Raw genomic sequence first — 271996 nt, 5'->3', positions numbered from 1 at the left:
GACAATATTTTGGCTTTGCAAACAGCAGCAATTACATAAACATCAAATCTCAATCGTTTGGTACCAGGAGGTGTGTGTGTTGGGTGGGGTGGGGGGGTGTGGAAGATGGAGGAGCTGTACAGGGTACACCATTAGAAAGTTGAAGCAATTCACCTTACTTTTGCTACCATTGTGCAGGGAAAGCCACAGCCAACTAGCCTGTAAAGTGATACTTGAAGAATTGTCAAACCAAGCTAAAAGTCTGCCATGTACATGCAGTGGTGGAAAAGTAAAGCACAAACCCTGAATATCTCATCTCTTTCAGGTCAAAAGCACAAACCACCAGGTGCGGAAACCATCAAAACAACCCATCATCGACTGATGCATTTACCAGATATCCCAATAATTGCCTAGAAAAGTGACCACCATCTCCTGCTTCTATTCTCCCTTTGGCTGGGTGAGGGGGCAGAAATGCTTTGACGATGGCCTTGTTCAGTGAAGCTGCACTGGCTTGTTGGTCCTCTTCCCTGAATTAGAGGATTGCCCAACCACCAGACAAGCACAATTCCCATGAGACCGACAATTGGAGCAGCAGCAAGAAAAAGCCATCTCCCTCTACCACCCTCCTCTCTGCCAGAGATATTAATAGGAGGGTCCACATCTAACAGCCCTCGTTGCTCTGTTCTCGCTTGATTAAATTCACATTCTTCATCTGCTCCATCAAAGACATCAGAGGAACTGTCCTCACTGAAATTTTCCCGCTGGATTTCATGGATTTCCATGATACCGTTGTGGATCATCTTCTCCTCCTCATAATCTTTGTCATCCGTAGGAAGCTCGTACCGACAAAGGGGGCATGAATTTCGTGTGCTCAACCATGGCATGATGCAGGAAGGGTGATAGAGGTGAAAGCATGGAAGCTCATTTACTTCAGTGCCAATGTGTAACACTTCCTTGCATATTGCACATGCCAAGCCTTCATGCTTCTCATGTTGCTCATTAATGACCACACGAGGCAGACTATTCACAAAAGACATGGCTGCAGGAGGTGCTCCTCGTCTCGAGCTGTCAGTCTCAGCAAGACGTGCAAGCAGTTCTTCAAAGCCTCTTGCATCAAGATAATCCCCAGAATTCCTGACATAAGGCAGTAACTCTACTTCCTCCAAGTTAGAAAAGATAGTACGAAAAAACGTCTGTCTACCTTCCCTGAGTCCCAAACTAATTGTATCATCAGAACTGAAAAGATTTTGAAGTCGACCTCCTGCTTCCACAGATTGAACCACGTCTTCCTCAGCATCGGCTTCTTCCCACTCACCATCTTCTTCTTCTTCTTCTTCTTCTTCTTCCGAGTCCCATTGGCTGAGGCCGGCATGCATTGGATCTATATCAGTATCACTATCAAAAATGCTCCCCTCAATCGGTTGAACAAATATTTCTGGGTCCAGGAAACTATGTCCTTCTACAGAAGCATCAGAGTCCCCTCCATAGGCACTAAAAGAAATGGCATCACTTTCACCATGAAAAACCCCATACTGACCAAAACTAACATTGGATTCACTTTCTCCATAAAAAGAATCCTGATGATCAAAACCATCACTGTCGGTGTCAGAGAGTACTCGCTGCCATCTTCTAGATCCACTTGGAGTAGAACGGGAACTTGAGCGCTGCAATAACATAGTCGCAGCGTCACCATCTAGAGGTTGATCTTCATAACCAGCAGTTGATTGATTTTGCCTTGCCAAATTAATCATATGCGAAAATTCTTGTGAGAAGAGATTTTCAACAGACTCGGAACTGCTGTACCTGGTTCTTCTTCCTCGTGGTGTCCTATACTGATATGAGTCTTGCATAGGAGTCCCATGATCTTCAAGAAATAAAAATTTACAGTCTCCACATAAACCAGTAGTTTCCAGATCACCACTTGGCTCGTTTTCAGGAGAAATGATTCTTCGACAGAAAGTACATGCTGCTGGATGGACAGAACGGTCAACAACTAAACCACTATCCTCATGGCCATGGGCAGTGGATCGAGGCAACTGTTCTGAGATTCTTGGTGAGTCTGCATCCATTTGAAACTGGACAAGGCCAAAAAAATAAAGAAGTGGTGAGAAATAATCAAAGCGCAACATAAGACAAACAGGGCTGAGTAATGGCCAGGAAACATAAACATAACTAGGAGCAGAAGTGAAGGAATGGAGAAAGTAAAAAGGGAAGGCAATACCCAAACATACTGTTTTCATTATCAAAGTAAGATCGAAAAATGATTTTAGAAACCTTTCTCCAACTTTTCTACTCATCACCTCCCTCACTCCCTCCAAACTATATGTATGCAGCAACCTAAGTGATACAGCTTTATTCAAAGGGCACCAGCCCAAACCTAAGCCCCAGACATTGTTCCTCCTTGGACTAACAAAATGCTATGCACTCAATAATGTGATGCTTGAACCCTTTCATGGGCAGATTCCATACTGCCGTGAAATGGACTAGATCTTGCACGCAAAGGCATGCCAAGTGGTAGAAGGAAAGAAGCACACAATGACAACCTTTACTTACAAGTTGTTTTTCACCTAAACTGTTGTCTTATCAATAATTAAGACACCCAATTGGCAGTGCTCACTGCTAATTTGTCTACTCCATTTTATTTGCATTTGCCTTTTGGTGTCCGGGATTGCTTTTTAGTACAGAAGAACCCAAATTTTCTTTCTTTCCTTCCTTTTTATTCTTTTAAACAACTGGAAAATCCAGTCATCCAGGCGAAATTTAAAAGAAAAGGTAAAATGTGTGGTTTTCATATGCGATCTACTATACAAAAATCGCAAGAGAAATGAAAATTGAGCAACAAATAAGAATACCCAGATTAGCAGAAGCAGTAATACTAGTAATCAGAAATCAGAATAGAAGAGCATGGTAAGGGAGTAAGTATGATTACCCAGAAAAGGATGATACGGGAATGGATTGGCCTCGATCTTTGAGAAACTACCACATGTTGTTCCTCAGACGTAGACGCAGAAAAAGGGTCTTATCCATTCGGTCTTCAGACGCGGGATGAAGTTGAGAGAAGAAAAAGTAGAACAAATAGAGAGAAAACCCAGTAATTGAAGTTCAAGAACAAGGCTTTTAGGGTTAGTGAATAATGATTCCAAGGGAGAGAGAAAAAGAAGGAGGCTTTTGTACAACAAGACTTTGAATACTCGAAGCAAGGAAAAAAGACCTCTTCAACGTACTCCGCCACTCAGCTGCTCTCTCTCTCTCTCTCTCTCTCTTTCTTTTTCACAATTTTTTCCAAACCAAAATGGCATTAGGAATAGGAAGCTATTAAGTTTACTTCCCACCTTACCCGACACTGCGTCCCACCCATAGACTCATAGTTTTCGACAACGCGCACCCTTTTCACTTCCTAAAAGCTCAAGGCTTATCACTAAATCAGCTTTTTTTCCTCCACAGTATTGCCAACGGAAAATGACAGCCATACTACCAATTTCACCAGCTCTCTTGGCAACTCTTTTAAAGACAGTTTTTTTACTCTTCAGCAAATTAGTAAAATTATTAACAAACCAATCCGTTATTGTTGAAAAATAAAATCACAATTATGATAGGATACAGTCAATCAACTTTTGATTTTTTTTTTCTTCTTTTTTTTAACAATCATGGATTAATAATATCACATTAACAAAGCCAAATAAAAATATAATTTTTAACTCTTTTTTAATTTTTTTATGTAGTGTTTATAACAATGCTTCTAATGCTAAATAATACACCTCATCTTACCCTATTTTATCAAAGTGGCATGTCCACATTATTCTTCTAGAAAAGATTAATGCTATAAACTATACTTTTATTTTATAATATTAATACGTTAGTGTCAATCGACCATTAATCCATCATTATTTATTATTTATAGCTGTGAAATAATAATATAATTTTTTAGCATTTTTAACTAAGTTAAAATGACAACACTCGTAGTCGTCTGCCTTTAATAAAAAGAAAATTCAATAAGTGCCCCATAAAATAAAAGAAGGTTTAGACGACAGTGTGGGTTTTAGACATCTAGGGTGGAGACAATGAGACATGAAAGTTGGGACGGATTTAGGTAATGTTAAATCGGGTTTGGTCTGACCAGAAAACTACAAGTAACGAATACCCATTGAATTATTTGTTGGATCGGTATTGCAATTGGGCCAGGCCGTCCCAGTCCGGCCCCCTCATGTCCGTCTGCTCATTGCAGCGTTGGTGAATCTCCCATTGCGCGTGATGTTGGATGTTCCTTGTGATGTGACCCCCATGGGATTCTGCAATATGCAGCAGAGCAGATATCAGATGATGCTAGCTGTTGCTCTCAAATGTTTTTGACCACCACACCTCTCCCATCCAAATATACTTGGAAGCCGATTAAAAGTTAAAGCTAAGATTTTTATGGAGGCTTTAATGTTTTTTCCTTGTCTGGGATTTTCATATCTCTCTTAAACAGAAATCAACCCCATTTGCTCAGCTGTATCTCTTCCCTTCCACATTTACCTCATTTGTTATTTCCAGCTCTTCTTCCCCCTAATCCCTACAAAGCTAGAGGAGCACCGGATCACCCCTCTTCACCTCCATTTCATCTTCTCTTCGCTTTTTTCTTTTTGTAATTTCTTAAAGTCAAAGTGTATTGTCCTTCTCTTCAATCATTACGAATGTCAAGGTGAGTTTCTTCCTCTTCTTTTTTTATTTTTTTATTTTTTCTTTTATAATAGTAAAATCTGAGAATGTGGGTTAATTTCTGCTGTATAATAATACAATATTATGTAGAAGAAAATTGCAAAAGTCAATATGGAGGGAGGGCCACAGGAGGAGCCCGCGGATATCGCAAAAAATAACAGCTAGTACTAGTAGTGCTAGAACTAGTGGCAGGGCTCTTGCTACTACTAGGGCACAGGAAACGGGTAACGGTCAGGGAGCAACCTTCCAGACAAGGACTACAAAAAAGAGAAAAATCAGACCAGCTCAAGAAGTTGCGGCTACTTCTCTTTCAACCCGACTTCAAAAGGTCTACTTTTTTTCTTCATCTTTTCCCCAACTATTGCCATTATTCACAAGGTTGTTAGGAAATGGTGTTGCAACGAGAAGATGTCAACTGGTTATGATGCCCTTTTTTCTGGGTTTTGGGAAAAGGGAAAGTATGCATGGGTGTCTAATTGATCCAAAAGGGGTACCTGACTCCTGTACCCGAAGTCCGGCCGTTGTTGGCTCTTCTTTCACGGGTTCTGTCAATATATATATATTTTTTTTAGTTTTTCCACGTATAGTAATTGTACAATGAGAAATGAAGCTCATTCTTATGTATGCTTTCAGCATTGCTTTTGGGGGGTTTAAATTTCAAAGGCATGACTCACAAAGTATTAAGACTAATGCAATGAACTGACTTTACAAATGAAGAAATGTTCCAAGTGTTTGCAAGTCAGTAGTTATTCATAGTTCAGTGTTGAAGCTGTGCTTGTGTTTTTTTAATCAGGTGGTTGTGTCGATAATATTTATCCCCAACTATGTTCTGCAAGTTTTGTTTTCAATTTCCCCATTCAAAATGACATGCAGGGTGGCAGAAAACCTAATTATGAGGATCAGGATACCAAGAACGGTAAGTCTTTTTGCTCCATAGGAGTTATAATTGTAAATTGACTACATCTGGATTTCTATCACTGTTTTGTTTCCTATATCAGTTCAACCGGTTGTTGAGCGGAGTGAAGATAGCCCAAGACATGAATATCATGCTCCCAAAACCAGTTAGTTATTTTTCTGTGTTTATATTGGAAATTGCAGAACCACCAATTTACTATTTGTGACAGTAAAAGCTTCATCCATAATATAAGTACTTCTTGAATCAGGTCTACCATTCGGTGTGCCATCTGCACCATGGATGCCAGAAAAACGTGTTCTTCAGCTTATCCTCGACATATTACAAAGGTACGTATTCTTTTAGTTGCATTTTTTTCCCTATCTTTTAGAGCATTCATTAAGGTGATGAGCAAGGTCTTGCATCAATTGAATATGGTAAGTGTCAATAACATATGGTACACAAGAACATTTATATTATAAATTCCTGATTCCTTGGTTGCTTATATTGAGATACATTCTTGGTACGTTTTAGGAGAGATACCCATGAGATATTTGCTGAACCAGTTGACCCAAATGAGGTATGTATCTGGTCATCACTTTCATCATCTTATATCATGGGCCATTTTATTTTCCATTTCTCATTCACTATTTTGATGGAGATTTGTGTTCTTTTAAGGTTGAAGATTACTATGAAATCATTGAAGAGCCTATGGATTTTGGCACCATGAGGGCTAAACTTCATGAAGGAATGTATCAAAGTCTTGAACAATTTGAGGTTTGCTTCTTTCTTTAAAACTACTTATCTGAATTAGATATGAAGGTAAACTTCTTTTTTCCACCATACATTTACTGACCACTTCTACCTGTGAATGTGTAATAAACAGAACTCACATGCTTGATACTATATTCATGGAAGTATGAGGATTTTCATAAATGTATCAGATGGAGTGCCCCTTCTCTTGTCATACTAAAAATATGACTAGTAATTTTAGAAACATGAAGTGCATTACTCTGTTTCAAGAGCTGTTAATAAAAAAAAATTATGTTCATGGCAGCACTTTCAATATAATGGTTCACCATATACACTATGATAGGAATTTCGAATTTACCTGTTTCTTCATTTATGGTCAACATCCTGGGTTATATTATTTAACAAGTCATAGGTCGGATATTATTAGGATTTCTAACATTCAATTAATGCAATATTGCACTGCAACTTGCATGTTTTCCCATCCACATTGTTTACTGGTTTCTGCTCAAATTTGCAACAGTTATTAATTGTTATATATGTTCACACGGTGATAATTCATTATAATGTGGCTCACTAATTGAACTTTGCAAAATAATTCAGAAGCAAATCAAAATTATTAAATGTGAAGAAGTCGGTCTTTGTCTGTTAGAGATGTGCTTCTTTTGCTTTATTGAAAAAACGTGAAAAATTGATTTGTTATCTGACCATTTATTGTTTGGACTGGTATGCAGCATGATGTACTTTTAATACCCAAAAATGCGATGCATTTTAATTCTTCAGCTACAATTTATTTCAGACAGGTATTATCATTGAATCTCTCGAAATTAATTGGAGCAGTAGACTAAGAATTTCTTAACAAGAAAATATAGATCATCTTCATCTATTGGATAACAACCCTTCGTATGTACAGGCCCGTGCCATACATGAACTAGCTCAGAAGATTTTCCACATTCTGAAAACTGATCCTGAGAATTTTGAATTAGAATTCTCGGAGACAAGAAGAAGAAGGAGAAGAAGAAGAAACGGTAGGAGGCACCAAGTTGAAGCTAGGGGTTCAATTAAGAGCTCTTGTCCTAAGCTTCCTACAAATGAAAAATCCAGTAGCATGACAACTGATATATCCTCAAAAACCATGCCATCATTTGGCAATTCATTGAATCTCAGGAGAAGTTTTCAACTATGCTCTCAGTACTCTGGTATTGCTACTTGTAATGATGCAATAGATCATGAAGTTCTTTCTGGTAAGAGGGAAAATCTGGTCTGAATTTTTAAACCTGAAATTTTGTATACGTTTGTATAGATGCAAGCATTTTCATGGATTTCTAGTGAAAATGTTGAAAATAAGGATGCCCAGCATAAAGGACGTTACCAGATTATTTTATCTAAGTAATTGGAAAAGAAGACCAAATATAACATTTTCTTATTTGTGGTGTGATTGCATATTCTTTTTAATATTTGTAACTGAGGGTTCCAAATTCTCACCATGCAGGTGTGCAAATGGAATATGAACTTATTGTTATTATTATTATTATTTTTTTAACTTTTCATTTTTGAAAACATCTTGATCCTAACTTCAGCAAGCACGACTACGTGAACTAGCTAAGAAGATTCTTAATGTATTGATTTAAGCTTTTCTTAAACCTAAAATAAAACCTTACAAATTGACTGCACTTGCGGAATGCCAAAGTTTGACTAATACTTTCTTTAAGTTGGTTCAACTCTTTTTTCTTTTAATTTTTACTTCTATGAGTTTCCACAGTTCCATAGAAGCTTAAATATATATCATCTACCATTATAATAATAATAGCTAGGGCTCTATGAAGTTGAAGTTTAACCCTACTTGACTTTTCTTCTCTGACAGGTGTAGAAGATGGTAGAAGATTTAGATCTTTTGGTGCGGATCGGCGATGTACATACAAACCTTGGATGTCTTTCCTCAATGAGAATGAATCAAATTTTTCAACAATTTATGGCACTCTAAAACCACTTGAGCATGTAAGTTTAGTTGCCCCCACCAAGTTGTGCTTGCAAGTACATTCTTGTATATTCCATTTGAGACAGATAATGTGCCCTCATGTGCATGGAACTACTTAACTTGTAGGGGCTCTTCCCTTTACAACATACTAGCTACATATTTCCCTTTCTTTTATTCTTGCTTTTCATTTTTCATCTTTTGGTGGACATCACATAACTCATGCATTGATGCCAAAGTGCTGCAAGACCATTTTTGCTGGCAAGAGAAGGGCCTGCCAGGAACTCTGGCTGGACTGATTTAAAAGTCTGACCAAAGAGGCAGCAGGTGCATTGTGATATGAAAAAATGCTTCAAACTTCTAGGGATTTGTTAATGACTATGGTTTTTTTTTTTTTTTGGGTCTGATTTTTCTAGTTCACAAATTCGACATTGAGAGATGACAAATTTCTTTTTTTGTATAGGTGAATCAGCAGGATATTGGTTATAGGGAAAGTTTGATGTTGTTTGTTAAAGATTTGGGATCAACAGCCCAAATGATTGCTGAACAGAAGTTAGTTGGATTGTCAGCTGAGGCGTCCAAGTACCAGACTTCAAACTACTGGTTCCAAGCTCAAAAATGTCATACTGATATGGAATCTAACTCCGCCAAATTGGGGCCCAGTACTCTTAATACGATAATCACTGCCCATAAACCTCAGAATTTCCTGGACCACCCCTATGGGCAACCATCTGTAGTCAGAAAATCATGTGACAGATTGAATTTGGTGGATGCTGACAAGGGAAAAGATGCTAATGTGGGTGACAAATTGGGTATCCCGGGTGATGCAGTGGAAGTGACACCGTACAGTAACCTGAAGAATGCCCTTGGTGCTTTCAATGGGGAAGTTCATGCCAGCGATGAGGAGAAAAATCTCGGTGTTTTTGGCAATGACAAAATTATCGAGGATCGGAGTTACGAGGTTCAATTGGGTTCATATTCCTTCACAGCTGGTACTGGAGATTTGGATTGCTTAGTAGCTAAATTTCAGAACACAGGCAGGAAGCCGACCACACTGGAATCGAACGAGGGCAATTCGGACCAACCAGCACAGTTGGAGTTGCCTTCCAAGTGTTCTAACTCAAATGTGTCAGATTCTCCATTAAAAAACAGTCATAGCTCTCCAACTTCATGGTCTCTACGAAACATGGGGGAGAATGGCATGTCAAGTTTTAGTCAAGCTAAGGGCTCCATGCAGAAATCTAGTTTGGAGTATCCGACGGCTCATGATCAAGTCATAGCTGCAGGAGGCCCTAGTTATGGAGTTTGTAGCTCATCGGAGGCCGGCGGCCAAACCTTGAAATCGGACCAACAGGCCTCCCAGTTTATTTTTGATCTGCCATATTTAAGAACACGGCTTGACCAGATGAGCTGTTGGACCAGGACTCAGCCCCGTAGTGATGATCAACAACGATCTTCATTGGATACTCATCATTTAGCTCTTCAGCTGTAAGAAATATGTAAGACTCAAGTTTTTTTTAAAAGAAAGAGATAGAAAAGTGAAAGTTGATTGCCAAAAAGATGTTTCTTGCACTAAGATGGGTGGTGGTCGGGTTTGGTCACCCCACCAAACCCGACCACCACCTGACCACCCCGATATCCTTGACCACCTCTTGGGAGTGAGTTACTTTAATGTTTTTTTTTTTTTGGGTAAGACTTGTGTTGATGAACGGTCTAGATCTTTAGACTTGTAGGGCCAGAAACTCTAGATCTCAATCTAAATGGTTAATGCTTCCTGTTGAAATGGATGGGGAGGAGGTGATCGGGTTAGACAAGACATAGTGATCCACTTCCAATAATCTCCTTTACTTGTATTGGTAGGCAATCATTTCAGGATATTTGACTTTATTCCATGCTCGTATCATTGTCTGAGTTGTAATATGCTCGACATTGTATTTTTTTTTAAAAAAAATGGAACTAAATTATATAGGATTAGATATTGCTCCACGTCTACCATTACCATATATAATTATTTTGGTAGGAAGATAGGATAATTTTTTTTTTAGTAATTTTATTATTCGGATTACTAACTATCCAAGCAACAAATTACCGAATAAAGGAAAATGACCCTTCTTTGATATTTACCATTTCCCAATATAAAAATAAAAAAATCTGAACTTTGAAAGGTCTTGTTTTCGCTGGGCCAGAAGCAACATTTATGGGTTGTCGCCCAACACGTGAATGAGAGCCCGCCTTAACAATATAGATGGAGCGGGGCTTTCTCTCTTCCTCTCTCTCTCTCTTCTTCATTTGCTTTTGATTTGATTAAAAAACGGAAGAGTTAGTTAAAAGACGTGGGAACAGATTTTGAGTCTAAAGGAAACGGAGTCGAGATCTTCCTGCTTACTTTTCTTTCTCGTCGCGGTGGTGGCGGAGGCGAAGGCGGAGCTGTATGTCTAAGATAGCATAGAGGAGGTGTTTTTGCAAGAGGAATAGAGGAAAAGGAACATGGCATATAGGAGAAGACAGGGGATAACGAGGGCGTCCACCTTCAAAGAGGAGGTTCATTTGCCACCGGACGACAAACACAACAATGATTCATCAAATTCATCATCATCTCTTGCCGCCCAGGCAATCCGGGCGTCCGCTGCTCATCGAGAATCGTCCCTTTCCTCCGCCTACGCAGACTCTGCTTTCGCCACTACTCATCAACCTCGTCCGTTGAAGGTCCTTCTTCTTCTCTTTCTTTTCAACAAACAGATCTGTTTTTTCTTTTGAATGTTGAATTCGATCTAATCTTGTTTTTATCTTTTTCCACATTCCAACCCATGAACCTTGCTTCGATTTTCGTATCTGGGTGTGTTTTTCTTTTTCCTAGCTTGCCCATGTTTTCTAGCTATGATGAGAATGATATTGTGATCGTGATCAGAAATTTAGAAAAAATAAAAACAAAAAGTTGCTTTCTTCATTTTTTTTGCTTTGGTAAAATACTAGACCAAGTGCCGTACAAGACCTCAACGATAAGAACTGATTACATATTAATTCGGGAGAATCAGAGACTTTTGTCTTTTCTTTTCTTCCGTTACCCATAAACTAGAAGGTTCATGGAGTTAACAAGCTTTTTTTTAGCACCTCAACATGCTAATTTCTGTAGAGATATGATATTAGTTTATTGTCAATTAGCTTTCTCAGTGAATGAGAAGTGATGCCTGAAAATACAGAGCTTTCCTGCGTATGGGGATACATCAACAAAAAGCGAGTCCAAATCTGGATTTTGGGGTGTTCTGGCTCGAAAAGCTAAAGCAATTCTTGAGGATGATAACATGTCGCAGCAACAGGATATACCTGACAGAATGAGATCGCAGGCTTTCAACACCCCAACAGGTGGCCAGGTATTACAGAGTTAACATTATTTTTGAAGCTACAAACTATTGTTCATGCTAATGCAGTTTCTGAATACATATTGGCAATATACCGTGTTTACTTGCTGAGTTCCGCTGTCTGATTTTTTTTTTTTTTTTTGTTAATACTACTCTTTACGATATCAATTCCAGCAATCATATCAATCGCCTGAGAGCTTCAGAAAAATGGACAATCCTAAATTAAGGAAGGGTTTAGATGCAATAACATCGTCCCTTAATCACATTGGTGACACCTTTGAAAAGGCTTTTGAGGTAAAAAGATCATTAATTCATTTGCTTCCCTTCTCAAGTCAATTGTAGGTTTGTTCCTCTGTATTTATCTCTAAATCTTATTCCCTTGTTTTGATTCTGCATGATAATCTAATTCACATTTTATCTTCACATACTTCAAATTTCATATCTACTGGCTCATTGAGATATTAATTGCCAAGAGTTGCCCTTACTATCATGTATCATTGTACATCTTTTTCCCTTTCTTCCAATTGATTATTGTCCAACTTGAGTGTATTTATTAGAGACAATTACAAATTACCTCCCTGTGGTTAAGTGGACAAGGATCTCCTACAATTTCTTTATAATTGTAGGGGATCTTGATCCATGGCTAGGGTAATTACAAATTACTTTCTTGTCTTGTGCAAACTGTCATTAAACCTCCTTGTGGTTTGAAGTAAAATGAAATCGACATGTTTTTTGTGATATATAATTATCCCTAACCACATTGAGGCTATTTGTAATATACCTAGTTAAGATTGTTGGTAATAATTATTTATGAGAAACTCGAATTACTTATACAATGTGCTTGGTAATAGATGTTGACTTTGTAATTAGGCCAAGGACCTACAGTTATTTGAGAGATAAGAATGAATTGATTTTCAGTCAAAATGGAGCTAACTTGCTTATCTACTACTGATTCCTTAAAGCTTATCCTTGTGCTGGATTACCTATTTCTCCCATAGCTTCTTATATCTTCTTTGCTTCAAAAAATTTCTTTTTGTCTCTCCCAGGAAGGTCGCACCATTGTGGAAAATAAGACAGCAGACATCATCCAAGAAACCCGTAAACTACAAATTAAGCGAAGAGGAAACAATTCTGAGGCACCAAATCAGTCTCCTAATGTGAATAATTCATGGCAGGATCCAACACAACCAAAGATTCAAACCAACCATGAAACTCAACTCAAGGCATCTCGCGACGTAAGGTGGCCACTATGTAATTGTGCATGACTGGTTCATGTTTTAATCCTTAGATACAATTAACCTGATTGAATTAATAATTCATGTAAAGTTATTCAGCAGGGAAGGAATACCTTGGTTTATCCGTCACCCGAAGATCAAAACAATACCAAGTCCGCAATACAGCATAAATAAAGCTTTCAGCAAATTGCTTTGATAAAAGAGAACCCCCTTAACGAAAAATGACTGTTTTATAGAATACTTATGTGATGCACGCTACATAAGATAACTTCATTTATCTAGGTTTTTAAGCTTTCAGTTATCGAAACTATCAATTGCTTTATTAATTATGCATGTGGGATTAGAGAACCTAAAAGTATATGATGGGGTATGCAGTTCATTCTCTGAGTATTCATTTTTGAGTCTTTGAGGTATATGATATTTGCAACTTATCAGTATTTTTGAACCTATTCCTAGCTTTGAAGTGCATAATTGGCCTTTGTGCTTTCACAGGTTGCAATGGCAACAGCTGCCAAAGCTAAACTACTTCTTCGGGAGCTGAAAACGATAAAAGCAGATTTAGCTTTTGCAAAGGAACGATGCGCTCAACTAGAAGATGAAAATAAACTTCTGCGAGAGAATCGTGAGAAGGGGGACCACCGTGCAGACGACGACTTGGTATGTTTTTTGTTAATTTTGGGCATGGCAAGAATCTTTAATTAATACTCGTGCGTCACTTTGTTTGTTAATCTGATGTTGGTGGTTCAAGTTGATTATGAAGATGCTTATGCTCTTAAGTATTTACATTCTTTTTTGCATTTCAGCCAATAGGAATTAGGAAGATACTTGCAAATACATGTAATGTTATGCTGTCGTCTCTTCATTGGAGAGCAAGATGGATTGTTTCATTCACAAATAACTGTTTCTAATGCAAGTGGTTGTGATCTCAGATCCGCCTTCAACTGGAGACTCTTTTGGCTGAGAAGTCACGTTTGGCAAATGAGAATTCAATATATGCACGTGAGAACCGGTTCCTCAGGGAAATTGTTGAATACCACCAACTCACCATGCAAGACGTTGTTTACATAGACGAAGGCATTGAAGAAGTTACAGAAGTTTACCCCATTTCCATCCCCAGAATGCTCTCTATTTCCCCACCCTCTCCTACATCCCCGCGCTTACCTTCTGAGATTCCCCGATCTGTAAGCCCACCAGAGATGAAGGAAATTTTTCCTGTGCCCACGCCGCCACAAGAGAACAAGGATGTTGTAGAAAGTGAGGTCCCACAGAGTTTGAGTAGCTCAGTTGCAGAGGAAGAAGATACAAAAAGACCCATTTTATCTTCCTAAGTAGGATCTCCTTTCTTCAGTCAAAGATTTAGTATTCGTTCATTTTTTTATTCATTTTCTTCCATTGTTCTTTTGTGGGTGGAAGAGGGGCAAGGAGGGGAGTTATTTTTCCGCCTGCAGTTGTTATTGTAATTTTTTTCTCATTCAAATTGGGTTGGTGTTATGTGTTTTCTGTGAGCAATTGCCATTTGTCATTAACATTGCAATGCTAGCGGCCTGTTCAGTGTGATTCACTTCACATGCCCATTCGTAATAATTTATGGATTGTTCGAACAAGAATGCCAACTATGGAAGTGAGTCAGAACTGCTACAACTCACAGCATGATTCGTGTGGATCCTAGAATTATCACTACACATAATCAGACGCGCTGCCAGCCTTTTTTATGCAAGGGAATCTCATAGGTAACTCCCAAGACAGGCCAGAAATTCAGATAAAGAAAAAGGAAGAACCAAGATCATTCTAGCTAGTATTCTACACCTAGCAACGTTCCATCCAAGATCATTCTAGACTCAGAACCGTTGCAATACTTTGCATTGGTGCAATACCTTTTATACATGTCTTTTATTTTTAATGAATAATTCAAATCATGACAACATATAAAACAAAACTGTGCGGCTGAAGGAGTTAATTGAGATAATCGAACTACCTTTTTGAGTTGTTCAACCACCCCAAAAATGATTTGGGAGAGCCGAACTACTCCCTTGGTCACGAGGGTGGCCATGCCTACCATCAAGGACCAATTTGAGTGATGGTTTTTACATAGGTGGTTCAGCCTACCTTCAATGGCCAGTTTGAAGGGTGTCTTTTGCATGTTTTTTTTTTTTTCATTTTAATTAGGCAGGCTTAGTTAAACTAGTTATCAACTTTGTTATTCTTGACCAAAACATGAATTTTATTGACTTTCTAAAAAATCATAAATGCAATTTTTTTTTTAAGCACAATATATTTTGCCATCATATTTTAGATTGCATCTGCCGAGACCATACAATATATGGTGAATAAAAAGGTAATGGATTCAAGCAATCAAGCAAAAGGCATGGTTGACATTACACACCTAACTAATCAATTCAGACCCATGGTTTAACGCATAAAACTCCACTCTACATTGCTAGTTGGTCCATGATGATTGATGTATCCAAAGAGGGAATACACACTTGGAAAAAGCAAGATTTTTCCCTATGCACTAATTCGAGAAGTAAGTGTATTTAACCACCTGTAAATAAAAAATGATTATTTATTTATTCTGCATATGAAAATCAAAGCATTCACATTTGATAGTAGAATTAATTAGGACCGGTATTTTCTCTTTCCTTCTTTCTTACTGCTTTCGTTCTTGATATGTCTTTCTGTCTTTTTTTAATAGATGCTTATCGCCTTCGTTTCTCAGATTTTCTCAACAATTTTTCGTTTTTCTTTCCGACTTGTGACCTATTGGTCTCTCCTTTACTAGTCCTTGCTCTCTCAAAGTCTTACTACGTCTAGCTCAGTGATATCCTCCAGATTTAGCCGGAATGCAGGCCCTTCGGGGACTCTGTGATTTTGGGTCGGTGTTGTTGCCGAGCTGTTACTGCGATCTTGCCCACCAATTAAATGATGATATTCTTGAAGATTCTAGGGTTTTATGTGTTTTCTGGTGGGTGGTTTATTGTTTGTTGGGGTCTTTAATGGTCCTGCCATTGTGGGTTTTTACTTTTATGTGAGGGGAGATTTGGGTTTTGCATGTTTTGCTCAGCTTCAAGCAAACTGCGAGAGGAGGACATTTCTCCCCTTGTCGTTGGGTAGCTGAAACTTTGGCGAAGATTTAGGGGTTTCTACTGAAACCCCATCATCGTTTGTTGCCTACTGCTGATTTAGTTGCCTCCTGAAACCCCATCATCGGATCCCGTGATGCCACGCCCGACCACGTCCGCGTGGTACGTCTTCTCCCGACACTTCCGTTCGGCCAATCTTCCCACAGCGTGTAGCCTCAAGGCCGAAGCCACCAATCTTCTCGAGAAGGTGCGCGTACAAGACACGCGACGCCAGCTCCAAGAAACTCTCCTACTGTTCTACACCCTCACTCCGCCTCACTCCCTCCAAGTCTATGCCACTCTCTTCCACGCATGTGCTCGCCACAAATGCCTCCGAGAAGGCATTTCTCTGCACCGCCACATGCTTTCCAACAACCCCGTCAACCCGCCTGACCTCTTTGTCACTAACCATCTCATCAACATGTACTGCAAATGTGGTGACTTGAATTCTGCCAACTACCTGTTTGATGAAATGCCCAACAGAAACCTTGTTTCTTGGACTGCTCTCATTTCTGGGTACGCGCAACACAGGCGAACCGACGAGTGTTTTCGTCTATTTTCGGGCATGTTGGTGGACTTCCGTCCGAATGAGTTTGCGGTGGCAAGTGCTCTTAGCTCGTGTGGTGAGAGGGATGGTGAGCGTGGCCTGCAGGTACATGCGCTTTCGTTGAAAATGTCTTTGGATGCTTGTGTTTATGTTGCGAATGCTCTTATTACCATGTATAGCAAGAGTTCTGTTTATGGTGTTTATAATCTTGATAGGGATGAGGCGTGGAGCGTGTTCAAGACCATAGAGTTCCGGAATCTTATTTCTTGGAATTCAATGATTGCAGGATTTCAGTGTCGAGGGCTTGGGGCCCAAGCTATCAGTCTTTTTTCACAAATGCACCGTGACGGAATTGGGTTTGATCGTGCCACGCTTCTCAGCCTCTTTGCTTCCTTGGGTGGAAGCACTAACAATGATGTTGATTTTGGTCTCTATTTTTGTTTCCAGTTGCACTGTCTCGCGATCAAAACAGGGTTTATGTCAGAAATTGAGGTAACAACCACATTAATTAAGTCTTACTCCGATCTTGGCGGAGGTACTGCCAACTGTTATAGGCTCTTCATGGAGACAAACTCTTGTCGAGATATTGTTTCATGGACTGCCATTATAGTGGCATTTGCAGAATGTGACCCAGAAGAAGCTCTCTTCCTGTTTCGCCAATTGCTTCGAGAGGACTTAGCTCCTGATTGGTATACTTTCTCAATTGTCTTGAAAGCTTGTGCAGGCCTTGTGACCGAACGGCATGCCTTGACAGTTCATTCGCAAGTTATTAAAGCTGGGTTTGAAGGTGACACTGTACTTGCAAATGCCTTGATCCATGCGTATGCTAGGTGTGGCTCCATTGCTTTGTCTAAGCAAATATTTAATGAAACGGGATTTCGTGATTTGATTTCTTGGAACTCAATGCTAAAAGCGTATGCCTTGCATGGGAGAGCTAAAAAAGCATTGCTACTCTTTTCGCAAATGGATATCCAACCTGATCCTACCACCTTTGTTGCTCTCCTCACAGCTTGCAGCCATGCTGAACTGGTTGATGAAGGAATCAAAATCTTTGATTCTATGTTTGGTAAATATGGTATTGCTCCTCAACTTGATCACTATGCCTGCATGGTTGACATTTTTGGGCGAGCCGGCCGACTTCTTGAGGCTGAGGAACTTATAAATAGAATGCCGATGGAGCCTGATTCTGTAATTTGGAGCACTCTCCTTGGGTCATGTAGGAAGCACAGTGAGACAAGGTTGGCCAAGCTAGCTGCAGATAAACTGAAGGAGTTGGAGCCAGGCAATTCATTAAGCTATGTACAAATGTCAAACATATATTTCTCCGGCGGTGATCTTGATAATGCTGGCCTAATTAGGAATGAAATGAAAGGGTCTGTTGTGAGAAAGGAGCCCGGATTAAGCTTGGTTGAGATTGGTAATCGGGTGCATGAATTTGCGTCTGGTGGCCGACGCCATCCAGAAAGGGAGGTGATATGCAGGCGGCTTGAAGAACTGATCGGGCAGTTAGAGGAGATGGGGTATGTTCCAGAGACAAGCTTGGCTTTGCATGACATAGAAGAGGAGCACAAAAAGGAGCAACTATACCATCACAGTGAGAAGCTAGCTTTAGCCTTTGCCATAATGAAGGAAGGTGGTCTGTGTTGTGGTGGGAGAGTAATAAGAATCAATAAGAACATCCGAATTTGTGTGGATTGCCATAATTTCATGAAGTTAGCTTCAGATCTACTTCAGAAGGAGATTGTTGTCAGAGACTCGAACCGCTTTCATCATTTTAAAGACGGGTTGTGCTCTTGCAGTGACTACTGGTAGCAACTACCATTATTGGCGAAATCTCTTTGTATACATCCTGTGCATTAGTGTTGCTTTCCGCATTTCGATGATATGCATTGCTTACAAAACAAAAATTCACATGAAAATTGATGGAGAAGAGTCATGCTGTGAGTTCCTCGATGCATAAACTATGGGTCTTTGAGTGAGTGGACCAATGAAAACGCACCTAGGGAGATCAATTTCATTCTTAGTCCCAAGTGGTAGCAGAAATAGTGAACCTTGTCGGGAAAATCATCTCACTTAAAGCACGCCTAGAGTTCTGCTCAAGATCTGTCAATATTTGAAGATACTGAAGACAATAACAACTTTTTTTTCAATTTCACAGGAGGAAATGACAGAGGTAGGGTTCTTAATCGTAGCCCCGGATAAATATATATTTGAAGTGTTGTGTGTCTTATGCAAAATTAGCAAATTGATTTCATAAAAGTGAACCCCAAAACAAAAAATGACTGTTTTATAGCATACTAGCGTAAAAACAAATTGAAGAACTGTTTTATTCCAAATTGAAGAACTGTTTTAATGATTTGGGGGGAGCCGAACCACTCCGTTGGCAACCAGGGTGGCTAGGCCGCCTACCATCAAGGACTGAAGGGTGGCCTTCGCATTTGTTCTTTGTGATTATTTTTCCAATTAGGCAGGCTTAGATGAACTAGTTATCAACTTTGTCATTCTTGACCAAATCATGGATTTTATTGACTTTCTAAAAAATCATAAATACAAAATTTTTTTTTTTTTTAAGCACTATATTTTGCCATCATATTTTAGATTGCATCTGCTGAGACCATACAACATATGGTGAATAAAAAGGTAATGGATACAAGCAATCAAGCAAAAGGCATGGTTGACATTACACACCTAACTAATCAATTCAGACCCATGGTTTAATGCATAAAACTCCACTCTACATTGCTAGTTGGTCCATCATGATTGATGTATCCAAAGAGGGAATACACACTTGGAAAACGCAAGATTTTTCCCTCTGCACTAATTGACTTCATCATCCTCCATGCATTGACCTCATTTGCTACTGCTTTGTAGCATTCAGTGCCACCCCCTTCCCCTCTCTTTCCTGCTTTATGGTCACATGATACTTTTATGGTTCCGTAAACCCAAAACGAATTGATGTCCCTCTCAAAAACACTTCAAATTGTGAAATTGAGAAACAATACATTATGTATGCCTCGAGGAGGATAATGATATAATGGAGCCTACGGTTATAAAAAAAAAATGTCGGAAAATACTTTGACTCATGGCAAATGAACAATGACATATATGATAAGTACTTACAACAACTTCCTCTGCTTTTTTCTCTTTTTTGGATGAATATATCATTCCATAAAACTTCCTCCGTAGCTTTAAGGGCCCATTACATACATTTCAGCATTTCTCAGTACAACATATGAACATATTGCCAGTTCAACACTAGCCAGGCACTTCAATTAGCTTTCCAGTGCAACCCATGAACAAGGCAGAGCAAAATACAGTCAAATTGCTTCTGTAGACGAAGAGATCAGGAGAAGGCTGCTTTGAATAAGATTTAAAGCTTCAAAGCAGAAAAACTCCCCGGTTTTCAGCAAAAGAATTTAGAACAGCTGGAAAAATAGACTTGTCGATCCATCGCCAAATGATTTAAGATCAGCAGGTTTGACCAAAGCCCTGCACAGCGGGCATGTCCGTTCCCTCTCAAACCTGAGAAAACAGGACCATCAGTCATCCAAAGGACCTAACAACAATAAGCAAAATGATTGCATCATAGCACCCCCCCAAGGGAACAATACACAACATTTACGGGAACAACAGAACTTAAAACACAAACCTAAACACAAGTATAGACATAGCAAGCAAGTCCCAATACATTTGGCCAACTACTAACTCTAATGTCCACAACACAGGCAAATTAACCATGCTTAAGGCCCATATCGTCTAAACTTGAGACCAGTCTAGGCCATACAACTGGGTGCCATGCGCATTTCAAGGCTTATAACGCTTAAGTCAAGGTTCCATTCCACAATCTAGCTGAAAATATTACTCAGATGTTGCTAAAACGATGTATGCTAGGCCACAAGGGTTTTGAAATAAAAAGCCATTGTTCGGACTAAACCCATAAAAATAAACTGGCAAGAAAAGTTTAACGGTGTAGAGTACATAAATGGCAAAAATAAACTAACCACTCTGATACACAGTCTTCACAAAAGATGTGTTTACAACGAAGTAGAATAGGGGCATGCATCTTTTCCTGACAAATAGCGCACATGTCTCCTGCTGCGTTAACCTGCATCAGATTTTACGACTTAAAATCACAGACAGCCAGTAAAGTTTCATATCCAATAAATTCAGAAAACCTTAAAATCTTAGAAAATGCAGGGGGCTAGGGAAGTCTATTGATATTAAAGTGTGATGGCAAAACTTCAGCCTTTATCCCTGAGGCATTTAATTCTCTAATTATATTTAAGACAAGAAAATTATTATTATTTTGTTTGATAGGTTAAGACAATAAAATAATCTTAGAAACATATGAGTGATTGAGTTGCGGCAAAATTGTGCAAGGACCCCAGGCCAAACCGAGGATTAAGCCACTGCTCTATCTCACGCTATCAGATAAAATTAGCTCAATGACAACTTGACAAGGTATTATTAAGCACTTAGACCCAAAAAAAAATGTAAAAATATTTAAGCAAGCATTACACCCTGCGGAAGGCTTGTAGCTGTTCAAAAAAGTACTGATTAGGAACAAAGATGATGGCCACCCTAGGAACTAAATTCTAAATCATAAATTAAAACAAAAGAAAGAAAGAAAGGTAATCCTTCGACTAAAAGTTTGCATTGGATCAACCATATCAATGAAAAACTCAGTTTAGTTAGGCAACAAGAAAACCCTTCGAATCAGCATGTGGCATACAAGTGTGCGCACACACACACACATACTTTTTTTTATTAATACAACACATAAATACTGAGACAATGTTAAGGGAGTATTGACTAGCAGCACACTTAAGGTCATTTGGCCATTCACATGGCAAACTGTTATTGAAATGTAAAAGAACAGCTAATGGAATAACCAAACCAGTTCCCCGTGTATGCAGCAGAAATGTTATCAATTTTTTATTTTCCATTGCATCCAATTTTCTTATAAGACGAATTGTATTTTTCTATGATTCCTTTTTTACCCAAAATAAATAAAAAGAAGCAGAAGACCATGCAAATGTTTATTTGCATGAGTCTATATGTGTTTGTCTGAGTACGTGGGAAAAGGATATTCACATTACCTGCTCTGATGTTGCATGAGCCCCATAATGCACCTCTTTACGTGATAATGCTCTCAATGCCGCAAAGAATGATTGCACCTGACCATCACCAAGCAAAAAAGGGCAAAATGAAAAAGTGGGTTGGAGGAGAAGATAATAGCCATGTGAAGAAAGAGAACTCTTGCCAGAAAGCCGATACTTATGAAGAGATAAGAAAGACCAGAGAATAATCTAAAAAAATGTATCAACAGAAAATAATACCTTCTCAACAACGGATGTGAGCTTGAATGTTAGATACAACCCTGTCATTAGTGATGAAAAGAGACTTCCATATTCTTTGTTCAAGAAGAAACGATACCAGACCGGTGTTGGCAGCAAGGCACGGTACAGTAGCAGCAAATATTCAACCAAAGTAAGCATTTGACCCTGGAAAATATGTGCTTCTACAGTCAGAAATTAATGGCAAATAAAAGGCATACATATGTGAATCATGTTAATCTAACACTGTTTAGTTCATGGAAAGAATAAGAAAAGAAAAAATGATTCAAAATGCTCAAGAAAAGGAAGCACTTTCAGCAGCTTCCTCTTGTTTCAATCAATTTTTTGCCAAGGAAAACAGAGCCAAACTGAATTTGCTAAATGCCAGATTTTCTATTACCTCACCTGCTTACGATAATTCCGGCCTCGGCTGTTCTTGTAATACATCAAGAGAATACACTTGAATATCATTGCTGCCTGCCGAACCAAGGTATCTGAAAGAAACCAACCTAAGAAACTATTGCAATGCTGCGGAACAAACTAGCAGGCACGCATGCATGCATGCACACACATACAAAGAACAAGCTGACTATTGCAATGCTGCAGAAGAAACTAGCACACACACACAGGAATTCATAAGAAGCATCTGCGCTCAATAATATCATGCACTATGTGACAAAACGGAGATCTGAAATGAGGCTTACAGCAACATCACTCATTCCCATACTTGCAAAAGACAAATATATAATATGGGGCAGAGGGAGGGAGAGGGACAGGGGTGGGTCAGCCTATCAATACAAGAGGACAGAGTTTTCCTTGCAATTAAAAAAAAGGTGCTTCTCACATGCAGATGACACATGGTTTATAGACTAGGTTAGAGAAAGTTCTCCATCCCAGCTTGGAGGAAAACTTTGTCCAATACAAGAGAAGTGCAATCTCATAGAATTTTAGCTAGAACTAAAATTTTCTTCCTATATATGCAAAATTACACGTCCTCAGATATGCAACACAAAGAGAACTCAATGAGTTTAGAAGACCATTCAAGTGAACATTTGGTTTAGGCAGATATAAATTCAGAAGAAAGTTAAAACTATTATACTAACTTCCATGTTCTTAGCACTTCACACTGATATCCACTAAAGGATCCACTGAAACATGTTAAATGAGATGATAGTATGATATAATATCAATGATATTGATTTCATTAACTCGTAGAAATAGCCAGAGAAAAACATACCATTCACCATAATGATGAAAATAGCATGCCAGAAAGGTGGTATAGCTTTTGGAGGAAGCATCACCAATGGATACAAAAGATCATCCTTCTGATACCACCAGTAAACGCTAAGCACATGAATTGTGAATGCAAGAGAAATGCCAATCAGTACGGAGATTTTCCTCTCTCCCTGCAGCCAAAAACAATACACATGCTTAATAAAGGGAACTTTCTCATCCCAAAAAGGAAGTCCTACCAAAAAATTAGAAGTACAGTTCTAAAAAATGCAGTACCTTCAGAGCTGTCTGTTTACGTAGAATATCATTTGACTTGAACATGACCGCAGCAATCCAAATAGTAACAAAGAAACCTGTAAGTCACAGCAGAAAGGCGAAGGTCACTAAACTAAAAGAAAAATGGCCAAAAAATGCGGGCTAAAACATGCTCATATTAGGAAAACCCTAATGCGTGCAAATTCAAGAACGCCTCTTTAATTCCTGAGGACGGTATTTGATGTGGAAAGTAACGCAAGCAAATGCATCCTCAATTCTTCCCACAGGCAGAGATTGCCTAATCAGTGCAAACTCTCTAATTTGAAATATTTATAGTACGGACAACAAAGAAAGACTCATAACTCTATCAAAACCCTCTTATAGTTAAAAGAAATGACCACCTGAGAGTAAGGCCTTTTTTATCCCAGAAAAAGAAAAAGAAAAAATAGCAAATCAAAAGCATTTTTAAAACTGCATCAAGAAAACATATGAATGAAGCAGAAAGGGCAATTAGCTAGCTAATAAGCAACAGCAATAGCCTCCTACGGACTATTCACACCTTAATTATCATTTAGTCCGCAATAACTTCCTTAAAGTCAACTAATGGTCATCTAAAACTACATAAAATGAATATCTCATCTAACAGAGTTCTCCATGTTTGCCCAACTCGGGGATGTAGAAAAAAAAAAATACAATTTTGATAACAAATTCCTACAATGGTCAAGCTAATAATCATCAAAATCTTTTTCTGGCTAGATAAAATGAAGAGACCCTAACAAGTAACAACAACCGGAATTATGGCAATATCAAAGTATAAGCTATATTCCTAAACACAAGTTGAAAAAAAAACAATTACCTTGCAAATGCTGCCGAATGAAGACCACCAACAGAAGCAAGGAGAAGGGAAGGACCTGCTCAATCCACCTGGCAGCCTGCTGAATATCGTATCTCTGGTATGAAGAGTCCCTCCCATTAGCCGTGCTTCCATCCACAGCTTCTCCATCAGCACCTGTGCTCACGGATTGGGAAATTCCCTCTCCCACTCCGCCACGATCAATCGTGGAATCTCCTTCCCGGCCCTCCGATGCCATCCCAGCCGTTTCATTAGGAGCGGCGACCTCTCCACCCTGCTGCTGCCCAACTACCAATCCAGTGGCTGTGGCTTCCCTATCATCATGTTGGTCGTGTTCCCCTGCACCGATTATCCTAATGGAGACCTCCCCATGGTTGGGGGTACTCGTTGTAGGCTGGTCGAGCTGAGAATGGAGGGAAGAGACGCGTCCGTGAATCAAACCCTCGGCTTCTTGGTGGTTAGACCTGCCACGAACAAGACCCGAGTACTCCAACAACGCCGATAGTGGTGCCTGAATGATATTCGAAGCAGATAGCAATCCGTATCGTCTCCTGTACCCCACTTCGGGATTGTTTCCGGACGCTTCCATTTCTTGAACCCTAACCCTAACCATTATATCATAATCATAAACATAATCAGAGCAATATTCGTCACAGTCAATTCAAGAATCTCCACCATCGCACATGTGTGTGCCCATATATATGACATGATGGGAAGCATATCATATCCGTGCAAAGCAAGTAAAGTTTGAAACGAGCAAAAAAGACGACGATATAGAGAATATAGAAGAGCTTGATAAAGTCAAGCGTACCTTGGAAAGCGAAACCCCGCGGAAGACCTCCAATTTTCAAATCATCATCACGCAAACCCTAACCCTCAGGTGTCAGACAGACGAAAGAAAGAAACAGCGTTTCTGCTCCTTTTCCGTTGCTTGGAAATCGGCAAATACGATGGGTAAAAGAATTAGTCTTCCAGGCCGACAGGCGTATAGAAATGGAAAACCCAGAAGGAAGAATTTAGGGTTCCGATCGGTCAACGACTGCGAAATGTGGACCAGAGAGGCTCTTTAGAGAAAATGGGGAGGGGGGCCTCTCTGACCTTTCCTAGCTTTGATGGCGTTGGGGGTTTTTTCTTTTCTTTTTTCGTTTTCCTCCCTTTTCTCGCTCAATAAGGAAGAGCGCGAGAAGAGGGGGCTAAAGGACAAGAGAGAAGCTCCTCTGATTCTTTTGTTTCTTTAATCCTATAGGACTAGAAAAATAAATAATAAAAAATATGGTTAAATATCTTACTCATTTATGTGCGGATTAATTTTTTTATTTTTTAACTCATTTTTATTATAAGAAGTTCATTTTGTTTGCCTAAAGTCGGAGATGGTCTTCATCAAAATTTCATCCAACATTTGACGGAATGCTACGTCAGCACCAATCACGGTTTAACACTTGTCCATATAATTAATTAATTAAAAATAATAATAATTTTCAAAAAAATTAAAAACATTAAAAAATTATATTTAATTAAATTTTTTTAAAATTTTTTTTTGAAGGTGGCTACGGCCATTTGGGGGTGGCTAGCCAATCCCTTTGGCCATGGGGTACCACCAAATTTATTGAAATATAATTGAATATAATTTTTTAATGTTTTTAATATATATATATACAATTAATTATGTGTACATGTGTCAAGCTGTGATTGGTGTTGACGTGGCGTTTTGTTAAATTTTGAACGAAATTTCGAGGGTGTGGCCATCTCCGTCTTTAGGCAAATCAGATGAACTTCTTGTGATAAAGAATAAAAAATAAAGAAGTTAAACCACAAAGATAAATAAGGTATTTAACTTTAAAAAAATAAAAATAAAAAACTACGTATTAAAGTATGTAACCATCCATACATAGCCTATAGAAAAACCACTCGTCAACTCATTAATAAAAAAATAAAAATAAAAAGAGAAGAAGACAATACTCCGTTAATAACTAGACCACGCACGTTGCAATTTGCAAGCCATTAGGAATACACAGCTGTTATATAAGCAATGGACAATTTGTACAAACATTCATGCCTACCAGTTACTTTGTTATTACGAATTGAGATACACGTATTCTACCCAATGCAATATTTTTTACCTTAGTACTCATCTTTTATCACAGTAGAAAAAAAAAAAATCAATAATAAATTGGCAATACGATATCAATATAATAAAATAGTAGTTGAATTGTGGTGTGGTATATAGCATTACTCTTCATTTAAGATGAATGGTCAAAATAAAATAAAAGTGTTATGTATTTTCATATATTTGGTGATGATAACTTGCAAAGAAAAGCCTACTTGAGACCTCGAACCAGTCAAAAATCCTATACAAATCACTAAACTGAATAAAAACATCATCAGAGATCCACTAAACTAGTCAAGAACAGCTAAGATGTCTCTAGGAACCACCGAACCGACCAAGATGTCTGACTCTAACCTTGGAGTGGCTCAACCGACCACCTTCCTTCCATCCTCCCACTTTTCAAGTTTTTTACAAAATTTAACAACATGAAATAATTTGTTATTTGTTCATACCCTATGTAAACTTTCGAAACATTTGGTACAAAAATAACTAATTACAAATCAAGTAAACCACAAAAATATTGTAAATTTTCTCTTTTAACTTTATCCCATATCAACCTCTCACTCGTCAATCTTTGTATCCACAACTTGAATTATATTATAAATAATATTACACACTCCTACTTTCTTACCCTCATTTCTACAAGCAACATTACTCTTATATCATTGAAGTTCTTGGGTTGAATTGTTAGAGTAGTTCACATGTATTAAAGCTAGCTGCTAGTACGGATGGACTGTTCTATGCCAAAAAATAATAATAATAATTGGAAATTTTGTATCTTCACAACAGGCTTGGGACATATATATGCAGAATCAGTAGTCAGTACAGTGTCTGTATAGCTTTATTGCAGCTCCAGCATATAAATTAAAGACAACTCATAAACTCCGTACAAGAAAATAGAAAACTTGAAGCAAAAAGGACAACACTTGAATCTCACAAATCACGCATCTCTTTTTTCCTTTTGTTTTTCTTCTTGTCTATTAATTTGTTTATGAATAAAGTAGTTACTGAAATGAATAATCTCTTTCAATTTAATTAAAACTGACGTGTATTTAAAATTATAGTTTGAATTTCGTGGACGACTTTAATTGAAAAAAGTTTGTTGTAGGTAGATTTGGTTATGAGTTTCGTCAAAAGGAGATGATTAGAGAGAAAGGGAGAGTGAGAGAGAGTTGTATCCTACTTAACATCATTAAAACGCGTTATAAACCAAAGATTTATGGGTGGGTGGTAAATTTGTAACACAAGTACCCCCCCCCATTAACATTCTTTTCTATAATTTTTTTAGTGATCAAGGTTGCTCCAATCACACAGAGAAACATCATGAAATTATTACTGGAAATAAATAAGAATTGAGAAAGGATGAGAGTAGGTATGTGTGTGTGCGGAGTTGGGCTGGAAGCAACTGAAAGAACACAATGAGCAAGGGAGATGGGCCCGAGAGGAGAAGAAGCAACAAAATGGCCTTTCTAGTTGTTACGCAAACACAACACGACGGCCGTATATCACGAGACGAAAACTGAAAACTACTGCTTCTTGTCATTTTTCTAATTTGCTCTTCCTGCACCCAAATATATGTCATTGGATACGCTTTTGGAGTTGGGGAGGGGGGAGAGCAAATGGTCTTTGTACCTTCCACCTGGCCCTTGCTTTACAGGATTGGATCCCACGATTCCTTTGCCATTCACACACCATTGCATGCTTTTGCTTTAGGCATTGTTGAAAGCAAAGTTCCCAAAATAGCCGTTCTGGCTGGGCATGTGCGCACGGCGTAAGTTAGCTTAGCGTGAGTGGACCTGGAAGGAGTCAGATTGCATGAGCTGGCATGAGTTATTAAAGCAAATGTATGTGGTTTATACACAAAATTCTTTGTGCTCTTTGGAATGTCATTAATTGGTTCAATTTGTTGACTCCCATTAATAATTACTGGCCTTTGGTTTTCCAAAGGGTTTTCATTTGAATTTGTCAAAGCATGGACCAATTTCTTTTCATTTCGTCTATTAGCTAAATTTTTCACACACACGCGCGCGCATATATATATATATATATATATATATATATGCAATTGGTCCCAAGATATATATATCTCGGGACCAATTGCATACATTTGTTTGTGTGTAGATAGATAGGTTTTGATAAGGTAGGTTCCGCATTCTATTCTCAGCCCAAAAATTTGTTGGATCCGACTTCTAACTCAAAACAAAATAAATGCGACTTGTTGCTTATATGGGCAAAATGACAAACTCAAGTGCAATCAGAGCTGTCCATTTTTTTTTTTTTTCATTATTATTATTATACGTTACACTTTTATTCTATTTTGCTAGCGTTACGCTACTAATAATTGAATTAGTTTATTTATTTCTTTTAAAAAAATAAAAAATAAAATTAATAGTTGATTGACAATATTACATCATAAAAGTATAATTCTTTATATGGAAAGCTAACCAACGGTTCACGCAAAAAGACATTGAGTCCCGCATAATTCAAATAACAGAAAGCTCATTGGTAATGCCACATTAGCAAAGTGTGATATATGACATTTTTATACGTGCAAAACCAACAAGCAACTCGTGTAAAATGACTGTTGGATGAAAAGACACCAGAGTCTTACCTATGCAAATAAATTGCCACTTGAATGCCCGTATGAATGAGAAAAACAAAATTCAAGAACTAATAAGCGTCTTTAATCTAATACCATGTTAAATCATACTCTCGAGCAAGAGGTGGGGGTTAAAAGGGGAGAAAGATAGAAATATTATATAATGTGGGGTTTGAATTTGATGAAGAATTGTATTATATTTAACCACCTGTAAATAAAAATGATTATTTATTTGTTCTGCATATGAAAATCAAAGCATTCACATTTGATAGTAGAATTAATTAGGACAAGAATTTTCTCTTTCCTTCATTCTTACTACTTTCGTTCTTTATATGTCTTTCTGTCTTTTTTTAATCACTTCCACCGGTCCATCTCTGCTGGCCTCCTGCATCCCCTAGATGCTTATCGCCTTCGTTTCTCAGAGTTTCTCAACAATTTTTCGTTTTTCTTTCCGACTTGTGACCCATTGGTCTCTCCTTTACTAGTCCTTGCTCTCTCAAAGTCTTACCCATTTCCTTTCCGTCACCAGCTTTTCGTTACAAAGGGGGGAAAAGACACCAATTACTCCTACTGTTCCTCTCGCCACTTTATTCGGAAAGCTATCGATCCATTAAGCACTCAGTGATAATCAGCACAAACTACGTCTAGCTCAGTGATATCCTCCAGATTTAGCCGGAATGCAGGCCCTTCGGGGACTCTGATATGGGTCGGTGTTGTTGCCGAGCTGTTACTGTGATCTTGCCCACCAATTAAATGATGATATTCTTGAAGATTCTAGGGTTTTATGCGTTTTCTGGTGGGTGGTTTATTGTTTGTTGGGGTCTTTAATGGTCCTGCCATTGTGGGTTTTTACTTTTATGTGAGGGGAGATTTGGGTTTTGCATGTTTTGCTCAGCTTCAAGCAAACTTCGAGAGGAGGACATTTCTCCCATTGTCGTTGGGTAGCTGAAACTTTGGCGAAGATTTAGGGGTTTCTACTGAAACCCCATCACCGTAATCCGTACGGAGACCAGGTATTTAGTTGCCTCCTGCTGATATATCTTTGATATGTTAACTTTTGATTATTGGTCCAAATATAGGAATTATAAAATAGTAATTAGTGGGTTTCTTTTGACCGTTTAAATCTTGAAGAAGAAGATTTTTCTCAAGCGTGTATTTTGCTTTCCTTTAATTTCAATTATTGCTGGGGTTTAATGTTTATCAATGGGGATATGACGAGGAATCAGGGTTTCAATTCCTTTGAGGAATGAAATAATGGTTAAAAGATTCCCCAAGTCTGTGAGAGCTTCTTTTACAAGGATTCCAAAAGGGAAATAAAGGTATTCTGAGCTGAGGCCATAAGGGGTTGCAACGGTTGAAACCTTCAAAGCTGCTTTTACTCCCCCCCCACCCTCCCTGAGAATATAATGTTTCTTTGTACACTCCCCCCTACCCGTTGTTTCCATTAATTAGAGAAAGGCGTGCCCCGAAGTAAGAGATTACAAGGCTGAGAGATGAATGCTTTTTAAGCTTCTTTGCACAGATTGGCATATTTCCGTTATTATTCTTTGGATCTGAGGGATTAAAGATATTTTGGTGTTGACTCTCTGGGTACTCTCTGGGATTATACAAAGTCAAAATTTTCAGTGGTATTGAGCTGAATTTGTCAAGTATTCCAAAGCATCGATGGGGCTTCTTCTTCGAAGTCTCTCGATGCTTATTCTACTGATGTGGTTCTTCTGGCTGCCGGCCCCCAGGGCTCAATCTACTCCTGGGTCTTCAAGAAGCCCTGCACGTGCTCTGGATGCGCGGCTCCAAGACTATGCTTACAAGGCTTTTGTTCATCCAAAGACCGGCATTTCCTATGATGGGGTTGTTCCCGCAGATTTAGCTGGGATCGAGATTGCAGCAATGAGGCTCAGGAGTGGTAGCTTATATAGAAAAGGTGTTCCCATGTACAAAGAGTTCAAGATTCCCATAGGAGTTACCACGAGCCCATATGTCCGGAGGCTTGTTTTGGTCTACCAAAACTTGGGCAATCGGTCTGTGGAGTACTACGCATTACGTGATTACTCTTACTTGACTCCAGTGCTGGGTCTTCTTGCTTATAATGCTTCAAACTTGTCTGCTACAGATTTACCAGAATTGAATATTACAGCGACCGGTGATTCCATATCGATTAGTTTTGTGGATGTGCAACCAGTCCCCGATGGGGCTGTTGCAAAGTGTGTTTGGTTTGATTTACATGGTAACCCCAATTTCAGCAATGTGGCATCAGGTAATACGTGCCTCACAATTCAACAGGGGCATTTCTCTATCGTGGTCAATTCTACTGCTTTTCCTCCAACATCGATCTCTCCTACACCAAGTGCTGGTCCAAAATCGAGTGGTGGAGGAAAGAAGAATAATTCCAAAGCCGGGATAATTGTGGGATCTGTGCTGGGCGGATTAGGGTTGTTGGTGGTATTGACATTCCTGGTTCTGTGGGCGCAGAAGTACAAGCATGAGAAGAAAATGCAACAGATGGAGAGGGCTGCAGACGGAGGAGAAGCCCTGCATATGACCACGGTTGGGAATACAAAAGCTCCTGCTGCAACAGTGACTCGAACACAACCAGTCCTCGAGAGTGAATATGCACCCTGACTCCCAAAGTTTGTACAAGCTTCCACTGTCATCCAACTGCTATTCATATTCAAGTTCAATTCCTGTATTCAGAAATTCTTCCAAATCACACCTTTTTTTGGTGGTGTCTCCCTTCGCTGCATTGTTTCTCGTAGGCTGTTGCTTTTAGTGTGGTTAATATAGGATTTTTGTGTAATCGGTCTCACAAAGTCGTCCATAGTTTTATGATTCATTGTGGTGTGTAGCCCAAAGTGATTTTATATGTGATGAATTTAGTTGTCCCATTGACAAGGAATAAAAATTCTTATGCCACCTTTCTTTTTTGTGTTGTTGCGATTGATGTCTATGGAATGTAAATATGAAATATCAGTTGATCACAATGATCATTCTCATGTTGAGCTTGGCCTCCTCCAGCCACTGGTTTGAAGCTTCCCTCACCCCCTTTTTACAAGGAAATTTATATCCACTCATGCGTAGCTAGCCTCAATACAAATTTGATTTTTGCCTGATCTCTACTACCTTCTCTAGCTCTCTTAACCTGTAGGCAATGTGCTGTACTTAGATTCTGGTTTCTATAATCTTTCTGATTGAAGGGGTTTCTTCCTAATTCTTACTTTTGCCTCCTGGTAAGTAACTGTGGCATATTTCTTTTGAAAGCATGAGTATTGTGTTAACTGTATATATATCAGACACTAGAAGAAGAGAATGCTTAGAATATATATATATATATTAGAAGAAGAAGATTAAGAAACTCAAAAGTCATACCAGATTACATCCATTCCTTGACAATAATTGTGATTGGTAAGAAGATGTCATTTCCTATGAAAAGATTACAGGTCATTAGTGCTTGAACTTTCCTTGAAGCCCGACAGGTGGGAAATGGGCATAGGATCCACACAGCCTACTCTTGCCGCTTCTGGTGATCGTCACCTACCCATGAAAGGGACTTGAGAATAGACCCAGGAAAGGGTGTTATTTGTCTATGAGTTGACTGCAACTACATATACATATTATCACCTTTGTTAATCCACAGCCGGTCAAACCACAACTTTGACAAGCACCCACATCGATGCCCATCCCCAGAGAACATGGTCCTTTTCTTCTCGCCTGCAATTGATTCTTAATTATGGTTGATTGAATTTTAAAATAATTTATTTAATTAAACAGGTCAAATTCTTTAATTTTAATTTGTTAATTTCATGTTTAGCTCACATTAAATCAATAGGTCGTATCAAAAATGATCGACCCCAAGCTTTTGCAAACAACTAATAAAATAAAAATCCCACTTTTCTTCTAGCCTCTTCTGCGACGAACAGTCCTGGAGGGCTGTACAGCCTACTCTTCTCTTCCTGGCCATCTAAATAATACGAAGAAAACAAAAAACAATATAAAGGTTCCACATGCTGAGCAAAGAGGCCAAAAACAAATGACCAAACGAATCTATGAAGCTCTTTTTCTACCTTTTTTTTTTTTGGTCTACTCTATTATTTTATTATTAAATAAAGAGTAATGGTCCCAAAGGCAAAGGCGCACACATGAGGGAATCACATTTGATTTCAGCACCACCAAAAGATTATTTGATGGAGCCATTGAATTATTTTCGCTCCTTCGATGTACATGATACCACCACGTCATTATCTCATATTTGCATACTATTGTTTAGTGTACTCGTTTCAAGTGAGATATTTCATGATTTTGATTTTGTTTTGTTACATCTATGTGTACATGATACCACATCATTTAAAAATTTAAATTATGTGACAATATACTCACAATGTGACAACATATATATATATACTATTAAATAAAATTTAATTTGGACCATGAAATGATTCATATCCATTTCAACTTCCAAGTGAAATGACATAATTATCATTAAATCTGAAAAAAAATCTAGTCTAGATCATAAAATAACTTGAAGGAGAAGATCTGAGCAGCCTGGTTGTGAAGGATAACGTGAATTCCATTCTTAAGAGCAAAATGCTCCCCCCGCGTTAATTTGCTCTATTAATTCATTTGCGCGCTTCCTCACTGGCCGAACAAATGCAACCATACACCGACTCATTTCTCTTTTAAAATATACCAAATTAAGTGCTAGGGCTATTATTTGATTATTTGATATATGATGCATCGCAAGAATATCCTGTTGGCTGTTAATATATATCTTTCTAGTCACTAATAAGATAATGAATTATATGCTGAAAAGGGCAGTGGACCTTGGTCGGCATCAGCGACAGGGCAATTGCTCTCTTGTGACAGCATAGCCAGATGGTTGACAAATAATACCACATGCTTATCAATTAAGGGGATTTTGGGTGATCATAAAAAAAAGTAACACACCAAATGTATTATGATAATCATGCATCATTATATTGATGATTTTTTATATAACCCGTAAATCTGACTCAAAATTAACAAGTTAAGGTTGAAAGATTTGACCCGTATAATTAAATTAGTCAAAATTAACTTAATTTTATGCCTATTATTCGACACAACTTGAACCCAACACGCAATATTTAGAGCAAGTAATTTTTAATAAGACCCGCAAATCCAACACGAAATTAACGAATTATGGTTGAAAAGTCTAACCAATTTAATTAAATTGGTCAAATTCTTCCATCCATGCATGAATGGCCAACCCCAACTCTTTTCTTAAACTCATAAGATGCCACCGCAATATTCATCTTCCGTAAACAACTTAGGTTTTGTTTAGTTTGCGGAATGTCTAGTTCATTGAAAAATGAATAGCTACTACTAAAAATAGAAAAATATGGAATGGAATAATTATTCTTATTCCTTAGTTTAGTAACAACATATGCAAAAATTGAAATTGAATCAAAATTACGATAAATCCCATATTATTATTATTATTATTATTTCCAAACTCATTAAAATATAAAAATAAAAATAAAATAAAATGGCCACCCACGGAAGCGGTAGAGGGTGGCCCCTACCACCCTTGAAGCAAATCTAGGGTGGCCGTAGCCACCTCAAAATGCGAAGAGGGTGGTGCAACCACCCACGACCTCTTATTTGGTTAAACCACCCACTTTATTTTTCATATTTTTTATTTTGTTTTAAATTTTAAAATTTTTTTTTAAAAAAATTATATGGATATTTTTTAATAATGTATTCAATTCCTTAAAGATTAGCTAAGCTCCTGTGTATATGAGTTTAGTAATCCCATGTGAATAAACTATTTACAGGAATAGTGTGTTACCAAACAAAAGAATAGCCATACATACGATTAACTAGTCTATTCCGCAAATTAAACGGGGCCTTAGCATCATAGTATGGGAAAAACGGTTCAATAGGAAGCTTAGTGAATAAGCTCACCGTTCAGGCTCTATTCTTAAGAGATATTAATTGCCAAATGAGAAGTCGCCGTTTCAAAACTCTTCTATCGCTCCAATTCTAATTCCCAGGATCATCTACCAATTACCTCGTTTTGAAGAACTTATTGAAGCCCTTAATATTTCCAGGCACAACAGAAACAGGTTAGATTACATGTTCAACAAAGCTCTCACAAACGAAATTCAAAGAGTCAACATAACAAGGAAATTCACTGGAGAACAGAGTATTTTTCCTACACGTTTCAAAGCTTATGCAACTTCGCAAACAGCCAAAACTAACACAAGATGGAGTTGTTCGTGAGGCTCTTCAGCAGTGCTGGCAGTTTATTCCTTCCTCAAGAGTTCATTAGCAAACCTTCCTGCATTTTGTGGTAAATATGATAAGTTTCATGGTCAAGATATTTGATGAACACAAACAAACACTTGCATCTACATGGGCAGAGTGAAGAGAGGAGCGGGAAGAAGTGGGGAGCCCAGATTAAATGATCCCTTAAAAATAAAACTTCAATGTTTGAGCACAAAAGTTGAACAAAACTCAGCATGGAATCTGAAAGCATACAAGTGCAAGTGTATGCAAGTGTTTAAAATTGAGTAACCAATAATTTATGTTTATTAAGCACTCCTCGAGATGATCGGTGGTGTCAATTTTAATTGTAGAAATTCAAAAGCAATTGAAAAAGCTATACGAATCAATTATTGTAAAAGTTAAAGATCTTGCTGGTAAACAAATGCATGCAGAAGATGAAGCCAAAAAATATTATAATAACTTCCTTCTTTTTTTTTTTTTTTTAATAGAAACACAAGGTGAAACGTATTGTTAAATGTCTCAGCAAAACGAACTCCCAACCACCCCCCCCCTCTTTGTCCCTTTGTTCTTGTTTGTTCCTTCTTCTTTTTTGAGTGTGGGGGAGGGGGGCTCAGGAGACGTAAGTGTAATGCTTGAATATGACGTAAAACTAGAAATATGCACACATCATATTTTCAAATCCACCATCCACATTTCATAGTATCTGCAAAGGGGCAGAAGCAACATTTGTGGGAAGAGAAGACCCTCTCCCACAGAACTAACGCACTAGAAAGCAAGAGCTACATACCTACAACTACTTCAACCTAGAATATGGGTTCATTTAACTTCCTATCACGCATCAGATAATTAGTTAATTATGTGAAAACAAGCATAAATTAATCATTCAGCTATCCCATATCACAAACATTTGAAGTTTACACAATATCAAATGCCTTCTGACTACTCCAGCAATCTAGCAGTGTCGAGCTCATGCATAATATCATAAATCCCAAGCAAAAACTTATGTTTATGCCATTTAAAAAGCTCTATGCCTTACGTACAGTCCCAACTATTCTGGGTTCCATTATCATTAAAGTCTGGTATCAATGGTGGTCTGTAGACTGATCTAAATCCATTTACCTTTTGAGTTGGGCAAAAAAGCGTGCATATTTAAATCTATTATCGTAGTTCCAAGCAGTCGATAGTCATGCCATTTACACACAACAACCTCATCTCAAAAATGACTTATGTCTATGTAAGGGGGACATAATAATCACAGCATGACATCTCCAAGTGAAATAAATACACACACGCGATAGGCTAGAAACGTGAATAATAGCGGTAATCTAAAATGAAACTGGGTTGATTTTTGTAGTTATTGCACGATCGACTAGAAACGTGAATAATAGCGGTAATTTCACCATTGGAAGAATTATATGTACTTGATAAGAACAAATTACCCTAACACTAAAGTCTCAACCTCAAACGAAACGAAACCCTAAAAGCGAAATCACGCGGTAAAGAAGAAAAACCTTTTTTTCATTTTCTTTTAATTATGAGCAGCAGAGAGCTTCTCGATGAGCTTCTTGTCCCTCCTTTCCATGGCCACGTCCCACTCGTCGTTGCCGATGTGCTTCGGCTGAGAGATTTAGGGATTGAGTTAGTCCGAGAAAGAGGGATTGATCGGAATTAATGTAAAAATGAAATAATAAAAATAAATTAAAAAAAGCAAGAGAAAGAAATGGAAAATACCCGGCCGTGAGCAGCTTTGTGGATGTAATACTGAGCATTACCCATCACACACAGCATCCCTGCTATGATTCCCAGAGGTAGCGTCGCTTCCAACCACACCCACGACATTATCAGATCTCGCTCTCTCCCTCTCTCGACAATCTCCCCCCCTCTCGGTCTCTCCTCGTGCTTGGAATGTTGTTACTTGCGCATGGATTATTTGGACCCAACCCCGCCACACTTTCTCGGCCCAACAAGAAGGCCTTGTCCATATTTCTTTGCTCCTCTTTTATTTATTTTTTTATTTTTATTTCTTATAAAACAATTCAAAATATAAAAAATACTCCTGAAATATTAACAACAAAATAATAGCTCATTTTCATTTCCTATTAGGATCCTCAACAATAGATCTACTTAGAGATCTTAATCCCACCATTTCACTTGTAATTTGTTGACGGGTGTTAAAATCTTTTTGGTGGTTGAGGTAGCTCTAATAAAACGCTAACATTTGTTATTAAGTTATAACTTATAAAAGAGTTGTGTAGCATTTTTCGTACATATGTAGGTAGTAAGAGCACTTATATTAGGTTCCCTAACTTTTTTTTTGTTAGTTAAAAAATTATATTATTATATTTTAGCTATCTACTTTTTTTTAAAAAAAAAACACTTATAATATATTCTATATTTAAGTATTTTAGTTTCATTCTTCTATTTAAATATTATTTGATTTTCAAAATACCTATATATATTATAAAGTCACATGCATGCATGTGAGTAAACAACTTTTTCATTTTTTTTTTTTTTAATATTTGGTGAACAATAAATATAGCAATTAAAAAAGTTTTGGGCGAAAGTTTTCACTCAAAATAATAATGGCTAATTGGGGGTGTGAACGCTCTGGTGCCTTTTTTTCTCAATAAAACAAAATAGAAAGAAAAATGATTAAATCTGTGATGTTATGGCGCCGTTAAGGAATATAGAAATTAAAAAATAGCGAATCCAATTATGAAGAGTCAATACCCCGTCAGTATTGGATTTGACATGTCGAATCTTGTGTTAGAGTCCCACCCCAAAAAAAATACAGTATTTATCAAATATAAAAATATTATTTACTTACATATTGATTAAATAATTAATTATTATTTTTTATAGTTAAAAAAATAAACAAATCTTTAAAAAAAATATTTAAATAGAATAATGATGTTAAATACTTACGTTTAGCCGGTCCAAGGATTCTCTCTATTTCGAAATATTTAGAGGGGGAATTACTCTTTGGGTTGGCTAGTTGGTGCCCTTAATCCTCTATTTTTATTTATTTATTTTTTTCTTAGTTTTATCGAGTAATTCTAAGAGGTCTATTTGTGTCATATTAATAATGATGTGGTATTAAAATCATCATTGAAATGCGATTGATCATTATTAAATTTTGATTAAATTGTGATTTTAATAGTCACATTAATTTTTAATATGACACAAGTAAATCACTTAAAATTACTCAGTTTTACCCTTCTAATTCCCCCTCTAATTATATCAAATGGTATAAATGATATTACCTAATAAATATGTATTCAATTTTAAGTATTTAATGAAAAAATAAGAGAAAGTAAAATTAGTTTTGAATCCTTAGAAAACTACAATGTAAATGTTATCATTTTTATTATTATTATTATTAATTGCGCTCAAATCCAAATCAACACTCTATTTCTCTTTCTCCCTGTCTCACAAGTCACAACCTATTGTTCATTGAGAACCCACTTACTGTTCTTGACTTCGACCCACCAATTTAATTTTCGGATTTGAGAGAATTTTATTTTTATTTTTTTGGCTCTCCAGGTTAAGAATATTTTTCTATTTGTGGGTCGACGAAGTATTTTTATGAATTCTTTACACATGTTTACGTTTGTTTTGTTTTGTTTTTTTTTTTTTTTCTCGTCATTATGGTTCATAGTCAAGAGAGCGTAATTGTTTATGTGTTTTTACATTCTGCATTTTTTTTAAAGCACAATCATAGCTCCTCTCCATCTTTGTTGATTGACACAGTCTGTTATGTATCAGATTGAAGATTAATGTTGACCCTTGAAGATTTGGTGGATAATCAACGGACCTTAATGAATTTAGAAGTGATCAACCACATATGGAGAGTGACCGAGAGTAGCTACTTAGCCATTCCTAAATTATTATTTTTTTAAAAAAAAATTAAATTTTTGTTGGCTCACGTTATAGAGCTACATCACCAACTATATCAACCAACATGTTTCAATTTGAGCACCACTCAATCTCTCAAAAGTCTACTCTCTTATCTTGTCGGGTTTAAACACACCACTCAATTCATTAACGTGACAAACCAATGAAAAAACCAAATCATTTTAAGACAGGGTAAATACAAGCTTAGCAACAAAGCTTTATTTCATTATCAAGATTTAATATTATTATATAAAAAATAACATAATTTAAATAATTTGACATTATTATTTACATGTAAATACAAAAACATTGAAGTGAAACTATATAGTGGGTGGGCAGGTATTTGTTTGAAGTTAAAAGACCACAACCCATCAATCTCGCTCTCCCCACTGATTATGGAAAAGGTTATCCTACTTCAATAGGGTTTGCCTTTTTAAGCTACTCGGACGGAGGAAAAAGGATTACTTTGACTTTCACTGGACCCTCCACCAAAAGTCGTAGGCTATCGCACACAAAAACTTCGTCCCACTTTACAACCTTCGAAATTTGCATTTGCAGAAAATAAAATAAAATAATAATAATAATAAAGATTAAGCTTTAAGCACGTAAATATGACTTTTTTTTTTTTGGGGAATAATCGTCGCCCTCGACTTTTCTTTGCTATTTGTGGTTGAACAAAAATATTGGTTAAAGGACAATTCCACCTACGAAAATAAACAAGAAGAGTCCATTCAATCAAAAAAATTGTAAAGGTCTAAGGAGCTCTTGTCTACTAGACAATTACAGCACAATTATGGGTCCACTACGTAGCTAAAATTCAAGAAACACCATTCAATCACCTCAAAATTGTTTACATAAAAATGGTCACAAAATCCCAAAAGAAAGATTGACATAGAATATCCCATAAATTCTATTGAGCCTCTTTTCTCATAAAATGATTTGACTCAAGTATCCCAAGCTTTTCACCATCACCTTTCATGCCAACATCGTCACTTCAATAGTTTTCTCCGCAGCTTGGAGGTGCCAATCACTTAATTTAACTGTACAAAAATTTACATTATTAATTCTCAGGAGTAGATAAATTTTGTGAAAGAATAAAGCTTTTACGAGTAGATAAATTTTGAACAATTTGTCATCCATTCAAATAAATAAATAAATAAATTTACACCGAGAATATAGATTCATTAAAAAAAATGAAAAGAAAGAAAATAAAAAAGAAGAGGATAGGACGGAAAAGATTCATGGTCTATTCACAAAGCGGTCAAAAAGTCAAAACTCAAGGGCGTATTGAAGAATGAATAACGCTAAAATGTCCGAATCAAATAAAGAAGGCGAAAAGGTGGCCAAAGACATCAAATGAACCACTCAAATGAAGAAGCCATAAAACGACGTAGTTGTAGGAAATGTTGAGCAATTCGCACCCTCACCGTCCAGCTAAGACCGCGTTGGCAAAACATCATTAATCATTTGCCATTGGGGCTCCATGTTTAACTGGGGCCCCCACTCTCTAATCCACCTTTGATTCGCTGCATGCCCGACACGTGTTTATAGCTGCAACATAACTTGTCACTCCATTCACAGAGCTTATATAAATTTCCACCTGGCATTTTGCCTGCGGTAAAAAAAAAAAAAAAAACAATAGCCGAAAATTTATGTCTCTCACTCTTTCTCTCTCTGTCTTCTACTTCCTCGGCCACTGTGAAAATTTTGCTGCAGAATCTTTACCCCCCACCTTGATTTTTCGTTTCCAAAAGGATCTGCTTGTTTCCACTCTCCGTCTCCCACTTCCCCAACTTCCATTTTTTTCTTTTATTATATTTCCTTTTTATTTATTTTTAACACACAACTCTATAGACAGAGGTGGGATACAAAAGGGAAATTAGTGAAAAAAGAGGAAGAAAATAATTAAAGATTTTGCCTTTCCTTTCTGCAAATTTGACAGAGCGCTGTCGACCCTTTTCTTTTTTCTCTCTCTCTCTCTCTCTCTCTCTCTTTTTTTTTTTTTTTTCTTCCCTTATTACAAACCCACTTTATTGATGGTGCTCTGTTTCTCCTTTTTCTTCTGCAACAAGAAGAACAGCTAAAACCCTTTTTTCAATCCCATTCTTTTGTTTTGTTCAAATTCTCTGAAAAGGAAAAGCCATGTCAGGTCTGTATAATCCCAACTTCTCACCAGCAAGAGCTGCTTCACCCCAGATTAGAAGCACCCCAGATGTTGACAGGTACTCCTCCAAAAACTCTCACTATGATTCATAAAATCAAAGCAGACAGAACCAGAGACAAAGATGTAGTCTTGGTCAAGTCTTTGAATTTCTTTTGTGGAATTGTTTTTTGTGTCTGAAAATCTTGAATGTTTCTGTTCTTTTGATCTACGTGGTGTTGCTGTTTTGTAGTCCGTACTTGTCAGAGCTGTTGGCAGAGCATCAAAAGCTTGGACCTTTCATGCAAGTCCTTCCGATATGTAGCCGACTGTTAAATCAAGGTGTCTTCCTAAATCTCTGAATTTTGGATCTAGGTTTTTCTGGGTTTTTAGTGAGTTTACCCTTTCCTTATTCTTTTATGTCTCTATAACAGTATTACTGGGATAAGAAATGTGCCTCCTTGTAAGGGTTTAGATCAGTCTGATCGTTCTTAACTTTTAACTGAACTTGGCCACTGGTGTCCTCAGTCCCAGACAACGATTACCGTATTTTATCATACATCCATCTTTTTTCTTTTCCCTAACATATCTGAATATGGAATTGTCTGCACTCCTGGCTTGATAATATGGTAATCCTTGTTTTTGAGATAACGTGATATTAACTTTTTCCAAAGGGGAAGTTGGAAGTCTCGTGAAATATAACCCGATTCATTGAGTTTTAGATAGTTGCTGAATGCTTCAGTTAGTTCACGTAGAATGGAGTCAACTCAAAAAATCAATTTAGTTTTATTAGATTGCCAAATGTATCTTCATATTCATTTTTTTTTTGGGAAATTATGAAAATTTTCATTGTGATGTCTGGAGTAGTGTGAATCAATGCAATCATTGTGTCCAGTAAAATCAGTGTATCGGTGTAAAAGAAGCAATTGGGAACAATTTCTACACCATTTTAAGGCCTTATGAAGGGTGTGGTGATGATACATGGGACATATATGAATTTGATTGCATTGTAGAGTCTGGCGAATAATTTCATACTGGGGTTGGTTTGAACTAGTCATAGGTGGTCTCTGTTAATAACTTGTGCGATGATATTATGAACATAAATATAACAATGCTAGAGCTAATAACATCAAACATGTTGACAGAGTATGATTTTGGGGGTCCAGGGACTTTTTTTGCAGAGGAGTTTTAACGAGAGTGCTGAGTTAGAATCTGCCCTAGCTTCATGAGTAGGCTTTAGTTTATGTAGATTATAAAGCATTTGCTACTTTGGCTTATTCTGGAGTTTGCTAGTGTTTTAGTCATCACAAGTTTAAGCACATGAATTTAAGACCAAAATGAATCGCTGGAGCCTGGGTCATCTTAATAGTTGTCCTCAATAGGCCTCCTTGCTGAGCAGAACTAAGACATTTAACTTCATCTGATACCCAACATATGTATAATACCAACATTTAAGGCATCATGTCTCCTTCAACAGAAGTTAGACTGTAAGTAAATACTGTTGTAGTCATATACTCTTTATGGCTCTTGACTGAATGGTCTTATTACTGAGTTCTTTTTTAGTTAATCTTAGCAGCTTATTCTCCCCTCCTTTTTCACTTCACATGGTTCTTCGAATTTCCAACTATTTGGTGATGCCTTCGTTAGTGGTTTATTTGTCAAGAGCGCCGATCAATTTCTCATATGAAATGCTCTTAAATGTGCAGAGATTTTACGGGTTTCTGGTATGATGTCCAACCAAGGTTTTGGTGACTTTGACAGGCTTCGGCATAGAAGCCCCAGTCCCATGGCTTCTTCGAACCTCATTTCAAATGTCACCGGGACAGGATTTGGTAGCTGGAATGGCCTTCCTCAGGAGGTGATTGTTTATCTGATTTTTAGTATTTCAATTTGGTGTCCTTGAGATCTATTTTGTTTATGTGTTCTTAAGTTATGCAACTACTTATGAATTGTCTTGCAATGTGTGTATCATATATACATGATTTAGTGTTAAGTCGGTGGTTTTTCTATTGGCTTCATGTGTGAGTTTGGCTAGATTGTTCATACCTCAATGTATATAATTGGAATGCAATATGATAAGGGTTGAGACAGCAGCAATGATTATTTATTTTTTCTTTTACACAAGTAATTCAATCTTATTAGAAGGCCTAAAGGGGCCCAACCCAAGTACACATAGAGTATACAAACGTGAATGAACCAAGAAGCTTATTGACTTTTTGATCTAATTTCTACTTCGTTGAACTGCCACTTAGGAAGGAAACGTGGTCAATAGAGAAACGGAAAAGTAGTTTGTAATCATCCAGTCTAGAACACACAACTTCAGCGACTCTAGCTGGTTTACAACTTTTCCTCTTATTCCCTCTGTCATTAAGTAATATGATACTACTATTATGTGATGCCTTAAAAAGTTAGCCCCTCATTGGGAAAATATGAATTTTTCACATTGAGTAAGGGGATTATAATGGTGCGCATGGGTTCTAAGTCTTATGTTGGTTCCTTATTAAGTGAGACTAAGTTTTATAAGTAATTTTAGGGAGTTCTAATTTGAACTTGACTAGTCCTTTTGAATGACAATGTATATGCAGTTAGCGTTTTTCCTAGGTCGTTATAAATGGTATTAGAGCAACTTAGTAACACTATATGGTGTTGAGGCATTCCATGACATGGACCTTGACGAAGATGTCAGGTTTTTTGAGATCGTGACACCTCAGGAAGTCAGTCTCACATAGGAAAGATGAATTATCCACATTGATTGGGTGGATTATTAAGGTGCTCATGAGTTTTAAGTCCTATATTGATATTTACTAGGTGAGACTAAACTTTATAAGTAATTCTAGAAAGCTTAAATTGCAACTTGACTAGTTCTTTTGGAGCGACATTGCAAATGTGGCTAACCCTTTTCTTGGGTCATTACAAATAAATAGCTTAATGAGGACTTGAATAAACTGATATTATTTCAAGCTTCACCTTTTATTATTTAATACTTGATGATTGCATTTGAATCTCACAAATGGGAGGAAGGTGGTAAAGCGACCTGATTTTTACCTGTAATTTAAGTGCATCAGAGGACTGACTCTTTTGTTTTTGATGATATATATTATTTGTATGTGAATTGCAATGTGTAAAGAACAAGTTCTAATTAATTCTAGTTAGGGGTTTCCTTTTGTATGCTTCATGTGTACTTAGGGGCGCCTTATGCTTTTAATGATATTTGTCAACTGCTTATATATACAAAAAAATGGAACAAGTTCTGATTGGCGATACAAATGTTTTTGTAAATAGGAGTTTTTATTTTTTATTTTTGTGTAAGTATTGTAAATAGGAGTTAATGACCACAAATAAGGTTATTGCAGCTTGGTACTTGTTTGCATGTACATCTCGTCTCCACTCTGCCTTTGGATGCATTAATGTTTTCAAGTCAAAGTTTAAACCAAAAGATTATTTGGTAGTCTGAATTGTGAAAGTGATCCTTTGCGCTTCTGTTTTTTTTATACAAATGAATTTCTTATTGAATGTTCATTGTGTATCTGAAAACCACATGCTATTTTTTCTCTTTGATTTTTTCTTTAATCCTTTCTTTCTTGGTATTTTTATAATATTTTAAGCACCTTCATTACGTAACAGAGATTAAGTGGACCCCCTGGAATGTCGATGGACTGGCAAGGTGGTGCGCCCGCAAGCCCTAGCTCATTCACTGTCAAGAGGATTTTGCGTTTGGAAATTCCAGTTGATACTTACCCAAATGTAAGCTTTGTGCAAAAAGCTAGTTTATGAAGTGAAATCTGTTGCATATATCCATATGTTTCACCAGTTTTTTAAAAGAACTTTTTAACAACTAGTAACACATAAACTGCTTGTTTCTTTGCGGATATTAGTTCAATTTTGTTGGGCGGCTTCTGGGCCCTAGAGGCAATTCACTGAAACGGGTGGAAGCTACAACAGGCTGCCGTGTATATATTAGAGGGAAAGGGTCAATAAAGGATCCAGACAAGGTGGTACACATCTAAACCACACTTTCCTGTTCTGCTGCTATTAGAACTGCTGTTTTTCAATGACGATTCGGCCAAAACCTGCATTGAAATATAATGCATTTCTGAATGGAACTTTTAATGTGATCTTTTTCACATTTAGTATTGGTTTTAATGTGCATACTAAATTATCTTCTGTTCTTTTCAATCTCAAGGAAGAAAAGCTTAGGGGAAGGCCAGGCTATGAGCACCTGAATGAACCACTCCACATCTTGATTGAGGCTGATTTACCTGCCAGTGTTGTTGATATGAGGTTGAGACAGGCGCAGGAAATTATTGAAGAATTGCTCAAACCTGTGGTATATATATCTTACCTAATTCTTCTTATCATTTTCTATTTTAAAATTGCATGTAATTTTATCACAGATGGGTAGTTATTATATTTGCAACAACTCCTGAAATTTGTTTATTCTTTTACTGCCTGTTTACTTGTTCTTTGAGTTAGAATATATTTAGAAAATTTGATAAAAATTGCGGTGTTCATGTAACTAAGCTGCAGACGAGTCTGCTCTTCCATTTGATGACTCTTTAGGGAGTGAAGTGATGGGAGCATACAGGCACACTAACTCTATAGTAAATCTCTATGTTTCAACTTGGTATAAGCCTTCGGCTCATGTTGAGTTCATAACTTGTAGTAATTTTCCTGCTTTGATTGGAGTGAAGTTTCATTATCCGCTTCTTATGAGAAGTGAGGAAGGGCCATTTTGCAGGTCGAAAGACAAGCATTCGGCTGAGGACGCTTTATGTTTTGGAATAGGATCGTCTTCATTTCCATTTTACGATTAAATTGTGTTTTGTTACATTTAACAGTGTATATGATGCCATTTTTAATTGATGCGACTTGTATATGTGGCAATGTAGATACTATTACATATGTGAAATATAATCTAAACCTTCATTACATGATATGCCTTAGTTTTGACATAAGTTCGTTTTTTTTTTTGTTGGTTTTTTGGGGTTGTATCCTTCAATATGCAGGACGAGTCCCAGGATTATATTAAGAGGCAGCAGTTGCGTGAATTAGCCATGCTAAATTCAAATTTCAGAGAAGAGAGTCCTGGGCCAAGTGGCAGTATCTCTCCTTTCAATTCGAGTGGCATGAAGCGTGCAAAAACTGGACGCTGAGAGCCCGTATCATTCATGCCTGGTCTCAAATGTTTTCTACTCTGCTCCAGAAATTCTGGCTGAAAATACCTTGCTCTATGTGTCACTCCAGCACAGCTACAAGAGAATAGGCTAACAATCCCCGGTGGTGAGCTTTATGATGGGATTTTTTTTGTTTTTGTTTTTTTGTACTTCTTTTTGAACAGAAAGACAAAAAGAAAAAAAAAAAATTAAACCAAAAAGAACAAAAAAAGAAGAAGAAGAAGATGATTTATATAGTTGAGTTTAGGTTTGTTGAGGTCAGTTTTCCTTGTAAACTTGATATATTCATTGGATTTATTCTTGTGCTAGTGACTTTTGAGAAGTGTGGAATATATATTTAAATGGTAAAAGTATTAGGTCTTAAGACAATGGATCGAATTTAATAGATTTGATTAAATTGGATTGTAATAATTTCTTTCAATCCAATTTGAAGGAAAATTGTCTTTATATTATTATGTACAAGTGTTCTGCAGCAATGAAGTAATGTAATGCCTAGGCTTCTTAACTCATTTAATACATTTATTTAATCCTGTTTAAAGTGTTTTTTTTTTTCTTTGAAGTGATTGATGTGAAAAGTCACTTAAAATATCTTAAAGATTCACACTTTACCATCATCAGATTTTGAATCTAACATCACAAGATTCTTTTTCACTTGAAAACAAAAGATTCGGCCAGAACATGATAGGAGGATTCTTGCAGATTTTTTTCTTTGAAGTGATTGAAGACTTTGTGAATTTTCTAAGTTCAAATAATAATAATTCAACCGGTCTCTTTTGACTCCTTTATTAAAACCATATACTATATAACCTTATTAAAGAAGGCCTTGATTTGTGTTTTAGGAGTGATTGGTGTTTGGATTGTTTGTTAATATTTTTGGGCCGTTAATGTTCCTCATGAAAAAGAAAAAGAAAAAAAAAACTTATTAAAGAGCAAACTTTTTCACATATTGGCTTATACCTTTGTTTATTAAACTGACATATAATTTTAACATGCGATTTTATGGGCATTTGTCATAGAGCATGTAATTTTCATATATGTTTTTTTTTTTTAACACGTGCCAATTTATTATGTTGGATAGGCGGGAAATTCAGTTTTAAGGAAAAAAAGAGTAATTCTATTTATTATCTTTCAATCTCCTAAAGTCTATGTGGCGTGGTCTTCTCAACCAAACAGACCAATCTCTATGCACTAAATGTATAAATAATTACTGTATAAATTTTTTTTTTCTCCAAAATGATTAATAGGAAATTCTTCAAACGCAATACGTGGTAGGGTGTACGTGGTATAGAAACAACGCTAAAAAATTTCATAATGTTAATACGATGTTTCCAACTTCCAACCAACCTATAGATCAATTATTATTGTTATTATTATTTTTTAAGTTTTTGGGCAGTCACTTTATGCGGAAGAAAAAAAAAAAAAAAAAAAATCAAACAACAAAGAATCGGCAAGTCCGCAAGTGGTCCGCAAGTGGCCTTTTTGTTTTTGTTTTTTAATGTAAAAAAAAAAAAAAAAAAAGGGGAGCGGCTGAATCGTACGACCAATAATTGAATTCCATGTCAACAGCGAGTCGTTTTTGCTCGCCCTCGACTCTCGAGAGTAAGCGGGAAGTCATTCTCAACGGTAGGTCGTTGACCGTCGATTCGATCCTTCATTTTGCCGTGAGCGGTTGGGCGTGTCCGCGATATCTACTATATATCTACTCCTCACTTCTCACTGTAAGAAGCACAAGCTCCGCCACCAGAAAATGCTAACACGCAACATCCTCGCTCCTTCCTCTCCGTAAGAACCAACGCTAGCCCCGCCTCTAACGTGTTTTTTCTTCTTGTTATACGCCTAAATTTCGTCTTTTTGGGTTTCTTGTACAGCAACATTCAAGTTTATGGTTTAGGGTTTCGGAGAAATTAAGGTAACCAATTTTCATTTCATGTTTACGTCTCAGATGGCCGGTCGTTTCATTTGACTTCCGCTGTCAAGTATCTGATAAGCTATTGACTCGTCGCTACCTCAACTACGGGCATGACCGAGGTAATGTGCGCTTGCCCATGTCTTTGCAATTGTCTCTAGTGGAAGATAGATGGGTTTTGGGTAATTGTGTAACTTAACGATATATATTTTCAGGACTCAAGAAGCATAATAGTTTACGACTCAGGGCTGGCTTTTGGGACTCCATCAAATCTGGGTATTGAAGGATTTTTGGCTGTTGTTAATGGCGATAATATACTATTTGGATTGGAATACTGGGTTCACTCTGTTGCTGGAATGGGTGCTTTGTCATGCCGTATAATATGCTATTAGTATTTTAGGGAGCTCACTTTGTGTTTCAGTGGTTCATTAAAAGGTCAAATTGCTTGGTCCTGGTATGCACAAGTGTGTTTTGTATGTTCTAAGGAGGAAAGATGTGTTGAACAGGGAGTTGAAGTGTATTCTTTTAGATTGTCTCAAGTCCTACACTAGCACAGAAATTGTTAGAAGATGGATAAGCCACACTTTCCCATACATCGATGCTAAATGGCCATGTTGACTTCTTAGCTCGGAATTTATTAAGTTTATGTTATTATGAGCGACAACTTTTTCCATTACATATAGATTCAATTGATGTTAATTGGAATGTAAAAGAGTAAGCGAATATTATTTATGCACCAGTATACGTTTTATGATAATAAAATTATTTTACTTTTGGTTTAATTTGTGTAGGATATGAGAGTTTCTCCTTTAATTGATTTATACTCTGCGGTAAACAATAAACCAGTAGTTGCATTCTACCAACAAGTTTGATCTGCCCTGTTGCGTTAATTCTATTTAAAAGGCCCTTAACTTGCTTCTTGTATCAGGTTTTTAAAGAACAATACCTTACAAGTCATTGAAACACCCTCTGAACCCCAGGAAGATGAGGAAGTTTTGCCTCAAGAATTTGTCCTCATTGAAAAGACTGAACCAGATGGAGCAGTTGAACAAATATTATTCTCTTCAGGTGGAGATGTCGATGTGTATGATCTTGAAGCCCTATGTGATAAGGTAATTTGATTGTTCTTGGTAGCTCTTTTGCACACGCATTATATTGTTGTTGGTACCTGTTTTGCGCGCTTATATGGAACAGCTGAAAGTTATATGCCTTTTGGATTTCATGTTTATGTGTACTTCTGCATATGTATGCGTGCATGTACCAATTGGGGGTATGAGTGATTTTGCGCCACTTTTCATAGACTGAGTATGCATATATCCAGAAGCCCTCTGTAAAATATTTTTCAAAACTTGGGGTGTTATTGTTTTAATGTAACATGGCCGATTGATCTTTTACTGAAGGCTAATATGTTAATAGTGTATAGGGATGGGCATGGAGCCCATTGGTTTGAAAATGCCCACCCTGACTTCTGATCTGACCCACACCCCAGGGGGCGCTGAGCCAAGCTGACACCAACAATGCTGGCTTGGAAGTCAGTGGCTGCTAGACACAGATCAAGCAGTCACCATAGTTCTTGAGTTGGGATTTGAAGTAAAACAATGAAGTTGGGTCGGGTTTGCCAAAATTTTGATGACCAACTTCCAATTCTTGACCCGACTTCAGTCGCGATTGCCAAGCTGACCTATGTTAGAAACTGACTGCTTGGGTTGGCTCAAATTGGGTCAGCGTCGGCCACTCAGATTTTTTAACAGGCCTAATAGTGTATGTAATTTTTCGGGTTAGACACCAAGTATTATTGCTTTGAAGTACAAAAAATTTTAGATGTTGATTATGCCAATCAAGATTCCTTTCATGCTATAATTGATTTATATCCAACCATAGAATAAAAAAATATGTGATATGTGATTTATATTCATTCATCAACAAAGTGTGATTTAAATTCAACAATAGAATAAAAAAGTACGCATGAAATGTGTAATCTCTTTCTCAACTTTGAAGGTTTGGTAACCATTATTTTGTTAAAATCTTCCATGATATTCAAATCACTAAAATCCATAATATCATGTCTATAATAGGTGGGCTGGCCTCGGAGGCCCTTGTCAAAACTAGCTGCAGCCTTGAAAAATAGCTACATGGTAGCCACACTGCACTCTATTAGGAAATCACCTGGTTCAGGTAAATAATAAAGTTGATAATGTTGCATCATCCCCATATTTCATATGACTGGTCATGGGAAGCTCTATTACTCCATCCAAAACCACTTGATGAACATCTTAGTGTACTTGGAGAAGTTATTTGACAGAAGGGAATGACCAGAAGAAGCTAATTGGCATGGCTCGTGCTACATCAGATCATGCCTTCAATGCCACAATCTGGGATGTCCTTGTTGATCCTTCCTATCAGGTATCTGTTTTGTTACATGATTAATTGGATGGGCAAACACATCAGTGCAGACCATTCCAATAATTATTGCTTGTCATAATGAAATTTCTCTTGGGCAAAACTGTGTCTTCCATTGATATAAAACTAGGAGTTTGGGTTCAGTGGGAAAAGTGCAATTCAAATAAAAAAGAATCTTGATGTTTGACTCTCAACAGAGCATTATTCTGGTGTTTCAGTTTTGGGCATGGTCTTAGAAAAAATTGATGGCATTGTTGGAGTTGGGAACCTTGTATTCATGGACCTAAGCACTGTCTGAGTGTAACAGTAAAACATAATATTGGTTTTCATTAAATGTAAATTGCAGTATCTTGCTAATGGTGTTTTTATCATTCAGGGGCAAGGCCTTGGTAAGGCCCTTGTTGAAAAGCTTATAAGGGCTCTTCTGCAAAGGGACATTGGCAATATAACACTATTCGCAGATAGTCAAGGTACTAATAGCTCTACATATAATTGATTTTACCTTCATCATGATAGCCCATTGTAGATGTCAAGATTGATTAGCCTGTCTACCATTGCTACCCTCTCTGTCATTGCACATCGGCCCTTTTTAATCTCTGCTTTTTGTCAATAAATCAAAGGTTTGAGCCTCATCTCATTTGGGGTCTTAAAACATGAATTTTCTGCTGCCAATTCCCACCCTTTTTATATTGGTCTTCTTCTAACATTTGCAACTCTGTTTTAGCTTGGACTGTCTCAGTTAGAATGTTCTTTTTGTCATATGTGGGATTTGAAGCCTGTAGCCTCACTTCTCTTCAATTGTCATTCCAGTTGTGGAGTTTTATCGAAATTTAGGTTTTGAACCTGACCCAGAGGGTATTAAAGGTATGTTTTGGTATCCAAAGTATTAATTCTCTCTTCAACAAAATCAAGTTTGTTTTTGCTCTTATAAAATCGATATTTTTTTGGTGAGTTTGGTTGGGAACTGGGACATTGGTGGTGGTGAAGAGTATGTAAGACAGATAATTAACCATTTGAGTTTGTACATATGACATTAATGCCTAATAACTGTTGTGGTGATCTCGTCTGGAATCAGTAAAGAACACTGAATTCTCCCATATACATATTTTAAAAGCTTGAAGGCTTGCTGCAATTCTCTATGTTATCCAAGGATTTAGGACCCAATCTTTTCTTCTTTAATTATGTCGGAGAACATGGATATGTAATTGCTCAGGAAAACCATTTTGATTGCCTATCCTAAAGCAATGAAAGTGCATGTATGTGAACAAACAAAAAATTGTGTGCTTTTCACCCACTAAGGGACACATTACAGTTGTATATACCAAGTTTAAAAAACTTCCAAACAACTCGGAGGAAATCTAATCTATGTGAACTGTCATGTGGTTTCTCTTTATTTGTTTAGAGTTTGTATGGTCATGTAATTTCACACGTTAAAAGTATGAAATTGAAGAAAGCGTTCCTTTTGGGAATGTGTTTAAAAAAATTGGGGGTTCGAAAAAAAATTGCACAATTTAAAAGGTCAAAACGAAATTTTAAAGGCTGAATCATAATTTTACTAAATGTTTATGCTATTAATAATTATATTTTTATTAAATGCATTTTAAATTCCTATTAGAACTGTTAAACCAATCAGGCTCTTAAAATACAAAGCAAACGCTTTTCTAAAGGAGAGATGTATACGTACCGCTTTCTTACGATTGCTTTTTTGTCTTTTTGACATGAATAGTCTGCAACTGAACAAAATCAATGGTCCTTGTATAAGCAAGATGTACGTCTCTTCCACGCTGATGATGCTCTGTAGTCGTTATACTTGGGACTCACTTTCTCTAGCGCTTAGAAAATTCAACTTTTTAAAGATGTTATCATTTTAATATATTTCTTTCTAAAAGATTAAAAAAAAAAAATTATTCATAATTATTTATCGTAATTTAAATGATCATTTAAGAAAGTTATAAGTTGATATAGGTGTACGGCAAGCTATTAAGGCTTACTTACTCGCTACAATTTCTATGGACCGACTTAAGTCGGTTCAAGGAATTGAGGGATATTGATATGGTAAACAACCAATGGGCACGTAAGGCATGTCTTCTTTAGGACCCTTTGTGCTCAAAGACAACTAAACCACCCTCTGGGGATGACTCTTAACCAAGTACGCATTTTTTATGTACCCTTATTTGGACTGTGTCAATTGACTTACTTTTCTATCCTCACCGACTTAAGTGTTGGATATGGTTCATCAAACCTCTCTTACAATACAAAATATAGTTGAACTGTGTGTTCATTGATTTTTAAAATGAACAAAGTTAAAAAAAAAAAAAAAAAAAAAGCGCCGGGGGGGTGGGGGTGGGGGTGGCTAATTTTGTTTAGACAAGTAACTTTTTGTAGAGTTAGATTACCCTACACATATAATGTAATTTGGTCAACTTTATAACTAGTGGATCTCATTAGGCTCGCACATTCTCTCTACCCTAGTCATCTGATTCCTCATATTTCACAATATAAACTCAATTTTTTTATTTTTTATGTTTTACATGTCCACACAAGGGAGGGAGAAGAGGGATTCGAACTAGTGACATCCGCTTCATGAGGCATGGTTTACAACAGATTGAACTACCCCTTAGGATAACTTAAACTCAACTTTAGCCAAACTTCTAGATCAAATTTCTATCTCTCTAGTTTAAGGCTCTTTCTCTCCTCCACAATCAGATTTTTTTTTTTTTTTTTTAAAAAAAACTTAGAGAAAAATTGGGCTAAAGTTGGACCCTTCTCATTTTCCTATTAATATTTATAGATTTATATCTTACTTTCATTATTTAAATTTTGAAATAATTTTTCAAAATCCTATAATCTACAAATAGATTTACTTAATTAACCACTTAGTGGGTTTTAAGAGTCCCAGACCAGGCAGTCCGCCCGACCTGGTTTTAGAATTTCCAAAGAAGTCGTTGGTTTTAGACTTGTATTTGGGAAAAATGGGAAATATATCGTGCGGCGCCTGGTTTTGGACGAAAACAACGTGCTGCCTCTGAAGTCTTTTCGTTAAAATAAGTATTATTTAATGGAATTGATAATAAAATATCAAATCATCAGATAAAATCATTTGCAGGGTTTATTCCTTTGGAAGCTTGCTTTGCCTCATCCTATCAGAATCGGTGGGTGGGCTTCCCTGGCTGACTCAGTAACTCGTTGTTCGTTGCATTGGGAGCGCGCTTTTCCAATTATTTGTCTCTGTTGGTAAGTCGGATTGTTTTCTCTGATTGATCGTAAATCCCTGGGTTTGAAAATAATCGGATTCTCTAATGCTCTCATAAACTCAATTGTGATTTTTAGGTTATTTATTTATGTGGTTTTCCAAATTTCCTATTTTCTTCATTGGGGTTGAACTTCAATTTCTTTGATAGGGCATTGACCCAAGATGACCCCGAATTAAGCTCCTCTTGTCTCTAGTAGTTGTCGATTCCTTTTAGTTTAAAATGAAATTGAGATCGGATTTTGGAAATGCCGTCAAATTGGGTACTCTTGAGGAACTTTTATTCGACTCAAATACTTGCAGTCGTAGATAAGATTATGATCAATTCCATTGAATTCCGCTTAGAAAGATGAAAGATAAAATATTTGTTACCATGATTTGTGCTTTTCTTTTTTGTTGCTTGTGCCTAACTGATTTGTTCTGTTGTCGAATTTGGCTTTTATTTTTTATTTTTTTATTTTTAATTTTTATTTTTTTTTTAAATGAAGTTTTAGGTGGTATGGCGCTGAGGATCATGGAAGTCTTATAATGTTGCTGTTTTGGTAGTAATTCTGTAAATAATTCTTCCCATTTCGAAAATCTGATTGATATCGTACTGTAGCTAATGCTGGTATCAAGGTTGACATCCAAAAAGGACTGGGTGGCTTCTAATTTCTGCACCTAAATGGGATTTGAGTGCATTCTTACTGAAAATTAAAGGGTGTTTGCTCTTCCTGAGTTATAGTGCTCAAAGCCGCATAAGCGAGGAATCTTGTTTTCTGCTGCGGTGGGATTAGTTTGTTTGATTTGGGGTTGGGCAGACTCGAGAGACTACTATTTCTGATTACATCTGAGGAAATATATATTGTGTGTCGCTCAAGATTCCAGACGATTCTTTTGTGATAGATTTATGAATGAAAATGCAGTTGAGATTTAAGCAATTCCTCTTATTCTCGCTGTTCTTCTCCTTCTTGTTCTTTGGTTATGCTACATCAGAGGTCGAACATGAAATTTCAGGAAAGTTGAGAGCTGCTCCACATAAGAATATTGGAAATAAAGTTGTAGATGGCACTGGTACAGAGACTTCCTTCAATTTTGAGGATACTAATAATGGACTGGGAGAGAGAAAGGTTGGAAGTGGCAAAGTTTCAGTGTCGACGGTTGCGCTGTTTACCTTGGCAATGGCTGCTGCCACTGGTTTAGGTGCAGTCCCATTCTTCTTTGTTGAGCTCGATCCGCAGTGGGCTGGGTTATGCAATGGAATGGCTGCTGGTGTTATGTTGGCTGCAAGTTTTGATCTCATACAGGAAGGGCAGCAGGGGCATGATGCTGGAAGTTGGGTTGTGATTGGGATTTTAGCTGGTGGAATATTCATTTGGGTCTGTAAACAGGTGATGTCCTTAGTCTTCCATTTTTCCCCTAATTTATCCGGTCCCCCCTTTCATTAGGAATTTAGTTTCTGCTTCTCGACATTTTCATTATGGTGCATTGTGCATATAGAAGTTTTGTTACTTTCTCCAGTGTTATTATGAATCTATGGAAGCATGCTTGATTATTTTTCTGAATGTGGGTAAGATAATGTAAGTGACAAGAAGCTAAGCTCTGTCAGTGTCGAATATGGATGTGAAAAAACCCGAGTAGAGCTATACCTAGGTTGTGCTAATTTGTGCCTAGTAAAGATGCCTCTTTTATTTATTTTATTTACTAACTCAACTCAACTAATGAATTAATTATTTTCAATTAAAGTAGAATACTGTTTTTTCTTAATACATATGATTGCGTCCGACTTAATAGTGATTTCTTCCTTAATACATAAGGTGAGGCATATCAAGATCTCATAATGTCTTACATCAGTTTTTGGGTTTCAGTTTCTTGAGCAATATGGGGAAGTAAGTATGCTGGACATAAAAGGTGCAGATGCTTCCAAAGTCATTCTTGTTATTGGAATAATGACACTTCATTCATTTGGGGAGGGCTCTGGTGTTGGGGTTTCATTTGCTGGCTCAAAGGGGTTCTCTCAAGGTCTTTTGGTAACCTTGGCTATTGCTGTGCACAATATACCTGAGGGATTAGCTGTGAGTATGTTGCTTGCATCAAAGGGGGTTTCTCCACCGAATGCCATGTTATGGAGTGTAATTACATCATTACCTCAGGTAATATATTATGCTTTCTAATTCATTGTGCGTTTGACCATATCTCACATTGTGAAGGTAAAATGTATTCTAGATCAACTTGGTGATCTGCTACTCTTCACATGAAGAAAAACTAATTAAAGATAAATGGTCGGTGCCTGAAGAAAAAAACATTTGTAAATTTTTTTCTTCCATTCTGGCTATATATAATTTTTAGAAGGCTCCTTACAGTTGATTGCATAACCTTAGTGTGGTTATATGTGTAAAGAGTGCACAGCCTCATTTGCTTTTAACCTTCTTGTTTATGGAAGATATTGAGCATTTTCATGTGAAGTTTATTTCGGTCCAGGTGGAGGGGTGAGAATTGCAATGTAGCGAGTCCAACCCAAACCCCCTGGGTATTTGGTTGGTTTCTTTGTGTCCTAAGAGCTTGTTGTCTGTTTTGTAGTAAAAGTAGAGGTCTGTGACTGCTTGGCTACAGGATTGATTGATAGGAAACAAACTGAACCTGAGGACCAATCCTTTTTCACTTTAAAGCTTGTGAGTGGATATCTCACCATACTTAAAAGGTTTGGGGAAGTAGAACAGATTTGAAGTTCTGCTAAAATGATTCACTTTTGTAAACTGAAATTACATCCTGCATAGGCTACTTGTGTTGGCCCTTTACTCTCACTCAGCCATGAAACTTTGGGAGCTGTATGCTTAGAGCCATAAACCTGATCTTTTGTACCTTTAAATTATACAACATATAATGATACTCTATTCTTATATCATATAAAAGATATATAAAATCTCAAACTCCAACAACTCAATATTACATGAGTTGTTGCTTTCAATTGATGCCAAACTAAACCAACTCGATCCAAGTTTGCACTTTCAAGTGCATACATACACCAAGAGGTAAAACCAAAAGGGATTTAATTTTGTTTTGAGTGGTTAAAAAGATTAGAATTATAATATTTTAAGCTCAAGTGGAACTTTATCCTTCTGAAGTGATGGATGGAGGGTGAGATCGTGAGCTTATTAAAGCCCACTGGGTGGATGAGTAACTTAACAATCAAAACAAATTAATATTATTAACAATTTTGCATTAATATGGATATCTTCAACTCATGGGTTTTGGCTTATTTTGTTTTGCAGCCTATTGTGGCGGTGCCTTCATTCATATGTGCGGATGCATTTAGCAAGTTCTTGCCTTTTTGTACGGGTTTTGCTGCTGGATGTATGATCTGGATGGTTGTTGCAGAGGTACTCCCCGATGCATTTAAGGTAATGTGCATTTAACAAGTTCTTTCCTTTTTACCTCTCGAGCGTAGTGAAAAAAAGAAAAAAAATGAAACCTTCAGAAGAAAGAGAGAAAAAGAGGAGCTAAATCTCTTTGGAATTGTATATATTCATTGTTTTTGCATTTATGTTGGCCTGTAATTTTCCCATTTCCAGAAAGATAATGGTTTTTTCTCCTGGGTTTTTTGGTTATAGGAAGCCTCTTCATCCCAGGTTGCATCAGCAGCTACCCTTTCTGTGGCATTTATGGAAGCTCTTAGCACTTTCTTTCAGAGTTTCAGCCATGACTACAAGTGAGTTTATTCTAGATTTATATGTTGTTGAAGAGAAGAAATGACCACAATGGACATCATTTTTTTTTCCTTTTGTAGAATAATGATCTTATAAACCACCAAAAATAAAAGCATAACTCAATCGCTAGGCAGTTGCAAGCTAGCAACCAACACCACTACTAGACCCCAACCAGATTGTGGTTTGTCTGCCTGTGAAAAAACTTGTGTGACAATTTTTTTTTAATAAATAATTCATTTCATTGAAAAGCGCAGAGAGGCGTAGTCCTAGTTCACAAGATGTATACAAAGCGAGTCCCCTTAAATGGAAGAACAAAAATCCACAAATTCGTATCTTATGGACAATTTATTATACATTACACCATATTAATCGTGACACTACTACAAGCTGGTACAGTGGCATAGGTAAAATACCCAATATACAAAAGGTTCAGCTCTCCTGCATGTTAGTTCTGATTCACACACATAGATCGCTTTGGTATGACATTGTTTAACCTTTGTGGTGTATATCTTTAATTTTCATTTTATCCCTGTGAAAGTGAAGGCTTGTGGCTCAGGTGAGGTCATATAACGTTGTTAGTACGACTGAAGCTGGTTCTTGTTTAACAAAATAGAAATATTATATTAACCTCCGCCATGAAAGAAGGAAAAACATCCCTTAAACAAATATTGTTGCATTTCCTATTTTCTTTTTGGCTAATCTAAATTTCTCTGCATTACAGCTCAGAGGATGCTTCTGGCTTCTTTGTTTCTTTACTTTTTGGTCTTGGGCCGTTGCTCGGGGGAATTGTTCTTGTTGCATTTGCCCTTGCTTTCCAACTTCAGCATGCTCTTCTAATGGGTGCAGCTTCAGGCATCGCCTTTGTCCTTGGTGCCTGGCGACCACTGCAGCTACTTTTGTCTTCAAAAATGGGATTTATTCCTCTCATATTACTGCTTGCAATGGGAGCTGCATTCTTCCATGTTGCAAGCTCTAGTGTTATGAAGCTTGTAGGTCGCAGAAAAGCATCTGCCAGTGACTTGCCTACAGGAACCAGTTTTCCCATGAGTGTTCACACCCTTCAATCATTCATGTCATGTGGAGCGGTTGCCTTTCATGCTTTGGCTGAGGGCCTTGCACTAGGAGTGGCTGCACCAAAAGCTCCTGGACTTGGTCAGCACATCGTCCTTCCCGTCTCTCTACACGGCTTCCCTCGAGGTGCAGCTGTGGCTAGCTGCATATTTGGGGCTACTGACAGCTGGCATGGGTCCCTTGCAGCTGCTGCCCTAATTGGATTTACAGCTCCAGTATCGGCCATTGGAGCAATACTTGCAGGAATTGACTACACTGGTCTAGACCATGTGATGGTATTTGCTTGTGGTGCATTACTCCCAAGCTTTGGAACAATAATTAAGAGAGCAGTAAAGTTGGATACACGGAAAAGCAGTTGTGGGCTTGCCATGGGATTGGTGTTTGCTACTATGTGTTTAACGTTCACTAAGTTGGTTTGCCTGCACACGCCTTACTGCAATTCTGCACCAGAGGCTGTCAGATGAGCTGATGATGCTGCAGCTCATGCTTGATGTGTAATTATTAGGTGCAATTGCATATATCGATGTGGTTAGAACACTCATCTTCCAACAGGTATGTGCGCAGTCATACCCATCAAAAATTGTAGAATAGATTCAGTGCAAAAGGGTTGCTATAAAGGAAATGTTTCACCGAAGTACGCCAGTAGATGGGAGGTTTTCTGTAATACATACAGAGATATTATCGACTTATTTTTTTTTTCTTCTGTTATAGAAAGAACAAAGAAAGAAATGGGGTTTTCCCCTTTCATTATCATGTCATGGGCAGTTCTGATTCTTACACTTTTCACATTCGGAAAAAGAAAAAAAAAAAAAGAGGACTTTAAGAATAACTTCTTTGTTACCATCCCAAGTATATCGGGAAAAGATTTAGGGTGAGATATGTTTAGTAGTTAAATTAGAATAGAATTCTAATGTCTCCAAGGGGTAGCTCAATCGGCTGTGAACCACGCTTCATAAAGTGGAGATCACTAATTCGAATCTCTCATTTCCCTTCCTTTGGATGGACAGGTTAAAAAAAAAAAAAAAGAATAGAATTCTAATTAATTAGGATTAGTTTATTTAAGATTACGATTGAAGTTAATTTTAAGATTTCATGCAGCAAGGGAGGGGTCAAACTGTACGGCTTTGGCTTTTCAAATGCAAATAGGTGCCCCTTTGGCTGCTACCCTTATTCCAAAATTTTAATATTTTAAATCTTATCAATTTGGGGGTTATACTATTGTAGTCTGTTTAAAGACCATTTGGTGTAACTTGTAAGACTCTTTTATCTCTCATGATTTGGATTGAGATTATAGTTGTATTAGAATTGCAGTAGTTTTGCTCATATATGGACTATCTTTCAATAAAGAAAGCCTCAGAGAGGAATTTTATCAAACAATTGTGGCCTTTTCAATCGAAAGGAGCATTTTTGTTTGCTTTTGTCGTGTCAATATCCTTGAGCAGGGTATGTCTACTGGAAAATTAAGAATTCCATTGTTGTCTCTTGTTACCAAATGACGAATGCAATTCTTGGAAATGTCAATTTATTAGACTATTCTCCTATGGTAGCGTAATGGTCAAAACAACTTTCTGAGGTGGTGGCGCCAGCAGCGTCCTTGAATTGCAGATCCAAGAACTAACGGACATTTGCTACATAAATAATTTGAGTATTAAAAATTACTTCTTGTGCTGTCTCACTGCATACTACGGAAGCCGTCTTTATGCTTTTTCTTCCTTCTTTAAGAAATCATGAAAAATGACGAATGCAATGCTCTTGAGTCTGAGAATGATGAATTATGAGACTATTTTCTTATAATGCTGTTGGTTTTTTATAATCTTCAAGCAACTTGAGAAATGTAGTGGCATCGTAGAGAATGCCCATACTTCATCTTCTCGACCATAACAATTTCGAATTCAAATTTATTAGTATTCAACCAGAGATTACAATCGCTTATATTTTCTTTTCTTGCGAAGGTTCAAGGCACAGAGAGACACAGAGAGAGAGAGAGAGAGAGAGGGAGGCCAACGTAGTATTAAGATTTTTATTGCAGCTAAACTATTATTATCATCAGCATAAGCCGCCACAACCAAGCCAAAGTTATGAACATATGGAGAAGGATAGGAAAATTGTTAAAAGAGCCAAAAAGACTTAAGTGGGAGATGAACCCAACTGAAACATATCACTTGCTCTGGAAATCCTCGGCCCCATCAATGAGCTTCTCCTTCTCTGCAACCGAGCCAACCTCTCCTTCTGCAACTGCCTTGGGCTCCCCGACGCTCTGTGCCCCAGTGAACCTGGCCAATATCACGAACGACATCCCCCCAAGAACATTGTTCAAGCACCTGAGAACCACCACTGAGGACTTGAACGCCAATGGAGAAAGCCCCTTGTCCAGCAAGAACTCGATCCCGTTCAAAGTTTGGTACCTGAAGTTGCTGCTAAGACCCATGTGAGCGGCCCATGTGAGCGCATTCAAAAGCGTCGGAGGAGCCTTGTTGGGGGTCTCGAAAGTGGGATCCATCTTCTTCCTCAAATTGATCAACCCATTTGAGATGGCAGTCCCCACCAGCCCTGCGGCGAACCCAACTGCAGCAAACACAGCTCCTTTATACACAAAAGTCCCGAACCGATTGAGAATGGTATAGGCACCCGGTTCAAACATGTGGCTCGTGGGACAATTGGCAAAGAGGGCGGGGAGACTAGAAGAAGAAGCGGACAGGGTTGGTGCCAAAAGATACATAAGCGTGAAGTTCAGTATGGATCCAACCACGAGCGTCGAGAAAACGAAGTCGAGCTCGTTGAGGCCGAAGTTGGGACGCGAAGCCATGTCTCCGATAACACAGGCAGAGACACCCACCAATTCCTCCATCACAACCTTGAAGGGGAATTGGGGATCGGCCGCAACCCTCGATCTCCATCCACTCAGAAAAAGACCCAGAATCCCAAAAGCCCCAGCAGACGACGATGAAGACGACGAATCACCAGAGTCGCTCCCCCCATCTCCTCCACTCCAGCCTCCGCCGCCGCCGCCTCCGCGTCCGATCCCATCGTTTCCCCCACCATCTCCCCCGGCAAATGGTATCTCGGATTGGCCACGCAAGTTGGTTGGTCCGGAGAGGTGCTTCGCGTGGATTAGATTAAAAGGGCAGCGCTGATTGGGGAGAGACGAGGACGCAGAAGAATGCGGAAATGAAATGGCAGCAGCAAAGGGAGTAACGGAAAAGTTGCCGTGGTATTGGTATTGCCTGGGAATCGGAGAGGAACCAAGCAGAAGCCGAGCCATGCTCGCCATCGTCTCCAAATCTTTTCCTAAATACAACCAAAAGAGAGACAAAATATTAGCAATAAGGACAGGATTACACAGCCTCCCATGCGGTAAAGACGAAGTATTTTAGATACCTTAAACCGTAATTTATTGAAATGCGGATGCTGAGGAGAACAGATCAAAAGGATTTGGCTGCGGGATCGGCTCCTCCTGCTCCACCAACTGATCTCTCTCTCTCTCTCTCTCTCTCTCTCTCTCTCTGTGCAGCCTTTGAGCTAATATGGCGAAGAGGAAAGCGGTAGGTGGAATGGAACTCTATTCTTTATATATAATGAAAGCCGTAGTTCTCTCTCTTTCTCTCTCTCTATATATAGATTAATAAATAATATAAAACGCCTTGAACCCTAGCTGATGGCCGTCCGAGGAGATGCTTTATACGACGGCGTAGCATGAACTTGGACGGGAATACGGGTCATAGGCGGGTTTTTCTCTTTAGTTCGCTTTTACTAAGAGGCGGGTTGAATCGCCTGTTTGAGTTATGGGCTCAGCGGCCTTTCTACGCAGCCCAATGAGCCCGAAATTATTAATAGAGCCTGTGCGAGGGGTGTGAGTGTCAGATTTCTTGTCCATTTAACAAAATGGGCTCTGACAATAACGCCAGTCTAGTTACAGCCGAAAAGAGAAGAAGATAGGAAGGTCAATGTTCTGGGCCATTTTCTGGAATTGGATCTTCGTGATGGAATACGTTGGTTTTGGGGGATCGATCGGCCCTCCTTGAGGATCCATTGCATTATTTATTGGTAGCACTCTTCGACTTGGTGGCAAAGCATGTGTGATCTCAGAGAGTAAAAAATAGGGGACCAATTGCACAATCTTGTTCCCACATACTACGCCAACTAATGATGCTGAAATTGGCACAGCCAATTTCATGCCAAGGAGGACATTAAATCACTTAAACAAATGGCTTAGAGCCTTGCCATAGTCAACTGAAGAGGGATGATATCTCTGATGCCTAAATTAGTTGAGAGCTTGTTAAAAGTCGAGAGAGATTGAATCAATGTGTTTGGGACTCTGGATGAATTAGTAATTGAATGAATAGTGTACCTCCCATTATGATCAAATTTCCCTAGTCACCATTTCTTCCTTTGTATAACTTTGCCATGTGTTGTCTTCTGACTAGCTTAATTGCAGTCTTTTTTTTTTTTTTTTCTGAGCTAACAAGGTCATTAGTTCTAACAAGGGATATCTCCATTAATCCCTCTATTACGGGTTAAGTAGCATTAAATGCAATTGCCCTGTAAATAATGTGAGGAGAATGGTGTTTTTACACCGTCTCCGGCATGTGTTCTCTGGAAAAAGCTGCTACCACGTGAAAATTTGAACAAATTTAAATAGCAAGGGTGAATGCTTCGCGTGTAATTCTTTTGCAGCAGCAGCATTGATATTATGGGCACGAGCATTGAAAATGAGCTGTCTGACCCGAGCCAAAGAGATTAAATCTAGAAGTATCAATAAAAAATAAAAAATAAAATCGATATAAATAATAGGGGATGAATCCGTGGCTCCTAACCATCCACTACCTCTAACACCTTTAACTCTAGTTAATTAATATATTTTCTTGGAGAGAAAATGAACTCGTGCATGGATGCTCAGCAGTCGCCGACCAGTTAACTGTACAGTGCTGGCCTGGGGACACAGCCGGAATTTAAACAATAGAGGAGGGAAAAAAACGACACGATTTTTGTGGTCAACAAAGATGTACTAAGAAAGACAGGAATATTTCGGGATTCCTACTTGTCGATGCTGTATTTCCATCTGCATCTAATTTACAAATCGCAATCCACTTCTTTCTAATTATTGCATCTTTATTGAGTTCCGTGCCAAAGTGTCGCGTCAGTTCACGCCCCCACACCCCACACCATCCCCCCTCCTTCCACTGGCTTTCTTTTCCTTATCTCCTCTGTTTTTTTTCTTGCCAAAGCTACCCATGGATTTCCTATCATTAACGACTCTGCCACAGCTCCTTCTGATGACTAATTGTAATAAAACCGCCATGTTTATGAATATTTTGGAAAGACCCAGTTGGTAGATTCGAGACGAATAACGTTTGCATGCGTCTTTTCCTTTGCAGCTCTTTTTTCAGGATGGCGTGGGCTCTGATTCTGAACCACTCTGTAAATCCTTATCAGCATATATTCCTTCAGTAATTACAATCTAGTAGATAGATCAAGTGATTAGGCCCTTAACAATTTAGCATAGATCAAGTAATTAGGATTAAGAGTTTAACAAATTCAATATTCATCAATCCTCGAGCTTTTAGCTTAAATTTAGAGTTTTTTAACAATTTTTGATACAACACAAACCCAATATAAAATTGGTGAATTTGAGTTGAAGGATCTTATTAAGATTGATTTAGATAATTTTATATTTACGACTCGACATGATTTAAACTCTTTTACACGATCTATGAGAATCTAACACAAAATTAAATGGTTAAAGTTAAAAAAATAGACTCATTTAACTAAATGAGTGAAATTTGTGGGTTGAGATATAAATCAATAAGGGGAACACGAATTCCTTTAACCTTGGACAATGATCGGATCACATTGTACGTAAAAAGCATAAAATATAGAGATATATAATGATATAAGGCAATGCAAGACAAAGCAGGTAAAAGCAAAAGGTAGCTCTGGCTGGTGTGGCTGGCTGTCAGGCTGAAAAAGAGAAGAATGGGTTTTGTAAACCAATGATGATGAGGAGGCTATTTACGGAAACTCGTGCGAATCATTCATATTCCCTCCATCCATCATCCACGAAACAGACTGTTTCAGATTGTGTTGCTGTGTGGACCGCTGAGAGCTGAGAAGAGATGGTCTCCGAGAGCTCCTTCTCCACTTCCCATCGCTCTCCTACTCCCAAGTTCTGCAACTCCTTCACTACTCGGTACTCATCTCTTTCTGGGTGTCTCTCTATTTGATCCATATTTTCTTCTAAGCTTGATATAGGATTTATATTGACTTGTAGCTGGAGATCACTTACTATATATGAAGCATTTCTTTTCTTCAACTCATTTTAATGGCTGCTCTGTTTGCTCATGTTTGGATTTTTCTTTCGAGCTAGTTATTAGATTTTCATAGTATTTTACTGGTTGGTCTATTTTTTAGATTTTGTTGTTTTCATCGTTAGAATATCTTCCATGCTAAGCCTATCAATTTATAGATGCTCTTCTGAACTTGGCATAACTGATTCAACTAATTGTCTTCAGTGTTATCTTGTTCGTTTAAAGTTAAGTTTGCTGGAAGTTCTACACTGTGATTTTTTGGAGGTGTGAATAAAGGACAGGATCTCGAATTAATCAACTTAAATTTTACAATGAAGTTAAAAAATCCCGCAAATCCCAAATTTGTAGTCCGTTAATTCTTTTCTTGTGATATGCTTTTATTTTCTTCTAATGGAGTTGCAATGATCTTGATTACTTTATGTATGATCCTTATTCATGTGGAGATTGCTCACATTAGCTGTTCCATTTGCATTCAGTATCTTCTCAGATGTTGCTGGGGACATTACAATCGTGGTAGATGGAGAGTCATTTCTGCTGCACAAGGTATAAACTTCTTAATTTTGGATATTTAAATGAGGCTAGCTCTAATGCAATCGATGTCTGCTTTAAAATGTCTATTCTTTTATATAAATAAATATTTAAATGAGGTAAATCTTTTGTGTTGTTCTTGAGCTTTCAAGGGCTATTGAGATATATAGTGTTAAACCATCCTATTGGCTATTGAGAGTAGATTTAGCTCCAAGGGGTCTGCAATGAAATCTCCATATGCAACCAAATAACTTGAACTCACATGATGCTTTCTAACTAGTCAAATTGTTCTTTTTTGTCTGGTTTACTGAAGTTTCCCCTGGTGTCACGAAGCGGAAAGATTCGGAAAATGGTTGCAGAAGCTAAGGATTCAAATACTTCTAAATTGGAGCTCTTCAACTTACCAGGTGGCCCCCAGACATTTGAACTTGCCATGAAATTCTGTTATGGCATGAACTTTGAGATCACAAGTGCAAATGTTGCACGTCTGCGATGTGTTGCAGAATACCTGGAAATGTCTGAAGACTATCGGGATGAAAATCTCATTGAACGAACGGAGATTTACCTAAATGAGGTTGTGGTTCAAAGTCTTGAAAAATCAGTGGAAGTCTTATCCACCTGCGAGATGCTACCTCCGGCCATAGCAGAGGAGGTTGGAATTCCAAGCAGATGTGTGGAAGCAATTGCTATGAATGCTTGCAAGGAACAACTAGTGTCGGGTTTGTCTAGGTTGGAGTGTGATAGTGAATCTACGGAGCTAAAGAGTGTTTGTCTTGAGTGGTGGATTGAAGATCTCTCAGTATTGGGGATTGATTTCTATCATAGAGTTATTTGTGCCATGGGAAGAATGGGTGTTCGATCTGATAGCATTGTTGCATCTTTACTTCATTATGCTCAAGCATCATTGAAAGATACTGGAAAATGGAATCCGGCCAGGACCAAACCAACTTCTGGCATGGTAGACAATGACCAGAAGACAATTGTGGAAACTCTTGTAAGTCTAATACCAACACAGAAAAGTTATTCCATTCCACAGAGTTTTCTTTTTGGGATGTTGAGGATGTCTATTATGGTGGATGCTACCATTGCATGCAAGCTTGAGCTCGAAAGAAGGATAGCCCTTCGGTTGGAAATGGTTTCACTTGATGAATTGCTTATACCATCTGTTCGGACTGGGGATTCGTTATTTGATGTTGATACCGTCCATCGGATATTGGTGAATTTCCTGCAGCGGATTGAAGATGAAGACAATGAAGAATGTGGGTATGAATCAGAAGGCCTTGGTTCTCCAAACCATGGTTCTCTGTTGAAAGTAGGACGGCTTATTGATGCATATCTAGCAGAAATTGCTCCTGATCCTTATTTGAGTTTACAAAAATTCACTGCTATTATTGAGATACTGCCTGATTATGCTCGTGTCATAGATGATGGGCTTTACAGGGCAATTGATATTTATTTGAAGGTAAATATTGCATTATCAAACCATTGAAATTATATATTAATAGCCTCCAATAGAACATTTCCATTATTCTTGCAATTCTTTCCCCCTCACCCCAGAAGTGCTCTTCAGAACTTCCCATTGTGTCTTATATTATGCATGATTTCATTCGACATTCAATTGAAATGACTATTGTTTAGTTTGTCAAAGGATGACCTTCTTGAATATCAGTGGTTATGGACCTTTGGTGGTGTCCTCATTTTGAGAAGTGAGGATTTCATATTGACTTCTTTTTCTTTCCATTTTAGTGTCCTGCTCATAGTGTAAATACTGAACTTCTATTGCTGCTACAAGCTTCTGAAATGCCATGAAAAATGGGTTGACGACTTTTTCTCTTCACTTTTCTCCTGTTAACCTTAACTTACCCTTTGTAATTTGTAGACTCATGCAATGCTAACCGAAAATGAATGCAAGAAGCTCTGCAAGTTCATAGACTGCCAAAAGCTCTCTCAAGAAGCATGCAATCATGCTGCACAGAATGACCGACTCCCCGTACAAATGTCAGTGCGAGTCCTCTATTCTGAGCAGCTCCGTTTGAAGAATGCTTTGTCCGGAAGTTCTGGAGATGGATTTCCGTCACAGAGAATTAGCAGTGGTATCCCCAGTGCTGCCATGTCCCCTCGAGATAATTATGCTTCTCTAAGGAGAGAGAACCGAGAACTAAAGCTTGAGATTTCAAGAATGAGAATGAGACTGAGCGAGTTGGAGAAGGAACAGATGTTTATGAAACAAGGGATGATTGATAAAACAGGGAATGGAAAAACTTTCTTGACCTCACTCTCTAAGGGGATCGGAAGGATTGGAATCTTTAGCGGTACAGCAGGAGGAAAGCGGCAGAAATCCGGTCGGAAGTCTCGCGACGGCAAAACTGGTAGGAGTAGGAGGCATTCAGTTTCCTAGCTTTCATGTTAAATTGATTTACAGTTCTTGAAAGGGAACCAAAGGCTTTTTGACTGTATATGAGTTCATGTTTCTATGATTTTGAAGAACACATCTCCTTTAGCTAAATATGATTATGTAGCACTGATAGAGGAGCAATGGGGCTGTCCAAATTGACACCAAAGGTACTTGTATCCAACATCTCATATACACATCAAATGCCCATATGTCATGATAAATATTATCAGCATTTCTATAACTCCATCCAATTGTTTGTTTTACTGGAGTACAAGAACTGTTGGGAAAAGCATTATCACACTTTATTTAGTAAGACATTCTGTTACAGTTTAAGTAAATCATTAAGAGTTTCCTTAATGTTTCCAATTCCTACAGCAACATTCTTATTTTTTCCAAATCAATACAGAAAAAATCACACTCAAATACTACTTATTCCCAGAGATACAAAACTGATATGAGACTCTTGCATTATTTCCTTCCAAACATGCCCCTGCACCAGCAAACACTTGCGAAGATTGATCATGTACTCACTTACCCTAAAAGGCTCTTCCGGATCTGCGCAGTATAAAAAGGATAGTTTTTAACATTACTTAAGAATGCTGCTAGAGGTACTACGTACAGTTTCTCTCGTACAAACCTCGGGCAGTTTCTGTCGGAAAACGACGTCCAACCTTGCATTGAGGGTGTTCTCACAAACAATCTTCCCATCTTGTGAAGCCAAGACTACTCCACCCGAGCTTTTTCAGCAATTAACCAAAAAAGGGTCAGCAGTTGTATGGCTAAAACCATAATCTAAAAGCTTATAGTCTCAAGCAAACAACCCGTAATACAAAAAACATAAAACTACTTTTATCACATTTTGAAACAAAAGCATTAACAAACCAAAACCAGTAATCACAGATTGGACATCTTTTGCAAATGAAGACTAAAATGTTACCAAAAGAGTTCATGGGAATCCACTCCAGTTGGAGGAGGGAGGTACACACGAGTGTCAAGAGTAACTCTTGGGGCTTGCACTTTGAGCTTCTCAGAATACTCTCGTTTTGCATCCTTCAATGTAGCCTCAATAAACTTCCGGTCAGTCTCTCTGCACCGCAGCAATACTGCTGGCTCCTTCAGCCGTAGCATACTCTAGAAATTACAAGCAAAATTTTCCAATCAATGGACTCTATAAGCGAAAAAAAATGTATTCATTGAGAAGTAAAAATTAAGCAGAATTGTCAAAAAGAACAGAAGGGCAACCAAATCCTATTACATAATACCAACACAAGTTAATGATCATCACCTATATTGCAAAGCTTAAAGTTTAAGACGAACAAAGAGATCTATGAATACATATATGAATATCACTTATGATTGTGATAGAATATTCTATTTAAAAAATAAATAAAAATGATAGGAAGAAAAACTATATATAAACCATTAGTTTTCTTTAATTTTCCAATATATATAAAATGTCTATGTCTTAATTTCCTCAATTTAAGTGGAACCAAATAACCCAAATTAAAGTGGGTAATTACCTGAACAATCAAGGCAATTAGAAGCTTTTTGTATGCAATGGCGTCGTCAGAAACACGCAAAAGTTCCTTGGTTGCAGATTCCTTCATGGAATTCACCATATCATCTTGTGCTTGAAGAACTTTTATACGTGATGCATTCAGCTGCATTGAGTATTCACTGCCCACCAATTTTTTTTTTTTAATTTACAAAAAGAAAAGAAAAGAAAGAATAATTAAGCAGAAAATAGATGACACATACATGAAACTCACATTTTCATAAACAATATTAGAAGTGATATATATATATATATTGCTGCGTTAGTGTTTGCAAATAGACGTATATATAAATGAAACTCACATTTTCTTACGAATCTCCACCTGCTTCGACTTCCGCTCATACTCTTGCCTAATCTTTTTCCTTTCAGCTTCCACTAATTGTAATTTCTCAATGTTAAACTCCTGGAAATAAAAACAAAGAACGTATAGTTATATATATAAAGTTTTGTATTAAATTATTAATTGTTTAGGTGATATAAAAGTCTAAATTTAGCTATTTAAATTAATATTTTAACATTCCGTCCATGTATATGGACTCTTTTAACTGAAATGGGAAATAAATTATGTACGAAGGCAATTAATGTTCAAACTTCGATAGTTTACTTTAATTTCATGTTAAATTATCATTTATTTGGAATAAGTAATTATTTAACATGGTATCAGAGTCAAAAGTTCTAAGTTTTAACATTGTTTCCATCAATTTCTCTTTTATTTAATTAATTAAATATTTCACATGTTGGACCTCACTAATTAAAGAGTAATTTGAGCTTACGCGTGAGAGAGAGTATTAAAATATAAATTAAGATAATTATATTTAAAAAACCAACTATTATACGATTGTTATACAATTGAAATGACGTGTTAATAAAAATTAGTCATTGATTTTTTATTTTTTACAAGCTCTTGTTAATCCAAATGCTAATTTTCACTGCCATGTCATCCCAATTGTATGACAATTATAACAATCTATTAAATAACATTACTATCAATTCTTATCCACTTAAGTTCTTGGGATAAATGACAATTTAATAATTACAATACATGATTATGTTTGTTAACACTTTTTTATTTTTTTAGAACAGAAAACAAAACAAAAACAATATCAAACAACAAAAAACACAAACAATCAAAAACAACTTTCACCTTTATATCACATCATAACATTTTTTTCAAACAAAAAATTAAAAACATCCTCAAAATCGCATTAATTAAGAAACTGAGCTAGCTAGCCCATTGATATGATTAATGATTTGTGTGAAAATAAAATAAAAATCCATATATTATGTTTTGGTTTTGTATAAATTAATTAAGGAGGGGAATTAATAAAGAGATGTGGCCCATGTGGGTCTTTCGATCTGACCTCCTCGGCAGACACAGAGATCTCGTTAGCTTTCTCCTCCGCCTCTTGACGGATGAACCTCACCATCTGCTGAATCTGCCTCGACACATCTCCGTCTTCCATCCTAGCTAATTCCCTTTCTCCTGCTATTTATCTCTCTTTTATTTTCTACCTTAATTACTTTTTCTCCTTTGAGGGCTTCAAAAATATGGCAGTGATTGGAAGAAGATAGCTTTATAGCATCACCACCACCTGCGCGCTGATCAAACCAATAATCTTATGTCTTTTGTTTCATGTCGGGCATTCATTGGGGTTGAGAACGATAAAAGAGTACGGCACTCCCTGTCAGTTGCGAAGTTTCCTCCGAATTTTTTATCACCATTGAATTCGGACGTTGAACTTGTCTTATTTTCTACATTTTTATTCCGCAATATTATTTCAATTCCAACCTTAATATTGTAGAATAGTTATAAAATATATAACATTTATCATATATAATTCATTATTTCGTTTTTTTTTTTTATAATTAAATAATTTTTTACTGAATAACAAAAACCAAGTATTACGGTTGATCTTTTTTTTAGCTAGCTGAAAACATTTTAGGTCGATATATATATATATATATATAGTGTGCTCGCTCTAAATGATTGATCAAAGGATCAATTATATATATATATGTTATTGATGGTATTTGGATATTGAAGATTCCAGATACAAAAGGTAGGCTTAATTTCATGAGTTCGTATTTTGTGATCAATTAAGGAACAAAATACATGGGATTAGGAAGCTTGAAAGTTCGATTGCCCAAACATTCACCCTGAAGGTCACTCCACTGGTCTCCAACATTTCCCCAGATTCTGTAACCTTGTTCTACTAGCTGCTTTCGGATTTCTGACTTGTACTGCACCGCGCTTTGCCCTTTATAAGCTGCACTCCTGTGTGGAAAACAATCATATATATATCTCAGTAGTGTGATCGATTAAAACCTCTGTTTTCTTCAATATCCCATTCCCACCCAACTTTTATTAGCAAAAGTTCTGCTTCTATAGGGCCCCATATGCAGTAGTAGACCCACTATAAAGGCATGGAGGGTGGCGACAATTCCATATATCCTTCGTAAGTAGGGAATATTAGGACCAGGATACTCTCCATTGAAATATAATAAGACCAAAGTTAATTAGTTGCCAAAGGGCCCAATAGTACTTTAAACCAAAGTTTAAAAGTACATAATTTTGACACAATTTATGAGTTCAATACAAAATTAATTAGTTGGTTAAGGTGGATGGATCTAACCCGTTTAATTAAACGAGTCAAGTTAAAATTGACCTATATATATATATATATATATATATAGCTTTATACACATGTCTCGATATAAGGGCTAACAGTTTGTTACTTAATTCACAAACTTGACACAAACCCAATACAAAATTACTATATTACTATTAATAAATTTGATTCGTTTAATTAAATAAATTAAATTATAATTAAATCTATATAGTATTATATTAATACCTTGATACGATTTGAAGGTGAAGACAAATTGTTGCCCTAAATAGTTGGGTTGGGCGAAGAAAGAGCAACCTTTTTTTAATTACTTTTCTTTTGCATGGATATTGACTCGGACGACATCCAAAATGGACATTGACTTGGATAGTAGTTTGGCATTATTATCTTACTTGTGTTGGTGAATGGTGAGCGTCGTCATCATATCGATATCTTACCTCAAAATCAGACGCTCATAACCAATAAATCCTTCTTTATGCAAGTTATCAATGGTGGCTTCGCTCAGCGTCTCGTCGTCTCTTCCCGTCAGCAGGATCACCTTGAATCCATCGTCAACCAATCTTTTAAACAATCTAAGGGCCGCCGGAATCGCTGGACACCCTCCTCTCGTTGCCCATGCCTTAAACCCAGCTGGGTCAAACGGGTCGCACCTGATAATATATATATATATATTACAAAAATTAAACGGAATTAATTAATTAATTCATTAAGTAAGTAAGTAAAAGTGACACTCCTACGAACGAACGTACCCATATCTCTTGCCTCCGTAAAAAATGACATTGGAGATGCAGGTGTCATCAACGTCAAGAATCCAGGCATCCATGCCGTCAGCAGATGGAATAATTTCATTGGCGTAACTCAAAATTTGGTCCATTATGAAGTCCAGGTCTCGGAAATATTGGCCCCCAATCATGTAAGTTTCAATGTAGCCCAAGCACTGTATTGGGACGGTGCGCCACGCACGCACATTGTTGGCCTCCACGGCAAGCCGCCAGCTCAGGCAATAGCTGGCATTGTCGTGAGGCAGGCTGGCCCACCAGGAAGGCATTGCGGAATTCGCCTTGCAGAGTAGAGCTAAAACTATAAAACTCAATACCTCCCCTATTCGCTGTGCCATGCTCCTCATCCTCATAATCATGTGTGTACGATGCAAGCTAGCTAGCTGCACAAAAGACGACGACCGACTATAGTCTAGTCTATATATATATATATATATATGGGGGCTGGCAATGGCATGCATGTTGGAGCATGCATCCATGGCACACATATATATACAGGCAACAATAACAGCACTAAGTTTTGCTCCCTGTTGATGGCAAATAATGACGTGCACGCGCGGGTGGAAAACTTGAAGTCTTTGCCACACTAGCCGTTTTCTCATGGAAATTTCTTGTTGGAGACAATCTCATTTTACATATATAAATATACAGTATGTTTATCAAAAGTGGAGGAAATTCATACCACGCGTTCAAAAGTTTTGAAGATAACTAGATAAGAATAGATCCCAAAGTGGCCGGCTTGGAAAAGGCAGGCCGGGTAGGTGTTGAAGAAGAAAAGTTCATATATATATATATAAATAAAGGATAGGTCAAAGATGAAGCAGGAGGAGGAATTAATGTAACTTCATTAATTAAAAGAAATAATTAAGAGGTGTTTCCAATTAATCTATGAGATTTTCCAACTGAAAGGATTAAGAAGAAGAAGAGAGCATGAGTCGATCGAAAAGTGTAACAGTACGTGTAGGGATCATCAGATGCATGAGAACAGTAGTTGCTAAATTAATCTAAATAGAACATGAGACAATTAGTTACGTACAGTAGCTTACCTTAAATTATCACAACATTTATGACGCGCGACAAATGTTGCACAAATCGCGATTGACTGAAATTGATTAAGTGCTGATCATGATCAAATTGTAATATTACAGTATCGACTGAGACCGTTTGCACCTCTTTCTTGGTACCCAGGAAGCTAACAACCAAGTGGGTATTTAAAGAGGCAAAAAGTAAATTGCTTAGAATTAGATTTACACATAATATAATTAACCACACTGCTGGTCTCTCTCGATCGATCGAGTGTCAACGTTTTTGGTGGGAGTGGCGTCAGAGAGCAAAATGGGAAAAATGGTGGATAGCCATGTGTCAGAAGAGGGGCCTGGTTGAGAAAGTCTTGGTCTGGTGGGCGGTTAGCCCACTAGTGCGAATACAATCACAAGCCACATCTCGATCAAAGTGGTGGAATTAAGAGAACTCGGAAGATACGTAATAATTGCACCAACCAACCATTTGCGTTTGCGATGTGTTGGGAACCCTTCCAACCAATTGAGACATTGAGTTTGGTAAACGATGAGGAAGACAATTTCAATTTGTGTTTGCATGTTAGGTTAAAATATGGCCGATATAAAATTATATAGATTAAATTAATTAAATCAGTTTAGTTTTTCAACTCTAACTCAATAATTTTGTATTGAATTTCATATCAAATTTACAAGTAATACAAGTTAAAAATTGTTAGCAATATATATGGTCAAGTACTATATATGTGCAGACCAATTAGGTCGGTGCTTGTGTAATTAAGAAAACAAAAAAAAAACAAGAGGTCAATCGTGGTCGTGGTCGTGGGCGTGGGTGTGGGCATGAATCCTCGTTTCAGTTGTTTCTTTCCACGAAACCTTTCAAAATCTGTGGACAATTAGGAACCCTCAAATTTAAGTATGTATTGGGTGGGATTGAACCAATCAGATCAAGTCTTCTCCACGATACTTTGTATTGCACTAGATGGAAAAGACATGCCCATACATGTTGATGTGGAGCACAGATTATTATGGACAAAGAATATATAACAAATGTCCAAGAAAGTATATATGTTTTTCATATATTTAAAAACGACGACTGAATTAAATATATTTTTTATAAAAAATTTATGTCCATAATGATAATAAGGGTATATTGTTCGGATCTTGCATATATATATATAAAGGTAGTCAGAAGGTGAAGATATTCCATAGTGAGTGGGAGATGAGAGATTGCCTATGTAATCAAAGCAACTTAATTTATTATTAGAGGAACCACCGCCATTGCAGCAGCCCAACCGGCCAGTTAGATGATGTACATATATATTGTCTATTTTCCGAACAATATTCCTTCCTGTGTACCTACCTCCGATCAGTGGGCCGGGGGAGAGTACTGCATGTGGTGTCATGTCAAGGACTTGGACACACTCGAGAGAGGTGAATTCTATTAAATTAATTGTCTGACTGCAATTCCGACAGAATCGTAGGTATAAGCTTGCCGCAGCTGTGGAAGAAAATGCGGTCGGTTATTAATTATTTGTTAATTGTATAAATCGTTTTTAAAAGCGATTAGAAAAAATTGTTAACGGTTGTTTAGGCGGTTACAGTATAGTTACACTACAAAAAATCATTGGTTTAGTGGCGTGGCAACTGTTCATTTGTTTTTTGCCACGTCACTGAATTATAACGTGTTAAACTATAACACGTTACTATTATTTTTTGTAACGTGTCTTTTTTTAAACGTCACCATATGGTGACGTGGTAAAAATGTCACGTTACCATACGGTAACGTGTCATTATAACACGTTTCAAACATATACCACGTTACAAAATTATAACGTGGTAGAAATTATAATGTGTCATTAGAATATACACGTTACAAAATTTATTGTAACGTGTTAGTTTATAACACATTACCAAATTGTAACGTGTCAGAATTTGACACGTTACTAAATTTAATATAGTCACGACCACTTTCACAACACGTCAAACACGTTATTATTAACACGTTACTACGCTTTAATAACGTGTTAACATTGTTAACACGTTACTAATGGATCGTAACTAAAAAATTAAATTGTTGTAGTGTTAGCGATTTTAAGTTTTTTCAAAATCACTAACCGCCTATATATATAATGTCATTTTTGTATTTAAAATTTTAAATATATATAAAAATGTATGAAAATCTAGAAAATGATGTTGTATGTACATAATATATATGATATTATTATATTATCATAGATGCGACATCATTTAAATTTTGTTTTTTTTCTTTCAAAAAGTGGTTAGCGGTTATTAGAATTATTAACTGCTAACTGCTTAGATGGTTACAATTAGTGATTTTAACTAATAATTACTAACCATACTGCCTCATTCACCCCTAGCCGTAGCACAAGCACCGGGTAGACTAATCAGTAATAATTTGAAATAAGTAGCCCATTATCTGTATGTTCTGGGAATTGGGCTGTGTCTCAGATTGCCTGATTTGATAACCCATGCACTAAATGCTTTCAAATGTGGAGTCCATCTAAGAGTTGTGGCGCACGAAACTAAGCCGGAGAAGCAAATATGCTCAGGCCTCTTGGCCCAATATGTCAAGACTTCGGCTCGTTGTCGTTGGTGTGCCAAAATGGTTGCTAGCTAGTTATCAATCAAGTAGAATAGTACATCATCATCATCATGGTTAATAATTTTTTACATTATATGTGAATTTATATGAAATTGGTAGGTTATAGTCGAAAGGTCTAGCCTCTTTAATTAAAGGTTCAGGTTAGGATTAAGATTGACCTATATATTCTTATAGATTTCTATAACTCGCAAACCAAACCTGACACAAAATTAATAGGTAAGAGTTAATAAGTCTAACTCATTTAATTAAATTAATGGAATTAAAATTAGCATATATATTCTTATATTCATGATATATATAATCTTTTATCAATGCCTTAATCCAACTCAAACAAGAATATTTAACACCCCTAAATAGTAGCATATATTGCAATTGGCTCTCCCTGTCGGGTGTTGGCCAACTTGAATATTCGAACTTGATTGTTGCTTAGAGTTAGCTTAAGATGTAGATCTAATCTCAATGTACGACAATGATTTTTTGTTCAATTAAACTAATCAATTATCTAATAATGCCAACAGAAACAATTACTCACAGTCATAGATGCATTGCATCTGCATCTGTCTCTCTCAGTCAGAAAATACATGTGAAAAGGGAGGCACCTTTTGAGGATAGATGTAGAGCATATTTTGGGCACCCACCGAGTATCATCTTAAGCTTCCCACTCAACACGTAGAAAGATATAGCTTTGCTTCAAAGTATTATTTGTGGTGGTTCAATGGCCCCATTCACTTATAAGAACCCCCACGCAGAGCATGGGCTCCATAAGAGCACCTATTCGGGCATGTCTGTCGAGAGTCTTTCTCAATTGCAGTCGGACAAGTTGCAATCTGAGCAGAGAATTGCAGCCAATTTTGAGCTCTCAAGGCTAAGGCTAGAGTTAAAGATTAGTTTAATTATATTTATGTTGAGGAGAGAAACACCAAGGGGAGTCAACCAGAGTAAATTAATATACATATTTTAAGACACCACTTCTAGCCCAAAAATTTAATTAAGCTAATGAGTTTGGGTTTACATAGGTATATTAACCACTCACAAGTGTATGCACAATAAATATCCCATCACTTGTGAATCTCTACCACATTGACTAAACTCCCCCTCGCACAAGAGTGCCACGCGTAATCCAAGAGAAACCACTATTTTTACTAGAGTCAAACCAAATGCGTCAAATCAAGACACTCATATCAACTAACCATGAGCTCTGATACCAATTGTTGATGAGAGAGACACTAAGGAGAGTCAACAAGAATAAATTAATATACATATTAGGACACCACTTCTAGCCCAAAAGCTTAAGCTAATGGGTTTGGGTTCACATAGGTATATTAACTATTCTTATTCTTTATACTTTCTCAATGTGAGATACAAATCTCACAAATGAATGCAAAACAATTCATTTTAATGAAAACTTCTTATAAAATTATACATGGCAATGAATCATATGCGTATGTCCAAAAAGAAATGACGCATGTAGAGGAATAAAACTTTCCTGTCTTTCAAAAGACAATCTATTGTGGTTTATAAGAAAAGAAAAACCAATAAGGTAGTAGTATAAAGTAAATGCAATTATTGGTGAGTAAGCACATGCACTCGATCAGTCTCCTTTGATGCATATTTTGCTGCTGTGCTTTATTATTGTGGTTAATTAAGAGAGACTTCTCGGGTGCATTTATGGTTCTTAGATTCTTTAATGGTAAAATTATCTATGCTGCAACCATATGGCTTTCGTCTTCTATTGTCATTAGTGAAGCTCATGCTATGCTGCTAATATTTGAAGACTGAAAGTGTACTTTTTAAGTCAAATGGACCACTTCCAACCTAATGTTTGGAAGCATTTCAAACCCTCTTGTAATCTTTTTCTTATTGGCTTAGAAAAAAAAAAAAAAAAAAAAAAAACACATATACACTCCCGTTCTCTAATTTCTGTCTTTTTTTTAATATATAACTCAATCATATGACAACATTTTTCAAAAACATAAACCTCAAAACACATTAACAAAGTGAACCATAAATTTATCCCTTATTAGGATTCTTTAATTTCCACCGGCACATGGACCACCAGTGAGTTTCAGAGCTTCTAAACATGACTTGTGATCCCTTTAAAGGGCTCACCTCACCCTTTTCATGGGATAAGATGGTGACTCTTCCCTATGAATGTACGTCCGGGCTCTCTCAATCGCATGATTTGTTCATTCCAAACATCTTTCTATGGGACTCTTGTCCATCTTTCAATTAAGATAGTAAGGAGTGAGGATCGAGATTGCCACCATTTTTGCCCAATAAATATAAAATAGGTTTTATGAAATTTACGTGACTGAACAAGTTTCAAACATATACCGCTCAATGAACTCCATGAAATTTTTTCATAATTTTTGTTTAAATTGCTAACATTTCCGACAAAAAAATAAATAAATAAAAAATTGTTTGGGGGTATATTTGCAAATGAGAGAATTTGGGATTTTGATTGAAGTAGATAAATTTATTATGTGATGAGACAAGGCTTCAATTATTTTCTGAAAAGTCGTAGTCAAGTATACCGGCGATACGTCCTTTTTTCTTTTATTTTATTTATTTATTTATTTATTTTTATGCTGCTCGTGCTGGGGCAGTTGTATTGTATGCTTTCTTTTCAAATGTTTTTATGCGAGGAAGCATCACATGGCTATCCTGTTGGGCTAGTTATGTCGGCCCATGCATGTTCCACGCATCGCTTTCCCCTTCTGGTCCAGCCATGTGATCATTTCATCATCTTCAATTCAACGGCTATTTAATTGGAGGGGTGTTGATCCCATGGCCCATTCAGATTCAGGTAATCTGGACGGCTTAAAATACAATATTTACAAATAGTAATTCGTTTTTTAGCGTAAACGTAAAATACCAACTTCATGAGACTTTCTTTCTTTGTTATCACCCTAGAAAAAGCTTTTTATGGTAATGGATGGGGATTACTGTGCTGCCAAGGTAGTTGAAGTGTCATTGGGCATGTGACTTTCGAGTTGCGCTACTTTTACGTAATCGTGGAACAAGTCCTTTTTTTATTTTTTTTATTTAATGAATCATAATTGTTGCCGATTTTCTAGTGCAGTTTCCCTTTAAATACTGAGTAACAACTATATAAGGTGTCCGAGGTGGGTCCAAGGAGATGAAATGAAGCTAAATCTCCACCTTAATGATAGCTTCCATGCTACCAAAATTCTAGGGACCTCTATCTTGCAGCAATCAGCTGCCGACAATACCACCGTTAACATCTCTATAAACCCCATGATGATCATATACGTACGTACTCAACCAAATCATGTGCCTTCATTTTCCTATCATTATTGAGTTGAGTAATTCTCTTCTTTCCACTATATTAAGTAGTTTATTATGTTTTTGTAAGTTAAAACAAAATTATTAATCATTAAAAACACGTGAAAATTTAGAGTGAGGAGCAGAGGAGTAGAATTAATCATCATTATTATGGGTTTTTGTTTTTGTTTTTGGTTTTGGTTTTTGGTTTAGACACGTGGAGCCTCAAAACAATGACAAATTGACACCCCATTGTAAGTAATGGCAGGAAAGGCTACACCAGATCTTATAGCTGACTCTTTTAGCTTCACAGATCTAAAACCGACTCTCTCTCTCTCTCTCTCTGTGCGCCTGTGAGTCTGTGACGTAAAAGCTTAAAAGAAAGCTTGGTGACTTGTAGTCTCCCTTTGCATCTACTACACACACTCTCTCTCGCTCGTTTCTCTTCTCTCTCTCTCTCTCTGTCTCTCTTCTTCTGAGAGATGCACATTGAGATGGGACTAGAAGCAGCGCGGGAGCAATGATGAATCGGAACGTGAGGGAATCTCTTCTCGGCGGGAGGAATATTCCGGCGCTTTCGCGGCACCGGCGAGGTCAAAGTTTGACCGCGATCTCAAAGGAAACCGCCGACGAGAACCTGGATCTCTTCTCCAGGAACCGCCGCACTCTCTCTGTCACCTCCTCCGACGAATCGTCCGATGGTACCTGATTGATCAATCTCATTGTCTTTGTTTGTTCAATGCGGAGGACAATATGGTCATTCGAAATGACCATTCGGATTTCCCTTCGTTTTATTCTTTCATTGAGCGTCTGATTTGACGCTTTCAGTCAGCTACATTTAATGGCTTCACGATGAAAACCATACAAAACCATGTCGTTCTATCAGTAACAAAATCCATATGAACTACATGGTTGCCTCGCAAGTTGCAAGTTTTCTTTTTCTTCGAATCACCTCTGTATTTGTTTATTTCGTGTTATTTGCTATGGTTCTGATATGGGATTTAATTGGGACTCATCCCAGTTTCAGTGAAGTTGGGGAGGCTTTCAATTGCGTCGGCGAAAGTGGGTAAGAGTGGGATTGATGATCTACTGTCATCTGCAGATGGAGGAAAGCATGATTACGACTGGTAAGTAAAGCTTCAAAGATTACAGCCTTTTTTTTTTCTTTCAATCTGGTTCTTTTTGTTAAATCACAGATCTACATTTCATTGATAGCTTCATTTCCGTCAGGACCGTGATAATTTTGCCTAGATATTAATACTTATTGAATTCCCATTACTGATTGTTGAATTCCTAACATATAAAGTTCAATTACACATCCTCTTGACAGATACTCGGTATTAAATCACTGATTATCTTAAAAGCCAATTATCTTAAAAGCTTAAGTGGATAAGAAATGGTAAATTTAATAATTTAATTAATATTTTGACACTCTTTTTTAAGTGAAATTTATTTCACTTAATAAGTGAGATCCAACGCATGAATTGAAAATGCGAGGTAAATTGATTGAGACAATGTTGGAATTCTGGACTTTTAACTCTGATATCACGTTAAATTATTATTAAATTATTATTTAGCTCTGACACTTAGTTTACTGATTTGGAAGTACACCCTTCATTGATTTAGTCATTCTTAATGCGTATGAGTTTTGAAACGAAATATTCATGCTCGGGTCATTACAATTTAGAAATAAATCTAGCATATGTTGCCTACTACAACGTGCTGTATTGTAGTGGTTAATTTTGTAAGAGTTAGATTTGCATTTAGATGTCATCACCTTGTTTGATTTGTAAATATTATGCTTTGTGTTATTAGGCTTCTCACTCCTCCTGGGACGCCTAATGTTCCTTCATCGGATGGAAATGAGTCTCAACCAACTATAGCAGCTTCAAGAAGCGGTCTTAGATCAGCTTCTGCCGTAAAGGCTTCAAGGGTATGCATTTCCCTTTTTCTTTCTTTCCCTTGTTCCCTACGAGTTTTAGTTCAGAATTTAGGCCCTTGCCAGCGTGCTGGTTAACAATTTAGGTCATTGCCTCTTTCCTGCTTCCAGAAGTTTTCAAAACAAAGTTTATGTATTTTAGACGAGTTTTCGCTGATAATGTTATTCATGGAATATACTTATCAAAAAGATAATGGTATTTCATGGAATACGCTTTTTTGATGTTCAGAAGTATGAATGACAAATATTTCAATCACGGCTCTGTTTCAGCTTTCTGCTTCACACTCAGAGAGTAACCATTCAACAAGACCAACTAGAAGCAGTTCCGTATCGCGCCCTTCCATCTCCACTTCACAATATAGTACCTACTCCTCAAACAGATCCTCCTCAATCCTTAACACAAGCTCAGCTTCAGTCACGTCTTATACTAGACCATCCTCCCCCATCACCCGCTCTCCGTCTACAGCAAGACCTTCCACTCCATCCTCACGCCAGGCGCCATTGCGGTCCCCAACTCCTTCAAGAGCCCGTCCAGCTCTCACCAGCTCTTCCATCGACAAATCTCGACCATTGCAAAGCTCAAGACCGTCCACTCCTAGTTCCAGGCCTCAAATTCCTGCAAACTTGAACTCCCCTGTTACTCGATCACTTTCTCGCCCATCTACTCCCACTCGTCGAAATTCATTACCATCTGTATCTCAAGCTGCCAGTCCTTCAACTTCAGCTGGGCGCATTCTGTCAAATGGGCGTAATTCAGCACCAGTATCCCGACCAAGCTCTCCAGGCCCACGAATTCGGCCCCCACCACAGCCGGTCATACCCCCCGATTTTCCACTTGATACACCACCAAACCTCAGAACAACTTTGCCAGACAGGCCAGTTTCTGCTGGTAGGTCTCGCCCAGGTATTGCTGTCACCATGAAAGGGAATTCAGAAGCCCCAGCACCCGTTAATATGCCAAGAAGACAATCATCACCCATTGCCACGCGGGGAAGACTTACAGAGCCAACTACAAGGGGCCGTTTACATGCCAATGGACACCTTGCTGATATTCCCGAGCCTCGGAAGCCCGCACATGTCCCAGAGTTGGCCATGCGGAAGCCTGTGAAGAGTTCAACAACTGCCACAGAGAACACTGGATTTGGAAGGACTATCTCAAAAAAATCCCTGGATATGGCTATCAGGCATATGGTATGCAGTAATTACTTCCAATACAGTAATAATACATTTCATCACGTCAGCTTTACTGAAACGAAGCTTTTTGTTTGGGAGAGTTACTTCAAGTATGTTAAAGTGTTAAACAAATCCAATCGATTTATTTATTCTCTGATGTAGGATATAAGAAACGGCACAGGGAATGCTCGTCCACTTTCAGGCACCACCTTGTTCCCTCAAAGCATTCGATCTGCCGCTCAAAAAATCCAATCCCGTCGTGCTATGAGTGCTCCATCATCCATTGATACGAATGGAAACCTGCAAAACAGCAATAATAGAATGATCTTAGAGAACGGAAACAAGAGTCATAGGCCTGCAGAATATGGAACTGAAGCAAATGATGGAAAGTATTCTTCAAAATTTGAAGTAGATATCTATGAGAGCTCCCGCTATGATGCAATATTGCTCAAGGAGGACTTGAAGAATACAAACTGGCTGCACAGTGTCGATGATAGATTGGATCAAGGCCCCATCTTTGATAATGGATTTGAGCCCCTACCAGAACCTTTTGGGCTCTTATAACATCTAACGAGTGGGTATTTCGAAAATTGTTATTATTAATTTTTTTAATTATTGTTTTCTTGATTATTTGTTATCTCTAAAAGAATGGAATCTGTCAACACTTCCACTTAAAACAGGAAAAATGAAGAGGTAATTTGTGTTCTGTTGAGAAATCAATGGGATTATTGTTGGTTTTCTGCTACTTGCAAACTGTGCTGCAACTATGATATTTGCTACGGAATAATGCACTCTTAACCCCATTTATTACACTCATTTTATATTCACTGACTTAGTGTGTTTTAAGTGGCTACATCAGCCGATATGAAAATGAGTGTAAAAAATAACATTACTTTTTGCTACTCTGACTGGTCTTGCGGGCTAATAGAGCCTTATCTCAAGGGAGGTTTTACCCATAATGAGTTTAATTTATTCAATTATTAATGTATATTCTTATTGAGTTAGGAAAATCATGGAGATCTTTCTGTGAAAAAATAAGCAGTAAAAGTTAGCTCAATGAAAAGATAGTCAGGCTTCCAATCATCCCATTTTCCAGCGTTTATTGTATGTGTTGAAAGAATCACCGACACTTTTGAGTCTGGATAATGCCAATCGCCAAAGAAGAAAAAACCTGCTGAAATAATATTAGGTATCGTGCAACAGAATCTGAACTTCAACTGAAGAAAAGTGAAGCAAACAAAAGTGCTGAAAATGGTTTGATGAATCAAGGCCATGTTAGAATAAATCAATAATAAATCTGTTCTTTCTTCATAACATGTATAAATAAATTTAACAATGTCATACCTTTAATATTTTCATGACACACTTTCAATATCTACTTTCACGAATCTCATGTAGATGTTCAAACATATAAAAGAAAACAGGGCAAATTTCACTTATATATAGGGTGAGAGTAAACAACTTCCTTATGTGTCCACAAAATTGGCCCATCCTATTATGGGCTCAAAACAAAACAAATGACTATACTAATCCACCCAAAATGAATAAATACAACATGCCACTCCTACTTAAGCAATCCCACAGTTTTGTAGTCAGGCAATGAGGTTGTTCCAGGGCCCTAGCCATTCTCAGGCCATTTCCGGAGTCCGTACGTCACCTGTAAAATAAAGAGAGAATAGAAACAAGGTCAGGTCGCCATGGTGAGCTCAGCAACTGATGATGGGCCAAGGTATGTTGAGCCTAACTTTTGGTAATGCACGGTGGGATCAATGTGAGCGGATGAAGCAAGAAAGTATATATGGAGGCTTATGTGCTTTGAAAGAGTAATGATAGGGACTACACAAACATGTTATAAAGATTTTATAACGTTGATGTAGTAAAATTTAATAGTCCTTTAAAAAAAAAATAAGAAAAAAAAATCACCACAATTGGGCTCTCTTTCTTCAGGCAAAAAGGCCCAATTATAGGACGTCCCGATATTACATGGATATCTTCCTCAATATCTCCAATAGCAAAGCATGGGCCCTATGGGCATAGGATCCACCCAAACTCTAAAAGGACCCTAATAAGTAATAAGATAAGTCCTTTCTTTTTTCTTTTTTCTTTTTTTTCTTTTTTTCTGTGAGAAACCTGGTGGTGGTGAAGGTCATGTAACGGTCACGGGCAACTTGATTATGGGCCATGGGCTATCAGCAATGGGTCAAACCCCGGCTAAAATTGGATCCTTTAAACCTGAATTCGATTGAAAAGAAAGAATGGATAAGATTATTAATTTTACTTCATGATTTGACTAAGATATGATGATCATGTGAGTTTATAACAATTTAATTGCAATAAAAAAATATGTAATTGTCATTGTGGTCCTCACCTCATGTGCATTAGTAAGATTCCGCCTCCTAGGAAGACTTCCGCCGCTGTCAATGGCGTTGAAAAACATTTAAAATGCCCTAAATATTATTGTATGACAGTAAGTATAGGAATAGGATGATGGTGGGCACCACGTCTCAGCTATTGACATTCACAATGCCATTTTTATGGGATTTATAAAACTTTGAGTAATTTGTTGTTTCAAAACAATAATATGACATTAAAAATCGTTTCAAAATTCAATGATGAAATTCTATATGAGCCCACTTTTTTTTTGTAGTACATACTGTACATCAGAAAGCAACAAACAAAGAGAATGAAAACAACAAATTAGGAAAGCAATAAAAAGTTTAGAGGATCCTTCCCATTGGTAATAGGTACCGAGAGAAAAGGAGAAGGGTGACAGGGAATGTAGCCTAAAAAGTTTTTGGCCGCGGTCCAACGTGCCGCATAATGGGCATAGAAGTTTGCATTTCTGATGACCTTCCTAACTTCCCAAAAGGAAGATGCTGGAATAGAGTCAATAATATTTGAGATAATAGAAGAAATCTGCCAATCGAGAGAAATATTGCACTGCTGAAGAGCTAGAATAACAACTTGTGAATCACCTTCCAAAGTAAATTTACCAAGATGGAGCGAAGCTTCTAAAGATATTGCCAATTGAGCTGCAAAGGCTTTCGCATAATTAGGCAAACATGCCGAACTAACTTGAAAAATCATCCGAATAATAGAGGCATTAGAATCTCGGCAAACCACAGCTTAAACAGAAAAAGTATCTCTAATAGCTGTATCAAAGTTTATTTTGAACCAATCACCAGAGGAGGAGACCAAGATTCTTTTATGAAAGAAGACCAAATATTCCATGCATGAAAATGCTCTAAAGTAATTTTGTTGATATTTGGTGCATGTTATCCTTTATTAGGGTGGCCACTCATGCATGGGGATAACTTTTTTTTTTTCTTTTTTCTTTTTTCTTTTTTTTTTTAACCCGGAAAAAAGAAGCTTTTATGAACAAGATTTTTAGAGCCATAGTGTTTAAGAAAATTTGGTTATTCTATTTCAGGTAAAAAATTTGGTCAGGTAATTTTTTTATAATACTCATTTCTATTTCTAAGTAATGATCATTTTAATGTACCAAACCTACCCTAACAATAATCATAATTATTTTTATTGCCAAGAAATTCATAATATGCTAAAAGGGAATCACGAGAAAAGGAATTGAAATGTGACCCACAACATATATATATATAGTATGAGTTTTAATTAATTATCTCATTATCTTTTCAGTCTTATAATTGTGTATTGTGGGGTCATCTGTCGTTTCCTAGTTAATAAAAAATACAAAATATCCAACCACCTTAACGAACTCTAACCAACCCTGCATGCCTTGTTCAGTCAATGTAATCGAATTAACTTGGCAACGATCGACTCCTAATTCTTTTCAGGAAAATCAAGTAAGGATTAATAATGGTCTTATTTATTATTATTATTATTATATATATATATTAAGCAATTGATGGATTGTAATATTCCAATGAGAACTCATCTTACCATTTGTAATCGCTGGTGTAGGGAATACCTATCCCCACCCCACAAGCAGATAAACCAGCAAGAGACAAGAAGCAAAATCCAAAAATGACCACTCCAACTAATCGTTACCAAACTCTCTAATTAAGCAATTAAACACTACTATGTTTGTCGTAGACGCCATTTTAGATATATGAAAATACCATCTACTTCTTTCACGTTATTTATTATAAACATGAATACCATATGAACTGTCGTTATCTAAATTTCAATGATTAGTTTATACATCAATTTATAAACACGACAAGTATCACATCAGCAGACATTTTATGTTTTAACGACTAACGTGATATATACCATATAAATTATCATTTTAGTTTGTAAGACAGAACTCTTTAATTTGGATATAATATATATTATGTTTTTATCTTTTTTGTGTTGGTAAATTTATGTGTGAGGTTGGAAATTCAAATGGAGGCAAATCTAGTGGGGTTGGAAAGTTAAGTGAAAAGGGTATGATGCTATATTATTTCATGGAACATTTTTCAATTCCAATATTAATTAAGTCAAGATTTTCATTATTTCCAAAAAAGTTGCAGAGAGAGAGAGAGAGACAGAGAGAGAATAGAGCAAAAATAAAATGCAGGTGGAGCGGTTGGGTTCGTAATTGAAGCAGATAGAGAAAAGTCGCAAGCCTTGTTTCTCACAAACGTTGGGAGTTGGTTGGGTATCCTATGCACATCGAGATCCGAGTGCACTGCACTGCGTTTGCTTCACGAAGAAGCTGAAACAAACCCACAACTCGTTTACTTTTACTCCAACGTATTCCTCAAGAAATGTCGTTAAAGCTCCTCCATTTCATCTTTCACCTCTACTTTCTTTTGCCGTCTTTCAGCCTCCGCTTCAGATCAACGTCATAGCTAGCTCTAGCTCATGGACTCTTCGCTCTCCCATTCCTCACCATTCAAGGTTTTCAGCTCTTCCTCTCTCTCTCTCTCACTCACACGTTATATAGTTTGTAATTTGTTTTTTTCTTCTGGGAAACTAAAGGTTTGAACTTTGGCTTTAGATGATCGACATTTGAAAGAATGTGGATTCTTCTTCATAGTAGTAGTTCGATCTAATTGATGCTTTCTGTGAAAATTATGTCATCATTTCCTCGTCAAATAACATTAGAATGAAAGCGTTTCAGCTAAAACTCTTCACTTTCCATGACAACTAGCTGTTTCAGTTCAATTATATATATATATATATATATATATATTTGCAGCCTCTAGTTATGCAAATTAAGTACTTTCTTTTCTAATATGCCAATTAGTAGCGGCCTAACTCAAGCAACCTACATTATTTGCTCTCTAAAGAAGAATTCGGTGACAAATTTCTCCAATTTTGTTATCTTTCTCCACACCTCCACCAGATAAATAATTAAAGGAGCAAATTCAAGAACCTCCTTGTCAACTCTAACAACTGGATCAAACTTGCTGTTTGGACCATATAATATTGTCTTGACTTCTACTGTTTTTCCCCGGCTGACAATTGCAAGCTGTCTTACATCACAATTTTGTCTGTACTTTCTTGTCCAGGGGGCAGGGATATATTTGAGCTCATTATCTTTGTTTATTACTTCTTTATTTCTAATTAACAAACTCCTTTACGCCCCTGAAGGAATAAACTAGTAAAGTAGAAAAAGGGATTCCTTCACATTTTGTATTGCATGCTTTAATGCTTTTGCTTTCTCTTTTATTGTAAAAGGATTATGCTTTGCTTTTTCTTTTTGATGACTTTTGCTATTATGTTGCCTTGGTTTGGCTTAATAATTTTTCTTCTGCACCTTTAAGTATTTGACTTATAATCCCAGAAAGCAGTGAGGCATGGCACCCGAGGCAACAGTGCACTTGGATAGTCATGTTTCAACTACTCTGTCTTTGGTTTTGTGGATATTTCTTGCTTAATATTCATGCTTTACCATAAATGGATTCTTAAAATTATTCAGAGTCTTTCTCATTGTTGCTAATTCTCTTAGCATTGCATTTCCCGGAAGATAAATGTTCTGAAAACTTTGTTACTATGCCAGGGGAAGCAGAAGAATTTCTGAGATTACACTCATAGTCATTGTCACCTCCTCATTAGACCTCCCAGCAAGCACCACTTATGGAGCTACGAACCATTTGTGCAACATTACCTTTCCTCTTACTCCTGTCTTTTGTTTCCCTTAGTTTAGCTGACCTGAATTCAGACAAACAAGCGCTACTTGACTTTGCTTCAATTGTTCCTCATGGTCGGAAAATCAACTGGAATCCTGCTACATCAGTCTGCACTTCTTGGGTTGGCATAACTTGCACCCCGGACGGCTCCCGTGTGCGTTTTGTTCGGCTCCCCGGTGTTGGCCTGTATGGTCCAATTCCAGCCAACACTCTTGGGAAGTTGGATGCCCTTGCAATCCTCAGTCTTCGATCAAACCGCCTCAATGGGAGCATTCCAGCCGCCATACTTTCCCTTCCTTCCCTCCACTCCTTATACCTTCAAGACAATAACTTTTCAGGTAATTTTCCTTCTTCTTTGCCGTCCCAGCTTATTTTTCTTGACTTCTCCTTCAACTCATTCACTGGAAATATTCCAGCTACAATTAACAACTTAACACATCTCACTAGCCTCAACCTCCAGCACAACTCCCTCACTGGATCAATCCCTTATTTCAACCTCCCAGGGCTTAAGCATTTGAATTTGAGCTATAATCATCTAAATGGTTCAATTCCCTCGGCCCTACGGAAGTTCAATGCATCCTCTTTTCAAGGGAATTTGATGTTATGTGGATCACCACTTGACCAATGTTCTTCAATTACCCCTGCACCTTCCCCTTCCCCTTCCCCTAGTCAATTACTACCCCCACCAAAAGTCCCACCAAAACCAAGTGGCGGTTCCAGAAAAAAGCCAACTACAGGAGCTATCATTGCCATTTCAATTGGGGCAGCTGCTGTGCTGTTTCTTTTAGCTCTAATTGTAGTGCTGTGCTGTTTAAAGAAAAAAGACACCGAGAACAGTAGTCGACCGAAAGGGAAGGGTGGAAGGAGTGAGAAGCCTAAGGAGGACTTTGGGAGTGGGGTGCAAGAGGCTGAGAAGAACAAGTTGGTTTTCTTTGAAGGCTGTTCTTATAATTTTGATCTAGAGGATTTATTGAGAGCTTCAGCTGAAGTCCTAGGAAAGGGGAGTTATGGGACAACATATAAGGCCATTTTGGAGGAGGGGACAACAGTGGTTGTGAAGAGGCTGAAAGAAGTAGTAGTGGGGAAAAGAGATTTTGAACAGCAAATGGAAATTGTGGAGAGGGTCGGTCATCACCCAAATATTGTTCCTCTTCGTGCTTATTACTATTCCAAGGATGAAAAACTCCTAGTTTATGACTACATGACAGCTGGCAGCTTTTCTGCATTATTGCATGGTATACTTTTCAACTTCTTCAACTTCTTTCAATTTTCCTCAATTATACATCTAGGCAAGGAAATGCAACAATAAACACTTTTCACATGCATATACAAATAAAAAACTCAAAACTTAACATAACATTAGGGCTAATTACACTCTGCACATGTATGGTTCAGGTTGAGTTCGAGTTATGAACATTTAGTTTAAAACTTGTACTTTGTCCACAGGAGATACCATAAAAAAATACAATATTAGCCTCATTACAATCTGAATACATGGAACTCAAGTTCAACCAAAGTGAATACAATTAAACCTCTATGGGTAAATTGTAAAGTTTTAAACAACAGGTTGAAAATTCAAACTTTACAGAAACCACATTTGAGAAAGCGTAATTTTCCCTAAACAAAATTTTAGGCTAGGTATATTATGACCTATAATCCCGTGATTTCCTAACTGCTTTTCGATGTGATCTAAATGAAGAGTTAATTAAAACTCATTGGATGTTAGGAGAAGCCTAAAAGTAAATTAATTCCTTATCCAATGTTATTTGGCCCCATTAGTTCTAATTTGAAACACAAATCTTAGTCTTGATATCTTTTAACGAGAATATTAGAAGTTTCAGGTACTGTGTCTTGTTTTCCTACACAAATAGTGATACTTCGATGTAATGGCCTGGTGTGATCACATGGTTAAAGTTGCAAAATTTTACTGCAATACACACTGTTTTGTTCACATTGTTTTCTGCTAGAATAAGAAGTAGATATAAGCCTGAGATTCATTAAATAAAAATAATTTGAATTCTTATGGCGCCTGTAAAGCACTAAGATGTAGAAAACAAATCTTGTCTACCCATACAAATGGTTATCACTCCTCTCCCTCCCTTACCAGTTTTCATAAGCATTTCTACTATGATTACAGGACACAAGGAAAGTGGACGAACTCCACTAGACTGGGAATCCAGAGTTAAGATTTGCCTTGGTACTGCAAGGGGAATAGCCCATATCCATTCTGCAGGTGGTGGGAAATTTATCCATGGCAACATCAAGTCCTTCAATGTCTTGCTCACACAAGACCTCCATGGCTGCATCTCAGATTTTGGTTTTACCCCGCTGATGATTTTGCCTACTGTCCCGCCTAGGACAGCAGGCTATCGAGCTCCTGAGGTGATTGAAACTCGAAAATGTACACAAAAATCTGATGTTTACAGCTTTGGTGTTCTCCTCCTTGAGATGCTGACAGGAAAAGCACCAGTGCCATCAACAGGGGGGCAGGATGACGTGGTTGATCTTCCAAGGTGGGTCCAGTCTGTCGTCAGAGAGGAATGGACTGCTGAGGTGTTTGATGTAGAGCTAATGAGATACCAAGATATTGAAGAAGAGTTGGTGCAGATGCTTCAAGTAGCAATGGCCTGTGTTGCCAAGGTGCCAGACATGAGACCTCCAATGGGAGAAGTTGTTAGGATGATTGGGGAAATCAGGCCGTCTAATTCTGACAACAGGGCATCACCATCAGCAGCAGGCATGTCCAAGGGCTCAAACACTGAGTCCCCATGACCTTGCCCACACAATATTCTCAAGTTTCTGCACTAGAATATGAAAACTTTTCTAATTGTGAAATATGTCCAATTGTGTTATTCTTTTTAGGGCATTAGTGTAACAAATTTGTGTAGCATTTTTCCCCCAGCCATAGCAAAAAGACGTGGTGTTGGTGCATTTGACCTATAAGTGCAAATCAAAATCTCTCGTGATTAATGTGACAAAATTGATTAATTAGTAATATTATGTCTGATTTTAAACAGGGTTCATCATATAAGTTGGGGGATATTACAATTTATCTGGTGGTTTGGATCAAGTTTGAGTTTTCAACATGTGGTTTGAAATATTAAAGTTTACCATTGTGAGATTTAATTTGTTTACTTTAGATTCTTGAGTTTAATGCATATAGACAATAACAAAGTTTCTATTGCATTTTCTGCATTTTTTTAAGGCACGTGACAACACATGCAAATTTTAATGATTTAAAATTACAAAAATATTAGGGGCCGTGTCCTCGAGTGAATAAAATTCAATTTTTTTTAAACTATAGGTTGACAACTGAACTTAAGTCTAGCAATTTTTGACCCGACCCGTAAATCTAACACAAAATTAGCATATTAAGGTTTAGAAACCTGACCTGTTTAATTAAATAGCTTTGGTTAATGTTGATTTATATAATTTTATAGGCATGTCTACTCATGTAAAGACAAATTGTCACTCCTCAACTGGTCTAAAGCACGAGTGGACAAGTTCACATAATAACTGCATATAAAATTTGCTAGATAATTTCAGTGTAGGTAACATTCTCATTCTCCAAGAATAAAACAATGAGAAAACTGAAAATAGCTCAAATGAAGGTACTAAAAAATTGCCATATTTCGGCTCATCTTTTATCAGTAAATGAAAGTGTGTTTCTTCCTTCTATAAAACAACAAAATCACATCTTACGCTCATGTTAAAATAGAAAACTAATTACTAGAGCTTTTGCTGACCAAGTCAGCACCACTGACATATTTAGCAACAAACGATATTAACCGAAAAGGAGCACCAATCAGGGGAGCATCTGAAATTGGCACAGCATCTTTCTCTTCATTATTAGCAATCAGGGGAGCATCTGAAATCGACACAGCAGCTATTTCATCATTATTAGCAGCCTGCAACTCAAGATCGCGAACTTCATTCTCATCCAAAGAAATTTGCACAATTTCTCCAGGCTCATCAGATACTAAAGAGTTAGGAATTGCAGCAGCATGCTCAACATCCACATCATCGCTACCAATATTCTCAACCTTGACTGGAACAATTTCGACCGACTCCAACTTCTTGCCTGTTACAGACAAATTCTCATTGGATTCGGACACGGTATCAGCAACACTAGCAGTATCAGCAGCTTCAACCATCTGATCAGACAGAGTGGCTGAAGGTAGTCCAGCTGTTGCCCGTCGATCAAGCTCAACATACAACTCATTCACCTGAGAAGAAGAAAAAAAAAATTTCTACTCTCAATGACTATCAATCTAATGACTTGTTGTAAAATATGCCAAGGATAAACAATGGTTTCACCATAATAAAGCTCTAACCCAATGTCTACCAGTCTAATTGATGCATGAATGTGACGGATACAGAGCATTCACTTTGTTTTGCCTACACTTGTTTTAGTTCTCTTTAAATTTCAACAGTCATTTACGTGAGAAGTTCCAGCTATTCTAGAAGTTCCAACTACACAGGATTTAGTATCAGAAGGAAGTTCAACTCCAACACATTTTTATACTTTTCAAATTTCAGATGGTGTACGACTGTTGTAGATGGCATAGTTGTTCTAGTTATCAATTATATCTCTTGTATTTCGTTTATTTTCAATCACTTAGAATAAGTAGGCAATATCTGTATATATCGTTGTACTGTGAGGACACAATAATCAATGAAGTATTTTTATTAAAGCTCTAAACTACTGTGTTGAGATAATCTTTTTCTGGTGTTGGGACGTCACCAAACTCCATTGTTGGACAATGAGACTCTTGATTCAACTTGGATTCCTACAGCTATTCAATGAGACTCTGAATTAACGTAGAATTTTATCTATCTTTTATTCTGTTCTTCCTTTGCCCTGCATCACTAATGGTTACAACAAAAGTAATTGGGTGGCTGTGCAACACTATCTAAACAACATCACTACTCAATCAACGTTAAGCGTGTAGGCCATATCCAATATTTTCTGAAGAGTAGCACACAACGAAAACTAGAGATACGCCTTTTATTACCTTCTCAATGAGCATTGCATTTTCTGTGATCAATTTATCAACCAGTTGAAGGGCTGCTTCGATCTGAGAGTTCAAGTCCTCATGCTCAGATACAAGCTAAGAGAACAGAGAAAGCAGTCATATTCTTCATCTTCCATTTTTTTAAGAGTAGTTAATTGGAAATATCAAGGGATAACAAATCTCCGAAAGGCTAAAATTAAAAATAAAGAGCCATCTTAGGAGAAAATACAGAACTACAGAGCTAGTAGTCTTATACAATAGACTAACAACGTAAAATATGACAATCTGATTAGTGTGAGAAGCAAACCTTTTTGGGTTCATCTGATGAGCTGGTAGAAGAGATACTCCTCTCAAAATTCTGGATTTGTGACTGCAGACCGGGTATGATTTCGGTTAGTCGTTGGTTTTCTTGTAAGAGATTGTTCCTGAACTCTTCCAACTCCACCACCTGCCAAGCTTTGTTTTTAATCTCTATATCAGAACAAATACAGAGTTCTGCTATGAAGTGGTCATGACCTTAGGATAGACTGCAAATGCAGCAATGAAATTCTTTTTTCTTTTTCTTTTTTTTTTTTTAAAAAAAAAAAAATCGCAACAAGAGGAATAGGTTACAAAAATTATAAATGTAAGACATGCCATAATTACAAGACATGCTTTGGATAAAGCAAGGCAAATGCACTAAAAAACAAATGAGAGGCCTTCCCCTTTGATGGTACCATCTTAATGCCCATTGGAACCAGAAACAACAGAGGCAAACTGACTCAGTTCTATACCTTCTCTTGGTCTGCCTGACTCAGTCAAAAATGATTTCACAAGGCTCTAAGATGTAAAAGCAAACCAGCAGACAATCATCTTATGTACGTTCTCCTATGTACTCAAAGCAAGTAACCATGCTCAGGCATACAATCAGATTCAATACGCCACTTAAATTGAGACCTTCATGTAGATTAAGGTCAATGAAGCTGTGTTACCTGTGCATGTAGTTTAGCAACATCGCCATTCAGACTCGCAATTGTTTCTTTGGTTGAATTCTGTAAAGGAAACACATGACACTGCTTTAAGGAAGCTGTAAACACAGTAAGTTGCACAAAGGCGGGCAATGGATATAATTAATTTATATGGGCTTCAAACCAATCTAATAAGCACGAGTAATTTGCACAAAGGTGTACTAAAAGTATAAGAATGAGAAATAGAAAGAAACAAATTAATAAATAAAACCATAACAACAAACATTCTCTGTTTTTCCCTCATTCTTTTTGGCGATGACAACCTAATCTACCCTACAACATTTAAGCTAGTTAATTAGCCAAACTATCTCTTTCAAACAAGAATAATTATGAGATATTGGAAAAATCCATATCCGTACACACTCTAACAGGTTAAAACGTGATTACCTCCTTCGAAATCCAAATATCTTTTTCTCCCTCTAAGCGTTTGACTTTTTCCTCTAAGCTTGCCTGTGGAACATTTTGAAAGTGAATTCATTTTGAATCCCAACGTTCTTAGAATGAGGTGAAAATAAATTATTAGCACCAGAAAGAAGAAGTGATAAGTACAAAAGAAGTACCCCTTTCAAAACCAAATTTCCCTTTTCATCTAGTAATTGACTGATTTTCTCCTCCAAGCCAGCCTGCATGTAGCAAAGCATTAGATTACTTTCCTCCGTACTGGAATGTTGATCAGAAACAAATTGTTGCAAATATTGATAAAACCAACTATAATTATTGTAATGCTGTGTGGGAGTGAATTTAGGATTGATATATAGTTAGAAACCTACCAACTTCAAACTAACTCTATCATTCAACTCACCTCATTTTCAATCAAAGAGTCTTTTTCACTCTTTAGTTGTGCAATCATCATCTCTAGACCAGCCAGCTTATCACATTAGATAAACCAGCCTTTAAACAAGCACAGAATTACAATACAGGTGAAATATGGAAGGTAATAATAAAGAACACTCATTTAAAGATTCACAAAATCTTTATCAGTATGGCCTCTCAATTAAACTTAAATAACAGTACCTCTTTCTGTATGCATGAATTATTTTCATTTTGTAATTGTTTGATTGTCTCTTCTAAGGTAGCCTGTACAAGAAGAACATACAGTTCAAAATAGAAGGAGTTTAGAAGTAATCTATATAAATTTCCAAAAATAGTTGACAGTGTAATCTCTTGATCAAATTTATACTATATTACCTCTTTTTTTATATGCAAAGCGTTTTCATTTTGTATTACTTCGACTGTCTCTTCCAAGGAAACCTGTGAAAAGAAATGTACAATTGCAGTAACAAATGGCCAAAATTAAGCAACCTTCAAGAGTCTTTTCTCGATTAAATTTAAATAATACCTGTTTCTTTACATGCAAAGCATTTTCATTTCGTAATTGTCTAATTGTCTCTTCTAAAGTAGCCTGTAGAAAAGACAAATAACTAAATTTACTAGTCTTCACAATATCTATCAAATCAAAGGCAGTAAATTGGGTAACATAATTAAAAAACAAGAAACAAGCATGCAGATTTAAAAAATCTACCCTTACCTCTCTGTGGAGCCACTGTTGTCTCTCATCTTCCACTAAAATGGACTGCATACCAACATTTAAAAAAGAGTAACTACTCAGTAGAAAAGAATCTAGAAGCAAAATAAGAAAACTCAAAGGATTTTGAAACCCTTGAATTGCAAATTGAGTAACACACATTGTCTCCACTTTCTTTCATTATTCAGTCAATATATATAGCATATGACATAAATAATAAGAGGCTTATTAATATGGAATTCACCAGGAAACTACAACTTCAATGATATCTTAAGTTACCATGGGTACTACACATGCACCATCTCAAGAGAGTGGCGCAAATGCTCTTGCGTATCATACGTATATTTACCCTACGAAGTGTATAAAAGTGCAAAAGCATGAACCTGGACCTTTTAGGTTTATGTCTTCCATAAAACACATAAAAACCGAAAATTGTGGCTTTCAAGCGCTGCAAGAATAAGCAGTCATTGACAGACATGTGTATACCAGCATCACCATGCATGATACCCTACTAAATTAATCCGTCGATAGAACAAGTCACATTGATCAAAACCCAAAACTTACGCCTTCTGAGCAATTGGGCTGATGTCCATTGAGACCCACATTCATATTTTGCACATCATTACGAGCATCTGCAGTCTCAGAACAAACTTGACCATGATCATCCTGCCCATTGCTTACATGATTCTGATCCAAAGAAGCCGTTTCTCCAGCATCAACCGCGACATCTTCTCCAGCTTTGCTCTGCTTGTTCTTCTTTTTCTTGTTTCTCTTCTTCTTCTTCTCCTCCTCCATTTTCCCAATCAATTCTCTCTTTTCCAACTCAAAGATTAATTCTCCAAGTCACTAGTCTTTTCACTATCAAAACCACAACATATCCCAGATTCTTCACCTGCCACCACGTAAAACAGCCTTATCAAACAAATCTGCACCCAACTCATATATCAAATAAATTATTACCATTCACAAAAATATGAGCCTACAAATGTAGATAGCGCAGCAAAATAGTGCTCGGACAATCTGATATTTTAACAAGTTTCGAGAATTTGGGATCGAAGCCAATTCAATCTGACCTACGCATTTACGCAATTGCGAATCTCAAATGGTCCAATGTACAGAGCTCCATGAAACCCTAACCCTAGAACTACAGCTATCAAAATCTGAAACACAGATCAAACACACGTAGGGGCATAGTTCAGAGACGTACGCACAGATCCAATCCAAATCGTTTCAAGACAGCCTTCGAAGATTTGTAAAATTCACTGTGCTGGCGCGTTTTTCGCGTTTATTGCTCTGAGAGCAGCTGCGATGGGTCTATCAATGGCTGTGATCGCAGATTGTCATTTGCTTGGTAGACCCTCAAGCAGCGGATTCGTGTAAAGTCTATTAACTCATATATGAGTCATGACGGCCTTGCATTTTGGGTTTATGGGCCGGGTTATTGTTTGGCTGAACCATAAATATACGATTAATTGGGTCAATTATAATTCGACTCATTTAATTGAATGAGTTAAACTCATCGACCACTCATTTAAATAAACAAGTAATACTACATGACTTGCATAACCTGTTTAATAATTAAATCGTATTGGGTCTACAAGAAAATAATCAAATTAAACCTGGTTGTACTTGTTTAATATAAATGGGTTAAATTTACCCAAATTATTGGCATGACTTTATGAATACAATTTTATATCATATAAGTATAAATTATATCAATTATCCATATTCACAACTAGGTTTGTGACTGAATTTAATAATGGATATCAAATTATCTATCTATAATCATAATTAATAAAATAACTCAACTTCTTAGCACAATATCCGATCAAAATAATATTCAAGTCCAATAAAGTTCATTCACATAAACAAACACATGGCAATAAAAAATAAAAAATAACAAATAAAAATTAATGTTACATTATAACATAATAAAGCCTATTTTCTAAGCATCAGCATTAATTATTAATATATTGCAAAGTAGATAGATTTGAAATGTAATTTAAATTCATATGCGTTACGCAAGGCAATTGCAGGTTAATGCAAGATTAACCCAATTATAAATCATGTTTAATTGGGTTGACCCGGTTTAACTTGAATCTTATTACACTAATCCTATATATCCGTCCTATATGTCTTTAGAACACATAATTTTTTATATGTATTTTTTAAAAGATTAACCAAACATGTGACATTTATTTTTAAAACATGTAAAATATATGTGAGAATCACATTATAGGAGCATATATCAATTTTCACGTGTTCTAAGAATAAATATTAATTTAATATAATGAATTAAAAAATATCATTCAAATGAAAAAAAAAAAAAAATTGTCAAAAAATACCATATTGTTTATTTAGTTAGGACACGCCTATTCAATTTTACCTTCACTACAAGGATAATTGCTACTCGATGCATGACATAAAAAAAAAAAAACATACCTCAAATAATGTGGATGTAAGAGCGTGTAACATTTCTCATAAAGATTTATAGAAAACTAATAAACACATTTACTACAAGATTTTATGTCCAAATTCGAGTACCACATGTCGCCTTATTAAAGTTTTTTTTGGTTGTTTAGCAAAGTCGTCTTATTAAAGTTAATAGGCCATAGTGGGAAGGTAGAATAGATTATCTACTTCCCGTTACGGAAGAACTACGCTACAACCTACAAGAACGTGAATTTGTCCCGTTGACTTTGGAGCACCGGGAAACTGGAAGCCATGTGATCACTGACCGGCCTTCATCAAAGGAGGCATCAATCCCTATCGAGACAACACGTGCATCCTTACCATAAGAAATACTCCCCAAATCAGATGTTTCACGAAAAATTATATTAAATCAGGTTAATGTCAAACATTTTAACGTGACTTTGAATTATCAAGCTAAAACAAAAAGATACAAATTCACTTCTATAGCAAAATTAGGGCCCACTTCAATAATGCCATGGTTTTTTTATTATTATTATTATTAATATATGAGAAAAATCAGTTTTACTTTTTTAATTTTTATGCAACTTTAATATAATTTTAGATTTTAAAGTTTAAAAATACACATGTTTTTCAAATTGATCATTATATTGGAACATTAGAACCGGAGAGTATCCAATTTTTTATATTTGAGGTGTATTTTTGTTTTTTGTTTTTTTTATTATTATTAGTGTACAAAACTAGCAATAACCCCAAGCCGCCTTTTAGGAGGGAGTTTTGTATGCAAAAGAGGTAGAAGATGTTAGAAGCTTACCGACCCAGAGGGCTAGAAGGGTTCTAACGCTCAAGTTAGTAAAAGAAGAGAGAGAGAGAGGTTTCTAATCAAATGAGGGTATTAGTAATAAAGTGTAGAATAATAAAATTGTGTACCTTAGACCTTATATCTACGCATGCAGAGTACTCGAGAGTCTTCTTAAATCTGCTGTAGAGGTCATGGATCTAGTTCTATTGGGTCTTGGGCTCCTTTAGGAGGGAGGAGGTAAAGTTTATTTGGGTCCTTCTATACGATCGCAGGCTTTTAGAATATTCTTAGGTCCTACAATTATAATTTTAAAGTTTCTATGGGTATATATGGTTATTTTTACACAAGGTATGGTATGGGTCACGTGATATGCCCGACAAAAATTGTTAACTGCGGGGTAACATTGCAATACCAATAAATTATTAGAGTAGACTAACAAATTTAATAAATTAGAAGTCATTGTAATTTCTATTTTTTTTTGTCTTAAAGGAGTAGTTCAATCGACTTTGAACCACGCCTCATGAAACAAATGTCAGTTTGAATCTCTTTCCCTTTTCCCTTACGTTGACGTTAAAAAAAAAAATATTCTCCTTCTTATTTAATTTTCTGGTATGGAATTTGTGACTTTGAAAAGTATATGTGAATTAGTAAATGCCGCGAGAGAAAAAAACAAGTTAATACAAAACAAAATTAGAGCATCGCAAAAACAATAAACCAACCGGATAAGAACGAGGGAACATTGAACAGAGACGTTTGGGGGCATTGATATAAAAGGGGTATAGAAGTTCAGGGTTTGGTTTCTCCGACGTTGTCAAGTGCAAGGTTGTGGTGGCGGGCCTGGTGGTCGGCCCTGGATCTGCTTCAAACTTGGAAGAGGCCCTTAGTTTCGGTTTCATCTGAGGTTGAGGTTGTCTCTTATTATTATTATTTTTTATTTTTACATATATATATATTTTTACTCATATACAGTTTCTTCAGTTTCTAGGCTCTGGATTGTGCAAAAGTCAACTTCGTCTGGTTATATACAGAGATTAACGTTGTTTGAGTTTGGATCTCTTGTACGAAATTCCATTTGTGATATGGGTGATTGCATTTTGCAGGTACTGTTGAAGCACCATGGCGTCCAAGCGTATCTTGAAGGAACTCAAGGATTTGCAGAAGGATCCCCCGACTTCTTGCAGCGCAGGTATGTTGATCAACCTCCTTAGTCATCTATGGGTGGAAATTATTCTTTTTCTTTGATTTATGGAATTGATTGGCTATTTGGGCCTTTTGGGTTATTTGGCGTCCTTTTGTCATTTGTTAATTTTTTGATTTGGTTGCGTGCTGTTGTTTGTTTATTTCCTTTTTCCGAACCGAATGGAAGAAATGTTTTTTTTAGGGGTTGAATTCGTGTCATTGGTGAATCTGATAATGATGAAAACAATTCAAGGCAATTAAACCTCAATCCCAAGTTTTTGGGGCCTCTGCATAGAAAATTCTTTTGCATCTTCGTTTTATCTTTGCTCATTTTCTGTATTAAATCGTTGGCATCCGTTACTTCCTTGCTATTTATGTCCAATAATTATGTTGAATTCAGTTGCTGTAAACTTATAATAGTAAATACGATCTGACTTGTAAGAAAAGGGCAAAAACAAAGTATAACCTGACTTATAATAGTAAATACAACCTGCTTATAAGTTTGCAGTCTCTATTATAAGTATGTTCTTATTGTTTCAAAGTATAGTTAACCTCCTATTTGGTTTTATTGACACTAGCTCAATGAAGCCATTGTCTGGAAATGAACTAATTGTGACTGGAAACTTATTTGTGCTTCTTCCAATGGGTTTTTTAGCTAATGACTGCGCCATGCGAAGAGACTCTTATCCTATACTTCTTTTCACGTCAATAGAAACCATATTGAGGCCTTTGCTCTTCTCTTGTACTTCTACACTAATCACTCAAGCAATAAGATAGCTTCTGGGGTTGATTCTGGTAGCTTAAAATGAAATTTTAATTCTCCATCTTATTGTTTTATTTTTATATTTTTGTGACATAAGTTCATCATTTTCCGCAAGGCATGCATTCATGGTTATTAGCTGCTTTATTTATCCATATTCTCGTCTTGGTAAACTTTGAATCTCTTGTCAATTTGTAACAGGTCCTGTAGCTGAGGACATGTTCCATTGGCAAGCAACGATTATGGGACCCTCTGAGAGCCCATATGCGGGAGGTGTTTTTCTAGTTACTATTCATTTTCCTCCTGATTATCCTTTCAAGCCCCCTAAGGTGAACTTTTTGTATGTGCAAATATTATCGTGTGTGTTTGTATGCGTATGTGTATGCACGTGTGCAAATTTGTGTGTAAAAGGCCTTGTTTGTAGTGGTGCATATGCAAGAAGGTAATTGGCTTCTGTTTTTCAGGTTGCATTTAGGACTAAGGTCTTCCACCCAAACATCAATAGCAATGGAAGCATTTGTCTTGATATCCTCAAAGAACAGTGGAGCCCAGCTCTTACCATTTCTAAGGTCTGGCTTTGTGCTACAATATGTTAGTTACATTGTGTATATTTATAACCATCACTTCTTCTTATTTTTTTCCTGGAAATAGCATGCTCACATGCATGTACATGCACATCATTTCAACAGGAAAATAACAAAGAGAAAATGGTTCTAATAGTTTTTTAGAACACCTTGTTGCGCCCCTTTGTGCCTTCTAATAAAATTGATTTTGCTCATAGAAAAAATGTTTTCTAGAACACTTTGTGCTAGATAGACCCTCTTTCATTTCCCTCATGCTATTTGTTGTTGTAAATATGGTTTTTTTTTTAAAGAGCTGAGAATGTTACTTAAAAAATGGCTGCACGAGTCTGGATCTTCTATGCATCTAATGAGTAATGAGTGGTGTTTATTGTGCAATTTTAACTTGTGGTTTCTTATTAACTTCCAGAACCTCTAGTATTCTTTTAAGTAATCTGTCAACAATGAAATTTGTGGCTGATATTAAAGCAAAGTTGGTAGGTTTCTAACATCTTTAAAGTTTCAGGATTTGTTTTGGCATTGCTAATACTGACATCGCACATGTGATGGTATTAGTTTGGATGGATTGGGGATTGAGACCCCCAAAAAGAAAAGTATAATTGGTCTCTTTATTCATGCCACAATAGGAACTATAAAAAGAAAAACCATCAACTCTGGAGTACCTAATAACACTTGGATTCATATCAGGTATTGCTGTCCATCTGCTCATTGCTGACTGACCCAAACCCTGATGATCCTCTTGTACCGGAGATTGCCCACATGTATAAGACTGACCGGGCCAAGTATGAATCCACTGCACGCAGCTGGACCCAGAAGTATGCTATGGGATGATCGTTGTTAAGACGGTAGATTTGGATTCTGCGTTACAAAGGAATTTGTGTAATCATGCCTTTGTTTTCTCTTCCTGTTGCTTGTTGTTTATTTTGGGGGTGTTGGGAGAAGGCGGAGGGAGGGGGGGTAGCATTCTGGTCAAGAATAATTCTCTGCTGTCAATTTGTATAACCAAAGGTGGGAACAGTTTATCCACACACTTGTTTGAAGCTGTTATATCTGGTCCTATGGCAATGTAGAAATATTCAGTAACGTATTGCAAACTGATTTGAAGTTGCAACATAATTAAGCAAATGAGTGTTGTTTTCAATCTCCCACCACCGGGCTTCTTTACTAAATTTGTGGAAGCCTATATGAGTGTTATTGGCTCAACTGGTAAAGCTTTTGATCGAATCCAGTCATGCCGGGAAAGGGTCTGATGGTGAGAAGGGTTGGAAAAAAGAAGAAAAGAAGAGTTACTAAAGGATATAATATCCCTTCAACCTTATGGTATGGGGGTGTACGTGCGTGTCTTTTGGGATAGTTTTTAACGAATTGGTTTTTACTAAGAAAGTAAAAAAAGTAATAATTTTTTGTAACTTTTTTATAATTCAGTTATAATTTTTACTAAAGAAGTTTACAAATTAATTTGGCAATTTATGAGTTAATTATTCATTTTTATGAAAGATAAATACATCCTGTATTTTTTTTTGTCCGTTGCTGAGGCCGTTGTCGGTTACTAACCGGTTTTCATAAAATGCTTATCAATGTCCACGTACAAATTAACTCCATAACCATAAGTAAGTGCAATAGGTAATCCTAGCGCCCTAATGAACGAGGACCAGGGGGTCAAAGATGGTATTAACTCAAAATGTCGAGGGTCTAAGGGTAATTCCATCAAGAGTCGTTAAGTACCACTACCAGGTTCCTGGGCTTTTCGTTGCACCTTGCAGATCTCTATTTATATATAAAAAATAAAAAAATAAAAAAAAAACAGGTGAAAGCGGTTTTCGTCTTCTCCAATTTAGCTTGAGATATTCCATACGTCGACGTTTAGCTCCCTTGATCAATTTCTGATTCTAGGTCGTCGATTTGAATTTCAAATCCACTTAAATCGCCCAAATTGTGATGGTGTTTAGCTGGCGCTTCAAATCGATCTCAATCTAGAGGTAATATGGCTTTTCTTGCGTATGCTTCTCTCATTCCTTTCCTTTTCTAGATTTGCGTACGTACTTAGGTTGTTCTGTTGGATATGTGTTTATTGATGTTATTGCCTTTTCGTTCATCATGCTTGGTTTCGAAATTATTGATGTAAGGGCTACGGGGAATTAGCTTTTACTTTGCCAAGCAGAGGTTGAATACGATGTTGTTTGTAAAATATTGAAAGTAGGTAGTGCATATCATCGTTTGGGTTACCGGAACTTCTGGAAGCATAATTTACGTTGATTGTCTTTCTTTTTGGGGTCAGATTTTGATTTTTAAATTTAATTTTTCTATTTTTTCTTGTTATATTAATCTTTTATATAAATTATTTGTAACTCAACGGAATTTCTATGGTTGTGATGAACTTTGGGCATGTTGTATGTGTATTATCTTCGTTAAATTAATGGATTGTTCAACTTTCAGGGTACTGCTGGATTACTGGCTTTTGAGTTTAGCTAGCAGTTTGGATTTTAGACATCAACATGGGAGTTTGCTTGGGAAAGGTAGGTGTTATTGAGAGACTTCTCCAATATGTTGTATGCTCTTGTGGAAATCACTAGGTGTTTGCTTATTTTGATGTTATATTTCCTTTTTTCTTAATTCCGCTTTTATTTTGATTTTATTATTTACTTCTTTCTCCTGATAAAATGTGAAGGCCATAAAATAGTTAAATAGTTCATGAAAAGATGTTGTCCTGACATCCTAGATAAAGCAAAATGTTGAGGAGGGGATCATCTAGGAGAAATGGTTTTGTCTCTCTGTTCTCGTATTTGGAAACTTGGAAGAATCCTGAGTTTTGTCTGCCTTGGGTTTTGCATAAGCTCCGAAATTAGATTGTCTTATGTTAGGTAAAATTTTCAATTGGCAAGTTTTTGCAGATTGGGTAATAGATCCTCTGCACTGGTAAGTTGCACTCTTAATTTTATCTTCTGTTGGTTGCATTCGGACGTAACCCTTGATTTTTTAAAACAAGTTGAACCTTAGGAATTAAATATAACAGCTGCGGATTAATTGGTGCTGAGGTTGAATAATTAAACCATATCAGCTGAAGTAATGCCAGCTGTGGCATGAAAGCTGGTAAGCATAGCAAATGCGCTATTGGTTTGTCACGATTGCTTCTAATAAAACATCTCAGTAGTAAGATTAGTGAATATCTGAATTACCTGTCCGGGCTACTGAAATTTCTAAGATAAACCACATGGAATCCCTGCAGTTTCACATCAACAATTTTTTTTTTTTTTGATAAGTAATAACCAGTCTTATTAAAGAGTTTTACATCAACAATACAATCAACTTAATGTTCAAAATCATGAAAATTATGTGTTTGCTTTAATATGCAAATTCAGCATCTGTGTAGGAGTAATCTACCCAAAAACTTGTAATATCTATTGTAGTATGAAAATCTCAGCTTGAAACTGATGCAGTCAGCTGGCCAAACTTCTTCAAAATACCAGAATATGAAATCTGTAATAGGGGTAGTTATGCCAGGTTTAGTGATCAGTCCATGTTTTGGGAAATTATAATATAATTAGTGCGTTCAACTCTTATCAGAATCTTAGTTTCACATCTAATAACTTATGAATGTAACTAATGTTTGCCTAGAATGTCTAACAACATTTAATTTTTTAAGTAATCGCAAATTCATTAAAAAGCGCGAAGGTGTAATCCAAGTACACATGGAATATATAAGAGAGAAACCTAGCTAAAACCAGAAAAGAGATCTAAGAAAGCATGATAGTTCGAAATACTAAAATCGAAGGCAGCAACCCAAAGAAAAACAGTTTTAAAGAATAAAGACTCTGATTCCACTAAGGTCCTCCAACAGTCGTCAAAGCTCTGATCATTTATTTCCCTTCAAAGACATCACATAAGGCAAGGCGAAATCATCTTCCAGACTACATCAACCTGAAACCTATCCCCTGACGCTCTCCAACAGGCAAAGAGATCTACCACACTCCTAGGCATAAGACAAACCAGCCCCACATTGCTGGAGATAATATTCCGAAGGGCACTTGCAATCTCATAATAGAGTAGAAGATGGTCTACTGACTCTCCATTCATCTTACACATGCAACACGACTCAACAACAATGATATGTTGTTTCCTTACATTGTCCATGGTGAGGATGTTCCCTAAGGCAGCTAATCAAGCAAAGAAAGCCGTTCTCAAGTGAACCTTATTCCGCCAAATACTCTTCCAAGGGAAAGGAGTATTATCATGGGGAACAAGAACATTGTAGTGAGATCTAACATTAAACAACCCTCTCTTGAAAGGAATCCAACAAAGTGTGTCTTCACCACCCCATCTCACTCTAATGGAATACAACAAAGTGAAGAGTGAGGTAAAGAGATCAATCTCCCAATCGTGAGCCACTCTAAGAAAAATAATATTTCACTAATGGGAGGCACTAAAAAGTTCTCAATGGTGTGCCACTGCAACATCCTTAAAACGGGCAATGCTAAACAAGTCTAGAAAAGTTGTCTTGAGGGCTTGATCCCTACATCAAAGATCATGCCATAATCAAATTTTGGTGCCATCTCTTATCTCAAATCTAGCATGGCTAGAAATCTAAGCGTTTAATATAAGTTATACTTGTATTCTCTGCAAATTTGAATGAAAATATAAGAAGAGAGACTAAAAATTATTACATTGTTGGGGTTCTTCCCTGTCAGCCTCCTCTTTCCATTTCACAACAATATCTAATTATTGCAGCATTTTCTGGCTGCATCAGAAACTTTGTACATACTTTGGTGAAGCATATATGAAACTGACCACAAAATTTTTAAGATGGTCACAATGAGGAAGAATTTTAAAGAAAAATTCAACTCAAGGAACAATTGGTATGGTAACAATCAACGGGTTATCACTCCCAAAAAACTTAGAATTCTAGATGCAGTACGAGGTGGTTGATGACCATTAATTCTCTGTGAGATAGCAGGCCAATTTGTCTGTCTACTGCCTGGCAGAAAACTCTTTTCACATACATAGTTCTGTCAATCATTGAGATCTGTCAAAGCCTCAATGTCAAGATTGTGAATTGCATGTTATTCTCTATGTATGACATTTTGACCTTAAGTCATTTACTTATCAAAAAATTTTGACCTTAAGTCATTCTACAAGGAAGTGATGAAGTTCATAATGCTTGTAGCCTCAAACTGATGATGATGATTCTGAAAAGCATTTCGAGTTTGCTAATGGGAATGTGCACCTCATCGCCACCAAGGAATCTTGGGATCAAAAGATGGCAGAAGCTAGTAGGGATGGCAAGATTGTAAGTTTTCCATCACTTTCATTTTTTGCAGGAATGGTGAATCATGTGCAATGATGTATGGACCTTCATTGTCTTTTATGTCATGCCTGTTTGCAGAAGTGATTCTAAATTTTCCCCATGGATTATGCATTACTATATTCATGAATTTGGTGAGACTGTATTCTGCAGTTCTACCTTAAGACCTTGACCATTTCCATTTCAAGAATCAAGCAATCAGATGCAAGCATCATCTCTACATTGCTTGGTCTATTGCTTTTGATCTTGATGACACAGAAATTATGGATATGGGCTCCCAAGTGTGCCACAATCCAAGATTTCAGTGGAGGGGTCTACCAGTTTGATACATTAGACAAAAAAGTCCCAGATAATGTTTGTCCAGACAACAAAATGAAGCTTTTATGAGACTTGATTATCAAGAAGTCTTATATTTTTAGTTCAGGATACCCTGCCAATATTTGCAACATATGATCTTATAAGAAGTTGGCAGGGATTTTTCTTCCCCTTTTATCTGGATATAGGATTACAATCCAATACCATCAAAACAGCCTGGAGGTCCATTCACATTGTCATACAAGAACTATGGAACCCTGCCTTTTTGTTTAAAACTCTGTTTTCCTAATGTTATCTAAAATAACATTATGGCCTTATTTCTATTAGTCATTTTGTGGATGCATGAAAAACAAACATGCCCGTGTTCCCTTTTCGTCTTCCTGCAATTCAAACACTTGTTGCAGTTCCAATCCCAAATCTTGCATCTTCAAGTGTCTCTCTTTCTCTCTCATGCCGTAATCATTCCTGCATCTGCTGTTACTTATTATATAGGTTCACTTGATTTGCTGCTTTGCCTGTGAAATTTGTATTGGTTATTTTGTGGGTGTTCTTTTACAGGTTTTCTTTTTTTTCTTTTTAGATTTAATTTTAATTGAAGCTTTATGTTCAACAGGTAATTGCAAACTTCAGTGCAACATGGTGTGGTCCTTGTAGGATGGTTGCACCGTTTTATTGTGAATTATCTGAGAAATACCCATCTCTCATGTTCTTATTGATTGATGTTGAAGAATTAACAGTAAGTAAGGAAGTTTTGTCATACTTTTAGAAAATATATGTAGTGCTGCTTAAGGTAGAGTTTCCTCTTCAAACAAGTGCCTCAGCACTGGGCATAAAAGTTCACCATCCAGCTTATGACCTAGAAGGATGGGGATCTCCTGTTATTAGGCTGCCCAAACTGGCCAAGAAAACGGCGCAGCCTAATAACAGGATATCCCAATCCGTCCAAGAAACTCCACCAGCATGACAAACATGCCCAAAAAAGTGTTATTAGAAAGACAGCAAACAAGCATCCCAATAAGAAATAGTGTAAGATGATTATTTCATCTATCTAGTAGACAGCTGGTATTGGGTATCTTTTTATACCAGATTGTGCCTAGTTTATTGATAGTAAAAGTAACGTGCTAATGTGTGTTGCAGGAGTTCAGTGCTTCATGGGATATCAAAGCCACTCCAACTTTCTTCTTTCTTAAAGATGGGCAGCAAGTTGACAAGCTTGTAGGAGCCAACAAGCCAGAGCTACAGAAGAAGGTAACTGCAATTGTAGATTCAACTACCGAATGTCAGAAATAGCCGTTGTGCTTCAGTGTTTGTTTCTATCTAGTCAGAGGGCGCGTCATGTTTTCTACAGAGTTTGTTGTGAGTACTCTGGGTGCTTCGCTGTGTTTTTTTTTTTTGAATTTTTTTGGTGCCCTTTTCCCTGTTTAGTTGGTATGTAAATAGGACAATTACGTGAGTACTTTTCATTTTCTAGATTACTTTTCGGGTTGAAATTCCTGGGGTCTAAACCTGGGAATCAGTTTTCCTCAGCTTTTCCAAAGACTCTGATCGAGAAATATATAATAATTTTCCTACCCACAACTTATATAAATTCCTGTACTACTCAGTTTTCTTTGTTACGACGTCAAATTTAGGGACCAATTTAATAATTTTCCTTAAAATAAATGTCTCAGTGCTAGGCCAAGTCATATCTAAATAATATATATAAAATTACGGCCATTTCGATGTCGAGTTTTTAATATTGCTATCTTGCTGAGGGTTGAATTGATTGAGATTGTAGAACAAGTCTGAAAAGAACAGCATGCAGAACCGAGTAAATCTAGAAGTTCTTCTTGAGTCCCTCTAAGAATGATGTAGTTATTAAAATCACAATTTGATCAAAATTTAATAATGATTAATTATAAGCCTAATGGTGATTTTAATAGTTACATTATTCTTGAAATGACTCAAGATGAACTTGTAGCATTACTTTGCACATCCGGCAACTAGTCTTTTTGCAGCTCTTTTTTATTTGCTTGGGCTGTCCTAATTAACAACCACACTCTCTGATGTTATACTCTTTTTTAGCCAACTTTTGAGTGAGTGAACAAACCACAAAGAAATCAAGTTTGATGGTGCAAGACTCCAATAGTTGGACACCCCTGGGCGAATCCGTGTAGCTTTCTTCAATCAAGGGTGTCACTTTTCATGTTCGGATGGTTCGACTACTTGTTCGAATAAATATGAACGGCCTCTTTTTTCATACTAACTATGCAATAAAATAACTAATTGCACCCGATCTAAATTCGTCGATGTTGTAGTGAAGAGATGATATACTCCTTTCCCGATTGTTTCAAAAAATGAACTACTTGAATTAAGCCATGTAAACACTTAAAAGAGAGTAAACAAAATAAAGAATGATTGAACCACCTCCAAATTCCAATGATTCCATCTCCTCACCCTTTTGAAGGAATGGCTGGCCACCTCAAAGAGATTGTCAAAGTAGTAAAACCATCCAACCTTCCATCTTTAATATTCTTCTCACACCCACCCACTCACCCACTCACCCAAATTGTATTCGTTAAAAACCATAAAAAGTAAGGAAACCACATCAATGCCGCTGTCATGCACTAAAAATCGTTTTCCAACAAACAACAATCAAAAGATGGACCCACCCACATGCCATAGACCACAATTCATGGCAACTCATACGCGTCTTCAAATGTTTTATATCATTTTCGAAAGTGAGATCGTCATTCGGAAGAAGTGGACGGCTGTTCTATCCAATTCCATGGGGCTGACGTGTGAGTGGAGATTACAAAATTAGCCGTAATTAAATTGACAAATGAAGATATTTTTGTCAATCATTTCATCAATTATAGACTAGTAATGTTCAACCTACAATGTTGGCGTAACAATCTCACCAGACCTTTGATTTTTTTTTTTTTTTTAAAAAAAAAAACGACGACTGATCCAAGAGTTGGTTAAATTGCCCAACGAATATTATGGAATAGTTGTGAAATACAACACTTTTTGCATCAACTAGCATATGAGTAAATAATATTACCAAATCAAGTGAAAGTACATGACATTATTTTTACACTCTTTAGTGGTAGATACAAATTGGAACTAACTTGATCAAAACATATTCATGCCAAAAAAAATAAATCAACAAGTAAACAAATATGAGAAATTAAACAAAAAATTAAAACCAAATATGACTACGTGCTTGATTAAGAGCAGAAAGAAAATTGCCTTACTCAGTGATTGATCAACGTCCTTTCGGGTTCATGATCTGTGAGAACACAGCACTTGGTGTCAACCCATCGGAGTCTTCACTGGCTAGACTCCGACCACCTATGCTCATGCTCATTCCGGTGCTCCTCGAATCCGAAACGTTACCATCATAACCTGGGGATGCATCAGGATCTTTTTTCCCTTTACTGGGCACGAACGGCTCCTCCTCGATGCCGGTTCCGCCGATATCATTGCCGCTCTCCTCTGCACTCTCCTGTAGCTGTAATGCAAACTCAAGGTTCCACAGCACATCGCCCATTGATGGCCTTTCAATGCCCTGATCAGCCACACACTTCATTGCAGTCTCGGCAACCTTCTTGAAGCATTCAGGTGCAATCTTCCCCTTCAGATAAGGATCAATGATCTGATCGAGAATGCCTTTCTTGTGGCAATGTGCAGCCCACTCTGCCAAGCTCACTTGCTCCTTTGCAAGTGTTGGGTTCAGTGCTGGGCGAGCACACAACATCTCAAAAAGAACAACCCCAAATGAGTAAACATCAGATTTATCAGTGAGTTGCTGTCGCCGGAAGTACTCTGGATCCAGATACCCAAAACTTCCCTTAACAACAGTGCTGACATGGGTGTTATCCAATGTAGGACCTGTTTTTGATAACCCGAAATCGGAAACCTTTGCAACCCACTTCTCATCCAAGAGAATGTTAGTTGTCTTAACATCTCGGTGGATGATGGTGTGCTTGGCACCAGTATGGAGATAGTGTAAACCTCGAGCAGCTCCAATGCCTATCTCAAGCCTTTGCTTCCAGGGCAGCGGAGGCTTTTGGGTCTTGTAAAGATGCTCGCGCAGCGTTCCATGAGCCATGTAGTCATAAACAAGAATCATTTCGCAGTTTTCTTCACAATAGCCAATCAATGAAACAAGGTGGCGATGACGAAGTTTCGAAAGCATTTCAATCTCAGTTTGGAACTCGTGTACTCCTTGTTCAGAGAGTGGATTCCCACGCTTGATTGCTACTTTAGTCGTTGCACCATCAATTTCTCCCTTGTAAACTTTACCAAAACCTCCAACCCCAAGAAGTAGAGCCTCGTCAAAGTTCTTGGTGGCAGCCTTGATCTCAGCAAATGAGAAGTGGCGGCAAAGGTTCGAAGGGTGCGACGATGCATAACTTCCTGTACCTGTAGTGTTTGTCTTGGCAGAACCTGCAGAATGAGAATTGCCATAAAGAGAAAGCGGAAGCCACCCTGAAGGACCTTGACCTTCACTTGAACTTGAGTCTTTCCCTTGCCTTCGGCGGCAGGTAGCAGCAATAAGAAAGAAACCAACAACAATGGCCAAGACAATTCCACCACTAACACCCCCAATGATAATTGCTTTATGATTCTTTGTTTTACCATTACCAGATGATTGTCTAGCCCTTGATGGATCAATTATATCCTGTGTAGGAGCAGGAATGGGATTAGGCCCCGCCAGATTACCATTTTGATCACTAATTTTGAATATCTCTGCTCCATTCAAGATTGCATCGTAATAATTGGGCTTGTCAGTTTTGTCTGGATGCAGTTGAACCCACAACTCCTGCTGTGGACTTCCACTCGGAACAATAACCACATAATCCTTATATACCGGAACATAATTTTGCCCCCCTGCCCATGCAACAACATCCGCTCCGGGCTCAGCAGTTTGATTATAAAGGAAGATGTCAAACACTCTTTGATTCATCAAGGTTATATTTGCCTGAACTTCACAGAAATGAAGACGAACAAGGTAAGAGAACCCTGAATCGACCGAGAAAATCCAAGTCAAATTGTAATTGAGATTGATCTGATTATTTGGCCCCATGGATCTGGCAGTGCTATAAACATTCTGTGGTGCAACATAAGTAGGCATATCTGTCGGGTACTTGATCGTCACATTCTGTTCAGTAGCAACTGGAACCCCGATCGCTGCCCCATAGAGGTATGGGGAGTCATCATACCACGACCTATAAAAACCTGTATCTTTGGAGGGCGAGATATCATTTCCACCCACATTCAACCGATACACATTCTCAAGTGCAGAACTGTTGTCGATGGTGAAAGCAGTGGACTGACCCACAACCGGGAAACCATCAATCGGACTACTATAAAGATCACGCATTGACACAATCTCAATCCCATTCACAAAAGCATATGCCTTTGGAGCTTTGGCTGATGGGGTGAAACTTATATCCAATTTGTCACCATTAACATTGATCAAATACTCCTTAACAATGAATGCAAAGTTCAAAGCTTGCGTAGTTTGCGCAGCACTGAAGTTGTTGAGAAGAGTATACGACCCGGCTGTGACAGAGAACAGGCCATCAGAGGCATTTAGGCCCGCATAGGAAGCAGGGTAGAAGTAAAGACGCACAAATTTACGGCCAGCGACAACGGGAACGCTATATGTGAAATTGGCGTAGAAAACCCGAGCAGACATGTAAGGGACTTGAGGGACCGAAGGGTCCTGAGTAGCGGCAGCGGAGGTGTTCGTTTTCCCACCGGCCATCAGATACTTGGAGTTAGCATCCGTGCTCCACTTCCGATCATCGCTATCCATAGTATCCGAGGTTGCCCCACAATCCAGGAGGATTTTCTCGGTCGGTACATAGTTGTCAGCCAGAATTACGTGAATCAATGAAAAGGCCAAGTAAAGACTAATGGGTATGGACAAAAAACCAAGTTTATCCCTGTTCCTCATCTCAAAATTCAAAATTCTAGCCGCTCAGCCACAGATTCAGGAGTCAAAACTGGTAAATTTTTCTTTGGGTCTGATTTGGGAAGAGATTGAATAACTGACGAAATCAGTTAGAGCCAAGAAAACGCATAAGTTGAAGCTCGGAGTTGAAAACAACGATTAATGCAAAGATCTGAGTTTTCGAACACTCAAATCAAGATCAGAGCTCCGAAATATTAGTTCATGAAATCTCCAGTTTTCAGATAAAATGATATCAATCTAAGACCCACGCATAACGAAAGAACAAGATTCAATTGTGAACCAAACCCCACTAAAATATCAGATCCAAATAACCAACTAGCTAAAAAAGGAAGAAACTTTAAGAAGCTGACGACCAAGCAGAGATTGGATGAAGTTCTAAAATAGCAGAAAGTGAAGGCCAAAGAGCACAAAGAATGAACAGAACAGATTTCAAGCCATTCCAAGCCTGAGAACAGACACTGTGCGGGGATGAGAATTTTACCTTTTTGAGGACCAAAAGCTCAAGACTCTGACTCTCACCGTGCTGAACCGGACGAGTTACGGCTTGAGAGCTCTGGAATTCAGCGATGGCGGAAATGGATTTCAATGAAGGCCGGTCAGGTAGCTGGCGTTTTATATTTTCTTACTTTTAACTCTTGCTGTTTGTTTAGTTCTGAATAAATGGACTATTTTAAATAACGTTTAAGACTTCCTTCCTTAAAGTGCTGCTGCCTGCTGTGCTGGGATTACAGTGAGATCTGCAAAATGACGGATGTGACCCTCAATTTGGCACTGTATTTGCGGCCCAAAAATCCCTCTATTATGTCTATTTAGCTTATAATAATATTATGCAAAAACTACTTCCAACGACTTATTTAAAATACACTACAATGAGTAGTAGGGGCGGATTTTGCGTAGAATTCAAACTTTACATAAATAAATACATAAATAGTAGAGTAAAAAATTCATCATTGACAACGCCATGCTATGGTAAATAATCTATTTTTTTTCTTATATAAAAATGTTAAAAATAAAGTAAGTCCCCTATTTGCCTTTGAATAATCACTAAGTAAAACCTTTTCTTTTTTTTTTTTTAATTCAATCTCGACAACACTGTTTGGTTATTTTTATTGTTTCTCTTATTGACAAACACTTTAGCAAAATCATATGCTCCTCCAAATATTACACATTTGAAAAATATGACCGTTAGAAAAAAAAAAAAAATTATAGCCCTCGGAAAAGATGAATGTTTAAAAATATGAGTGTCGATAAAAAATAATATTTAAAGAAAATAGATAATTTATTAAGGTGTGTATTAAAAAAAGAAAAGAAAAAGACAGTCTCAATTATTTTTGTAACAAACGAACCTTTATTGCTTGCCATGCGTGAGAATTTGGTAGGCTGGTGACAGATCAGGGAAGAAGGGATCCCAGGGGAGAAACGCGTTGAAAGGAAAATGGCTCTACGCGTTTTCCTCCCCCTGCCCTGCCTAAAAACTCCTTACCATACTGCCTTTTTTCTTTATTTATTTATTTTATTTATTGTTTACAGCCTCCTCCTCCCTGTGATTTTCATTTTTTTCTCTCTCTCTTTGCATCTGGACCGTTGATATCAGAACTTAAGGTGGGTCCGAAAGCCCAGATGGATACATATAGCTGTGAACAGCTGACACCGTCATGGTAGGGACCACCTACCTAAATGACATGTATGCATGACAGGTAGGCACGATGGTCATTGCCATCGAACATCCATAGATGTATGTTACATTGTTACCTGCACGTCCTAGGGGCTATATGGTAGAAGTCTAGAAGACAAGAGAAGCATGATCATTTCATGGGTAAAGGTGAAGGTAACCGACACGTACAGTTAGGCCTTGTTTGGCTGGTAAGTACTAAATGGTGGCAAGAATCTGTACGAGACATCCTTTGTTTGAAATTTCTGGTTGAAAACTTTGGTGAAAGGGTATTGATGATCCTTTTAAGATGATGGGCAAAGAGCCAAGAATAGCTTATACTATTGGAAACGGTTGTTGGAAGCTTGATTGCTGCAAATGTTGCATATTGGATGGAAAAATATACAATTGCTCAGAGAATTTATCTTTGCCACTAGTGCTAGAGAAATTGACACCCCAAAAGTTAGGCTTTGCTCACATTGACTTGGTGAATTATAATTATTGTGATAATGAGTCTCACATTAATTTTTCACTATCTGAGATCGAACTCTATAAATGTTGATATAGCATTTCGAATAACTAGACTGGTGATGGGCCACTTGCAAAATAGAGAAAAAATCATCAAAGAGCTATCGGTCTTCGAAAAACTAGAAATACTCTGGTGCTTAAGTCAGCAAATAGTTCTTTTAGAAACAACGTGAAGAAAAGAGTTAGAGGATGAAAGAGAATGCCTAGTTTTTGGAATTGCGTCCCTTTTAAAGTGAGGCTCTCGAAAGGTGGTCACTAGATGCTTGTCATGTGACAAACTGCAGTTGCTGTTTAGTTTTCATGTAGTGGGCTATCTGAGTGAGTCTATTGATAATTATTTATATTTACACCAACAAATAATTATTGTGAGCTACAATTATAATTTGATTAGCCATTTCAAACACAAATGTTTGAATCCTAACGTGGTTAGAGTTTGGATCAACAACATACTTTCTGAAATCATGGTAGCTAAGTGTAGTTAAACGACATTATTTTGAACAGCCAATCTTGGAGACCTTTGTTTCTAGAATGATTGAGATATGATTACTTTATCACAAATGCTATGTCAACAAGTGTTTACTCTCTAATATAGCAGTTGCAAAATATATATGCTCAGCCTTAAATTGAGCGTAATATATTTGCTTCATGTTTGTCTAGCTGATGATTCTCTGGAATAAGTTGGCAGATAAAACAGAAAACTTAGGAGGTACACATGAACCCAACACAACAACTTCTATTTACCTTAAACCTTTGAGCTGTGAAAATACTTTGTTCTTGCGTTGTCTGTCATTCAGAGACTTTTTGGTCTTGTTCGTTTGCATACAGTGTCCGATGGAGAAGAAAGTGGTTTTGTTAATTAGCTTGACAAAAAAGAAGAAGAACCCTGTTGGCTGTTAGTCTAGCATTCCCTGCCTAAACAACAAACAAGGCAGGAGCATATATGCATTTTGTCCAATAATATTCTTGCAATAGTTACTAGATTTGTGAATTCAAATAAGCATAGAAAAGGAAACTGAAGTATTATTGAGCTGTTTTTGAACTGGTTTCTGTCATGTCTATCATTTGAAAATATTATAACATTTCGAGCAGGAAACTTTCGTGATGCACAAACAACTTTCTGAGATTTCACTAGGAATTTGGTCTTATGTGGATGAAGGTCTCATAGCATAAGATGCAAAGCATGGCCTCTCTTTTTGGGATCTTTTGGGCATTTGGTTTTTCGAGTGCTTGAAAGTTCAGCATGTATGAACCACTAGTAAGACTTCTCTACATATGAATTCTCTTAGGAATGTACATATGCTCCATTTTGTTGACAACATGTTATCTATATATATAACATGGGAAATGTTTTTTGTTTTTTCAAATTTTTCTAATTTTGCGGAACTGCAGAAACTACTATATATATATATATATATATATATATATATATTTTCTTTGTTGGAAGTTTTCAATTTACTTAGATCATGTGCGTTTGATAAGCTTAAAAGTGCTTTTAACACTCAAAAAGTCTGTTTAAAAGAAAAAAAATAATTATTCGGTAAAAAAATTAAAAGCGTTTTTAATGGTCCAAAAAACCTAAAAATTGTAAAAAAACACTTTTAGCAAAAACTTAAAAATGAAGTTTTTGCCCAAAAGCCTTTTTTGACTTAAAAGCTCAATTTTTCAAACGGAATTCCAAACAAGCTCTTAAGCTGTTATCTCCTGCAATAAATTGTTATGTTTTATGTCATTTTGATTGTAGTTCTATCATTTTCAGGATGCATAGGCAGCCAGAGCATGTCATGACATTCTAACTAGCTGAAATGGAGACAAGTGAGGTCTGTAAGAAGATTACTGAACGGTCTATTGATGAAAAGATTTACTCTTGTTAGGGTGGAAATCCGATGGAGGACCAAAGAGAAAGAAGAATCATAAATGTAAGAAATGCAATAATGTTATTAAACTATTCTGATCCCTACTCTATTTATAGAGTGAAGAGTTGCATTGCACTCTTTTGACTATAACCACCATAGAAGTTATCACCTTCCATGGGAATGATTAGTTGTGAGGATGACCAATCACTCCTATAACTTCAAGGTCCAGATACATTACTTACCAAGGAGAATCCTCTGTTCTTTCTCCTTGGAGTGAAACAACTGCATTTTCGTCTTTTGTTTTAAAGTTTCAGAATCAATTGGTTGATGATTGTCAATCAACCCAAATCCAGGGTCAAAACCATGCATCACATTGTGCTTACAAAATCATCTGCATCCCCGACCCCCAACTTGAGTACTCCTAGTGTTGGTGATGCACAGGCATTGCAGAATTTATAAACATGAAGAATTATGTGGGTTTAATTAACAAACATAAAATTGGGAATATTTGATGTTTGTGAAGAATTATGTGGGTTTAACTAACAAACATAAAATTGCAAATAAAATGGAAAATGAATAAGAAAGGCTGTATGTGATGGGACTCATGGGACCATTCAAAAGGGGGGGCACTGATGATTACTGCGACCACGAGGGGTGTTTAACTAAGACAAAATATTCTTCTTTTTCAACTAAAATTTACATTCAAGTTAATCTCAGCCAGTATGGAAGGAATATTGTTTCTGAAAATAAGAGTAATCACTGCTTACCTGAACAGAGTGATCACCGACCTTTCTCGGGAGCGGCTCACAGCTCTGAAACAATGCTCCTCCTCCTCCATCTCTCTCTCTCTCTCACAGTAGGTTCTAGCAGAAAAAGTTGCATAATCTCTTTCTTCTTTCCTTATATAGTAAGAGGCACGACAAAGAAATGTCTACAATTTTCAAAATAACACAATTTATTTTTCAAAAGCCAATGGGTGCAATTGCCCCCCAGTGCACACTATGTAGCTTCGCCCCTGACTAGAACGTACCTTAGAAATGATGTATCTGCAACTTTACTCCTACCCTTCAATTGTATTCTCGTAGGCCATAGCTGAAAGTGAAAGGAAGGCAGTGGATGGAGCAAAGGAAGGATATTGTTGTCTTGGCTTCAAAGTTAGAAACTTGATCCCTTCTTGAGTACTTTCCTTCTGTACTTCGTCACTGTCGGAGAAGAAACCTTCGAGATCGATAAATATAAATGTGTGGTCCATGAGATATGCAAAATGTGGCTTTGTGATCCAGCACCATGGATTCCCAAATAAGGAATTTTGGGTTTCACATTATCTCTCTGGTGGCCATTTTTATGATTGTTATTCAACATTCAAGTTCCACTGCAGTTGATGCCAGTGAAGAGGAGCAATTGGAAGCCGTGGTGGAGGGTGCTGAAAATCATTTAGCATATCCTGGCAGGAGTTATGGGTACCCATTTAAGAATTTTCTTATTTTCCCTTAAGTTAACTTTTTTGTATGTGTATCTGATTGACTATGGAATATATGTGCTTAGGATTGGTGATCTGGGGACGATGGAAGATGATCCATGGCTAATGGTGGGGAAGAAAGGGAACCAATTTGTGGTTAACGACCAACCTTTCTATGTAAATGGCTTCAACACTTATTGGTTGATGGTATTTGCTGCGGACGAATCCACCAGAGGAAAGGTCACGGATGTGTTTAAACAAGCATCTTTGGTGGGTCTAACAGTTTGCAGAACTTGGGCATTCAATGATGGACAGTGGCGAGCTCTTCAGAAAACTCCATCGGTTTACGACGAAGTTGTTTTCAAGGTACTCTGAAATTCTTTCTGGGGTGTCTTGATTCTAAATTTTGCTCAATAACATCAACTTCAAAGAGTCTCCAATAGCATTGAGTTGATTTATATTTAGATGTTTTGGTCATATTCAGCAGCCACCTCAGTGAAGATACAATTTGTTGGCTAGCTTGAAAGTTCCGCACAATTTAATATACATTTTTTTTACCTTCAAGCAGCTGTACTATAAGACTATATAGGTTAAACCTTAATCTACTAAATTCGTGTGGGATTTGCAGATTATGTTAAAAATTGTTAGTTCTTGAGAAAATGTGTCTGTAAATTCATAGCAATTGAGAAATGTTTATAATTGATCTGGGTTCCGTTTGAAATACAGGCCTTGGATTTTGTGGTGAGTGAAGCAAAAAAATACAATATCAGGCTCATATTGTCATTAGCTAACAACTGGGATGCATATGGTGGCAAAGCACAATACGTGAAATGGGGAAAAGCTGCCGGCCTGAATTTAACATCCGATGATGACTTCTTCTCCGATCCAACTCTCCGAAGCTACTACAAGGCTCATGTTAAGGCTAGTTTCTCACTGTCACTACTATTATAATCATCTTTTGTTTGTTGAACTTGGAAAACGAGCATGAGATGCGTTACTATTCAAATATGTAACATTAGGTCTTGGTCCTAATTACAGATTAATCTCTTTCACATTTCAATCTAATTTTTGTTAAAAAGTAGTATAATCATGCATGTCTGTTAATGAAACATCAATTAAAACTCCTAAATTGACACTTTATAGACTAATATATACTAGTTTTAAATACATTGAAATTTTCTCTTCTTCGATCTCTCTCAAAATCCTTCGGTAGAAATACCATTCATATTTCTTTTCATGCTAAAATAAAAACTTTAAGAGTGTTCTAGTTTGGTTTCGATTTATATAAAACACAATCAAACTTCTAAAGTTTTTTGAGCTCTATTGTGTCCTAAAGAAGTGCATACTTACTAGAATTGGTGACTCTATAACACTCTGTAACACACCTTAAGGATCATTTACTTTTCTGTGTTAGATTTCTGTACTAACAATTTTGTTATAATTTACTTCGATGATTTGACAAATCAGACGGTGCTTAATAGAGTCAATACAGTTACAAATATAACCTACAAGGATGACCCCACAATTTTTGCTTGGGAACTGATGAACGAGCCTCGATGCACCTCAGATCCCTCTGGAAATAAACTGCAGGTTTGTATCTTATTCTTGGTAGCCTTTTAAGGAGTGAATTCTGTTCATTCCCTCCTCATTTCTTAAAGCCTAAAGCCTAAAGGGATTTAGTTTCATTGATTTCTAGTCATGGATACAAGAAATGGCAGTCTATGTGAAGAGCATGGATCCAAAACACTTGGTGGAGATTGGATTGGAAGGATTTTATGGTCCCTCAACACCTGACAAAGTTCAGTTTAACCCAAATACATATGCCCAACAGGTGGGAACTGACTTCATCAGGAACCATCAGGTTCTTGGTGTTGATTTTGCTTCTGTTCACATTTATGCAGACTCTTGGTGAGTACTCAGTAACTCAAATATGATGAGATCAGCTAGCCCTTTTCCCCCTTATGATAGACATGCTTATAATTGATTTGAAGGATTTCACAATCAATCTCGGATGCCCATCTGCAATTCACAAAGTCATGGATGGAAGCTCATATAGAAGACGCTGAGAAATATCTTGGGATGCCAGTTGTGTTTGCTGAATTTGGTGTATCTACAAAGGACCCTGGCTACAATTCCTCATACCGGGACACCCTTCTCACAACAGTATACACAACCCTCTTGAACTCTACAAAGAAGGGAGGGAGTGGGGGTGGGAGTCTTTTATGGCAGATTTTTCCTGAAGGGACAGACTACATGGATGATGGGTATGCAATTTTTCTATCCAAATCTACTTCAGCAACAAAAATCATAACCCTTCAGTCCGCAAGACTTTCAACCTTCAACTCCAAGTGTTCTTGGAAGTGTCGTTGGGGCTGCAAGAAGCATGCTTGGGAGACATTACTTTACTCTGATGAACTGTAAAATTAAACATGAAAAGAAAGAAAAGGTCCGAATATGGCGGAAAAGAGAAGATACTGATGATAATGTAGCCATTCGGTTTCTATACGCAAAGACATAAATGTTAATTTCACTATTAAGAAAAAATAAAAAAAGCTATTGACAAACAGGAAAGAAATGGCTGATAGTTATTGTGACTTGTGTTCTTGTGATTCATTCATCAGATCTTTTATTGGTTTATATTCCGGACTACGTTCATTTCTATGGTAATCGATGAACCGTGTTGCACCTGTTCTGCTTCAAAATGACGAAACAACTGGGCAGAATGAGTCCATTTCAGGAATAGAATAGAAAACAATAGTAACAGTTCATGTTTTATAAAGAAAGAGAGGAAATATCATTAAACAATAGTAACAGTTCCTGTTCCACTACTACATATATACTACAGAATGTCCCAAGAAATATGAAAAGATGGTATCGGTATAAATCTTATTGTCGATTCTGATCAAATGATTTGGTCATGGCATGGGGACGCCTTCTGAATTCTCCTTCAGTCAGATGTATCCTTGGCACTGATGGTGCTAATGAAATCCGTAAAGAAAGTTTGATTTGCCAAATGAGAATTAACTTTGTAATCTTTGGGGGGGAAAAACTCTGAATTACTGTGACTAGTTGTAATTACACCAAAGGATTAAGTAAAATGTAAAAAGTACTTTTTGCAGGCAATGCATTGTTAAGTACCTCAGTCACCTTATGCAAAAATGGCAAGTTCATCAATTGGCCTGCAAGCTATTCATAAAGCATCTCCAATCCTTCTGCCACTGTTTTATCTCAAGCTGCAAAATATTTACGCAAAAATCTTCTAACAGCTCCCTGTCGTGAACTGAAACAAGAAAATTATGTTTGAATCAGCTTAAAGGTAAAGCAGGGGAAGTAAACATATAAATCATTTGAGTCATAAGATACTTTATGAAAACAAGATTGGCCTAGGAGGGGGGACACAACAAGATTCGCCTTGGTGGATTAATCAAACAACAATTTGGAACTCATTTTGCTGGTCATCATTTCTGTTTCTTACCACAGCTTGTGGACATAAAAACTCCCAAAAATCTACACATAGTGGCACAACTATATAAGTATTTTTTGCACAAAACTAATACATTACTATAAGAACATTGGATAGTAGAAATAACACCAGAAGACAAGTTGCTTAACAAATATAAATGACACTCTTAGGGTTGGCATGACTGTTGAGCACACAAGTGTCCTACATGGTTAATATTCAACAGGATAAAGTCCTAGAAATCATAGATTTTTTGAGGCCCCCAATTTTTTTTTTGCAATCAAATAGGGGTTGATTCATTGTCATGTAAAATTTAAAGGTATTAAACCGGAAAGTTGCAGAAAATGAAATAGTATGAGAAGGCAAACCATTTACTCGCATCCCAAGTAGCTCACTTCCTTGTAAAGCTTAATTTTGAAAGAACAGCAGCTGCCTGGTCACCACCCAACAGGAAATAGGGATGCGTCAGAGCAGCAGCAGCAGAGATACGCCCTCTTCTAAGAAAACCTCTCTCTGATATAAGCTTTGTGGCCAGGTCCCACCCTCTACCCGAGTCGAGATCAAGAATTGTTAAGTCAGGCCTAAACCGCGTATACTCCCTCCATTTATTCAAGTCATATCCAACTGTTTTTATTTCTAAATTGAAATTCTTTAAGCCTGCTGTAGATCTTAAGTTTGGTATTGCCATTTGCAAGAGTACAATCCCAGCAGAATACATATCAAACAGATCAGGACTGTTCAGCTGCAACAATATTTGCAAAAACCACTTAGCACTTCAAGGAACAAAATACCGTAACATGGTGGGCAAAAGAAAAACCATGCATTCACATGAGACGTATGCTCTCTAGTGTTAAAGCAAGCCAATAATGCCTTTTGACAAATCAGATTATGCTCTGAATCCCAATAAGTACAGATAAATCCAATGAATCAGATGATTATCATATGAAGTCAATAGCAGGTCCAGTAGTCATTATAAATCCAATTTGACATGTTCCTTCACAGATACACATCAAAAAGAAAAGGCAGAAATTATGTAACCTGCCAGAGAACTGGAGAAAGAAGGGCAGCAATTGGCTCTGGAGGTGGACTTGGTGTTTCCTCTGGAAGTACGTATAGTTCGGGGGGACAATAATCAGGATCAAGCAGGCCACGGTTGGGCACATAGTTCTTGCCAATCCGAAGGTCTGTGGCTGCCCCAAAGTCTATGAGCTTGATCTTTCCCCTTTTTGTCACCACTAAGTTTGCAGGCTTTACATCACGATGAACAATGCCTGTGTCATGGATTTTCTTTAGTGAGGTAATTATTTGGCGCATTATTTGCTTGATGATCAAAGCATCCCGTTCAACAGAGTCCACTCCCTGCAAGACACGCCCAAACATGACAGACTCCAAATTTAAAGGGAAGTTCCGATTCTTCATGTAATCAGCAAGATCTTGATCTCCCTGTCACATGGATATCCCTATAATTAGTCTGCAGGACAGTACGCAAAGTATTGCATTAAGTAATCCTATAAAGGTCAAAATAAATAAACCAATAAGCCCCATTAAGGGCATAACTCAGGCATACTTATCCCCCATGCATACAATATCACAAACTCATACCATTCAGTGAGTCCTAATTGTCATGTAATGCATTTGTGTTTGATCTATAAAACTGCACCTCAAATTTCCATACAAGCCACTTTCCCCCCTTTGTGAATTGTGAATTTGTTTGGTCAGCAACAAAACTTCCAAGGAACTCAGCACATGTTTCAGGAGCTGCTCTAGACAGCCTGTAGTTAAACCACTCTTCAAAATCACCACATTCTTCAGCCCCTTGGATTCCAACCTTCACCTGCACAGTCCCATCAATAAAAAACTAAATTTATAAATGTACACATCAGGCAAGGATTAGAAAAATGGATATTGCAAGGGAAAGAATAATTTGAAGTTTAAAATTCCAGGACTTCTCTTTTTTAACAAATAAAGTCCCAAAGCAACCCAAGTTTACACTTTGAGATAATTGGCTCATTAATCAGAACTCAACTTTACAGAACCACATATGGTAAAATAAAATATTAATCTAAATAATTAACTTTACCTTTCTTATAATATGAATGGTGATTTAACATGATATAAGAGTTGAAGTCTTGTATAATTCACCTAAAAATTAAATTCATCATTTTCTATTAACTTAAGCTTTTTGAGATAACTCATGGTTTAAACAAATTTAACCAAAATGCAAAAAGCTCTATGCTTCTAATTGGTTACATCAGAAAATTGCAAATGACCTTTATTTTATTAAGCAAAACCTAAACAACAAGCCCACCTGAGGGAAACTGGAAATAACTCAAAGACATGAAACATATATACTTGAAAAGATACGAATCCAAATATATATCCAGAAAAAGGAAAAATATAAAACCATGAGCCATCACAGAGATTACCTTTTTCAGAATGACCTTCTCCTTGACCCTCTTATTTAACTCCAAATCATTTTTTCTTCCTCTCTTCTGTACCTTCGTTTCTGCAGCCACATTATTGGGAACAATGGCACCAGAATAAACAATACCAAAAGATCCTTCTCCCAGTTTTCTTCCTACCACAAAATCAGAAGTCTTCAAACTCCTCTTTCCAGTCAAACTATCGAAACCCAGTTGCAGAGGAGCCAGAAGGTATGTATCAATGGCACCTAGAAGAATACCAGGCCTTGCAGTCAAATAAATCCAAGTGAGCCCAGCAAATACCAGAAACCCCCACTTCTGCATCTCTGGTAGTTCCCCAGTAAATCTTTGAAACTGTAAAAACCCATATCGGAAAACAGGAAATTGATCCAGATGAAGGGTGCTTTCCAGCAGATCTTCTTGGACGTTCTCAAGGAATGCATTACACCTTGTTGGGTTACTTTTGCAACGTTTTGTGAAGATACAGAGATTAGTTCGAGAAGCCAGCTTCAAAGAAGAGAAGCAGGCACTTCTAGGATTATGTCGAAGAGTACTTGGAGTAGGACAAAGCAGAGAAGCCATGGTTGTGCTCCGACAAGGAGCTTCCGTTGAGTTTCTTTAGGGATACAATAGTAGCGTCAGCAGAGGGTGGTGTTTGGCCACGTTGGTCGTAATGTTATCAGGAATGTACGTGAAGTGTGACTAAAATATATTTATTTATCTCTTAGAATTTTTTATTTTTTATTTAATCTCAAAGCAATAATAATTTAATCGAATTCCATATTTCTATAGAATAGAATTTTTTTTTTTTTTTTTTTTAATGTGACTAAAAATATCTAATTAAAAGATTGTATCTAACTATTAAGTAATAAAATTGCTAACATAAAAAAATTTACTTGTCTATAATACATTATTAATTGTAATAAAACTGAATAAAAATCATGAGAAGAGAACCTTAAAGGAATATATAGATAAACAAGTCCAATAATGGCATAAATATATAATTCTTTGTCCAACAAGCAAACAATCAAATCATATGTTTATGTCTGCCTTAAAGTACAATTTTAAGGTTAACCAAAGGAAAATTAAAATATTTTTTTTAGCACAAACTACCGTAATTGCATGGTCACAAGATCCCGAAACCAAATTGGTAATAAAACACCATAACTTTGCATCTAGCGGTACATGGAGCTGTCCTTCTGAAGAAAAGAGGCTGCAGGTCTCACATAACTAAAGCCCGTGAAGGGGTTTCCATTGGCATTTGGACTTGCAGCCGGCGAAACCACCACCGGCATGTCGGTCCAGCGCTTCTCAAAGTTGGCTACACAGTGCTTCCCGGCAACTTCAGGACGAAAACTTGGCTGGATTTGTCGGGCCTCCAGTTTTTTCCAGTTGATTGGCTTGAACCACTTGTGGCGCTTAATTTCCTCGCCCCCTGTAGGTCCACTACCCAGGCGCTTGCTTGCTTCTTTTGTTAGCAGCTACAAGAGAAAGAGGAGAAATATACATTTAGTTGCATTATTTTTAAGGGTTGAAACAATAGACTAGTTTCTCAACTCTCTATTCTATAGCAAGATACAAATTGGGTTTTATACAGGCAAATACTCCGAGAAAAGAAGAAAAAAGATGATGCTAATTAGGTAGACCAGGCTTGGAAGACTCAGAAAACCGGGAGAGTAATATCTCAATTAATAGAGAATGTGACAATTAGATAGAAAACACAGATGGAGTATGAAGATTTACCGCTTTCAACAGAGAATGTGCTTCACTTGACAAAAATGCTGGCAGCTTGATCTTTTCCTTCATTATCTTTTGCTGGATTTTTTCTCGGTTCCCAGTATACGGAGGCTGTACAAGCAGAAAACAGAGAGAAAAAATTTAACCGTTTGGTTCCACAAACTGCTGTCCTATCATGTTACAAAAAGACCAAAATCAACAAATAAACACAAGTACAAAACTAACCTTGCCAGTTAGCATCTCAAATAATAGAACTCCCACGCTCCACCAGTCTGCAGCCTTATCGTGGCCCTTTCCAAGAACAATTTCAGGCGACATGTATTCTAAAGTTCCGCACATAGAATTAGATCTCGTGCTTCCATCAAATTTCTTTGCGAGTCCAAAATCAGTCAACATTGCCTAATTGAGTAATGGGTAACTGTCAGCTAGACATTTCTTCATTGAGGGGTTGCAATCAGCAATGTTCACACACACAATGACACAAAAGCACAGATGCAAACACACGCACATAAACAATGAGAGAGAGAGAAAGAGGAGTAGTAGTAGTACATGGCCATCTTCATCGAGCAGGATATTTTCAGGTTTAAGATCCCTATGCATTATGCCATTTGCATGAAGGTGCGCAACTGCAGAAACAATCTCAGCTGCATAAATACGAGCAAGATCCTCCCTGTAAAATTAAAACAAAAAGATAGACTAATTAGCCCCAATACTTGCACACTCTTGAATAGACTAAAAACATTGAAATCAGGGGTACCTGAAAAGGCCATGGTGGTAGAGCTGAAAGAAAAGGTGACCTCCATTTACAAAATCCAGCACAAGATATAGTCTATATTTGGTCTGCATGGCAGAATAACTAGGGTCAGTAGTCTTATTATGAAGAATTTGACAAACTAAGCTGATTTAGATTCAGATACGTCACCCTAGCACATCTTTGAGTAAACATCAGTCATGCTAGAGAGAAACTTTTAAGATAATAATATATACTATTGGGATTCTCAGATAAAAAGCAACAGCAGCAAAAACTGAGGCGTATCAAACACTAAACTTCAAAAAATTTAAGACAGGTAGAAATTACTTGGAATGAGTATCTGAGTTGGACAATGAAGGAGTGATCCACGTTTGTCAAAATATCCCTCTCAGCTTTCATGTATTCAGCATGATTGTTCTCCATAATCTTGTCCTTACGCATAACCTTCATTGCATATATTTCTGAGCTACCCTTTTTCCTCACCTGATATACCTTTGCAAATGCACCCTGCCCAACAACCTTCAAAATTTCAAAATCTTCAATGCCCACGCTCTCAACCTTCACAGAATTTTCGTCAATGTCGTTTAAGGGTTTCTCAATTTTGCCATCATTGGCAGGTTCCTGAAGTTCTTTAACGGTTTCTCCATGAACACACTCTACTAGTTCCTCCGAATCTTCTGACTCATGTATGGTGAGCTTGCTGAGCTTCAATGATTGACTTACACAAGAAGAGGGGCCAACCAGAGAATGTGATCGGGTGTAAATGACAACGGGGTCCTCATAAATTAGCTCATTGGCATCTTCAAGACCAACAGAGTCACAAGAATCACCATAATTCACTTCTATTGACGTCTGAACTGGAAGAGGACCAAACACGTCAGAGAAATCCAGCTCAACATGATCAGTAACTGCAGCATCTGTGGGGTTCACAGGAAAAAGTAACTGCGTTTGTAATGGTTTGCAAATGCCAGTCTTGGTCAAACCAGGTAATTGAGATGAAACCATGTTGCCAAGTTCGAAGGAGAGATCAGGACCGGCAGATGCTCAAATTAATAGCGATTACAGGTTGATCTCCCCAAGAGTCTTGAAGACCCGCACTGCAGAAGGACGCCTATCAATAGCCTTTATTAACAGGAAGTCTCCGAATGCAAAAGGAGTTCCCAAGAATTTAGGCAGCAAGCAAAACAGAATCCAGAAGAAGATGATGTTCTTGTTTCCCGATTTACAGGAAACCACGGATGTCTCAGTAATTCTTGAACTCATGAAGATCAAGTTGTCAAATCTGCACATCAAGGTCAAATACAAGCATAAACACGTAAGTAATGCAAATTTGAAAGGAAAACTCATAAATTATAATTTTTTTTTTTTTTTTATAAGTTCATAAATTATAATAATGAAAGTGCAAGAATTTAAAAGATTTTGTGACGGAACGAAGCTTCTTTAATAGAAGTCCACCCTCAGAAAACCCAATAAATAAAGAAGAGCAACAGATACTAACCAAACAGAAAGAGATATCGGTGGGGGACGCAAAGCTAAGGAATATGTGATGTATCGATTTTATGAGCAAATCGACATATTATACGTTATAATTAAAATTTTCAGGCTTTTTTCAATGTATTATTATACACTGCCACATGATTCGCAAAAATAAATTCGAACCCAAAAACAGAAACACTGGATCATATGTGGGAAGAATTGTTTTACCAATACAGGAGCCAAAAAAAAATGGACTTTGATAAAATCACAAATAAAAACTAAAGAATCAAAACCAAAACTTAATAGTCTCCGCACATTTTCATTAATTGGGTTAAGGTAATCCCCAAAACCAAACCCTAATAAAGATTCTGGATATTGGCTCAATCAGCTATTAAGATTAGCGAGCGAATCTTACATAAGAAGCAATCAGGCTTTTGCATGCAAAAAAGTTTGGAACTTCGCAATACGGAAAATCAAACCCTAACAAATTTGGAAGCCGAGACTGGATAATGAATGAGACGCGAATCATACAACAAAGATCCAATTAAACCCAGAGCCCGACGCGCTCCAGCGTATAAATCAGATCTCTTCAAAGAAATCCATAACCATCGCGTTCATTACCCCCAGTTTACAATTGCGTCATATATAAATTAAAATTAACGTTGAGGTAGGAAGAACAAAATTGAAATTCAAAGTACCTGGAAAGTTGCGGAGGGAGAGGCCGAAGATGAACTGTAGAGCGTGTTTTTTGTGAGGCTTTTTTTAACAAATGCCTCGCGTCGCCGCCTATAACGAAGGACAATCCTTGAAAAGTTGGGAATTGATGCTCGCGTTTGACTCCTAACACGTGGCTTCGTTTGGGATGGTTGATCCGCCAGGCGATGCTGATGCGGGGTTTTGTCTTTAGAATATGCCTTTGGGATTTGGTAATGCGTGTTATTATTGGAATACAGCCGTGCACGCTATCTTCTCTCTCTCAACCCATTGGTAGCCCGCTTATTTAACTGATTTAATTACAATCTTGCGATTGAGTTTATCACATTAGATAAAGTTTCTTAATAAAAATTTGGGTGGAAGATTTTAAAATAATAATAATAATAATAATAATAATTTAGTCTACTAAATTTACATCTTCCACATATTTATTATTAAAAAAAAATTTAAAAAAAAATCTGAAAATAACTTTTTTTTTTACACAACCAAATTAGACGACGAACCACCTGCGAGATAAGAAAATGATCACCGAAGTAGCTTCAGCTAGGGCCGCTAGGCTGCTGATGACCAGCAACAAACCTCTAATAATTAAGTTAGTAACCAACTTAGAGCATTCCCAATGGAAGAGCTATATTTTTATGTAAAATGACTCTTCAAAATTCACTTTTATTTAGTTTAGCTAAGCTATTTTTAAGTATCTCTACATCCGATTAGCTATATTTTTTAAAAAAAGGTGAGAAAAGATTTGAGAAAAAGATAAAGTATGAGAGAGACACTAAAAAATAAAATGACTCTCTTAAAAAGTGCTGTTACATTTAATTTTTTTTTAGCTCTTCTAATCAAATATCTATTTTACATATATTTTTGGCTCATCTAATGCGGGAGGTTTTTTAAACATTTGAAGAGCTATTCTAGATAAAAGTAACATTTAACTCTTCTATTGAGAATGCTCTTATAAAAATAAAGTATAATAGAAAGAGATTTATGAAAAAAATAACTTTTATCTTAGATTTTATGTAACTGTCATTTTGTGGGCTTGTGATTATGAAGACCCTTAGGCTTTTTAGCTTTTTTGAGCCCAAAGGATTGGGCCTTGATTTATGGTTAGGGTCATTGTTAATAATTGCCATGATTTATTAATAATTTTAATATTTTTTTATAAAGAAAAATTATATGCGTAGACTCATATTTGATGCACATTTTGTGCAAAATAATATACAGTGAACTTACATGATTCAAATGAGCATTCATAGTAGTGAAAAAAATATGTATAAAAAGAGTCTTCCCTCTATGAGAAAGTTTATAGGGATAAAGAGCTCAAGAATGTAAAATATAAAACTACAATTTTTTTTTTCTAGAGTTATACTATTATTCATGTTTATTTTACATTGGTTGACATTAAAAAAATCTACACATCAGCCGGTGTTAAATTGGTATAAAAAATATGAGTACTTTCAAAAACTATACTACTATATCTTTTTTTTTTTTTGAAAAATATACTACTATATCTTAAATATATAGTTAAGGATACTTATCCAATTGTAAGTAAACTAAAGTCTTTCTTCATAATAGTTTCTAAAATTTTTAAGTAAGTTGATAATTTTCACTCAAAATTTTTTTTTGATATTTGAACAAATATATTTAATAAGTGTCTTAATTTTTTTTAAAATCATAATTCAATTGGACGCCGCAAAACGAACCGATTTCGTACATCCACATTCGAAACTTCCCAAGGCTAACGAAATCCCACTGAAAAAATCCCAACGAGGTGTTCGAGCCAGAGGAGCACGGGTCTTACGGCGAATTGGGTTTCAAGGAGAAAGGAGAAAACAGCTCCGGCAGGGGTGAAACGGCGTCGTTGGGTTTGAATATCCTTGAATTGAAAGGTTCTTTGGCGGATGGGAAGAATAGTACAAAGGGCGAGGAAAGTGTGGAACAGAGTGAATTGGTTGAAGTTGGAAAGATGGGGCCGAGAAAAGGGAGACAAATGAGGCGGAGGTCGAATATAGTGGCAAAGCAAGTGATCAGCATTCGAAGCGCTTTAAGCTTGGGCTTCGTCTCGTAGCTTTGGGTGGACACACCACATCTGTAAGTGATAATATAATGTATATAAATAGTTAAAGCAACTACTTAATTTACCAATAATTGCTGTAACATCTTGAGGGTGGTTTTGTTTGTGCAAGTGAGGCCAAGTTTGCTTTCCAGGGAATCAGAAAGTTTTCTTCTTGAGGACGTCAGCCAGGTATATAGTTGCTTCTTTTTTCCTTTTTCTTTCTTGGAATTATTGTCTTTATTGGGATCATTTACTTGGTTTCCATCTTTCTCTTTATAGCTTGACATAGATGAGTCTTGGCCCACAAGTATAGTATATCATTTTTCAGTATGTTGTGTATCTGTTTGTTACAAATAATCTTCATTTCAATGGCATGGACTTCCTTCTCTTATAATTTAGGGTTTAAAAACGGTGACTTGGTAAATGGTAAGAATGATTATGAAACATATTAAATATTTAGAATATTTCCTAGAAACATCTAATTTTGTGATTTTAAGTTTATTAGGTAGGATACAAAGTTGTAATGCCAAGTAGCCGGAATATTGGGAAGGTGAGTCTATTTCTCAAACAATCTTCATTGCTTAGTTAATTCTCTACTATTGAACTATTATATTTCAACTTAGGGAACACAGATACTTAAAAAAGGATGAAGCTTAGATTACACTATTCTCTACTATTCTCTACTATTGTACTATTATTCTTAGGTATTGATGTTCGACTCATAGCATCATGCTTTATGAAGAAATTTCAGTTATGTTTTCTTTATAACTGTTTTATTGTTTTTGAATGAAGAACGGTATTAGAGTTTTGTGTTGTTAGTGCTTTTTTGTTTTGAGAACACACAAAAAATAAAAAATAAACAAAAATAACCTTAAGATAAGAACCCCACTTGGAAGTAACCCTTATGAAACCATCGAGACAAAACGTTTGTTCCGATTTTTTTCCATTTTAATTTTTAATATGATATTATATTCAGATCTGAGTTTATACCCAATTTAAATTTGAGATGTATGTTAACATTTTGGGATTAATTGATAACAAATGCCTATGAAAAGACAATTATGCCTCTCTTATTTAATTTTAGAAGGAATGGAATTATGAAAACCAATGGAGCAAATAGCAAAACGATTTTATTGAAAGCTGTGGCCCATGCAGGTCTCGAACCTGCGACCTTCGCGTTATTAGCACGACGCTCTAACCAACTGAGCTAATAGGCCAGTTGACGAACAACACTCTAATTAAGTGTTTCACATACGTTTACACAAGCAATGTTCTGAAATATAATATAATAAATTAAATAATATTTGATCTGCAGGCCAGCCAGGGGCATTTCAGAACTCTAAAATGGTGGTCGGATAGTCGCTTTCCTCTCATCCGAAAATTGTAGCCGTTAGCGCGTCACACTTTCAAATTTAAAGCTCAATCGCTATCTTGATAGTGATCCTCTCTTTTATCTCACAACCTCAGAAAACACACACAACCCTCACCAATGCAGACGGCTCGGTCTTCCCTCGCCGGAGATCAGAATCTCCGGCTAAAATCCGGCCGGAGGCCTCTCCAGCCGAAGAACTGTCCGGCGAACCCCGTTCCCCACTCCACGCCCATCACCAAGCCGAAGCAGGAACCGATCGAGATCTCAGTGGCCGTCGACGACCGCAACAAGGAGAACCGTTCAATCTACTCGACTCCTCCGGCGAAAATCGACTCGCTGGATGCGTCGCTCGCGGAGGAGCTGAGCGCCATCAGGAAGAAGCTCGATAGGCTGAGATCGGACCGAGAGAGAACAGAGAAGATGCTCAGAGAGAGAGACATGGTTTTAGAGCTGAATATGAAGGAACTGGAAGAGCGAGGAGAGATCCAGAAGAAGCTCGAGATCGAGGTCGATAGGTTGTACAGATTGAATGAACTCAAATCTCACAGTATGGTAAAGCACTGATTAAGCATCATACTCCATATTTGATTTATTTTATTTTATTTTTTATTTTTTTGTAATCCATATTTGATTTAATTTTTCTTCTTCTTTTTCTTTTTTTGTAACATATTAACCTTTGAGTTATTTGGATCAGCGAGTTTCTCCGATCCGATCTCTCAGAGAGAAAGAACAAGTAAAGAAGATCAACGAAGGACAATCACCGGTAATTATTTTCCGCATCCAATAATTTAAATTTTTTACTTGTCTAAATGAAATTGATGACAATAATTGAATATATTCTTCATGATCAGGAACTGAAATTTGTTGGTGAAAGCGTAACGCAGAGTCCAGGTTCAGCTTCTTCAGGAATTGTAGTAGAGAAATGATAAAATTCCCTCTTCCACATTTGTATTTGAATTTTTTTCGGTTCTGTTTGAGTCTTGCTTTTTCTTTCACTTGGTTCATGATTTCCTCCATTGTAGATTTGGGAAATTTTTGAGAAAGAAAATAATATAATACCTCGTTATGTATCTGTTTGGAGTTGAAATTTGAGAGCATCAGGCACTCTTCTTGCCTGAATTTTCAACCCTGCTTTTCTGAAAAGAGTGGTGGTTCACTGCTTCACCAAGACTTTTGCATATAACAATGATGATTATACATTTTTTTTCAAACAAAAAAGTGAAAAACACGTCAAACGGCTACGTTGGAGATTTTGAATTCGAGATTGTTTGACTAAACTTTTAAAATAGTGCTTTTTGAATTTTCATTGTAATATGACATAAAAGGTAACTATAGGGTTGAGCGTTTTATGGTATGAAATGTTTGATAATGCTTTTGCTAGCAAAAAAGCAAAACATTACCCAAGAGTCCAAAATAGCTTTGCCAAACATGCCCAAAGTCTTATTTAAAGGATCTGATTGGAATCATGTCATCTACTAAAAAAAAAAAAGAAGACTGATGCTAGACCTACAATTCCTTTACAAGTATGAAAAGCCACTTAAAAACACACCATAATATCTAACATGAAATAGGTATGATAAATAAGTTTCAAGAATAACATTACTCTATTTTAAAAGGCATTTTCTATTCACAAAAGTGACGTCATTTTCAGATTCCTTGTTCCTTGCTTCCAATAGATAAAAGCCTCTTCTCAGATGGCAGATAACTAGAAAAGGAGACTTTTAAAGCATACATGTATCTACAAAACAATGGCTAAGAAATATTCAATTTCTCCAACAAAATTAACGAGATTCCCAATCCTTCAATTTCTTGCTTCCTTTAGGTTTCGATATATCTGCATTCATTCCAGCCATTTTTGCATTGTACTTGGCTCGAAGAGGATCATTGTATGTCCACCTGTACAACAAAAAAAATAATTGAGATTTGGATCGACATGGGTGTGTACTGATAAGTACTGCATGAAAGAACATTCTGACAGAGAGTGACAAGCAAATCTTCAAAATCTGCTAATTGGTGATCCATTTCAAGTACCAAGAAGCAGCACACACACTCACATATATATATATATATATATATATATATATATATATATAGAGAGAGAGAGAGAGAGAGAGAGAGAGAGAGAGAGAGAGTAATTGTATCATATATACTTCGTGTTTCCCACAACAGGAAGTGCAAGTATGAAAAGCAATAGCCTAGGACTGACTCCAAATTTTCCATATTAGGTCATTTAAGTTAATGTGCAACACCCTTCCGATTCATATAAAATAAGATGGACAATTTCTAATAGAGAGAGACAACCAGAAGGATGACAAGAGGTTAACTGCATGGCCATAGACAATTTGTAATAGAGATAGACAACCAGAAGGATGACAAAGGGTTAACTGTATGAACATATTATATAAATAGGATATGTTGGATTTAATTACTCATTGGCAAAGACAACAGTATGCAGTTTAATGTCTTAAATTTGCAGCACGTAGAAGAGAAGTGAAAATGTGAGAGAGAGAGTTAACTGTATGAACATATTATATAAATAGGATATGTTGGATTTAATTACTAATTGGCAAAGACAACAGTATGCAGTTTAATGTCTTAAATTTACAGCACGTAGAAGAGAAGTGAAAATGTGAGAGAGAGAGAGAGAGAGAGAAGGATATGATGGATTTAATTACCCATTGGCAAAGTCAAAACAGTATGCAGTTTAATAAGTAAAAACCTCTGACCGTGTAATGTTTTTTAATGCAAGTAAAGCATATTTATAAAATGAGCAAGAGGTGTAACCCAAGGACACAGGAAGTATACAAGAAAAACATCCAGCAATATCATTTTTTTTTTTTTTTGGAAAATGAGCACAAAAATCTACAAAGTTTGAGACATCAAGAGGGCTTTAAGAGAGATCCACTCGAAGAGGGATTTAAGGAAACAAAGTCGTAGATCCGAGCTCGTCTTCTCATAATCCCCAATATTTCGAGCATTAATTTTTTTCCAAATGCACCATATTAAATAAGACGGGATTACATTCCAAACAATATCAATATCATTTCAACTAAACCTTCTTTCCCAACACGCCCGGAGCTCCACCACCCGTCTCAGCATAACCCACTCTACTCCAAACATCCTAATGACCAAATTTCATAAGTCTCTCGCAATATCACAGTGAAGGATGTGATCAAGAGTTTTCCCACTTTTTTTGCACATACAACACCAATCTATCGTTATGATTCTTACCATGTAATATTAATGATGTTCTTTTTTATTTTTTTATTTTTTCATAAGGAAAAGGTTTCACTGCAAAGTAGCAGAAAGGAAAACACAAATACATGTTATTATTAGTGATACCTTTGACAATGTTCTTTATTTTTTACTGAGAGACTTATTTTTTTTTTTTATAAGTATTTTTTACTGAGAGAATTATTATCCATAATAACTTTTTTTTGAACATTTCCCAGAGAGAGAGGAAGAAAAAAACCATTAGATTCCTCACAAGTAATTCTTCAACTAAGTTTAATTTGTTAGCATATCATTACTTTTTCTTTTATTCATAACTTATATATACACCCGATGAGTCTTGTATACACAGACTTCATCCTCCACTATGTTCTTAGAGGAGGAGAAATTGCCTTTTGAATAAACCTACAGGGTAAGATGTCATTATATTTCTACAGAGTGAACTTGTTTTTCCTCTTCTTCTTCTCTCTCTTTTTTTTTGGAGGGGTGGTTAAAAACACAACTGTATCAATTAATGGATAACATGTTCCAGCACAGCTTCAAGAATGATGATGGGTCAGCCTTCTGTTTTACAACCACTGAAAAATTCTCCCCAAATTTTTTAGCGATACAGCCAGCCCTCATCGGTTTCATATGCATATTCTTCGTGATAAATCAAAGGCTGACCTTCCTTTCTTTACAACCGAGCTTGATTTATTACTTTTTACACATATATGTTATTTCTCTTTCATTTTATTCTTAAAGGTCTTATGCAGTTTGTAAGGGGTAAATTTTTGGCTTGATGAAAAGGTTGTGATGGATGGTGTCAGTCAGTTTAGTCCCAATTTTTCAAAAAATTTCCTAGATTTTTTTTAACAAATTGTTTCCTTTTTCTTTTGCCTGCAACAATGGTGTGAGAATAGGGTGGTCACCAAGTGAAGAGGGGGTTTGGATTTTAGGAGATGATGAAGGAGGTTAGTAATTTTAATCTTTTCGTATTGTTTCACTTTTGATTTTTTCTCCACAAGTTTATTGAAACTTGAACCAGTGTCTTTTGAGGTGGCTGGTGGCAGAGGCGAAGTGGCTAGAGGTAGTGCAGCAGAAGGCTCTAGTACATTTCGAGCCATGATGGCAGATTTTCGTAGAATTATTCAAGTCAAAATAAGATATTGAAATGTGGGCATAGTTGTAAGTTCTAGCCTCATTGCTTAACCTCAAGGGTTATGGGTGTCACAAAAGACACAGAATTTCTGTTTTATAGACAACTCATAGTGGAATTTTTTTTGGGGGGGAGGAATTTTTTCCCTCATTCCCAACTCAAAAAGGGTACGTCAATTCAGGAAATCTAATTGATATTAAAAAGAAATAGCCAGACGACTATGCTTTCCAGTGGTCCTAATGTTTCAGCAGATAGAAATTATATAATTTCATTTTGTTTCAATATCCGTATTGGTAATATCACAAACAATACAAACAAAATGGGATTATGCTGTCATGGAAAAGGGAATACGATCACAGACAACAGATAACATCTAAAAAATGGGGGGAGAGGATACTAAATCAATTGAAAAGAGAAAGGAAAAAAAATCAGATTTTCATTTAGTCTCTGGCTTTCTAATTTCAACAATTAGGTCCTTAGGTTTTACCCCAATTTCAAATAGGTCCTACCGCTAACTTCCCGCCTAATTAATTAGCAATGTGCCTAATAAGACGAATAAATTGATGCTACGTGACTCGCATTAAGACACGTCATGTGCCATCTGTATATTTCAGGTGGCACATTTACTTTAAATTAGAAGGTGGTTGAACCGTCCCTCACCAAATGAGAGATGGTTGGCCATCTTTAACTGGTGAGGGGCAGCCGAGAAGGGTGGATGACCACCCTTTTTTAGTTTTAAAATTTTTTTTATTTAAGATATAAATGAAAGCCACATGGCATCAATTTATTGGTGAGATGTGGCATACCATTAATTAATTGGACGGCAGGTTGATGAAAGAACCAATTTGAAGCCAGAGTAAAACCTAAGAATCTAATTGTCGAAATTGAAACCCAATGACTAAATTGAAATTGCATGAAAACCAAGAGACTAAATTTGATCCTCAACCCCCCCCCCCCAACAAAAAAAAGAGCCTAAAAAGAAGAAGAAAAATCTAATATCCTATGTCAAAAGTAACTCTTTTTGGACACCATATTTTTATACAAATTATTTCAGATGTAACAGATTATTGCTTCCATGTACCACTTTAAAGATTCAACAAATAAGCTTCACCATGCAAACTAAATAAATAAATAAGACTAACATAATTCCAAGTCAATAGAGCAGCAGATCGACATCAGAGTGAATGTGTATATGATATAGCAATACTATAGAAGGGGGAACGAAAGGAGGATAATCTAAAGAGAAGAGAACTTACGGATTGTTCCAGTCAGTAGTGTCCTCATTGACAAGATGTGTCCATTTTGTCCTTCCACTACGACCAAAGTGCTTGACCTGCATGACCTTGGGCAATATTGTCTTGTCCATCTTATCTTCTCCAGTCGGGGCAGAGAAATCCCGAGTGAAAATACCATCTGTTCCAGCAGTTGCAGCATGATCATCAGCATCTACCTGGAAGAATGCACCCTTGTGGTAATATTTCTGCATGAACCTCCATTTCTGCTTTGGCGGTGGAGCAGCTTTTGGATTCTTCCTCTCCCACTCCCTCCTCTCTTCCTCTGTCATGTTTCTGACCTTCTCAATCTCTTCCTTCTCCTTCACCATCGCCTCGCGATCCTCCCTATCCCTCTTGATCCTAGCAATCTCCCTCACCTTCCAAGCTTCATACTCCTCTGCCTCATTAATTTCATCATCAGTATCCACATCAGCAATATTTGCCTCCATTTCCAAATTCTTTTGAATCTCTTCATCCTTTCGGATCTCTTCAACCACAATCTGCTTTGTCTCCACCTTCCTCTCCTCCAGTCTCTTCTTCTTAGATTCCTCAACAGCCCTTTCTTCAGCCTCAAGACGCTCACGCTCAGCAATGGTATCCCTCTCTGACTTGGGAACGAAGACCGGCTTAACCATTGCAATACCCGTATGTTCTTCCTCTGAGTCAGTCTCATACTCAGATTCCTCTTCCTCTTCCTCTTCTACCTCCTCCTCTTCTTCTTCTGGAAATACAGCCTCTTCCTGCTCCCTTTGAAGTAACTTCTCCTTAATTCTTCTTCTCCTCTCCTCCAAAGCATCTGCATCATCTTCCTCCATATCTAACCTTTCCTGCCTTCTAGTTTCCTCCTCAATTGTTGAAACAATCTCTGCTTGTCGGATGCGCCGATGATCAGCTCTCACTTCCTCACGATTATCTATCTTACTCTCTGCCAAACGGCGCAGCCTAGCATCATCCTTCTTAACAATATGCGAGTCTTCCTGCCTCGGGAATGCTTGTTCCAGGGCAGCCACCCTATCCAACTGGATATCCCCATCTTCATGGGCATCATCTGCCCATTCAGGAGCTCTACCAGGCCAATACCTTTTAACTTTTGTTTGCCCAATTTTCCCTCTAAGCTTATCCCTAATGGCAATTATAGTATCACTAACACCTGCTGTCACCGACATTGTAACTTGTGATAGAAGCGCAGAAAGTGTGCAAAAACTGACAGCAAACTCTACACTCTTCCCTCTTTTAAATCCTAATTTATCAAAGTTCAACCCACAAACTAGCAGGTCTTTAATCCCCTGAAACCAAAAATATAACTGAAGAGTTTAGCACAAGTTTTGGCCAATACTATACACAAAACAACCAATCAACAGTCTCGCACGCGAAGGAGCCACATATAGTCTCTCTCTATATGTGCGCGTTCATGTAACATAAAAGCAAACAAGTCTAAAATTTAATTCCATGTTGAGGTACCTTTGAGCGTAGACGCTTCCTCCTAACAAGTTCCCCCGAAGCCCCAACAACAATGTTGGGAGTCAAGCCAAAATAATGCTGCAATCAAAAACCCATTTCAGAAAATAGAAATTTCATAATCTCAAGATTATGACTAAAATAGTAAAGAAATAAACCCATTGTCATATTTAAAATTAATCATTCCAAATAAATTTATTTTACCGATGGTATGCGTGATAAAAGGTCAAAATTGTTTTTTGTTGTTTTGCAATCACTAAACCCTAAACCATCATAAAACGTCAACTATCTAGATAAAACTACAATTATAAGCAGTTTGACACTAGGAAAATTTTTAGAAAGGAGAAGAAACATAACGTTGAATCTCTTCAATTTTCCATTCTAGGAGACCAAATAGAAAGTCCCATCAACTAAGACCTCTGTCTCTCTTGTTCTTTCCAATTTCTCTCAGCCACCAAACTAAGTTTAAGCAAAATAAGAGAAACCCATTCTTTTTGTTGTTTTTTGTTTTTCGGGGGTGGAGTAGTCAGCGCAATTGCACAAAGTTAAAACCAAGAGAAGATAACAAGAACAAAAGTGCAGCGTGAATCAAATCTTAGAGAAGTGCAAGGGAATTAATGGAACAAGTGTGACAGTGTTCTTTGGCGATTGAGTTCTCAATCGACCTTCTCCCCAGTACCTCTAAAGCACGGTATCGTATGGTGCCTGTCGGGGCTACGAGAGTTAAAAGAACAATTGCAGGAGCTGTTGGATAAGGGTTTTATCAGCCCTAGCTGTTTCTCCCCCAACCCCCCTTTCCGATTGTCATCCAAGCAACAACCCATCACCGCAAACCGAAACAGAGGATAAAATCATACCATCACAGCATCTCACCCTTTCAATCACACCAAAAATAAAATTATCAAAATCGGCCCATGCTTGGTTACCCAAAGCTCAAAAACTCCACCTCCTCTTCAAATTTCAGCTAATATCAAACCCCCGAAAAATCAATCCAACGACACCCTCCCCCATTTTTCGCAACCATCTAAATTCTAAAGGACCGTTATCACAAACCCATCACACACACAACACCATACAGCACAAAGTAAAATCCCCCAACAACAATAGAGATCCAAAACCCAGCACCGAAACAACCAAAATTCAAAGGTTTGGGAGCAAACTTACATTTGGAGAATTTATCTTCCTTTATCTCAACAGCCGGTCCCTCTTCCTCTCCTTCTTCTTCTCTGCGCTCGGTGCAAAAAGGGCGGTGGGATGGGGGTTCGGCTTCTCTGTTTCTTGAGAAGTTGTGTCCCCAAGTTTTGCCTCTTTTTCTCAGCATTTTACTGTAAAGCCCCCGGCCATTTTTCTAAATTGCCCCATCTTTTTTTTTTCTTTTTTTTTTTAATCTTTCCCATTTTTTCACTCCACCGTTGTTATTAAAGTAACACCAGATATTCTAGGGGTGGGCGGGAGCCGGGTATTGGCTATTTCGGGTATTGTTATTAAAGTAACACCCGGCCTGCATCATGTGGGTTTTGAAATTCTAACCCGTCACCTGGCTAGAGTGAATTTTATCCGCCGGATATTGGGTTTATAGGGCGGGTAATGCGAGTTGGGTGGAGCGGGTTTGAGAGAGAGCGTGAGAGAGAAACGAAACATAGAGAGCGAAAGAGAGGGAGGAAAACAGAGAGAGGGAAACAAAGCGAAACAGAGAGATGGATAGATAAATAGAGAGAGTGCGAAAGAGAGAATTAAGGAGATTTAGAAAAAAGATTAACCTAAGTGTTGGCTGATCGGAACTCTAGTGGACGCTAAGCACGGTTGCGTGAGTTTGAGAGGAGAGGAGACAACGAGATTGGGAGGAGGTGACTGCGTGAGAGATTCTGACATACGATTCGGATTATTAGGTTTAGGGCAAATTCAAGCGGGGCAGGTGGGGTGGGTATATGCCCACCCCGTGAGTCTGTTATGGATACTATATTTTTAACTTTTTAAGACATAAGTTTTTCACAATACTAATAAAATTACACGCTCACATGCTATCGAAGAAAATTCCTTCAATAATTATTATTTGTCCATAAAATATTATAATCTGATCTCAAATCTCAAAATTTAAACCTCTTAATTCGAGTTACTACACCCCCACCCAAGTTAAAGATCCTCGGTGGGTAGCGGGGTGGATCCCCCATTTTTTTACAAAAAAATATATATATTATTTATTTATTTTATTTTTAACTATTTCATTTCTCAGTAATGTTAATTTTGTCTATGTGACACGTGACAGTTGATAAGTTTGACTCAATGAATCATTGAGTTTTTTGACGGAAAATTAATGTGTGAAAGTTTTTGAAACTAATGTAGTTATTTGACGAGAGTCCAAAGTACTAAAAATGATCCTATCAATTTCAAATGAAATTTGAAAATATCAAATTAGCGTGTTTTAGATGGATTAAATTATTCAAAAAAATTAAAATTACAATTTTACTCTTCTGAAAAAAACACTAACGAAATACTCTAAATGAAATGGAAAGGATGTTATTCTCCAAAGTACAAGTACCTTAACGCATTTAATCCGGAAAAAAAAAAAACACTATACATATTAGGCTTTTACAATTTCTAACACGTGTTGGCACGCGATTAAATGGTGTTAAAATTCTTTTATATAATTACATGATGGCATGTGTCAAAAATTATAAAAAATAAAATAGTTGTAAGTGTTTAAAACTAATTTATGGCATGTGTCATATATAATTTAGTATTGATTCCACATTTCAATTTAAAAATAATAAGAAAAATACAAATATACAAATTAGAAAGTGCAATTTGTATATATATATATAGGTATACGGAATAGCATCCGCATATGTGGATAACGATTAACAATTGGTTGCGGTTAATAACTACCTTACAACCCTAATATAAAGTGATGCATATTATTATCATTACTCTTTAAAAGCACTCAAATATTACTCAAAACACTTTTGAGGTTTTAATTTCATTAATAAACTACTGAAATTGGCAGCGGATTTGTTTTTGTTTTTAGCACAAATTCATATGCAAATTTAGGCTTCGGTTATGACAGCCTATACTAGAGGAATTAAGAGCGAGATCTCCTCCTGGCAACCTTAAGAGAATTAGTAATTCTAGAAGTCTCTCTTATGTTCCTCTTGAGTCCCTCTAAGAATGATATGACTATTAAAATTATCATTTGATCAAAATCTAATAATGAACAATCACAAATCCAATGTTGATTTTAATAGCCACATCATTCTTTAAGGAACTTAAGAGAGATACAAGAAAAATTTGTAGCATTACTCTTAAAAGAAGAGCTGCTCGCCTAGAAGAAACTCATGAAGCCTTTTTGGTGATTTAACTTAAGTAAAGGATTAAAAACAAAAAAATGAGGTAAATTTATTGAACAAATAGAACTTCTTCAATGAATTTATAAAAAGAATGTGAAAAGGAATTTTTTTTTTTTTTTTTTCATCAAATTCACACCCAAAACATTTATTTGTGCATGAATTTTGGAAAATTTAAAATTCAAATTTAAGTTGATTCCACTTGGCCTAAAATGTTTGAAATTCAATTTTAAAAGGTTTAAAACAATTTAATATTTACTGCACTGCCTTTAATTTTCACAATCATTAGTGAACGACAATTAATGTTGATAAAAATAACTTTTCTTCGGGTACTGTACCACACCACACCTGCATCGGCCGTAGAATAGGATCATTTTTACTTTATTTTGGACTAAAAAATGGTTATAATTTATTTTTAGAAATTCTGAAATCATAAATAGGACACATTTTCATTAACTAAAAATAATAATAAAATATTGTTTTAAATTTAAATAAAAATAAATAATAAAATAATAAAATATTAAGGGTTGGTCCAGTTACCTCTAAAGGCTAAACAAATTATTATTATTAATTTTTTTAGATTTGGCTCTTGCTGGCCACCCCCAAGGGCCATGGGGTGGCCGAAGCCAACCCAACCTCAAATTGGGGTGATCCGACCACCCGTTAATATTTTATTTTATATTTTTATTTAAATTTAAAATAATATTTTATTAATATTTTTAGTTAGTAAACATGTGTCCTATTTGTGGTTTTAGAATTTATAATAAAAAATTATAGCCATAAACTGAATATTCTCCAATCTATTTTTTATTTATTTTTTTTGACATGTCCGCACAAGAAGGGGGGAGGGGGATTCGAACTAGTGACCTCCGCTTCATTAAGCGTGGTCCCAGCCGATTGAGCTACCTCTTGGGGACTCCAATCTATTTTAGATTAGAGAGGATCCTACTCCTAATTGTACTAGTCATCGCACCATACTTTAAATGAAAATCAATGTATACATAAAAAAAAATAAAAAAACACATAATACAGATTCGCTTTGGCTTAGGCTTTGGCTTTGGGGTTATAATTATTATATATAGAGTTGGAGCTCAATTTATTTATTAAAATTAAAACATGCATTTCTTATGTCTTACTATAAAACAGTTAGTACATATACAACTCATGGCATGAGTCTCACATATCTCATTTTATTTGATTATGCAGCATGACATGCTTACATGAACGATACAAATACATTTTAAATAATGTTTTTGCAATTAACAATTGCTCTTCACCTACTTTTATTATACTTTATTTATTTACGTGTTACTGTTAATTAGCCTTAATATATATACATATATTTTTTTCATTGCGTGTACTCTAAAATCTAAAAAAAAAAATCATATTAGACATACAAACAATGGGAATTGAGTGAAATCATTTTAGGGTAAATATTTTATTTTGTTGTATTTAATTACATATAACTATTTTAAAATTTTAATTAATGTGTCATAATATGCCAACAAAATAAAGTATTAACAAGAAATAGGACCCTAAACCCTCGGTATAAATTAGAAAACAATAAATGCTAATCTTACCACGTCTGCCTATTTATTATTCTCTTGGGTTATTATTAAATGGAAAAAAGAAAAAACAAACACAATAACACAGACCTGCCAAAAGGGACGAGACGAGACGAGAGAGAGAGAGAGAGGGGGAGAGAGGAGAGAGGAGAGAAGAGGGAGGTCAGTAAAGTGAGAAGGCAAAGCCAAAGATTCGTGTGGTGTACCGCTCGTCTCTCTGTTGTGTCCCTGCGATTTTCTCGGATTTGGCGCCCCCCCCCCTCGATCTCTCTTCAACTTGAACAAAATTACAAACCTTATAATTCGATATTATCCCCCAAAATTCAATTTTCAAATTTTTGTTTTTCTCTTTTATCGAGCCCTAGGTTTTCCGATCTGTGGTCTGCTTTCTGATCCCACCCTGCCATTTCACCGTGATTTCGTATTCAGTGCATTGAAAGGGATCTGATCCCGTCGATCCGGTTCGTCTCATCGATCAGCTCTGTTTCACCAATTCCGAGACGATAAGGTGCTGCGCTTACCTTGTTTACGCCCGACAATTAGGTCTGGTCTAACACATTTTCGTCGTAGATTCGCGTTACGGATGTGCAGTGATTTTCTGATATATTTTCTGATGCTTCTCAGATCGTTTTAATAACTGTCTTATTTGTGTGTTCAGTTTTTGGCCTTTGTTTGGAGGATCCGTAGACGTTTGTTGCCATTTGCGTCAGAGAGGAATTGTCGACATTGATCTGAATCGAGCTGTTAGTACGTCTTCAGCCAGCTTATGATTTCTGATCCTTTTTGCGTGTGCTTGTAAGCGTATTATCTTCGTCATCATCATTTTATTAATTATTGTTAATTTCTTGTTTATATATATATATAAATGGGAGCTTAGGGAACACAAATCAAATTACTATGAATTGGAATTGGAGCCGGTTGAGTTTCGGTGTGGTTGGAGAAAAATTACTATCATTTTATGAATTCTGATTCTCATTTGCCTCGGAAAATCGGCTCCTTGAACTGTCTCTGCCACAATGATTCCCCCTCTTCTTCTCTTTTCGGCGGCGAGTCGCAATGCAACCTCTTAAACTACGACAGTCCGGTCGCTTCGATCGGAGACGATAAACTGCCACCACTGGAGCATCATCACACTTGTTCTCTGGTGCAATTGGAATCGGCTGCTGAGCCTAGGGTTTTGGAGCAGTTTCCATTGGAATGCCCCAGACAGGAGAGGAGGAGACGGCTGGTGTCTTGGGGTGCAATGGAGCTGCAGCATAATCACATCAGTAACAATAACATCAATTCTAGTTCCGCTTCATTCGAAATCTCTAGTAGTAAGCCTCGGAGGAGCCACCGCCGCCACAAGAGCTTGCAGTTTGAGGATAATTTATTGTCAAACGAAGCGAATCCGAGGTTCATCTATATTGGTGATCCAAGGAGGACCAACGACAAGTATGAGTTCTCGGGGAATGAGATTCGAACGAGCAAGTACACGATCATAACCTTCTTGCCCAAGAATTTGTTCATTCAGTTCCATCGCGTTGCCTATTTGTACTTCCTAGCTATTGCTGCTCTCAATCAGCTTCCGCCTTTGGCAGTGTTTGGGAGAACTGTGTCGCTTTTTCCCCTCCTGTTTGTGCTTTGTGTCACGGCTATCAAAGATGGGTATGAGGATTGGAGAAGACACCGATCGGATAGGAATGAGAACAACCGGGAGGCTCGCGTGCATCAGAATGGTGAATTCCGATGGAAGGAATGGAAGAAGATACAGGCAGGTGAGGTGGTGAAGATCTGTGCTGATGAGAGCATCCCTTGTGACATGGTTTTGTTAGGGTCCAGTGATCCTAGTGGACTTGCATATATCCAGACTATGAATTTGGATGGTGAGTCGAACTTGAAGACAAGGTATGCCCGGCAGGAAACTGCTTTAGCAGTATCTGAAGAGTGTATGATATCAGGGCTCATCAGATGTGAGCAGCCAAATAGGAATATATATGAGTTCACCGCCAACATGGAGTTCAGAGGGCAAAGGTTTCCCCTTAGCCAGTCGAATATAGTTTTGCGGGGTTGTCAGCTGAAGAACACGCAATGGATAATTGGTGTTGTGGTGTATGCCGGACAGGAAACAAAAGCAATGATGAACAGTGCAGCCTCCCCTTCCAAGAGAAGCAAATTGGAGAGTTACATGAATAGAGAAACCCTTTGGTTGTCTATTTTTCTGTTTGTCATGTGCCTAGTGGTGGCCGTTGGGATGGGCCTATGGCTCCTACGGCACAAGGAAGAGCTTGATACCCTGCCTTACTACAGAAAGATATACTTCACAAATGGGAGGGATAAATTGAAAAGATACAAATATTATGGGATACCCATGGAGACCTTTTTCTCCTTTTTGAGTTCTATTATTGTGTTTCAGATTATGATTCCAATATCTCTTTATATTACAATGGAGTTGGTTCGTTTGGGTCAGTCATATTTCATGATTGAAGACAGGGATATGTGTGACAGTAGTTCTGGTCCGAGGTTCCAGTGCAGATCATTGAATATAAATGAGGATTTGGGTCAAATACGCTATGTTTTTTCGGACAAAACCGGGACACTCACTGAAAACAGAATGGAATTCCAAAGAGCAAGCGTCTATGGGCAAAATTATGGGAGATCCTTGCTTACAGTGGATCCACTGCTAGAAAAGAACATTGCTGGTATGAAAAAATGCTTAGCCTTTTATAATCTTCTTAATTTTGTGAAAGAGATCATGCTTGTAGTTCTGATATTTTTTTCCTAGAAAGGGTAACTTCTTACAATTGTTGTAATGAAGTTTGGAGATTTTGACTAGTGTAAACATTGTTTGTATGTTTCTGTGAGCGTAAACATTGTTTATATGACTTATTGGTATTTGGCACTATCATATTTTCTCAGCTGATAAGCTAAGGTCAAACAAGTGTAATAGATGATGATTCAATGATCTTTTTCAAAGTGTTTTAAATGGTCTGGAAATTGAATATTTATGATTCATGCATGGTGCCCGTCCAATTTTCTCTTGTATGATTTTGTTTTTGCAGCAACTGATAGGAGGAGGTGGAAACTTAAATCTGAAGTTGCTGTTGATTCTGAACTTATGGAATTGTTGCACAAAGATGTAATTGGAGATGAAAGGATTGCAGCACACGAGTTTTTCCTTACATTGGCTGCATGTAATACTGTGATTCCTATTCTTGACGATGGTACATCTTCTAGTTGCATAAAGGGTGAATTGCATGAAGAGGTAAAAGCTATTGATTATCAGGGAGAATCTCCTGATGAGCAAGCACTAGTTGCTGCAGCCTCTGCATATGGATATACTCTGTTTGAGCGCACATCTGGGCATATTGTGATTGATGTCAATGGTGAGAAACTAAGGTAGAAAATCTCTCACTGATGACATACTTGTATGTGATAACACCAAGGCATTTGTTTTACACATGTTTTCTATACTTAACCAGTAACTTCACTAAATTTTTTTTGTGCATCTAGGTTGGATGTGCTGGGGTTGCATGAATTTGATAGTGTACGAAAAAGAATGTCTGTTGTTATCAGATTTCCTGATGGTGCAGTAAAGGTGTTGGTGAAAGGAGCTGATACTTCGATGTTCAGCATTTTAGCAGATGACACTGAGATGGGTGATCATATAAGGAATGCCACTCAAAGCCATCTTACTGAATATTCATCACAAGGTTTACGTACACTTGTAGTAGCTGCCAGGGATCTTACAGATGCAGAGCTTGAGATGTGGCAATGCAGGTATGAGGATGCTAGCACCTCATTGACTGACAGAGTGATGAAACTACGTCAAACGGCAGCTTTTATAGAATGCAACTTAAAGCTTCTTGGGGCTACTGCAATTGAGGACAAGCTACAAGATGGTGTTCCAGAAGCCATTGAGGCTCTCCGGCAAGCCGGAATCAAGGTCTGGGTTCTGACAGGTGATAAGCAAGAAACAGCGATTTCGATTGGTCTCTCTTGCAAGCTGCTGACCTCGGATATGCAGCAAATTATTATAAATGGCAATTCTGAAGATGAATGCAGAAATCTTTTGGCTGATGCTAAATCCAAATATGGTGTTAAATCATCGACTGGAAGAAATCAAATTCTGAACTCTAAAAGTAATGCTGAAACAGACTATCTTGACATACCCGTCGATATGAAATTGTCCAATGTGCCTGGGTGGAATGCAGGGATGAAAGATGGAATCTCGAGGGTGCCACTAGCACTCATAATCGATGGGAACAGTTTGGTGTATATTTTAGAAAAAAAGGATCTGGAGTCGGAGGTAAGAGTAGCCCCACCCCACCCCCTCCCCTCCCCTCCCCTAAGAGGATTTTGTTGCAATATGATATGTGTGTGAGAGCTGTTCTACTTCTCTTTATTCTTGGGATAACACTTTGCTTTCATTTCATAATTTCTCTAAGTGCATTCTTTTACATTGCATTCTTTATGTTTATGACTTTTGCTAATGAATTACTTCTTTCATCTTTCTACAGCTTTTCGACCTTGCAACTTCTTGTAGGGTTGTGCTATGCTGTCGTGTTGCACCCTTGCAAAAAGCTGGAATAGTTGATCTGATCAAGAGTCGCATTGATGATTTGACGCTGGCAATAGGTGATGGTGAGTTGCCACACTATTAGTATTTTTACTATTGAGGCAGAGAGGGGGTTGAATTTTTGTTTGGTGTGTTTTGGCTAGCTTGTGTTAACTTATGTACATGGAAGTTATACCATTGATTTTAATCTTCTCTCTTCAACATGTGTTTTGTGGTTGCCTCATGGTGCATGTAAAATCAAGACTTTTATTCAGTCTATCTGGGTTCTTCTTCTTTCATTTCTCTGATTAATGACATGTGGTAGGGGCCAATGATGTTTCAATGATCCAAATGGCGGATGTTGGTGTTGGAATATGCGGTCAGGAAGGGCGTCAAGCAGTGATGGCATCCGATTTTGCCATGGGACAGTTTCGGTTTTTGAAAAGATTACTTTTGGTGCATGGACACTGGAATTATCAGCGTGTCGGTTACTTGGTTCTGTACAACTTTTACCGTAATGCTGTCTTTGTATTGATGCTATTCTGGTATGCATGGTTTTCTTTCCGTGTTACTGGATTGCTTTCTATATTAGATACTAGAAGAATCCCTGTTCACTGCTCCCTGATTTAATTGTTTGTCTTTCCCATCCCTTCTCTCTCTCTCTCTCTCTCTCTCTGTGTAAGTAAAATTAAAAAGGAAAAAAATGTGCAAAAATAATTTCCAAGATCCAAGTGATCTTAGGCACAAGTAGGTAAAAACATAATTCCCTTCCCCTCTATATTCCCTCTTTCTGGTTGATGTTTTGAAAAAAAAGCGTGTCAAATTGATAAAGGAGAAAGAAAAAAAAAAAAGTCCTGAGCACTGTCATGTGGACTTTGGTACTGTGCTACCAAAGCCATTGGCTTATAATAATAAATGATAGATTTAGATGTTTGTCTGCATCTCCATCCAGCATCTGAGATTCTTATGGTATTCTTCACTTATATATATATATAAAAAAGATCTAGATGTTTGTGTTTTTGAACAGGAATAATGTTGTTCATGCAGTTATTTTCATTTATGTTTTTGCATACTAGTTAAGTTGGATTTAGAAAGTATAGAATATAGGAAATCTTGAATCTAGAATGTTGAAATCTTTGCAAATTCTTTATCAATTATTGTCCTGTAACAACAAACTAAAACAGTTGTGGAAGAGTCTCTAAACTAGGTTCTTAATTTTTTTATTTTCTTTTATTTTTTGAAGATTTGGTTTACATATGTGATATGGGGTGTACCTCAAAATGTTATGGGCCAAAGGCCAGAAATCCATTATTCTGATTGAATTCTTTGATGCACAATGCTCTCATCGCTTTGAATTCCATTATATGCAACTTCTCTTGAAGTTGTTAACATGATTTTTTTTTCTTATTCGTTATCTCTTTGAATTCCATTCTATGCAACTTCTCTTTGTTAATATGAATTTCTTTTTTATTGGTAGGTACATATTATGTACAGCTTTTTCAACAACTTCTGCTTTAACAGATTGGAGCAGTGTATTTTATTCTGTTATTTATACTTCTATTCCTACTATTGTTGTTGGTATTCTGGACAAAGACTTGAGCCATAAGACACTGTTACGATATCCCAAGCTCTATGGTGCTGGGCATAGACAGGAAGCTTACAATTTGCGTCTCTTTTGGATCACGATGATTGACACACTATGGCAGAGTCTTGTTCTGTTCTATATACCCTTGTTCACCTATAGAGAAAGCTCAATTGATATTTGGAGCATGGGCAGTTTGTGGACAATTGCAGTTGTTGTTCTTGTGAATATGCACTTGGCTATGGATATTCAGCGCTGGGAAATATTTACTCATGTTGCAGTGTGGGGATCGATTTTTATTACATATGCCTGTATGGTGGTACTGGATTCTATACCAGTCTTTCCCAATTACTGGTTAGTCATGACATCTACCACTACACGTTCTGCATTCTAATTTGTGATGGTTTTGTAGAACAGAGCTAACATTAATTCTAATCTTGGGCAGGACAATTTACCATCTGGCGAATTCACCTACCTACTGGCTCACCATTTTGCTTATTATAGTTGTGGCGTTGCTTCCTCGCTTCCTTTTCAAAGTACTACATCAGATTTTTTGGCCTTCAGATATCCAGATAGCTAGAGAAGCTGAGATACTAAGAAAACATAATTATTTGGGGTCAAAGCAAGATCAAGGTGCCAGCTAAGGTGCATGCTCCCTTGTATAGACGAGCCTCATTTTGTATGGCTTTCCTTGGGTTTGTCCATCATATGGCTTTCTTGGAGAGCTTGTTTGTGAAGTTTAATGGTAAGCAGCATGTGTTTAATTTTTCTGGTGTTTTTTCCATCCTATATTCTTCATTTTTATCCTATTATGTTGATGTGACAGGGTATGGTAGCCCTTAGATCAGTCATTGTTTTAAAGATACTGCACCCTGCCACATCAGCATAATGGGATGAAAGTATAATAGAGTTCTTTATAATTCTTTGGCCTTGTTGTCTTCTGCTTCTCATTCTTCAGATGGGTGGCAAAGTAAAAGAAGTGATTGTCGTTGGACAATAGAGCTGATTAACCAGTTAGAGGATAGAAAGCAGATGGATGTTTTATGCCAAGAAGAGTGTCTTTTGGTGGCTGCAGGATGAGATGATGCAGATAGGGGAGGGAAAAAAGGTGCAAAAGGAGGTCGAGGAGACCCATCAAGATGGATCTTCAGCAATTTAATTGAATTTTACATGATTTGGTGTTGGCGGAAGTGAAAATAACAGTGTGGTGGCCAAGCACAGAGAGTTGATGTTTTAAAAAAGAGGAAAAAAAAAGAAGGTACATAATAGTTATACAGGCTTGACTTCTTTTGCAGCTTTAGAATGAATGAGAAAGTGTCAAAAATGTATAGTTTAGAATTTCTCAATTACCATCAACCATATTTGCACATTAAAGAGTTGATAAACTTTTTAAATGGTAAGCCACCGGTTAGAGCATTCCCAGCAGACTCCCTATAAGGGAGTCTGTTTCCTATGTTTAGGAAATATGTTCAAAAAATCGCAAAAAACGTCCCACAGCAGATTCCCTATATGATTCCTTAAACCATTAGATGCTACAGTGGAACCCAATGTATTGGGTTCCACTGTAGCGATCCTTTGCCTTATTATAATCATAAAAAAAAAAAAACTCTCTCTCCTCTCACATCTTTTCACGCCCACTATTTTTCTCCGTTCTTCTTCTCTGCCCTCTTCTGCATTTCATCTCGACACAAAGCAAATCTCCATCTTCAATACTCCATCTTCACTCTCACGGCCACTCAAAGGATTTACACCCAAAATTAAACAACAAATAAAATCCACAAAATCAATCCTCCCCAAAGAGCTTAAATCGTTCCAGAACTCAGCAACTCAACCAAAACTCAAGAAACTCGAAATCCATTCGGCCAAACCATCTCAAAACAGATTCTAAGAACACCTCAATTAGAACCGAAACTCAACACCCAACCAGCCACTCAAGACAATCAAAAATCCTCAAGAACACAATTGATTACCCAAATCGAATACCCAGAGAATCAACCCCATCACAATCAAATACCCATAACTAAAGGAAGGAGAATTTTACCTAAGGAATGATTCTGAGCCCAAAAGCCGCTGTCCAGCCACTCACGGCTTCGCCGTGGCCGTCTGCTGAGCTTTCTCTCTCTCACCATCTCTCTCCGTCCCTCTCCCAGCTCTCTCTGCATCACTCTCTCTCTCTCTCTCTCTTCTCTCTTGTTCTCTCCTTGTCTGTCTTCGTGAGCAAGAAATTGCTGGGGGAAAAGTGAGGCAGAGAGTGAGATAGAGAAAGGGAGAGGTGCGGATGGGGGGAAAGAAAAGAAGGAAACAGAGAGTGAAGAAGACAGGGAGAGAAAGAAGACGGAGATGAGAGAGATGAAAAGAAAAAGAAAATTTTTTATAGAATAAAAGAAAATATTATTTTAATGAAAATAAAAATAATATTTTAATGATGTAGGGAATGGTAAAGGGAAGCTATTGTGAAGTTTTTGTAGATAGGAAAGCAAAAAGTAGTTTGGATCCTTAAATATAGGGAAAATGGTTGGGTAGCTGCTGGGAATGCTCGTATGCCCTTACTGAGACCAAGGCAATTTTAAGTCGCTCTACCCTAATTCAGGGATGGGGTTCTCAGTTTAGTCGACTCTTGGATGATGAAACATAAATAAGGGGCTGAGAATCCTCCTTTTGTCTTGTATTGTTAGCCAGCTTCTTTTTGGATTTCTCTCATTCTTCCAAGGCCACACAACCTTCAGATCCCCTTATCACGCCAATTTTGGCTCTTCTTGTCCACCACTTAAAGAAAATAAAAGAAAAGACACTTAAAAATTAGGGAAAACTTCACTAAGGACTCTCAAACTTTTACCCGTTTTGAAATACCCTTCTGAACTTCAAAATCTCTCAATTTAGTCCCCTGAACTTTCAATTCCTTTCAATTTGGACCCCTCCGTCAGATTTTAAACATCACATGACGTTTATACCCTTGACTTTTGTATAAAATTTCAACTTATAAAACGTTTTTTTATTTAAAAAAAAAAACAAAAATCAGGGATATTTTGGTCCTTTTTTTAAAAAAATTTTAACGACTAAAATTAACGGAATGGTCCAAATTGAGAGCAATTGAAAGTTCAAGGAACTAAATTTAGAGATTTTGAAGTTTAAAGGGGTATTTCAAAACGGGTGAAAGTTTGGAGGTCATTAGTGAAGTTTCTCCTAAAAATTAAAATAGGTCAATGTCAGCCGTACTCATTTATATTGTGAATTATAGGGATCCCAATCCTATGCCATTCGTATCGCGTTATATTTATTTATGGAACCAACAAGTTCTGCCATTTTGAATCACGAATTCGAGCATGGCTGAGAGCCTCTCATAATTGTAATTACACAGGCTACAATCTAGGCAAGCATTTACAATCAATCCCAATGTCCTCTTCATGCAGGAATCAGGATTAACCACTACTTGAAGTGGGACAAATGCAGAGAGAAGAGGGCAGTTTTTATTTGAATTGAAAATTTTCCAAAACCAAATCAGTTTAAATGTTTTGTCTGCTGGCATATTTATTGTCTCCTCCTTTTGTCTGGCTTAACTTAGAATCCAATTCATAGATTATGAAACATAAGAAGCTCTATTGTTCGGGACAAACACTTTTGGTTCTTTTCTATTGTTACTATTTTCAGAGTTTGGTTCCCAAGAAAAAAAAAAAAACGAATTAACTGTCTTTTCGTTCAAGTTTCCTATGCATGGTTTTGAATCCCAACAATTTTTCTGTTTGAATTGTTTGAATCCGTTGACTAGAATCTGATGTTGAGAGGTTGGGGAGTGTGAACGCGTTCTTCTCTTCAAACCAGTGTGAACACGTTCTCCTCGTCAGACATGGTCCCTCCATCTTCTTCTTAAGATAGGATTTTTTTCTTTTTTCTTCATTACACAGCAACCCTCCAAAGAAAAGGGAAGGAAAGAACCCATTTATATAAACAATCGAAGCATTAGTTTCTATTATACTTTTCATTCAGTTTCTAATTTTCATTTACTAGTGAGTAGTGAGCTTTTCAATTGTTAGTTTATCAATTAATTGGATGATTAGGTGAGAGATGTCGTTGCATTTCTTAATTTCTCTTATGAGATAAATATGGTCCCATAAACTTCTTAACAAGTTATAGAATGCCACACACAAATGGTAGACCATTTCAAACCTATTTTTAATTTTTATTACCCTTAAATCACTATTCATCTTACAAATTTAAAGTTATTAAAAAAATTTTATTTAATATTCTTCTTAATAACTGAAATATTTAGTAAGTTATTTTTATAAAATGCATTAAGTATCCCAAAAAATATACTGCAAAGCTCTTTTTTTTTTTTTCCTTGTATATTTTTAGGATAAATTATTTTCAACAATAGAAAACTACCCACCACAGCACATGCTGTCAATATTAAAGTTAATAATACTGTATTGTCTGACAGTATTAATCAAGGTAGCACAGCAACGTTTGTTGCTCTCAGTGTTCATTGCCACTGAATTGAATTGAAGATGCACTCAGGGCTCGAATATCCATAAACATGTGATGATCATTTATAAACAAGTAAATCTCACATTTTACTATTATTTTATTGAATTGATACGATAATGTTAATAATTATTAGATCACTCTTTATTAAAAAAAAAAAAAGTTAAAGATTAATGAACATTTTCATGTTAACCATATGAATGAAGATGAGTTTTGGATAAAGATTTTTGTAATAATTTTGTCGCCTGAACTCTAACAATCTGAATAACAACTGTGAAAAAGTTAATATAAAAATTATTTGTCTAAATAAATTTTAAACGTTCAAGTAGCAAAATTGTTGAAAATCCCGATGAGTGGATTATGTGATTTCTCTTTATAATTATTCAACAACCAGCCAATGCAGAAAGGACATAATTTTTGTTATAAGTGTTAAAAGGTTGGTTAGATAATTAATTATTTGAAGAAATCCAAGAAACTATATAGTAGAAAAACAGAATATTCTAGTGGTAGGAAGGGATGCATCTGGGAAGGCGCATTAAGATGAGGCACATGGAGGATGACGGTCCTTTACCACACACTATCAATCCCACTTGGTGCTTATCCAATCCAATATTAAAAAGAAGCAGTACTTGAAACTTCAAAACATGCAACTACCTGCCTACTGTCGTATTGTTACAACTACGAAAACCCGTCAAAACCCTTTCTTGGTATTTCTCAACTCAAGGTTTTAATCGTCTTTTTGTGCTATCTTTTGTTTGTCTTTTGCTATTTGGGATTCAACCAAGTTTCTTAGGGCGATAGACTAATTCTGTCCATTGCCTCTCATTTTTCTTTTATTCTCTCAATTTTTATATGGCGTGATTTTCACGGCATTTGGTGGATAAGAATTTGTTTTTTAGTTTTTGAAAACCATATCACATAAGATTTAGGAGATGGGTAGTGATGTATAAAATTACCCTTATTAAGATGCCGTTGATACTTTGTGCATGACATGTCAAATGTGACACACTTATCATATAGAAAATTATAAAATTTGATGGTAAAATGATTGAAGGATCTCTAGCTATTTGATAGTGGAATAAAATCTAAGAAATCGATTGTCGAAGTTAGAAATTAAATAAAAATTAGCTATATGAGAAAATAATTTATTATGATATGTGACATAAAGTTTAAAAGAATTTTTATGTTTTGTCGGTGGTGGCAACAATGTCGTCAACAATGGTTGAAAGGGCGGCGTTGATTTCAAATTTGTGAGTCTCTCTTAAAAGAAACGATTTCTCTTTAGTCGCAAAGATAACCTAGCTTTAAGTAGATTATGACGAAAGGACATAATCATTGTTGTGGTGGTTGTGGTTGGAATTAGGCTTTTTGGCCATTGGACGAAAAAAATTAAAAAAAGAAAAAGAAAAAAGAGCTGATTCCCAAAATTTGGATTGAATGGAAATTAGGAAATACATGTGATTTGATTAGAAACCGAGAATATCCTTTGCTTTGCCTTTCTCAACTAAAGGTTATAATAGTCTTTGTGTTATATTCAGTTTATTCAATTAGAGAAAATGGGGGTACCACTTGAAAATATTTATGAAGGTGACGATTACAGCATGACATAAGGACCGTGACGTCGCATACGAGTCGTAGGAGGCAAGCCCACCTTACCCACGCGCTTACAACCTCAGATTGAAACAAGTATCGGTCAGGATGAAGAGAGTGACGATGAAACTTCTGAACCGCGAGTGGGGTTTGCATACCCCCTAAACGTGAGGAATTTTCCCATCTGGGTTCCTCAGAACCTCCTCTTTCATTTCCCACATAAAAAGGCACCCTTGGTTGGCTTCACTTGGCAACTAGATCCTCACCACAGCTCTCTCTCTCTCACACACACAAAAAAAAAAATGGGGTGTTCTTGGCCGGAAAACTCGCCGTCGAAACCCAGAAAAGCGATTGAAGAGCTCATTCAAGGCCGTGAATTCGCAAATCAGCTCCGGGGACTGCTCAGTAAGTCGATCGGATATGATGGGTCAGCCCCGGAAAAAGATCTCGTTCTCAAAATCTTGAACTCCTTCGCAAACACTCTTTCGTTATTGAATTCTGCCGAGTCCGACGTCGACGTCGACGTTACTCAGGTTCAGCCCAATACCCAAGCCAGTTCGCCTTGCTGGGATGCGCCCAAGTCGGAATCTTCCGGCGAAAGTTGTCGGAGTATTTCAACGGTGAAGGATCGGAGGGGATGTTATAAGAGAAGGTAAGGAGGATATTCCACTCGAAGCAAGTGTTTTCGATTTTCGTACTGAAATTTTGAAGGGATTAAATTATTATTATTATTTATTTTTTTTCTCAGAAATAAATACAAATTCTTACTTGCAGGAGGACTTCACAGACGATAACTAAAGACACCCCAACTCTGATCGATGACGGCCATGCATGGAGAAAGTACGGACAAAAGGCGATCCTTAATGCTAAATACCCAAGGTATATTTTATTGACACATTATCTTTCCCTTTATTAATCAGAAAAACATGCGAAGAAATTCTTTTTCTTTATTCTTAAAAATGATTTTGAAAAACAAAAATAAATAAATGAAGAATGCTACTAATATTTACACTCATCTCACAAGCGTGTTAAATATATATATAGTAACACATCATGTCAACTGTTGGGGTGAAACTAAAATTTTTGATTAAAAGGCAAAAAAAAAAAAAAAAAAGAAAGGATTTTTAAGGAAAAAAGGACTAAATTTTAGAAGAATTATATATATATAAAACAATAATTTAAGGAATTTTTTTTAAAAAAAATTGGGAGGCTATGACCCTACCATTTGCTTTAGTGAAAAGTAACATTACTCTTAGAGAAATATAAGGGGTTTTTTAAAAAAAAATTGGGAGGCTATGACCCCACCCTTAGCTTTAGCGAAAAGTAACATTACTCTTAAAGAAATAAAGTAGATTTTTTTTTTTTTTTTTTTCTGCAAACATATTCATTTTTCATAGTGGAATTAGCAACACAAAATTGCTTAATAATCGTCCAACTTATGACTCCACTACCAAGGGTAAAGAAAGAATCCTTGAAAATCATGAATCAAATCTTTACTATGGTAGATAAGTAATATAATTCCTCGATGTCCTAAGATACTTGAGTACGTGCTTAACAGCTGTCAACAGTTGTGGTTCGGGATTCAATTAAATACCTAGCGACCGTGCCAACTGTAAAATAAATATCGGGTCTGGTACACTGTAACATCGCGCCCTAATCTAAGATTAAGATTGTTTTGATTTGGCCTAAATTAATATGTTTAATTATAGTTTGTAGTAGTCCTAAGTCTCTCAACCATCAAGTGTAACACAATTTGATTCCAATCCATTATTTTGTGCAGGCATTATTACAGGTGCACTCATAAACATGATCAGGGATGCCAAGCGGCCAAACAGGTGCAAAGAATCCAAGAGGATCCGGTAATGCACAGGACAATATATATTGGGCATCACACGTGCAGAACGTTCTCAAAAGTGCCGGAATTAATCTTGGATGCTTCTCCTGATGATTCTCCATTTGTTCTAAGCTTCGACAACACCTTCACAAACAAACACAACCACCCATTTCTCTCATCATCTTTCCAATCAGTGGTCAAGCAGGAATACAAGGAGGAGATGCCCGCCGCCGATGACATCACCCACAACAACCAATCATCATCGTCTGATTATCTCGTGTCACCGGATGAGACGGCACTCGAATCATTCTACAACAGCATCACTGACTTATCATCATCACCCATTGAGTCCGATAATGGGGATGGTATTTCTAGGACCTTGGTAGGCTCGGCTGACTTTGCCGATGCTGATCTGCTATTTGAATTTTGATGGGCGCATGCCTTTTTTTTTTTTAAGGTTTATGTAGAAAATTAGAAAATTAATGTATGACTAGTAAAAAAAAAAAAAAAAAAATATTTTCTACTAGTTGGCACTTGGCAGCTCCATTAATTAGTGTATAAGATGTAACCCTTTTTTTTTTTTTAAAAAACATTTTTGTAAACTATTTTTAGAGTTATTTTTCACTAATTTCATGAATCTTGATGCCAATTGTAAACTTTCTATTCACGTCTCCTTCGTCTCCCTCTTACACCGTCGCAGTCCAGGGGGACGGTCCGGCGACGCACTCGCTCGCGTTCAGGGTCATGCGGCTGTGCAGGCCGTCGTTCCACGTGGACCCTCCGCTCCGCCTGGACCCGGCCGGTCGATCTCATTGCTGGGAAGGCCGGTGCTCCATCTCTCTCCCTCCTTCTCATACTCTTTGTACAGGAGTGAACTCCGTATTTATAGGGGGGGAGAGAGAGAGTGTTCTCTGTACAGGAGTAGTGCTGGAGTGGGATAAGCTGAGGCAGATGGTGGAGTTGGAGAAGCAGAGGATGCAGTTCGCCAAGGATTTGGAGGTGCAAAGGATGATTAATTTTTTGGATGATTTTGGGTGATAATGGGTATGGGATTGGCTGATTTGTTGGGGTTTTGGTTGATTTATTGGGAGGAAGAAGTTCTGTAGGCATCAGATTTTCAGAAACAAAGAATAAAAAATAAATAAAAATAAAGAAGGAATAGAGAAATGATAGGAAAATAATATTTAAATGAACGTGAAGTTAAAATGCTGAGTGAAAGATGAGTTATTTAAAAAAATAGATAATTAAAATAGATAAATATGATTTTTTTTAATTAAATTAACTAAATATTTGTTGAGCCAGACGTAAATATGCTTAACAATTTGTTGAGCATAGTGATAAAAAAACGTTTATAGCTAAAATTAATAACTAACATGACGAAACTATTTTTTTTTTTTGCCATTTTTGCTGAAAATGACAATGCTGTAAAAGTGATAAACAAGCTCGTTTTTGGTCTATATTTTTGTTGTAATTTATTTGCCCTTTTTTTTTTGGTGGGGGTGGGGGTTAGAAATTAAGCATATTCAAGGATTTTGAGATGAATATAAGGTTAGGTTCACTGAATATGATGGACATATATCCATAGGACCATCCCGGTAGGCCCTTTTTACTAAAGATGATTGCGATGTCCATTGGAAAAATTGCAGTATAATCATGCTGTCTGTCCTTTAAAATTTAATGCTAAATTAATATTTGTTGAGGGGTCAGAAAAAAATCAAAAATAAAATAAAATATGTGAATCTTGGAGAGCAAGCAGTTGAATAATCCAAGCCTATGTATGAAACATCACCCTTCTTCCCACAAAATAAAAGGCAAAATAAGTGAAATTGAGATAAGCCCATTTATTACAAAGATTTTATATCAATTGATGTGATGTGTCATGTCATGTCATACCAATCATTTAAAAAAATTTAAAAAATATTAATAATTTAAAACATATTAGGTCAATTAATATAAAATAAGTGTGAAAATTAGTATTATTCGTTATGTTATAAGACACATGTTTTGATTATGATAAGACATTTAATTTTTAATTTATACTCAACGAAAGCCAAAACCATACCTAAACTCTTGTTCATATGGCAATGCCTTTTGTCCAATTTTTTTGCTTTTTATATAAACAAAAGGGAAAATTACAGTTTACCCCTCAAAGTTGACAGCGTTTTTCAATTCGAACACCAAAATTTTAATTTTTGCAATCTACCCCCCCAAAGTTTTAAATTTTTGCAATTTGACTAATTGTATTCAAAACTTTCCATATTACCCCTAATTTTTATTTTTTTATTTTTTATAAAAAAAATTTAAAAAAAAATCCAGGGTGGTCGTTGCCAGCTCTTTGCCCATCTGGCCATTTTTACACCCCTATTTTTTTCATAAAAAATAAGAAAATAAAAATAAAAATCATGGGCAATATGGAAATTTTGGGATAATATTGGTCGAATTGAAAAAAAAAATTGAAACTTTGCGGGGATAGATTGCAAAAATTGAACCTTTGATGTTCGAATTGAAAAACGCTGTCAATTTTGAGGGGGTAAACTGTAATTTTCCCTAAACAAAAAAAGCATTAAACAAATAATTCAAAACATAAAGTATTCACAAAACACTCAATTCAGATTGGTGTCTTCAAAATATAATACCCACAAGACAATTAAGACAATTACTAACAAATTTCTAAAAATGATAGACCAAACACTCATTTTTCTGATCATATTGGAGAATATGTTACAACCCTCAAGATTTGACGTGTCCATCAGTATCGAAGAAGAAGCTATCTTTCAAAATCAATCCCAACCTCATCCTAAAAGTCACAATGAAGCTTTAACTTTGTCTAATTGTTCACATGGCTAAGTCGAAATCACAAGTATGTGGTGGGAGAGAAAGCAAAGAGAAATATAACTTGGGGAGTTTTTAGAGTGAGGGTGAAAAATCTTGAGGTTTAACAGGGCACTTACTATTAAGAGTGTCGAGATTATGCCATTTAGTGAAAAATTTAGAGAAAAAAGAAAAATAAAATAAAGAAAAGTGCTATGGGTACTAAATTTTACTACAAAATGTTTATCAAACTGATGTGTAACTTATTCATTAGAAATTATCATAAAAATTACTCAAAATAAATATAACGGGTACCAATAAACGAGTTCCACATTATTTTGATACACTTCTATTTGTAAAAGATTTGGTACATACAAAAAAATTACGTGGTTCAATGGTATGCTTGTGTCTACAACTCTAATGGAGAAATGATAATAGTTGTAGGGCATCAAAGCAAAAGGGAAGACATGAAATTGAACTTATTGTGCACGTAATTAAATAACAAGATTATAAAGAAGCAGAAAAGAGCATAATAGAAAATTGATCAATCACACAAGACACCAAAATTTAAGTGGTTCAGCTAAATAAGCCTACATCCATTGGAGAAGACGATCCAGAAAAAATTCACTAACGAAAGATGGAGTACAAAGATAACGGGGAGAAAATCACTCAAAACTCCAATACATCTAAATCTCAGTCTCACACAAAAGAAAAAAATACAAAAGAGAAAAAAAATAGACCAAAAAAATATTCTTCTTCTCTAAGTGCCATAAGACACAACAAAGTAAAAAAATTCTAATGAGATGCGGTTTTTTCTCACACATCACTATGTTGCAAAGCCTCCCTTTTATAGAGGTTAAAAGTTGGCTTGCAACTCCTTGAACAACTTGGAGTAAAGATACGTGAACTTCAAATTGGAGTAACCAACAAAAGCCAATATGAAAAAAGGGAAAGTGTGGCTCATAAAATACTAAAATCCCAAAAGAATAGCCCAAAACTCCAAGTCAAGCTTGGCATTCCAAAGTCAAGCGGGCAAGACTTAAGTAATTCAAGGCACCACACAACAAAACTCTTAGAAGCACTATAGTAGTACTGAGGCTCACCTGTCCCTATAGTAGTACTAAGGCTCATCTGTCCCGGGTAGGTCGGTGCAAACAATTCAAAATTTATTTGAATAAACAAATTGCTAGAATCCGGATATTATTAGAAAAAGCAATAGTGTACTATATGCAGCAGCACACATGATAGATGATAAAAAAAAGGAAGTTTCATTGCCTAGCACCTAAAGACTGGAGAGAGAAAAAGAAGGAAAAAGGTAGTTGAAACGAGAAAGAAAGAAGGAAAAAGTAATTAGAGATTGGCTTAGAAAGTGAGAGGGAAACGAATGAAGAATTATCCCTTGAAGGTGCTTGACAAAAGTCCCAAGTGTGAGCAGGATGAGGCTTTCACATGCTCTTTCTCTATCCACGTTGGCTTTTCAATCCTCGTGCCACTCAAAGTGGGACTCCTCCGCGATACAAGACAAAAGTGATGGCCTTGGCACCCTGTGTCTTTATAGATAAACTAATAATAAAAGAAGACGACAAATAAGTGAGAAAAGGAACAGGAATGATTTTTCTTCCTCGTGCTGTACCATTTTCGTCCACATGGACAAGTGGCTATTCATTCATTTAACAATGGAAAATGTTCGGTTGTTACAATTTTTTAATTGTAACTTCTTCTTTTTTTTTTTTAGAAATTTAGGTGACTGTTAACATTATTATACAATACAATATGAGTAGACAAACTAAACAACAAAATTGGTAAAGAATGTGCAATAAGGGCTATAATATTTGGGACTAATAATTTTTTATACAATCAATAAACTTAATACGAAATTAACAGATTAAAGTTAAGGAGTCTGACCAGTTTAATTAAATGGGTCGGGTGAGAGTTGACCTATATGCCTTATTATCATGCTTTGACACGATCCAAAACTGACATGCAAACATGAATTGCCACTCCAGGATCTTCTCAATTTTCAAATGAAATTGATAAGATTTATTTTATGCTCTAAATTTTGTTTTGTTACATTTAACAGTGTATATAGTGTCACATTATTTACAAATTTTAAATGACGTGATAACATATTTTTCATATGCAGAAACAAAATTAAGGATTCTCGGTTTCCGGTCTGACCAATCATGTGAATTGGTCATTATATTATAAAATTTAATTTAAACCACAAAATAGATGTTTTGCACCTGAGTTGAAAGAAAAGAGCTCCTCATGTAAATTGAAAAGCTTTGGATTCCTAATATCATTGACTGACTTTGTTGCCCACTTTCTTACTATAATTACGCAGCTTGTGAATTAGTACTAATAATTGCATGTGGACGCTGAGCAAGTAGCGCGAAATAAAGACCAATTCATGTGAAAACGAGGAAAAGTTAAAAATTATTGGGGTGTTTGGTTAACTTTTTTAAAGCAATTTTTTTTTTTTTTTTAAATAGTAATAAGAAGTTATTGGTGCAATATAAATGTTATGTTAAGTAAAATATTGACTTTTGTGAAATAATTAATATTTAATTAAGAACATCACGACTCATATCAATAAAATTGAAAACAGATCATTTCGCGAATCCTCTTGAAGTTAAAGGTAAAATTATCTTTCGCTCCAGTCCCGTTCAAATCAACTGATCCAAGTACAATACAATTGGATAAAAGTGTGAGATGAAAATTCCTGTGCACTTTTCCTTTCCTACCACCTCATGATTTTTTTTTTCTTTTATTATTATTATTATTATTTTATAAAAAGAAAAGAACTCAATTGCATTGCCAGAAACTCTGCTTGAAGTCTAAGCAAATTAAACTTGCTTTTACAAATTATGCCACTTAATTTTCGGTGCAATTTTATTTAGAACATACCAATTTGACTGAATCCACACGAACATTTGGGGACCTTTACAATCTTTTATACCCCTTACAATTAAACGGAAACTCTAAGAGGCTCTCAATAAAGCGTTTTTTCCTGACCAAGAAGCTCACTTGCTCGAATAGGTGCTTAAGCAGCTTACGTACCTGTTCAGATAAATAAATTCCATTGGGAGATAGTGACAATTTTTTTTAATCTCTTGCCCATTGGGAGAAGATTGTAGAGAATTTCAATCCAATAATAAGACTATGCCCTATCAATAAGAGGTCATAAACTTAAGACACCATGAATGGCCAATTGGGCCTGTGGGAAAGGACCATTGGGGTATGGCTCAATTATAATGGGCAAACCTAACACGAATAAAAAAGATCTCTATCTCCCACCAGCTTAGAGTTCGATAATTTTTTACACCATTACAGCAATAGCCAACCATCCAAAGCACATTCATCATCGAAAGTTTCTATACAGGATGCAATTCTCACATATCTAATGGAAATAGTAAAACCCTAATTAAACTCAAGATTTGACAATAAACTGACTATCAAATTCTTAAACCGATGATTCGGACTGGTGGACCGTCTTCTATCGAATAAATTGAAACATACTTTTGATTCAGTAGTACACGGAATTCAATGTAGAAGTAAACAAATATGGGAGTGCTGGATATATTCACGAATATCCCACGGTTTGTTTCTCTCCGGCTTTTGCAGTGACTAACTTTATGAGAGCGCTGGAGATAGGAGACTATTTCTCACGAGGCCCACTATGTTTGGTATTTCCTACGGAGAGCTCTTCCTCTTGATCGGTGCCACCGCTGCTCTCGTCGGTAGTCTTTCTATCTTTCTGTTTGTGGGTGTGCTGCATTTTGGTTTTAGTGAGTTTTAGTTCAAAATTTTGTTCGAGTGTTCCATTTTTCCCGTTTCGATTTCCTCAATGCTTTTTTTGGGTTTATCCAAGTTGTGGGGGTTCGGTGATGGGGTCTTGGCTTTACGAGAGAGCTATTGGAAACAAAAAAATTGAAATGGGCTTTGGTTTTTGGGGGCTATAGGCCCAAAGGATCTTCCAATTATTGCTAGAACTGCGGGAAGGTTAGCGGGTCGAGCAATCGGGTACGTTCAATTAGCTCGTGGGCAATTCGAGAATGTTATGCAGCAGTCTCAAGCTCGACAGGTGATTTCTTTTAATTCCTCATCTTGTTTCTAAGAATAAAGATAACTAACTATATTGATGAGAAAGCTTTGTTCTTTGAGCTAAGATATGGTGAAAAGGGAATAAGCAAAATTGTCACTTTCGTCTTTTGAGAATGAGGATGAGTAGTTGTGGCAGGAAGTAAAATGCTGCAATGAGGTTAAATGTATTTTAGTCTGAACTCGCCTTTCAGTTTGATGGGTTTTAGCTAGTTTTGTTTTTTTTGTTTTTACCTGTTTGGATGCCCCATGTAGATGACAATGTTGAATTGTGTATTCTTCATTGCGTGAAGCGTGTGTTTTTTTTTTTTTTTTCAACGGAATACAAAATGAGGTTTTATGTTATGAGGAGGATTGTCTTTAAGATATCATAACATTGAAGGTTCTTTATTACTTTCTATCTTGTGGTACGTTTGATCTGATTTAGGGATTGCATATATGCTCTGTAATGCTATTGAAGAGAAAGATGGAATTACCATTTTCTTCTGGTATCCAGTTGTACTATATGCTTGGTTTAAAGTATCATATTCACTATCCCCTTCTTGTATGCCTAATGGTGTCCAAGGATGATGAGATAGGAAGCAAGAGAGAGAGAGAGAGAGAAGACAACTCCTTTGTTAGTGTGAGGAGGAGTCCTAAGGAGAAGATCGTTTGCTAATATAGTGAACGGTAATTATAGGCGAGGCCGTACGACACATGTACATAAGGTAGCAGATATGATACGGACATGTATCCACATCATTGTCCTCTTGTTGAGATACATGCCCCAAATCTTGTTTCATCTTTGTCCCTAGGGCTCAGGGCCTTTTTTAGCTTTGTCTAGGCATCGTCCTTGCTATTGGTAGCCTCATTAGGCATGTTTGCCATTGTTGTAACTGTAACATCCCATAAAGTTAGTCCCACATTAGGAAGATGAATAGTCAATGACTCAACGTTGAGTTAGGGGGATTATAAAGGTGCTCATTAGTACTAAGTCTCACATGGATTCCTTAATAGGTGAGATTGAACTTTATAAGTAATTTTAGGGAGCTCTAATTGCAACTTGACTAATCCTTTTGGAGTGATAGCATAGATGTGGCTAGCATGTTCCTTGGGCTGCTACAGTAATGGCATTCTTCTCATGGAATTAGCCCCTGAGCTGACTTTCCTTTTTGGTTACTAAACCAGTGTTCTGTGCCCCCAAGTAAGACATTTAATGTGTATGATGTGGCACATATGTTCATGCAGCGCCCTATGGAATGTGCCCAAGTTGAGGGTATCAATGCACTGTAAACTTATTTTTGAATAGGTGGATATTATTTTTCTTTAGCATAGTAAAGTAAAGAGCACACATTAATACCCAAATGAAGACAAGAGAAGACAAGAAAGAGCCTCTTTTGTAGATTTATCCAAAAGATATAATTAGTATCTTTTATTTGATGGTGGTAGCAAAAACATATGCCTGGTTAAGACAATAGATAGTTTGGTAATCTTATAGCAACAAGAACTACAGAGGGTTTTTCAATTTAAATTGTGTTTTTTGTACTAACTTTTAGGTTCACAAAGAACTTCAAGACACAATGGCACAACTAGAGGCTATTCGTCATGAAATTCGAAGTATCTCTCTCATTAATCCTGGTCCTTTGACTCGAAGGCTGATGGACAATCCTGAAAATCCTGCTCCTAACACAAATTCTGGTATTCTCAGCCTCCAAAGCTTTTAAGTTATTCCACTACCTTTGTGAGTTTTACTCCCCTCTATTAACTTGTTTTATATATATGTGTGTGTATTTTGGCTAGGGCAGGCAACAGCCCGACTGAGAAGTGTGAAGAAGAGCAGAAGCCAACAAATGCTGTGATGAAGGTTTTTGAACTCTGTCAATTTTATTTCTTATTTATTTTGGATGATCTTAATTCCTTTTTATTATGTTTCTCAGGATTTTAGTTCCAAAACCTTAGGTTCAGTTGATTTGCATAGCCAAGCAACTGCTTATGCCAGATTGGTTGAATCTGAAGCCATAAAGACTGTTTCATTGGAGAGCTGTACAGAAAAAGAGAACCTTAATGATGAAGCTAGTCTCTTCACCATCCTCCCAGTTTCAGCTGAAAGCACGGGGATGCTACCAGAAAGAAAGAGTAATAGTTTTCCTTATTTATTAGTAGTTATTCTTGTTCATCTGTATCTTTCACTTTTACTTATTTATTTTTAAAAAAATTTATGTCAGTTCTGCCATTAGTTCTTTGTCCCAATCCAAGCACTGTACAAAGCAGTCTGGAGTGAAGAATTCCCTTCCCAAACAAGCCCTAAAACACTTGTCTTTTTCTAGCTAATGTTTTTTAGCAGCGGCTTTCCTTTTATTCAGTGAACATCTTCAACCTGCTGTCCTGTGCCTCCTGAGATCCTCAATCTGTTGTCCTGTGCCAGTTATTTTTGCTAATGGCGGCGCTTTAAAATTTGAGTTTCATGAATGAAGAAATAGGCCAAGATCTTAAATAGGCCAAGATCTTTGTGTTGACTTTTCTAGGAATCAGTGCACTGGTTTAGTTATTAAGGATAATTAAAGAGCTTCATGTCTTCAATTTTTTAAATCTAAATCAGCATTATTTGCAGCTCCTCATCCATCCTGTGTTCTTTTCCTAAAAAACATAATAATTAAATATAGAAAATTAAAACATTTGGAAGAGTCCAAAAATTTGTTGGTGAAGGCTTAAGCTTGATGGCTGTAACAAAGAGGAATAAGGATTGTAATTGGAAAACCTTCAATCTGGCACATATTCTTAAAGGTTATCTGGTTTGAATTGGCGGGCAAGAAATTCGTATAAATGATTTTTCTTTTTTCTTTTTCCCCATTATGTAGCAAGTATACTTAGTTCTTTGACTCCCATTTTCATAATTCAATATATGGACAATTTGCAAATTACTTAGGAAAATGCATCTCATTATGTGTATATCTTGTATCTTTTTGTTATCAATTTAACCAATAGTCTGTGTACTTGGGGGTGCCTTACGCTTTTAATGATATTTTGATTACTTATCAACAAAAATTTAACCAATAGTCTTGGTTAACTGATTAGTAGTTGAAATATTTGATTAGTGGCCTAAAGAGAGGTTCCTTCATGTGTTAAGCTTATGACTTTCAGTTTTCATTTTGTTAAAATGTTAAGTAAAATAAAATATGAGAGAAAGTGGAAACATAATTTGAGAAGAGAAGAAAGAGAAGGATTTGAGGTGATTCAACCTTAAAGGTCTACATCCACCATTATAATGCTCAATAGGCTAAGTTCTTATTATATTGACTCAAATGAAATAGTGTTACATTGAGGCGTATTTATAGAGTACAGTGAGTAGGTGATGTGTGCTAAGAAATGTAATGCGATCCTGGCGATAAATATGGAAGACAATTCTCTGGCTTTTAACACTTCTCATCCATATAGTTTATACAAAACCGTTTGTCAGTGTGCACATATACTATGGTTTTAAATATAGTTCCATATGTGACAAAAGTTTTCACCATTTTGTTTCCTTTTTATTTATCAAAAAGAAAATTTCTTTCTTTCTCTGTGTCAATTGATGCAGTGGTTAGGTTTTTCTATTACATTTTCTTCAGACACATTATCATTTCTACATACAATTGTAATCTAACTGAGTAAGTTGGCATGTGTATTTTGTAAAATATTGGACATTTGTGCTTTTGCATTTTTGGGGTAGACTATCATCAGTTAAAGAAATCCTGGTAACATATGCTCCAAAGATGACCTGCATAAAGGATTGTCTTTAGCATCTATCTTATGTAAGATCATAGCGTGCATTGATTTTATTGGCAGACATATGTCTATATTAATACATGCACGACAGCATGAGTCCATTATCTGTGCATTATAGGCTTTTTACCTTCAACGATATCTTTATTTTCTTTTCCACTTTGGATTATTATTATTGTTGTTGTTGTTAGTTTTAGTCAAAATAACACGTCTAGAAAATTCATGAATCTTTTCCTTGAAACGCTTTAACATTTAGCATGTTAGTCTCTGCATGTTTAAGAATTTCTATATATAAACAGTTCTGGCATTTTCTCAAGAGAGTTTGCAAGAAGTTTCTGTTTATGCATGTCAAATACTCAATACTCCAATGACTAACCCTGTGGATGTGGTGGCAGGAAGTGCAACAGGAGCAGATATTGTTTTGGAAGCAGTAGTTGAAGCAGAGGTAGCACGTAGTGCAAAAGATTTCTTTTCACAGCCCCAAAATCAAATACAGTGAATAGATAGGTAGTTGTGCCTTTAGAACTCCTGATAAAAACTCTAGTGACTGCATTATTCATGTTCCAGAATTTCCAGTGAATTATCTATATGAGAATGTATATTTTGTTGTTAATACTTACAAAGATGTATTATTGGAGACCCTTACTATGTAAGTTTTGCTAGCTGTCACTGTCCCTAATGAGAAAGGTGCTTTTACATTGTATCCATATACCTTACGCAAGTCATTAATGTTGTTAATGCATCTTAGTATCAGCACCTGCATGCGTAGGACAGGAGCCAGGTATATAAGAAATAAGAATTAGGTTTACATAAGAGACAATATGAAGGTTGATAGGAGTAGAAGGATTGGGAAGCCCAATCCAAATTCCAGAGCTAAGAGATAAAGGATAAAGCTTAAGCTTACGTTTTAAATGAGTAGTTTTTATTGGAAATGGAAGAATGTTGAATGAAATATATAGCCTTGAAATAGTCATTTTCCCTTGCACAATAGGAATGGCTATTTCAAGTATTTAGATCCTTATCATATACTCCACACCAAGGCTATTCTATTTCACCTTCTCTCATTCATAGTAAAAGCTATTCATTTTTTAAAGTCATTAGAGAAAATAGGAGAAGGATGTGTTATGTTTGCCTTTATGTGATCTCTTGGTCGTTAGTATTGAGTTTTGCCAAGTGAATAAGATAAGACAGGCCAAGGTTTCTAAGTTATCGTAGTTATTTTGTGTTGGATTGTGTGTTTATCTTAGGAATATTCAAATAAGAAATATGCTACACATCATTCTCTCAACCATCTTTCAATACCGATTCAGACCGGTGGTCCAATACACCTCAAAAATGCCAAACATCAGTTAACCGTCAAGTGACAAAGCAAGGAATGGTGGCACTCATTGCACGATAGCCTGCTTTCCACCAGACTTGACAAAGCACATTTGCAGATTCCTATAGTTTCCATAATCTTATAATTGCTTATCACAATGCAAAAAGGTATATTCCAGGAGTGAGTATAGAGTAAGTGTCTGGCTGAATAATTTAAAATTAGGCAATCACTTCAATGGTTGTTCCCGCTCAAACTTCACTCATCTGCAGATCCAGAGGAATGATGGGGAAAAGTAGACCACACATCCTCCCACGTCCTCCTTCCGTCGGTTACATCCTTAACAACTGTTGCTGCCTCTTCCACATTAACACGAATTTGATCTTTGCTGTCCCTCTCCCGGATTGTCGCTGAGGATGTTGAATCAACAGTGATTGCAAAGGGTACACCAAGTTCATCGGTTCTTGCATATCGTTTACCAATTGAGGTCCCTGTAAAATATCATTTGAACATACAGACAATCAGTACAAAGTCCATATATACACATGCATTGGGCAGCATTTTCTATCTCATAATTTAGAGGCAAACAATCAACCTTTCAATTCTATTGTAATTGGAAGTGGAGTCATCACCCAAATGATAAAGATGGAAGTGGAGCCTAACTATTAAATCCAAAGCAGAGTTTGAATAGGCTGATTTAGTAGTACACGGAATTCAATGTAAAAGTAAACAAATAAATGATTTCCAATGCTACGCATATCACATGGACTTTTTAACCTCAAGGGGAATTGCGATGCCTCCCAAAGTGCTTCTCATGTTGCCTTACACACAGAATGCCTAGATGAAAATAATCATTAAGGGACTTCTAACGACAGGGTAATTGTAACTAACGACCCCCTTTTTTTTTTATTCTGGGCAATTGTACCTAACAACTAACTTTGGTGAAAGTACATAACTCACTAGTTTAATACTTCGTAAAATTGGAAGGGACCAGAGATCACAGAAATAGATGAAGAATTGAGAAATTACAACTTACATATAACCCTATGCAATCAAGCAAGCAGGTGAGACGACATGCCTATACCAATGTCCATCTTCACACTTTTACCCAATGACCCAATCAAGCCAAAGCAAACCAATGGAAGATGAAATACCTGTAATGTCTATCTTATGTGAGATTCCAGCTGAAGTCAATGATTGAGAAATCACTTTTGACACCTCCTCATACTTTTGATTCTGAACAAGTGGGAAAACCGTGCATTTTATAGGTGCTACAAGAGGGGGGAAACGGAACACATTTAGCTGTTCATCCCCGGCTTTACTTGGCCTCAAGTAGAAAGAATGTTCAAAGAGGCAAAAGATTATCCTTCCAATGCCAAAAGAAGGCTCGATTACAGATGGTGTGAAAACTCTCTGGTGTTCTTTCTTTATCTCTCTTGAAATTGTGACCATGTTCTTCTTAATGGTTACTTCTTTTTCAAGAGTACACACATAGAACTCCATCTCTCCCTTGGATTCCAAATTGTACTTCATTTCCAAAGCTTCTTTTTCTTTCATTGCCTAATGCAAAAAAACAAGTAATATATCAAAAGAATGCAGGCAGAGGATCTTCAAGCAATCGTGGCATTGAGGACCAAAGAAGGGCCATTAAATTGTTTACCTCCAAAGCTTCAACCACCATCCTCTGGTTCCCTTTGAATGCAAGGCCCAGATCTTTTTTCACTGGATTGATAACTAGTTTCTGAAATTATACACCATCACTCAATTAATGTTAGCTAATCTCAAGCAGGTGGATTAAAGAGCTTGTTGTTGTCTTGTCAGATAAGTCATGCACTCATTTCTATAGTACTAATTATGTCAATGATGTGTATGGTTAATAAACAGAAGCACTACCTCCACTTCTCTGGGTTCTGGGAATTTTTCCTGAGCCACAAGAGGGACACCACTTTTCTCCTGTCACGGATCAATTAAACAATACTCCATAAGCATGTAATAGTATTATTTCCAGATAGTAATGCAGATATATGCTTAACATTTTCTTTTTGTAGCACTTGTTCTAAGTCTTGATACTATAGCAGATAATATGTAAGCAACAAGACAACAAAAGCATCATCTTACTGATTATGATAAGTATGGAGGGGGTTCAGACCACAATTGCGAGCTTTCGGAACAACAATGCGGCTAAATGAAATTAAATGATCCATTTCATTTTTAAGAATCATGCCATCTCATCATTATGGAATAAGATCAATCAAATTCTTACCGAGTGAGCACGCAAGTCATACGCAGACCTATCTGCGATACCAACGCATTCAATCCACCCATACGAACACTCAATCTCAGCATCCCAACAGTCAGCAGCATAGTGGGCCATTTCATTGGCAAGATGCTGTCGGAACCGTAAACGGTTTTTGTCTATACCGAGGCGAGTTAAGAACAAATATACTCTCCCAATGAAGTACCCAAGAGTTTCATTGTTGACAATCCCCTATAAGACACTTAACCATAGCATTGTCACAAAAAGAAAGCAATCGAGCAAGCAGATAAATGAGAAGCAAAAAACTGAACACAAAAGGTAAAAGCAGATATTTTTCAAACCAACCCTTGAAACTGCTTCACCCAGTGGAATTCTCTTTGCAGAATGGCCAGACATTTGTTCTTCTCTTGGGAACATCAGAAACTCCAAGTTGGCAACTTCGGAGAATTTCGGGTGGGCCTTGTTTTCAGGATCAACAAAGTGCTCAATCTCTGCTAGTGTGAACTCACGGACTCTCAAAAGGCCTTGGCGCGGAGATATCTGCCCATGCGATAAAGCACTTTCAGATTAGTTCTCTCAGCACAAGGCAACAGGAGTTGGAAAAAATTCTAGTCCCAAACAATATAGCCATTTCCATAAAGAAATATCATCACAACCCCACACAAAGGCGCCCACGCACACACGCAACTTTGCACTTCTAAAGAGAGAATTTACCTCATTTCTGAAAGCCTGACCAATTTGAGCTGCAGCAAAGGGTAGCTTGTTCCCATTGTAATAGTACAAGTCCTTAAAATTAACAAATATGCCTTGTGCAGTTTCAGGACGCATATACCTGCAAACAATAAGATAATTAACAATTCTAGTAACCAAGGGTAAGCACACATAGTGCTGCACACAAATTCAAGCCTATCCAATACTCACCCAGGGCTCACGCCAGATGGGCCTATTGAGGTTTGAAACATTAAGTTGAACGGGTAAGGATCAGAGAGCGGATTCTTTGTGTCAGGAGCCGTAATGTCATACTCCTTGATCTTTGAACCCAGCTCTTCTGCCGAGAGATCATCCAATACCGCTAGTACCCGTTTTAGCTCTGCTGCCTTCTCTGGAGTTATGCTGAGGTCTTTCTGCAGCTTTTCGTTGCAAAAGTCCTTTAGCAAGTGGTCTGCACGGTAACATGTCCCAGTTTTCTCGTCCTTAACCATAAGGTCTGTGAATTTTTCAACATGACCGGATGCCTTTAAAACTACCTCCGGCGTGACGCAAGGACAGTCCACTTCCAGCATGTTCTCCTCAAGCACAAAATGCTGAAAAACACACAAAATGCATGAGATAATTTTGTCTTTTAAGTTATGCTTGGATCTAATTCCTAATAAATAAACGCAATGTTTTGGTCCAATTATGGAGTGTAATTGATATGTATTAGAGAGAGAACCTTGAGCTTACCTGGCGCCAGAAAGCAAGGACATTAGACTTTACAGCACAGCCCGGCGGGCCATAATCATAAAGCCCAGCAACTCCACGATAGATTTTGAACGACGGAATATAGAACAAACGCCGTTCCAGAGTGTTCACCACCGCTTGACGGAAAGCTTCCCTATTGAGCGAGCCCTCGCTGCCACTGATGGCAGCTTGGAGCTGCCTCTCAATTGAAGCCTTCTCGAGCTTCAACCCATTCAGAGCTTCGACCGCGGCGTCGATCTCCTGCTTGGTAGCACCAGTGGTTTTCATCATCCGGACGGCGTTGCCTTGGGCTTCCAAGGCTGATTGCTTCTCGGCCATGGCTTTCCGGAGAATGTCCTCAGAGGCGTCCATTGTGCACGTTATTCCGTGATTCACACTGCAGATCTATCTATCACATTATTACCCAATGTACAAAAAAGAAAAAAAGAAAAAAAGGCAGAGATGTGTGAGTAGGCGTGAGTGTGTGCAGAAGATTTAGGGATTGCAGACCGGAGGTGTGAGTGTGTGTAGTAAGGTGTGCGGTACAGTGTTCAGCAAAAGTAAGAAGATGTAGACGTTGCAGAAAGGTAAATAGAAGGAGAGACGATGATATGAAAGAGTTTGAATTATAATTGAAGTAAAATAGCTACAAGGCTATCATTGATTGCAAATTTCTAGTATCTAATAATTCAAACAGACCAACTCATTAGACACAAAGCACTTCTTTCTTTTCACAGTTAACATTTTTAGTAAGACACAGTATTTAAAGTACAATAAAAATCTCTGCTTGTTTGCCCGTTGCATGTAGGAAATGATAAGAAAAAAATCGAGGATCTTAGGAGTTAGATCCATCGCCAACAACCAAAATCAACTGAACCTTACAATTGTCTGGCGTAATATATAAAATTCATTATCGAGCATAATACAACATAAGACATAACAAAAATAAAAGATAAACAAATCACTTTCTGCTCCGTTTGGCTACCGAAAAATCATGAGAGAAGACATGAATAACCAAAACCCTTCAATACCCAGTAAAGCATTTTTCCTTGTTTCCTCCCCAACCAATCAGGGGTCACACGACACCAAAACCAAAAGGCACAACAGCTACTCCCGTTTGGTTTTTGAAAAAATGCAAGAGAGCAAAACCCCACATCATGGGATCTAAAATTCAACGTTTTGCGATCTGGGTATGTCTAAAACAACCATAATATCTCCTTCCAGCTGAGTACAACTTTCCAATTTTCGTTTTTTTCTTTTTGGGTAAACAAAAGACCGTAACCAAAAGCAAAGCATCAAGAACTCAACTTTCTCGCAAACCAAACGCAACGACAGAAGTGTAAACGTGAAGGAGAACTTACCAGATACGAAGAAACTGGGGAGACTCGAAGAGAGTACTGCGCGGCTGCGAAAGAGAGGTGGAAGGCTGGGAGCTAGAGGAAGCGAAGGCTAAGATATAAGCGAGAAGGGACTGAAAAATTCGCATTTACTGAGTTTATATTAAGTGTGGACGTGACCACATAGTCTCGCACAATCAACGTCCAATCAGGTTCGATGTTTTGTTATATGGGCTGGGCTGAGCTTGACCCGAAAGATTACTTTGTCGAACCTGAGTGTTAGGGCCGGGCTTGGGTTTGATTTCTAGTGAAATAGAGCAAAGTCATTTTATGGTTAATATTTAATATTGTACATGATGCCACGTCATCTAATTTTTTAAATATCATGCCTACATATTTATTATTTGAGATTATATATACTGCTACATGCAAGTGCAACAATATTAAACCTTAATTATGAAATATTGTAGGATTTCATTTTGTTTTAAGTGTCTTTTTTTTTTATTTAAAAGTCACTTAAAACACGTCACATCAACCAATGTAAAATGAGTGAAGAGTAGCATTATATATATATATATATATATATATATATATAAATTTACTTGCTGAATAATCCTACTTTTTCAATTTATTTTCAGGATTTTTAAATTGAACTTTTAACTAACTCTTTGAGTTTTATAAATGTTTTTTATATACTTGTCTAGTCAAAAATCGTCTAAAATTGCTAATGATTTTGGATGGAATGAGTGAAATGAAAATCTCAAAAACTTTAAGGAGTTAAAAAGTTTGATTTATAAGTAAATTGACAAAAAAAACAAGAGAGTGAGAAGCAATGGAGTAATTAATCCATTCTATCATCTCTTTCCCTTTCAATCTGCAAGTTCATCGATAAGTTCTTCATCTCTGCATCATATTTAGAATTTAGATGGATATATAATAAATCATGCATACAAACTATGTCCACTGCGACTAATTTGCTTATCGCCACTGATCAATTTCCCAGAAAAATCAAGCTCATAAAGCGCCCAAACTAATCCCACAGAGGACAAAGCCACAAGCACAGGACCAAGCATCCATAGCAGCAAAGGGAAGGTAATGCAGAGCACTCTGTTACCAATTAGAGCCAACGTGAAGCCTCGCTCGAATACGGCATGTGTGTGATCAGGAGGTGATGAGAAATCACCACAAGCGTTTATCAAGAAATTGGCGTCGATCAGGAATCCAACGGACATAGAGCTGCATAGGAAGCTAAGCAGCAGAAGCAGCGACGCCGAGCCAAATTTGAGAGCCAAGATCCTGCCTGACTGCAACCCGAAAATGGGGTTGTTTAAGAGGTGTTCTGCACTGTATGCGTTGTTTGATAGAGCTGCAAGTGCCACGTTTACAAGAATGGCTATTGAAGCTGTGAGTATGGTCGCCATTAGAGTGTTTCTCAAGCTCTGGACTGCCAGCATACCCTTCTTGTCACCACCCTACATAATATATAATTAGCAAATCATATCATTAAAACAAACAAAAAACGTGATTCTCGATCTCTAGTCATCTACCTGTTTGATGTCTTGAAACCATGCTGTCCTCCTCAATGCGTTGATTCCAATGGTGGTATTACAGGGCTTGTTCTTGAAGATATGCCATAGATAGGCATGGTAGCCCAAGGTGAGGAAGAGGCTGAGGGGGACCAAGATGGTGTCCAAATAAGCCACCGCTACCATCTTAATTTCAAGAGAGACATGGTTTGGTAGCCAAAGGAGCCTATTTATCAAGGCATAGCTAGGCAGGAATTTCGGAATTAGGATCCTCTCCACTTCAAATAAATTCAATAATATCCAGTTAGTTATAATGTATGAGTATTTTTGTCTCATCAAAAAGTGAAAAGATAAAAATACCCTTCCAAACGAGCAAGAAGTGATGATGATTTCTTCTTCTGTAAAAGTTTAGCTGACGAGGTCTTGCATTTTCCATCTTTTGTAATGGGTGGTTTCTTTTGTGGAAATCACAGAGTGGACATTACACTACGCAACATGCATGCCTAAAACTGTCCACTCAAAGCTATTGGAACATTATTATTCAATATATCGTGCCTTGCCTTCCCATTACGCAACAATAACAATTTTATTTTGCACCACACCACAGAATATAGTGATCCCCAAAGAATCTACTTGGCTTCATTTAAGCCAAGTACTTAATAAGATAATTAATACTTATATATAATTTATAATTAGGCGATCACAATTCGTATTCGTATGTCAGATTCAGATTATATCAAACTATGAATATAAGATTATATATGGTCAATCTTAACTTAACCCATTTAATTAAATGGATCATACACTATAAACATAATTTACTAATTTTATGTTAAATTTATATTGAATTTGCGAGTCATATCAAAAAAATTTGTAATGCTTAAATATAATGTAGATTAGGCCAAAGTTGGGAGTGGTGCCTAAGTGTTTAATTGGCCAACTATAAATTACCAATTCACGGGAACCATTGTGTAAAAAAAAAAAAAAATTATCGGGAATCACGTTTCTTAATGGGTTGCAAAGCCGTTTTTTCAGAAGTTGATTTCATGCATGATTTCTTATATTGAGATGCCACGTAGCGGTAGCATCTCGGCGTGACGTGGGAAATTCTGTAGAGATAAGAGAGAGGAAGTGGCCGATAGAGTGGGGTTGTTAATGAAGAATTAGTTGGCAATACAATTATTTTTATGCAGTTGATCCCATGATCAACAATTCCAAATCACCAATGCCTGATGAGTGTAACCCAAGAATGATGATGGGATATATATATATATATATATATATATATATGGTATCTGTGTGGATTGCATGCCTTTCTTTATATGAATGACAAATGATTCAGAGACACTCAACATCGGGTGATAGGGCAATGCCCTGTCGGAGTGTAGCGTCTAATCTATATCCTCTAGCAAGGGCATACTCTTGATCGGATGTCGTATAATGAAGGGATACGACCTAATTAATTGTGATCTTGAATTCCTTATTTGCTATTAAGCTTTGGCCATTATCTAATGTCGCGTAAGATTGCATGCACACTGACAAATTGAAGGTATTGCCTAATTTTTGGTTGAAAATAACTAGATAATTAAGATAAATAAGCAAAGAGTTATCTTCTGCGGGCCTATCTCCCTGGATTCATGCCCGTACTTCCCACTTGGAGTTGGGAAGATACTTGATATATCGGTGGTATTATTATTATTATTATTATTGTTATTATATATATATATATATGTAGGTTGGGTTCTGTAGCTATTGAGCATTGACGTCGATCGGACTAAAGAAATGTGTGTAGAAAAAGGAAGATGCCCGGCCACTAACATATTAGTTTCATGTAAAGTGAGTCATGACATTATCTCATCATTATTTATAAGAAATAAATAACCTTATCAAATTGCTTATCTAACGGGTTTAAATTGGTTATCAAAATTGCTGTTGCCTAATATACTATTTTAATTGGCATCCTTTTAGAGCAAAATTTCAACTTGACTGCTTTTGGGGCTGGCTGCCGGAGTGCTAGAAGATTATGTACGGCTTTGTTTGGCAAAACCTTTCATTTTCCTTCGTTATTGCTAATCACCATTTTTTTAAAAAATCATCAAAACATTATAACTTTTTTGGAGAAACTACATTTTGCTCCCATGAACTACAACACTCCTTAGCACTTTCTCCCTATGAACTGCCAATTGTAATACTTTGCCCCCATAAACTACCATTTTGTGTCAAAAACTCCCTTATGTCAGTCAAAGCCGTTAACTTATGCGGTTAAAGTGACAATGCGTTGTGTAAAAAATTTTGTTTTGTAGTGATTTTTTTATTTGAATAGTAATAAAAAAATAAATTATGTGATATAAAAGTAATAATGTTTTTTTTAGAAAAAATGAAGTGAATAGTGAGGTGGGATAATGAACAGTGTGGTGGGGTTTAACAAACAACCCCAAAGTGACAAGTTGACTGTCTGAGTTAACGGCTTTGACTGACGGAAAGAGGTTTTGAGCACAAAATGATAGTTTATGGGGGCAAAATAGTACAGTCGGCAGTTTATGGGGGGAAAAGTGCCAAAGCGTTGTAGTTCATAGGGGCCAAAGGTAATTTTCCCTAACTTTTTTCACTTTTTATATCACATAATTCACTTTTCATTATTATTAAAAAAAAAAATCACTACAAAAAAACCTCTTCACTTTTCTATATCATTTTTTCATTTTTTAATATTAAACATTCTTTTTTTTATTATTATTATTATTATTTTTTCACATCAATCTACGTCAACTACAAAGTTTAAGGAAAAAGCTTTGCTAAACAAAGCCACAACTTTGAATAAAGATTGAAGTAATGGTTTGTTTGGCCAAGTTTTGAAAAACTAATTTTCAAATGTAACCTACCATTAATAGGCTTTTCAAAACAAGCTGTAAAACACTTTTCAAAAAAGCTTCTCATTTCTTCTGTTGCTTTGTACAAATAATAGGAGCAATTTGAAAGCATATACTTTTTCTTTTTCTTATTATATATATTTTTTTAAGTGTAGAGACATGCCTTGTTATTTGTCAAAGAATTTAAAAATAAAACACAAAAGGAGACTAGCCTCCACCAGATGGGAGGCTGCCCTTCCTCCATCTCTCATATGTCCACCTCTGCAAAGGAGATTGGAGACCATCCCTTTTGTGCCTTTTGTGTGGAGACACGGGGCTTATCATTCACCCTACGTAGGAGGAAGGGTTAGATCCTCTCCTTACGCGCCACCGCTCGTGAAAGGTTTAGGAGTCGATCTCCATACCCTCCTCTCTGGTCTTTGCTCAGTGCCTCACAAAGAGAAGAGGGGGGAGGGCGGGGGGTGGGGGGTAACTCACCTCCCCCTTTTGTGAGGACAATGATTTACAACATGAGATACTCTTTATTTTTGTTAAAGTCTTATAAGCTACATCTTTCATTGATATATAATTTAAGTACACACCTCTATTTATAAAGTTTTACATGTAATTTGAAAATATTTTAAATACAAATATATTTCTTAAATTAAGGTTAATAAATATCATTTAAATCTCTTAATTTAGAAAATACAAATCAACATTTATCACACATAATTTATATCCTTAATAATTTCAAATGAACTAAATAGTACTTAGTTAATGGTTATGATTTAAAATTGATGCATCTAACAGGGTACATGAAGTCAATATTAACACTTTTTCTTTTTTTAAAAAAAATGATGTGAAATCATATATAACATAAGATGCATCAACTTTAAAATTCCCCCCTCTCGGCCTCTCCTGTGTATTCTACTTGGCAGTGGTAAAGATCCCCATTCTTATGTTTGTTTCTTGTAATTTTTATTTTTTCAATGTACTTATAAAAAACAAAAAGTAATTTTTTTTTTTTTTTTTTTCAAGCAAAACTGATTACTTTTGTATAACATTTATACTAGAATCCCTGGTTTCTTTGGAGCTCCTCTACTTTGATGGCCCAAGTGGACCCAGCCACCCTAGCCCACCCAGGCTGCACACCCACAGCATGATGGTCTGCGACTCTGCTTGACGTGTAAGACTAGCCAGCCCGTCAAGGAAACGCCACCGTTTTAAAGCAGTGAAAACAAGGGTGGGCAAAACTGGTTCACGTGTCACTATGTCAGGTTCGTGTCAATCCAATTAACCCGCCAACCTCTTTGTATGCCAACCCAAATACAACATATTTATTAAATGGGTCATTAACATGATACAAACCTGTTTAACTTAAATCCTAACCTAAAACTACATATCGTGTTCATAAATCGTAAGTTAAATTGTCAATCTTAAATTAAGTTAAACTTAAAATTTATTTTAAAAAATTAAAATTAAAATTAAAAAATAAATAATTTGTATAAACGTGTCGACCCGTAAATCCGTTTATATCAAATTCGAAATGACACATTTATTAATTAGTCATGATCCAAACTTATTTAACCTAAATCTTAACCTTAAAATTTGGTGCCGGGTTTGCGGATTAAATTGCAAGCCCAGGTGAAAACTAATAGTACCAACCTGCCACGTAACTTTCATCATCCTAACTGGGCTTCTTCGTCAAAGTTGATCTCTCGTCCCTTCCTTCACCATCCGCTGAGAGACGCAGAGAAAGGGCATGGCGCTAGGGCTTTTGATAGGGCTAATATGCATGTGCAACTCGCTCCTCGTATTCCGAGTGAGTGCTTCAATCCACGAGTACAGATACGAACCGTTTACTCCTCAGTCAAACGCCTTCTTCTTCCATGGCGGCAGTGAGGGCCTTTACGCGTCTAAGGTTCACAATTCCTCCTCATCCTCTTCCCAAGACAACAAGCCCCTCAAGGGCAAGTCCTTCATCAGGTCTAATTTTTTCTCTCTTTCTTCTCGTAATTTACCCAAAATTCCATCAATTTCTGCTTTTCTATGTTTCCGCTTACTTCTCTGCTTTGTTTTTTAGGGTTTTTCTTCTTCTTCTTTTTGCCAATTTTGATAGTTAACTTCTGTGGCGCGAACTATTAGTTGATAATCTTAATAGATTATGCGATCAAGCGACTTTATTTTTCTCTATGGAAAATGAATTTCTCGCTCTTTTTTTGTTTTTGTTTTTTTTTTTTTTTTTGGTTGATTTTTTTATATAGCTTTAATCAGCATTATGGCTGCTATGTTACTCATTGCAGCATTACAGCATATCATCTTCGATATTGTTAAATTTTTCTCACCCAGAAGAATTTTTTATGTATCTGATTGTGGTTTAGAACCTATAATGATCATAGATTTCATAGAATCTGATCTCTGCGGAATTTGATTACTTTTAACTAGTCAAATAATGGGTTCCTGATTTTGACATCCTCGTATATGTGCTCAAACTTATAATGCACTTGGTGGTCATTTATCGAGGACTGCTTGGGTATCTATTTATTGAGGATTCTCACTCTGGCTACGGAATCTCAGGTCTGAAACTATCATTTTTGTGAGGCCAAAAGAGTCTGCTAGCGCCCAAAATGCGATGCAGCAGAACACTGGGTTGGTGGAAGCCATCATACTTGAGGTAAAAGATAGGGAAAAAATCGGAGGATCTTTCCTAAAGTCCAGTGCAATATGCTGCGACCCTATTCTTGCGAAAACTGAAGCCTGCAAGCTGGGAGAGGTTATTATACAAAAGAACCCGGATAATCCTGAGTGGCCTAAACGTATTCAAACCTTCTTTAAGGGAAATGATACAGAAGCTAAAATGGATTTTCATGTTGAAATAAACAGTACCGGAATGTACTACCTTTATTTTATGTTTTGTAATCCACTACTCAAGGGTACATTAATCAATGGAAGGACTGTGTGGAGGAACCCAAATGGTTATTTACCTGGCAAGATGACTCCTTTGATGACATTCTGTGGTTTCATGTCTTTAGCTTATATTGCACTTGGCCTAATCTGGTTTCTAAGGTTTGTTCAGTTCTGGAAGGATATTATACAGTTGCATTACCATATTACAGCTGTAATTGCTCTAGGCATGTGTGAAATGGCTGTCTGGTATTTTGAATATGTTAATTTCAATTTAACTGGAAGCCGACCAATGGGCATTACTTTGTGGGCTGTAACTTTTAGTTCTGTCAAGAAGACTCTGTCTCGCCTTCTTCTTTTGGTGGTATCAATGGGCTATGGTGTCGTGAAGCCAACACTTGGCGGTATAACCTCTAAAGTACTTAGTCTTGGTGCAATATATTTTGTTGCAACTGAGGCACTTGAGCTAGTTGAACATTTGGGAAACATTAACGATTTTTCTGGAAAAAAAAAGTTATTTTTGGTCCTACCTGTTGCCTTCCTGGATTCGTGCTTTATTCTGTGGATTTTCTCATCATTATCAAGAACTTTAGAGAAACTTCAGGTAATTATTCTCTTTTGTCTGTTCATCTATCCATGCTTTCGCTGCTTCAGTATGAATGATGATATTCCTTCACAGTCTATTTTATGTTGCATATGATATTGATAGATTATGTTATTCAACTGCACGTGATGTAAATATGTGTGTCTGTGTAATGAAGTGTATTGTTGTTAACGGATGAATGTGTACGTGCTTGTGCTTCTCCCTAATAAAATACGCAGTTGTCGCCAGTATAATTTAAGAATATGCAAGTACAATGGTTTTTAATGCTACTACTTAGCAACAAGATACTTTTTCCGCATAAAATCATTGAAAATTATGCCTTTATCTTGGTGCAATATATGATGTGAAATATTTTTCTGCACTTCTATCTGTTTATTGTGGATGCAGATGCGGAGAAATATGGCCAAACTGGAGCTGTACCGGAAATTTACCAATTCTCTTGCAGTGTCTGTGCTGCTTTCTATTGCTTGGATTGGCTTTGAGGTAACACTCCCGTTGACCAAATAGTTTGCAATTCCACAGGGTGCAGCAGTAGATGAAGTTTGGTGAATTATTTAGTATTTTCATTTGCATATTGAATCTTAATGAATATTGACGACTAGATCTCATTTGACTTGTGCTGACTCAGCTATACTTCAATGCAACTGACCCATTGAGTGAGCTGTGGCAAATTGCTTGGATCATTCCAGTGTTCTGGACTCTACTTGCATACTTTCTATTGGTGGTAATATGTGTCCTTTGGGCTCCTTCACGTAACCCAACTAGGTATTTGCTTTGATATGGCCACTTGACTATTCTTTGGTGTCTTCTACTTGCCCTTGCTTCTTGGGTGGTGATGGGCTTTTTTTTTTTTGAGTAACCAGAAAATTAAGTAACATTCTCCTGACAGTCCTTGATGGTTTCAATTCTTGTTCAAGTTTCATGACTTCAATGGATAAGTTATAATTTATAATAGTAATGTAATGAACTTCCTGCTAGGCATTTTAACCTCATTTTGGAGCATTAAGACAATCTAGTTTCAAGAAACTGTCAATTTTGTGACAAAAAACTTGAAAAATGGGAGTCCTCTAGTATCATTTTTTTGGATCTTACTTTCCGGAGTGTTCTTGTTTATTCATTTCCCCTTTCTTTTCTTATAGTTTTAATTTTAAATAGGAAATGATCACATAATTATACTGGCACTGCTCTTAATTTGGTATTGGACTTGTAGATATGCATACTTAGAGGAGACCGGAGACGACTTTGATGAAGAGGGTATATCTTTGACAAGCAGTGGGATGAAGGCTAGTGGGGATATTGCGGTTAAGCTGGAAAAGAAGGAAAGGAAGGGGTCCAGTACGACAGACCTTGTCTATGGGCTTGGGGAAGATCTTGAAGAAGATAAACGAGAGTAAATTTTCTACTGCCCCTGTGTAATGGTCTTGTGTTGCTTATCTTTTTTTTTTTTTTGCTTATCTAGGAGTCCTGTAAATCTGGATATACAGTCTGCCCTGTACCTAGAAAGGGCTTGTAAAAGGGAAAGAGGGCAATACTAGTGAGTTCTTAGAGTCGTGTAACAATAATGATCTGACCATATCATCAATTTAAGGAACCAAACAAAAGAGAATTCTAGTCATGCCAGTGCTTACATTACCTGCTTTGGACATATTGCAAGCCTGTTTATATTTATTCTGGATTTGGCTTGCCTCCCGTTATTAAATAATTGAAGATTTCATGTGCTTTAAATAAACGGTGAGAATTGCAAGATTAACCGTAGTCTTTATCGGTGTCGGTGAATTCTTTTCCAATCTTGCAATCCTCACTGATTGATAGTAGTCCTTATGGATTTGGAAGCAAGCCAAATCCATTAATCTTCTATGTGAAAATTTATCTACCGCGAGCACCTCATTGGAGTGGATTACTTAACTAATTAATAGATTAACAAAAGTAATTGTAACAATTTCAGAAGATTATATTTATTCATCTTTCTTTGACTTTCCTCATAAAAAATTGATCTTCCTTGTATTCGCTTCTTCATATTGGTTTCTTTATTTCAATGCTCGCTTTAACATCCTGATGATAACTTTGTTAACTTTTTGCTTCAATTTTACAATATTAATAAGCCATTTCCCTAGCATTGCACAGATTATAAGGTATTCTAAAAAAAATTGTCTACCCAAAAGCTTTATTACCAAAAAAAAAAAAAAAATCCCAAATTTTCAAGTTAATTAATTTGGAAAGAACTGTCGGTAACTTAAAGTTGGGGGATGGCCACTCTAAAGGATAGTGGCGCTGTGCACCCGATGGCTTAGGATGGCCTCCACCCCCTCAAGATCGAGTGTCCAAACTATCTTAAGCTTCTTTTGATTGTTTTTTTTTTTTAATTGTGGCCTGAATCCAGACCGTCCATTTTGGAATTAAATGAACGGTATGGATCAATAGAATGGTAGGCCAGAATTCCAAATGTTCTCTCTTTTAGCTTTTTTTACGTGATAGAGCTAGCTTTTTTACAACGCCGTTCATTAACTCTGGAGGAATTTGATTCCCTAGAGAAAGATCGTACGAGGATTATGGCTTAAAAGCCATTATTGAATTCTCTTCTCTTCTCTAATCCGGCAGCCAAATTTGTAAAGTTCTAGCTCTTCGTACTTGCAACACCTTGGCTACGTACGAGAATTACGAGGTCTGATTATCGATTGTGGTCTATCATTTTACTCTTCTTGCTTACTTTCAAGAGACAAACATTCATTCTAGTTATATATATATATATAAGAAGAAGAAGAAGAAGAATATGTCAAAAAGTTGTCTTGGTGATAAACCCAAATTTTCATCGTTAATGGGTCTCCTTAAATGTGGATTCTGATTGATGGGCTGTTGTTGATTTTGTTTCATAGTTGAAGGAAGAACATGGTTCGTGATCAGCATCCACTTCATTATCAATACTATCAACGTCATGATATCGATGGAGGCAGCACATATCACGATGATGATGACCCATTTTTAATGTTTTGCTGCTGCCCATGCTTCCTAGCCTCTTCGTTTCTCAGGGGCATTAGAAGATGCATTTTTGTGGCTTTTTACCCTGTCTTCAAGTGCTTTGGATGGGATGACTATGGACGCCATCAACACAACCACAGGCATTTCATGTAATCCCATTTGCTTAATTAATATATAATTATCTGGATCGATCAGGGTGTGTTTCTCTTGGAATACATATTTATCCTTGGATGTGGAGAAATTGGGGTTTTGATTCGAAATATGTAAATTTTGATAATATATTTGGTATATATTTTGGAATGCATGATCGGTTGACTATTATTGTATGCTATGGAGGAAGAGGTTGGCGACAAGAAAATTAGGATCCACAATTAACTTGAATCTTGTATATATGCTTCGTCATACAAAGGAGTCTCTTGCTTTTACGACTATAATATTCATTAAAATATAGAATAATTAATTGATGTCGTTGGGATTAAGAATGGAAAAGACCCTCTCTTGTAATCCCTTCTTTATTTATTAATTTATTTATTTTTTAAATTGCACCGCCAATTGCAAAACCATACGATGATATTAGTCATAGAAATGACCCTTCAAGAGTGTTGGAGAATACAGAGACATTAATATATATTAACTTTGTTTTCATGTCCTTTCGAGCATGATAATTAATGTCTATGTGTTATATTAGACTTTAGCTATTATCATTATATTTTCTTGGCTAAATAACAACCATTAATGTTTCATCTTCCAACCAATGTCTCGGTTTAATGTCACACCAATCACTAAATAAATAAATTTGATTGGCTGATATGGCATTATCATGTGGGTCACCACATCAATTTGTAAGACCATGCGACACCTATCACATGAACAATTAATTTTAATTGTAGTTGACGTAGTAGTACCATGTAGATTATCATGTCAATTTGTGAAAAATTGTAGTAAAAACTATAATATCTAAAATATTTGTAAAGAATTGTAATAAAAACTACGGGTCTTGATTCTAATTGTTGATCTTAGGCCACAAAGCGACTAAATTAGAGGAGGCTTGGTCCCCAAGAGATAGCTAAATCAGCTGAAAACCACGACTCATGAAGCGGAGATCACTAATTGAATTCGAATCCCCCTTCTCCATTTTTCTCCCCTTGTGCGGACATATATATATAAAGCTTGAATTTGTGTAGGAGTAATACTATTCTTCATACTCATTCATAACGCATATTTCATACTGATTGACGTGACATATTTTAAGTGACTGACATAAAAAACCACTTAAAAAAAATGAACGTTATTTAAAACATGTCAAGCCAACCGGTTTCAAATTAATGTGATGTAAAAAGTAACATTACTCTATGTGTAAACCCTTTTTCATAGAGTAATTAAAAACATATTTTTTAATTTTACCTACCACTTTTTAAATACAATATAAATATTATTTCAAGTATTTATTTTTTATTTTCTTAAACCACCAAGAGCAAAAGAGAAAGAGAGAGAGAGAGAGAGAGAGAAATTACTCATTTTTATATATTTGGTCCTATGATTAAAATTAGCTTTAAAAAATTGTACGAGAGTTTTCAACGCGTCCCTTCTGCGTTTTTCTTTTTTCCTGATCGTGTCCATTAACCAAAAGCAAGGGGTAATAAAAGTTTACGTCAGTGTGCTTCAAGATTGGATTTTTTTTTTTTTTTTTTTTTTTTTAATAATAATGCTATTCTTTAAAATATCTATTTCTAGCACTAATTTTAGATAGATCGACGTGAACAGAGCTTTAGCTTAACTATCGCTTCTTCTGTGTCCTTCTCTTTTGGTAGATTGGTTCGAGAGAGATTGGTTCAGGATCTGAGGGAAAAGCTAAGTTTTTTGGTGTGGGTTTGGTTTATGTTATGGGGGTTTTGTGAGGGAAGGTTTGCGGTGAAGACAGACAGCTTGAGAGTCACTTCACCGAGTTCGTTGGAGGGTGTCTATCCATGTGCAATTGGAAATTTTAGGGTTCCTCAGTTTGGAGGATCCATGGTTGGCATTGTGGCTTACCCCATATCCAATCGAAAGGCATGCAAGAGCTTCGATGGCGTAGACATCTCCTTCAAGTCCAACCTCGGAGGCCTCCCCACCTTTCTCCTTGCTGATCGAGGAGGTCAAATTAATTAGTGTCTTTTATTGATTATTATGTCATTTGAAGTTTCATTTATTTATTTTTTCCAATATATATGATTTTTTTGGTCACCCTTTCAATTCCATGATTACCTCCAAATTTGATTTAATAAATACTTTGATGTGCTGGCAGATTGCTACATGGCCTTGAAGGCATGGAACGCACAGAATGGTGGAGTAGCAGCTATTCTTATTGCAGATGACTGGATTGAATCATTGATTATGATAGCCACCATTGCTGAAGATCATTTTGATTATGGACAGAACCTCACCCTCCCTACAGCTTTTATCAGCAAATCTTTTGGGGATAGCATTAAGAAAACTCTCTCGAGTGGAGAAATGGTTACCATAAATCTTGACTGGACATTTTGGGCTAAACGTCTTCCACATCCTCATCCACGTAATATGAGTATGATACCCATATCGACTTTGTAAAGAACGTTCTTTAAAGGAACTAGCCCCTTTGAAGTTGGGTTAAGAAAGAAGTAATGATGATGATGGCTTGGAAATTTGATTTAATAAATTAGGATGTGTTTTTTAATGATATTATGGATATTACGTGGGCATTGGAATTTGTGTTGGTGAAATTCTTAATTGCTGTTATTTTGTTTTATTTTAGAAATTGTTGTAGTTATCCTGTAGTGTGCCCGTTTGGGTTTGAGGAATGATAAAAATTATCGTCATCTCTTTCAATCAAATGATCAAAAGAATCGCCAAAAAAAACAACTTACACGGTAAAGAATTGAGGTAGTATAGTAAATTTACAAGTCTATTTTAATTATCGAGGTAGTATAGACCATTAAATTTAACAACGGTCACGATTTTATAACATGAGAATCTCAAATTTTGAATAATTAGAGAGGTACGTAGCTACGGGAAAAAGCTAGTTTTTTTGGTGTGTGTTTGGTTTATGCTATGGGGGCTTTCAATTACGTTTTTGGTGGAGAAAACAGCTTCAAAGTGACTTCACCCAACTCCTTGAAGGGTGTCTAAGAATGTGCAATTGGAAATTTTGGGCTTCCTCAGCATGGAGGATCCATGGTGATGGTTGGCACTGTGGCTTACCCCGAATCCAATCAAAAGGCATGCAAGATCTTCCATGACGACGGAGATATCTCCTTCAAGTCCAAGCCCGGAGGCGTCCCCCTCTTTCTCCTTGCTGATTGAGGAGGTCAACTTGTTCTAACATTATTTAGTAGACTGTTATACGTTTTTATACACCTAAAAGTTTTCATATATATATATATATATATATATATACATAGAACTTTGATGTGCTGGCAGAATTCACAGTATGGTGGCGCAGCAGCTATTCTTGTTGCAGATGACAGGATTGAACCATTGATTTCTATGGGCGTTCCTGTACAAGAGAATGGTTATGATGATTATCCACAGAATATCACCATTCCTTCGGCCATTATCAGCAAATCTTTGGGGGATAGAATTAAGAAAGCTCTATCTAGTGGGGAGATGGTTAACATAAATCTTGATTGGACTCAGGCTCTCACACATCCTGATTATGCAGCTTCGTTTACAGTTAGCCGAAATGGAAAAAAAGGATCATCTATGTTTATGATTTCGACATCATATGCCAAATTTACTCGCCTTAGACAGCTTATTCAAAGGGCTAAATCTGTATTTCGAGAAAATTTTGTAAGTCCAACGTTTATTTGGTGAAAATTGTCACCGAAAGAATACAAAAATGTTTCTGATGTTCTGTTTGTTGTATGGGCTTTTTTTATTTTATTTTTTTATTTTTTATAAATTTTCGCTCCCCAAAGTGTGACAGCAATACTAACTTTCTAAAGAACCTGAGCCTCTTTAAAGTGGAATGAGATCCTCTCCCCTTCAAATGAAGCGGAGAATATCTAATTAGTTATATTTGAATGGTAATTTTGTCTTTTTTTTACTTTTTTGATGAGAAAAAAAATCCCAGTTGAATTAAGAAATAAGTGATAATGACGATGGCCAGGCTTTATGTACTTATAATTCTTCAAATAAGTCTAATAATTAAAAATTATTCTTTTAAGGGAATGGTTGGCCGCCCCCAAAGGTATGATTGGGATGAGCCAACAACCCCTTCAATTTTTAAGATTGGCGGATGGCCACTCCAAGTGGCAGTGGCACTACCTCTGATAGTTTAGGATGGCCTTGAACCCTCGAAAGTGTTACGATCATCTCTTGAGGGTTTGAGTGTGGTTGGCCTACCCCCAACCAAACTCTTGGGCGGCTAACCACTCACTTGAGGGTCGTGAGTGATGGTCTGACTGCCCTATCCTAAGTACTTCCGTTTAATTTTCTTTTCATTATTTTATTGCTAATGATCCAGACCATCCATTTTGGAATTAAATGAACGGTATGAATCAAAAGAATGGTAGGCCAGAATTCCAAATGCTCTCTCTTTTAGCTTTTTTACGTGATAGCTTTTTTACAACGCCGTTCAGGAACCCTCTAGGAATTTGATTCCCTTGAGAAATATCCAACGAGGATTATAGCTTAAAGCCATTATTGAGTTCTCTTCTCTTCTCTAATCCGGCAGCCAAATTTGTACAGTTTCCAGATCTTCGTATTTGCAAGACACCTTGGCTACGTACGAGAATTACGAGGTCTGATTATCGATTGTGGTCTATCATTTTACTCTAGCTTCTTGCTTACTTTCAAGAGTCGACAAACATTCATTCTAGTTACAAGGAATATATATATATATATAAGAAGAAACATACTCTTCTTCTCAAACACAAATGATGACAAATTGGGTTTATCACCGAGACAACTTTTTGACATACTCTTCTTATTTTCTTCTTTTATATATATATATAAGAAAAGGGTCTCCTTAAGTGTGGATTCTGATTGATGGGCTGTTTTTTATTTTGTTTCATAGTTGAAGGAAGAACATGGTTCATCATCATCATCCTATAATTCATTCTCGCGGATACTATCAACGTCATGATGGAGGCAGCACATATAATGATGATGACCCATTTTTAATGTGTTGCTGCTACCCATGCTTCGTAGCCTCTTCGTTTCTCAGGGGCCTTAGAAGATGCATTTTTGTGGCTTTTTACCCTGTCTTCAAGTGCTTTGGATGGGATGACTATGGACGCCATCACCACAACCACAGGCATTTCGTGTAATCCCATTTGCTTAGTAATTATTTGGATCAGGATGTGTTCTTCTGGAATGGCTTGGAACTTTGATTAAATAAATCAGGATGTGTTCCTCTGAAATGGGGTGCCAAGTGCCAACATATTTATTATGTCGGGTGAAGCTGATTTTCCTCGTTTTGATTCTTTTAATTGCATATTGTATGCATTATCGATGACATATGTTTGAATCATTATCTGGACAAAATGGACGCCATTTAATTAAGAGCAGGATAGACGCCTGGATTGCATGCAGGGCCACATCAATCTTCTCTCCCACGTGGGTCCCTGTTCTCTTCCAGTCAAGTATCTTCACAAAATTATAGAAAACATCGCAATAAAAGCCAACACTGTAAACAACAAAGTTTCCTTTTTTATATTTTCTGAGAGAGACCTTTACTAATGGCGGTTTATATCTCACAATATCTATATCAGAAGACGGTTCATTAACTACTTCTTCCTATAAATCAATTACCTGGAATTGATCGGCAAGTTATAGAGAGAAAGGATCGGAATTACCGTTGAGCGTAACTGACACGTCTTTCAATTCCAACCTTCTTGGATTTTTCCACCGTTGAATGCTTTTTTCTGCTTTTGTATGGTTTTCTCCAGCTTCAGCTCAAGACCCAGATAACTTACCGTGTAAAAAGTGGTTAATTCTGATCTGGGTTCTCAAAGTCCAATTCTATTTGATAAAAGAAAAAAAAACAGAGCTTTAGCTTATCAAATATGGTTTAGCTTATTTATGGTATTCATTGCAATCCGAGTTATCGTTTTGTTGGGTTTTTGGAGGAAAACACACTAGATTGGGTTTCTTGTTCTGGGTCTTTCTCTTTTGGTGGATTGGTTTGAGGGAGAGTCCTTCAGAATAAGGGGGAAAAGCTAGGTTTTTTGCTCTGTGTTTGGTTTATGCTATGGGGGTTTTGTGTGGGAAGCTTTGTGGTGGAGAAAAACAGCTTGAGAGTCACTTCACCAAACTCGTTGAAGGGTGTGTATGATTGTGCAATTGGAAATTTTGGGGTTCCTCAGCATAGAGGAACCACGTTTGGCTTTGTGATTTACCCCAAAGCCAATCAAAAGGCATGCAAGAGCTTCGATCACGTAGATATCGCATTCAAGGCGAAGCCCGGAAGCCTACCCACCTTCCTCCTTGCTGATCGAGGAGGTCGGCTGTTCGAAAAAAGTTTCATTCGAAGTTTTTTCTTTTTTTCAATATATTTTTTCGTCTTCTTTTGAATGAAAGTTTGATGTGCTGGCAGATTGTTGCTTCGCCTTGAAGGTATGGAGAGCACAGAATAGTGGAGCAGCAGCTATTCTTATTGCAGATGACATGATTGAACCATTGATTTCCCTCGCCACTCCTGAAGAAGAGAATGCTGATTTTGGTTATCTTCAGAATATCACCATTCCTTCGGCCCTTATCAGCAAACCTTTTGGGGATAGCATTAAGAAAGGTCTCTCTAGTGGAGAAATGGTAATGGCAATGATGAATACGGGCTCAGCGTGACAGCCATGTTGACTTTGTAAAGAACTTCAAATGAGCCCCCTTCAAGTTCTTGGGTTAACAAAGGGGTGATGTTGATGGACAATGCTCTTTATGTGCTTACAATCTTCAAATAAGCAATACTCTTTATTTGCTATTTTTATCATTTTCTCTGTATTTTTATTTTGCTAGAGTTTTGCAACTTTTCTTTTTGTTTGCTGCTTTTGTGTTGTTTGGGTTATTGTTTTCCAGCTTTTCAGTGTTAGATCGTTCTGCGAAGACTTTTGCAATCGAATCTGTGTTGGGGCTCTCATGTATTAGACTTTGACAATGCTTTTACCACTTTAGCTTCCTTTAGGTGGTTGTTACAATTTTTAAGTGGAGGTTTAGATAAGTTTGCTTTAATATATCCACTTTTTGTTGCTGTTATCACTTTATGGGACTAATTTGAGAGGACCGAGATACTTGTTTGTCCAATTTTTTATGGTTTATTCTTATTTTTGTACTGTATTATTCGTTTTGGGTTTGTTGTTGGAAAGTTCATCCTTTTTTCGGTTTATGTTAGTGGCAATGATCCTCTTTTGTAACCCTTTTTTTCAATTAATTAGAATATATATATATATATTAACAATTGAAAATTGCTCCTTTTACAATCTAATAATCCTGCTCTATGGTTGTAATTGCTTACTGATTTGTTGGTTTATCTATTTAATCAGCCGGCAAGAAAACTAATTAAATGCCGGCCGGGCATCATATAAAAGATGTTTATGAGACGGTTGTTCTTCAAACTAGATTGAAAAAATTATTCAAATTCGATCTAATTATTAAACTGATATGTCTTTACAGATGAGTACGTACGTGAATCTCACGGGCACGTTTTTTAATCTTATTACAAATACATGTTTATAGGCTAGTTTAACTTAAATCTTTCATGCTTCGTTGAAAATATAGAATCAAAGTCATATTCCACCGCCAAGAATGCAAAATCATTTGATGATCATATTTGTCATAGAAATGACCCTTCAGGAGTGTTGGACAATATATATATATATATATATATATATATGCTTTATATGGAACTCGTCGGCCTGTTTCATAAGGATTTTTTATAATTTTTTTTTTAATAGCAAAAGGCAAGGGGTAAATAAGTTTCCGGTGTTGACGATTGGAAATTATTATTATTATTATTATTATTAAACGTAATATGTGAATCAAAAGTTGGCCTACAAGGATTTAGCACAAGATTTTGAGTTAAAGTATTCCAAGTGGTATCACTTTGAATATACTTCTAGTTCAACCTTTAGAAGTTAGAACAATAAAATAGGATCACTTGGAAAGCTTCAAGATATGCTAATTTAATAGCACATTTGGTTGCTAAACGAGTCACTTCTCACAATATGTTTGAAAGTATTTTCGTTTGTTCCCTTTTTCTTTCTTCCTTCCGGATTAGGAGCGGGAGAGACTCACCTTTGTAGTCGTTTCCCCCTTCCCTTCCTTGCTTAAAAAAAAATAAAAAAATAAAAAAAAAAACAGGATCACTATACTGATAGGTCACCATAATGATAATTTTTATTGGAAATTAGTAATTTTTTTAGGTTCAGTTTTTTATGAGGAAAAAAAAAAAGAGAGTAAAATTAAATGTGAATAATTGAAAAGATTATAGTTTGTTTGTTTGTTTTTTTTTTTCATTAAAAAACCGACTAAGATGTGGCTAAATTGAGGATCCGTAGTGCAGTCGTGGAAGCGATCAAAGTGTAGTCTGAGAAGGAAACCCATTCAAGGGAAGAGCAAGTATGGACACCTGGATTGCATGCAGGCACATCGATCTTCTCTCCCACGTGGGTCCCGGTTCTTTTCCAATCAAATATCTCCACAAAATGATAAAAAGTCGCAAATATAAACCAACATTGTAAATCCATTTCCTTAACAACAAGTTTTCCTTTTTATTTTTTTATTTTATGCGAGACCTGATTAGATCTCACAACATCTATATATTAGAAGACGGATCGTTAATTACTTCTCCTGTAAATCAATACCTGGGATCGATTGGCAAGTTATAGAGAGAAAGGATTGGAATTACCGTTGAGCGTAACTGACACGTTTTTCAATTCCTACCTTCGTTGATTTTTCCACCTTTGGATGCTTTTTCTTTTTAACACGCACAAACGAACCCCTTTGTACGCTTTTCTCCAGTTTCAGCTCAAGACCCAGATAACTTACAGTGTAAAACGTGTTCAATTCTGATCTGGGTTCTTTAAGAAGTCCTAAGTTGATTGGGAAAAGAACAGAGCTTTAGCTTATCAAATTTGGTTTTATTTATGGTGTTCATTCCAATCCGAGTTATCGTTTTGTTGGGTTTTTGGAGGAAAACGCAATAGATTGGGTTTCTTGTTCTGGGTCTTTCTCTTTTGGTGGATTGGTTTGAGGGAGAGTCGCTCAGAGTATGGGGGAAAAGCTAGGTATTTTGCTGTGTGTTTGGTTTATGCTATGGGGGTTTTGTGTGGGAAGGTTTGTGGTGGAGAAAAACAGCTTGAGAGTGACTTCACCGAGCTTGAAGGGTGCCTATGAATGTGCAATTGGAAATTTTGGGGTTCCTCAGTATGGAGGAACCATGGGTGGCATTGTGGTTTACCCCAAAACCAATCAAAAGGCATGCAAGAGCTTCGATGACATCTCCTTCAAGTCGAAGCCCGGAGGCCTACCCACCTTTCTCCTTGTTGATCGAGGAGGTCAGCTGTTCCAAAAAAGTGTCTTTTATTGATTATGTCATTTGAATTGTTTTTGCCAATATGATTTTTTTTTTTTTGGTCACCCTTTAAATTCTAGGATACACAGAGGGATTGATTAAATATTTCAGTCTTTGGTGATATTTCATTCTATGAATCCGATTTATCTTGTTCAAGTACTCATATGGGTCAACTTAGTAAGGTTGTGATTATGCTATATATGGCTTGACAGAGCAGATGGTATCTATGTATTGTATAATTCTTGTAACTATCTAAACCCGTTGACACGGTTATAATTTGAATATGTTCAGAAGTTTTTAATAGATTTAAGAAGTTTCTTTTATTTGAACTGAAGTCCGGGGCACAAAGTTCTGAAATTTGATATTGGATTTTGTTTCTGTTTTTTGATGGTCTGTGCAACTAAGTTGTCATCATATATTCGTGCAAATAAATACCTTGCTTATACAAGGGTCGTGGGCCTGTGGCTAAATTGAACGGGAGCTTACATAATTGTTGTGCTTTGTTCTTGTTTTCTTTTGAATGAAAGTTTTCATCTATAACTTTGATGTGCTGGCAGATTGTTACTTCACCTTGAAGGCATGGAACGCACAGAATGGCGGAGCAGCAGCTATTCTTGTTGCAGATGACAGGAATGAACCATTGATTACCATGGACACTCCCGAAGAAGAGAAGGCTGATGCTGATTATCTACAGAACATCACCATTCCTTCAGCCCTTATCAGCAAATCTGTTGGGGATAGCATTAAGAAAGCTCTAGCTAGTGGAGAGATGGTTAACATCAATCTTGATTGGACTGAGGCTCTCCCACATCCTGATGAGCGGGTTGAGTACGAGTTCTGGACTAATAGCAATGATGAATGCGGGCCTAAGTGTGACAGCCAGATTGACTTTGTAAAGAACTTTAAAGGAGCTGCTCAAATACTTGAGAAGAAAGGATATACTCAGTTCACCCCGCACTATATAACCTGGTATTGCCCCGAAGCTTTTATATTGAGCAAACAGTGCAAGTCTCAGTGCATCAATCATGGGAGGTACTGTGCTCCAGATCCTGAGCAGGATTTTAGTAGAGGGTATGATGGGAAGGATGTTGTGGTTCAAAATCTACGCCAAGCTTGCTTTTATAAGGTGGCGAATGAAAGTGGGAAGCCATGGCTTTGGTGGGACTATGTGACAGATTTTGCCATCCGTTGCCCAATGAACGAGAAGAAGTACACCGAAGAGTGCTCAAATCATGTTATTCAATCACTTGGTAGGTTGAACACTTCATTTGGGTGTTTTCATTTTGATATACTGATGCATGTTTTTGTTGGCATTCTTTGCATAAGGCTGTGATAGGAATTTTCAAATTATTTTAAAGATCCTTGTATGTGCCAATTTTTCCTTGTGCATTGTAAGAATATTTAGTGGTTTGAAAGGCTAACAAGAAACTACGAGAATATTTTGATCTATTTAAGCTCAAGAACAAGAATAAACCTCTCCAAAACAACTGAGGAGTTGCCTCTCTTCCCCTTTGGAAGTCGTGGTATGACATGCTTGTATAGAGAGGTGGATTTTCAAGGTTTTAGGTCAAATTTATTTAAGATTAAAACACTGAGTGGCTGGTCTAGGTCAATCGAGCCTTAAGTTTGGTTGATTGAGAAACTAGGGTTTCAAGGAAAAATCTGTGATATCACTACCTTGGTCTATTGAGGCATCAATCGACCCTCTTGAGTTTTACTACTAGATTGCTGTGAATTATCTTTGCATCACCTCGATCGACTGACCATAAGACCGAGCCTTCAACCGAGCAATTGTGTCCAAATTTTCAGACTTCTAGTGACAGCCCACTTTGACCTTGTAAATATCGGAATTGAAAAATCTTCATGAAATACAAAGTTCTAGCCCTTTGAATCAACTTTCCAACGCCGCTGAGCCTGTCTTCATTTAATGTCAGAATCAGAAGATCCGACTGTTTTACTCTGTCTATTCTGGACAACATACACACACTCGAGTTCTTATATCTTGGATATACTTTTACACCGATGTAACCCTAGACCTAAAACTGTTATGACACTGAATTTGCCAACACTAAAAACCTGAATTTATCAACACTAATAGAATCATTGGTTTTATATATTCTCTTAATTTACTATGTACTAGCAAATAAGAGCAAGCTTATCTTGCAGATCTAAAGACCGTGAACTGATGTTATCGACGTGTTTCCTGTTATGTGCTTTGACAGGTGTTGATCTCAAGGAGATAGAAAAATGTGTTGGAGATCCCACTGCAGACGTGGACAACCCTGTTCTTAAAGCTGAGCAGGAATCACAGGTAAACTTCTAGAAGATTAGCTGTTCGGTATAGCCTTGTCTCTTCATTTTTTTCATTTTTTTTGCACTATGTTTTGGTTCATCTTGCTCCTTCACATTTCTGGTTTTAGATTGGCAAGGGTTCCCGAGGAGATGTTACTATATTGCCAACTCTCGTTATAAATAACAGACAGTATAGAGGTTTGATCAAGCTCTTTATGGATCTTATTAGCTATTTAACAGCATGAATGCTTTTCTAATTATGATTTTTTCATATATTTTTATTTATTTATTTTGATTATAATAATGATTTCAGGTAAGCTGGACAAAGTAGCAGTTCTCAAGGCCATCTGTGCAGGTTTTGAAGAGACCACAGAGCCTGCCATTTGTTTAAGTGAAGGTCTTCATCTACCCTTGCTCTGTGTGTGTGCGTTGCCTTTTAACTAAAGAACAATTGCTGTGCATCCATTTACACTAAAAAAGGCAAAAAAAGTGAATTGGCATCACTTTTCTGAATCCCTCTCATTTCCGCTTCTGATGAGCTTGATAAGAGTTCCTGCCAGAATATTTTATTTTCCCAACATTTTCTGTTTACAGCTATTGTCCAAAATATAGAGCCACTTGAAGTGGCATTTTTATAGATTGATTTAGTAGGAGTCTTGGAGGATGTTCAACTTAATTCTTCTCAGCTGATTCATTGGAAATGGAATCTGGTCAATATGCTATTTATTGTCCTTCTACGAATTGTTTTTTTGCAGATATAGAAACAAATGAGTGTTTGAACAACAATGGTGGCTGCTGGCAAGACAAGGCTGCTAACGTAACTGCATGCAAGGTATTTTTATTGTCTCAACATTTGTGGGTGTGTTTTTGTGGGAGAATGTTGAACTTCTCGTTTTGTTTGAGTTCACTCTTTCCTTTGTTATTATTTGATTCTCTCTATTCTTGTAGGATACTTTTCGGGGAAGAGTATGTGAATGCCCTCTTGTGCAAGGTGTAAAGTTTGTTGGTGATGGTTATACTTACTGTGAAGGTAAAATTTTCCCTCATATAGTGCTAGTTTAGTTTCGAGATAAACCTAATATTCCAAATTCATGTAATCTGCAAGGAAAGCTATTTGTTAGTCAGTGATGGATGTGGGTTGCAGTTATTTTAGTTCAAGTCACTATGGGAATTGGGCTCATAAGCTGGGAGCTTCTTATTAGTTGGCCTTCTAAGTTGCTTGTTACCTATGTCTTCTCGAACTGATACTTTTATATGCAAATTAAAACAAAGACATTAACAAACAACTTAAAGCATAAAGCAATTTTCATAAACTTTATTCTTACCTTGTTGTAGGAATATTTTGACAAATCATGTGTTTAACTTTTGTAGGGCTAGGAGCTAATTTATTATTTGAAAAAAATTTGAAAAGCTAAAAACAAAAAAGGATTAGAGTGGCCATGTGGCCACCCTAAGTGAAGGGGTGATCACTCGGCCACCTCGACCAGATAGGGGTGGCCATACCAAATGGGTGGCCGTGTGGCCGCCCCTCACCTCCATTGAGGGTGGCCACACGAACTCTCTCTCTCTCTCTCTCTCTCTCGCCTTTTAAAAAAAAATTTTAATTTATTATTATTTTTATAAGTAATGATCTACATTTGTTTGGGTTTCTCAGAAAAAGCAAGTATACTCTATAGAAAACATTCTCTCAAATGTGGACCTCACCAGAATACACTTCTAAATACACTTCTTACATTTATGTCACATCAAAACATTTTTTCAAACCAAAGCACAAAACACTCCCCAAAATACATTAACAAATATGGCCTAAATTTTTCTGTGCTTATTTCTAACATTCTACTTCGAGAAAACGGTTCTTTTGTTGCCTTGACCTCACATTGTTTAATGCTAAGAGAAACTTAAAGATGTTCTGCAAAAAGCTGGATGGCCCATGTAAATGTTATGGACTGCGCTGGTAATAAGAGAGCTCTTAAACAAGAACCCAGTTAGCTCCCTGGTAAATGTGGCATTGTGGGTTTCCCTCTTTTTGCAGCAAGAGTGGTGTCGGTAGGGTTGTAAATCATATTTACATGGCTCTTATTTATAGGATGTGAAAGTATCTAGAGATTAATATGGTGGTGTTGGCTCTAATTAGGTGGTTTCAATTTATGAGAAAGCTGCTATTTTTTGTTTTACTTATCTGTTTAATTCCTATCTATGCCATGATTCTGCTTGATTCAACAGCTTCCGGAGCTTTACATTGTGGAATCAATAATGGAGGTTGTTGGAAGAAAACCCAGGATGGCAGGACTTACTCTGCTTGTGTTGTAAGTTGTTCAACTTTAAGGGTCCTTTTGGTTTAACAATTTCAAAACGTGCAGTTTGAAAATAGCAATTTCAAAATGTAGTTAAGTGTTTAGAAAGCACACTTTTCTCCATTTTGTTTAAAAAAATAGACTCTAAATCAATTAGTGGTTCATAATTTCATATCACCCGTCTTCTCACTGAATCTCCAATGGTCAAACAGGATGATTCAAAAAGTTGCAAGTGTCCACCAGGCTTCAAGGGTGATGGAGTTCACACCTGCGAAGGTATTGTTACTCTAGATGTCTCCAATATGTAAAATCAAACATCATATATATAGTAAAATGGATGAAGTTGTGGGATTATTGAACCTCAAATTAGTTTGAGACTTGCCTGGCCCATTGCCATTAAATTTCCATCTCAAACTGAAGGCCCGGACACCATCATACATGGTTAAAACACTAAAGAATTATAGCAGAATGTACTTTTTGAAGCATATTTATGATAGGACTTACATAAAAAGCAAATTTAAGACAATTTTGATTTTTAGGCTTCAATCTCGACTTTAGTATTCTTTTATGATATTTGTGTGTTTTTATCTATGGGTTCTAAGCCCACAGATGAAGGTATTTTGGGGGACAGGGGGGATGGGGTAGTTGCCTTCAACAAATTGTGCATGTGCTTTTGTCTTTTATAATAACCAACTAGGATTTTTTTATGCTGATTCACTGCACATGTTTTTCGGCTGATTCCTTGCTCCAGATGTTGATGAATGCAAAGAGAGGCGAGCCTGCCAGTGCCCTGAATGCAGCTGCAAGAATACGTGGGGTAGTTATGAGTGCAGCTGTAGTTATGGTTTATTGTACATGCAAGAACATGACATATGTATAAGTAAGTACCCTCTTAAGTGCTTTGTTTTGGTTGTTGGATGAGATACACACAGTTGGGCAATTTCATCTTATGTTCACTACCCACTGATTTGACTCCTGCGAATTTGCATATACAACCCGTGGAAGAAAATTCTTGCTAATTTTTATTTTAAAGTGGTTGTTCATGTTAATTTGTTTGCATTGGTTGGCACTACATGGTTGTTGGATTTGACATTCATCTGATATACCAGCAAAGGTTTCTGTTGTTTCTTTGCCAGTCTGATGGTTTGATTGCCCTATATGTTCATTGAACACTTAAAAGAGTACTATAGTCTCTTTAATAAAATTTGCCATTTTTTTCCTCTGCTAACTTATCTGTTGGAAAGATTCAGGTAAAGCTAATACAGCAGTCAGCTGGAGCTTTGTTTGGATCATCATTCTTGGCTTGGCTGCTGCCGGGGTCGGGGGCTATGCAGTTTACAAGTACAGAATCCGGGTATGTCTGCTGTTGCATAAATCCTAGATGCATTCTGATGTTTCTCTAAATAGGCCTTGATTCAGAATGGAGTAAGATATACCCATATATGAATAGTTTAAACTCAAGTCTATCCGGTCCAACAAGTTTTAAATTGACAACTACTCTATTTTGTAATCACTAATCAGCTTGTCTTCTGGGTGTAAAGAAGAATCTATATATTTTTAATCAAATAGGAAACTAGTAAAGAAAGATAACCATAAGATGCTGGGAGTGATTTGGGACATTACCGTAGGCTGCCAACTTTAGAGTTGAGTTTAACAAAAATCCAAAGAATAGCTTAGCAAAGAGTAAATGTGTGTTGTGATTGAAGTGTGGGAATGGAATGTCTCTTCATCAGCAGTGAGTCCTAACAGGTCTAATTTGGACCATATGTTTCAAATTATCGATGAGCCTACCTTGTTTAGTGGTTCTAATTTTTGTTTATGCAGAGATACATGGATTCTGAGATACGGGCAATCATGGCGCAGTACATGCCATTGGATAATCAGGGAGAGGTACCTAATCACCTTCCCCATGGGAATGTCTGAGAGTGGAGAGATGTTGAAGGGTTCATACCCCTTATCCCCAACATTGGAATCAGATTGGATTCATTACAAGGGGATTGTAATGTTTTCAACCTCATCATCACTGGCAGCAGCTTTGGTAGTCTGCATTTTTTCTCTTTTTTTCTATTTTCTTTTTTATTGGGAGTGGAAAATTTGTCCTCTTTGTTATCAATGTAAATCTGTAGCCTAATTGATGCATATATTCTTGAGAGATTTTCGTCCGGATAATCATAATGGTTTTCAGATTTGGTTTTAGTTTTATCCTCACAATAGACTCCATGCAAGAATGATTGTGCCCAAAAAATAATGGATGAATTGATTCCTTCTCTACATTTGAAAATGATTAGGATCCCTTTGGCTTACCTCCAGTTTCGGTTAAAAAATCACTGAAAATCTTCCTGTTCAAAAATAAATAATGAAAATTGCTCCAGGAAAACAATCAAATATACCAATCTTTACCATTTATTTTTGCGCAATGCATCTCTATTGAGGCAGGCCAAACTCTATTTCTTAAACAACCTTGACTCAAACCGAAACAAATGTATCAAGGATAAAGAAAAAGAATTATTCATGTCCTTATCTAAAAAAATTATAAATTGAATATAAAATGTAATCGGAAAATGGGAATATCAACATCATGTATCAGTTTTTATAATGTGTAATCTAATTACATTTATCTCACAATGTAATTTAGCAATTTTAAGTTAAATTGGCCCTTGAGTCCGGTTTTTTTTTTTTTTTTTTTTTTAATAATTGGTTCATACTGTCACATAATTGTCCGATAAAAAATGTGACATAACATTTCTTGTATACTAATTGATAGCATGATTATGGTGTAAGAAATAAAAGCATTGTTTAATTAAAAGAAAATATATACTTAATGGTGACAATACATTATTGAAAGAAAATGTGATCAACAATCTGACAGCAATATCCATCGCAAAGCCGCAGAGAACACGCATGACCATAACAAACATTGGTCATCAAAAAAGCTATAGAAAAAGATAAAACAAATCACTATTTCTAGCACCTCCCAAATAGGGAGCACGTAGACAACATATGGTAGGTAACATCAGTATTATTTCCTAATTAATTAACAGGATAGCTCAGAAAAAAAAAAATTAAAAAAATTAACAGGATAAAAAAGTACAAACTAATCTGAGAAAAGCCCAGATTCTCTCTTGCCCCTGGCAAGGATTCTGCAACCTCGTCAAACCATAATGCCTCTGAAAATTTTGTGGTCCTCCCAAAAGCTCTATTGTAGTCCAGTAAAACCTCCACCTGGAGCGTATGGAAAAGTTTAAATTGCTTTTGCTTCAAGTAGGAAACACATCTTCAGATTAAAATGCTTAGTGTCAGAAGGATTAAATTGATCCAGCTCTTACTTTCTCTAGTTTTTATGTTGAACTAGACCAAACAAACAGGTTGTGCTTGTCTCATAGAGATTATAATCCATCACCCACGAGGCATGGATCAACAGAAAGAATTCACCAATGTACAAATCAAACTAACCTTGCCCAATTGAACTAATTTTCTGTCTGGTTTTCCAAGTTTGAGCCTCTCCGCTTTTTACCATCTCGATTGATGGTGTAGACATAGAATGCTACCACAGCACCGCTGCATAGGAAAAAGCAAAGTTATCACACAACAAAGTCTACTCAGCCAAAGTGAAGTAAATAGCATAATCAGCTAAGCTTTATAAAACTTTAATTGCATAAGTGAATCAGAAGTGAGAATATGCAGAACCATCCAAAATTCATGTCACAGTATAGACCATTAACTTAAGCTGTCTCACATAAGGTGCATCAGCTGGTACATGTTTCCCTGTGTGCGAGAGAGAGAGAGAGAGAGAGACTCAAGGAAGCAGGAGGCAGTAGGGGTGCTCAATGGGCCGGTTATAACCTGCCCGCCAAGCTCCACCCACCCTTAAGGGCAATGGGAGGATTTTTTTCCCCCATTAGTTGAGCGGGTGGGATCTTTTTATAAAAAACGGCCCAAAACGGGTAGATAGTGGATTAAGGGCATGCAATCGTAGATGCCACCCACCTGTCTACCCATTTAATATTATATTATTATATATATTACATCTAATATATTTACAAAAATAATATCAATTAAAAAGTTTTTTTTAAAATAATAATCTCTCTCTCTCCCTCCCTCTCCTTCACCTTCGGTCCACCTGAGGAGGTGGCGCTTTAGTGCAGCCCCCTACCCTACCGCTACCCCTCCTTCACTTTCTCCCTTGTCCTCTCCTTCCCCTTTCTCCTTTCCCGCCGTCCATCGCCGCCACATTCCACCCCCATCCCCCCTCCTCCCTCTTCTCTCCCCCATAGCCCCATAGGTTAAACAGACAGGACCTAAAAAAAACCCATTCGCTGGGGGTACATACGGCCATTCTCAGCCACCTGCTGGGAGGCGGATACAGGACCGAGGTAGGGCTGAAATCCACCCATACGGGGCGGTGCTCAGCCCTAGGCAGAAGACAGTAGACACTATAGAGCATATCTGAAGGCCATGATGTAATGTTGCCGGCAAAGACTGTGTTTTCCCTCCAAATAGAAGAACGGAAATGGAAAACATAAAAGTAATAAGAATAATAAGAACCTGACAAGGGTTGTAACGAAACTCAGAAATGAAGGACCCTGCAAACAGGATAACCAGGAACAGCAATCATCAGAAGTTAAATAAGTCATTTAATGTGGCAATCATAGATAGATGAAGAATTTATTACCTGAAACAGCCTGCGTAACTCCAGTGCAAATAATATACTTGCTATTGCTGCAGGTCCAACATCCAAGAGAAATTGAGGAAAAAGCATAATATACAAAATTCAGACTAAAACAAGTAAACAATAAATAAGTTGGAATTTCGGCAATGTCAAGTTCAAACTTCAAAACATATGGATAACTTGAACATTTGAAGATGAATAACAACAATTTTAACATCCAGATGCAAATTGAGTAACGACCCCAGTAAAGTAGATAATCTTATACATATCTTCATATTTAACAATAAAACACATATCCAACAGAATGAACCAGAACATAACAGACCAAACCAGATTGTCAGTTGTACACCCAAAACCTAAAAATGCAACATTGTAGTTCATGCGTTAAATGTTAATTTTGTCTATGTCAGCCAAAGACTTGGAGTCAAACTCTGCCTTCGCCAATGTTGGGGGTTATGGATTGTAGGGCCCATCCCCAATGGGTAGTCCTACCTTGGGACCAAAAAAAAAATGAAGAGCCAGAGGGGGGCTTCAACAGGCAAATAAGTTGAAACGGGCATATTTGTCCTTTAGCTCTCCCCTCTCCTTGCAGCACGCTTTGAACCATATCACTTCACTCTTTATAATTTGGATGCAAATCAAACATATTCTTCATATTTTCATCTTGTAAAATGACAATGAGATTACTTGGGTTACAGCTAATCCAACTCTAAGAATCCAATCTCCCAAGCACACAAGAGTAGAGAATCCCGCCACCAGGGCAGGTTACCATGCAAAAATCCTGCCCTCAATCATTTATTGGCCATGCTTTTCACGTTAATAGAAAGATGCCTAAAAGAAATGCATTATTTTTTACATAACATATAAAAGGCATATACCAGACACTGAGCCCATCATGACAAATATAATGCGATGCAAAGCTAGTCAAATGAACAATGTATTCCATTATTTTGATTACGTATAGCAAAATAAATCTACTAACCTGTCTGTCCTTTCAAGGCTAGAGGAGATGGTTCTCCTCTTTTATATGATTTCAAACTCGAAATGCTTAAAGCCAAAAGAGTGCCACCAAGGATAACACCAAACCTAATGGCACCAACGCTTCCCGTTAGCATGAAGGAAAGAAAGCCACCAAGAGAAAGGATCAGACCTGCAAAGCATTAGCAGAACCCTGAAAAAGATTGAACTGGAGAAATGAAAGATATCGATAGCATTTGATGTGATTGTCTGCTTAATTTTCATACAAGCCTATAGATAGAATTAACACAAAGCACAGCTCAGGTGAAACCATATAGCGACATAAAAATTTGACATTAGAGCCATTACTCTTCATAGTACTGCATCTACTCCGAAACTGACTCAATTGAGCAATCTGTATAAATGCAGTGTAACAAAGCTTTACATTGCAAGTTTGTGTCATAGATTTACACATACCATACGGTATCCCAACATGGAAGTCATGGGCTCTAGAAATTTCACTCAGATCATCCGTTGACGTAGTATATATCTTCACAATCTCCTTGACTGGTTCAGGCGAATTTTCTGCAGCTGTGGTTATATATACTTTACCTTCTTCACTAACTTCCTTCGCTATCACACTCAAATCATGCGTCGCCTTATCTGCTTGTATCTTCAACTGCTCTGAAGTTTCTTTTAGGATGATAGCTGCTTTCTTGGAGTATATCTCATATGCTTCTTGGGAAATACTTTGCATCTTCAAGGCTTGTTCTCTGAAAGAATCTAGAACCTCTTGCCAAGCTTCTTGTGAATCTTCAGCCCTCAACTTGGGATCATCCTTATCCTTCTCCACTTCAATATTTGTATTCTTTTATAGATCCAAAAAAAAACAAAAAACACAGCTTTGCCAATTTCAATACCACCAAACACGTAAAAATACAACAAATAAAAAGGCTAAAATTCAATTATCCAATTCAATATCCAAGACCAGAATCAACAACCACACAACTGACGGAAATGAAAATTTTCATTTTCAAACTAACAAAAATTCATAAAAGAAAATATCAAATTTTGTTCTCACCGATTCCTCATGAGAAGCTGCGGAAGCTGCAATCGATAGGTTCCACGAGCTCCGTCGATCCATAGAAAGAAACCTCACCCCAAGCCCTTTGGGAGAAACGCCTTTAGCCACAACCGAGACTCTGTAACCGCGAGGCCGGAGCAGTGGAGCGAACCGTAGAGACGCCACCATCGGAGCATTCTTCGATGGCAGTGAACCGTGGCTAGCGTTCGGGCTAGGGTTTATGACCGCAAGCGACTCCAACGTCACAGTCATCGTTGTTGGAGAGCGCAGCTAGTGACAAAAAAGAAGAGAGGCGAAGCTGTCGAGGGCGAGACGTGGGGTTTTAAGTTCAAGTCACCTGTGCTAAAATGCGCGAGGGGGTGTGATGCGCATACCATCCCCTGCCCTGTGTGCCCAAAATGGGGGAACCCCGCGATGCTTTGATGACACGTATTCATCTAAATTTTGTTCTGTGCGAGGGGCCTCTACTGAATCTTGGAAAGTGGTGGGCCAGCGGTGCGTTATTCTCTGTGGGCCAGTCTAGTTTTAGCCTTGTGTATATCAATACGAATCATATGTGACCGTTAGATCTTGTCTCGTTTGCTGTGCGGAGGGAGAGACGAGTAATGCTATATAAGTTTTTTTTTGTGTTTTTTTTGAGTCCCTTAAAAAATAATATGGCTATTAATATCACCATTAAGCTTGTGATTGATCATTAATAAATTTTAATTAAATTATAATTTTAATAATTACATCATTTTTGGATGGACACAAAAAGAACTTCTAGAATATGCCGAAGAAAACACCTCTCCAAGCTCTATGAAGATAGGTTAGAGAAAGTAGGATGAGCAATTATTAAAGCGTTAGGTAATTGATTTGATACCACATAGCATAATTAACATTGGTTATAATTTCGTAATTCACATTAATTTATATTAATTGATGTTACATATTTTAAGTTTTCTTTTTTTTTTTTTTTAAATAAAACTGATAAAATCCATTACAACAATCAATATGATAAAAAGAAATAAAAAATAGCATTACTCAACTTTCTAACCTTGTTAAAATTGTTTAATAAAGGAAGAAATCTTATTTTGGTTAGTTAAAATCAAACCTATATCTTTCCCCAGAACAGTATAATTGCTATTTGCACACTTACAAATGATTAAATAATTAGTAATATTTAAAGTTCCACTCCCAACTACAAGTCTTCCATCTTTCCAACTTTCAACATCTTGGCTCTTTTAGTTCTATTTCTTTAATACCCATCAGCAATTGTTAGAATCCAATTAGTCTATGGATCAGTCTTAATCACCCAAAAATGTTCCCTTAATCGCCTAAGGATTCGTTTAAATTTACAGTTTCAAAATGTACTATTTAAAAATATGATTATTGAAACGCAGTTAGGTGTTTGATAAAATAACGATTTGACATTTAAAATCGTGCAAAATCACACCTTCGTGCACGTAAAAAACAAAATTCAGATGCTTCAATTTAAACTTTGGGAAAATTGGATTCCACTCCATGGGATAAGGAATAGGTGCATGAAGAAGCAAAGAAAGGGATAAATGCAACCATTAACGAACAAGTAACACTCCTTTCAATACCTGAATCAAGATCCAAGCAAGGTTGATAAAATAATAATAATAATAATTTAAAATAAATAAATAAAAAGATCCAAGCAAGACACCTAAGCAGCTTAAAGGTTTCATTGTCAGTGGGCCGGTTTGGAATTGTATTAAGAATGGGCCGGTTTAGGCTGTTTGAATAGTTGTGAGGCCCAACTCTAAAATGTTTATTATGTGATACACAACAAATGAAAGCACTAGAAATTGGTTAGGGCAAATGGGCCAAGTACTAAAGTTCTTCAACACGCAAAAGGTTGGTGTCATCAGCCCATTAGGTAGATAAGCAAACTTCATTTACATGAATGTAAGTTAATCTTATCAAAAAGAAAAATAAAGTTCAAACTTAAATGATTATTATTCTTAAAGCATCCACATCCCGTCTTTCAAACACCTTTTTTCTTCATTTTTTTTTTTTTTTTAAAAAAACACACCTTAAAATTATCCTACATCCGATTCTTTCTCATATTTAATTTTAAAGAAAATGTTACGGTGATATTTCATATTTTAATAAATAAAAAACGAAGTACATAAGAAATAAAGAATCAGATGTAGAGTGTCTTTTTTAAAATGATTTTTTATATGTCTTTTTAATAAAATTAACATCACGTAAAAATCACATACTTTTAAAATAAACATCAATTTAATAAATCCAATTAAAACAATGTCATTAAGCTAGGTTTGAAAGAAAGGTTTGTCTTTTAAGAAAACCTTATATCGGACCATCTTGATAACACCTATTTTACAGCCCTCAATCAATAATTGACATATAAACAAAAACATTAAAAGTGCACAAAATAAGTTGAAACAAAATACACTAGATTTTAGGGTGATAAAGTCCCTAAAGGGTTAAACTTTTACCTCTAAGTTTTAATTTTGAATAAAAAACGAATTTTGAGGCATTAGAAATGAGTTTTTGGGCATTAGAAACGGGTTTTGAGGCGGGTCACGGCCGACGTGATTTGAGGCGTTCACCGTCGGGTCTGGCCGGCTACGGGTTTTTTTTTTCTCTAATTTGGTGTGATTGTTCTCACTTTATATTTTTTTTATTTTTCTTAAATTGATAATGTATTACATAATAATTGAAGGCTACAAAATAAATATAAGATGGACATAATAGTAAGAGCTCTCTTGCCCTTTTCCACCCTTTTAAACGAGAGAAAGCCCAAACAGATTTACTCCACGTAAAAAAAGCCCACGACGGCCTCATAAACTAAAATATAATTTTGCATTTTGACCTTTTTGTTGATCATCTAGAATTTGGAAGGAGAAAGATGCACAATTCTTATTCTAGTCAAAAAAAAAAATTGAATGAAGCGCCATTTACGCCACTCATAGGCTGTCTAAACGACAAACCCCGAGAAACGTAATTAAGAGGAGACATAATTGTGTAAGTAACATTGATTAGAGAGCTGAGTGAGAAAGTAATACCACTAATACGTAAAGAAAGGATTTTCTTATTCACTGCAATTGGTCAATTTTATGAGTAACGTATAAGCCAAAATCAGTACGTTGACTAGTACGATGATACTTAATATTATATTTATATTATAACAAATAAACAACAGTTTTTTTTTTTATTATTAATATTTTTTATCAAAATATATTTAAAGTTTATAAATAATACATATTTTAATAAAATAATTATTTCATAATGCTCTTAAATAAATAAATGCATGTATAATATATGGAATTGGACGGTTTTGAAATACTAAACAAATAATAGTAAAACTTGTTGGTGTAACTAGAGTTGGGAATAAAGTCTTTATATTTCAAATAAAATGAAAAATAATTATTGTATAGTCTAAATTAAATTTTATGGTATCTAATAATGTATACATTACTTACATTCTTAATTTTTTATTTTTTTAATAATGTGACACAGGTTTATAATTAAGTAAAATAGAATCTAAATTTTTATCTAAATTATAATTCTTAATTTCACTTAAAATAGATAAAATATTATTCTATGTTGTTTATTGCTAATTTTAGCTATTGAATGCAAAATTTATAGGTGAAGGCTATTGTGTTGGTCAGAAGTGCCAGCGTGGATGACACATAGGACTGTGGTTTGACCGAATGAGGCCCCCACGGCACCCAAGAAAGGCAAAGTGAAAAGGCTGGCGCAACCTGCGCTCTGCACTTAAATGCTTTTTACTCTCTCTGCTCTTTTGTTCTTCGTTTCTTTTTATCTCCAGACCAAACTCTGCCACACCCTCTTTAATTGGGATGGCCCTTTAGGATTTGTATTTTCTCTCTCTCTCGCTCTCCCGTCCCTTTCGGCGCTTGCCCGGCGAACTTTTCGGGTCGAGTCCCAGACCGAACTTCTCGGTTACGGCGACGCGTGTCAGGTCTGGTTCCTTTTCCGGCGCTACCTCTGTAGCAACTCAAAAACACAACCTTACTTTACTACTCAAATCTTCGATTGTTCGCCAAGTTCTTTTTTTTTTTGAAGATTGGTGGGTGTGTTTTTAACTATTCAGGTCTTGCACATTAATGGGCTACAGTGTTTATACAGTGAATTTTGTTAAAGACTAACTTGTCTAGTTGTCTTTTGGTGTTTGTGAGTACTTTTTTCGTTGCTGTGTGAAAATTTGAAGTACGGAGAGAAAGAGGAAAGTGGGTTTTGCTGTTGCTTGGGATTCCTTTACTTTTGTTTTTGTTCCTTTTGTTTTTGTCCGACGTAGCTAATGCAAGTGCATTCTCTGTTTTGTTCTTTCTAACCTTCTAAGTTTTTTTTAATAATCTGTAACCTCTCACTCTGTTCGTTGTCCTTTTTGGCTTCTCTTCACCACACAGAGCTTCACTGTGGTCTCTGTTCGCACAGAAACTTTGTGTGTGTGAGAGTGAGGTAGAATGCTATACACGCTAGTCCTTTTTCTTCTATGCGCTACTGCCCTTGTGTATGCTCTAGACCCAGTTTTCAACGATGACGTTTTAGGCTTGATTGTGTTCAAGGCGGGTCTGCAAGACCCAAAAGCCAAGCTCGCATCTTGGAACGAAGACGATGACAGTCCCTGCAACTGGGTCGGAGTCAAATGCGACCCGAGAACCAACCGGGTCTCTGAGCTCGTCCTCCACGGGTTCTCTCTCTCCGGGCACATCGACCGGGGCCTCCTGAGGCTGCAATTCCTTCAAACTCTGTCACTGTCCAAGAACAACTTCACGTGGACTATAAACCCTGATCTTGCTCGCCTTCGGAGCTTACAAGTTATTGACTTGAGTGAGAACAACCTCTATGGATCGATCCCAGATGGCCTTTTTCAACAATGTGGATCGTTGAGAGCGGTTTCATTTGCCGGAAACAATCTCACTGGAAATATTCCCGACTCTTTGAGCTATTGCTCGACATTGGTGTCTGTAAACTTCTCGTCTAATCAGCTTTCTGGGAAATTGCCGGCTGGATTATGGTTTTTAAGGGGGCTTCAGGTGCTTGATTTGTCAGATAATTTGCTGGAGGGAGAGGTTCCTGAAGGAATTGAAGCTTTGTATGATTTGAGAGCGATAAATTTAAGCAAGAACCGGTTCTCCGGGAAGCTTCCGAGGGATATTGGAGATTGTTCTGTTCTAAAATTGGTTGATTTTAGTGAGAACAACTTTTCAGGGAGCCTGCCAGAGTCGCTGCAGAGACTTAGTTCATGTACTTCTCTGAGTTTGCAGGGAAATTCCTTCACAGGAGAAATTCCAGATTGGATTGGAGAGTTGAGAGGCCTTGAGACGTTGGATCTTTCTTCGAATAGGTTTTCCGGGTGGATTCCGATTTCGATAGGAAATCTTCAATTACTGAAGAATTTAGACTTGTCCATGAACCAGTTGACCGGGAGCTTGCCAGAGTCAATGTCAAATTGCATTAACCTTTTGGCTATGGATGTTAGCCATAATCACTTGGCAGGCAATCTTCCTTCCTGGATTTTTAAGCCAACTGTACAAAGTGTTTCACTTCCTGGAAACGGAGTCAATGGAAATGTGCAATATTCATCGCTCACATCGATAGCAGCGTTTTATCAAGGTCTTCAGGTCTTGGATTTATCTTCCAATGCATTGTCTGGTGAAATTCCAGTTAACATTGGGACACTTAGTTCCTTGCAGTTCTTGAATATTTCCAGGAACCAACTTTTTGGTACTATTCCGGCTGGCATAGGTGAATTGAAATCTATATACGTTCTTGATTTAAGCAACAATCGACTAGATGGAAGCATTCCTTCTGAAATCGGAGGAGCAGTTTCACTTAAGGAGCTGAGGATCCAGAAGAACTTTTTAACTGGGAAAATTCCTATCCAAGTTGAGAACTGCTCATCTCTAACATCTTTGTAAGCTCTCTCATGCTGTCTTAATTTATGTTTTACTATTTCTGTCAATTAAGCTGGTTGAGAATCTTTGAAGCTATGTGAATAATGCGAAATTTTAATCTTGCAGAGGTAGTACTTTGTACTCCCTCAATGTTCTTTATAAAAAGCTAATACACTACGTTTATGGTCTAAAACAATTAAGCCTGCCTACAATTTTCTCTTAAGCATTGCTCATGTGGCACATATGGTAGGAGAAAAGATTAAAAATAGTTAGATGAAGCATTTTTCTTTGTCTTCTACCTGAAGCTTCCTAAGGTTCTCTATTGGATTTTCTGACTTGATGCAGAAAGACTGAAATGAGTTTTGAACGCCTTTTTTTTCTTTTCTTTTTTTTTGCTTTCTTTCTCTTTTGAAATATTCCTTTGGCTAAAAGATGATTTATTTGGCATTCTGCTGATGTACTGCTGGACAGATTCAATTATTTTATTAGTCCTAATTAGATCTGTCTGGTAGCACTAAGCATGAAGCCTACGCAGTAGTAAATGATTGAGAAGGGCATGTTAGTTTGATCATTATTTTTTTAGTTAATAAATGAAAGACCTGGTCTTTGTAATCTTGATCTTAATTTTCTTAGTTTGATCATTATTTTTTTAGTTAATATATGAAAGACCTGGTCTTTGTACTCTTGATCTTAATTTTCTTTGATCTATGATTATATTACCCTTCTTTTTGTGGAGACATTAAGATCATTTTATAATTTCAAATTTTAAGCTAAGGAACCTATTTGTTCTAATAGATCCCATTTTTTTCCTGTTTGGTTGAGTTGCACAGAATCCTATCTCAGAACAACCTCACTGGCCCAATTCCTGCAGCCATTTCAAACCTCAGCAATCTTCAATATGTCGACTTATCTTTGAATGAACTCTCTGGAAGGTTACCGAAAGAGCTGACAAATCTTTCCCACCTAGTTTCTTTTAATGTCTCCCACAACCACCTTCAAGGTGAGCTACCTGTGGGGGGCTTCTTCAACACTATCTCTCCCTCATCTGTCTCTGGTAATCCATCGCTATGTGGTTCTGTTGTTGGTCGCTCCTGCCCTGCTGTGCATCCTAAGCCTCTTGTTCTTAATCCTAATTCTTCCAACTCCTCTCCTGCCAGTTCTTCCTCTCTGAATCATCACAGAATTGTACTCAGCATCTCCGCCCTCATTGCCATTGGTGCAGCTGTATTCATTGCCCTCGGTGTAATAGCTATTACAGTCCTGAATATCCATGCGCGGTCTTCAATGTCACGCCCTGCTGAACCTCTTTCATTTCCAGGAGGGGAAGATTTCAGTTGTTCCCCCACGAGTGATCCAAACTATGGCAAGCTTGTCATGTTTTCTGGTGATGCTGACTTTGTCATGGGAGCTCATGCACTTCTCAACAAGGACTGTGAACTTGGTCGAGGTGGATTTGGAGTTGTTTACCAAACAGTCCTTCGAGATGGGCGTTCAGTTGCAATCAAAAAGCTAACAATCTCAGGTTTGATCAAGTCCCAAGAAGATTTTGAGAAGGAAGTGAAGAAACTCGGAAAGATCAGGCACCATAATCTTGTGGCCCTTGAAGGGTTTTACTGGACTCCATCTCTGCAACTCCTTATTTATGAATACATCTCCTGTGGGAGTTTGTATAAGCATCTCCATGATGGATCCAGTGGAAACTGCCTCACTTGGCGGCAGAGGTTCAACATTGTTCTAGGGATGGCAAAAGGTTTGGCCCATTTGCACCGATTGAACATTATTCACTACAACCTGAAATCAACAAATGTTCTAATAAACAGCTCCGGTGAGCCAAAAGTCGGAGATATCGGCCTTGCGAGGCTGTTGCCAATGTTAGACCATTGTGTTTTGAGCAGCAAAATCCAAAGTGCTCTTGGGTACATGGCTCCGGAGTTTGCATGTCGAACTGTGAAAATCACCGAGAAATGCGATGTCTATGGGTTTGGGGTCTTGGTTTTGGAGGTGGTAACAGGAAAAAGACCTGTAGAATATATGGAGGATGATGTGGTGGTGCTCTGTGACATGGTGAGAGAGGCATTGGAGGAAGGGAAGGTGGAGGATTGTGTTGATGGGAGGCTCAGCCGTAATTTTCCAGCAGAGGAGGCAATTCCAGTTATAAAGCTTGGTTTAATATGTGCCTCTCAGGTTCCATCAAACAGACCAGATATGAGTGAGGTGATCAATATTCTAGAGCTCATCCAGTGCCCTTCAGAAGGCCAGGAGGAATTAGGGTAAATGTCAAGTTGTAGAGGTTGAGAAAAGGCAACATATAATTCAAACTCCGGTGAAGATATATCCGACTTGTTTGTTTTACCCAATACATGAAAAAGAATAGATTGTTGAAGGTCCAGTTCTTCACAATCATTTGTTTCTTGTTTAATTTTGTTTCTTCTTTTTATTGATTTTCTTCAGTTGTATTACCGGATTGCTTTTCACCGGTTTCATATGGAAATGGAACTGATCAAATATTGTTAAGATATCAATTTCTTGAGTATGGATTACATTGATTGAATGCCTTGTTTTTGCTAGAATATTCTCACATGCATGTGTTATGATTGGTTAAGTTGATACTATTCCATATCATGAATAATATTATTAGGTCAAAATCCAATGGAGTTAAGTTTTTGGATTATATTAGTATCCTCATATCTTAATTTGTTTTTGTGTTTGAGTGACTTGTCAACTTTTTTGTTTTGAGAAAAGAAAACAAAAGGAGTTGAGCAGGATGATGACCAAACCACAAAAATTGAATGTTTTTTTTGGAATACTTTTCATTTTTGCATCCAATTCAAAAAGAAATCGAGTCCTAAAATAATTAAAAGAGAAGAAAATAAAATAAATACTAAATATAAAAGATAAGCAAACCACAAGAATTGAATCTAGTATGATATATCCACTAGAAGGTTGGCTTAGTGGCAATGGGGTTACTCCAAGAGAGAGGATATGAATTCGAGTATCCATAAACTCGACATTAAGGGGGAAAAATGATCTTTTAGATTTTAAATCTCTTCTATTTTTTCTATTTAGTGCATTTTGAAGGGTAGTATTGTCTAAAAGTTTTAATAATGGTAGTGCATTAAATACACTATCCTTCAAAATGCGACTCCAGTTCAAATGAACTAGAAAATATCCAGTTAGTTATAATAGATGAGTATTTTTGTCCCCTTAAAAAGTGAAAAGACAAAAATACTCCTCAAGTATAACTAATTGGATATTATCATGTTCCTCAAAATGCACTAAATAGAAGAAATTGAAGGAATTTAAAATAGAGATAATCCTTTCCCGTTAAGGGGACAAAACTCATGTTCATTAATTCTTAAGCATCAGCTTCATGTGTATTGTCTTTTTTAGGGGTCTTGAAATGAGCTTTTGCTGGTCTCTCATGAAGAGTGTCTTGCAAGTAAAGTCCTACTATAGTAAAGTTTATGTAGAGAATTTCAACCTCTGATTCTGATCATTTTCGATATATCATGCTGTTGAAACAAAAGTAGTCTTAATTTGTCAATAGTTTAATCTTGAAGTCTCATTCTGCTTGCTTTCTACGTATCCCCTACTCACTGGTGATAATTATGTAGCCAATGCACTCTTTGAAAGTAAGCTCATATGGTGCCTCTTTATTCTCTCATACTCAGTTTTTGCAGGTATGCATAATAATTAAGGCTTAAATGTGAAGTTTTATTTATTTATATAAACCGCGTTGGGAACCCAAAAGGGAACCTAATGAAGTGGGCTTCGACATCATAAAAGCACATCACATGGGGGTCCTCTGAAGCACTTATGAGCTTTTTGAATGGTAATTATCTAGTGCTCGACAATCCTGCCATCTCCAACACCGCCAACTTTTCATCTTCTTGATTGCTTATGTCTCGTTGAAACAAAAGAGGACACTATACCAGATATAATGACTCGGTTTCTTACTGCTTTTTAAAGATCTTTTTTTAAAGAGAAAGTGCTTGCATTGAGATAAATATAAAACAAGTTTTTAGTATTTTATAAGTGTTTTGGGTTTTTGGGTAATTTGTTAAAGTTATAGGTTGGACCGTCTCTAATGTTGAGGTTCATACACTCTGTAATCGGTTGTTAAGATCTCAAGTGTTTGACACTGCTTAAGTGCAATTTTAATTTAGTGTTGTTAAGATCTCAAGTGTTTGACACTGCTTAAGTGCAATTTTAATTTAGTGTAAATAAAGATCTTGGTCACTTTCTCTTTATAAGCCAATTTTTAAGAATGAATTCTATTCCAGATTTGTATCACTTGGTATTAGAACTAGCTACCACATTGAGTATGCATGAAATTAAATGAGTTCTGACTTTATGGTCAAGTCATGGAGGGGCGACCTATAAGTTAAATTGCTGCTATGCATGAGTATAATGTAGCACAAAGCTGTCAAAAGAGAAATGCCTATCAGCGGGACTGTGTTAATAAAGTAGATCGCTGTGAACGTCGGCGACATAGTGTAATGAGATTATAAGTGTCCCATATAGCTTTAATACAATTTTAACCACACTCCTCCCTTATAAACCTGTTTACGAATGATTTTATCAAAAATTTGTATCATCGATGACCTGTATATGAAGTTCACACCATAATCTAGAATAGAAGAAAAAAAAATGCGGTTGTTATGATGAAGTACAATTATACCGTTTTTGTTTGGATGAAGAAAAAGGTTTGCAGGTGGTGGTCTTCTAAGACAGCATTAAATTGTCGTTCTTCCTTGAAACAATGTCGTTTGCAACAGAAAGACAGCAGCTTAGAGAAGGGAAACGACATAAAAAAGATCGCTATTTTAGCCCACTAATTGAATGGACGATGCCAAAAAGGTCTTTACAGATTGTGACACCAAAAAACTAAAAGGTAAGATGCACACTTAGTGTTTGTAGAAAAGTATCACCCACCTTGACGTGAGTTATTTGCTGTGTATTTCATTTATAGTCAATGTAAGAATTACAAGGGTTACGAATCCTTAATAAAAGTATCAACTCCCAATCCTTAATAATTAATTTTAATAGCAAGACTTACAATCTTGGGCCATACAATTTGCATAATGATGTTTCTTATAGACTGGTGATGACGATGACGCTGATTATGACAATAATGATTATGGTGACTTATTGCCTGATGATGCTAGTGGAGACAACGGTGGTGGTGGTGGCGGCGGAGGCGATTCATCACCTCACGGTGTGGGTGATTGCCGCACAGGATTGAAAACCGACGCATCTATGTCATTTGATTCTTTTGGAAAAATCTTGATAGCTTTCCACAGCAACTATATATAAAAAGAATTAATGTTAATTACAAATAAGCCCATAAATGACATAATAGGATTCTCTCCATTTCAAATGAAATAGAGAGTATCCATTAAGTATAAAATGAAAGGTAATATTGTAAATATTATCCTTTAATTTTAATATTAAGACAATATTATCCCTCATTTTATATTAAATGAATACGTTCCATTTTAAATGAAAGAGGATCTTATTCCCATAATGACGATTATCTTATTTATTATTAATTAACTCAAATAATTTATACCTCAACTTGATGCAATTCCCAAGAGGTAGCTCAATCGGCTTGGATCACGCTTAATGAAGCGAAGGTCACTAGTTCGAATCCCCATCCCCCTCTTGTGCGGACATATAAAAAAAAAAAAAATAAAAAATAAAAAAATAAAAAAAACTTGATGCAATTCCAATTCAACTAGGCCACATTTTAGCACTCTCGATGGATTTACATGGTATATAACCGTACACCAACCAATGGCCCTTTCTCCACGTATGTACGTGTACATACTAGCTTCCCCATACGAATATCCCAATTCAATGATATCCCACTTTTTCCATTTTTTCCAAAACATTTTACTTCCTCCGATCTCTACGGCATTCTTTCTACCAACTGGAGGCCCTTCTAGCATCACAAAGTAATACTTATCACAAAGACGATGGTCTAAAATTTGAAATATCCTTCTCATCTCATCTATATCAAGTGGCAGTTCGCTCTGATCATGTAATTGGTGAACAAACGAATGAGAAAATAAATTTAGTTCGTGACGAACCAAAGGGTATACAAAATCTCTAAGAAGACAAATATCTCTAGGCACAAAAGCCATACCTAAACAAAATTAACAATAATTAACTGAAAATAAGACATGTTCATAGAAATCACTCAACAAAAATTAAATGAAAAGCGACCAAGATAAAGCTAAACAAAACTAACCCTCGTAAAATTCAGCCCTAGAAAAAATGCGAAATTACAAATTTAGATTATCATTCTAACCAAAAAGCCTAAATGGACATGTCTATTCGAAATTAGAAGCATCTCCAGGCAGATGATATTGATGGCGTAGATGCGGGTGGTGGGGGAAGCAGTATAGGCACCGGATTCGAAACCAACGCATTTTTTTTTTTTTGCAGCTTTTGGAAAAATCTTGATAGCTTTCCATTGCAACTATATATAAAAAGAAATAAATTTAAATACAAAAATATACCCATAATTACAATTATCTTATTCATTAATAATTAACTAAATAATTTATACCTCAACAATCTCAGTACAACTGGGCCACTTTTCCGCACTGTCAATGAATTTACATGATATATAACCATATTCCAATCTGTGGCCTTTTCTTCACGCGTGTACCTATACATACTAGCCTTCCCATATACATCTCCCAATTTAACGATATTTCTTTAACAAAATATTTTACTTCCTCCAATCTTTATGGCATTCTCTCTGGAGGCTCTTTTGGCATCACAAAGTAATACTTATTACAAAGAAGATGGTCTAAAATTCGGAAACGCCTTCTCATCTCATCTATATCAAGCAGCAGTTCGCTCTCATAATATAATCGGCGAACAAACAGATGGGGTATACGAAATCTCGGAGAAGACAAAACTCCAAAGGCATAAAAGTGTACATATATACCTAAAAACAAAATTAAAAATAATTAATCGAAAATAAGACAAGCTCATGGAAATCACTAAACAAAAATTAAATGAAAAGCGACCAAGATAAAACTAAACAGAAATTTCTCCATAAGATTCAATCCTGACCATATGTATAGCTACCCTAGCATATATTGCAGATTTAGATTATGATTAACCAAAAAGCCTAAATGGACAAAACGTCATTTTCAACTTATAATGGCCATTTTAGAATTGCCTTTGAGAAATAGAACTTTTAAGTTAAAAAAAAAAAAATTTTGCTAAAAGTGTATTTTATCCATGCAATCCAGTCCCTCCGCTATAACTCGCTATAATCCAATACATATAGATATTTTCGTTCTATGCTTATTCTTTCTGAGATTTGCGGTGGTGGATTTCTCTTACGCTAATACCTAAAAGTATTAGCTTAAATATCATATCTAAACAAGGCATAAGCATAAAACGAAGCTTAAATATCAAATCTGGACAAGCATAAGCATAAAATGGAGCTTAAATATCAGCTGAACATGGATCCGAACCTGGAGGACTGAGGGAACGGCCAGAATATCAGATCTGAAGGCGAAGAGGGAGGTGTGCGAGCCAGCGAGGTGGCGTCGTTGACGAGTGCGCCGATAGGAAGGCTAGGCAACGAGGGTGGGCTTCAGTCTTCATGGCGAGGGAAGAGTGGAAAGCGAAGATGAGAGTGAGAGAAAGGAACAAGGAGCGAGAGGGGAGAGCCGGATAGAAGAGATTGGAAACACTAAAAAGTAAAAACTGATTCAGCGGCGAGAGCGGATATTTTTTTTCCAACAAAAAGATTATACGTTCAGGGTTATATCATCACTTTTAACTGGAATTATACTTGGCCTCTGCCATTTACCGCTCAATTTGGGATTTGAAATGGTGCGGATAGTAGAAATTTGTTTGGGCATTTTTGTCTTTTAATCATGTTGATTACCGTTTTGCCCCTCCTTGAGCGTCACAGTTGTCTTTTTGTGAGGGGCTTTTTAGTCATTTCGCACATATACAATTCATAAACTCTCCGTATCCTACCGTTGAAACTAAGGCTGTGTTTGACAACCGGTTTTTGGGCAACGGCGTTGGCTATTTACTATTCAATCACTTTGAAATTATCTGCCAAAAGCTGCAGGAGTTAAGACAGTGAACATGAGACTTGCTTCAAATAATGCGCCCATTTCCAGCCTTCTTTCGCTGTTCCAAAAATGCCCCTGCAGCAAACATAGTGATATTTCATCTTGCTTTTCTTTACTTCACTGAAGAAAGAAGAAAGAAGAAAGACGGAGGTTTTCTAAATAATGAAGTAAAGAAAAGCAAGAAGAAATATCATTATGTTTGCTGCAGGGGCATTTTTGGAACAATGAAAGAAGGCTGGAAATGGGCGCATTATTTGAAGCAAGTCTCCTGTTCACTGTCTTAACTCCTACAGCTTTTGGCAGATAATTTCAAAGTGATTGAACAGTGCACAGCCAACGCCGTTGCCCAAAAACAAATTGTCAAACACAGCCTAAAGATTTTCTTCCCTTGTTTTTTACAATTTAAAGGGTGGGTAATTTTAGGTGGCTACTAGTGTCTTACTAAGGTCTTGTTTAAGATTGTATTTGAGAAATATAACTTTTAAGTCAAAAAGAGCTTTTGGGTAAAAGCTTTATTTTTAAGCTTTTGTCAAAAGTGTTTTTTTTTTTTTGCCATTTTTAAGCTCTTTGAACCCTTAAAAACTCTTTTAATTTTTTTACCGAACGAGTATTTTTTTCTTCAGACAGACTTTTTTAGTGTTAAACATTTTTAAGCCCTTCAAACGCAATCCCAAACAGACACTAAGAATAATATGGCAATTAAAATCACTATTGAGCTTTTCATTGATCATTATTAAATTATGATCAAATTATGATTTTAATAACCACATCATTCTTAGTAAGATATAAATAGGCTACTTAAAATTACTCTTCGTTAAAAACAAGTTGGGATGTATGAGTTCCTACAATCCAACCTTGTTCTTTAGTACTTTTTTAACAATGCTATTTAAGAAGCATGTGAGAAGCACTTATTGTTAAAATAAATTTGTGATTCTCATATGCTTAAAAAAAAAAAAAAAATGGTAATTCTCACGTGGTAAAGAAAACATGTTATTTTCTTTGAGTTCCTACAAACTAATTTGTAAATGGAATGGGCCCCCGGGAAGAGGCCCATATGGGAGGGCCCAATCCACAACGCCCATCCCATATGCATTAGATCACAAGGGAGGAGCCCAGCACGTCTTTACCCCCAGCTTTGCCAAGTCCGCAGAGTAAGGAGCACGAATAATCTTTGATAATCCCGCCATTTAGTGAAGATTTGCGCGAAAAAGGCAACCTTAGCACAAGATCCCTGTCCACACCCGTCCACAAAGAGAAGCAGCTCCCAAGAAGGCAACCTAAGAGAAAATCTCCACCCAAAAATGATAAGGAGATCAAAATTCAAACCGTTTAATTAAATGTTTCTGATTAGGATTAACCTATGCATCTCCAACTGCCTTCTTTCCAAGAAAATAAATGAAGATAGAAGAGTACAACGAAGTACAAAAATATTGATGTTTAACTCCTGTACTTCCAAAAAAAAAAAACCCAACTTTTACATACCTCATTTTGGGCTCCAACTATTACATGACAATTGACAAGATCAACGAAGCGAGATTTTTCATCCAGGAAACAAAAAACTGTGAGACAGTTCTATATTCAAGTTCTCAATGATCCTATTTGTTGTACATTGAGTTTAATTTTGTTTACTTCTTGTCCACCCTCTGCTACCTCACCTACCTTTTAGCAAAAATTCTCCTTTCGGCCCCCTTTAGGCTGTCAAATAACTAGTCATTCCAGTCATCTTCCCATCCTTCTCTGTTTGAAGATCTAGAAGTAAGGCCATTTGCAGAAATGCTTCCTACAAGACGTCTTGGTGACTTCACTGCATTATCTTCATCCCAGTCTTCATCCCAACCCTGATCCCAACCTTCTGCTGTTTCCACATTGGTAGCTGTTACAGATTCAGGCAAACCCATTTCAAGTTCTTGATATGGGACCCCATCGTGGTGTCTCTTCTTCCTAAACTTGCAGCAAGCCCATGTCCCTCCAAAGGCAAGCACTGTAAGAATCAAGAAGTAGGCACCATTGACTGGAGTCACTACCTTGTCATAAGTTGGAAGGCGCACAAAGCTTTCTTTTACAGGAGGGTGGTCCCAATGAAGCTCGCATTCACCATTTCCAGCATTCAATATGATTTTGGAGCTTTTGTCATTAGATAGTGGGATATCGATCTGAAACACAAACAAGCAACAGTGGAGCAAATCTACTTACAAGAAGCCCTCTGTAGTTTCCCATAAATTGTATTAAAAATAGAACCAAGCAAAATTTTTGGGTTATCCATGGCTCCGGAATATGTATCTAATCCATTAGAAACAATTAAACATATAACAGCAAGATCTAGGACCCAATAACAGCCTTTTAAACCGATCGTTTAATACTCTTTAATCATTAACTCAGCTGGCCAAACAATAGAGGGCCTTTCATTGCAGATCTCAGCCAAAAACTGCCAAAAGAGAACCATTTCCCTATTCATCCAAACTTCTCCATCTCCCTTCTCCGCATTTAGCCATAAATTAAGGAAAAAGGGTCAAAAGATAGGAATATATTTCTCGTAATCAAGCTTTTCAGAGCCATAAATACTCAATTAAATCTCTCATTAAGCAAAGCTATATTTAAAATTGTTAAAGAAAAAGAAAGAGGAGATATTCTTGATGGCTATAGCTCACAGCCCAATCCAACCTTTCAAATGAAATCTTATTTCAAAAGATACATGTACCATTAAATTTCCAAGAAAATCAGAGAAAATGACAACATCAATCAGAGAAATAATAAAGCAGAGAATAAGAAATTGGCAAAGAAGGATCCATACCTTTTTAGTTTGGTTTTTGGGTACTTCCAGATGCTGATTAGCACCTTGACTTTCCGTGGTAAGATTCACTTTCAGAATGCTCTTTCCAACATTTTTGACAAGAACAACCAATTTTTTGGACCCTGCTACAAGTAAAGGAGAAAGTAAATTAAGAACTTTTCATCTCTTCAAAAAATATGTGAAATAGAATTGTATGATCAACATACAGCCCTCAATCCACCGTGTTGTAGGAAGAGAGAAGCATGAAAAAGTTCTTTTCATATCTTGACCTTTCACTTCTGAGTTGTAACTGAATACACAAACAATAACAGCAGCAGCAGTTGTTTTGACACTTGCTTTGCCTTTTTATTTTTAATTCCATTTCCCTCTCTCTTCCCTTCTAAGCTTCGTTTGTTTCTGAGTACAAGCAGTGGAATTCTATAGATTTGCAAGAGCTCTCTCTTACAAAAGATAATGTAGCACGATAGCTTGTCCAATTTAAAACAGCATAGAATTACATCTTTAATTTATAGAAGATATGTGGGGAAAAAAGAAAAAAAAAAACACCATGCACTCTTAAACAACTCAAACAAATCCATCAAAAGAAAAAGCACTCCAATTGATGTAGAGGCTATAATCTTTGTTGCATTTTAGTGTTGGCAAATTCAGTGTCAAAACACCTGGTTCGGGATATAATATTTTAAGCTTTTGTTTAGGGTTGAGTTGGTATAAAATGGGGTTCAAGAAAAGCTGGAATTGAAGATTTGAAGACTTTGTTGGCAAGCTCAATGCATTTGGTTCGATCGAAGTGAGTCATACAAAAACCCAAGAGCCTTGGTTGTAGTTGTGTTCAAAGTCCATTCGATTGAAACTGAAACCCTAAAGTTTGACCGATCGAACAAGCCGCAAACAAAATTAATTATTAGCCAACTTAGCTTTAAAACCTCTATTTTATCCCTACCTATATAATAATATAAGCCTAGTGACCTACAATTTTCAAAAAATATAGAGGCTATTTTTCATTGTTGTTGGAGAGAAACTTAAATAGTTTTGAGCTTAAACATATTTGATTTCTCCCCTTGTTTTTTTTTTTTTTTTTGACATGTTCGCACAAGAGGAGGAAGGAGATTCAAACTAGTGACCTCCGCTTCATTAGGCGTGGTCCAGCGATTAAGCTACCTCTTAGGAACTTCCTCCCCTTGTTTATCATCAATCAAACCACATAAAACTTTTAGCGACCAAAGTTTTTGGTTGCAATAGACAAAGATTGTTCATGAAAGTGATACCTGCAGAAGAAAGCTAGAGGCTCTGGAGCCACTACAGTGGGAGGTGAACAGGTCGTTTGCAGGGGTTGCAAGCTGAGTCAAGGTTTGCAAAGGTTTTGTGACTTGACTAAATTGTAGCACAAATCTTCTACAATGGATACCTTTGGCCCCCATAGTGGTTTTACTTTTAAAGAATTCTTTAAAAAGTTTCAACTTTGTCACCAAATCCTTGCGTTGATTCTATTTTATGCTTTGTTGGATTGTGGTGTTTTTTAATTGTGGCGGTTGGCTTGATCATTGCTTTGTTTGGCAATCTAATTTGTAACAACTTGGAGTCTAAAAACGAACTTTTCAATCTCTAGAGATGGGCACAAGGCTTTGGACATGTAACCCTACAAAATAAAGGCATGCAAATAAACTTTTGTTTTTGATAATTAATTACACAGGGACATTGATATAAAAGAAATACAATATGTGACCATTAAGTCTAGTGCCTGTTAAAAGAGCAAACAACTATGATACCAAAACAATGCAGGATTAACACTAAAGGATTGACTATTTGCTGCCTAGATTTGATTATGCAATAAGCCAAAGCTTAGTAAGAGAGGGTGGTTTTGAGGTTTTCAAACGGTGGAAGTTTAAGTATAGGTTTTCTCAATTAAAATAGGAAAATTCTCAACTTTAATCTCAAAGACTTCTTAGCCATCCTAGTCTCCATGACTCTTCTGTGTAATATTCCTTCTCGTTCAGCTCTTGAAATCACATCTAGCAGTGGTTGGAACAGCTCACAAACTCCAACCACTGCACCTTCACTGCCCCCAATTGTTTCTCGAACCTCTATTGAAACGGAACAGTTTCATGTTCCTACAACCTATGCATAGACAGTGCCTTAGCCCCAATAATGGCTACTAATAAAACAAGACAAGGAACCAAAAACCAGATGGAATCAGTTGTCATAAAGTAAATTCCCCCATGTTTCTAAATTAGACTAACTTTGTACCTTCTCAGCATAAAACCATATCTCAGTGAAGTCTAGAAGTCGTATTGTGTTAGATTGGCAGTAACGGAATAAAACATTCATAATCAAATTCTACACTAGTGTCTTGTGGATGCCGTTTATATCACAAACGCATTTGAATAGACGAACAAACATTTTTCACAATAGATTTTGTTTCTTTGGAATTTCACCACTACCCTTAATACTGCAAAAATATAACTCTTCTTTAGTCAAAATCCACAACAAACACAAACGATTATCTGGGTATGGCCAAGAGCAGTATATGTGAATTTACCGCTTTGAACGCCTTTGATGATGCAGGCAGTCATCGTCCCCTGGTCCTTGCAGGGCTTACCCAACGCCCCATCACAGTTCTCAGCCGTTTTCGAATCACCGCTCTGCTCACCATTATCACTGGGATGACCCTTGGGATCCACCTTGGTTGTGTTGTCGGGCAACGGAGGCTCCGGTTCGTTGTTCTTTGACCCCTTAGTTGGCTTAGGATCCAATTTGTTCTCACCGGGAAAGGGACTCGGCGACGGAGAGTTCTAAAGAGAGAAACCATTTCTTAACCCTTCCAATAACTTCCTAACCCAAACAAGTAATAAGGAAAAGCAATTAGAAAGAGCGAAAAAGATAAGAGAATTTCTACTTACTTCAGGGTCTTTAGGAGCCGCACCCAGCAGCCTTTCGAGCACTCCATACAACGAAGCATCGGAGACATCGGCAACAATCAGAACCACGAAAAGCGCTGCGAGAAACGCATTTTTACCCATTTACAGCTTGCTTTTTACCCGCTGTTAAGGATCAGGACAATCGCTTTGGCTTGAGAGCAAAGCCAAACAACGAGGACAATGAATTTTCGTAATTTTCAGAGAACAGAGATAGAGATAGATTTCGTATCTAAAAGCTTAGAGAACACGCAGACGCAGTGCAAGTTTGAGGATAGCTTGACAAAAATGGGAAACAATTTAGAGGATTCGAATTATAGGGTTTATTTCACATTTGGGTACTTTGGAAAGGAAGACGATCTAGCCTCTACGGATTTGGAAATTTGTATTTGGTGTTCGCGAGAACTGTTGGATTTGCAGGGATTTGACCCTACCGAAGTCCGCTTCTACACAACAGCCGGAGTCTCCGAGAATTTTCCTTCTTTTTCTTTTTTAATTTTTTTTCATAGGTTTATGTCACAGACCAAACGAAAACACGTTTCTGGTGAAGTGGATTGATGTGAAGCGTCATTAATTTTTAAGTAAGGAAAATTACATAAAACACGTCGGATGGATGGTGTGAAGAGTCGATAATTTTTTTTTGTAATTAACTTTTAATTGAGGCTAATAAATTAACATAGTTCAAAATGTATATAATTCTCCTATGTGTTTTTAATTATTACATGCACTTTAAAAATTATATAAAATCATATATATTTAAAATGTGCGTTAATTCAATAAATTGAGTTGAAGAAATTTTCTCCCATTTGAATGGAAGAAAAACTTTATTTTTTAATTTAAATAATAAAATTTATTCATGTTCATATTTATCAATTCAATTATTATGTTTAAAATATATATAAATAATAAAAGTTTATAGAAAATTACATTTGAGAATTAATGAATTAGAAATGGTTGAAGAGCAATGCTAAATATTACACACTCGTCCAACTGAGCTGATGTGGTAGTATCCATCAATCTTTTTTAAAATAAAATTTGAAGGATTGATGAACACTACTACATCAGCTTAGTGGGATTGGGGTGTAATGTAACGCACCAGTCTCATATTGGAAAGATGAGTGATCCATATAGAGTGGACAATTTATAATACATTCATAAGTGCCAAGTTTTATATTGCTTACTTATTATATGAAACTCATCTATTGATTATAAAAAAGTTATAAATTGACTAATCATTTTGGGGTGATAGTATAAATGTAGTTAGTGTCTTTCTTGAGTAGTTAAAAATTGTATTAGAACTACCTACTAACATCATGTGATACCAAAACACTACATAAAGTGACCTTGATGAGAATGTCAAGTTTAAGGGGTGGGATGGGGAGGGGTGGACAACATTGTAACACTCCGCAACCCCGATGTACATGGACTAAGGCCCAAGTAATATTTGATATTAAGCCATTATTTCAAAGTCAATGGCCTGGAGATGGGCTTGACAAAACAGAGGCCCACAGAAGGTTAATGCAAGGCCCAAAATGTTGACCTAATTGTTTTGCAACTTTCGTCGGAAGTAAGCCACCAGCCTCCTAAAACAGAGCGAGGGAAAGAGTACAACGTGATTCCTTTCGTGCAAGAAAGAACAAAGCGTAATGGTTTCTAATTATATAAAAATTTCCTTTTCTAATGTGCTAATCTTTAGCACTTTTTGTGATAAAATTGATTCGAGGGTTGTTGGGAGCGTTACAATTTTTATTATAAATATTTTATAAATAAATGTAACAATTTACATGACACTTATCATGTCAATTACTACAAAATATGTCATGTGACAATTCGCATAATACATATCATATTAACCATTAAAATATGAACTACCATGTCACACTTATTTTCATTAATATAAAATATCATGTGAGTTTGTAAGGAAGTGTAATAAAAAATATATTACCTCCAAGAATTTTAAGTGACTTTGTCCATTTGCGAGCAAGGTGCTTTAAAGCAAATCAAGTAATATTTATTATCCGACATAGTTACTAGAAAATATAAATGAAAAGATCCACCCCATCTGACTAGAAATAAAAATGCAGTGAATTGGCATGATATAGCCCAAAAGTTTAGGTACAATAATGGGTAGTAATTGAATGCAAGGAGTACAAATCTACGCTCAAAAAAAAAATCTCTCAATTTCATTTGAAATGGAGGAGAGTATTTAGGCAAAATGGTGAGATAAAATTATTCAAATTTTAAAAGATGAAGATAATTTTGTCTTAATTTTTACGTTCATCTCCATTTCATTTAAAATTGAGAGAATCTGTTTCAAACAAAAGTCTCTACCGTAAAAAACAATGATACATAACACCTCAATATTTCATTAATTGACAATGTTATATTAGCATAGTAGAATAGTAATGAGATACTATTGTGATATATAGCATTACTCATGTCGTAAAACCTGTTGTAATGCAAAAAAATTACACTTTTATTTTGTTATTATCCTATAATGCTGATATGACAATGTTAATAAACCTTTAGACCAGTCATCGTTCAAAAAAAGAAGAGAGTAGTGTTGCATACTACACCCTTGTCCGTATCTATTAGCCCTTATATATATTTTGTTAACAAAGTATAATTTAAGAGTTGATAGACATTATTACGTCAGTCCAGTAAGATATCAGTGCGATAAAAGTGTAGAATATTGCATTGCTTTAAAAAAAAAAAAAAAAAAAGATAATAATAAAATAAAAGTGTGTTTTTTTTTTTTTTTTGATTGCTACGGATAATGAGTCTTAATCCAAGCAAAGTATCAAGAGATGAAACTGAAAAGGCTGTCAAAATGTTGTTGCAGTCACCCAATTAGCCGAAAAGAGTAATGAAACCACTCTTTTCAGTGTCCATCTGCTGATACTTTGCTTCGACAAAGACTCCTTGTCTCACTTCTTATAATTATCAGCTTTAAAAATCACAAGGGCTGGGAACCCTTTAACTTTTAAGCTTCCCACTTCCACATAAACAAGTGAGATGCAATGAAATTTGCTCAGCATTTGGAAACAATGGACGAAATAGAAGTGGTTCTTAGGAAGTTTGGAGATGAGCAGAGCACACTGTTGGACAGGTTTGAAAGACTCTCCTTTGAGGTGCAGCTGAGCCAAGCCATGATGCGACGGAGCCTTTCAGAGCCGAAAGCCAGAGTGGTTAGCCTCCAAGCGCCGGTCATGATTGCTGCTCCGGCTCCACCGCCTACGGCAACGCAGGTGCGACGGCGGCGTCATGGGTCGGGTTTCCACAAGGTGTTCAAGAAGTTGCTCAGCCCCATTCTTTGTAGAAAGGGTGGTGTCGGCAGGAGGGAGGTTTCTGCAGATCCAAAAGATCCCTGCTCTTGGAAGGCTTTTAGTAGATCACTACGGGTTTGAACTTTGAATTGCTTCAAGATTGCTGAGGGGATACAATTCTCATCCACATTTTTCTTCTTTTTTGGTAAAGTTTAAGCAAGGCTTCGAGAATATGCTATATATTATATATTATATATTATATTATTTATGTACACAAATCATCATGTAAAGAACATGGAAAGGAATGAAAAATCAATTATTTTCTTATACATGGGTTGTGTAAATTTTCTAAAGAAAATGATGAATCATTATGAATTTTCCAACATTTTTTCAATCATGCAATTGACAAGCCATAATGATACCTCTTATAATTTCTTGGGGGAAGTTGAGGGTTTTTTACCCTCTTGGCCTGCCTGACATGGTCCAAACTTGAACACCAATTGGCTTTTGGCATTACATCTCTAATCTAATCTTTAGATTCTACGGACTTAATTTTTATTCCTCGTTCAGAGTTTTTATCTAAATTGAATTAGAATAAGTTTTTTTTTTAAATACGTGAGGAACCCATGACTTTTTGATAATATTAAAAGAGTTTTATTAAAAAAACGCGTGTTTTTATCGACTCTTGTGACTATTATACTTAATCATTCTCCCAAGACGTATAAAGTGCATTTGGCTCCACAATTTGGCAGGCAAATACACATGTTACAACAAATTTGTAGAAAATGGTAAGTTTTAAAATTGTTAAATGGACTTGAATCTTCTCCATTTTATTTAAAATTGAGAAGAACAAGTTAGTTGTTTTTAAGGAGTAATTTGTCATTTTTGAGCTCCCTATTTTTCATTTGGACAAGAACCCCCTAAAACAATTAAATAGATCCCCTTGATTTCATTTAGGATCCTTCTCGTCGTTAAACCCATGAGACTCTCCAATTATCTACAATTTTTTTTTTAAATAGAGATTTAAACTAGTGATCTCCACTTTATTAGATGGGATGGTCCTAACCGATTGGACTAATTCGTTTGACCCCAATTATCTACATCTAAAGATACTATTATGCCTATAAAACAAACGACGCCGCATTTTACTTTAGCCTCAGTGTTTGTCTCTATGGTAGCAATAGCATCACCCTCCTCTAAATCCTGAAGTCTGTAGGTTACCTCTCTCTCTCTCACGGATCTGATGTCTTCTCTTTATGCTTCACCCTCCACACTCCTTCTCTCTCCCGTTCAATCCGCTTCACTCGATATCCCTCTCTTCTTGGGCTACAGCTACAGAAGCAGCCACTATAAGAGATTTGTCACTGCAACAACACTGTCGTTGTCTTCTACAAATCGTTCAGAGCACGCACCAGTGCATAGTATCAACCTTGTTGACAGTAATGATAGATTTCAGTTAAAATATTTTATAGATACAATTAGAGGATTACCCACAAAAGAAAGAACTGAATTCCTCAGTACCTTTGTCAAAGACCGTGAGTTTCGTACCATATCTGACTTCAATGATCTGGTAATGGCTTTATTCATTGCAGAAGAGCCTGACCTTGCTTTGGAACTGTTCTCTGATATGTCATCTTATGGGTTTGAGCCAGATTCGTGGACATTTTCCATCGTGAGCAGGTGCTACTGCAAGAAAAATCATCTGGATGAGGCCAAACGGGTCTTGGACCAGATGGTAGAAGAGAAGGGTTTTCACCCAGATGTTGCAACAGTCACCATTCTCATAAATGGGTTCTGCAAAAGAGGTAGATTGCAGAGAGCTTTTGAGGTTTTTGATTTCATGGGCAGAATTGGTTGCAAACCCACTGTTCAGACCTACAATTGCTTGTTGAAGGGGTTGTGTTATGTGGGAAGGGTGGAGGAAGCATTTGAGATGCTGATAAAAATCAAGAAGGATTCCGTGAAGCCAGACATTTACACATACACAGCTGTTATGGATGGTTTTTGTAAAGTGGGTCGGTCAGATGAGGCAGTGGAATTGCTTGATGAAGCTGTGGAGATGGGGTTGACACCAAATGTGGTCACTTACAACACTCTGTTTAATGGGTTTTGTAAGGAGGGGAGGCCATTGAAGGGTATTGGTGTTTTGAAGCAAATGAAGAAGAGAAATTGCATGCCTGATTATATCACTTATAGCACCTTGTTGCATGGGTTGCTGAAATGGGGTAAAATTCGCTCTGCGCTGCGAACTTATAAGGAGATGATGGGGGATGGTTTTGAAGCGGACGAGAGGATGGTGAATACTCTCCTGAGAGGGTTATGCAGGAGATCCTGGAAGGAAAAAGATCTGCTAGAAAATGCGTATCAACTGTTTGAGAAAATGAAGAATGGGTTTTACGTCATAGACCATAGTACCTATGGCCTAATGATTAAAGCTCTATGTGTGGGAGAGAAAACTGAGGACGCTTTGGACAACTTACATGATTTTACACGAATGGGGCATTCTCCACATATAATCACCTTTAACGGTGTAATTCGAGCACTTTGTGCTGAAGGTAGAGTAGATGAGGCCCTGTTAGTTCTGATCCTCATGGATGAAGGAAGAAGAATCCCCAACAAAATTTCTTATAACCTTTTAATTGAGGAGTGCAATAGACGGAAATGGTTATTGAGCGCTTGTAATATATACGGCGCGGCGTTAAAGCGAGGGGTGATTCCGGATAGGAAGCCACGATAAAGAGATTTTAGTGAAGTAGATAGTTTTACTCACGAGTTAATGCTATAAAACACATTTTTTTAATCTCATAACTATCTTATAGTTATCATGTTGGTTGAATCTATCATGTCATAATTGTGAAATAATTGATTTTTAGCATTACTTTGTACTTGTATATCTGTTGATGGATGGCAAAACTATTGCATTACAACTTACAATGATACACCACACCAATGTTTATCTTAATAATCGTACCAAAGATTAAAAACAATATTTTAAATATGAGTGTTGTTAGAGATACTACAACATTTATTACAAATTCCTTGTAAACTCACATGACAATCCATGTGGCAAATATTACTTCAAAAATTAAACAATGAAATTTAATTATGGTTAACGTGACAAATATCATGTGTACTGCGATATCGGTTTGTAAATTTGATTGTGACTCACGTGATAAATGTCACGTCAATTTGTAAGGGATTGTAGTACCCAAGCATTTTCCTTTGGGTGAGATACTAATCCATTTGGATAACTAATAATTTTCTCTTCTAATACAAAACGAAATTACAAGCTATAACAATTTTCAAGTCAACGAACGAAAGCACAATTTAACATTAACAACCATTTGCTAAGCTAAGCTTGATGTACATTCGTAGCCCCAAATGAAGGGTATAACTCTCGCATAATAAAATGAAATGCAAAAATAGAGATGTTGCCGGTGACAGGAAAGCTCTGATGTAAAAATCATGCACGGCTCATGTATTGTCCTGTTCTTGAATCAACCAATATTTCATCACCTATATTTACAAACAATGGGACATTAACAACAGCACCAGTGTCGAGGGTGGCTGGCTTCGACCCACCTGCCAACAAGATTTCATTTCTCAAACAGTTAGCTGAGAGAAAGGATATGAAAAACAGAGAAAATGGGAAAAAGTAAAAGAGGGTAACCATGATTGGGGCACAGATGAGAACCGTCCAACTTGGTGTACAGATACTACCTGATAGCTTTATGGTTGAAACCCCATGCGCAAACCCAAAAAATAATTTTACTCGATTTTTGTATTTCATCGATGAAAATGCAGTGAAGGAGATTCCAAATGTCTCATTGGCAAAATTAATTTATTTTGAGGAGAGTCACTTTTGAAACCTACAGAAGCCATTTAGATGCACATTCTTCCTGGTTTATATTTACAATCTTGGAGGATTATTCTGGTTATCTACGCTGCCCCAACTTATTACACTTTGATTTGTCCAGAGGGTAATTCTAACAAACGGTAACAGATGAGCTTGCCTGCACACATCCCTCTGTCTCCACAGGCCGTGAATTTGTTGGAACTTACTTCTAATGCATTGTATTTATGAATTATGGTCCTTGAAAATTGCAAGATAACACAAATGACATTACCTTGAGCTGTGTCGCCTTTAAGACCAGGATCTACATCAACCACACTCAACTTGACTGTATTGGGCAGTTCAAAATCAATAACCTGCAAGAATACAAACAGGAAGATTGCGAACTGATACTAATATCAACAATAATAATGAACATCTAGTTATGCCATCTATACTTATATGCAAACATATGGTATGCATCTAATTTGTGAATCTAAGCGCCCTAAAACACAACAGATGGTGATTAATAGTGGAATGCTACTCCGAAACAGTATAATCATCTATGCATAATATTCCTCCCTAATGTTTACGAACACTTTTCTGGGAAAATGTCATGCTCTTTACACTCGAAACGCTCATAATTGGAGCAATGAAAAGACAACACAAAGGTTAAAAGATTTGGAAAATACTTTTCCGTTCCAAAATAGCACAATGCAGTCCATTCCCTCTTTTAGATACTTCATCTTATCCCCAACATCTTTTGCATTAAGACGAACTTCTTCATATGTATTCTGTGAAAATAAAACATCGAAAAACTGAGTACGAAAATAACTACAAAATCAGTCTTTCAATGCAGTGAGAGTTAACTTAAGACAAAATAAAAGTTTCCTTGGAAACAGGAATGCCCTCAAGTAAATGGCTAACTAGTCTAAAAGAAAAAAGAAAAAGAAATCTTTAAAGCATTTTCTTTCTATCTTTCTTTTAAAAAGAAAAAACACTATGGTACAAGCATATCAGAGGATTAGGATACTGAGAAATACCAGATCCATGAAGACAAACTGGGAGCCATCTTTGTATGTGAATTGCTTTGTTTCCTTGAATACATCTGCCTCATTAATCTGAGAAAACAACCACACATAAGGATGAGAGAGAGAAGAGATAGAGACAGAGAGACAGACCTGTCTAGGCAACATATAATGTAAATATAAGAGCATTATTATGGGTACCATATGTTCCAATGGAAGTTACATCAGGAAAAGAACAAAACAGTAGACCTATGTTTTGCATACTTGATACAATGTACTGCAATTTAAGATATTTCATATCGCATATTACACAATGATAAAGGTCTTACCTCTGGCCTCTCTTACATTTCTAGAAATAGAAAAGAAGCCACTATACATCAGTTTGAAATTCAATGTAATCATACTTCATCACAACCACAAAGTACTGGGGGTTAAGAATACTTAATAAGGGAACCTCTTTCTCCAAATGCCAAATGAAACCTTAAAAGATTTTCTGGTCTCATTGATGTTTTTTCTGGCCTAAAGATGCTTTTGTTTAGAAACATGAAGACAGAGCCGCCCAGAAAAATAAGGACCCTCAAATAGCCATGTCATACATATCTTCTGTCACCTCCAAAGAAATGAATGTTTCAACCCTTTTATACTGGTGAATCCTTCACTCAAGTAACAACACAATGGTTGTAGGCTGAGCTATAAAACTGAAGGATAAGGGGAAATTAAATAACTTAAGATTAGCAAAAAATGCTTTGAAACAATCCCTAGTTTAAAAATTTTCGTAAAAATTGAAGGAATGTACCTTTACAAAGTTGCTGTAAGATATACGTGCAGGGAATTCATAACTACCATAAAATTAGCTGAAGAGCGCACATATTACAATGTAAGACAGCTAAAGCTTTGGCACATAGTACCATAAGTCAGCAACTGATCTTTCCATAGACTATCTTATGAAAATGAAGTAGAAATGTAAGCTGCAACTGTAGAATCCCAAAGGAAAATGAAACTATTTTCACTCGGCCCAAGTTGAACAGATGATAGCATCAGTATTACTAAACAGAAAAAGAGCGATTCAATTGTGTTATAACAACATGCAAAAACCTGCTAAATCGATAAGAGATGATGCAAACATAGTTAAGATATTCAAATGTTAGCCACTGCAAACTATACTGAACTAGCACATTACTGGGACACATAAATCAACGACAGATCTGTCTGCAGTATGAAAGGCATTACCGAAACTCCAGCTCGAAAAGTTTTCTCAACCGTGTTTCCTGTTACATAATTACGCATCTTGGTCCTCACAAATGCTGCTCCTTTTCCAGGTTTCACGTGAAGAAACTCTGCAGAAGGCCAACAGGCAGAAAAGCTATACAGTTCAATCAAAACTGTAAAACAAATCTGTGTATGCATGTATGTATGTATCTATGCCCAAAAGATAAATGCGTTCATAATATCTTGCCTAACTGTAACGCCTACACCCAGAAAGAACACATAAAACACAAACACGAACAGAATGCCGCCAAACCACACACATAACAAATAAAAAAAAAAAAAAAACAATTTAGTACTCCGAAATCGAACACCAATAGAAGCAAATGGTAGTTGTCGATGTCTTTGATGCTTTGGATAGAATGTTTACCACAACATAGTCAGATATAATTAACGTATTAAATTAGAAATAGATAGTAAAGATTAAAGAACGTCAAGACTATATACCCAAAATTCTCCAAGGAGCTCCGTCTACTTCAATGTTGGTACCGACTTTGATATCGTTGCTAGACAGTGCATAAATCTCTGCACGAAAAAAAAAAAAAAACAAAAACCAAAAACCAAAAAACAGAAGCACTCACATGGCCCAAAACCCATACATTAGACGCGGAACAACCCGATTTAGCTGAAATCTAAGAACGAGAAGTGATAAGGCGTTACTCTGAAATCTGGGCTTTCCAGAAAGACCCCGCATTGGGAGAACGGAAGGCTGGGATGAGAGCGAGAGCGGGAAAATCGTTGATGATGGTGCTGGACGGTTGAAGATGGAAGAGGCCGAAGAGAGATTGAAGGCAGCCATTCCCGCCATGGTTGGTTGGTTGTCACGTGTTTGGGGAGAAAGAAAAGAAGAGAAAACGAGGAATTTCTCTCCCTCAGAATTTAGAGGGCCAAGATTGAAAACCGATTCCCCGCTTAGATAAGGAGGGGTATACGGACTGGGCCGAATTTACATTTATAACGGCGACAAACACAAATTATAACGGCGTACTCACAATTCTTTACTATATGAACCTGTTAACACGACAATGGAGATTATAAGGTCGACTAAATTAGTCATTTTGTAAGGGCACTTAAGCATGAGAGGAAGTTACCCTCCCCCAACAAAATTTGAAAATTAAAATGTAAAATCATACGATTTGTCCACAAAAAATTCCCAACAATTGTCCCTTCTTTATGGGCAACTTTTTTTAAAAAAAAAAATTGAAATTTCCTGATTTCATTACTCAATAAAAGCTTGCAATATCACGAATATAAGCGGGAATATTCTCTCCCCAAAGTTGGTCTTCTCTGAGAGCTAAAGCCATTTTTGTTAATCTATGAGTAGCTTCATTAACTGGTCTTTTAACATGAAGAACATCCATACACCAGAACCTTTAAATAAGAGTTTTTGCATCATTCATCAAATGCCCATATCTACTCCGGCAGCTCCCTTCTTTATGGGTAAAGTTATTTCCGGTTTGAGTTAGAGAAATTTTAATTTAAAAAATTAATATATGTCTTTAGAGTACTAATTATCACTTGCATTTAAACGTATTTTAAAAACAAAAATTAGTTTAATAAATTGGTTTACTTTGCAGGATTTAAACATTTCATCTTTTATTGTGCAGAAATGCCGTTTGGTTTAAAGATTATCGACACCCAAACACAACCTGTTTGATACGGAGATTTCAAAGTTATCTCCAACTTCTCACCAATGTGTCAAAAAGGTTCATCCATATTTCAATAAAGAACAATTGGTATATTTTTTTTATTATTATTATTTTTTGGTTTTGAGAAAAAATAGTAGGATGTAGAGACCAATTGTAGCTATCCTACTTGCATGTGACTATAGTAATACTTACTCGTTGAGAGCTGCATAAGAAAGGCCTAGACAATGGAAACTGCAAGTGTTCTTTCAAGTCCGATTGAGTCATAGCCTAACTCAACCCCATCAGGACATCAATAAAAATTAAAGGCGATTAATACTAATCATACGTACATGAGAAAATTAGTATATTCTTATCCTTCACTACTAATGGATCTTGGATTTATCTTATAATTTATCAGTCAAATACAAACAGGTTATTATTAACTATTGACTTAAGCATCGAAAGCTTCCAACTGGGCCTCTCCCTCTCAGCGTTATCGCGACAATTCTTTATTCTTTTGCAAGTAATTTGTTGCCAATTCAACCACTCGTTCAAAAAATTTACTGTATCAATATGTACGGGTGGAATATCTTGAGAAAGAATTTAGAGAATGCATACAATTATTCTTCCATGGACATTTCTTTGCTGTAAAGCACGGAAAGTTCATCAGCAAAAGTTATTAGTTGATTCTTAGTACAGAATGATTGCAAGGCTATCTATTTATGCATGTGCAGCTAAGTGGAGATCTAGAAATGACTTATCAACGAGGATATGCTTCAAGCACTACCATCTTTTATTGGTCTGCTGACATCCACCAAATATGAAATATCAATCAAGATTTTCCATAAACTAACGGCCACGATTTCACTTAATTATCAGCAAAATTTCCAACTGCTGAAAAATGTTCAATGTCATTTTTTATTACACTTCGAAAACTTTAGAAACTTTACTTTCCTTTGCAATATCAAACATGATCTAAGCCTTTAAAGGTAAACTGGTTTCAATCAAAGTTATTGTAGAATGAATCACACATCTCATAATACATAATTAATGAGAAGCAATTGCAAATAAACTATTTTGCTAACTTAAACATTAGAGTTTTTTTTTTGCCCATACTCTCGGGCAGTCTTTATTGTTTATTTATTATATTTTACAAGTGCAAATTGATTGGTGTTTTACACATGCATAATTGTTAGAATAAAGGGTAATTACATTTTTCCTCCATCAACTACAGAGCATTTTCATTTTTTCTCATGAACTATCAACTGTACCACCCGACTCCATGAACTACCATTTTGTGCCCAAAACCCCTTCCGTCAGTCAAATGCATTAATTCAGACAGTCAATCTGTCACTTTGCTCTCATGAGCTATAACGCAATGTTATTTTGCTTTCATGAACTACAACGCATTGTTACTTTAACCGTCTGAGTTAACGCTTTTGACTAAATGAATAAGATTTTGGATACAAAATTGTAATTCATGGGGTCAGGTGGTATAATTAGTAGTTCATGAAAAAAAAAAAAAAAAAAAGTAAAAATATGTTGTAATTAATAGGAGAAAAAAGTAATTATCCCTTATAATAATGCATATAAGAATTACATACTCTTTCTTATTAAAAATACATATAAAATTCACATGTTTATCTAAAGAATTTACTGAAAAATTTTAGTTTATTCGCAAAATAATCATTAGGTGGATAACATCGTGGTTAATAGTTAAATTAAAAGGTAGGTTAGCGTTTCTCTTTCCAACACGGTAGTTAACCGTATTCTGCGGGCACCTAACATCAGCACCTACTTGTATATGACGTCATAAATAGCTTAAATCAACGCTAACATGAGTAGGGTTTTTTTTTTTTTTTTTTTTTTCTGCGCTAACATGACTATGAGTAGTTGATTCTTGACAGAACACACTTAAATAGAATTCGGTTGGACGATGCACAACACGGCGTGGACCGGGAAGGACGAAGTCCTGCGCAACACTTGCGTGGTGTAAAGTGTAAACCGTAGATAACACACGGGGGAGATTCTAGTCATTTCGAACTCTGATTCTTTTTGCATGCGAAGGCCAATTATCCGATTGGGACTAAAAAAGCGTCTAGTGGCGCATCTTACGGTGCTGTCCTGCCGTCCAATTTTCCACACTTCCTCACTCGCGGTTGTACATAAAACACAACTACTCGCTGTCTCTGAGCTCTTCGTGTTCATTCCAAGGGCAATTTCGGTTATTTCCTTCAATTCTTTTTGGTCTCTCAATTATGATTTGAATTTGACTCATTAATAAAGAGAAAAAAGAAAAAGAAAATGAAAAAACCAAAGGGGTAAGTGTGGGAAAGCGAAGTGGGGGAGAGAGAGAGAGAGAGAGTTGGCCGTGCCTTGAAGTCTCATCATCGTGCATGCATTTCGTGCGCTTTGCTTTGCATGCACACACGCCTCCTCCTCCTCCTCCTCCGGCAAGACCTCGACTCGCCGGTTCAGCTCTCTGGTCGCCGAAATCTGAAACCTCTGATCTAGAAACCTCTCCGGCTCGATTCCCGCAAATTTCCCGATCGGAGCTCCACAGGTCGGGGACTGATCAAAAAAAGCAGACTCTTAGATGAACGATGGCCCTCCGTCTCTTTGTCTCAAATCGTATACGATAGTGAAGTAGTTTTGCTACGTTTACAGAGATATGCAGCATATTAAGGCTAGCTCTATTTTAGTCTGTTTCTCTTCGCGTAATCGACCACTTGTATTGGTGAAATCTTGGAAAATGAGTATTTAGGGATTTTAGTTTTGGTCTTTTTCTCCGATTGGATTGATTATCGTGGAATTGACTGAATAGTTTTTGGGGAAAATGTCGTCGAAGATTTGCATGAATGTACTGTGCGAGGCCTCCACGTCGATTCAATGGGGAAAAGGGTGGGCTCTGCGATCCGGCGAATTCGCTCTTCTCTGTGATAAGTGCAGGTAATCTCTATATCTATCTATCTCGTGTAGAGTTTTACGGACACGCTTAATTAGGAGGTGTTTGAGATTCGATATTTATTATGTACTCTGTATTTTCGGTGTTCTGTTCCTTTCTATTTTTGGTGTTGTGTGGATTATGACTCTATTTCTATTTTTTTGGACAATTTGTTTGCACAACATTATGAATTTATTTAATTTCATTGCGGGTGCATAAATATAAATACTATATATATATGTGCATCACAAATTTTGAATAAATTTTATATAATTGAACAAATTAGTATCGACTTCCTTTAATATATAAACGATGGACTTTTAGGTCTGCGTATGAGCAATCGGTTTTCTGTGACGTGTTTCACTCAAAGGAATCTGGTTGGAGGGAGTGCGCTTTATGTGGCAAGGTAAGATTTAGAACCCGAAAGTTTTTTACTAACTTGGTATTTGGGTTTTCAAGCCTCATATGATATAATGCTTTGGTTTACTAGCAAAGTAACAACTCTTGGTATCTGCAGCGTCTCCATTGTGGGTGCATCGCTTCCAGTTCTCTTCTTGAGCTGCTTGATTGTGGTGGCGTAAGCTGTATAAACTGTACGAAGAATTCAGGAATTGTCCCTGTAAGATTAACTTACATACTATTGATTCATGGTGCTGTTGGAAATAATAGACACATGTACTTTTGGAATTGCATTTTGTGATATAGTGATTGGGTCTTTCTTGTTATAGCTTATCATCATATTGGCGTGAAAATGCGTAGTTTAGTGGGAAATTTATAGAAATTCATACCAATGCTTTAGGGCTCATTTTCTCCACATCATTTCCCAATTTCTGCATATGTATTATCCTTTGTATGTTAGATTTGGCATACTCTATCCAAGAAATGTGCATTCAGATGATCTTATCTTCCAAGTGATCTTTCCCGTGGGTGAAAATTGGTGCATGCTCATCTGTATGCATCCTTCTGTAATGGTAATGAAAAATGGACCATCAAATATAGCAAGAAGCAATTGTGAAGGAAAGCAAATTTCTTTCTAGTCAACATGCTGCTACTATTACTGAATGAATTTGTGACACTTATGTCATAAAGTTGGTTGTTCCTTGCATATGTTAGATTATTGAAGAGCAATGTTTGAATTTTTAAGTAAACGTTTGTAGTTTTGACTATTAATGATATGCTTATAAAACATATTCACACAGATTTCAAGCAATGAAAAGCCTAATGGATCTGGCACACCCAAAGCTGATAATGTCAATGGACTGCGTTCCACTTCTGTGGACGACCAACTGGATGGAAGTAGTATTGATAAAATGAAGCTTATGCAATTGAGCAATAATACAGAGGGTAATGGGCTCAGGCACTTGCTTCAATCTCAGAATGCTGACACAAATGGGTCATTTGGGAAATTGAAACAGGAGGAAGTTTTGCCTTCCGTTGGAGAAATTGGAAGCACATTCTCAAATTTTAGTCACGCATGCAATGGATCGTCCAATACCACCAAATCAGACATGTATAACACAAATATGGGAACAAAAGATGTATATGAATCACTGCCACATACAAATTTGAGTATGACTCTGGGTACTCCAGGAAATTCAAATTCCCTTCCTAGTGCTGTTGTCGATGAAAGGGAAAGTAGCAAGATGTCCTCTTCATTCCTACAGGGGCCCAGGTCTCGCCATCTTTTGCCAAAACCCCCAAGGTCAGCCCTTGCAGGAGGTTTGGAGGCAAATGCTGGCGCGGTTTCTCAGATACGTGTTGCAAGGCCACCTGCTGAAGGACGGGGAAGGAATCAGTTGCTTCCTCGCTATTGGCCAAGGATTACAGACCAAGAGTTACAGCAAATATCTGGAGAGTATCCATCTTACATCATTTATATATTGAAAGTATACAATTATGTTTTCATGACACTGAATGTTAAATCATTTACAATATCGATAATTATTCACAAAGTCAGATAGTGATTTCCTTAATCGTGATATCTTCAAGTTCGAATTCCACAATTGTGCCATTGTTTGAAAAGATGCTGAGTGCCAGTGATGCAGGTCGAATTGGTCGTTTGGTTCTCCCAAAAGCCTGTGCAGAAGTAAGTTTTCTTGTTGAGTTGTCCTAGCCTTTCTGCTGTTAATGGTCCTCGTTGCTGTTATTATCATTGCTTACTTTTTACTTTTAACCACGATGCAGGCATATTTTCCTCCTATCTCTCAACCAGAGGGCCTTCCTCTTAGGATTCAAGATGTGAAGGGAAAAGAATGGGTGTTTCAGTTCAGATTTTGGCCTAATAATAACAGCAGAATGTATGTTTTGGAGGGGGTAACGCCCTGCATACAGTCAATGCAGTTGCAAGCTGGAGATACAGGTATCCTTAATGCCTGCATGATTTAAATCTGGATTTATATTTCTTTTTAGTGGATAGATGTACCTTATAAAGTAATCTGGCAAAAAACCATGTATTTCTTTACCGTTCATTGAACCCCTCTTTCTTGCAACTTGAATATATGCTTCCAAGATCTACTGCTTTAATTGAACTTTATCATGATATAGGCATTTCTTTAGTACTTTAACTTGTTCCTGTATGCTTCTTTTTGTTTTGTGGGGTCCATTTCGGAGTTCACTTGGGCCCTTGGCACTAATGGGATAGCCTTTCCCTTCCTTCCTGGTATTTCGTATTATGACCAAAGACTATGCCAGCTAAGTCAGCTGCCAACTTTCTGTAATGGTTTGCTTACTGAAGCTTTTTTCTTCTTCTCCATATTAATGCTTAAGTTGGAATTGAGTGCAATAGAAAAACCCCTGAAATATTAATTTCATTCCCAATGCTTGAGAATACTTTCAATCATTTGCTCTTGCATGATAAGGGACTTATTCATGCCTGCCTCCTTACTCCCTTTTTACTGTACTATGTAGGTTTTAATTTTTAATTTGTACTATCTTTTGGGATGTGAAGGCATATTGGTATTTCTAATGTGGTTTTATTTTGTTTTGCTGCAGTAACTTTTAGCCGTATGGATCCTGAAGGAAAACTTATTATGGGCTTCCGGAAAGCTTCAAGCTCTGTTGCAATTCAGGTAACAAGCCACTCTCATTTTCAAGTTAGCAACCTCAATCATATAATATTGATACAAAAATTACTAAATAAACAGGACAACTATCCATCTGTCATTCCAAATGGCGCTCATTCAAGTGAAACATTGTTTTCGGGTGTTTTTGAGAACCTACCTATAATAAGTGGTTACTCTGGCCTTCTTCAGTCAGCTAAGGGAAGCACGGATCCCCACTTAAATGCACTGTCCAAACACTTGAGTTCAACAGCTGGTGATGTTAGCTGGCACAAGTCTGAGAAGCATGAAGATAGGACAAGGGAGGGCTTTCTGCTGCCTTCAGTATTAGCGCCAGAAAGAAAAAGGGCACGAAATATTGGGTCCAAAAGTAAGAGGTTGCTCATTGATAGCCAAGATGCTCTGGAGCTGAAACTTACGTGGGAAGAGGCACAGGATTTGCTCTATCCACCTCCCACTCTTAAGCCAAGCATTGTGATGATTGAGGACCACGAATTTGAGGAGTATGATGTGAGTGATTTCAATGAAGATTTTAATTAATGTATTGTTATAAATTTTGCTTCAGTTTTTATTGCTATTGGCATCTTCTCGTTTTCCAATTTATGTGAGTTTATGTCCCTAGTTAATTTTTAAAGAAAATTCTTCTATAATCTTGATCTTTGATGTGTGTTCATGAATATGGGTTGTCAGACAAGGGTGCTGCTGGTGTATGATGCTGTGAATTTCTATATTTAAACTTATATACTTATCAATGTTTCAACCTCTCTTTGCAACAGGAGCATAGAGCATAAAACAAATTCAAAAATGATAACAATATATGTTGGACAAATTTAAAATTTTGCCTCTGCCTCCAACACATGGACCAAAAAAAAAAGAAAAAGAAATCCGCAACATCTGCCCCAGCCCTGTACAAACAATCTAAAACTTCAAGAAATTCTAATTATTACGTTGTTCATGAAACTTTGTGAGTGACATCTAATATATTACACGTCTGTCAAACAGGAACCTCCAGTTTTCGGAAAAAGAAGTATTTTCGTTGCCCGTTCAACTGGGTAAGGATTTGTATGACTATTCAAATGTTTTGGTATGTGAGGATAGTGTAATAATGAATTTAGAAACTCACTTTGACATGCTAAATGTTCTGGCACCAAGTACACCAGTCTATGATGGTGCCACTTCTACTGAGGATTTAGAAGGGCACCTTTTTCCTTTTCCTTGCCTCTTATCTTGTCCTGATGCAATTATATGTGTCGACTACTTGTGCTTTGAAGGTATTTGTATTTCCTCCATCTAATTTTAAATTAATAAGCTTGATCTTCAGGGGACAAGAGCAATGGGCTCAGTGTGATAGTTGCTCCAAATGGCGAAGGTTGCCAGTTGATGTACTTCTTCCTCCTAAGTGGACATGTGCAGACAATAATTGGGACCAAAGCAGGTAAATATGCCTTTTTTTTCTGTTCTATGTTTTATTTGATCATGACAACTAGTTGAATAAGTCTTTATGATTCCGCCTTTTTTGTCCTCAGGTGTTCATGTTCTGCACCAGATGAATTGAACCCCAGGGAACTGGAACATCTTCTCAGACTGAACAAAGGTATGATGCCAGATTCTGTGCCCCTTAATTTAGTTGTAAAGATTAGATAATCACTGCTGCCTTGTCCACTAAGAAAATGGTTTTTCCATCTATTTAATAGTTTAATTTGTCTAAGGGTATCATCCCCTGTAAGGTTCATAGTCTCACAGAAATGTAGCAGTGTATCTCTTCACCCCATAAATTAGAAAGAAAAGAAAACGAAAGTCTCTACATTGGTCTGTCACTTCTGTGGTCTTTAGAATAGAAAAGAGCATAAATGCTTACTGGCCTCCTTTATCCTGAAATTGGACAACCTAGAATGAGTCTGGCTCACACATTTGGTATAACATGCTTGTGCCAGTCCACAAAGGTCAAGCTTTAAGCTTCGATTGGTTGGACTTCAACAAGGGAAGCTTTAAGCCATGCTTTGGAAATACAGATACATGGCCACATTAGCGCGTGGAATTTGGAAGATACGAAAATCTACCAAAGACGGGTATGGAATTTGGAAGATATGAAAATCTAGCATAGAATCATAGATGGGTGTTTGCAAGGATGGCACGTGCACTCACTTTTGGGTTGGTCTCATTTATTAATCAACTGATCTATGCACATGAGTACATACATATAGAATGCACAAAGATTGGCTGCTCAAAAGTTGTTACATTTATATAGTCAATCAAAGTGATTTTTAGTGCATATTCTACCTCATTAAATTTTGAAAAATTGTTGATATTGATTATACCTTACTGTTTCATAGAATTCAAGAAAAGGAGAATAGTAACAAGCCATAGGCCAAACCAGGGGCATGAATCTTCTGGCCTGGATGCTTTGGCTAATGCTGCCATTCTAGGAGACGGTGCCAGTGACCCAAGCACTCCATCAGTTGCTACCACAACGAAACACCCCAGACATCGTCCTGGCTGCACCTGCATTGTGTGCATCCAGCCCCCTAGTGGGAAGGGCAAGCACAAGCCTACATGTACATGCAATGTGTGCATGACAGTTAAACGCCGCTTTAAAACCCTAATGATGCGCAAAAAAAAACGTCAATCAGAGCGGGAAGCAGAGATCGCCCAGAGAAATCAGCATACATGGGGCTCTAGGGATGAAGCAGAAGTAGACAGCAATTCTAGGCATGCATCATCGCACATTGATCCTTCAGAGAATGAAACTAGGTCAGGAAATGAGTTAGAATCCAAGAGCCCAAGCAAATTGGCTGAAACTGGCAAGGGACAATTAGACTTGAATTGCCATCCTCAACGCGAGGAAGAACTGCAAATGGGATCAAAACGTGTGAGCATGATAGGTCTTCTTGAAATAGCAAGCCTTCCCCTGGAGACATATCTGAAGCAGAATGGTCTTACAAGCTTGATCACTGAGCAACAAGCAAGTTCAGCATCACATGTTCCGCCACAACCCACAAATGAGAATGAGGGACAATTTAATGATTGCTGTTTATCTGCTGTTCAAGAGCGAGAAGGTGGGGGCGAAGAGTACTGTGGACCAGATCAAAGCCAAACTGATGCGCAATCATGAAGTTTCAAGTAGTGCTATACCTCATACTTTTATGGCATTTTTATTTCACTTTGTTGATGTGGCATTGCTAATTAGTCATTGGATCAGTTCTTTTTTCACAAAAATAACAAATAAATTCAAGGACTGATTGGCAGCCACATCAGCAAAGTGTGATAAATGTGTGGTATATAGCATTTCTCTGAAGCTTCCGTTTCTTTTCGAACCTTTTATTTTTGTTGCTTGCCTGTCGGATACTCAGTAATTTATAGCTCTTCCTCCGGTTTGCAATATGTTTCTTTTGTTCAGTGGGTGGATGTGCATTTTCTTTTCTTATATAATTTGTAATATATACACATAATTCTTTTAAAAAATTTTGATGAGTTGTATACAGAGGCTTTCTCGTAGTGTTTTCTTTCAAATTGGGTCGGAGAAAATTTAGTTAACTCAGTCTATTAAATTGACATTTATCCTATTTTCACATGTAATTTTAATAGGATTAAAAAAGAGGGTGACATTTCGAATGTTATAAAGACAAATGTCAATTTAATAGATCAGTTTTTTTAAAAAAAAAATCTCCAACCCAATTCTGAAAAAAAAATTTTGTCCCTCCACCTCCTCCCATAATTAGAACTTTTCTTGTTTTATCCAACAACTATACTTTGGGCGGAGGACCAGCTCTTGGTCTTGGTCGCTGCCTTAACTGGCTCCAACAGATTTTTTAAATCCAAAGCAATCATTTCTAATGCAAATATCAACTGTGTTAACATGGTAGTATTTTTTTTTTTTTTTTAAGGGAAAAAATTCTATACTCATTTATTGATAAAAGATCGCAAGCAAGAGTTCTAAAAGCAAATCATAACTGAAGCTAAAGTTACATACGTCAACAACATACCAATTAACCATAACAAAACATTCATTAACCCATGATTATTCATCAGGTTTAAAAACAAATCTGCACCAAACAGACACATTCAAATACATAGATAGCGCTTATAATGTAACAATATTTATTAATATTTAGATTTTTTATTTTTTATTTTTATTTTTTTAGTAAGATAAAAAAAAAAATAATATTAACCCAGTTACATAGAAGTATAATATTTAGCGTTACTCATGTTAATGTCTAGAGTAATGTTAAATGCGCAACTCTCGGTCCACTTTCATACAACTTGATTGATCTAGCGGTACCCATCAGCCCTTAGATTTTTTATTTTTTTAGTAAAGGTTGATCTAAGGGCTTATGGGCACTACTACATCAATCCAATTGTATTAGAGTAAGATAAGAGTTGAGTATATAATATTACTCTATATAGCATTACTCTAATATTTACAAATTTAAATTTTTTAGCATTTTTTTTTTCTCTATTAACAATGATTGATTTAAAGATTAGATTAAAACCGTTGTGTCTACATCATAAGATAATTATGAAATAAAAATATTCGATTTCTAGACTCACTCAACCAAAGCAATGATCCACCATTGTTGGCAAGAGAATAAATATGGACCCTTTAACAGTTGTTTCGTGGGATAAAATACAATTTTTTTAAAACCGCAAATTGGCAGCTTGACCCAAAATACATGTGAATAGAAATAAAACTAATGGATGGCCGTCTTGAAACCATGATCGACGAAGGTTGTTTTGAAATCATCACCAAAGACTATCATTTGGATGAGATTGACATGGTCGTCTCTCGTCTCCGACACATTAGAAGGAGGGCCTGCACCCATCCATAATGAACTGATAATGTTATTAATCATTATTTAGGGGCTTAATCTGGACATTGCTTCTCATAGTCCCAAGGGATCCCCCCCTTCCCGTGGGTATTGGGTAGGTAGTAAGACTCATATTATTTGATGGATATTTTTATTCACATGATTTAATATAATACCAAAACAATATTAAATTTGAACTTGTACTCTACAACTTGGATTGAAATCTTTAGCAATTTAGACACCACATTGTAAAGAGTTATTACCCTTCTTTATTTATTCCAATTAAATATTCCACGTTATTTATGCGGCCCAAAAGGAAAATAAGTACTAATCAATCCTACCCTACTTTTCAAACTTTCAATTATAAGTTTCCAAATTTGACTATATGCCTTGGTTGAATTCAATCTTGGCAGGAAAGAAGAATCAATAAAATTCACACATGGCCACAGTATGACTTTTGCTCAACCAACTTGGACGACAAAATAGGCCTCCTCCCATACATGCATTCAATGGAGGGCAATTTTCCCAAGGCATTGCTTGCTACATTGTACAAATTTGGCAGCCATGCAAAAGCCATATAAACATTGGGAAGCACCAGCTGCAGGATAAAAGAAACAGTCATGGAAATAGGAAGAGATTCTGCTGACATGGAGTAAGATTTCCAATACACATTCCTGTAATGCGTATCTCTAAGAATATATGTACCACATACATAGGAGGGGAAGGTAAAGGAACATGCAAATTCCCATATATAGATGGCATTCTGGATTAAGCGAAACTAATTGAACCCGGTCCAACCGGGCTTGTACTATCTACAAAAGAACATCCTCTCTTTGATGATCTTGAGGGATGGAGCGTGGAAGAACCACATGTTTATCTTCTATATATTGTGTTGAATCACCAAAAAAAAAAAAGCACCAAAAAAAAAAAAAAAATTGTAAAAAAATGCACATTATAGACAAAATCAAAAACCCTCAACACTAGCTCTCCGCACAGTTGACGATGATGATTTCCGGCTTTCCTGCCGTTCAAGCTCCTCCAAAGAGAGGGTGGAGGAACAAGCACGCGGAGGAAGAGACAACGGCAAGGCAGGTCGTCTAGTAGGAGAAACAGATGGTCGGGCTCTTGATGGTGGTGATGGTGAGAAACTTAACCTTGGAGCTGGAGTAATGATTCCATTTAGACTCGGTGACTTTGACATCCTTTTTCCTGCAACGGTTGCTGGTTCTTGCAGAGGAAAACGACAGGAATACTTCATGTCTTGTATGATTTTGAGATTGTCAACAACAGTTCTCATGGTAGGTCTGTCTGAGGGGTCCTTCTGAAGACATCCTTGTGCAATATCAGCTACTATCTTGGCTGCTTTGGCTGGGAAACGGCCTTTTAAATGAGGATCCATGATCAGTGAGATTCGACAGTCATCTGCCAGGAAAGGCCGGCTCCATTTAACCAAATTCCTCTCTTCCTTAGGATGACGACTGTCAAGATTCTTCCGGCCAGTAAGTAGTTCTAGAAGAACTATTCCAAAACTCCAAACATTGCTTTTGGGAGTGAGCCGTCCTTCCTCAACTGTCTCCACTGAAAGGTTTGCCACTGCCTGTAAACATGAGTAAAATGAATGCTAATCAACCCATTGACACAAGTGGATCATGTTAAAAAGAGCATGTATTATTACGCACTGAGTCGGACTTCAAGTTTAGCAGAAATAAGATCAACTTAGTCAGAAAAGGAACATCATCACTAAGCAATGTAAAAGAACTCACCACTGAATTATTAGAGATCTCTATCTCAGGAATGTGGCCAACACAACCATATCCTGAGAGCTTCGCGCGAAAATCTTTGTCAATCTGTATGTTGGCAGTTGAAAATTCATTGTACATCGCCTGTAAATACAAGGGGAGCTTTCAGTAAACACAGAAGAATTACTACACTTAAGGAACAAAAGACTTGAATAATAATTCTTGATCATTTCAAGCACATCTTCTCCAATTTTCTTGTCCAAAAAAAATTAATATTGTCCCAAACATCGACTGTGTTTCACTATTAGCCCATAACATCTACACGATGGAATGGATAACATTGGTATTTCAATCATATAAAAGGAAACTAACAGCCTAGGGTAAACATCAAATAGACATTATCCTCTTCTCAATACAAAAAATATGCTACTCCATAACTGCTCAGCATGACTACATAAGGCAGCACAAATAGCTGCAACCAATTTCATTAATTATAAAACAATAACGCAGACAAGTTCTGATTACCTGGAAAGGCCCTTCTTCATGCAAGAAAGTAAGACCTTGTGCAGCACATATAGCAATTTTCATTCTTGTATTCCAATCAATGGGGGGCCCGTCCGACCTCCCATATAATAGCCGGTCCAAGCTTCCATGAAAGAGCCTCTCGTATATCAACATTCTTTGTTCTGTACCTTCACGTGCATGGTAACCAAGCAATTTACAAAGATTTGGATGATGCAAAGATGCAATTGTGTTCACCTCATTTATAAACTCCTTCAACCCCTGGAGGAACACCAACACAGTGACAATATTACAATGCGGTCAAGCATTTCTAATATTTAGAATGCAAAGTGATCGAATTCATAAAGTCTCCAACGTAAGTGAAGCCATAAGTTGTATTTCATTTCACTCTTGACACTTAAAGAGGGTGAACTAGTAAAATATACAATCAGCAACACTTCTAATACATGACAATGTTCCCTGCCATAAAGTTTGGAATATACATTTAAGCATGCACACCATGTAAGGATTGTGGAGAAAGGAAGCGCGTATGCTTAAAGAAAGGCAGTTAAGCTGCCTTTCAACCCAACAGCATGACTCACGGATGAGTGAATCTCCACTTACAGAATCTGTACTGCTTTTCACACCAACTTAGAGATATCCTGAACTCCAAAGAGGAGTGGTCTCAAGTTCTTAGTTATGTTTGCCTATGAACATATACAGCATATTTACGATCACCTGGGGAATCTAAAAATGGGGTGCAAAAACAAAAACAATTTTGTGGGGTAGCGAAACAACAAATTTTGCTGCCAAAAATAACAAAATGATGACAGTTCAACCAATTTATAAAAAGTTATTCATGTTTAAGTGCCAAAGATTATCAGTGAGGGAGATACCAAGAAGATGAAAAAAGATTCAGTCTGATCACCCTAAAAACCGTTATATGTATGTAATACCTGAGTAGATGGGTGAAGGCGAGTAACAGTTGCTTCAAACTTCTTTGAACTAGAAGCATCATCCCCAAAAGAAGCTCTATATATAATGGAGGAAAGACCTTCTGAAACACATCTGTCTGAAGAGAAATGGTAGCAAGCCGCAGCAACTTCTTCATATGAAAAGTTTCGGAGTGCTCCTGTAGGAGGCAATGGCAATGGTCCAGAAGCGTAGAGAGGCCCACTACCAGTTCCTGACTTAAAGCTTCCTGTAGTCTTCAATGCAGCAGCACACTGAGGTGATGGGAGAGGAAGAGGTTGTGGACTCGGGGACCGTTGTTCCTTTATTGATCCAGTTCGGTACCTCGAGTCTTCCTGTTCTTCAAATTCAACTGATGAAAGAGCATCTTGCTCTGCGGCATCAAGAGACGATGGGGCAGATAATGCACGTGTTCTATTGTTGGTGACTTTGTTAACTGGCTGAATGGGTTTCACTCTGGTCCTAAAACTCGGTGGTGCAGACTGTAGTGTCCGGGTTCGGATTTGGGGTTCTGGCAACACTGTAGGTGTTTGATCCTTAGGGTTAGCACGGTTGATATAAAATGTCTGCTCAGACTTTTTCTTCTTACTCTTCAAAACCGTGAAACACCCCATCTTACGGAAAAACTCTTTAATAAGGTTGTCTATCTTTCTGCAAAGAAGAAAAAAAGAGCATATCTATCAATTGAAGTCTTAAACTTCGCAAGCTTCATGAATACCAAGGAAGTAAAAAGAAAAAGCAACCTTTGACAATAATTCATGTAGACACACACCCTAATATTTCATAAGATTGGATTGCCAAATATCACCCCAACATGAATAAAGCATTAAAAGCGAAAAGGAAAGTAAATTGCCCAGTTGCCAACTAAGATAATACCATAATAGTTAAGTCCTCCACCTTCCTTTTATAGAAGATTTCAAACAGATGCATCATACATGCTTCTACACAAGTGTTATTGTCATTTGTCAAAAGATGTATCTCAAGAAACCTATGTAGACAGTGTCAATCTCAATTCCCCTTACTACAACACCACCTAAAATTTGGGTGGGTCATGGTCCACCTTTTCATCGCTTGCTTGGATGATATCCCACCTAAAATTTGATAATTCATTTCCATACAGTGAACCTTTCTGCAACTAAAATGTTAATCAATGAGCGAAAGACCACCCTCCAAGTCCCTCCCACATCATCTAATCGCAAATCTATCCAAGAATGCCAACTTGGCAATAATATCTTGGTAATGAACTATATCAGTATTAAATTGCAGCTACTAAAGGATCAAAAATTAAAACATCACATACACTGATGCTCTTTTCATCAAAATACAAGAACCCCAGGAATCAGCATCAATTAAACTTGACCAAAAAGTAACCCAGATCCATAAAAACCCAAATCTTGCCAGAAGGAAAAATACCCATTATTTCACAACTCGGAAAACAAAAAAAAAAGAATCAGTCAATAAAACTAAATAAAATCATTGGATAATTCTCTGTCCCTGAAATCACAGCGATTAGTCACACCCATTTACACCCAAAAGGAAAATCAAGCAACAACCTTAACAACCCCAGTTAATCAGGGCCACCAATTCTCGACAAAATCTCTACCAAAAAGAAAATTAAGAAAAAAAAAAACCCCCGAACTTTTCCGAGAATCCCGATCAGAAGAAAACGAAGGAGCTGAACCAAACCTGGAAAATAGGAGGCACATGAAACTCCCTCCGGTAGAAGATCGAGAGATGCCAAAAAAATATTATGGAACTGGAATCTGTGGTCTTGATTTGATGAAGGAAAAAGCTCCCAACAAGTCAAAGAAAGCAGATGGGGGAAGGCTGAAAGCCTAGAGATTTTTGAGAGAGAGAGTCCCAAAGCGGAATGGAGCCCAATAAGCAGTGGTCAAACCTACCCAAAACCCAGATTTAATTAAACCATTAAAGTACCATTATAATTCATCTATACACAACAGAAATAGTTTTCTTTATTCTCCTTTTGACGTTTATGCCCTTTCCATTTTCCTATTTTTAAAATGCTGTTGTCCTCAAAATGACCTGGAATGCCCTTGGGTATTTTTTTTTTTACTAATCATCGACAAGCTGGATTTTGAATGAGTACATCTTGACTAGTATGCCTAAATAGGTATATACGAAAATAATGGAATTTCATATTTATTACTAAGCCAATTTGTTCACTCAATATCTATTATTTGGGTTTAATTATGAATAATTTGACTATTATTTGAGCGTCTGCATTTTCCTTTTCCTATGTCTTTTAACCCAAAAATAAAAAAACGTAAAAGAAAGATAACAACAAACTTCTCATTTGATTGTTGTTTTTATGAAATTTGTTTGAATAATATATTAGGAAAATTATTCTCTATATTGAGAGTCAAATATAGAATAATCAAACATACCAATTTAAAAATATAGCTAGTCAAATCGAACCATTTAATCGAAAACTGGCTTATAAAAAATAGATAATCATCATCTTATTATACACTATTTTTTCTTTTTATAATCTCAATAATATTGATTAAATAGAGTCTTGCTCAGCAAGTACACGTGGGATAATGTTAGAAGGAAAATCTACCGCCCACAATTGCTCAGTTGATAAAAGTAGTGCATATTGTGCTACACTATTAACCACCTCATTGACGCTATGAGGGACGTGCTCCACCTGCCACACTTGAAACTGTTCCAGCTGGTTCTTCGCGTCTGCCATCGCTCGGAAGCTTCCCCCGCCATGCATCCCTACTTCGTATTAACTGGACAATCTCACATGCATCGCCTTCCAAAATAATTTTGTTCAAAGCCATAATGCATCCCACTTGCACTGCCCTTCTCACTACCAAAGCCTCTGTTGTAGAAGTAGGGGTGGAATTTAAAACTGTCTAACCGCTACAACCGTTAACCGCCTAACTGTTTAATTGCTTTGAAAGCGGTTAGTAAAAACCGCTAACCGCCTAGGCAGTTGCGATTAGCGGTTAGTGGGTTTTGGAAATCCGCTAACCGCTTTATATATATATATATATATATATATATATATATATATAATAAATAACAATAAGTCATGAGTTTATGAACTTTTTTTGATTGATTGAAATAGGCCTCAAGCTTCAAGTTCAACCATGTTGGTTTTTTTGGTTGCGTGTGAGTTTATGAACTTGTTTGTATTTTATTTTATTTTTATGTGTGAGTTTATGAACTTGTTTAAGTTTATGTATAAGACTACAAGTGAAATGATGATTTTGTTGTAATTTTATTTGTATATTATATTATGTGTAGATTTGTAGAAGGTGGCCAACAAAATTTTGGTATAGAACAATTTTTAATGCTAAAATGGCCATGAAAGGGGAAAAAACAAAAAAAACAAAACGTTTAAAATGAGCAAAAAAAATGTTTAAAGTGAGCCCAAAACTGGTCAAAAAAGCAGTTAGAAAAAAGCAGTTATCCCAAAGTGGTTAACCGCTACCCGGTTAGCGGAGGCGGTTAGTAAAAATTACTAACCACCTAGGCAGTTGCGGTTAGCGGTTTTAGCTACTAATCGCTAACCGCAACCGTTATTTCACCCCTAACTGTAGAAGGATATTGAATGAAAGGTTTTGTATCACAATACATTGCCATCACATCTCCCCTGTGATTACGTGCCACCACTCCCAAACCCACTCTCTTATTCCCTCGATCCACGGGTGTATCCCAATTAAGCTTTACATATCCCCCCAGAGGGGCCTTCCATAGTAGCGTTGTATTTTGTATATCTGGGTGTTCAGGGTCAAAATCCTTTACTGGAAGTGCCATTGCCGTTTCATAAGCCTCAATCTGCTCCCATGCTTGTCGAAGCACCTAGGAAGGTGAAGACAAAACTTCTCCATGAACTAAAGCATTTTGTCTGAACCAAATTTGCATTGCCACTACCGCAAAGAGCTATAAGTCATTGCTGTCCAACAGTCCTATCAACTTAGTAACCAAGGTGTTAAAATCTTCGACATCGCTTGAACATTTCTGGAGTTTTCAGGTGCTTTCTAGCCACACATCCCTCGCCGAAGGACATGTCCACAGGATATGCACCGGAGTTTCTTCTTCCCTCCCACATATTGGACATAAGTCATCCCCAATGATATGACGCCGTAAAGATTTCTTTTGGTAGGAAGAATATTTAGACAAGCCTTTCAGATGAACATTTGCACCACTTACGAGCCCCTAATATTCCAGACTCCTCTCCAAAAATCTCCAGGACACTTAATTGGCTTTTATTGAATGACAAAAAATTGTCAACGAATAATTCACAAAATTTTAGGAGGACCTCCTAAAATTTTTATATATATATATACATACAGAGTATATAGAGACTGAATTCGTAGACCCAAGAGGGACATTTTGGACATTTGAGGAGTATGCATATAGAGCCAAAAATCAGAGTTGTCCATGCCCATAATGGTAAATTACTAGCGCACCTCGATTTTCAACGAAGAGCGCCTTGATTGAAGTGACAACCCAGTCAAAGTTTGGAAACTTATTTAAAATCAAAATTAAATCATGTTTCCAGTGTGGTCAAAGAGACCTATCGAGACAGCTCTTTGACTCTGAATCTGACCCGTCTGATTTGCGCGTGGCGGAGAGATCGACGGCCGCGATGTTGCCATTGAAAGCCTGTGGAGGACCCACTGACATCAACATTTTTGTCATTATGGTAAGTGGTTGTTGTGTCCTTCACGCGCCATGTAAGCGTGGAGGTGAATTCCCATCATCAACAGCAAAAGTGGGTCCTTGTGGGCCCCATTGATCTCGCACTTTATACTGTTCAACCATGAGTGCGCTTTGCGTGCAGTCATTAGCACGAGCTATGGTATGAGCGATGGCCCAGATCAAGTCTCGCCTGGTCAGCCCAGATTTGAATACCCAAGGATATTCAAACCAAGACCCAAAGAAAGGGCCCAAGAAAACCCCGACTTGGGTTCCTTCTAGTGCCATCAGTTTTTTTCATGCACCTTAAAGAGAGAGCTCATTTCCTGAGGTGGAGCAAAACAAAGTACAAAAAAGGCTTTATCAATGCTAGTACAAGTCGGACATTTATTCTGTATGAGATTTATCTGCTCGAATAAGAGAGTAGGCCGTTTGAAACTTGTTCGAGTAGGTGAACTCAATAAAAATTTTCTCATATTTGTTGTCTAAATTGCTAGATAATAAAATTATTGGATATCTTTATCCCGTCGTATGTCTCTTCGCGCGTACTTTCTCTTTCTCTCATACTACTCCACCAACTGAATTTTCAGTCTCCAAGCATAGCCACCCATCATATCCAGGTTTTGCTTTAAAATAATTTTCTAAATTTCTCATATCATTCATTTGGATTTGATTATTGGATTTCCTTATTAACAAATCGAATTTAAGCATATTGTCTTCCAAATCCCTTACAATCACTTGTGGCCAAGAAAACAGGCAATCCACAAAAGTCTCCTACTAACAGAGAACCAAATAAATTGGAAGAAAGAAGAGCTTGGGCGGCAAAATGAGGTGGTAAAACAAAGGCCAAATTCAAATAGGCGCATTAATTGCAACCATAAACATGGTTGAAATTCAAGCTGCATACATGTAACAAATCTGCACCTTAGTTTGAATTCCATCAAACCTGTTGATATACAATCTCCTCAACATGTTTCCTCCAAAACAAAACTCTAAGGGAAAACATTTTCCTCTTAACAAATAAAGGTCCCCAATTCTTTTTACCTTCCACAACACTACCATGTCACCATTGGTAGCTTGCAAGACTCCACCTTCAAAAGAAATACTTGTACCCCATGGAGTCAAGAGTACCCAATAAAAATGAGATTCATTCTTAAATCTAAAACGTGTTGAACGTGTTACGTTAGTTAGAGTCCTATAATAAAGAATAATGTTAAAAATTACGTTCTTATTACGTAACTTTTCTATAATGCTGATGTGACAGTTTTAACTCACCTTCAAATCTGGGATAAAAAAAAAAAACAGATTTGTTCAGTTACTTTGTCTTACCGGACCCCATAAGATTGATAAGAGCTTGAAAATACCTGAAAAAATGGTGATTTATTTCTTAAAAAATTCGTGTGGTTATTCGTAAGTATATTGGAAAATATGCATATAATAAAAGAATGAAAAAACAAATTTTCTTTACCTGGCAATCCGGAGGAAACAAGATAGTCCCATGCCATCTGAATATAATCAAATCTTAAATAAGTGTCCAATTCAAGTACTAGTGAACAAGCCACTAGAAGTACCAAGAAATTGCTGATTCTTCCTGTCATATATTTCTTGAACAATAAACCAAGGTATAAAGAGATAACAGAGCCATGAATGACAATTGCCCTCTGATCTTTGTTGCTAATAGATTGAGCTAGAAATGCAAGAATCCCAGCAAACAAGGAACCCAAACAGATTGGTTCCTGCAAATATATGCACAAAACTACTACCATCAGTTGAGCAATACAGGGAAACAGGGGAAGATTAAACCGGGGATCTTTTCCACTGCAAAAAATAGAACAAGCTGCAGACTATATTATGAAGGAAAGCCATAGATTGTACCTTGTAAGCAAACCATCCCATTCTATTGTCTTCTGGGTTTGAGAGATCTGACTTCTGCTTGAAACCAATGGTTCGGTTCTTGGACCGTCGAAAGCGGAACTTCTTGAGAAGTGCTAGGAACTTGGATTTCAAGGTTTTGGGTTGTTTTTTACTGGGAATGAGTGCTGTTTCGCAGTTGGATTTCAATTTGAGGAGGCATTTTCCCAGCTTTAGCACAACGGAGCACCGATGGAACTCCCAAGTGGGTACGATATTTGTTGCTCTGACTTTGAGTTTGAAATGGAAGTTCTTGGCCTTGGCGTGGATGTAGATCTTCCAAGATTGCTGCTTTTCAGCTTGCATTGTGAGCCAACAGCAAAGCAGAGGATTCAGGATAGGTTAAATATTTGTACGTGGGTGGGACAAAGATGAACTAGCCGTTGAGTGCCGAAAGATATTGCCCTGAATTTTGAATTAAAGGAATTGTTTAGTGGGCATTCTCACACACTCGAGTCTCTTATTCACGTGCAGTTTTTACAGTTTAGATCCTTTATGTGAACTCTATCAGTTAGCGCTTAAATAGAATAGCTGTTTTGGTCGTTGAGGAAAGGAAATGGTATGTAATTGCGCATTTAGCCATTTACTCATGAATTTGTTCTATACCATTTATTTGGTAATGCTCATTAGCCCTTCAACTTTATTTTTATTTTTATAATAAAGACTGATCTAATGGTTTATAAGAACTGTCACATCAACTTATAGCATGTGAGTAAGATAGAAGATAGGTATGTACATTATTCAAAGCTTAAAAAGATCTAATGTTTAACAATTTGTAATTACAAGTAATTTTAAATACTTAACTTTTATTCAATTACGTTGATATGGCAGTGCCTATCAACTTTTGAATTTTTTCTTTTTCTTTTTTAATAAAGACTAATTCAAGAGTTAATAAGCACTGTCATACCAGCATAACATAGATGAATAGGAGTTAAGCATTCCTCTCATAATTATAATATGACCTTTTATAATTATAATATGAATTTATGAGGCAGGTAATCCACCTAACCCTCGTGCAACTGGGGCATTAGAAGGATGACAAAAAAGAGTCTTTTCCTCCCACAAGTCCCAACTTGTTACCGAAATTCAATGCTATCTCTCCAATTGATGGTGGGTGGTCCAAGCTCCATTGTTTAATGATGCTTTTGGAATGAGATCTAACCCATCATATGCGATCTACACATTCTCTTTCCTTGAAGTTGAAATCCGAAGGTAGTGATCGGAATAACTGAGATATTTAGGGGGTTAATAACTTAATCTAAAGCTCTAGTTTGCTACTTCAACTTAGCAATTACTTAATCATGGCTTGCCACGTGGAAACTCACATGGACGGTATAGGACGTGTCGAGTAGACATGTGTGAAATTGAAAATAGTTGTCATAAATGTGACCGATTAATATAATTAAACTAAATACTACATCTTTTTATTTTATTGGGCTGATACGACCTCATCGGCTGTGAGATGGGAGCATAGGAAAGACCGATACCTTGGCACTTTCCCTCATTTTTTCTACAACTAAACAGAATAATTAAAGCCCCACATCGACCAACTGCAGGGTCTGTACGGATACCACTTGGTTACCGTACATCATGAGATTGAGGGCTTTGCATAAAGATAACAATGTAGGAAGAAACCTTAAATTAGTCTAATGCACCCACCTTATTATCATAATCATGATAAACCCATATAATTCTTGCTGCAGAGTGCAGATTATTTTCTTTGTTTCCGAGCAATTCGTGCTGCACATGCACTGGTGAACTTCCCACATGCAAAATATGATTGAAAATTGGGTGACATAAACTCATAAGACTGCTACCACTACAGAATCCATTTCTTTAGAGGATGCACTAAAAATCCAAACAAAAAACCTCATAGCATCTGCAATTTAGCCTCCAAAAAAAACCTCATCAATATACACCATGGTTGCAGGCTTGCAGCACAATTTAACAGTGGACTACTACTACTAACAGTGATAGATCTCTGCCCAATTGACAGCCCTAACTTTCCTAGTTAACCACAATGACAACGCTGCCTTGCGTGGCTGCAGACCCATTTCCAGATGACTCTGCTTGGCGAACTTGTTGATTTGCACCTGAAGTGCTTGTTGGGTGGTCAAGCAGAGAGTGCCGACAGTTTGGGCAGGATGAATGTGACAGAAGCCATGTGTCTATGCACCTCACATGGAACCCGTGATTGCATTTTGGCAGCACCCGAACCTTCTCACCGTCTTCGAATTCCCCGAGACAAATTGGGCACTCGGTGGCCTTAATGTTCACGCCGGACCCATAAACCGCCACGGGAATCTGACGCAAATCGCGCTTCTTGAGGCCCGTGGCAGCTAGTCTCGCGGCCGTTTGCTCGGCGGTCTCCAACGCAAACCTTCGGCTACAACGCAAGGCGCAGCGCACGATCGAGTTCAGCCCAAGCGCGCATATCAGCGCACACAGCAAGGCCGCCAATATGATCACCATGTTGGTGTCAAAGTTGGTCTCGCTGATGTACGAGCTGTCACGCGTCCTGTTCCCATTGTCCGGTGGCAAATTCAGCTGATCTGTATCCAGCAGGCGGCGATGCATATCCACTATCTATTACAAAAAACAAAAAAGATGGTTTTTTTTTTTTTCCAAAGGGTTTAGTAGAAGAGAGACAAAGTGAAAGGGTTTCTATTTTGGCTAAAACAGAAAGGTGGTGGCAGTTCTTTGTTTACAGTAATGTTGTCAAGATTCCAGCTAGAAAGGGACATAGAAGGAGCATCTTCTTTGTCTCTGAGATAAGGCAAAAAGACTTGGTAAATTGTCTGTGTGGACGACTGTTATCCGAATTGGGGGACCGTCTCACTGCAACATTATTCCAGCTTCTTAATCAGAAATGGTCCTCTTTACTATTGTCATGCCAAAAAGATGATTGAGATTGGAACAGAAAATTTCTTTCAAGCTAATTTCATTCTTACCTGACCCTTTCTTCTGCTATGAAATCCAATTAATCGTCGCCGGCGACCCAGATGGACCAGAAGTACTCTTCTTCTATATGGCGCAGGATGTAAGGGGAAGGCTAATATATACACCTTGACAAGGAGATACAAATATCAGACCAAGATCTAACTGGAGTGAGTGAGCACCTTTGCCTACCTAGTTAAGGTTAAAAATAAAAAAAGTTCAACATATAATAATGCTAAAACTTGTTGTCGAATCCTTCCAAAATCCCTTTGGTCGTACAGATGTAACATGGGCAAGGCCGGAGGAATATCTGCATGGTTTTTTTCACCAATGAGTTGTGCGATGGGTGTGTGTTAAGATCGATGCAGATTGAAGCATAGTGGAAGCTTTGCTGCAACTATCTGATTTGGTCATACTTTACTTTTGAGATCAGAGTGGGTAGATATATATCGTAGTTAAGAAAAGAGAAAATATATATATAATCATCATCATCATCATCGCCTACATAAATATCTCCCTACCTGCTTAGAAAAAAAAAAAAAAAAAAAAATATCTCTCTACCTTTTCCCCCTTTACTGGTTACCTAAGGTCGCCCAAAGTTTAGCTTATTGTTTCCTTTTTGTTGGTATGGAAGGCAGGGGTGGTCCTATATATGATCCTATCAAGCCCACTCCAATTACACGTATAAACCCCCCTCAGTTGGGTGCAGGACCACGTGCGCTCCTATCATTCTATCGGGCAAGTGGACCCCACCTGACTGCAGTGATGCAGCGTGAGTGTAGTGGATCACAAAACAAACAATATTATATTCACAATTTTTCTTGAAATCAAGAAGAAATTAAGAATTCAAGGAAAAATAGATAGAAAATCATTCATCAGGTGTTTTTTTATTGAAAACCCAATAAATAATATTAGTAAAAACATTGTGGCCAAAGCCGTTTATAAGCGGTTTATAACAAGTGTTTATATTAGTTAGACTGTTAAGATTATTAAAACACTGAAAGTAAGTCGGTTTGTAGATATGTTGTGATCTCATTTGAACGAGCATACTTACTCGTTTGGACGAGAATGCAATAACAATAATGAAAATCATGAAATCGATCCTTGTTTGGGTTGGACTCCTCTCGAGCTAGTGAACCACTGGTCCTAGCTAGCTGATTACTTGTTCGGACGAGTAGCAAACAAATTACCGAACGAACCTTTTCTGGATCTCCACATTAATCAATTCGTCCAAACCCGTTTTCAAATAATAGTTTCAACACCTATTTTTCTCATAAACTCAAATACAACCTAGTCTACTTTATGAAGCATTCTCCCAGTTAAGAGAGATTATAATGAGACCCACTTAACCAAACAGGTGAAAGGCTTTCTTTTCTCAACCCCATCACACTTTAAGATGAATTTGGCAGGAATTTTGATTTGCAATAAAAGAGGAGGGGGCACCATGCATATAGCTTTGTTTGGCAATGTTTTTATTCCATTTGTTAATGTTCATGCACAATTTATCTAAAAAAATCAATATAGCATTATAACTTTTTTCATTTTTTATGTCATATCATTCATTTTTTATTAGTATTTTAATAAAAAAAAATCATAAAACAAAACTTTAACAAACATTCCAACTCTTTTTTCGTTTTTTTTTTAAAAAAAATAAAAATAAAAATTTATACATCAACCTACGTTAACTAAAATATCTAGGAAAAAGCTTTAACAAACAAATGGTGGAGACTAGGTTTAGCTTAGGCACCCCTAGCCCTAGGTACTAATATCATGTCAAATTGAAGAAATCTAAAAAGAAGTTGTTGAAAATCGCTGATTTGGAGGCAGCAGATTCCTCCGTGACCATCGACGAGACGCTGATAACTCTAATCATGCTGGGGATTGGAGTTCAGCCTGTGAGCTGTCAATGACAGTGGACCCTCAAAAGATGCTACGTGTTCCAATAAAGCCATGGAGGCGAACTGCTCCTCTGTAACCTCGTCCTATACGCAGTTGCATCCGACAAAACAAACTGTTGGAGGCAGGAAAAATGCTTTTTGAATTTTTGTCTTAAATTATGAGGATTGTCTCAGCAGCCACAACCAACAAATCACTCAACTTTTGTGCTTTAGGTGATCCCATTTTTTTCTTTTAGGTCGATTCTGGTGAACTGCATTAGATAGATACTATGGTCGAGTTCTTTGCATCACTGTCGGCCGAGGTACGGCCCAAAGTAAATAATGATATAAAATATAATTCAACAAACAGTTGAGCTATTTAGAATCACAGAACATGGCTCTGGCTCACTACTTGAGCTATTTTGATGGCTAAATATTGGTACGCAAGTCATGTGGGATCCGAATTGGCTCTAATTTTCTTCTCTTAGAGGTAAAACACGTTACTAAAGCAATACTCACCATACTTTCCGCCTAAGTCCTTCATAATGTTAGGATTATTGTTTGGGTTGCCCACCTTTTTCGTTTTTATTAAAGCAATACTCACGATACTCTCAATCTAAGTCATTCACAAAGTTAGAATTATTGTTTCGATTGCCAACCTTTTTCATATTTTATCTTGTTGTAATTCTCATTTCCCATTTTTTTGGGGGTGGCCCATCTGGCTAGATGGGGGTGCCTAGGCCACCCCCTTGGCTCTAAGGGGGTGGCCCCCTTGGTGCCCAAGGTTGGGGGTGGTTTTGGCCACCCCCTTGGGCATTTTATATATATATATATATATATATATATATATATATAAATTTTAATTTAAAAAAAAAAAAAATTAATTAGGTGCCATATCATCACTGTTGACATCGCCACTTATGTCAAATGTCAGCTTCTAATTGGTCCACGTGGAGTTCTATTAGGTCAACTAACGGTCAATGAATAGAATGACCAATTTGGTCTTTTACCAAAACTACAAGAACTTTATGTGATACAAAATAAACCCTAAGGGGAAAAAAATAAAAAAATAAAAACGAAACCCTATGGAGGTTTTAGGTATTTAACCCAAAAAAAAAAAAAATTATATTTACTTTCTAGGTTTTTATTTGATTTGGATTTAATCTCTAAGTTTTATTTTTTTTTAATTATTATTATTTTTTTAAAAAGTTTTGTCCATATTTTAAATAGGTCTCTTGTCACTTTATGTTAAAATTAACAATTTACAATTTGCCACGTGTGTTTAATTTGACATGCCAAAGTCCATATTAACACCCAATATCAAAGCCGACTCAGCAAGTTCTAAAAACAAAATAACAACATCCATGCATCACATCGGAATGTGAAACCCCATTTATTTTGGTCTAGTAATATCACTAAAGCTGAAGTATAAGAGCAATATCAATTGTAGAAAAACACACCAAAAGACTTTAGAATTTGCTAATGCCCGTTATTTTTTCTCTTAAAAAATTTAACACCTCTATTTTTTTTAAAAAAAAAAAATTACTTGATGCAATTTGATAGGCTAACATGTGTCACGTTTTTATTGATTTGATGTGATTGTGAACAATATGACATGTGATAAGTTTTTTTTTTGTTAAAGACTCGATGAAAAATATGACGGAAAAACTTATTTGTCACTCATGCAAAATTCAAGATTTTAATTGTCAAAATTAAAAATTCAGGTGGCCTTTATCATAGAGATAAAATTTAGAAACTCCTGGTACAATCTCCCCTATTGTAACATTCACCTTAAATTTTTTGGAGTCAATCACTTTCAACATTTGTCCCTATCAAACTTAGCATAACCAAAATGGGTTACACCTAGTATTATTATTGACCTGTGCAGTTTAGTTGTTTTTTGATACTTTGAGTTCCATCTCACCAAATATAGCAGAAACCCAATAGGAAAGGATCATGATTTCTATAATTGGCTGTTCCAAGTGCACCTCGTTCAATAAAAAATACTATATAATTTAGGATAAAATGGCAGGTTTAGATTGACAAAGTTCTCAATAATAACTTACTTACAATTGTGATTATTTGTACCCAGATTTCATTAAATTTAGGCTACTTAAGAGAAGAGAGCTGTAGGGTTCATCTGTCTATAAAAAAATGAGCCCTATATTTTAAGCTGCGTAATGCAGGTAAGTCCCGTAACCCTATTTTTTAAAAGAAATTTTGGGAGGGGATGCTTATAGGAATAACTATTCGTGTTCGAATGGCAGGTTAAAGTCATATAGTGTCGAAGCATAAGTATAAGACTATATAACTCAATCATAATATAATATGACCCATTTAATATAGGAAAATGTTAGGTATTCTTCTAGTGTTCTCATGGTGTTCTTCCAACTGTAATTTGTCTTTTAAAATTATCGTTGAATTTGAGATTATCATTATTGACTTTTAATCTATTGGTAATTTTAAAAGCCACATTACAGTTGGGAGGACACCAGGAGAATACTAGAAGAACACCTAGCATTTCCCTTTGATATAACGGGTTAGATCACTCAACTTTAAACTGTTAATTATGTGTCGAGTTTACGAGTTGTGTGAAAAATTATCAGCATTTATGTCAAGTGTCATGTTAAAGTTGTATCGAAACATAAGTATAAGATTATAGGTCAATCTTCTCTATATACATTTAATTGAATTAGTCAAATATTTTAATATTAATCTACTAATTTTATATTAAGCTTGTATTTGGATTCAAATATGGTTAAAGAAACTATCAGCCGTGGATGCTCATCCTACGATCAAAGAGTAATGTACGTTAGATTTGATTCAGTACACACGTTAACACTCTAAGCGATATGAACCCCTAGTGAGATAGTTTCGCGCCCTTTTTACACGAAAAGTACACGCCATTAATTTCCGAAGTAGCTTCTCTAGGAAGTCTCACACATCATCGCCGTTGGGCTCAGAATGAAGAAATCGACGAGGAGATCTTCCGCCGGAGCTCCGGAAGGTCGAGACTCGGTACGGTTTTACTCTCTTTATATCTCTCGTTATCGTCTCTATCGTGTGGATCTAATTCAATCATTTGTTTGGTTGCTGAGAAAGTTGAGAGGAAAAGAAAAGAAATTGAAGCTTAATAACTTTGTGATCTATTTAGGCTTAAAAAGCTAAATTTGAATGTCGTTATTTCCTGTACTTTACTTAATTGGTGTATTTTCTTTGACATTAAAAAATATTGACATCAATTAAGTTATATTAGTTGGTTTTTAGCATATTCTGATGTGTTCGAAGCATCAAATTGAGTTATGAATCTATTGCGGCGAAAAAATTCGCTCTGTTCTAGTATTGTCACAAAAAATGGACTAATAATTTTTCGGATATGGCTAGTTGTGGGTTACATTCGATTGTTCTTCAGGGGTCATGATATTGACTATGTACACTGCCAAGTGTTCTTATTTGCTTTTGATGTTAGCGGTTAGCATAGGGAAAATTTTGAATCTTTTAGCCAAATTTGAAGTGTGGGCAACCAGGAATTTTACTTGGATATAGTTTGAATGTTTGGATTTCTCTTTTTGAAGGGCTTATTAGTGCAAAATGCACTCGTCTAAATGTGTGTGTGTGCGTGTGCAGAATGCGAATTTCAGTACTAGATTTTCCTTGCCATCATTTGTGAAGCGAGTGAGTAAACTCACGGATGATCAAAGAAGTGCAATAAGGAAGATGGGTTTTGGAAATCTGCTGGAAATGCCTAGTCATAGGCTTAGAAAAAACTTATTGGTGGAGCTGATGGAAAAGTGGAGTTGTGAGAAGCTTGCTTTTGAACTTATGCCTGGTGAAATTCCCATTACTCGGATGGATGTTGCGTTGATTTTGGGGCTTCGTGTAGTAGGTAAACCTGTAGTCTTGATTGATGAAGAGCCTTTTACTGATATAGAGAAGGAATATGGTGCTGTTTTGTGGAAGAGGAAGATAACAGTTGCATCACTTCAAAGCAGACTTGATGCTCTTGGTGGGGTGGTTAATGATGATTTTGTTAGGACTTTTATACTATTTATATTTGGGACTTTTCTTTTCCCAAATGCCAATGGAAAAGTAAATTCCCGTTATCTTTCTTATCTTAAAAATTTGGATGATTTCTGTCATTATGCCTGGGGTGCAGCTGTTGTTGATGATATAGTCAGCTGGCTGAACAAAAGAAAAGAGACAAATATACAATATGTGGGAGGTTGTCTTATATTTCTCCAAGTAAGTTTCTCGGTTTCACAAATTTATCATGTGTTGGCTGTACTTGAGGGCTTAATGACTTAATCACACCCATTAAATTTTTTCATAGGTATTTGAATGACTCATTAATCATAATATAATCCCTTTGTTTTGCTTATCTAGTAAAATTTCTGACGTAACACTGCATCTTTAAATAGTTTACTACTTTGTAAGTTGAACATTGAGATTATAGAATAAAAGTTTAGTATCTGCAATATAATGTTAAAAAACCTTTCACTTTCATCAGAAGTTGTATTTTAATTAAAGCTATGGAATTTTCGGACGGTATTTTGATATTTGCTATATTCTTGTGAACAGATATGGTCTTATGAGCATATCAACATAGCTCGGCCTGCTTTACGCAATAGCTGCTTGACATTTCCTCGAATATGCCAATGGGACAATAGTGGGTCCTATGATAGACACTGGTTTGCTACAAAGTTTAAAGACCTTGAGGATCATCAGGTAGTACAAAATCTGACTACCAATTTCAACTCAACTAAAGTGAACTTTTAATTCAACTGATTGGGGTTGGCTACATGTCTACAGCTTTGTTTTTTAGCCTATTTGAAGACCATAATCTCTACTATTCTTTGACAAGTGTGTCATTTGTTACCTATACCAATCTTTCATGTTTTTAGTTATTTAATTGTAGTTTGAACTGTCCTTGAGCTAGAATTGGAATCATTCAACCTTCATAGTCTAGCATGTGTTTGGCTTTGACTGAAGCCAACCGAAAAAGAAAAGATTTGTTTTCTTATATTCTGAAACTTGAGATCTGCTAAAGTGTTATAGTGTTTGAACCCCTGTTACTATATCTTGTGGTAGTTTCTGATGTATGAAATTGTCATACTTTCGGTTTTCTTTTACTCCAGTTGGATGCTAATAAACTATGTCTATTGCATATCTTAGGTAATTTGGAAGCTTCAACCAACTTCTGGTGAGTTAGAAATCGATTTAGTAAGAGAATTAATGGAGGAACAATATGTTGAGAGGGAGCTTCTCAGACCACAACACTGTTCAACCCCTTTTCCAATTGTTCATGTGAGTCCTTTGTTGTTGATTAATTAATTTGACATAAGCCATTCATTCTTACTTAAGTTTGACATAAGCCATTGTTGTTGAACTTCAACAAAAAGATGAAAAGAAGTAAAACTGTGCTTTTCTATTTAATAGGGGGGTAACTTGAGAATCAGATCTCAAGTAATGGAACAAGTCGTTGTTGGAGTGAAAATTGAATCAGGTAGAAGCACATGGAAACATGAATCAGATACAAGCATTGTTAATGAAGTGAACATGGTAAAAGAGATCGATTCGGAGCAGCCGAAAGCGTTAGAAAATGCTCCAGGTACAGTAACTAGAACTATGGATTTTCCATCTACATCAGGTTGCATGTCAAATACACACAAGGAGCAGATGGAGCTAAATTTTTCCTCAAATTTGACTGCAGTTGATGTGAGAACAAAGCTTTTTTTCTTGTTTTCTGTATGTTTATCATCCTGTAATTTTTATATTTGGAAAAGGAATGATTTTTCTTTATTCAGGAGGATGACCCAAGAACAAGAATTCGGATATTGGAAGAGCAAAATATGGAATTGAAGACGGAGATGGAGAATCTGAGAAGAGAAAATATAATTTTGAAAGATCGGCTCTTGTTAAGTTCACAGTTAGAAGAGCAGAATGTAGAGCTGAAGAAAGAGTTGGATTACTTGAGAAGAGAATGCTTGTCATCAAATAATCTTGTGCTTAGACTAGAGAGAGTTTTATTGGACGAGGATGTAAATGCTGCAGTAGAAACATAGACTTCCACTTACTAAGGGGGAGAATATTTTTTCTTTCAACAAATAAAATAAAATAAAAACGATTTGAATTTATTCATTAACCATTTTCTTTTCTTTTCAAAAAAAAGAAGAAGGTATTTTTGTAATTAATTTATTGGATAATTTTATTTTATTTTTAAGGAAAAAAGCTACAATGGCCCTAGGTTTTACCTTTATCAAATTGTTCCTTAACACTTAAAATTTATCAAATCGCTCTCAATGATTTGCACCATTATCAAATAACTCTCTCTGTTTGCCTTCTATTAGCATTTTAATGGTGATCTAGGTCTAAATAATTTAAATAATTTTCTTTAATTTTCCATTTGTTTTAGGCAGAGGGGCCGAAGCCCAAAACACATATAAGGTCATCCAATCCTCACCGGCCCATAGGATGAAGCCCATGCTTTTGGGCCAGCTAATCCGCACAACCGGAAAGCCCCATTAAAGCAGCTAGAGTCCACCAGCTTGGTGATGCATTGCATGCTCCAGCCCATTCTTTCTGGGTCCTATCCGGCTTATATTCAGAAAAAATTTCGTTTCGTACAGTTTTTTTGCTTTCCGTACAGTTTATTAATTTGTTAAATGTCCCTTTACCATGTGAAATTCATATGCTTTATTTATTAATATTAAAAAAAAAAAAAAATAGAAACCTAGACTAGGGTGATTGTGAGCCACCCATCTGTAGGCTGCGCTTCCCCTGTTGGAAAGGCAGGCATCGTAAATTGAGATTTTCTACAATTAATTATTTGAGTTGCATGCAATTAGGACAACTCTACATAAAAAAATCGTAGGGCCCTCCTACCCTTTAGCAGCCTAAAGTGCCGAACTCATTAATTGTAAGGAATTCTTATTAGTGGCACGTAGCCATTCCTAAATAGAGGGTCGACTAAGGGGTCACGAGTCATAGTCAACAATAAATGGGGTGATATTTTTTTTTTTGTTGTTGTTTTATTTTTATTTGTTTACATTTTTAATATGAGCAACATAATTATATTTTTGTCCATTTTTATTTATTTGAAAAAAAAAAAAATAGATAGAAATTCTTAAAATTAAAATCCAAGAATCAAACGTCAAAATCACATAAAACAAAGAAAAGTCATAACATATTTTCTCATTTAAAAGAAAATATAGTGGGGGATAAACATATTGCTTATATGTGGATCAAGGAAGAATTGGGCGTGTGAGTGGAAATCAAGTTTATATGGGGCATAAGGACGATGTTAGGCTGTAGTTGGCCGACTTTAATTAAATGCTTTGTCTCATTCTCTAAAGTTTCTCGCACCTTTTTTTTAAAAAAAAAAAAAATTTTGACATGTTCACACAAGCAGATCAAAATAAAAAAATAAAAAAAATAATTCGATCTAGTGATTACCACTTCATGAGACGTAATCTCCATTTGATTAACCTACCTTGTAGGGACCACGCTTAATGTACTGGAACTTATTTTTTGAAAATAATTACCTTGTTCATTCATTCATAAAAAAATATTCAAAGCATTACAGCTCTAAACAACAAGAATACAATGCTCTAGAAATACAATATGGTAGATACACAAAGAAATTTCTTCTATTCATACCTTATTCATAATTTGATTGACCTTAAACTTTCCTAGCCCATTTGCCGCAAAATTAGCTTCTCTTTTGATATGCTAGATCCGGCA

At 36.8% G+C, this 271996-nt stretch overlaps 43 protein-coding genes, 1 long non-coding RNA gene, 1 other non-coding gene and 1 pseudogene across 63 annotated transcripts in view; 26 read left to right on the top strand and 20 right to left on the bottom strand.

Annotated features, from left to right (window-relative positions):
* The window catches only part of LOC132161614 (uncharacterized), a 3408-nt gene extending 52 nt beyond the window's left edge, over positions 1-3356 (bottom strand). The window contains exons 1-2 of the mRNA XM_059571773.1: positions 2909-3356; positions 1-2054 (exon numbers count right to left, since the gene is read on the bottom strand). The exon at positions 1-2054 is cut by the window's left edge and continues 52 nt beyond it. Of these exons, the coding sequence (XP_059427756.1) occupies positions 390-2048 (1659 nt within the window). The 5' untranslated portion in view covers positions 2049-2054; positions 2909-3356 and the 3' untranslated portion in view covers positions 1-389. The remainder of the gene's footprint in view (positions 2055-2908) is intronic.
* Positions 3357-4244: 888 nt separating this feature from the next.
* Positions 4245-9922, top strand: LOC132162621 (uncharacterized). Of its 3 annotated transcripts, none has more exons than XM_059572899.1 (11): positions 4245-4660; positions 4771-5005; positions 5551-5593; positions 5676-5738; positions 5841-5919; positions 6104-6149; positions 6248-6346; positions 7054-7122; positions 7233-7563; positions 8184-8317; positions 8758-9922. In XM_059572899.1, the coding sequence occupies exons 1-11, from the start codon at positions 4653-4655 to the stop codon at positions 9784-9786; spliced, it is 2136 nt and encodes a 711-aa protein (XP_059428882.1). In that variant the 5' UTR covers positions 4245-4652; the 3' UTR covers positions 9787-9922. The 3 variants fall into 3 exon arrangements, with proteins under 3 accessions (XP_059428882.1, XP_059428883.1, XP_059428881.1); XM_059572900.1 differs by having other exon boundaries at positions 4768-5005; positions 7233-7518; XM_059572898.1 differs by having other exon boundaries at positions 4768-5005.
* A 612-nt stretch (positions 9923-10534) lies between these two features.
* Positions 10535-14454, top strand: LOC132191871 (uncharacterized). The gene is made up of 6 exons (XM_059606987.1): positions 10535-11000; positions 11495-11665; positions 11828-11947; positions 12700-12888; positions 13381-13545; positions 13818-14454. Exons 1-6 carry the CDS (start codon positions 10782-10784, stop codon positions 14214-14216), a joined length of 1263 nt encoding a protein of 420 aa, XP_059462970.1. The 5' UTR covers positions 10535-10781; the 3' UTR covers positions 14217-14454.
* Positions 14455-15526: 1072 nt separating this feature from the next.
* Positions 15527-18498, top strand: LOC132162006 (pentatricopeptide repeat-containing protein At1g71420). Its single transcript, XM_059572249.1, has one exon. It carries the CDS (start codon positions 16105-16107, stop codon positions 18364-18366), a length of 2262 nt encoding a protein of 753 aa, XP_059428232.1. The 5' UTR covers positions 15527-16104; the 3' UTR covers positions 18367-18498.
* A 1136-nt stretch (positions 18499-19634) lies between these two features.
* On the bottom strand, positions 19635-25431 carry LOC132191737 (uncharacterized). 2 transcript variants are annotated; one of them, XM_059606827.1, is made up of 9 exons: positions 25043-25431; positions 24235-24836; positions 23400-23476; positions 23128-23296; positions 22296-22384; positions 21894-22058; positions 21654-21731; positions 20556-20659; positions 19635-20076 (listed from the first exon to the last, which is right to left on the bottom strand). In XM_059606827.1, the coding sequence occupies exons 2-9, from the start codon at positions 24818-24820 to the stop codon at positions 19971-19973; spliced, it is 1374 nt and encodes a 457-aa protein (XP_059462810.1). In that variant the 5' UTR covers positions 24821-24836; positions 25043-25431; the 3' UTR covers positions 19635-19970. The 2 variants fall into 2 exon arrangements, with proteins under 2 accessions (XP_059462810.1, XP_059462811.1); XM_059606828.1 differs by having other exon boundaries at positions 24235-24830.
* Positions 25432-29258: 3827 nt separating this feature from the next.
* On the top strand, positions 29259-31861 carry LOC132162062 (uncharacterized). The gene has a single exon (XM_059572307.1). It carries the CDS (start codon positions 30603-30605, stop codon positions 31557-31559), a length of 957 nt encoding a protein of 318 aa, XP_059428290.1. The 5' UTR covers positions 29259-30602; the 3' UTR covers positions 31560-31861.
* Positions 31862-40837: 8976 nt separating this feature from the next.
* LOC132161784 (KH domain-containing protein At2g38610-like) lies at positions 40838-46775 on the top strand. Of its 2 annotated transcripts, none has more exons than XM_059571968.1 (7): positions 40838-41314; positions 41486-41574; positions 42939-43090; positions 44857-44976; positions 45108-45227; positions 45416-45559; positions 46239-46775. In XM_059571968.1, exons 1-7 carry the CDS (start codon positions 41235-41237, stop codon positions 46383-46385), a joined length of 852 nt encoding a protein of 283 aa, XP_059427951.1. In that variant the 5' UTR covers positions 40838-41234; the 3' UTR covers positions 46386-46775. The 2 variants fall into 2 exon arrangements, with proteins under 2 accessions (XP_059427951.1, XP_059427952.1); XM_059571969.1 differs by having other exon boundaries at positions 40839-41314; positions 45108-45224.
* A 1292-nt stretch (positions 46776-48067) lies between these two features.
* LOC132191859 (histone acetyltransferase TAP1) lies at positions 48068-51886 on the top strand. 2 transcript variants are annotated; one of them, XM_059606972.1, is made up of 8 exons: positions 48068-48188; positions 48349-48434; positions 48528-48588; positions 49241-49424; positions 50388-50487; positions 50618-50715; positions 51089-51182; positions 51523-51886. In XM_059606972.1, the coding sequence occupies exons 1-8, from the start codon at positions 48154-48156 to the stop codon at positions 51600-51602; spliced, it is 738 nt and encodes a 245-aa protein (XP_059462955.1). In that variant the 5' UTR covers positions 48068-48153; the 3' UTR covers positions 51603-51886. The 2 variants fall into 2 exon arrangements, with proteins under 2 accessions (XP_059462955.1, XP_059462954.1); XM_059606971.1 differs by having other exon boundaries at positions 48069-48188; positions 50615-50715.
* Positions 51887-53627: 1741 nt separating this feature from the next.
* Positions 53628-59469, top strand: LOC132191971 (putative zinc transporter At3g08650). 3 transcript variants are annotated; one of them, XM_059607130.1, is made up of 6 exons: positions 53628-53946; positions 54564-55332; positions 55810-56094; positions 57214-57342; positions 57553-57650; positions 58370-59469. In XM_059607130.1, the coding sequence occupies exons 2-6, from the start codon at positions 54856-54858 to the stop codon at positions 59181-59183; spliced, it is 1803 nt and encodes a 600-aa protein (XP_059463113.1). In that variant the 5' UTR covers positions 53628-53946; positions 54564-54855; the 3' UTR covers positions 59184-59469. The 3 variants fall into 3 exon arrangements, with proteins under 3 accessions (XP_059463113.1, XP_059463112.1, XP_059463111.1); XM_059607129.1 differs by having other exon boundaries at positions 54457-55332; XM_059607128.1 differs by having other exon boundaries at positions 54451-55332.
* Positions 59470-60725: 1256 nt separating this feature from the next.
* Positions 60726-62304, bottom strand: LOC132191675 (protein RETICULATA-RELATED 3, chloroplastic-like). Its single transcript, XM_059606768.1, has 2 exons — positions 62098-62304; positions 60726-62007 (listed from the first exon to the last, which is right to left on the bottom strand). The coding sequence occupies exon 2, from the start codon at positions 61988-61990 to the stop codon at positions 60878-60880; it is 1113 nt and encodes a 370-aa protein (XP_059462751.1). The 5' UTR covers positions 61991-62007; positions 62098-62304; the 3' UTR covers positions 60726-60877.
* Positions 62305-64667: 2363 nt separating this feature from the next.
* Positions 64668-68167, top strand: LOC132192278 (BTB/POZ domain-containing protein At3g08570). Its single transcript, XM_059607558.1, has 4 exons — positions 64668-64906; positions 65501-65567; positions 65866-67014; positions 67432-68167. The coding sequence occupies exons 1-4, from the start codon at positions 64833-64835 to the stop codon at positions 67948-67950; spliced, it is 1809 nt and encodes a 602-aa protein (XP_059463541.1). The 5' UTR covers positions 64668-64832; the 3' UTR covers positions 67951-68167.
* Positions 68168-68225: 58 nt separating this feature from the next.
* Positions 68226-71045, bottom strand: LOC132192279 (V-type proton ATPase subunit E1-like). The gene is made up of 6 exons (XM_059607559.1): positions 70864-71045; positions 69805-69905; positions 69468-69624; positions 68885-69078; positions 68585-68684; positions 68226-68502 (listed from the first exon to the last, which is right to left on the bottom strand). Exons 1-6 carry the CDS (start codon positions 70963-70965, stop codon positions 68479-68481), a joined length of 678 nt encoding a protein of 225 aa, XP_059463542.1. The 5' UTR covers positions 70966-71045; the 3' UTR covers positions 68226-68478.
* Positions 71046-71599: 554 nt separating this feature from the next.
* LOC132162620 (acid phosphatase 1) lies at positions 71600-73987 on the bottom strand. Its single transcript, XM_059572897.1, has 4 exons — positions 73955-73987; positions 72879-73291; positions 72567-72779; positions 71600-71777 (listed from the first exon to the last, which is right to left on the bottom strand). The coding sequence occupies exons 2-4, from the start codon at positions 73265-73267 to the stop codon at positions 71600-71602; spliced, it is 780 nt and encodes a 259-aa protein (XP_059428880.1). The 5' UTR covers positions 73268-73291; positions 73955-73987.
* A 6182-nt stretch (positions 73988-80169) lies between these two features.
* On the top strand, positions 80170-83653 carry LOC132162090 (uncharacterized). Its single transcript, XM_059572339.1, has 5 exons — positions 80170-80536; positions 80857-80962; positions 81651-81768; positions 82045-82965; positions 83110-83653. Exons 1-5 carry the CDS (start codon positions 80356-80358, stop codon positions 83509-83511), a joined length of 1728 nt encoding a protein of 575 aa, XP_059428322.1. The 5' UTR covers positions 80170-80355; the 3' UTR covers positions 83512-83653.
* A 3820-nt stretch (positions 83654-87473) lies between these two features.
* On the top strand, positions 87474-92077 carry LOC132191690 (probable inactive receptor kinase At5g58300). Its single transcript, XM_059606783.1, has 3 exons — positions 87474-87810; positions 88916-90280; positions 91183-92077. The coding sequence occupies exons 2-3, from the start codon at positions 88993-88995 to the stop codon at positions 91815-91817; spliced, it is 1923 nt and encodes a 640-aa protein (XP_059462766.1). The 5' UTR covers positions 87474-87810; positions 88916-88992; the 3' UTR covers positions 91818-92077.
* A 583-nt stretch (positions 92078-92660) lies between these two features.
* Positions 92661-97940, bottom strand: LOC132191556 (uncharacterized). 4 transcript variants are annotated; one of them, XM_059606646.1, is made up of 13 exons: positions 97666-97940; positions 97157-97484; positions 96596-96640; positions 96407-96469; positions 96256-96318; positions 96080-96144; positions 95870-95930; positions 95628-95690; positions 95455-95517; positions 95032-95091; positions 94368-94508; positions 94061-94156; positions 92661-93271 (listed from the first exon to the last, which is right to left on the bottom strand). In XM_059606646.1, the coding sequence occupies exons 2-13, from the start codon at positions 97385-97387 to the stop codon at positions 92768-92770; spliced, it is 1455 nt and encodes a 484-aa protein (XP_059462629.1). In that variant the 5' UTR covers positions 97388-97484; positions 97666-97940; the 3' UTR covers positions 92661-92767. The 4 variants fall into 4 exon arrangements, with proteins under 4 accessions (XP_059462629.1, XP_059462628.1, XP_059462631.1 ...); XM_059606645.1 differs by having other exon boundaries at positions 97800-97940; XM_059606648.1 differs by having other exon boundaries at positions 97804-97940.
* A 2632-nt stretch (positions 97941-100572) lies between these two features.
* On the top strand, positions 100573-103485 carry LOC132191714 (ubiquitin-conjugating enzyme E2 28). 2 transcript variants are annotated; one of them, XM_059606807.1, is made up of 5 exons: positions 100573-100725; positions 100925-101010; positions 101965-102092; positions 102228-102332; positions 103032-103485. In XM_059606807.1, the coding sequence occupies exons 2-5, from the start codon at positions 100941-100943 to the stop codon at positions 103173-103175; spliced, it is 447 nt and encodes a 148-aa protein (XP_059462790.1). In that variant the 5' UTR covers positions 100573-100725; positions 100925-100940; the 3' UTR covers positions 103176-103485. The 2 variants fall into 2 exon arrangements, with proteins under 2 accessions (XP_059462790.1, XP_059462788.1); XM_059606805.1 differs by having other exon boundaries at positions 100574-100731.
* A 632-nt stretch (positions 103486-104117) lies between these two features.
* LOC132191555 (thioredoxin H-type) lies at positions 104118-109546 on the top strand. Its single transcript, XM_059606644.1, has 5 exons — positions 104118-104323; positions 104781-104860; positions 107506-107628; positions 108572-108694; positions 109096-109546. Exons 2-5 carry the CDS (start codon positions 104840-104842, stop codon positions 109246-109248), a joined length of 420 nt encoding a protein of 139 aa, XP_059462627.1. The 5' UTR covers positions 104118-104323; positions 104781-104839; the 3' UTR covers positions 109249-109546.
* Positions 109547-110974: 1428 nt separating this feature from the next.
* On the bottom strand, positions 110975-114584 carry LOC132191553 (receptor-like protein kinase FERONIA). The gene has a single exon (XM_059606643.1). The coding sequence runs from the start codon at positions 113903-113905 to the stop codon at positions 111206-111208; it is 2700 nt and encodes an 899-aa protein (XP_059462626.1). The 5' UTR covers positions 113906-114584; the 3' UTR covers positions 110975-111205.
* Positions 114585-119038: 4454 nt separating this feature from the next.
* On the top strand, positions 119039-121983 carry LOC132191734 (mannan endo-1,4-beta-mannosidase 6). Its single transcript, XM_059606824.1, has 6 exons — positions 119039-119415; positions 119501-119780; positions 120141-120335; positions 120882-121004; positions 121111-121322; positions 121406-121983. The coding sequence occupies exons 1-6, from the start codon at positions 119243-119245 to the stop codon at positions 121833-121835; spliced, it is 1413 nt and encodes a 470-aa protein (XP_059462807.1). The 5' UTR covers positions 119039-119242; the 3' UTR covers positions 121836-121983.
* Positions 121984-122159: 176 nt separating this feature from the next.
* Positions 122160-125960, bottom strand: LOC132191732 (serine/threonine-protein kinase STN8, chloroplastic). Of its 2 annotated transcripts, none has more exons than XM_059606822.1 (5): positions 125301-125960; positions 124535-124708; positions 123913-124317; positions 123243-123616; positions 122160-122694 (listed from the first exon to the last, which is right to left on the bottom strand). In XM_059606822.1, the coding sequence occupies exons 1-4, from the start codon at positions 125877-125879 to the stop codon at positions 123266-123268; spliced, it is 1509 nt and encodes a 502-aa protein (XP_059462805.1). In that variant the 5' UTR covers positions 125880-125960; the 3' UTR covers positions 122160-122694; positions 123243-123265. The 2 variants fall into 2 exon arrangements, with proteins under 2 accessions (XP_059462805.1, XP_059462806.1); XM_059606823.1 differs by having other exon boundaries at positions 123250-123616.
* A 281-nt stretch (positions 125961-126241) lies between these two features.
* On the bottom strand, positions 126242-130124 carry LOC132191828 (serine/threonine-protein kinase AtPK2/AtPK19-like). Its single transcript, XM_059606939.1, has 7 exons — positions 129960-130124; positions 128113-129067; positions 127792-127874; positions 127584-127704; positions 127260-127433; positions 127041-127145; positions 126242-126778 (listed from the first exon to the last, which is right to left on the bottom strand). The coding sequence occupies exons 2-7, from the start codon at positions 128788-128790 to the stop codon at positions 126473-126475; spliced, it is 1467 nt and encodes a 488-aa protein (XP_059462922.1). The 5' UTR covers positions 128791-129067; positions 129960-130124; the 3' UTR covers positions 126242-126472.
* Positions 130125-133171: 3047 nt separating this feature from the next.
* On the bottom strand, positions 133172-133245 carry TRNAI-AAU (transfer RNA isoleucine (anticodon AAU)). Its single transcript has one exon. It is a non-coding gene; the product is annotated as a tRNA-Ile (tRNA).
* A 121-nt stretch (positions 133246-133366) lies between these two features.
* On the top strand, positions 133367-134487 carry LOC132161942 (high mobility group B protein 13). The gene is made up of 3 exons (XM_059572166.1): positions 133367-133952; positions 134095-134163; positions 134252-134487. The coding sequence occupies exons 1-3, from the start codon at positions 133518-133520 to the stop codon at positions 134324-134326; spliced, it is 579 nt and encodes a 192-aa protein (XP_059428149.1). The 5' UTR covers positions 133367-133517; the 3' UTR covers positions 134327-134487.
* A 518-nt stretch (positions 134488-135005) lies between these two features.
* LOC132162650 (uncharacterized) lies at positions 135006-141820 on the bottom strand. Its single transcript, XM_059572933.1, has 4 exons — positions 141666-141820; positions 140505-140582; positions 139026-140329; positions 135006-135296 (listed from the first exon to the last, which is right to left on the bottom strand). The coding sequence occupies exons 3-4, from the start codon at positions 140207-140209 to the stop codon at positions 135182-135184; spliced, it is 1299 nt and encodes a 432-aa protein (XP_059428916.1). The 5' UTR covers positions 140210-140329; positions 140505-140582; positions 141666-141820; the 3' UTR covers positions 135006-135181.
* A 3670-nt stretch (positions 141821-145490) lies between these two features.
* LOC132162649 (phospholipid-transporting ATPase 1-like) lies at positions 145491-152900 on the top strand. 3 transcript variants are annotated; one of them, XM_059572931.1, is made up of 10 exons: positions 145491-145950; positions 146066-146154; positions 146285-148088; positions 148449-148785; positions 148900-149695; positions 149907-150030; positions 150270-150489; positions 151422-151880; positions 151972-152271; positions 152485-152900. In XM_059572931.1, the coding sequence occupies exons 3-9, from the start codon at positions 146366-146368 to the stop codon at positions 152168-152170; spliced, it is 3858 nt and encodes a 1285-aa protein (XP_059428914.1). In that variant the 5' UTR covers positions 145491-145950; positions 146066-146154; positions 146285-146365; the 3' UTR covers positions 152171-152271; positions 152485-152900. The 3 variants fall into 3 exon arrangements, with proteins under 3 accessions (XP_059428914.1, XP_059428915.1, XP_059428913.1); XM_059572932.1 differs by having other exon boundaries at positions 145491-145915; positions 146066-148088; XM_059572930.1 differs by having other exon boundaries at positions 146066-148088.
* Positions 152901-157833: 4933 nt separating this feature from the next.
* On the top strand, positions 157834-159994 carry LOC132162648 (probable WRKY transcription factor 70). Its single transcript, XM_059572929.1, has 3 exons — positions 157834-158247; positions 158370-158474; positions 159376-159994. Exons 1-3 carry the CDS (start codon positions 157898-157900, stop codon positions 159857-159859), a joined length of 939 nt encoding a protein of 312 aa, XP_059428912.1. The 5' UTR covers positions 157834-157897; the 3' UTR covers positions 159860-159994.
* Positions 159995-165654: 5660 nt separating this feature from the next.
* On the top strand, positions 165655-170785 carry LOC132162647 (uncharacterized). The gene is made up of 6 exons (XM_059572928.1): positions 165655-165980; positions 166203-166324; positions 167877-168018; positions 168126-168184; positions 168258-168456; positions 170478-170785. Exons 1-6 carry the CDS (start codon positions 165920-165922, stop codon positions 170579-170581), a joined length of 687 nt encoding a protein of 228 aa, XP_059428911.1. The 5' UTR covers positions 165655-165919; the 3' UTR covers positions 170582-170785.
* Positions 170786-171349: 564 nt separating this feature from the next.
* LOC132162646 (glycine--tRNA ligase, mitochondrial 1-like) lies at positions 171350-176551 on the bottom strand. 2 transcript variants are annotated; one of them, XM_059572927.1, is made up of 10 exons: positions 176456-176551; positions 175098-175491; positions 174576-174958; positions 174369-174486; positions 174000-174194; positions 173661-173885; positions 173291-173350; positions 173058-173138; positions 172552-172957; positions 171350-171888 (listed from the first exon to the last, which is right to left on the bottom strand). In XM_059572927.1, exons 2-10 carry the CDS (start codon positions 175464-175466, stop codon positions 171656-171658), a joined length of 2070 nt encoding a protein of 689 aa, XP_059428910.1. In that variant the 5' UTR covers positions 175467-175491; positions 176456-176551; the 3' UTR covers positions 171350-171655. The 2 variants fall into 2 exon arrangements, with proteins under 2 accessions (XP_059428910.1, XP_059428909.1); XM_059572926.1 differs by having other exon boundaries at positions 175098-175499; positions 176456-176525.
* A 752-nt stretch (positions 176552-177303) lies between these two features.
* LOC132162510 (uncharacterized) lies at positions 177304-178143 on the bottom strand. The gene is made up of 2 exons (XM_059572742.1): positions 177979-178143; positions 177304-177903 (listed from the first exon to the last, which is right to left on the bottom strand). Exons 1-2 carry the CDS (start codon positions 178141-178143, stop codon positions 177373-177375), a joined length of 696 nt encoding a protein of 231 aa, XP_059428725.1. The 3' UTR covers positions 177304-177372.
* A 4320-nt stretch (positions 178144-182463) lies between these two features.
* LOC132161634 (uncharacterized) lies at positions 182464-185926 on the top strand. The gene is made up of 5 exons (XM_059571794.1): positions 182464-182789; positions 183381-184311; positions 184699-184794; positions 184940-185076; positions 185522-185926. The coding sequence occupies exons 1-5, from the start codon at positions 182566-182568 to the stop codon at positions 185703-185705; spliced, it is 1572 nt and encodes a 523-aa protein (XP_059427777.1). The 5' UTR covers positions 182464-182565; the 3' UTR covers positions 185706-185926.
* Positions 185927-189095: 3169 nt separating this feature from the next.
* On the top strand, positions 189096-189933 carry LOC132191249 (vacuolar-sorting receptor 1-like). The gene is made up of 2 exons (XM_059606189.1): positions 189096-189421; positions 189572-189933. Exons 1-2 carry the CDS (start codon positions 189166-189168, stop codon positions 189871-189873), a joined length of 558 nt encoding a protein of 185 aa, XP_059462172.1. The 5' UTR covers positions 189096-189165; the 3' UTR covers positions 189874-189933.
* Positions 189934-190353: 420 nt separating this feature from the next.
* LOC132162509 (vacuolar-sorting receptor 1-like) lies at positions 190354-191115 on the top strand (annotated as a pseudogene).
* Positions 191116-192967: 1852 nt separating this feature from the next.
* Positions 192968-194366, top strand: LOC132191339 (vacuolar-sorting receptor 1-like). The gene is made up of 2 exons (XM_059606298.1): positions 192968-193746; positions 193841-194366. Exons 1-2 carry the CDS (start codon positions 193491-193493, stop codon positions 194086-194088), a joined length of 504 nt encoding a protein of 167 aa, XP_059462281.1. The 5' UTR covers positions 192968-193490; the 3' UTR covers positions 194089-194366.
* Positions 194367-195981: 1615 nt separating this feature from the next.
* Positions 195982-203592, top strand: LOC132191338 (vacuolar-sorting receptor 1-like). Of its 2 annotated transcripts, none has more exons than XM_059606297.1 (12): positions 195982-196793; positions 197368-198060; positions 199033-199121; positions 199231-199300; positions 199416-199499; positions 199858-199934; positions 200051-200132; positions 201326-201408; positions 201609-201672; positions 202148-202276; positions 202647-202750; positions 203221-203592. In XM_059606297.1, the coding sequence occupies exons 1-12, from the start codon at positions 196508-196510 to the stop codon at positions 203317-203319; spliced, it is 1860 nt and encodes a 619-aa protein (XP_059462280.1). In that variant the 5' UTR covers positions 195982-196507; the 3' UTR covers positions 203320-203592. The 2 variants fall into 2 exon arrangements, with proteins under 2 accessions (XP_059462280.1, XP_059462279.1); XM_059606296.1 differs by having other exon boundaries at positions 202641-202750.
* Positions 203593-204209: 617 nt separating this feature from the next.
* Positions 204210-208432, bottom strand: LOC132192294 (protein FATTY ACID EXPORT 3, chloroplastic). 2 transcript variants are annotated; one of them, XM_059607581.1, is made up of 7 exons: positions 208104-208432; positions 207500-207890; positions 207048-207215; positions 206069-206115; positions 205942-205979; positions 204850-204954; positions 204210-204670 (listed from the first exon to the last, which is right to left on the bottom strand). In XM_059607581.1, exons 1-6 carry the CDS (start codon positions 208356-208358, stop codon positions 204864-204866), a joined length of 990 nt encoding a protein of 329 aa, XP_059463564.1. In that variant the 5' UTR covers positions 208359-208432; the 3' UTR covers positions 204210-204670; positions 204850-204863. The 2 variants fall into 2 exon arrangements, with proteins under 2 accessions (XP_059463564.1, XP_059463563.1); XM_059607580.1 differs by having other exon boundaries at positions 204210-204618; positions 208104-208429.
* A 3479-nt stretch (positions 208433-211911) lies between these two features.
* Positions 211912-216522, top strand: LOC132162580 (leucine-rich repeat receptor-like protein kinase PXC2). The gene is made up of 2 exons (XM_059572836.1): positions 211912-214020; positions 214831-216522. The coding sequence occupies exons 1-2, from the start codon at positions 212567-212569 to the stop codon at positions 216272-216274; spliced, it is 2898 nt and encodes a 965-aa protein (XP_059428819.1). The 5' UTR covers positions 211912-212566; the 3' UTR covers positions 216275-216522.
* A 3505-nt stretch (positions 216523-220027) lies between these two features.
* LOC132162154 (uncharacterized) lies at positions 220028-221758 on the bottom strand. The gene is made up of 3 exons (XR_009438205.1): positions 221500-221758; positions 220575-220961; positions 220028-220484 (listed from the first exon to the last, which is right to left on the bottom strand). It is a non-coding gene; the product is annotated as an uncharacterized LOC132162154 (long non-coding RNA).
* Positions 221759-223198: 1440 nt separating this feature from the next.
* On the bottom strand, positions 223199-228338 carry LOC132161748 (uncharacterized). The gene is made up of 4 exons (XM_059571930.1): positions 227803-228338; positions 227442-227694; positions 224906-225027; positions 223199-224267 (listed from the first exon to the last, which is right to left on the bottom strand). Exons 1-4 carry the CDS (start codon positions 227920-227922, stop codon positions 223821-223823), a joined length of 942 nt encoding a protein of 313 aa, XP_059427913.1. The 5' UTR covers positions 227923-228338; the 3' UTR covers positions 223199-223820.
* A 3930-nt stretch (positions 228339-232268) lies between these two features.
* On the top strand, positions 232269-233945 carry LOC132161674 (pentatricopeptide repeat-containing protein At1g62680, mitochondrial-like). The gene has a single exon (XM_059571848.1). It carries the CDS (start codon positions 232327-232329, stop codon positions 233818-233820), a length of 1494 nt encoding a protein of 497 aa, XP_059427831.1. The 5' UTR covers positions 232269-232326; the 3' UTR covers positions 233821-233945.
* A 177-nt stretch (positions 233946-234122) lies between these two features.
* Positions 234123-238086, bottom strand: LOC132192244 (uncharacterized). The gene is made up of 7 exons (XM_059607520.1): positions 237870-238086; positions 237657-237734; positions 237174-237280; positions 235959-236036; positions 235608-235709; positions 235211-235292; positions 234123-234665 (listed from the first exon to the last, which is right to left on the bottom strand). The coding sequence occupies exons 1-7, from the start codon at positions 238015-238017 to the stop codon at positions 234547-234549; spliced, it is 714 nt and encodes a 237-aa protein (XP_059463503.1). The 5' UTR covers positions 238018-238086; the 3' UTR covers positions 234123-234546.
* A 3077-nt stretch (positions 238087-241163) lies between these two features.
* On the top strand, positions 241164-248335 carry LOC132191807 (B3 domain-containing transcription repressor VAL2). The gene is made up of 12 exons (XM_059606911.1): positions 241164-241786; positions 242106-242187; positions 242299-242400; positions 242981-243636; positions 243771-243867; positions 243966-244140; positions 244773-244849; positions 244925-245350; positions 245843-245892; positions 246162-246275; positions 246367-246434; positions 247174-248335. Exons 1-12 carry the CDS (start codon positions 241674-241676, stop codon positions 247950-247952), a joined length of 2739 nt encoding a protein of 912 aa, XP_059462894.1. The 5' UTR covers positions 241164-241673; the 3' UTR covers positions 247953-248335.
* A 2036-nt stretch (positions 248336-250371) lies between these two features.
* Positions 250372-254754, bottom strand: LOC132161938 (probable serine/threonine-protein kinase PBL1). The gene is made up of 5 exons (XM_059572162.1): positions 254544-254754; positions 252842-253508; positions 251910-252167; positions 251409-251528; positions 250372-251242 (listed from the first exon to the last, which is right to left on the bottom strand). Exons 1-5 carry the CDS (start codon positions 254561-254563, stop codon positions 250610-250612), a joined length of 1698 nt encoding a protein of 565 aa, XP_059428145.1. The 5' UTR covers positions 254564-254754; the 3' UTR covers positions 250372-250609.
* A 3507-nt stretch (positions 254755-258261) lies between these two features.
* On the bottom strand, positions 258262-259789 carry LOC132162513 (uncharacterized). Its single transcript, XM_059572745.1, has 3 exons — positions 259407-259789; positions 259000-259267; positions 258262-258895 (listed from the first exon to the last, which is right to left on the bottom strand). The coding sequence occupies exons 1-3, from the start codon at positions 259746-259748 to the stop codon at positions 258843-258845; spliced, it is 663 nt and encodes a 220-aa protein (XP_059428728.1). The 5' UTR covers positions 259749-259789; the 3' UTR covers positions 258262-258842.
* A 1508-nt stretch (positions 259790-261297) lies between these two features.
* Positions 261298-262899, bottom strand: LOC132192047 (RING-H2 finger protein ATL74-like). The gene is made up of 2 exons (XM_059607235.1): positions 262394-262899; positions 261298-262280 (listed from the first exon to the last, which is right to left on the bottom strand). The coding sequence occupies exon 2, from the start codon at positions 262017-262019 to the stop codon at positions 261450-261452; it is 570 nt and encodes a 189-aa protein (XP_059463218.1). The 5' UTR covers positions 262020-262280; positions 262394-262899; the 3' UTR covers positions 261298-261449.
* A 4991-nt stretch (positions 262900-267890) lies between these two features.
* On the top strand, positions 267891-270361 carry LOC132162588 (protein MAINTENANCE OF MERISTEMS-like). Of its 2 annotated transcripts, XM_059572849.1 has the most exons (6): positions 267891-268262; positions 268413-268498; positions 268835-268981; positions 269429-269560; positions 269693-269971; positions 270061-270361. In XM_059572849.1, exons 1-6 carry the CDS (start codon positions 267974-267976, stop codon positions 270316-270318), a joined length of 1191 nt encoding a protein of 396 aa, XP_059428832.1. In that variant the 5' UTR covers positions 267891-267973; the 3' UTR covers positions 270319-270361. The 2 variants fall into 2 exon arrangements, with proteins under 2 accessions (XP_059428832.1, XP_059428831.1); XM_059572848.1 differs by having other exon boundaries at positions 267891-268498.
* The last annotated feature ends 1635 nt before the right edge of the window (positions 270362-271996 follow it).

Source organism: Corylus avellana, chromosome ca9, assembly GCF_901000735.1.
Source record: "Corylus avellana chromosome ca9, CavTom2PMs-1.0".
NCBI classification, from domain to species: domain Eukaryota; kingdom Viridiplantae; phylum Streptophyta; class Magnoliopsida; order Fagales; family Betulaceae; genus Corylus; species Corylus avellana.
Note: the sequence above shows the minus strand (reverse complement) of the source record. Positions and strands in the feature narration are given on the sequence as shown.

Excerpts from the sequence above, each read along its gene's own strand:
- LOC132191553 (XM_059606643.1), bottom strand. The coding sequence starts at position 113,905 with ATGAGGAACAGGGATAAACTTGGTTTTTTGTCCATACCCATTAGTCTT.
- LOC132162090 (XM_059572339.1), top strand. The coding sequence starts at position 80,356 with ATGATGAATCGGAACGTGAGGGAATCTCTTCTCGGCGGGAGGAATATT. Across the intron at positions 80,963-81,650 it reads GGAAAGCATGATTACGACTG|GCTTCTCACTCCTCCTGGGA; the intron begins GTAAGTAAAGCT and ends TTGTGTTATTAG. Across the intron at positions 81,769-82,044 it reads CTGCCGTAAAGGCTTCAAGG|CTTTCTGCTTCACACTCAGA; the intron begins GTATGCATTTCC and ends GCTCTGTTTCAG.
- LOC132192278 (XM_059607558.1), top strand. The coding sequence starts at position 64,833 with ATGGTCTCCGAGAGCTCCTTCTCCACTTCCCATCGCTCTCCTACTCCC. Across the intron at positions 64,907-65,500 it reads TGCAACTCCTTCACTACTCG|TATCTTCTCAGATGTTGCTG; the intron begins GTACTCATCTCT and ends ATTTGCATTCAG. Across the intron at positions 67,015-67,431 it reads CAATTGATATTTATTTGAAG|ACTCATGCAATGCTAACCGA; the intron begins GTAAATATTGCA and ends TGTAATTTGTAG.
- LOC132162006 (XM_059572249.1), top strand. The coding sequence starts at position 16,105 with ATGCCACGCCCGACCACGTCCGCGTGGTACGTCTTCTCCCGACACTTC.
- LOC132161938 (XM_059572162.1), bottom strand. The coding sequence starts at position 254,563 with ATGTGCCTCCTATTTTCCAG. Across the intron at positions 253,509-254,543 it reads ATGTGCCTCCTATTTTCCAG|AAAGATAGACAACCTTATTA; the intron begins GTTTGGTTCAGC and ends TCTTCTTTGCAG. Across the intron at positions 252,168-252,841 it reads GCCTTCACCCATCTACTCAG|GGGTTGAAGGAGTTTATAAA; the intron begins GTATTACATACA and ends GTGTTCCTCCAG.
- LOC132162650 (XM_059572933.1), bottom strand. The coding sequence starts at position 140,209 with ATGTCGGTGACAGCAGGTGTTAGTGATACTATAATTGCCATTAGGGAT. Across the intron at positions 135,297-139,025 it reads ACTACTGACTGGAACAATCC|GTGGACATACAATGATCCTC; the intron begins GTAAGTTCTCTT and ends TTTGTTGTACAG.
- LOC132162062 (XM_059572307.1), top strand. The coding sequence starts at position 30,603 with ATGGGGCTTCTTCTTCGAAGTCTCTCGATGCTTATTCTACTGATGTGG.
- LOC132191732 (XM_059606822.1), bottom strand. The coding sequence starts at position 125,879 with ATGGCTTCTCTGCTTTGTCCTACTCCAAGTACTCTTCGACATAATCCT. Across the intron at positions 124,318-124,534 it reads GGCTTGTATGGAAATTTGAG|GGAGATCAAGATCTTGCTGA; the intron begins GTGCAGTTTTAT and ends TCCATGTGACAG. Across the intron at positions 123,617-123,912 it reads TTTCTCCAGTTCTCTGGCAG|CTGAACAGTCCTGATCTGTT; the intron begins GTTACATAATTT and ends ATATTGTTGCAG.
- LOC132162510 (XM_059572742.1), bottom strand. The coding sequence starts at position 178,143 with ATGGTAGCGGTGGCTTATTTGGACACCATCTTGGTCCCCCTCAGCCTC. Across the intron at positions 177,904-177,978 it reads GGTTTCAAGACATCAAACAG|GGTGGTGACAAGAAGGGTAT; the intron begins GTAGATGACTAG and ends TATATTATGTAG.
- LOC132161674 (XM_059571848.1), top strand. The coding sequence starts at position 232,327 with ATGTCTTCTCTTTATGCTTCACCCTCCACACTCCTTCTCTCTCCCGTT.
- LOC132192279 (XM_059607559.1), bottom strand. The coding sequence starts at position 70,965 with ATGGAAGACGGAGATGTGTCGAGGCAGATTCAGCAGATGGTGAGGTTC. Across the intron at positions 69,625-69,804 it reads GTGGAGATTCGTAAGAAAAT|TGAATACTCAATGCAGCTGA; the intron begins GTGAGTTTCATT and ends ATTGGTGGGCAG. Across the intron at positions 68,503-68,584 it reads TCCGACAGAAACTGCCCGAG|ATCCGGAAGAGCCTTTTAGG; the intron begins GTTTGTACGAGA and ends TATACTGCGCAG.
- LOC132192244 (XM_059607520.1), bottom strand. The coding sequence starts at position 238,017 with ATGGCGGGAATGGCTGCCTTCAATCTCTCTTCGGCCTCTTCCATCTTC. Across the intron at positions 235,710-235,958 it reads AGTTTGTCTTCATGGATCTG|AATACATATGAAGAAGTTCG; the intron begins GTATTTCTCAGT and ends TTATTTTCACAG. Across the intron at positions 235,293-235,607 it reads TGCTATTTTGGAACGGAAAA|GTTATTGATTTTGAACTGCC; the intron begins GTATTTTCCAAA and ends GTATTCTTGCAG.
- LOC132191249 (XM_059606189.1), top strand. The coding sequence starts at position 189,166 with ATGTTATGGGGGTTTTGTGAGGGAAGGTTTGCGGTGAAGACAGACAGC. Across the intron at positions 189,422-189,571 it reads TCTCCTTGCTGATCGAGGAG|ATTGCTACATGGCCTTGAAG; the intron begins GTCAAATTAATT and ends ATGTGCTGGCAG.
- LOC132191339 (XM_059606298.1), top strand. The coding sequence starts at position 193,491 with ATGCTATGGGGGTTTTGTGTGGGAAGCTTTGTGGTGGAGAAAAACAGC. Across the intron at positions 193,747-193,840 it reads CCTCCTTGCTGATCGAGGAG|ATTGTTGCTTCGCCTTGAAG; the intron begins GTCGGCTGTTCG and ends ATGTGCTGGCAG.
- LOC132161634 (XM_059571794.1), top strand. The coding sequence starts at position 182,566 with ATGGCGCTAGGGCTTTTGATAGGGCTAATATGCATGTGCAACTCGCTC. Across the intron at positions 184,312-184,698 it reads GAACTTTAGAGAAACTTCAG|ATGCGGAGAAATATGGCCAA; the intron begins GTAATTATTCTC and ends TTGTGGATGCAG. Across the intron at positions 185,077-185,521 it reads CCTTCACGTAACCCAACTAG|ATATGCATACTTAGAGGAGA; the intron begins GTATTTGCTTTG and ends TTGGACTTGTAG.
- LOC132161748 (XM_059571930.1), bottom strand. The coding sequence starts at position 227,922 with ATGGGTAAAAATGCGTTTCTCGCAGCGCTTTTCGTGGTTCTGATTGTT. Across the intron at positions 227,695-227,802 it reads CGGCTCCTAAAGACCCTGAA|AACTCTCCGTCGCCGAGTCC; the intron begins GTAAGTAGAAAT and ends TTCTCTCTTTAG. Across the intron at positions 224,268-224,905 it reads CCAAAAACCAAACTAAAAAG|ATCGATATCCCACTATCTAA; the intron begins GTATGGATCCTT and ends TTTGTGTTTCAG.
- LOC132191675 (XM_059606768.1), bottom strand. The coding sequence starts at position 61,990 with ATGGCGAGCATGGCTCGGCTTCTGCTTGGTTCCTCTCCGATTCCCAGG.
- LOC132191338 (XM_059606296.1), top strand. The coding sequence starts at position 196,508 with ATGGGGGAAAAGCTAGGTATTTTGCTGTGTGTTTGGTTTATGCTATGG. Across the intron at positions 200,133-201,325 it reads TGGTTATACTTACTGTGAAG|CTTCCGGAGCTTTACATTGT; the intron begins GTAAAATTTTCC and ends TTGATTCAACAG. Across the intron at positions 201,409-201,608 it reads GGACTTACTCTGCTTGTGTT|GATGATTCAAAAAGTTGCAA; the intron begins GTAAGTTGTTCA and ends ATGGTCAAACAG.
- LOC132191556 (XM_059606646.1), bottom strand. The coding sequence starts at position 97,387 with ATGGAGGAGGAGAAGAAGAAGAAGAGAAACAAGAAAAAGAAGAACAAG. Across the intron at positions 96,641-97,156 it reads AGCCCAATTGCTCAGAAGGC|TCCATTTTAGTGGAAGATGA; the intron begins GTAAGTTTTGGG and ends GTTGGTATGCAG. Across the intron at positions 96,145-96,255 it reads CTTTGCATATAAAAAAAGAG|GCTACCTTAGAAGAGACAAT; the intron begins GTAATATAGTAT and ends CTTCTTGTACAG.
- LOC132161942 (XM_059572166.1), top strand. The coding sequence starts at position 133,518 with ATGCAGACGGCTCGGTCTTCCCTCGCCGGAGATCAGAATCTCCGGCTA. Across the intron at positions 133,953-134,094 it reads AACTCAAATCTCACAGTATG|CGAGTTTCTCCGATCCGATC; the intron begins GTAAAGCACTGA and ends TATTTGGATCAG. Across the intron at positions 134,164-134,251 it reads TCAACGAAGGACAATCACCG|GAACTGAAATTTGTTGGTGA; the intron begins GTAATTATTTTC and ends CTTCATGATCAG.
- LOC132162588 (XM_059572848.1), top strand. The coding sequence starts at position 267,974 with ATGGGTTTTGGAAATCTGCTGGAAATGCCTAGTCATAGGCTTAGAAAA. Across the intron at positions 268,499-268,834 it reads GTTGTCTTATATTTCTCCAA|ATATGGTCTTATGAGCATAT; the intron begins GTAAGTTTCTCG and ends TCTTGTGAACAG. Across the intron at positions 269,972-270,060 it reads CAAATTTGACTGCAGTTGAT|GAGGATGACCCAAGAACAAG; the intron begins GTGAGAACAAAG and ends TTCTTTATTCAG.
- LOC132191714 (XM_059606807.1), top strand. The coding sequence starts at position 100,941 with ATGGCGTCCAAGCGTATCTTGAAGGAACTCAAGGATTTGCAGAAGGAT. Across the intron at positions 101,011-101,964 it reads CCCGACTTCTTGCAGCGCAG|GTCCTGTAGCTGAGGACATG; the intron begins GTATGTTGATCA and ends AATTTGTAACAG. Across the intron at positions 102,333-103,031 it reads CAGCTCTTACCATTTCTAAG|GTATTGCTGTCCATCTGCTC; the intron begins GTCTGGCTTTGT and ends GATTCATATCAG.
- LOC132192294 (XM_059607581.1), bottom strand. The coding sequence starts at position 208,358 with ATGACTGTGACGTTGGAGTCGCTTGCGGTCATAAACCCTAGCCCGAAC. Across the intron at positions 206,116-207,047 it reads AGCCTTGAAAGGACAGACAG|CAATAGCAAGTATATTATTT; the intron begins GTTAGTAGATTT and ends TTGGACCTGCAG. Across the intron at positions 205,980-206,068 it reads AGTTACGCAGGCTGTTTCAG|GGTCCTTCATTTCTGAGTTT; the intron begins GTAATAAATTCT and ends TCCTGTTTGCAG.
- LOC132191737 (XM_059606827.1), bottom strand. The coding sequence starts at position 24,820 with ATGGAAGCGTCCGGAAACAATCCCGAAGTGGGGTACAGGAGACGATAC. Across the intron at positions 20,660-21,653 it reads CTCATGCAACATCAGAGCAG|GTTAACGCAGCAGGAGACAT; the intron begins GTAATGTGAATA and ends AATCTGATGCAG. Across the intron at positions 20,077-20,555 it reads GAAGACTGTGTATCAGAGTG|GTTTGAGAGGGAACGGACAT; the intron begins GTTAGTTTATTT and ends CTGTTTTCTCAG.
- LOC132162620 (XM_059572897.1), bottom strand. The coding sequence starts at position 73,267 with ATGATTATGAGGATGAGGAGCATGGCACAGCGAATAGGGGAGGTATTG. Across the intron at positions 72,780-72,878 it reads TACGGAGGCAAGAGATATGG|GTGCGACCCGTTTGACCCAG; the intron begins GTACGTTCGTTC and ends ATATATTATCAG. Across the intron at positions 71,778-72,566 it reads TATGAGCGTCTGATTTTGAG|GAGTGCAGCTTATAAAGGGC; the intron begins GTAAGATATCGA and ends TTTTCCACACAG.
- LOC132191555 (XM_059606644.1), top strand. The coding sequence starts at position 104,840 with ATGGGAGTTTGCTTGGGAAAG. Across the intron at positions 104,861-107,505 it reads TGGGAGTTTGCTTGGGAAAG|CCTCAAACTGATGATGATGA; the intron begins GTAGGTGTTATT and ends TAATGCTTGTAG. Across the intron at positions 108,695-109,095 it reads TTGATGTTGAAGAATTAACA|GAGTTCAGTGCTTCATGGGA; the intron begins GTAAGTAAGGAA and ends TGTGTGTTGCAG.
- LOC132191828 (XM_059606939.1), bottom strand. The coding sequence starts at position 128,790 with ATGGTTTCATCTCAATTACCTGGTTTGACCAAGACTGGCATTTGCAAA. Across the intron at positions 127,146-127,259 it reads TTGAGATGCTAACTGGCAAG|CCTCCGTATACTGGGAACCG; the intron begins GTTAGTTTTGTA and ends CTGCTTGTACAG. Across the intron at positions 126,779-127,040 it reads CACATTCTCTGTTGAAAGCG|CTGCTAACAAAAGAAGCAAG; the intron begins GTAAATCTTCAT and ends TTTCTCTTGTAG.
- LOC132161784 (XM_059571968.1), top strand. The coding sequence starts at position 41,235 with ATGTCAGGTCTGTATAATCCCAACTTCTCACCAGCAAGAGCTGCTTCA. Across the intron at positions 44,977-45,107 it reads CAGTTGATACTTACCCAAAT|TTCAATTTTGTTGGGCGGCT; the intron begins GTAAGCTTTGTG and ends TGCGGATATTAG. Across the intron at positions 45,560-46,238 it reads AAGAATTGCTCAAACCTGTG|GACGAGTCCCAGGATTATAT; the intron begins GTATATATATCT and ends TTCAATATGCAG.
- LOC132162621 (XM_059572898.1), top strand. Across the intron at positions 6,347-7,053 it reads AAAGTCTTGAACAATTTGAG|CATGATGTACTTTTAATACC; the intron begins GTTTGCTTCTTT and ends ACTGGTATGCAG. Across the intron at positions 8,318-8,757 it reads CTCTAAAACCACTTGAGCAT|GTGAATCAGCAGGATATTGG; the intron begins GTAAGTTTAGTT and ends TTTTTTGTATAG.
- LOC132191807 (XM_059606911.1), top strand. The coding sequence starts at position 241,674 with ATGTCGTCGAAGATTTGCATGAATGTACTGTGCGAGGCCTCCACGTCG. Across the intron at positions 243,637-243,770 it reads TTACAGCAAATATCTGGAGA|TTCGAATTCCACAATTGTGC; the intron begins GTATCCATCTTA and ends GATATCTTCAAG. Across the intron at positions 244,850-244,924 it reads CAAGCTCTGTTGCAATTCAG|GACAACTATCCATCTGTCAT; the intron begins GTAACAAGCCAC and ends CTAAATAAACAG.
- LOC132191859 (XM_059606971.1), top strand. The coding sequence starts at position 48,154 with ATGCTAACACGCAACATCCTCGCTCCTTCCTCTCC. Across the intron at positions 49,425-50,387 it reads TTGAAGCCCTATGTGATAAG|GTGGGCTGGCCTCGGAGGCC; the intron begins GTAATTTGATTG and ends TGTCTATAATAG. Across the intron at positions 51,183-51,522 it reads ACTATTCGCAGATAGTCAAG|TTGTGGAGTTTTATCGAAAT; the intron begins GTACTAATAGCT and ends TTGTCATTCCAG.
- LOC132162649 (XM_059572932.1), top strand. The coding sequence starts at position 146,366 with ATGAATTCTGATTCTCATTTGCCTCGGAAAATCGGCTCCTTGAACTGT. Across the intron at positions 149,696-149,906 it reads AAAAGGATCTGGAGTCGGAG|CTTTTCGACCTTGCAACTTC; the intron begins GTAAGAGTAGCC and ends ATCTTTCTACAG. Across the intron at positions 150,490-151,421 it reads TTTGTATTGATGCTATTCTG|GTACATATTATGTACAGCTT; the intron begins GTATGCATGGTT and ends TTTTATTGGTAG.
- LOC132162646 (XM_059572927.1), bottom strand. The coding sequence starts at position 175,466 with ATGGACGCCTCTGAGGACATTCTCCGGAAAGCCATGGCCGAGAAGCAA. Across the intron at positions 174,959-175,097 it reads TCCTTGCTTTCTGGCGCCAG|CATTTTGTGCTTGAGGAGAA; the intron begins GTAAGCTCAAGG and ends TGTGTTTTTCAG. Across the intron at positions 173,351-173,660 it reads ATGACTTGCGTGCTCACTCG|GAGAAAAGTGGTGTCCCTCT; the intron begins GTAAGAATTTGA and ends GATCCGTGACAG.
- LOC132192047 (XM_059607235.1), bottom strand. The coding sequence starts at position 262,019 with ATGCATCGCCGCCTGCTGGATACAGATCAGCTGAATTTGCCACCGGAC.
- LOC132191971 (XM_059607130.1), top strand. The coding sequence starts at position 54,856 with ATGAAAATGCAGTTGAGATTTAAGCAATTCCTCTTATTCTCGCTGTTC. Across the intron at positions 56,095-57,213 it reads TAATTACATCATTACCTCAG|CCTATTGTGGCGGTGCCTTC; the intron begins GTAATATATTAT and ends TTTGTTTTGCAG. Across the intron at positions 57,651-58,369 it reads AGTTTCAGCCATGACTACAA|CTCAGAGGATGCTTCTGGCT; the intron begins GTGAGTTTATTC and ends TCTGCATTACAG.
- LOC132162580 (XM_059572836.1), top strand. The coding sequence starts at position 212,567 with ATGCTATACACGCTAGTCCTTTTTCTTCTATGCGCTACTGCCCTTGTG. Across the intron at positions 214,021-214,830 it reads TGCTCATCTCTAACATCTTT|AATCCTATCTCAGAACAACC; the intron begins GTAAGCTCTCTC and ends TGAGTTGCACAG.
- LOC132191734 (XM_059606824.1), top strand. The coding sequence starts at position 119,243 with ATGGATTCCCAAATAAGGAATTTTGGGTTTCACATTATCTCTCTGGTG. Across the intron at positions 119,416-119,500 it reads TATCCTGGCAGGAGTTATGG|GATTGGTGATCTGGGGACGA; the intron begins GTACCCATTTAA and ends ATATGTGCTTAG. Across the intron at positions 120,336-120,881 it reads ACTACAAGGCTCATGTTAAG|ACGGTGCTTAATAGAGTCAA; the intron begins GCTAGTTTCTCA and ends TTGACAAATCAG.
- LOC132191871 (XM_059606987.1), top strand. The coding sequence starts at position 10,782 with ATGGCATATAGGAGAAGACAGGGGATAACGAGGGCGTCCACCTTCAAA. Across the intron at positions 11,001-11,494 it reads ATCAACCTCGTCCGTTGAAG|AGCTTTCCTGCGTATGGGGA; the intron begins GTCCTTCTTCTT and ends CTGAAAATACAG. Across the intron at positions 11,948-12,699 it reads CCTTTGAAAAGGCTTTTGAG|GAAGGTCGCACCATTGTGGA; the intron begins GTAAAAAGATCA and ends TGTCTCTCCCAG.
- LOC132191690 (XM_059606783.1), top strand. The coding sequence starts at position 88,993 with ATGGAGCTACGAACCATTTGTGCAACATTACCTTTCCTCTTACTCCTG. Across the intron at positions 90,281-91,182 it reads CTTTTCTGCATTATTGCATG|GACACAAGGAAAGTGGACGA; the intron begins GTATACTTTTCA and ends CTATGATTACAG.
- LOC132162513 (XM_059572745.1), bottom strand. The coding sequence starts at position 259,748 with ATGCAAGCTGAAAAGCAGCAATCTTGGAAGATCTACATCCACGCCAAG. Across the intron at positions 259,268-259,406 it reads TGGGATGGTTTGCTTACAAG|GAACCAATCTGTTTGGGTTC; the intron begins GTACAATCTATG and ends ATATATTTGCAG. Across the intron at positions 258,896-258,999 it reads TGTTTCCTCCGGATTGCCAG|GTATTTTCAAGCTCTTATCA; the intron begins GTAAAGAAAATT and ends CCATTTTTTCAG.
- LOC132162647 (XM_059572928.1), top strand. The coding sequence starts at position 165,920 with ATGTTTGGTATTTCCTACGGAGAGCTCTTCCTCTTGATCGGTGCCACC. Across the intron at positions 166,325-167,876 it reads AGCAGTCTCAAGCTCGACAG|GTTCACAAAGAACTTCAAGA; the intron begins GTGATTTCTTTT and ends ACTAACTTTTAG. Across the intron at positions 168,019-168,125 it reads TGCTCCTAACACAAATTCTG|GCAACAGCCCGACTGAGAAG; the intron begins GTATTCTCAGCC and ends TGGCTAGGGCAG.
- LOC132162648 (XM_059572929.1), top strand. The coding sequence starts at position 157,898 with ATGGGGTGTTCTTGGCCGGAAAACTCGCCGTCGAAACCCAGAAAAGCG. Across the intron at positions 158,248-158,369 it reads AGGGGATGTTATAAGAGAAG|GAGGACTTCACAGACGATAA; the intron begins GTAAGGAGGATA and ends TCTTACTTGCAG. Across the intron at positions 158,475-159,375 it reads CTTAATGCTAAATACCCAAG|GCATTATTACAGGTGCACTC; the intron begins GTATATTTTATT and ends TATTTTGTGCAG.